Source organism: Ranitomeya imitator, chromosome 6, assembly GCF_032444005.1.
Source record: "Ranitomeya imitator isolate aRanImi1 chromosome 6, aRanImi1.pri, whole genome shotgun sequence".
Classification (NCBI taxonomy): Eukaryota; Metazoa; Chordata; class Amphibia; order Anura; family Dendrobatidae; genus Ranitomeya; species Ranitomeya imitator.
Genome location: NC_091287.1, coordinates 520647557 through 520935914, shown reverse-complemented (window position 1 = coordinate 520935914; position 288358 = coordinate 520647557). Strand labels below are relative to the sequence as shown.

The 288358-nt window shown below is 44.2% G+C and overlaps 1 protein-coding gene across 2 annotated transcripts; it reads right to left on the bottom strand.

The window, feature by feature from the left end:
• Positions 1-94469: 94469 nt before the first annotated feature.
• Positions 94470-285208, bottom strand: SLC30A8 (solute carrier family 30 member 8). Of its 2 annotated transcripts, none has more exons than XM_069731807.1 (8): positions 284887-285208; positions 159486-159667; positions 157034-157180; positions 156108-156261; positions 153044-153227; positions 152319-152424; positions 99247-99381; positions 94470-95671 (listed from the first exon to the last, which is right to left on the bottom strand). In XM_069731807.1, the coding sequence occupies exons 1-8, from the start codon at positions 284889-284891 to the stop codon at positions 95526-95528; spliced, it is 1059 nt and encodes a 352-aa protein (XP_069587908.1). In that variant the 5' UTR covers positions 284892-285208; the 3' UTR covers positions 94470-95525. The 2 variants fall into 2 exon arrangements, with proteins under 2 accessions (XP_069587908.1, XP_069587907.1); XM_069731806.1 differs by lacking the exon at positions 284887-285208 and adding an exon at positions 177930-178178.
• Between the last annotated feature and the right edge of the window lie 3150 nt (positions 285209-288358).

The following is a 288358-nucleotide window of genomic DNA, read 5'->3' as shown; positions in this document are numbered from 1 at the left end:
CCAATTTAAAATTGCCTACAGCCATGTGTTAATATTTTAGGCCTTCGATGCCTGTCTGCGGTCACTCCTTCCACTAGGCCTCCACTGACCACACCACTGCTGCCCGTGTAACCCTGGAACCAATTTAAAATTGCCTACAGCCATGTGTTATTATTTTAGGCCTTCGATGCCTGTCTGCGGTCACTCCTTCCACTAGGCCTCCACTGACCACACCACTGCTGCCCGTGTACCCCTGGAACCAATTTAAAATTGCCTACAGCCAGCCCAATTTTTTTATTTTAGGCCTTCGATGCCTGTCTGCGGTCCATTCTTTCAACTACTACTACACTGACCAGGGCACTGCTGCCCAAGTACCCCTGGAACCAATTTAAAATTGCCTACAGCCATGTGTTAATATTTTAGGCCTTCGATGCCTGTCTGCGGTCACTCCTTCCACTAGGCCTCCACTGACCACACCACTGCTGCCCGTGTAACCCTGGAACCAATTTAAAATTGCCTACAGCCATGTGTTATTATTTTAGGCCTTCGATGCCTGTCTGCGGTCACTCCTTCCACTAGGCCTCCACTGACCACACCACTGCTGCCCGTGTACCCCTGGAACCAATTTAAAATTGCCTACAGCCAGCCCAATTTTTTTATTTTAGGCCTTCGATGCCTGTCTGCGGTCCATTCTTTCAACTACTACTACACTGACCAGGGCACTGCTGCCCAAGTACCCCTGGAACCAATTTAAAATTGCCTACAGCCATGTGTTAATATTTTAGGCCTTCGATGCCTGTCTGCGGTCACTCCTTCCACTAGGCCTCCACTGACCACACCACTGCTGCCCGTGTAACCCTGGAACCAATTTAAAATTGCCTACAGCCATGTGTTATTATTTTAGGCCTTCGATGCCTGTCTGCGGTCACTCCTTCCACTAGGCCTCCACTGACCACACCACTGCTGCCCGTGTACCCCTGGAACCAATTTAAAATTGCCTACAGCCAGCCCAATTTTTTTATTTTAGGCCTTCGATGCCTGTCTGCGGTCCATTCTTTCAACTACTACTACACTGACCAGGGCACTGCTGCCCAAGTACCCCTGGAACCAATTTAAAATTGCCTACAGCCATGTGTTAATATTTTAGGCCTTCGATGCCTGTCTGTGGTCACTCCTTCCACTAGGCCTCCACTGACCACACCACTGCTGCCCGTGTACCCCTGGAACCAATTTAAAATTGCCTACAGCCATGTGTGATTATTTTAGGCCTTCGATGCCTGTCTGCGGTCACTCCTTCCACTAGGCCTCCACTGACCACACCACTGCTGCCCGTGTAACCCTGGAACCAATTTAAAATTGCCTACAGCCATGTGTTATTATTTTAGGCCTTCGATGCCTGTCTGCGGTCACTCCTTCCACTAGGCCTCCACTGACCACACCACTGCTGCCCGTGTACCCCTGGAACCAATTTAAAATTGCCTACAGCCAGCCCAATTTTTTTATTTTAGGCCTTCGATGCCTGTCTGCGGTCCATTCTTTCAACTACTACTACACTGACCAGGGCACTGCTGCCCGTGTACCCCTGGAACCAATTTAAAATTGCATACAGCCAGCCCAATTTTTTTATTTTAGGCCTTCGATGCCTGTCTGCGGTCCATTCTTTCAACTACTACTACACTGACCAGGGCACTGCTGCCCAAGTACCCCTGGAACCAATTTAAAATTGCCTACAGCCATGTGTGATTATTTTAGGCCTTCGATGCCTGTCTGTGGTCCCTCCTTCCACTAGGCCTCCACTGACCTGTCTACTGCGGCCCGTGTACCCCTTGAACCAACCTAATAAAATATTTAAAAAATTAATTTGATTATAAAAAATAAGATCGTGTTGAGATCTCAAATGCAGACATTTTAACAATCAAAACAAACACACAACAAATATCTGGAACTGTACTACAAAGGTCCAACAGCTACAATTTCTTTCTCCTGCAAGAAGTTAACTGAAAGTTTTTTGGAGTTGTTAACACAGATATGGCATCCACCGAGTGTTGTCCTGTCGCGTCTCCTTTAAATTATTTCCAATAAGATGTTAAACTATTAATTTAATAAAATCAATAATTAAAAAAATAATTGAGTAAGTCAAAAGCACATTGCAAATAAACATTAATTACAAATCAAGAAGCATGGCGCGTCCGAGGGTGAGTAGATACCGAATAAGAATATAATCACCCTCGGGCGCGCAATGCTTATTTACAACAGCCTTCCTTCCTAAGAATCAGCCCTTCCGTGGTGTAGAGAGAGGTTGTTGTTACACTCCAAGGTGTTCCCCAGGTTGCCTTTCCTGAGCTTCGATCTTCCGGCTCTCGTTTAGTAGCTGTTGGAAACTACGCTGCATTAGGCCTACAAATTGTGTATGGGTGAAACAGTGGCGCATCTGCGGTCCCTCCTTCCACTAGGCCTCCACTGACCTGTCTACTGCGGCCCGTGTACCCCTTGAACCAACCTAATAAAATATTTAAAAAATTAATTTGATTATAAAAAATAAGATCGTGTTGAGATCTCAAATGCAGACATTTTAACAATCAAAACAAACACACAACAAATATCTGGAACTGTACTACAAAGGTCCAACAGCTACAATTTCTTTCTCCTGCAAGAAGTTAACTGAAAGTTTTTTGGAGTTGTTAACACAGATATGGCATCCACCGAGTGTTGTCCTGTCGCGTCTCCTTTAAATTATTTCCAATAAGATGTTAAACTATTAATTTAATAAAATCAATAATTAAAAAAATAATTGAGTAAGTCAAAAGCACATTGCAAATAAACATTAATTACAAATCAAGAAGCATGGCGCGTCCGAGGGTGAGTAGATACCGAATAAGAATATAATCACCCTCGGGCGCGCAATGCTTATTTACAACAGCCTTCCTTCCTAAGAATCAGCCCTTCCGTGGTGTAGAGAGAGGTTGTTGTTACACTCCAAGGTGTTCCCCAGGTTGCCTTTCCTGAGCTTCGATCTTCCGGCTCTCGTTTAGTAGCTGTTGGAAACTACGCTGCATTAGGCCTACAAATTGTGTATGGGTGAAACAGTGGCGCATCTGCGGTCCCTCCTTCCACTAGGCCTCCACTGACCTGTCTACTGCGGCCCGTGTACCCCTTGAACCAACCTAATAAAATATTTAAAAAATTAATTTGATTATAAAAAATAAGATCGTGTTGAGATCTCAAATGCAGACATTTTAACAATCAAAACAAACACACAACAAATATCTGGAACTGTACTACAAAGGTCCAACAGCTACAATTTCTTTCTCCTGCAAGAAGTTAACTGAAAGTTTTTTGGAGTTGTTAACACAGATATGGCATCCACCGAGTGTTGTCCTGTCGCGTCTCCTTTAAATTATTTCCAATAAGATGTTAAACTATTAATTTAATAAAATCAATAATTAAAAAAATAATTGAGTAAGTCAAAAGCACATTGCAAATAAACATTAATTACAAATCAAGAAGCATGGCGCGTCCGAGGGTGAGTAGATACCGAATAAGAATATAATCACCCTCGGGCGCGCAATGCTTATTTACAACAGCCTTCCTTCCTAAGAATCAGCCCTTCCGTGGTGTAGAGAGAGGTTGTTGTTACACTCCAAGGTGTTCCCCAGGTTGCCTTTCCTGAGCTTCGATCTTCCGGCTCTCGTTTAGTAGCTGTTGGAAACTACGCTGCATTAGGCCTACAAATTGTGTATGGGTGAAACAGTGGCGCATCTGCGGTCCCTCCTTCCACTAGGCCTCCACTGACCTGTCTACTGCGGCCCGTGTACCCCTTGAACCAACCTAATAAAATATTTAAAAAATTAATTTGATTATAAAAAATAAGATCGTGTTGAGATCTCAAATGCAGACATTTTAACAATCAAAACAAACACACAACAAATATCTGGAACTGTACTACAAAGGTCCAACAGCTACAATTTCTTTCTCCTGCAAGAAGTTAACTGAAAGTTTTTTGGAGTTGTTAACACAGATATGGCATCCACCGAGTGTTGTCCTGTCGCGTCTCCTTTAAATTATTTCCAATAAGATGTTAAACTATTAATTTAATAAAATCAATAATTAAAAAAATAATTGAGTAAGTCAAAAGCACATTGCAAATAAACATTAATTACAAATCAAGAAGCATGGCGCGTCCGAGGGTGAGTAGATACCGAATAAGAATATAATCACCCTCGGACGCGCAATGCTTATTTACAACAGCCTTCCTTCCTAAGAATCAGCCCTTCCGTCGTGTAGAGAGAGGTTGTTGTTACACTCCAAGGTGTTCCCCAGGTTGCCTTTCCTGAGCTTCGATCTTCATGCTCTCGTTTAGTAGGTGTCGGAAAGTAGGCTGCATTAGGCCTAAAAAATGGGGAATGGGGTGGAGAGAGATGGTGTGTTACACTCCAAGGTGTTCTCCAGGTTTCCTCGCCATTGCTTCGATCTTCCGACTCTCGTTTTGTAGTTGTAGAAAACTACACTGCATTAGGCCTACAAAATGGGTATCGGGTGGAGAGAGATGGTGTGTTACACTCCAAGGTGTTCCCCAGGTTTCCTTGCCATTGCTTCGGTCTTCCGACTCTCGTTTAGTAGTTGTAGAAAAGTACACAGCATTAGGCCTACAAAATGGGTATGGGGTGGAGAGAGATGGTGTGTTACACTCCAAGGTGTTCCCCAGGTTGCCTTTCCTGAGCTTCTATCTTCAGGCTCTCATTAAATTGTGGTTAAATGGAACAACTGCATTTGGCGTACTAGTTGGTTTGGGGCCTACTATCGGTGTCTGCCACTCCTTGCTGTTCTCCTGGTTTACTGTCCTGAAATTCCATTTTCAGCCTCTCGTTAAGTAGTTGTTAATGTTAGACTGCATTTAGCCTACTAGTTGGGTTGGGGCCTACTATCGGTGTCTGCCACTCCTTGCTGTTCTCCTCCACTGAACAAAGCTGTGCCGCCTGTTTACTACGGTTGCCAATTTTGAACTGCATTTCGACTACTTACTGATTTGGCCCTACTCTCTGTGTCAGCCTCTCATTCCAGTTGTCCTCCACTGCAATGCCCCCTGGTTATTCCTGTGTTACCAATTTTGAACTGCATTTAGCCCACTTTATTCTTTGGGCCTATATCTGTGTTTCCACTTCATCGTGCCCATTGCCCAGCCAGTGATAGATGAGTCTGCTGGTACATTGACCCATAACGCAACATTCCCCGTGCACGCTACACAACAACATTGTGACCCTGCTGAAAGTCAGGTTGCTCTTCCCGCATACCATACCACCTTACACGGGGACAAAGAGGAAGGTGCAGATGAAAGTGCAGGTTCCTTCATCAGGTGGGGGGAGGAATATTAGTTGGCGACGTCACTGGCACAGGGCCTCTCATAGTACGCAAAAGTGTTGCTGCCGGTGGGAGGCGCCCCCGCCGTGCAAACACACCGCTGTACTTTGAGGGGCCCTGTGCCAGTGCCAATGCCAACGAGTGGGCCCCCCCTGCTTGCTCAGGATCACAGCACTTGCAAAGTTGAAATACTTACCTCTCCCTGCTCCACTGCCGTGACGTGGTCCAGATTTACTGGGCCCACTAATTACTTGAACCAGACCTACCCCCCACAACTTTAGCCAAATGACCCCCAATTTCAAATGCCTTCCAATTATTTTAAGGTAAATTACGCTTGACAAGCTTCATTAAGAAGAATGGATGGTTTTGACATTAAAATGGGCACTCTAGGTGTTTTCCTGGCCCCCACTCACTGCCGACTATGCTGCCCCATTGACTTGCATTGGGTTTCGTGTTTCGGTCGATCCCGACTTTACGTCATAATCGGCCGATTTCACTCGACCCGACTTTGGACATAGTCGGGTTTCGCAAAACCCGGCTCGACTCTAAAAAGGTCAAGGTCGCTCAACTCTACTCTGCGGGCATCACGTTGCGTTTGCAGAGCCCCTGGTGTGCCTAAACAGTAGAAACCCCCCCAAAAGTAACCCCATTTTAGAAACTAGACCCCCCAAGGAACTTATCTAGATATGTGGTGAGCACTTTGAACCCCCAAGTGCTTCACAGACGTTTACAACGCAGAGCCATGAAAATAAAAAATCATTTTTCTTTCCTCAAAAATGATGTTTTAGCAAGCATTTTTTTATTTTCACAAGTGTAACAGCAGAAATTGGACCCCAGTAATTGTTGCGCAGTTTGTCCTGAGTATGCTGGTACCCCATATGTGGGGGTAAACCACTGTTTGGGCACACGTCGGGGCTCGGAATTGAGGGAGCACCATTTGACTTTTTGAATACAAGATTGGCTGGAATCAATGGTGGCGCCATGTTGCGTTTGGAGACCCCTGATGTGCCTAAACAGTGGTAAACCCTCAATTCTACCTCCAACACTAACCCCCCCACACCCCTAACCCTAATCCCAACTGTAGACACAACCCTAATTCCAACCCTAACCCCAACACACCCCTAACCACAACCCTAACCCCAACACACCCCTAACCCTAACCACAACCCTAATTCCAACCCTAACCCTAAGGCTATGTGCCCATGTTGCGGATTCGTGTGAGATTTTTCAGCACCATTTTTGAAAAATCCGCGGGTAAAAGGCACTGCGTTTTACCTGCGGATTTTCCGCGGATTTCCAGTGTTTTTTGTGCGGATTTCACCTGCGGATTCCTATTGAGGAACAGGTGTAAAACGCTGCGGAATCCGCACAAAGAATTGACATGCAGCGGAAAATACAACGCAGCGTTTCCGCGCGGTATTTTCCGCACCATGGGCACAGCGGATTTGGTTTTTCATAGGTTTACATGGAACTGTAAACCTGATGGAACACTGCTGCGAATCCTCAGCGGCCAATCCGCTGCGGATCCGCAGCCAAATCCGCACCGTGTGCACATAGCCTAATTCTAAAGGTATGTTCACACGCTGCGGAAAATGCTGCGGATCCGCAGCAGTTTCCCATGAGTTTACAGTTCAATGTAAACCTATGGGAAACAAAAATCGCTGTACACATGCTGCGGAAAAACTGCACGGAAACCCAGCGGTTTACATTCCGCAGCATGTCACTTCTTTCTGCGGATTCCGCGGCGGTTTTACAACTGCTCCAATAGAAAATCGCAGTTGTAAAACCGCAGTGAAATGCGCAGAAAAAACGTGGTAAATCCGCCATAAATCCGCAGCGGTTTAGCACTGCGGATTTATCAAATCCGCAGCGGAAAAATCCGCAGAGGACCAGAATACGTGTGCACATACCGAAACCCTAACCCTAACCCTAACCCTACCCCTAACCCTAACCCTACCCCTAACCCTACCCCTAACCCTAACCCTATTCTAACATTAGTGGAAAAAAAAAATTATTTATTTTTTTATTGTCCCTACCTATGGGGGTGACAAAGGGGGGGGGTCATTTACTATTTTTTTATTTTGATCACTGAGATAGGTTATATCTCAGTGATCAAAATGCACTTTGGAACGAGTCTGCCGGCCGGCAGATTCGGCGGGCGCATTGCGCATGCGCCCGCCATTTTGGAAGATGGCGGCGCCCAGGCAGAAGACGGACGGACCCCGGCAGGATCGGTAAGTATGATGGGGTGGGGGGGAGCACGGGGGGGGAATCGGAGCATGGGGGGGTGGATCGGAGGGCGGGGGGGTGGAACGGAGCATGGGGGGGTGGAACGGAGCACGGGGGGGTTGAACGGAGCACGGGGGGGTGGAACGGAGCACGGGGGGTGGATCGGAGTGCAGGGGGGGTGATTGGAGCACGGGGGGGTGATTGGAGCACGGGGGTAAGCGGACAAGAGCACGGGGGGAGCAGAGCACAGGACGGAGGGGAGCCGGAGCAGTGTACCGGACAGATCGGAGGGCTGGGGGGGCGATCGGTGGGGTGGGGTGGGGGCACATTAGTGTTTTTAGCCATGGCCGATGATATTGCAGCATCGGCCATGGCTGGATTGTAATATTTCACCAGTTTTAATAGGTGAAATATTACAAATCGCTCTGATTGGCAGTTTCACTTTCAACAGCCAATCAGAGCGATCGTAGCCACGGGGGGGGTGAAGCCACCCCCCCTGGGCTAAACTGCCACTCCCCCTGTCCCTGCAGATCGGGTGAAATGGGAGTTAACCCTTTCACCCCATCTGCAGGGACGCGATCTTTCCATGATGCCACATAGGCGTCATGGGTCGGATTGGCACCGACTTTCATGACGCCTACATGGCGTCAAAGGTCGGGAAGGGGTTAATGTTGATGATTATGGCTTACAGCGAATAAAAACCCAAAAGTCATTATCTCAGTAAATATGAATTCTTTATAACACCAGCTTGAAAAATGTTTTTAAAATCCAAAATGTTGGCCTATTGAAATGTACTTGGTTGGGGATCCTTTTGCATCAATTCTGCATCAATGCGGTGTGGCATGGAGGTGATCAGCCTATGGCACTGCTGAGGTGTTATGGAAGCCCAGGTTGCTTTGATAGCAGCCTTCAGCTCGTCTGCATTGTGGAGTCTGGTGTCTCATCTTCCTCTTGACAATACCCCATAGATTCTCTGAGGGATTAAGGTCAGGCGAGTTTGCTGCCAATCAATCACAGTGATACTGTTGTTTCTAAACCAGGTATTGGTATTTTGGCAGTGTGGACAGGTGCCAAGTCCTGCTGGAGAATGACATTTCCATCTCCAAAAAGCTTGTCGGCAGAGAGAACGATGAAGTGCTCTAAAATGTCCTGGTCCTGCTGCGCTGACTTTGGTCTTAATAAAACACAGCGGACCTACACCAGCAGATGACATGGCTCCCCAAACCATCACTGATTGTGGAAACTTCACACTAGACCTCCAGCAGCTTGGATTGTGGCCTCTCCACTCTTCCTCCAGACTCTGGGACCTTGATTTCCAAATGAAAGGCAAAATATACTTTGATCTGAAAACAACACCATTGGACCACTGAGCAACAGTCCAGTTCTTTTTCTCCTTGGCCCAGGTAAGACGCTTCTGGCGTTGTTTATTGGTCATGAGTGGCCTGACACAAGGAATGTGACACTTGTAGCCCATGTCCTAGATATGTCTGTGTGTGGTGGCTCTTTAAGCAATGACTCCAGCAGCAGTCCACTCCTTGTGAATCTCCCCAAAATTTTGAATGGCCTTTTCTTAACAATCCTTTCAAGGTTGCTGTTATCCCAGTTGCTTGTGCGCCTTTTTCTATCACACTTTCTCCTTCCACTCAACTTTCCATTAATCTGCTTGGACACAGCACTCTGTGAACAGCCGGCTTCTTCAGCAATGACCTATTGTGGCTTACCCTCCTTGTGGAGTGTGTCAATGACATCCTTCTGGACATCTGCCAAGTCAGCAGTCTTCCCCATGATTGTGGAAATACTGAAATAGTCTAAGGGACCTTTTTAAACACTTAAGAAGCCTTTGCAGGTGTTTTTTTTAATTATTCTAATTTACTGAGATAATGACTTTTGAGTTTTCATTGGCTGTAAGCCATAATCATCAACATTAATAGAAATAAACTCTTGAAATAGATCACTCTGTGTGTAATGACTCTATGTAATATATGAGCTTCACTTTTTATATTGAAGAACTGAAATAATTTAACTTGTTGATGATAATGTAATTTAGTGAGAAGCACTTGTATAATGGGCCACATATAATGCTCCATATATAATATATAATGAGCCACATATGATGGTCCCCATATATTGCTCCAGACATGGAAAAAAAATGTAGTACTCACCTCTCCTGGCTGCTGCTCTGCTCCAGACTCCACAGCGTCGATGTCTTCCGGCTCTCTGCACTGTGACTGATCAGACAGAGGGCGCACACTAGTGACGTCATTGCGCCCTCTGACCTGAAAAGTCACAGTCAGAAGACGCCTCAGCGGTGGAATGGGGAAACGTAAGTCTTGCATAGCGTGCCGGTATCCCTGACGGTGAGTGGGCCTTCCGCCTGCTCAGGGTGCTGACGCCGGCCCTGCACGTACTAAGGGTTAATTCACGCATCCATTTTTAGAGTACAAGTTTTTCACAGAGAGCACTCATAGCTACAGTATAAGGCTCTATTCACACATCAGTATTTTTTAATCAGTAAATTTCATCATTATTTGTATGTCAAAACCAGGAGGGTCTCCAAAACACAGAACAGGAGTCCAGCACGCAAGTGTGAAACCAGCCTTATGCAGTTTGACAGACAGGAGATTAGGAGCTAAGAGACAAAGCCCCCATGTCTTGTAATCTTTCTCGGCATCTCTGCTGATAGAGATGGATTACACTCGACAACAGGCAGTGAATAGAAAAGTAGATAGAAGGAAAACACATAGTATCTGGACTTCTGTATCATTTTTCAGGGGTATGAATATTCATGAATAAATTGATTTGCAGATTGTCTATCGAATGAGATAAATGATCCCAGTATTTACAGGCCGTTTTAACACTTTCTCAATATCCATACCATACAATTGTAGCAAAAACAAATGAATGCATACATTACTTAGTCAAATGATACATTTTCTAATGTAAGTAGAAGTTCTTGAAGGAAAGCATCATACTCCACCTGTTTAGATCGACCTATTAGCACATAACTTCTGTCTCTGTGGTTATTGTGGAGGATATAGCTCTTAATGATGCCATATGCTACATAAACCAGTCTGATGTTGCTAAGTACTTCCAGAGCATGTTCCAGCCGGTCTGGAGGTCAGCGAGCAAAGTCTCTGGAGAGAAAAGTCTGCATAAAGTGCTACATATGCACATCACCAGCCTAATGACATTGATGACTAACAGCTTCATAGTCTCATTGTTTGCAAAGTACCAATGTTCCGACTAAATGACAAGTCCAGGTAGGAAATATTACCTCGCTATAACAGAGTTATTATAACCTTCATAGGCTTCAACAACACTAACGGCAACAGTCACGGAGGCAGGACTAAAGATAAGTAGGCAATAAGTGAAGGTGGACAATCTGGTGAACTGACGCTTAGCCTAATCATAAAACATTATACCTCTAATTGTTGCGCAGGGCATTTATGTTGCTTAAAGAGGTTGTGCCAAATTTGGAAGTAATTCCATATCCACATGATAGGAGACAACTTCTCCAATCGCAGGGCGCAGACTGATCCTGAGAACTAGGCTCCGAAGAGCCCAATCTGAATGGCGCTCTGTTGTTTCCGGCATTTCCACTATGACTGAATATAGCAGAGGTGCGAATGCTCAACATCCTCCCCATTCGCACAGACCCGTTCTATCAGTATGATTTTGACAAACACACTTTATCATCATTAATGGCTTTATCTAGTTTTGCATCACAGCTTTAATGATTTATAAAAATCCATAAAAATTAATATTTGTGGCGAGAATAAGAGGTACAAGATGTGTCGAAATCATGCTAGGCTTATGTCTACTTGCACTTACAGTTAAGATTCCCAAAACAATTCTGAGGCACCAGAAAATATACACAGGGATAAAATGTAGATTTTATTCCATCCTTAAAGGGAACCTGTCACTGAAATTTGTTGAATTTCAGCTAAAAATATCATTTTATTGGATTCCCTAAATCCTTATATTACCCCCTGACTCCCCTTGTATTCTCCCAAAAACCTTTTTAATTTCTCCCGCGATGTATGGTAATCTTCTCAGTCTGGTCCGATGGGTGTGGATTTGGGCCTCTCCATCCCTCCCATCGGCTGTTGCTCGCCGTCCTACTTCATGGATGATGCCTCTTGCATCATCCACATCGCTGTGCGAAATATCGCGCCTACTCAGAAATACTGCGTTTTGCTCCTGCGCAGTATGCTGTGCCCAACTGCGGGCAAAACCAAAAAACAGAAATGTCTTTGGCCGCCACACGAACTTCCAGCTCATGCACTGGAACTACGTTTGCCAGCGCATGCGCACTTCTGTTTAGTGGGGCAAAGCATCCCGCGCAGGAGCGAAACACAATATTTCTGAGCAGGAGCAATATGTTGCATGACGGTGTGGATCGTTATTTATGTCAGGAGGACGGCGAGCAGAAACCGGGAGGAGGGTGTCATGATTCCAATGGCAGAGAATCACAAAAGGACAAGCACCAACGAGCTCTAGGGTGATGGAACCTGAGCTGACCGCGACCCTAAACCTGAACACACAAATAACAATAGCCGGGGAACGTGCCTACGTTGATCCTAGACGTCTCGCACCAGCCGAAGATCTAACTTCCCCTATTAGAAGAAACACAGACCTCTCTTGCCTCCAGAGAAATACCCCACAGAAATAGCAGCCCCCCACATATAATGACGGTGAAATGAGAGGAAGGCACATACACAGTATGAAAACAGATTCAGCAAAATGAGGCCCGCTAAAACTAGATAGCAGAGGATACAAAAGTAAACTGCGCGGTCAGCAAAAAACCCTTCAAAAACCCATCCTGTAATTACTTGAACTCATGTTCCAACTCATGGAACATGAGGAGCAATTACAGCCCACTAGAGCAACCAGCAGCAAAGAAACAATTACATGCAAGCTGGACAAGACAAAAATAAAGCAAAACGTGGAACAAGAAAATCAAAAACTTAGCTTGTCCTGAACATTACTGAAGCCAGAAGCTGAGGTAACAAAACACTCTGATAACCTTGATAGCCGGCGGGGAAATGACAAGAAAGCCCGGTTAAATAGGAAACTCCCAAATCCTAATAGAACAGGTGGACACCAGAGACAGCAGAACACAAATCACCCAGTACCATCAGTAACCACCAGAGGGAGCCCAAAAACAGAACTCACAACAGTACCCCCCCCTTGAGGAGGGGTCACCGAACCCTCACGAGAACCACCAGGGCGACCAGGATGAGCCCTATGAAAAGCGCGGACCAAATCATCAGCATGAACATCAGAGGCAACCACCCAAGAATTATCCTCCTGACCATAACCCTTCCACTTGACGAAATATTGGAGTTTCCGTCTGGAAACACGAGAATCCAAGATCTTCTCCACAACATACTCCAATTCTCCCTCCACCAGCACCGGAGCAGGAGGCTCAAGCGAAGGAACAATAGGTACCTCATACCTCCGCAACAACGACCGATGGAACACATTGTGAATAGCAAACGATGCCGGGAGATCCAAACGAAACGACACAGGGTTAAGAATTTCCAAGATCCTATAAGGACCGATGAACCGAGGCTTGAACTTAGGAGAAGAGACCTTCATAGGAACAAAACGAGAAGACAACCACACCAAGTCCCCAACACGAAGTCGAGGACCCACGCGGCGACGGCGATTAGCAAACTGCTGAGCCTTCTCCTGGGACAACTTCAAATTGTCCACCACATGACTCCAAATCCGATGCAACCCATCCACCACCATGTCCACTCCAGGACAATCAGAAGGCTCCACCTGACCAGAGGAAAAACGAGGATGAAACCCCGAATTACAAAAGAAAGGAGAAACCAAGGTAGCAGAACTAGCCCGATTATTAAGGGCAAACTCGGCCAGCGGCAAAAAGGTAACCCAGTCATCCTGATCAGCAGAAACAAAACACCTCAAATAAGTTTCCAAGGTCTGATTAGTTCGCTCCGTCTGGCCATTCGTCTGAGGGTGGAATGCAGACGAAAAGGACAAATCAATGCCCATCTTAGCACAGAACGTCCGCCAAAATCTAGACACAAACTGGGATCCCCTGTCAGAAACAATGTTCTCCGGAATCCCATGCAAACGAACCACGTTCTGGAAAAACAGAGGGACCAACTCAGAGGAGGAAGGCAACTTAGGCAAGGGTACAAGATGAACCATTTTAGAAAAGCGGTCACACACAACCCAGATGACGGACATTTTTTGAGAGACAGGGAGATCCGAAATAAAGTCCATGGAAATGTGCGTCCAAGGCCTCTTCGGGATAGGCAAAGGTGACAACAATCCACTGGCTCGAGAACAGCAAGGCTTAGCCCGAGCACAAACCTCACAAGACTGCACAAAAGAACGCACATCCCTCGACAAGGAAGGCCACCAAAAAGACCTGGCCACCAAGTCTCTAGTACCAAATATTCCAGGATGACCTGCCAACGCAGAAGAATGGACCTCGGAGATGACTCTACTGGTCCAACTATCCGGAACAAACAGTCTCTCAGGCGGACAACGATCAGGTTTACCCGCCTGAAACTCCTGCAAAGCACGTCGCAAGTCTGGGAAGACGGCCGACAAAATCACCCCATCCCTAAGGATACCAGTGGGCTCAGAATTTCCAGGGGAGTCAGGCACAAAACTCCTAGAAGGAGCATCCGCCTTCACATTCTTTGAACCCGGCAGGTATGAAACCACAAAATTGAAACGAGAGAAAAACAGTGACCAACGTGCCTGTCTAGGATTCAGACGCCTGGCAGACTCAAGGTAAATCAGATTTTTGTGATCAGTCAAGACCACCACACGATGTCTAGCACCCTCCAGCCAATGACGCCACTCCTCAAATGCCCACTTCATGGCCAAAAGTTCCCGATTACCCACATCATAATTCCGCTCAGCAGGTGAAAATTTTCTAGAAAAGAACGCACATGGCTTCATCACCGAGCAATCGGAGCTTCTCTGTGACAAAACCGCCCCCGCTCCAATCTCGGAAGCATCAACCTCAACTTGGAAAGGAAGCGAAACATCAGGCTGACGCAACACAGGAGCAGAAGAAAACCGGCGTTTAAGTTCCTGAAAGGCCTCCACAGCCGCAGGAGACCAATCAGCAACATCAGCACCCTTCTTAGTCAAATCCGTCAAAGGCTTAACAACACTAGAAAAATTAGTTATAAAACGACGATAGAAATTAGCAAAGCCCAAGAACTTCTGCAGACTCTTAAGAGATGCAGGCTGCGTCCAGTCACAAATAGCCCGAACCTTGACGGGATCCATCTCAATAGTAGAAGGGGAAAAAACATACCCCAAGAAAGAAATCTTCTGGACTCCAAAGAGACACTTTGAGCCCTTTACAAACAAGGAATTAGCCCGCAGGACCTGAAACACCTTCCTGACCTGCTGAACATGAGACTCCCAGTCATCAGAAAAAACCAAAATATCATCCAAATACACAATCATAAATTTATCCAGATATTCACGGAAAATATCGTGCATAAAGGACTGGAAGACTGAAGGAGCATTAGAAAGTCCGAAAGGCATTACCAAATACTCAAAATGGCCCTCAGGCGTATTAAATGCGGTTTTCCACTCATCACCTTGCTTTATTCGTATAAGATTATACGCACCCCGTAGATCAATCTTAGTGAACCATTTAGCCCCCTTAATGCGAGCAAACAAATCAGTCAACAAAGGCAAAGGATACTGATATTTTACGGTAATCTTATTCAAAAGACGATAATCTATACAAGGCCTCAAGGACCCATCTTTTTTGGCCACGAAAAAAAAACCTGCTCCCAAAGGGGATGAAGATGGACGGATATGTCCCTTTTCCAAGGACTCCTTAACATAATCCCGCATAGCAGTATGCTCTGGCACTGACAGATTGAACAAACGACCTTTAGGAAATTTACTACCAGGAATTAAATCTATAGCACAATCGCAATCCCTGTGAGGAGGAAGCGAACTGAGCTTAGGCTCCTCAAAAACATCCCGATAATCAGACAAAAATACAGGAACCTCAGAAGGAGTAGATGAAGCGATAGAAATCGGAGGTGCATCATCATGAACCCCCTGACATCCCTAGCTTAACACAGACATTGTTTTCCAGTCAAGGACTGGATTATGAGTTTGTAACCATGGCAGACCAAGTACTAGAACATCATGTAAATTATACAATACCAGGAAGCGAATCACCTCCTGATGAACGGGAGTCATACGCATGGTCACTTGTGTCCAGTACTGAGGTTTATTCATAGCTAAAGGTGTAGAGTCAATTCCCTTCAAAGGAATAGGGACTTCCAGAGGCTCAAGACTAAACCCACATCGCTTGGCAAATGACCAATCCATAAGACTCAGGGCAGCGCCTGAATCTACATAGGCATCGACGGAAATGGATGATAATGAGCAAATCAGAGTCACAGACAGAATGAACTTAGACTGTAACGTACTAATGGCAACAGACTTATCAACCTTTTTTGTGCGTTTAGAGCATGCTGATATAACATGAGCTGAATCACCACAATAAAAGCACAACCCATTTTTCCGCCTATAGTTTTGCCGTTCACTTCTAGACTGAACTCTATCACATTGCATTGTCTCAAGTGCCTGTTCAGAAGACACCGCCAAATGGTGCACAGGTTTGCGCTCCCGTAAACGCCGATCAATCTGAATAGCCATAGTCATAGACTCATTCAGACCCGTAGGCGCAGGGAACCCCACCATAACATCTTTAATGGCCTCAGAAAGGCCATCTCTGAACTTTGCAGCCAGGGCGCACTCATTCCACTGAGTAAGCACTGACCATTTCCGAAATTTTTGACAATATATTTCTGCTTCATCTTGCCCCTGAGAGAGAGCTAATAAAGCTTTTTCAGCCTGAATCTCCTGGTTAGGTTCCTCATAGAGCAAACCCAATGCCAGAAAAAACGCATCCACATTAAGCAACGCAGGATCCCCTGGTGCCAATGCAAATGCCCAATTTTGAGGGTCACCCCGCAGGAAAGATATAATAATCTTAACCTGCTGAGCAGGGTCTCCAGAAGAGCGAGATTTCAAAGAAAGGAACAGCTTGCAATTGTTCCTAAAATTCAGAAAACTAGCTCTATCTCCAGCAAAGAACTCTGGAATAGGAATTCTAGGTTCAGACATAGGAGCATGTACAACAAAATCTTGTATATTTTGAACCTTAGCAGCAAGATTATTCAAGTTGGAAGCTAAACTCTGGACGTCCATGATAAACAGCTAAGGTCAGAGCCATTCAAAGATTAAGAGGAGGAAACAAAAAATCAGCCAGGCTGCAATTAAGGCTAGGCAGCAACCTCAGAGGAGAGGAAAAAAAAAAAAAAAACTTCCTCAGACTACTTTTCCTCCTACTTCAGCCCAAACATTTTGGCCGGCTATACTGTCATGATTCCAATGGCAGAGAATCACAAAAGGACAAGCACCAACGAGCTCTAGGGTGATGGAACCTGAGCTGACCGCGACCCTAAACCTGAACACACAAATAACAATAGCCGGGGAACGTGCCTACGTTGATCCTAGACGTCTCGCACCAGCCGAAGATCTAACTTCCCCTATTAGAAGAAACACAGACCTCTCTTGCCTCCAGAGAAATACCCCACAGAAATAGCAGCCCCCCACATATAATGACGGTGAAATGAGAGGAAGGCACATACACAGTATGAAAACAGATTCAGCAAAATGAGGCCCGCTAAAACTAGATAGCAGAGGATACAAAAGTAAACTGCGCGGTCAGCAAAAAACCCTTCAAAAAACCATCCTGTAATTACTTGAACTCATGTTCCAACTCATGGAACATGAGGAGCAATTACAGCCCACTAGAGCAACCAGCAGCAAAGAAACAATTACATGCAAGCTGGACAAGACAAAAATAAAGCAAAACGTGGAACAAGAAAATCAAAAACTTAGCTTGTCCTGAAGATTACTGAAGCCAGAAGCTGAGGTAACAAAACACTCTGATAACCTTGATAGCCGGCGGGGAAATGACAAGAAAGCCCGGTTAAATAGGAAACTCCCAAATCCTAATAGAACAGGTGGACACCAGAGACAGCAGAACACAAATCACCCAGTACCATCAATAACCACCAGAGGGAGCCCAAAAACAGAACTCACAACAGGAGGGATGCAGAGGCCCAAAGCCACACTTATAGGACCAGATTGAGAAGATTACCATTCAGTGTGGGAGAAATTAAAAAGGTTCCCGGGAGAATACAGGGGGAGTCAGGGGTTCAATAAGAGTTTAGGGAATGCAGCACAGATGCTGAATAAGGTGATATTTTTAGCTGCTATGTCACAAAACTGGTGACAGGTTTAAAATCACATGGCAAAAATACAAAATTGAGATAGTCGATGCGACATTTCAGCCATGATAGGCCTTTATCAAGCCAGAAATGCAAATGATAAAATTTCAGAAAATCAGAAGGGTGAAAACATGAGGAAATGTTCCTGTATGCCCCCCCGGAGACACTAGAGACTGCATAATGGTGCATTTACTCTACACAATTATCAGGAACAAGCGTTCATAGGAAATATTGTTTCCCGATTGGACTGTGTAAACAGGCTGCTAATCATCAGCGAAATGAACAAAACGCTCAGTCATCGTGTGAAATTATTTTAAAGTTTGCTTAAAAATCATCATTCTTGGCAGCACATAATCTTTTGTAAACGGGACATGTGCTGCCAAGAACAAAGCAGTCTATGCTGTTCTGCGTACATCGGAAGCACAGTGGATATGTCTAAACGGGCTACTAAATGACTGGTGACAGAGCAACGGCTTCTCTTTCTCTCTGCAATGTTGATGGATCGTGACTGTCAAGGTCATGATGATTTACAGCTGGCTCCCCGCTGCCTTATTGCGGGGAGTCAGCTGTCAAAAAGCAAATCACTGGCATTCACGCTTTACAAGAGCAGCCGGGAGGGGAAGAGCTGCTCCATTGACGTTGAGCCATAGTATCGCCAGCAGGACCGGTCCATGAATACTGGGTCGAACACCTGCCTGTTCATTCTTGAACCCATAGTAAAAAAAATAAATAAATAACCCTTTAATGCTAGCAATGTGAGCGGTATACCATCCAGGATATTCGGCTATAGAGACGCGTCTGGCTTCTCTTGATGTATAACAAAATTAATTTCCTGTGACAATTTCCGCCGACCGCCCCTATGAAACGCCAACGGTGAAATGTTTGATACAGAATCCTGAAATGTTCTCGTCGACCCAAAAATGGATGTTTGAAGATCACTTTTGTTCTGGAAATGCTCTAATGTCTCGCCAAGGGAAAGAGAGTAAATCAATGCGGCCGAATTGAACATTTCTCACGTAGACTTTTAACTGACAGAATATCTAAAATGTTACATAACAATCCTGAGACATAGTTAATAGTTTCCTATCCTCTTAGGGGCTGCACGAGAAAAAAAAAAAAAGCCTTTGTAGCGCACATTTCCCTCTAAACGTATCAGCGGTGGAATGATTTCGCTTTCCTCTGCATACATGGCACATTTATCAAACTCCCCTGCTCTTACATTGTTGTGAGCTATGCTCAGCGCGGCCCGCGCCGGATATATATCTGCCAGGCGCAGACTTGTGTAATGCCTTATAACAAGTCAGACAAAAGTTTTAAGATCTGGAGGAGACCCGTTTGGTATTTAATCTTCTCCCGCCTCGTATTTCACATTATCGGTGTTTTGCTGTACTGCTAAAAAGAAGATTCAGAGTAGCGCAGAGTATTTCAGACCGCAATAGAAAAGCTGCTATATCCATTGCCTAACTGAAGCCTGAGATTGACATCCCAAAAAAAGCCAGTCCTCATTCACATATTCATTTTTCTCGTACAAGCACTATCTGTGTTTTTTACTCATACCTATAATAGTGAATTGGATTATTCACATATCGGTGATTTTCTGCCGACCGGTTTGCGTCGGCTCAATGCAAGTCTATAAATCAGTGTTGTCAGGTTTTGAAGGACTGTCAGAAAGGAGCAAGTGAAGAATTTTTTTTTGTTTCCATGCACGAGAAAAACTAATGACACTCGGACCAAATGTTGATCACAAAAATCCGTCCATGTTTCTCGTACATGGAAAATACTGACGTGTGACTGAGACCTCATTTGCGATTAAATCGGACGAATGCAATCAGATTTTTAATTGAATTGAATTCGTACCATTTTAATCCTTTGCTTCCGTTCTCAAGGGTGTTTTTTTCCTGCTCCAATCGGATAGTGATCGGACAAGAAAAAAATTGCAGCTGCGAGATAGCGCTCACTGCATGTGTTGGGGGACACTCGCTTGGCAGCGGGATAAATGCACACGGGCACAGTTTTTAACACAAAACAGTCTATTTGGTTTATTCAGGTATCATAAACCATAGAAACGTGAACCAAAGGCAAACAGTCTTTACATAAGGCTTCACATCATCAGTTTGCGGCAACTAAACACGCTGGTCCTCTTCTGGCCAGTTGCCGTGGGTTACCACACAGATCATAGTACATAACAAGCACCAACAGTCTGTATGGGTACCTTATGAGAGCTTCTGCTCCACCCGCTGACTCCTTGTCAGTCCTCTCTCCTGGGGAAACTGCCTTACCAGGTTCACCAACTTGCCTGGCAGGCACCCATCAGTCAGTACAGACCCACCGAAGGACGGTAGCTTCCCCAACACAGGAGCCGTCACCGCCTCTGCAGCATACGGCCTCTGTGCGCTTTTCAGGACGTCAGTCTCCACCTGGGAAGGTCCAGCACACATGACACCAGGTCCAAGGCCTCCCTCATGTGCTCTTCAGGGATCCAGTCCTACTCCCAGGACATCCCAACACAGAAGCCGTCACAGACAGTCCAGGACCACAGTCTCTCCAGGTGCTTCCAGGAAGTCTCAACTCACAGGAGCTTCCAACACAGACCTTCCAGGTCCACAGTTTCTCTGTGCCCTGTTCAGGATGTCCATCTCCACCTGGGACTGTCCAACGCACAGGCGTGTGGCCTGTCCGGGTGCTATTCAGGATGTTCGTCCAACACCCCAGGCCACCAGGTCCAAAGCCCCACCATGTGCTATTCAGGGAGATAGCACTCCACATAGGCTCTTGCAGGACCTTCAGCACAGACCTTTCAGGTCCACACACTCTCCTCCATGTGACCCGCACCCTGGTCACATTATATACTTGTACACGCTCTAATAGATGGGTGGTGGTGTGTGTTTGGCTTGTTCGACCTGCTCAGCTCTCAGAACTAGCCCTGCCAGCCTCCCTTCACCATTATACAAACAACACACATACCGGCCATTCACAATACTGCCGGACTTTGTCTCATTATCACAGTTATGCCTGTGATTGCCATACATTTCTATGGCCTCAATCGCCTCCATGCGTATTCTGGGAAGACCATGCAGCGCCCCCTACCTGTAATAGGGGTCACTGCATCACACAGCATACCTTGATTGCACGCTGAATTCAGATTGCATGCACTCATATAAGTCTATGGATGCGTCATCACACTGCACTCGGATGTCACCCGAGTTCAGTGCGATTCCTACCGATGCTGGCAATGGAGGAGATGGAGAAATTAATTTCTCTGTTTCCTCCACAGCTGTGCTACAATTCTCCCATGCGAGAAGATTGGAGCACAGAGCACTGACGCTTGGCTCAGACTAGCAGCCAAGCAGGAGACACGGGTCATTAGCATCTCGCATCCCATGCCAAACACTAATGTGACTCCGGGCTAGGGCTATTTCTCAGTGAAGTTTTCGAAGTCTGATGAACTCGAAAAAGCAATGAATATTGGGGATCTAAGTGAGAGTCTCACATTAAGAGCTGACAGACTGTCGTAATTCTTGTGTGAGAATCGCATGGCACTACATGGACTGGCCTGGCTCCTCTCCTGACCTGAGCAAGATTACTATGCAGCTGTCAAGCTCAGGTCAGGAGAGGCGACAGCCAGTATGAGGTTTACGATGTGATTCTTGCATGAGAAATTCGGCAGTGTGTCTCTGCCTTAAGGAAGCACACAAACAGCCGTATTTCTCGTGCGAGGATCGCATTGCAATCCTCAGACTGACCATCAGCTGTCCGGATATGAGCGTTACAGCTGTATGGAGGTCAGGAGATGTATGGGGCCAGTCCATACACTGTGATGCAATCCTCACACAAGAGGTGAGGTGCCGAGACGGTCGGCACGTGATGGATGAGATTCGATGAGTCCATGATGTCTGTCTTGGGGTTCTGAGTAACAGGCAGAAGAGCAGTCCTTTGCACTGCCGGGGCTGGACAGAGCCCGGCAGTAGCAAGCGGGTGAGTAAGGGTAAAGTTCCCGATAAGTCACCCGGTTCCGTATAACAGGCATGTTATACGGTGGCCCATGATGAGCAGTTACTTGAGCAGTGGGGGCCAATGGGTGGAAAACGGTTCTCTGGTTGCAGTCTTTGTAGGGAGCAGCCGGGACAATGTAGTGCGGTCCTGCGCTGTCACGGCTGCTTCTTCCCGCCAAGTCTGCCTGCCATTTTGTGCCCTTTGCCCTTTTTATCCTCACTCCGCCCGCTCCTGTCAAGTGTAAAGGTCGGTCTAGGTCTCAAAACGTTCCCTCCGAAAACAAGGGTGTCAGACCTGACATTTCTGGTCCCGGCATGACAAAGGTGCTCCCGATCCGGGCTCTCTTCTTACACTCCCCCTCTCCTTTTGCTCGCCATACCACGAGTGAGAGTTCTGGTAATTTGTGTCGACATTCTGTTGGACCTTGAACGACTTGTTACCAAATAAATTGATCCTGATTGTACCTATTGGGGGTATCCCGTCTGTGGCCCACTCGGAGCACCTTAAGGAAGAAGGAGTAATCGAATCAGGTTGTGTAGTCAAGTCGTTATGAATAGACGAGGGCGGGGACGCTCCCATTTCCACAGGAACTATCATTTCGGGAGCCTCAGGAACTTCAGGAATCTGTCCCACTTCTGAATCTTCAGTCGACTCTTCGTCTTTGCAATGAACAACCGGCGGAGGGGACATTTCAGGAGCACTTTTCTCCTCTTCAATTTGGTCTGGATCCCTTAATATACAAGGACGTAGCATATTCCTGTGGACTACTCGAGTGAGGGCATCTCTTTCTCCTTCAGGTTGGATTTCGTAGATGGGCCTGTCCGAACTGATCCTTCGTTTTACTCGATATGGGATTTTTTCCCACCGGTACTCCAGTTTGTCCCTTGGATGCTTGTCCAGCACTCAGTCTCTGGCCTGGAGAGCTGTCCCTTGCATAGGAGCTGTCTCCGGATGTTTGAGTTCCTGGAATCTGGTCTGCACTAAGCGATGTAGTGTTTGCAAACGATGACAATGTTCTTGGATTCAGGTGGATACCCCCGTCCATGGGTAGTCCTCCTCTGGATCCAATTCTAGCTCGGTGATCTCTCTTCCTGGCCGGCCAAACAGTAAAAAATATGGCGTGTACCCAGTGGTGTGGTGTACCCAGTTGTTATATACCCACACCAACTCAGGTACAAATTCTGGCCATCGGGCCTTTCGATCTTCCTCCAGTGTCCTTAACATTTGGATAAGAGTCCGATTGAACCATTCCAAGCTCCATTTCCCTGAGGGTGATATGGTGTTGTCCACGATTTTTTCGATTTGGTACAGGCGCTGTAGTTCTTGATCTGAGTGGATTCTCTTTGGGTACACTTGGATGAAATTGCAGATGGCATGAGCTGCGAACTCGGCAGTCTGGTAATGTATCGGAGTCATAACCGCAAATTTAGTGAAATGGTCCGTTATCACTAGACAATGCTCGTATCTCCCAATCGTGAGATAGTAGTCACGATGGTTTGTGTGGGAACTCTTTGCTCCGGAGGCTTAGCTAATTCGCAGTTTCTACATTGTCAACAGGCCACTTCCACAGCAGCTATTAAATGGGGATGGTAAACTAGCTTTTGTAGCCACTGAAAGGTCTTTTCTTGACCAAAGTGAGCTCCTCTTTCGTGTGCTTCCTTAGCTATCTGGGGCAACTGCGTCTCGGAGATGACCACCTGCCCCATTGTAACTGAATTTTCCAGTACAATAGCCCATTCTTCAATTGTAATCTTTCCCACTACCGTAGGATCTGCAGAGCCCCTGAGGACAGAGCGTCCCTCTCTCTTTGATTGGGTAATTGTTTTAGTCACCCACTGTCTGATCTGAGCAAGCTCCCCATCTTCCTGTTGTAGCCGGACTCCCTCATCCCGGGACCGCCCGAGTATGCTTTCCCGAGTAACTGACTGTACCTGATCCTGCATCGCTGCCAACATCCTGACAGAATCCCAGAACTCAGAGACCTCTTATGCCTCCAGCTCTTTGTCACGGTTTGGCCCAGGTCTCCCATGGGTCACTCTGGAGAGGGCGTCGGCATGAGTATTCTCAGCTCCCCTCTTGTAGGTGATCCTATATCGGAACTTCGCCATCTGAGCCACCCATCACTGCTCCAGGGCCCCTAGTTTTGCATTTTCCAGGTAAGCCAAAGGATTATTATCAGTGCACACCCGGACTTCAGAGCCAGACAAGAATGGAGAATAAACAGCTGGGAGAAGTCTGCATAGGCAAACACTGGAGCTTCAGTCAAAGCCACCTTCAGTGCTCGAAACGCTTTCTCTTGTCACTCTCCCCACTGGATAGTCTTATTCTTTGCCCCAGATGGCACCCCTTTCAGTAGTTCTAGCAGCGGGTTCACAATGCGAGTAAAGTTCTTCACGAATCGCCGATAAAACTTGGTGAGCCCCAGGAAGGCCTGTACATCTTTCACAGTCTTCGGGATGGGCCAATCTTGCACTGCGGCAACTTTCTCACAGGATGGTCTCACCCTGTCTGCAGAGATGACATGTCCCAAGTGTTCAATCTGGGTGCGGAATTAATGGCACTTCTGAGGCCTTACTTTCTTGTCTCTGAAGGCGACTCAGCACTTGTTCTAATCTTTGCAGATGTTCCTCGAATGTGGCAACATATACAATGATATCAGCTACTGTAGATAGATGAGAGTGGCCTCAAAGTTCAAATTGACTAGGCACCTCTCCATGAGTCGTTGGAACATACCAGGAGCGTTAGCCAGACCAAACGGCATCCGGTTGAATTCATACAGGCCCAGAGGGAGTATGAAGGCTGTCTTCGCTCGGTCATGCTCAGACATAGGTACTTGCCAATAGCCACTGGCGAGATCTAACAAAGAGAAGTATTTCACGTTCCCCAGCGCAGACAATTCCTCCATACTAGCTAAGAGGTAGGAGTCTCTTACAGTGCAGGCATTCAGTTTGCGGTAGTCCACACAAAAACACAGAGTTCCATCTTTCTTTCGCACCAGTACGATGGGAGCAGCCCACAGGCTCTGATTCTCTTGACTGACACCACTTTGCAGCATTTGCATTAGCATCCCCTTCACCACTTGGTACATTTGTGGTGGAATTTGTCAGTATCGCTCTTTGATGGGTGTGGCATTACCGGTCGGAATCTCATGGGTGATTGCCGTAGTGCAGCCGAAGTCATCCTCATGATGTGCAAACACATCGCAGGTGCTGAGGTTCTGTTGTCAAGAACGAGTCTACTGTCATGGTCCAAGGATCCCCCTGCCTTACTGTCAACTGGATGGTATCAGATCCTCGGGCAGGCTAAGAACTTGTGCATTTTCACTCCGAGGTGAGAGCATGAGATTTTCTTCTCTTAGATTTGCACATCGCACCGGGACTGTCCCGTCATGCACAATGGCTAACGACTGCGCAACAAGGAGCCCTGGAGGTAATTGCTCCATAGAAGATTGTCATGATCTGTACTTTTTTCCCTGTCCTGTATTTTGTATAATATGTCATGATGTAATGCGACTTCTCTTTGGTTGTGTTTACTGTACAGTTTGCAATGTCATGGGATGTATGTAACTTAACCTGTCTCCTTCCCCAATACTTGCAGCCCTGAGCTATAATGTAATTACCGTATATACTCGAGTATAAGCCGAGATTTTCAGCCCAAAATTTTGGGCTGAAAGTGCCCCTCTCGGCTTATACTCGAGTCAAGGTGGGTGGCAGGGTCGGCGGGTGAGGGGGTGAGGGCGCTGAGGTATACTTACCTAGTCCCAGCGATCCTCGCGCTGTCCCTGCCGTCCCACGGTCTTCTGTGCTGCAGCTTCTTCCCCTCTTCAGCAGTCACGTGGGACCGCTCATTACAGAAATGAATAAGCGGCTCCACCTCCCATAGGGGTGGAGCCGCCTATTCATTCCTCTAATCAGCGGTGCCGGTGACCGCTGATAGAGAAAGAAGCTGCGGCACCGAAGACCAGGCAGAGGGACAGCGCGAGGATCGCCAGGACTAGGTAAGTATAGCATATTCACCTGTCCTCGTTCCAGCCGCCGAGCGTCGCTCCATCTTCCCGGCCGGCGCCTCCATCTTCCCGGCGTCTGCGCTCTGACTGTTCAGGCAGAGGGCGCGATGACGCATATAGTGTGCGCGGCGCCCTCTGCCTGATCAGTCAGAGCAGAGACGCCGGGAAGATGGAGGCGCCGGAACGAGACGCCGGGAGCTGCAATCAAGGGAGGTGAGTATGTGTTTTTTTTTTTTTATTGCAGCAGCAGCGGCGGTGGCAGAGATTTATGTGGAGCATCTATGGGGCACAGTGAACGGTGCAGGGCACCGTATATGGCACATCTATGGGGCACAGTGAACGGTGCAGAGCACCGTATATGGCACATCTATGGGGCACAGTGAACGGTGCATAGCACCGTATATGGCACATCTATGGGGCACAGTGAACGGTGCAGAGCACCGTATATGGCACATCTATGGGGCACAGTGAACGGTGCAGAGCACCGTATATGGCACATCTATGGGGCACAGTGAACGGTGCAGAGCACCGTATATGGCACATCTATGGGGCACAGTGAACGGTGCAGAGCACCGTATATGGCACATCTATGGGGCACAGTGAACGGTGCAGAGCACCGTATATGGCACATCTATGGGGCACAGTGAACGGTGCAGAGCACCGTATATGGCACATCTATGGGGCACAGTGAACGGTGCAGAGCACCGAATATGGCACATCTATGGGGCACAGTGAACGGTGCAGAGCACCGTATATGGCACATCTATGGGGCACAGTGAACGGTGCAGGGCACCGTATATGGCACATCTATGGGGCACAGTGAACGGTGCAGAGCACCGTATATGGCACATCTATGGGGCACAGTGAACGGTGCAGGGCACCGTATATGGCACATCTATGGGGCACAGTGAACGGTGCGGAGCACCGTATATGGCACATCTATGGGGCACAGTGAACGGTGCGGAGCACCGTATATGGCACATCTATGGGGCACAGTGAACGGTGCAGAGCACCGTATATGGCACATCTATGGGGCACAGTGAACGGTGCAGGGCACCGTATATGGCACATCTATGGGGCACAGTGAACGGTGCAGAGCACCGTATATGGCACATCTATGGGGCACAGTGAACGGTGCAGGGCACCGTATATGGCACATCTATGGGGCACAGTGAACGGTGCGGAGCACCGTATATGGCACATCTATGGGGCACAGTGAACGGTGCGGAGCACCGTATATGGCACATCTATGGGGCACAGTGAACGGTGCAGAGCACCGTATATGGCACATCTATGGGGCACAGTGAACGGTGCAGAGCACCGTATATGGCACAGCTATGGGGAAATATGAACGGTGCAGAGCACTGTATGGCACAGCTATGGGGAAATAATGATCTATTTTTATTTTTGAAATTCACCGGTAAATGCTGCATTTCCACCCTAGGCTTATACTCGAGTCAATAAGTTTTCCCAGTTTTTTGTGGCAAAATTTGGGGGGTCGGCTTATACTCGGGTCGGCTTATACTCGAGTATATACGGTAAGCTTTGTCAACACCACTAGTGAAGGAATAGCCATTCTTCCTCACAGCAGGGGGCTAGTCAAATGCACATACTGGATAGACTAAGCAGAGCCGACCAGTCTAGAATCTTCTGGTGGACCCAACCATTGAATAGAAGGTGTGACCCCTACCCCCTTCATGGGCTGATCCCAGGAGCTCAGACAATCCATTCTTATTTTTGAGATCAGATGTAAGTTGACCCTTGGAGGAGAAGGAGTGGGGATTCTTAGCTGAGGCAAGACCCCACGTCCATCTGTGACTACGTAAGCGAACGGGGCGAGACTTGAGATGAGGACATATCTCGGCGTTCAAGGGATTGTTTTGGGATCCCTTGGACTCATGTGGACTATTGCTTTGTTAGCTGGCACAAGGATTATTGGGAGGTGCCCCCCTAATCTGTTCCGTTGGACTAATTGTGGACTCTGTAGATCTACCTGCATGTGTTGTTCTAGCGTTCTTGATAATAAATCTGTTGAATCATCCCTCTGCCTGTTGCCCCTTCTTGCTCTGCTGTACACCCCGTCACAGAAACTGGCTCTATCTGGATCTCAACTCCCTCCAGTGGGGTACAAGCTCGAACAGGCAGGGTAAGCACGGTCTGTCCGGGAAGTAGTACCAGGTTAGCTGCGGCGGAACAATCACTTTCCCCAACATCTTCCCATCACCAGAAGTTTCTTGAGCTTGGGCCTTCCAGATTAGCTGTTGAAACACCCTCCTTTGGGGAGTGTGAGGACTCCATTGTTTTAGGAACACATCTTGGGTCTCATTGATGAGAAGACTTCCGAATTCCTTTAATATGTTCATCCCTAAAGTGACAGCATGTCCGTTACCAGCGTCTCCGGCAGTTAACCATGATGCACAACTCCCTTTCAGCCCAGAGCTTAACCACAGATGGTGATTTACATACAGACCACCCCTGTGACTGGGATAGGTAGGTGATTGGCAGCCGTCAACTTTATTACTGGGCCTCATTCGGGCCGCAATGCTTCAGGAAAATGACGGAAGTACGTTTCAGGTATCGTGGTCACCTGTGTGCCGGTGTCAACCAGACATCGGATGGCCCGACCATCCATCTCAGCCCAGATGAGACGGCACATGGAAACTAGACTTGTGGGACTTCTGACTCTTTTTCTTAACTGTTCCTGCTCTGGGCGGCGGCCCCAGCCATGGAGCCCACTAGTTTAACGGACGGCGCTGCTGGGGTAAGTTTCATCATTTACAGCCCAGTGCTATATGTCCCAGTTCACCACAGTAGTAGCATGTAGGGGGTTCTGCTCTGTGACACATTCTAAAGGTACCGTCACATTAAGCGACGCTGCAGCGATATAGACAACGAGCCGATCGCTGCAGTGTCGCTGTTTAGGTCGCTAGGAGACGTCAAACACCGGCAACAGCTGAACGATGCAGGAGCGATCCAGTGACGTACTTATCGTTCTCACTGGTTGTTAGCTCCATGAAAAACCATTGCAGGCATCGTTGCTTTTGCTGTCAAACATGACGAATCACGCCGACGTGACGACCAACTAAAGTTCCGGACTTCTAGCTACGACCAGAGATGTCACAGCGGGATCCTGAGCGCTGCTGCGTGTCAAACACAACGATATCGCTATCCAGGACGCTGCAACGTCATGGATCGCTGTCGTTCTCGTTGGAAAGTTGCTCAGTGTGAAGGTACCTTAACTTCACAACGAGGTTCAAAGACAGTTCTACTCCTGGGCAGGTTGGAGGCGGCTGCTTTCTTCTGAGAATCAGCCCATTCTTTGCGTATTCCCTGGATTTCTTTCTTGGTTCAGTGGCTGTTATTATGGATACCTCCCCGCTCCGAACCTTCCCCACCGGGACTGTCACCCCCTGCTCCTGCTCGCATGTGTGCTCTTCACTCCCCACTTCAGAGAAGGTCATGCATGTATTTACACATAAGCGCTCGTGCAAGGCCTGCTTCAGCAGTACGTCTCGCAAGCCCCTCACCAACTGATCTCGCAGCACTATGTCCATAGACCCTATACCCTTGCCATCTTTTCTAGTAGTGGAAGTGTGGATTTCTTGTAGTGCCTTCATGTACTGGGTCACCGTCTCCCCCTCCCTTTGCACCCAGCAGAATAAGTGCATGCGTAGCTCCCCTACATCCATGGGGTCCCCGTGTGTCTCCTCCAGTATCTGTAATACTTTATCAAAAGTGTGCCGTTCTCAGGAGGGCCGTAGCATAACAAAGTCCTTCGCCTCTCCATCTAACGCCATCATAGCCACCACTGCCTCTAATGCAGGCATCATGGGGTGCATCCTCATCATTCCTCGAATCAGATCAGTCCAGCGCCATAACATGTTGTTATTTCCAGTAAACTTCAGATCGGTAGGTTACTTAACATGACTCCTAGCGATATGGCCCCCTCCTACCGCTTGGTTAGTCACCTCCATGCTGTTGGACTGCATCCTGCCGACCATGCCAAGTGTGAGCAGGTTGCGGGATGCAGTAACGGATAGGAAGCAGAGCAAGGGTTAAGATAAAATTGACTGTAACAGGGTTATACTCCAAGCAGGGAGAAAGGAGGGTAGAGGAAAGTAGTACTAAAACTTTCAAAGTACTGAAGGAGGTAATGAGGGAGGCAGGTATAACAGAGGTTCAATAATAGTAAACTTATCAGTCCGACATCTTCAGATTGAAGAGTCTCAGATGCACGCAGAGGTGCCGAGATGGTCGGCACATGATGGATAAGATGCCGGTCTAGCGTCGATGTATCGGTTCTAGGCGGTGATGATGAGTCCACAATGTCTGTCTCAGGGTCCTGAGTAACAGGCAGGAGAGCAGTCCTTTTCACTGCTGGGGCTGGACAGAGCCCGGCAGAAGTAAGCGGGTGAGTAAGGGTTAAGCTCTCGATAAGTCACCCAGTTCCTTTTAGGACGGCACTTTTAGGTGGCACGTGTGCGTTTTATGGTGGCCCGTGATGAGGAGTTACTTGAGCAGTGGGGGCCAATGGGCAGAAAATGGTTCTCCGGTCGCAGTCTTTGTAGGGAGCAGTCGGGACAATGTATCGCAGTCCTGCGCTGTCACGGTGCTCAAAGGACGGAGCACCTAAATTCCCCTGCTGCGCGCTGCATCTTCCCGCCAAGTCTGCCTGCCATTTCTCACGCTCTGCCCTTTTTATCCTCACTCCGCCCCCTGCTGTCAAGGGCAAAAGTCGGTCCGGGTCTCTAAACTTTCCCCAGACAACAAGGGTGACAGTCCTGACAGTTCAGGTTCCGGCGTGACAAAGGTACCCCCGATCCTGGCTCTCTTCTTACAGTAGGGCCAAGCACCTGGAGGCCTTAAGGGCCCAGATTCCTGTTGGTCTGCTACAGACCCCAGAAGAGGTCCTCAACCCTGGTTGGACACCCCTTGTCACCCAGGCAGAATGGATTATGGGTGTAGTATAGAACAAAAAGAGGAGAGCAGAGTGAATGTGAGTCCAGCTCGAGAGCCCCGGTGTAGGAGAGTTCACACAAAGGATGACTCAGGGAGTGAATGTCTACTTTGACTGCGGAAGGGACTGACTTTGGCTTTGAGGTGTAAGAGACCACCAGGGACAAGGTGTATGTGAATGTCAGCTCTCTTCGCTGCAGCCCTAGTTCACAATCTGGAGAGCAGGTCCAATTCTGGATGAAAGATGGGCCGCAAGGGTGGTTCATGATAGTGGTCTCAAGGATAAAATTGGAGATGGAAAAGTGCCTGCGGTAGTGCATCCTTCATGAGAGGTGTCAGTTCTAGACCCAGAAGCTTGTGTAAGAAATAACAGTGGAGAGACCGTCTCGGGTGCCCATGGTCCCACGAAGGAGGAGAGGACCGCAAGACTACTGGAGCTACCAGCCAGTGCAGCTGGGGTATATGTGGCCCAGGGTGCGCAATCGGATGTGCATGTGCAGAGAATGGAGGCCAATGCGACCTGGGTCTGAATACATCTGGTTGAGAACTGTTTAGAAAGAGATGGAGTCGTTTTTGGAAAAGACTAAGTTGTGCCGGTTCCACCCTCATTTGAAGGCAAAGATTACAGCTGGTCTTAGATCCACCATATCCATAATTCACCCATGTTTATGGCCACGGATGGCTGAAGTAGCTTTCCTCCAAATGTTGCACTCATTGTGCATTCCCCTGCTTGATTAAGAGACACTGCAGCCTCTGGAGCATCCTATACCCTCGGTTGTGGACTGAATCCTATCCAGTAAGGACAATGTCCCTAAGAGACTTTGTGGGTACCTGTCTCATGGACAGATGTGGAGCTAAAGGACTGTCTACTCATCCTACAGACCTATGGTGGACAATGGATTGTGCTCATGGTGAAAATGGGCTACCCTTACAGGGATGGACTGTGTTGTTGGCTTGAGGGCCCTTATAAAGAGGTGAAAAATGTACCCGAGGAACTGGTGCAAGGTTAAGAGAACTGTAAAAAGACTGGGACAATCGCAGTTCCAGGGTCCTGAGGTGAGATGACCAGGACTGACAGCCGGCCCTAATGCAGAGCGAGTGTCACTTCAGGGCTCGCTATCTCCGGTATATAATCCATTCCCAGTTATCGTTGAGTACAAAGTTTATTTTCAAGTTATTGTCTCACTCCTTGAACTGTCCAACACCTGGTCCTGGCAAACCAGCACCATAAGTTACATGCAGCCTGCACGGGCATAGTGCCCACACAGCACAAGTCCTTACATCCAGCCAGGACCTACACCTTCTTGTAAGGTGCCGGGGCACAAGAGACAAGTGCCTTACCCATGGTTACTGGCCCGCGTCACGTTACACAAGCACAGGGAAAACATACAGACTCCTTGCAGATGTTGTCCTTGATGGAATTTGAACCCAGGACCCCCAACACCATGAAGTAACCACTGAGCCACCGTGTTGCCCTTCATTTTGCCAAATAGCTGGAATCCTGGAGTCGGAACTCACTGATCCTAACAATAGAACATTTATGTCAGACTCCTAGAAAATCCCTTCAAAGAAATTTCACGGTAAACACCTAACGTCTGAGCTCCAAACTCTGATTTAATTGTTCTGTAAAGTTTTTGTGCAAAGCGGAAGCAGCCTGTACTGTTCTGCCACACGTCTCCCATCAGTTTGATGTCTGACTTTGTTATTTTTAAAAGGTCAACAATTTGTTGATCCATGATAAAAGAGAAGAAGAAAAAAATTCCTAGCTGTAAAAATGAACAGACATTTGGATCTGCTATTGACAGATTTTGTGCGGAACGGATAACAATTCCCGCAGTGCTTGCCTCTTCAAAGAGTTATCACAGAATCACAATAAAGCAAACATAGCATCTGGTTTTTTTTTCACTGGTTGATGTTTTTTTTTTATGTTAAATAGAAATTAGTTTTGCTGCATGGACAAAATCTTATACAACATCCTGGCCAATACCATTTTTTTTGTTACATAAAATCAGCTACTCCAATCTATAATATCCCTGACTGCTTTATTTCCATATTTATGTCCTTCCATCTACTATTAGTGAATATATGTGTCATGGGTTTACCACGACAGAGAGGAGCCAGAAGACTGCAGCGTCTGATTTCTCCTACTCCTGCACTGGTTAGAAACTCTTCACCTTCATATTAAACAGTGTAAATTTCTTTAAGCAGTGCAGGGGTTAATCTGCTCTGTTGAGAGCTCATTAAGGCTCTCAACTGTGCATTGTTAGCCACTCTCATCTGTTATATAAACCCGACCCTGGTGGCAAGCACTCATTGTCAGAGTAGCTTATGCTACGTGGCTGGAGGTTGTTGTTGGTTATTGAAAAGGTGTATGGTGGATTTATCTGTGACTGTTGCTAGGTTTTGAGTGTTTGATAATTCCCTTTCTTCTCCTACTTTGGTTTAACCCCATCCTGCACTCCCCAGTGCATTCCTCTGTTACATGTGTGAGTTTGTTTGGTACTTTTTGTTATCTCTCTTAGTATTACATTGTTAGTCTTTTTGGTGTGCTACGATATACTACTACTCCCCTCTTCCCTGGGTGGGTAAAAGGTACAGACTGAGGGTGGATTCAGGAGTTAAGGCAATGTACACAAGGCATGTGGCCCTGGCATCTTCACCATCAGAAGTAATCTGGGGAACAGGGCGAGCTAGGGCAGCACCCCTAGCGTTAGGGACAGGGAAGGAGCCCCTGGTCCCGGGTCATACGACAACAGAGCCGTGACAATATGTTGTTTGTAGGAAGCAATGAAATGTGGTACTGCAGACAAGAAGAAAGCTTTATAATACTTCCCCCTATAGGCCTTACTCAGACGTTAGTAAGTCTCTTTCACATAAGCAAAAATATGGTACCGCTGTCATCAGTGTTTTGTATCAGTGTTTGGTCCATGTGTCCCTTTTTGCAATCAATGTGTCATCAGTGGTTTTCACACAAGGATAAATACAAAGCAAAGTTTCTTCTTTACTTTGCAATGTTAAATATGGATGACAAAACTGATGAATTCCATGTGCTGTAAGTGTTTTTCACTTACCCATAGACTTGTATTAGAACTGTTCATCCTTGTTACCCAAAAATGGACATGTGAATAGCAGCATAGATTTTAATGGATATTTTTCTTCTACTTGTGAAAAACACAAATAGAATACATATGTGCAACATGGATGTGAGGCCTGAATGAGGCTTTGGGATAGAATATATCTACTTTAATACTTCCAGTATGCAAAAGAATATAACTACTATAATAGTGCCTTCATTTTACAAGAATATAATTACTATAATACAGCACCTATGTACAAGAATACGACTATTATAATACTGCCATGTACAGTTATGTGAAAAAGCGTTTGCCCCTTCCTGATTCCCTATTCTTTTGCATGTTTGCCACACTTAAAGGGAACCTGTCACCTGAATTTGGCGGGACTGGTTTTGGGTCATATGGGCGGAGTTTTCAGGTGTTTGATTCACCCTTTCCTTACCTGCTGGCTGCATGCTGGCCGCAATATTGGATTGAAGTTCATTCTCTGTCCCCCGTAGTACACGCCTGCGCAAGGCAATCTTTGACCAGAGCTGAACGGCAAGAACACAGACGTCAGAATGGGCTGTGTTTTTACTGTGGTGATTGCACTCATGCTATCTCTGATTGTCCTAAGCGCACTAAGCGGTTCGCTAGGTCTGCCACCATTGGTACGGTACAGTCGAAATTTCTTTTGTCCGTTACTTTGATCTGCTCTTTGTCATCCTATTCTGTCATGGCATTTGTGGATTCAGGCGCTGCCCTGAATTTGATGGACTTGGAGTTTGCTAGGTGCTGTGGGTTTTTCTTGGAGCCCTTGCAGTATCCTATTCCATTGAGAGGAATTGATGCTACGCCTTTGGCCAAGAATAAGCCTCAGTACTGGACCCAGCTGACCATGTGCATGGTTCCTGCGCATCAGGAGGATATTCGCTTTTTGGTGTTGCATAATCTGCATGATGTGGTCGTGTTGGGGTTGCCATGGCTACAAGTCCATAACCCAGTATTGGATTGGAAATCAATGTCTGTGTCCAGCTGGGGTTGTCAGGGGGTACATGGTGATGTTCCATTTCTGTCTATTTCATCATCCACCCCTTCTGAGGTCCCAGAGTTCTTGTCGGATTACCGGGATGTATTTGATGAGCCCAAGTCCAGTGCCCTACCTCCGCATAGGTATTGTGATTGTGCTATCGATTTGATTCCTGGTAGTAAATTTCCTAAGGGTCGACTGTTTAATTTGTCTGTGCCTGAGCACGCCACTATGCGGAGTTACGTAAAGGAATCCTTGGAGAAGGGTCATATTCGCCCGTCGTCGTCGCCATTGGGAGCAGGGTTCTTTTTTGTGGCCAAGAAAGATGGTTCGCTGAGACCTTGTATTGATTACCGCCTTCTAAATAAAATCACGGTCAAATTTCAGTACCCCTTGCCGCTGCTGTCTGATTTGTTTGCTCAGATTAAGGGGGCTAGTTGGTTCACCAAGATAGATCTTCGTGGTGCGTATAATCTTGTGCGCATTAAACAGGGCGATGAATGGAAAACAGCATTTAATACGCCCGAGGGCCATTTTGAGTACCTGGTTATGACATTCGGGCTTTCTAATGCTCCATCAGTGTTTCAGTCCTTTATGCATGACATCTTCCGAGAGTACCTGGATAAATTCCTGATTGTATACTTGGATGATATTTTGGTCTTCTCGGATGATTGGGAGTCTCACGTGAAGCAGGTCAGAACGGTGTTCCAGGTCCTGCGTGCAAATTCTTTGTTTGTGAAGGGGTCAAAGTGTCTCTTTGGTGTTCAGAAGGTTTCATTTTTGGGTTTCATTTTTTCCCCTTCTACTATCGAGATGGACCCTGTTAAAGTTCAGGCCATTTATGATTGGACTCAGCCGTCATCTCTGAAGAGTCTGCAAAAGTTCCTGGGCTTTGCTAATTTTTATCGTCGCTTCATCAATAATTTTTCTAGTATTGCTAAACCTTTGACTGATTTAACCAAGAAGGGTGTTGTTGTGGTCAATTGGTCTTCTGCTGCTGTGGAAGCTTTTCAAGAGTTGAAGTGTCGTTTTTCTTCTGCCCCTGTGTTGTGTCAACCAGATGTTTCGCTCCCGTTCCAGGTCGAGGTTGATGCTTCTGAGATTGGAGCAGGGGCTGTTTTGTCGCAAAGAAGTTCTGATGGCTCGGTGATGAAACCATGCGCCTTCTTTTCCAGGAAGTTTTCGCCTGCTGAGCGTAATTATGATGTTGGCAATCAAGAGTTGCTGGCCATGAAGTGGGCAATCGAGGAGTGGCGTCATTGGCTTGAAGGAGCTAAGCATCACGTGGTGGTCTTGACTGATCACAAGAACTTGACTTATCTTGAGTCTGCCAAACGGTTGAATCCTAGACAGGCTCGTTGGTCGCTGTTTTTCTCCCGTTTTGACTTTGTGGTTTCGTACCTTCCGGGCTCTAAAAGTGTGAAGGCGGATGCCCTGTCTAGGAGTTTTGTGCCCGACTCTCCGGGTTTGTCTGAGCCGGCGGGTATTCTCAAAGAGGGGGTAATTTTGTCTGCCATCTCCCCTGATTTGCGGCGGGTACTGCAAAAATTTCAGGCTAATAGACCTGACCGTTGCCCAGCGGAGAAGCTGTTTGTCCCTGATAAATGGACGAGTAGAGTTATCTCTAAGGTTCATTGTTCGGTGTTGGCTGGTCATCCTGGAATCTTTGGTACCAGAGATTTGGTGGCTAGATCCTTTTGGTGGCCGTCTCTGTCACGGGATGTGCGTTCGTTTGTGCAGTCCTGTGGGATTTGTGCTCGGGCTAAGCCCTGCTGTTCTCGTGCCAGTGGGTTGCTTTTGCCCTTGCCAGTCCCGAAGAGGCCCTGGACACATATCTCTATGGATTTTATTTCGGATCTCCCCGTCTCTCAAAAAATGTCGGTTATTTGGGTTGTTTGTGATCGCTTTTCTAAGATGGTCCATTTGGTACCCTTGTCTAAATTGCCTTCCTCCTCTGATTTGGTGCCATTGTTCTTCCAGCATGTGGTTCGTTTACATGGCATTCCGGAGAACATCGTTTCTGACAGAGGTTCCCAGTTTGTTTCGAGGTTTTGGCGAGCCTTTTGTGCTAGGATGGACATTGATTTGTCTTTTTCTCGGCTTTCCATCCTCAGACAAATGGCCAGACTGAACGAACCAATCAGACCTTGGAAACATATCTGAGATGTTTTGTTTCTGCCGATCAGGATGATTACGTGTCCTTTTTGCCTTTGGCTGAGTTCGCCCTTAATAATCGGGCCAGCTCGGCTACTTTGGTTTCGCCGTTTTTTTGCAATTCTGGTTTCCATCCTCGTTTCTCTTCAGGGCAGGTTGAGTCTTCTGACTGTCCTGGTGTGGATACTGTGGTGGATAGGTTGCAGCAGATTTGGACTCATGTGGTGGACAATTTGACATTGTCTCAGGAGAAGGCTCAACGTTTCGCTAACCGCAGGCGCTGTGTGGGTCCCCGACTTCGTGTTGGGGATTTGGTTTGGTTGTCATCTCGTTATATTCCTATGAAAGTTTCCTCTCCTAAGTTTAAGCCTCGTTTCATTGGTCCGTATAGGATTTCTGAGGTTCTTAATCCTGTGTCTTTTCGTTTGACCCTTCCAGCTTCTTTTTCCATCCATAACGTATTCCATAGGTCATTGTTGCGGAGATACGTGGCACCTGTGGTTCCATCCGTTGATCCTCCTGCCCCGGTTTTGGTTGAGGGGGAGTTGGAGTATATAGTGGAGAAGATTTTGGATTCTCGTATTTCAAGACGGAAACTCCAGTACCTGGTTAAGTGGAAGGGTTATGGTCAGGAAGATAATTCCTGGGTCTTTGCCTCTGATGTTCATGCTGCCGATCTGGTTCGTGCCTTTCATTTGGCTCATCCTGGTCGGCCTGGGGGCTCTGGTGAGGGTTCGGTGACCCCTCTTCAAGGGGGGGTACTGTTGTGAATTCTGTGGTCAAGCTCCCTCCTGTGGTCATGAGTGGTACTTCAGCTGGTTCTGTCTATGAGCTTCCTTTGGTGGATGTGAGTGGGGCTGCGGCTTCTGAGTTTCCTTCCTCAGGTGACGAGGTTAAGTCGTTAGGTGCTGCTCTATTTAACTCCACCTAGTTCTTTGTTCCTGGCCTCCAGTCAATGTTCCAGTATTGGTCTTGCTTTCTCCTGGATCTTTCTTGTGGCCTGTCTGCCCTGCATAAGCTAAGTTTTGCTTGTGTTACTTTTGTTTGCTATATTTTCTGTCCAGCTTGCTATATTGGTTTTTCTTGCTTGCTGGAAGCTCTGAGACGCAGAGGGAGCACCTCCGTACCGTTAGTCGTTGCGGAGGGTCTTTTTGACCCCTCTGCGTGGTTGTTTGTAGGTTTTTGTGCTGACCGCAAAGCTATCTTTCCTATCCTCGGTCTATTCAGTAAGTCGGGCCTCACTTTGTTAAAATCTATTTCATCTCTGTGTTTGTATTTTCATCTTAAATCACAGTCATTATTATTTCGTTTGACCCTTCCAGCTTCTTTTTCCATCCATAACGTATTCCATAGGTCATTGTTGCGGAGATACGTGGCACCTGTGGTTCCATCCGTTGATCCTCCTGCCCCGGTTTTGGTTGAAGGGGAGTTGGAGTATACAGTGGAGAAGATTTTGGATTCTCGTATTTCGAGACGGAAACTCCAGTACCTGGTTAAGTGGAAGGGTTATGGTCAGGAAGATAATTCCTGGGTCTTTGCCTCTGATGTTCATGCTGCCGATCTGGTTCGTGCCTTTTATTTGGCTCATCCTGGTCGGCCTGGGGGCTCTGGTGAGGGTTCGGTGACCCCTCCTCAAGGGGGGGTACTGTTGTGAATTCTGTGGTCAAGCTCCCTCCTGTGGTCATGAGTGGTACTTCAGCTGGTTCTGTCTATGAGCTTCCTTTGGTGGATGTGAGTGGGGCTGCGGCTTCTGAGTTTCCTTCCTCAGGTGACGAGGTTAAGTCGTTAGGTGCTGCTCTATTTAACTCCACCTAGTTCTTTGTTCCTGGCCTCCAGTCAATGTTCCAGTATTGGTCTTGCTTTCTCCTGGATCTTTCTTGTGGCCTGTCTGCCCTGCATAAGCTAAGTTTTGCTTGTGTTACTTTTGTTTGCTATATTTTCTGTCCAGCTTGCTATATTGGTTTTTCTTGCTTGCTGGATGCTCTGAGACGCAGAGGGAGCACCTCCGTACCGTTAGTCGGTGTGGAGGGTCTTTTTGACCCCTCTGCGTGGTTGTTTGTAGGTTTTTGTGCTGACCGCAAAGCTATCTTTCCTATCCTCGGTCTATTCAGTAAGTCGGGCCTCACTTTGTTAAAATCTATTTCATCTCTGTGTTTGTATTTTCATCTTAACTCACAGTCATTATATGTGGGGGGCTGCCTTTTCCTTTGGGGAATTTCTCTGAGGCAAGGTAGGCTTATTTTTCTATCCTCAGGGCTAGCTAGTTTCTCAGGCTGTGCCCGAGGCGCCTAGGTCTGGTCAGGAGCGCTCCACGGCTACCTCTAGTGTTGTATGATAGGATTAGGGATTGCGGTCAGCAGAGTTCCCACGTCTCAGAGCTCGTCCTATGTTAGTAACTATCAGGTCACTTTGTGTGCTCTTAACCACTAGGTCCATTGTGGTTCTGAATCACCTGTTCATAACAGAAACCGTGTGCTTTCTTCTCCAGAAAGTTTTCGCCTGCTGAGCGTAATTATGATGTCGGCAATTGGGAGTTGTTGGCTATGAAGTGGGCATTTGAGGAGTGGCGACATTGGCTTGAGGGAGCCAAGCATCGCGTGGTGGTCTTGACTGATCACAAGAATCTGATTTACCTCGAGTCTGCTAAGCGGTTGAATCCTAGACAGGCTCGGTGGTCTCTGTTTTTCTCACGTTTTGATTTTGTGGTCTCGTATATTCCGGGTTCTAAGAATGTGAAGGCTGATGCCCTTTCTAGGAGTTTTTTGCCTGATTCTCCAGGAGTTCTTGAGCCGCCTGGGATCCTCAAAGAGGGGGTGATTCTTTCTGCCATCTCCCCTGATTTGCGGCGGGTACTTCAGGAGTTTCAGGCTGATAAACCTGACCGCTGTCCTGTGGAGAAATTGTTTGTTCCTGATCGATGGACTAGTAGGGTAATTTCTGAGGTTCATTGTTCGGTGTTGGCTGGTCACCCTGGGATTTTCGGTACCAGAGATTTGGTGGCTAGGTCCTTTTGGTGGCCTTCCTTGTCGCGGGATGTGCGTTCGTTTGTGCAGTCCTGTGGGACCTGTGCTCGGGCTAAGCCTTGCTGTTCCCGTGCCAGCGGGTTGCTTTTGCCTTTGCCTATTCCTGAGAGGCCCTGGACGCATATTTCCATGGATTTTATTTCTGATCTTCCAGTCTCTCAGAAGATGTCTGTTATCTGGGTGGTTTGTGACCGGTTTTCTAAGATGGTCCGTTTGGTGCCGTTGCCTAAGTTGCCTTCCTCCTCTGATTTGGTTCCATTATTTTTTCAGCATGTGGTTCATTTGCATGGTATTCCAGAGAATATTGTGTCTGACAGAGGTTCCCAGTTCGTTTCTAGGTTTTGGCGGTCCTTTTGTGCTAGAATGGGCATTGATTTGTCTTTTTCTTCAGCACTCCATCCTCAGACAAATGGCCAAACAGAGCGAACTAATCAGACCTTGGAGACCTATTTGAGATGCTTCGTGTCTGCTGATCAGGATGATTGGGTGACCTTTTTGCCGTTGGCCGAGTTTGCCCTTAATAATCGGGCTAGTTCTGCTACCTTGGTTTCGCCTTTCTTTTGTAACTTTGGTTTTCATCCTCGTTTTTCTTCAGGGCAGCTTGAGCCTTCTGACTGTCCTGGTGTGGATTCCGTGGTGGACAGGTTGCAGCAAATTTGGACTCATGTGGTGGACAATTTGACGTTGTCTCAGGAAAAGGCTCAGCATTTTGCTAACCGTTGTCGGTGTGTTGGTCCCCGGCTTCGTGTTGGTGATTTGGTCTGGTTGTCTTCTCGTCATGTTCCTATGAAGGTTTCTTCCCCTAAGTTCAAGCCTCGCTTTATTGGGCCTTATAAGATTTCTGAAATTATCAATCCAGTGTCTTTTCGTTTGGCCCTTCCAGCTTCCTTTTCCATTCATAATGTGTTCCATAGATCCTTGTTGCGGAGATATGTGGTACCTATGGTTCCCTCCGTTGATCCTCCTGCTCTGGTGTTGGTTGAGGGGGAATTGGAATATGTGGTGGAGAAGATTCTGGATTCTCGTTTTTCGAGGTGGAAGCTTCAGTATCTGGTCAAGTGGAAGGGTTATGGCCAGGAGGATAATTCTTGGGTTGTTGCCTCCGATGTTCATGCTGCCGATTTGGTTCGTGCTTTCCATTTGGCTCGTCCTGATCGGCCTGGGAGCTCTGGTGAGGGTTCGGTGACTCCTCCTCAAGGGGGGGGTACTGTTGTGAATTCCGTTCTGGAACTCCCTCCTGTGGTTGCTAATGGTATTTTTGTGAGTTCTGCCCTTGGGCTCCCTCTGGTGGTTTTGAGTGGTACTACTGCTCCTTTAGGTAGCTGTAGCAGCTGCCTTCACTAATCGCCTTGCCTGGGTTTGTTATTTAAACCTGCTCTGGGCTTTAGTCCTTGCCTGCTGTCAATGTTCTTGGTTGGATTTGGTTCTCTCCTTGGAATTTTCATATGGCCAGTCCTTGTCTGCAAAAGATAAGTTTTTGCTAGTTTTTGTTTGTCCATTTATTTGGACTCTATTGCTTTGCAAATATGTCTCTTTTTGTCCAGCTTGTCACTATGTCTTATTCAGGCTAGCTGGAAGCTCTGGGAAAGCAGATTTGCCCCTCCACACCGTGAGTCGGTGTGGAGTTCATTTTTGTAAACTCTGCGTGGATTTTGTAGTTTTTAAACTGACCGCACAGTATCCTTTTCTCTCTGTCTATCTAGTTTAGTATTGGCCTCCTTTGCTGAATTCTGATTTCATTTCTGAGTACGTCATTTCCCTCTCCATTCACAGTCAATATTTGTGGGGGGCTATCTTTCCTTTTGGGGGTTTTCTCTGAGGCAAGATAGCTTTCTATTTCCTTCTTTAGGGGTAGTTATTTCTTAGGCTGTGAAGAGGTGTCTAGGGAGAGTCAGGAACATCCCACGGCTATTTCTGGTGTTGTTGTTAGGATTAGGGACTGCGGTCAGTAGAGATACCACCTTCTCACAGCTCGCTCCATGTTGCGTTTTAACCACCAGGTCATATCAGTGTGGCCTCTTAACCACCAGGTCATAACAAAATGGTAACTAAGTGGCTTTAGGATAACAAAGTCAATGTTTTGGAGTGGCCATCACAAAGCAAAATTTATGGTCAAAGCTGAAAAGGCAGGTGCGAGCAAGGCGACCTACTGACCTGGATCAGTTACACCAATATTGTTAGGAAGAATGGGTCCAAATGCCGACCAATTATTGTGAGAAGTTTGTGGAAGGATATCCAAAACGTTTGACCAAAGTAATTCAGGTTAAGGGCTATGGTACAAAATGCTAATGAAATGTATTGTAAAGTTTTGACTTTGCAGTAAGTAATAAAAATGCCTTAAAACATCGTCTATCTCATTATTCTGGCATTTGGCAAATATTAATAATTATGGTAATCCTAATTGACCTTAAATGGGAAATGTTTATTCTGATTTCATGTCAGATATTGAGAAAAATATGTAGATGTGTATTTTTATATAGTGGATGGAGACTTCCGGTTTCAACTGTATGTATTCACCCCTTCTGCTATGAAGCCCCTATAAGCAATTACCTTCGTAAGTCACCTTAGTGACAGGACGTCCCCCTGTGTGCAATCTAATGTCACATGTCTGTCACTATATACACTTTACCTTTTCTGAAAGGCCACAGAGAGAAACACTATTAAGCAAGAGGCACCACTAACCAAACATCATGAAGACCAAGATCTCCAAACAAGGCAGGGACAAAGTTGTTGAAACATACAAATCAGGGTTGGGTTATAAAAAATATCCCAATCTCTGATGATCCCCCAGAGCACCATCAAATCCATTATCATCAAATGGAAAGAACCTGGTACCACAACAAACCTGCCAAGAGAGGGCTGCCCACCAAAACTCTCAGCCTGGTCAAGGAGGGCATTAATCAACGAGGCAGCACAGAGACCAAAAATAACCCTTTTTTTTTCCTAAAATACAAAATAAATGTCTTACTTTTAACTTTAGCCCTTTTAGAGATCATTTAAAAGTAAGGAATACAGGCAAGGTAAAGAATACAGATATTAAGTGTTGAGAGAGTGGAAAGTATTTACAGTCTCAGGAAATAGGCCATGGAAATAGAGGAAAGTACGCTGGATAGAACCTGTGCTGATAAATTATATCTTACATCCAACCTATATTACTGGGAATGACACTCCCTAAATGAAAACAATGGAACTGGGATCAGATTGCAAACAGCTTATCAGGGGGTCAGCAAATATATGAAGAAATGAAGATTACAAACTAAAGCTTTGTGCAATTTTAAGTTACTCACTGGCATATTTAGAAATCATTTTATCCGTGTCAAAGGTGTCAATAATCTTGAAAGCTGGCCATCTGTCAATCCCAAACTTGTCCTAATAAGGCAACCTCTTCAATCCCATCTTGGTACATAGTGGGTATAGTACATGGGATTGTGCATGACTGTATTTCTTTAAGAATTGGTAAAAGTACTGTATTTTCTTATGTTAGTTATTACAGCGCACAACTCTGTAGCATAGATATAGATCTAATTCCATACTAGGGATCAATTGGCGGTAAACTACTACTGTGATTGTAAATTCAGGAGTCAGGACCTGAGACTGGTATAAGAGACTTTAAGAATTATGACTTGTTCTGAGCTTTTGAAGGAAGGCATTTATCCACATTCTTCCCGAGGCTAATAATTACTTGGTCTTCTCACTTTAGATAACACCAGGGACTTATAAATGCTCCTCCAGTGCACGCAGCCAGACCTGCCTTTATAGCCGTACACTGGGCATTTTTCCATAGATGTCATGCATTGTTATGAATTATGACTTTTTTCTGAACGATTTTTAGAATCTTCCTTCAAGTTATATGTTTATGGACAAAGAACTTTCTGCAGTTTCAAAATGTACCGTGAAGATATTTCAATGCTTTTTGATGGAGTCAACATGTGCGAACTCCCGTCTAGTTCTCATAGAAGCGACACCTGAAGTCCTCTAAAATCAGGACCTGCGTTTTACTTCCTTTCCCCAGTAGAAAGTAACAGAAAAAATATTGAGTCTGGTAGAAAAAAATTCTAAAATTCTGAATGGAAAGGATCTAATAACCATTGATACGTGGCACCATGTCACAAAAACATCATCGTACTTAACCAGGACTTTCAAAAAGCCTTTAATGGTAGAGTAAAAGGGTTACTTCAATCTCGTACATTTATGGCATATTCATAGGATTTTCACCAATGGGACCCGCAGCTGTCCTGTGAATGGGGCACGGTTGTGCGCCATCGTCAGGAGGACAAGTGAACAGAATTCCCATACACTTTCGTAGCTCTCTCAATTTACTTGAATAGGAGTTTCAAACATCTTTCCTCTGAGAGCGGCAGTCATTGAAGTTACGTTCTCAGGATAGATGTGGGTCTTGTTGGTGGAACCGCATATACAGTACCATACATTACTGTCATAAATGGAACATACCATAAATGTACAATATGGAAATACCCAATCTAAGACACTGATTGATCGCAATGTGTCAATACGACATTGGACACTAGTCATGAGATTTTGGCTGTTGTTCTTCCATACGATCTGAAGAACTAAGGTCGCCATTAGGGTACTACAAATGGTACAATTGGACTAAATAAAAAAGTCTACAAATATGGTCCAGTTTCTGTTGTCAACTATCAACCACTGCCTAAAGTTTATGACAAGAATGAACTTGAAGGCTCTATTGGCACAAAACAAATATTCCTATTTCCTTTGCTTAATTGGGGGCATTTATCTATTTATATAATTGCCTTGTAATGTTTTCATTTCCTGTTCTGTCCAGATGTCACCGTATCCCAGAATTCCAAGCGGAGGAAGTTCAACAACCGCCATATTGGGACACCCAAGTGATGAGTGTCTCAATATGGAAACTGGTGCTGGTATTAACCTATTGCGCGGTACCACCAGTGGAACACCATCGCACCACACACACACTATATACGCCATACGCACCACACACACACACACACACACACATTCACACACTCACACCGCCTCTTGCGCGGTACCACCAGCGGAACACCGTTGCAACACGCCGCTGCCGGGATCAGCTGAATGATTCAATGACTGCCGCTATCTTTCTACAGGAGGAGCGCATGCACAGTTTTAATGTAACCGGCACTATCTGTTTGCACAAAGATGGCAGTGGTCTGATTTACTGCGCCTGCGCGAATTACGGGCAGGTGCAGTGAATAATTCAGCTGACCCCGGCAGCAGATGGGCGACGTGTCTACAGGCAGAGGAAGACGGTCACATTAAAGGGGTTTTCGCACGAACGAAAGTTCATTTTAAAAATTGTCTGTGTCTGACCATGTACGGAGGATACCACATCTCCTGGGCAGAGGAGGAAGAAAAAGACAATACTGACATTACAACAGGGGATCACAGTGGATTCATTTTGTGAGGTAAAATATTTCACTGACTGTTTTTTAAAAATATTTTACCTCACAAAATGTATCTTCTGCGATCTCCTGCTGCAATGTCAGTGTTGTTTTTTGCTTCCTCCCCTGCCTAGGAGCTGTGGTATGTTCTGTACATGGTCAGACACAGACAATTTTTTAAATGAACTTTTGTTCGTGGGAAAACCCCTTTAAAAAGCAAATATCAATGCCAACATGGCTCCTCCTAAAAAGTATGCCAGTGACAATGAAAGGAAAGCAGCAAAGGCACAACGTCGAAGACAACAAAGGGCAAATGAGACTCTTGAAGAGCAACAGCATCGCTGGGACAAAACAATGTATATAAGCGTAGGCGTCAAGCACATGAGTCCCCTGATGCAAAAGTCACTAGATTATCACAGGATGCCATTAGCCAACAACAGCGCCGCATGCCTGCCCCCATCGTGACATTAACGCCCTCCCGATGCAATAGCAACGGGCCTCCATCTAGTTATAAAATAATCCCTTACCGTATTCCAGGTGCCCGCCAATACAATGGGGTATAATTGGTGATAGAGGATAAAACATGTGAAGATAACCAAGAGGTCCTAGTTTAACTTTTTTATTGCTTAGTTGCCCGGAAAATCCAAGCTTTGGTCTTGCCAAGAGTAGACTGTCTTTGCAGCCACGATAAATGAGCTGCAAAAAATGGCAATGTTTAGTGCCCCACCAACCACCGGATTGAGTAGCTGGAGAGATAACTAATGTATAGCAACAACATTGTTTCATACTTAAAGCATAATTTAGCTTTTAAAAACACTTCAAATGTTAAATCAAATTTAATGGGGTATTCCCATCTTAGTAAGTGATCGAATATCACATAAGTATCTCAAGAACGGTGGAGGGTCCTGAAGGTTGAACCATCAGCAATCATCGTCTATTATCATGACCTATGTGTTCTTCATGCTTCTATGTGACTCAGTCTCGCCTCTGCAAGATGGGAAGCACAGTAGGGCTGAAGCTGGCTGGGGTTAGAAGCAACATGCTCAAGCGATCCGAGCCAGCCTAAGTGTTGTGTTTACAAGCTCAAGATGAAAAAGTTTGTAAGCACTGCACATGTTCAACTGGCTGGTCTTTTTGGCATGCATTAAACAATAAAAAATAAAAGTAGGCCTAGCAGGTGAGTGGTCACCTGGCAGCTTAATAATGGCTCGCACAAAAAGGCTTGGCACTAGCTACTTAGTTTCTCAGGCCTTCACCTTTCCACCTCTGTACAGGGATCTGGACTAATGCAGGCCTGGGCTTGGCCAAGGATTTAGCTGATGTTCGGTAGTGCAAGCTCGCAAAAAGGATAGTCAGATAACCGGGTCAGAGCTAGGAGGTAACGTGAGGGACAAAAATGTAAAGCAAGTGGGAAGTCAGATGTCAAGCCAACATAAAGAACGTGAAAATCAGGCAAAAACACAGGAGCACAGCACAGAGGTATATACCAGGAAAGCAGAACTATTAACTGGCAGTAGGAACTGAGTCACAGGGGTTTAAATAGTGACCAGACCCACCCAGCAGGAAGAAACACAACCTAATAGAATTTAACCCAAAGCTTATGGACTGTCCAGAGACAGAAATCCCAGAAATAAAACAGGGCTAGTGGATAGCCGCTCCGCGCTGGAGGATGAGCGAAGCAGGAGTAGAGTGGATGTCACAAGCAATATGCCATCACTTACTGAGATAGAAATAACTATTTAAACAACTTCAAAATATCCACTTACTTTAAAAAAAAGTTGTTAAAGAATGAAAAGGATAAATGTCTTCAGTCCTGACATACAGTATCTCACAGTTAGGGTCATTCGCAAGAGATCAATGAGACAAAGTTTTGTTGAGGGGGGATGATTAAGCTGGGTTGACAGAGCGTCTTTTACTTATTATGCAGCTATGATTTCTGCCATCTGCCATTATGTAGAAACCTCCTAAATTTATATACAGGACACTTATGTTCATGAAGCCTATAAATATAGGAACACTGTAAGGAAGCCACGGGAGATTGTTGGAAATCACATGGCTTTGTGTTTCTTGTATTCTCACCGGCTGTAATCTGAATCCCAGAAACTTCTAAATTGGAGTGAGGGCCACTCTAACAAAGTTGTTCACTTACTTTTTGACCTGCTTTTTATTTGCCCTAATTATTCAATAAAATTATCCTTCTGATAGATTTTCATTGCCTGCATGGCTTCTATGTGCTCATGTCACTGTGGTCACTTCCTTCGTCCTCTTCTGTTCTGGCCACGCAGCTACCTTGTCTTTGTGGTGGGGCAGTAACGGTGCATCATTCAGCTAATTAATGGACTATGGGGGTGTTACTTGAAGATGTGGGTGGGCACATTGAGGAAAAGTGACAATAGGCTTTCCGTGGGTATAGTCTGGGGACTGGGCAGCAGTAGTGATGAAAAATGTAGCCAGGAGGGAGCCGAAGTAGTGGGGTCTGAAGTGTTATGATCTGGTGGCCTAGGAGCAGCATGAGACGTACTCTGCAGAAGGTGGTACCTGTACTGACCGCAGACCCTGAACTTAGCAGCGCAACTAGAAGTAGCCGTGGGATGTACCTAACACTCCCTAGACATCTCGACACAACCGGCGAACTAATTAACCCTAGAGAAAGAAAAGGGAAAACTATCTTGCCTCAGAGAAAATCCCCAAAGAATAGTCAGCCCCCCACAAATATTGACTGTGAGAGGAGAGGGAAAAGACAAACACAGACTGAAATCAGGATTTAGCACAGGAGGCCATTCTAGCTAAAAAGAAAGAATAGGACAGAGTACTATGCGGTCAGTATTAAAACACTAGAAAATATCCACCACAGAAAATACAAATCTCCACATCTGACTAAAGACATGGAGGGTAAATCTGCATCTCCAGAGACACAGCTTGGCTGCAAAAATCCTTCACAGACAAAGCTGGACAAGACAAAACATGAAAATGCACTGAACTATAAGGTCCACAGCCTGTGGACAGCAAAAACAAGCCAGAACTTATCTTTGTAGAAAAGAACAGCAAACAGGAGAGACCAGGTATGGATGTGAATCCTCCAAAAACAATGGACAACTGGCACTGACTAAAGGATAAAGCAAGGCTAAATAGCCCAGTCCAAATTGCAAAAAGTGGACACACCTGATAAATGCTGCGATCCAAAGACAGCAGCACTACCACTCATAACCACCGGAGGGAGCCCAAGAGCAGAATTCACAACAGAGAATATAGCATAAAAAAGAATTGAAGGGAAAGATACTGTAGGGGCTTTGAGTCAATTGGTGATAAAAAAAAATTCTGGATAAGCGTCGTAAAGTTCTTTCAGTATTTTTGTACTCATTTTAAGTTAAGTCACTCTTTCCGATGTCAGACGCAATTCACCATGTTACAAGAAATCAAGCAGCTTTGTAAATTATCTTCATTAGATGTGATATCTTCTTTACATCTTTGGCAATGAAGAAGAAAACTGTCAAGATAAATCAATGCCTGATCAGTAAAAGCAGAAAAAGTGTTTATAAAGTGAATCATTATTTGCTGTAGATTACGGAACAGTGAATTAAAAACAGAGTTCTAATTTAAAATAACTCTAAATATACCCTGGGATAAAATGGAGATTCTCGTCTTCCATCAGCCTATATTCCGTTTAGGCAAGACCTGTTCAGTTCATTGCAGTCTGCCGTTCACATTGTTTATCCTGCCTATAAATAGACATCCATAACTTTAAATCGAGGAGTTAATGCGCCATTTGATTGTCAAGGTACAAGAGTGACCTTTGACTGTCTTCAACGTATCTCGTTCTAGGAAAACCAGAGGAGAAATGAGGTAACAGATGGGGTCTACCCAGTCACTGGAGGCGAATGCCGACACGGACTATCAACATCTGTGCATGATCGTTCTGCCACCGATGACTGATGACCCCTCATCATGAGCAGATGCATCAATATCACCCTAATCCTATTTGCTGTGTAACTTTAATTTTCCAATGTCAGAGGATTCATAATGATGGAAATAAAAGGAAACACACGGAGTCCACAACGCAAGGCTTGTCTGATTGAATGAAGAAGACGTCTCCATCTCATATTTTATCACTAATTTGATGAGAATGCACCATTAGTGTTGATATAGAAGGGTTAATAGTTTGCCTTTAACTACCTTGCCTTTAAGTGCCTTTTGCCTTTAAGTGTTAGAATTACTAGAATCTGTTGACTCAGTAGTCTGACGGTCTCCTCTTCAAGGAGACTGTACTTCTTATCATGAACGTTCTCAAGAGTCAGTACAACATATTCTGGGTTATGGTAAATAAAGTATGACCCTGAGTGATGGTGGGGGTACATGAGTTACATTGAAATGCATTATGTGTAAATGGTATAAAATATTGCCTCTTGCTCTATTACTTCAGATAAAAGTGACTTGCTCACAGGATATGTGTGAGGTGTCTTTTTGTCTCCAAGCGCGCTTGTAAAATGACGGGCGTAAGTCCACAATTTGGCCCTCACTGGTGATCTGTCAGCTGACATTTGGGTCAGAATGAAAAACAGCTATAACAGTTTTGGCGCCCGACCGGGGCCGTGTATCCAGCCTATTTGGAATCCGTATGGGGGAGCTTCTGGGAGATTGGACATGCAAAACACCAGCTGCAGCAAGGTGAGAAATATTATTCTTACAAACCTGTTTTGCACTTGCAATCTCTCATCTGGATCTCTCCATACCTCTGGGTAAAAGGCTGCGAGCATGGTTCAAAGAATCCACATCACCAGTGAGTTTTGTGTTTTGTCTATTTATGTCCGTATGAGAGTTGAATAATAGAGTTATAAGATGATAATTGTTATCTGTATTATTTGTCAGTATCCTAATTGGTTGTGTATTTGCGTAGTGTGTAATACAGAGCTGGGATAGACTCTGTGCAGTGTTGTTATTTTGGTCATTTTGGATTGGCAGTACATTATATGAAGCTGTATTTTGTATAAGGCTGTGGTTTTTGTTGTTTGGCCTTAAAGTGCTTTCAGAGTGTCAGTGGACACTGCTGCAGTTTTTGTTATATAGAGTTGTGTTAATTCCAAAGTGCAAAATAGGCAGGCTGTGTGAGCCTTGTATGTCTATGAGAACTCTGAATGAGATAAGAGGTGAGTAATTGAGTATAAGGAATAAACATAAATCCCTGATTGATTAGGGGTTCCGTTAGGTGTGGTCCTCTGTATGTGACAGAAGACATTATTCAGCGCAGTTTGAGCTGAATTAGGTGGAGTGATTGAGATAAGGGATTTTCTTCTTGTAAAAATCAACTGAAAGTGAAAGGAAAAGAAACAACAATCCCTGAATGAGCATGTATGTATGAGTGATCACATGAGTATCATTACTTATCTAACTGTTGTTAATTGTCCAGGATGAATGAGTTGTGGATATTTTTAATTTACAACTGAGATTCAGTGACACCCGTGTTATGTGTGGTTTGATATTGGATAGGTTTCTATATGTGTTTTGGCCGGACGCGGTCAGAATCAGCTTATTCAAGTTGTGCAGTGATCTGCCTGTATAGAGAAAATGTTTTTAATTCCGAGAGAATGAATGTTTTGTAGAGATTAAGTCTGAAAACTGCTGCATTCTGTTTGTGTGTGTGTAAGACAACAAGCTTATCAGCGCGAAATAGCTGATGGGAGGGGTAAGCTGAGCCCCTGCGCGACTTGCTTGACATTTCTCCCTTTTGTGCTGTGGGCCAGAGGAAGGGGGAGTCGGGCCATACAGCTGCACTGTAGGATACAGATCAATGTATATTTTGTCCTCGGTTTAGTATGCGCTGAGAGATTTTGTGTTTAAAGCAATAGTACTGTATGTATTGAAAGTGAAAGAATTGTGCCTATTTTAGAGGAAACCTGTGAGTGATTGAAGAAAGATTGGTAAAAGATCCACCTGCTTCAAGTTGAGTGATTGATATAGCAAATTGAGGATCAACAGAGGAGGTAGCCAACTGCACGGCTGATGTAATAGGTGGTGTAACCTGCTACAGTCAGCCTACGGCAAATTGGTGGTGTAACCTTGCCGTCTATGGAGCTGTGCTAGCCAGCTGATCTACCGAGTGGTAGGTGGTTAACCTGCTCGCTAGAATCCTTTAGGTCTACCGAGTGGTAGGTGGTTAACCTGCTCGCTAGAATCCTTTAGGTCTACCGAGTGGTAGGTGGTGTAACCTGCTCGCTAAACCTTGACACTCACTCTGACTTGTCACGTGTTGCAACCCTGGTTTAAGGCAAGGCACACAAAAAAAAAAGGGCATTTTTAGAGGTGAGTGTCTGAGCGGATAAGTTGAAGCCATGGGCAACTTATTCTGTGTGCAGTCAGGGCCCCCAATGGGATCCAGAACCGCTATAGAGATTGTAAAAGACAGAGAAGGAAAGGAAGCAGTAAAAGATGTGAGACCAATATTGAAAAAGGCAAAAATGCCGTAGTGTGGATGTTTGGATGTTCAAAAAGGCACAGACAAATGAGGAAAATAGCATGTGAATAAATGGCATCTGAGAGAGTGCAGCAGGACGGAAGTAAGGTGTATTATGAATGTTTTGATGCTCAAAAGTCCGACTATGACCGACACATTACTGCTACGGTCATACCTTTGTATAACCAGAGACCAAGACAAGACAGATGGACTTGTAAACATTGCGGTCAGACAAACCCAGACTGGAGAAATACTTGTATGATCTGTGATGTAATCAGGTAGTGTAAGACAGATACAGGAGTATTATCCCTGGAAGCCCTCTGACTAGCTAGCTACGCTAAAATGATTGGCTGACCCTAAGAACAAACCTTTCCCATTTTACAGACAAAGACAATATGATGGACGTATAAGTGCACCTGAGCAGACCTAGAGAGTTGGTGAGCACCAAAGCAGGTGACGTACTAGGATGCAAATTAAGACTTTTACAGATGTGACTAAAGGAGAGAGAGTAGAGATGTACTCTGGACGGTTACAGCTGAAATGGGCAGACATGGGGTACAGTCCAGTAAACCCACTCGATGTTAAAATATTGGTAAATACATTCATTGACGGTATGACAAAAGGCTTACGAGACGCAGTACAGACAGCCAGACCTAAATGGAGAAATGTAGATCCAAAGACCTCCTAAAGGTTGCTAAAGGAGTTGAAGAAACTAAGACAATAAGACGACGTGTCATGTATGCTGGAGCACAAGGAAAACAGTAGAGACGTAGTTTCCTTACACAAGATGGTATAGTTACTGTGTATTTCTAGGTTGTCTTCATATGATATATAGTTTTTTAGCCATTCATTATATTGGCTCAAACCATAGTCACTGTTTATTTGTTTTTTCCAGTTCTTATACCTTATCGCAAGTAACTGGCATTGATATTTGGCATTTTTCAAATCCCTTCTTTTTGTATTCGGAACTGTTAGTTATGGATTTATATAGGGCTGCTACTTTCTTAGAATAAGCTTGTGCTTTGCTGTGGCCTATGGCATTGTGCTCCCCCGTTTTATGACTCAGTATCTTTCGTAATTTTATATATATAATTTTCTTTTGGTAACATTTTGTGAATCAAATTTAGTTTTTTTTAAGGGGTACTCTACCCAATCAAATACGGGTATAAATATTTGGACATTAATGTGTGACTTATATAAACACTTGTGTAATATTGCAGAAATGGTGTATATGGCAAGAGTAGTGAAAGTAACACCTGACCCCAGAATGTCTGAGGACAGGGAAAAGAGTCAGGTACCAGACACCGTTTAGGCAAGGGGAAAATCTGATATGGGTCGGCTGCCCATTCCCCCTGTCATGATAAATCAAGAGAAGTAATCACTCCTCTTTGGTTAAGGCAATACCCCTTAAGTCTAGTCAAATCAATGGCCCTGAGCAGGAATATTAAAGAGTATGTTAAGGCAGGGGTTCTAGTGCAGAGATATTCCCCCTGCAACACCCCTTTGTATCCCATTAAGAAAAAAAAAGGACCCAAGGGTTCCCCTGACACTTACAGAATAGTTCATGACTAACGAGCTATTAATGATGTTACAGTGAGTGTGACCTCAACAGTCCCTAATACACACACCGTACAGTCACAAATCCCCGCGACGTCAAAATGTTTCACAGTTATTGATTTGACAAATGCATTCTTCTCTGTACCACTGCACTCTGACTGTCAGTATCTTTTGTCTTTCACTCACGAAGGTAAACAATACTGTTGGACGGTCCTCCCACAAAGGGGAAAAGAACACCCCAACCATCTATTCAACAGCGATGGTAGGGATTCTTGAGCAGTGGCAACCACCTCATCCACAGATTGTACTATTACAGTACGTGGATGACCTCTTGCTATGCTGCCCGGACCAGATGTCCGGAAGCTACAGTTTCCTTGCTGTGTTTTTTTTTTGGCAGAAAAGGGTTGCAGAGTCTCACGTGATTGCAAACAAAAGGTGACATTTTTAGGACATTGTATTGCTGAAGGTACAAGACACCTGACTGAAGACAGAAAACAGGCAATACAAATCTCCCTTTGCCCAGGTCACACCAGCATCTACGTACTTTTCTAGGTTTGGTGACCTACTGTAGGCCTTGGATAAGGTCTGCTTCACAAATGATGCACCCACTCTATGACTGTTTGCCATCAGAACCCTACAATCTCACTCAAGAAGCAATTGACTCCTTCCACTCTCTCAAGCTGCTCATTGTGTCAGACATTCCAAACTATGATCAGCCATTTTTCTTATTTTTCACAGAGACCGATAGCTTACTACTTAGCACCATTAGACCCCGTGATTAGAGGGTCTTCTACATGTGTACATGCTGTAAGAGCTGCTGTATTACTGAAAGGCATGTGAGATCACATTGACTTTTTCTTTTTGACAATTTGTTCCCCACGTGACATTAATGCCATACTTGTACAAGTTCAACCAAAACACCTGTCTATGGATAGACAGATCAGACTTGAATGTGCTCTAATACTAATTCCTGAATATGTCACCCTCAAAAGACATAATGTTCTGAATCCAGCCACTCATCTGCCTGTGGATTCAGAAAAGGGGGAATTGGTGACAGCATTGGCAGGTGGGAAAGAGAACATGACATGACGTTGACATGACGCACGAACATGACTGCATAGGAACTGATGAGTCAGGAGACAGTGGGTTTTACATATGTTCATGGGAAGAAAAAAAAAACCTGTTCCTAATGCATATTTTGAGGTTTTTTATTTTTGTAGATGGCTTCAGATACCACCAGAATGGGCGACTCTACATTGGATATGCAGTAGTATCCTCACATGAGGTAATCCGAGCTGAACCACTCGCTCCTCACATGTCGGTGCAGGAGGCAGAGTTGAAGGCACTCACTGAAGCGTGTAGAGTTGCTGCAGGTAAAGTCGCTAACAGTTACACAGATTCGAATTGTGCATGGGGAATATCCCATGATTATTGCCCTATCTGAAGAAGCAGAACGTTTCTTACATCAGCCGGTAAGCCCATTAAAAATGCAGAGCTGGTGAAACAATTAGTGGAGGCATTGACGTTATCAGTCCAGGTTGGCATCGTCAAGGTAAAAAGCACACACGGACGGTGACTCTGTGGAGGAAAAGGGCAACAGAAGGACGGACGAGGCTGCTAAAGTAGCAGCAAGGCGGCCTAGGGAGCAGTGGATGGTGGCGGGGAGTCAGCGTATTCCAGCCACACTGAGCCTAGATGTCTTGAAATCCCTCCAGCTGCCCAAACAGAGAAGGAACACTGGGAGAATGGGAGCTGAGCTGAACTCAGAAAGAGTATGGGAGAATCAGGATAAATCGTATATACCAAGATCCCTGCTCCCAATCATGGCGCAAGCAACACAAGATGCCTTCTGGATCGCTCCTGGTTTCAGTTACGCAGCCGCAAAGCTCGTACAGTCATGCCTCATCTGTGCACAGCACAACCCAGGTAAAACAGTAAAAATCCCTAAGAAAGCCACACTCAGGCCTCTCTACCCGTTTCAGAGACTGCAGACTGACTACATACAGCTACCCAAGGTAGGAGTGTGTGAAAAATGTCCTAGTATGTGTAGATCTCTTCTCTGGTTGGCTGGAAGCCTATCTGGTAAAATGTGCAAATACTAAAGCAACTGCAGACAAACTAATGAAAAAAACTGATCTGCAGGTATGGTGTCCTAGAAACCATAGACAGCGATAGGGACACACACTTCACGGGAAAAATAATGAGGGAAGTCATGCAGGTCCTGGGAGTACAGCAAGAAATAACATGCACCATATAGACCACAAAGTAGTGGGAAAGTGATGAGACTAAACGGGACACTTAAACTGGAAAATCAAAGGCCATGGCAGACACAGGAAAGAGTGGGGTAGAGTGTTTGTCTCTTGCACTCTTCAGTCACACACACTCCAAATAGAAAGACAGGCTTGTGTCCTTTTGAAGTCCTGTTTAGTAGTTTGCCAGAGGCTGGTCTGTACTTCCCACAGGTGCTACAAAAGCAACACGGTGCTATGACAGCCCATGTCCAGGCCATACAGAAAAGACCTAATGTGGTGCATAAACATGTGTTTTCATCCATTCCAGATCCTAATGCCAGTGCAGACGTATATCAGCTGAATCCAGGTGATTGGTGGTCATACACAGACGTACATCTGCTGAATGCAGGTGATTGGGTGGTCATACACAGACACGTGAGAAGGAGCCTAGATCCACAGTTTGACGGCCCGTTTTAAAGTACAGCTGACCACATTCACCTCAGGGAAACTTGAGGGAAAGCCCACCTGGATCCTTGCCAGTCACTGCAAAAAGATCTTTCCACAAGCAGAATGACTGTTGTCCTAATCACCTTGCTGGCAGTGGTAGGATGTTTGCATCTTACAGAGACACTGGATAAACAAACTTATTCAACATCTTCCTTTTCTTATAAAAGACGCGGAAGGACAAAACCTGCTGGACTGTTGGATCTGTGCACACAGCCCAGTATCTGCAAGGACTATGCTGTACTTAGCCTTACCCCAGGACCCAAGGAAGGTATTAACACCACACTGCATGCACAATCGAGACTTGGACTCAGATTTTCGTGGTTCCTTAAGGCTCTTAATGAGACTAATACAATATAGAGACTCCTTTTTAAATCCAGCCAATTGGCTTAGCGGCCTAGCGGATGGATTATTTTTGGTATTTTACAGACTTGTATGCAAATTTTGTTGCTTTGCTTATTGTTTTATGTAGCCGTAAAAGCGCTAATATATATATTACCTAAGCTATGGAATAATGTAGGTGTAGAAAAAAATCTAAGGTTGAACCTTCTGTAGTGTATCATAGGCCCCGTGTAGCCACTGCTGACGGGGGAGGTGAGTGTCCACACTGAGGGTGGATGGGCGAAGCAGGTAGGAAGTCCCCTTGTGGGTACTAGACCCATGAGACAGTAGCTCCTTTGTGGACATCAGCTGACCCCGTAGCAGAGGTTATACCATTTACAAAAGGGGGAAATTGATATAGAAGGGTTAATAGTTTGCCTTTAACTACCTTGCCTTTAAGTGCCTTTTGCCTTTAAGTGTTAGAATTACTAGAATCTGTTGACTCAGTAGTCTGACGGTCTCCTCTTCAAGGAGACTGTACTTCTTATCATGTACGTTCTCAAGAGTCAGTACAACATATTCTGGGTTATGGTAAATAAAGTATGACCCTGGGTGATGGTGGGGGTACATGAGTTACATTGAAATGCATTATGTGTAAATGGTATAAAATATTGCCTCTTGCTCTATTACTTCAGATAAAAGTGACTTGCTCACAGGATATGTGTGAGGTGTCTTTTTGTCTCCAAGCGCGCTTGTAAAATGACGGGCGTAACTCCACAATTTGGCCCTCACTGGTGATCTGTCAGCTGACATTTGGGTCAGAATGAAAAACAGCTATAACAGTGTCGTGTTTCATGAAGTGTAACAGCAATATCAGGGTGCTGACTACTCAGACCTATAATAATCTATATATTCTTGTCATACAGAATGAGTAAGGCTGTAACTATCAGACATACGGTATCTCTCAGGCTCAGCTCATACATGTGTTACAGTACAGCACTGCAGACACAGACAAGATGGCCCCAGTGCAAGAACATTACATGGGCTCTGTGAAGGCCAATAGGTCATCATAATTCCACCTGCTTTGGACGTGGTAGTGGCCTCCATAACTCTTGGGACCCTGTGCAGCTGCACAGGATGCACCAATAGTAAGTCTGCCTCAGTCTACCAGGGTATGTTGTTTAAAAGGGTTAATCCCAACATGTAAAGTTATAACTTGTAGATCAGTTGAGATCTGACCACTGGCACCATCACAAATTCGGATAAATAGGCTCTAAAATACCTCATTATAATGGACTACTAGCCAGGCAGGCCCCTTGCAGTTCCATTTACCCTACTGGAGATAGCCAAGTACAGTGCCTAGCTTCTCATAGTCCCCTTCTCATCATGAATGGGGGGTGGGCAGCAGTTGGACCCCACACTAATTTGCAAATTATCACCCGTCCTTTGAATATGTGATTACTTTACATGTTGTGAATAACCCTTTAATGATAAGTGGCGCTATATACAGTAAGAGAGTAAAATAAATAAAAAACTGCAATACAACTTAATATTGCAGTATACTGCAGTATTATACTGCTATTGGTACGGTGCATTGCTGTGTACTTTAAAAGTATGTAATGTTTTGCAGTCAGGACAGTCATCAGCAATCTCCAGCTTCATGAGAAGACCATGTGCCCCCCTTTCTCATGGTTATTGGGGATCCCAGTGGTGGGGCTCCTAGTGAGCAGACTACACGCTATCCTGTAGATAGGTGATAAATGTCAATTTGGCTACAAGACTTCTTGAGTCCTATTGACAGTTGTATTGTGCAACCAGGGCCGTATTTACCACTAGGCACTTGAGGGCACGTTCCTAGGGCGGGCACGATGCGGTGGGGCGGCACCTGAGCAAGATTTTTTTTTTTAAAGTCCTGGGTCACCTACCGACCGACCGCCCCCCACCCGCCTGCCTGCCTCCCAGCCTAAACCCTCCTTGAAGACGATACTCACCCTGCTCCAGTGATGCCTGGTCTCAGCGTCTGTAGCGCGTCCTGAATGAGCGGTCAGGTGGTACCGCTCATTAACGTCATGAATATGAGATGAGCCATGCATACGGGGGGATTATGAGCCATGCATACAAGAAGTGGGGGGGGGAATTATGAGCCATGCATACAAGAAGTGGGGGGGGGAATTATGAGCCATGCATACAGGAGTGGGGGAATATGAGCCATGTATACAGGGGGGGGAATTATGAGCCATGCATACAGAGGGGGGATATGAACCATGCATACGGGGGGAGAATCATAAGCCATGCATACAGGAGGGGGACGGTGGTGAAATATGAGCCATGAATACAGGAGGTGGGGGGGGAAATTATGAGCCATGCATACAGGAGGGGGGATTATGAACCATGCATACAGGAGGGGGGGTGGAATATGAGTCATGCATACAGGAGGGGGGGAATTATGAGCCATGCATACGGGGGGATTATGAGCCATGCATACAAGAGGTGGGGGGGAATTATGAGCCATGCATACAGAAGGGGGGGAATATGAGCCATGCATACAGAGGGGGGATATGAGCCATCATAGAGGAGGGGGGAATATGAGCCATGCATACTGGAGGGGGGAATATGAGCCATGCATACAGGAGGAGGGGGATATGAGCCATGCATATGGGATGGGAGGGAGATGAGCCAGGCATACAAGATGGGAGGGGGGCATTATACAGTATGGAGCATCATGTGGGGCCATTATACAGTATGGAACATCATGTGGGGTCATTATACAGTATGAAGCATCATGTGTGGCCATTATACAGTATTGAGCATCATGTGTGGCCATTATACAGTATGGAGCATCATGTGTGGCCATTATACAGTATGGAGCATCATGTGTGGCCATTATATAGTATTGAGCATCATGTGTGGCCAATATACAGTATGGAGCATCATGTGTGGCCAATGGCCATTATACAGTATGGAGCATCATGTGTGGCCATTATACAGTATGGAGCACTGTGTGGCCATATTTTTTTTTGTTTATAATTATTGTATATGAAACAGTGTGATCAGCAGTGCTAAATGGGTGTGGTTGGGACGTGGATATGGGTGTGACTAGTTGTGAAATGGGTGTGATAAGAGGCGTGGCCTAAAAGTTGCCGCGTGCGCCGCAAACTTTATACCTCTTTCCTTTCTTCAAAAGTTGGGAGGTATGGTACCACATTTGCCAGATCACCGCAAGTGCCACAAATCCCATGGGGAATGAATGAGGCCAAACGCAGTGTTGTCGTAAGTGATTCGTTACACGGCAGATGCAGAAAAACTGCCCGATCTGCTGCAAAAGGCTACTTTCACATCAGCGATTCTTGCCAAAGACCCATTCTGCTCCTGCTCTTCTTGATTCTACCTCAAGCTGTCATGTTTCTGACTTGTACTTGGTTTGCTCTTAGATGCTGTTCGCTGTACTTATAGCATTAATCCTGTTCTTGACTTTTGGCTAATCTTGACTATGCTTCTGCCTACATCTTTGGATACCATGATTTATTCACAACTTACTGGTTCTGATCCAGTGTCATCATTCAACTTTGCTTCTGTCCTTGACCTAACATTTCTGCCATGCATGGCTATGTATTTTAATCCATTGTCTTGGTTCCAAACCTCTATCCACATTCCAATCCTATGTCCATGTTTTCACCTATCAACTGACCTTGTTCTTGGTTAATGCTCCAGGCTTCATTCCTGGTCTTGTGTCTCCTGTCCTATCAATGCTACTGTGTTCGGTTGCCAACTATGGCTATTTGGGGCCACTTACCTGGCAATCATCTTGCAACAAAGATCACATTTCTTTGTAGGGTTAAGGGTGAAAACTAGGGGATCCCTTAAAGTCTACACCCTTGTCTAGCCAGTTGAAAACCACTAGCTGTCATGAGGATGCAACAAATCACAAAGACCACAAACTTAACCAACTCTTATTGTCAAATGTGGCTAGACTAGTTCCTCATCTCCTTATTCCATGTTCTAGTTCTGACCTGCTGGTTCTGATCTGGCTCTAGCTGACTCCTGTCCTGGCTCAATATTTTAGTCTTATATCTAAGTTGTCATGTGTCAGTGCTGTTGACATGTCAACAGCACTGCAGCCAATCATTGAGGTCAGTGGCTCGTGTCATCGATCTGAACAGTGATTGGCTGCAGCCATGTCAACTTGACATCAGCGCTGCAGCAGAAAACGGTGAACGGAGTAGATGCTTGACCTGGGGAGGGTAAGTAATATTAAGTTCATTAATTTTTTGTAGATACCGTAACCTACTGAAAAAAGTTTTCCTAAAGTGGGCAACCCATTTAAGGGTGAAAAATTGTTGATACCTTAGACTGCTTACCCCAGTGTCGCCACGCCAATACACAAGCGGTTGCTCCAATATGAAACTATTAAATCACCTACATCCTCAAAATTTGATAATTTGTACTTTCTGCTATTCAGGTCAAACTTCTCAACATAAGTTATGTAATGACCTTTAATGATTTGATCATGTTTAAAGGAAGAATTTTAATTAACATAATTTTTACTGTAGATATAATTTTAATGACATCCTAAAATATATTTAAGTGATGTTTTCAGCAGAGGTTATTTTTAATTAGATACTTAAATCAATTTATGAATTCGGATGGAGTAATCTGTGCAAATACAATGCGTATTGCAGATTACAGGAGTCACTTTTATTATCTGATTAATGGTTAAAGGTTGTCCACGTGGCTATTAAATGAGGTACAATTCAGCGGAGGTTCAATTTTCATTGTGTTGCCTAAGGAGAAGAATAAATGGTTCTTTTCACCTCTTCCATTAATAGAATGTATCAGGTCTTCTTCTGTTTTTTGAGAATATCATAGGAGGAATATAATTTGTTGAGAACCTAATAGCAAAATGTGGCAACAGAGTCCCTGATTCAACAGGCAGTTTTACCCAGAATTCCTTCTAAAATTACTTGAAACGTGGCAAAAATTTTGAGTAATTCAAAGTTAAACATATTTTTTATTTTTTTCGCCATTTTTGGCCCATTCTGACAACTTTTTAAAAGTGGAAGGAACTTGGGAGGGATGGGGCATTGCCAAATTTGGCAAACAATTTAATTTATTATTTATGCAACCCCTGGGTGGTATATATTTCTCTGGCGGTGGCACACACAAGTTGAAAGATGACCCAAATTCATTAAAGAAGTACTTTTCTCCTATTGAATTTGGTGCATCTTACTGCAAACTAATTTCCCACTACCTCCTGAAATGTAATCTCTAGTCCTTACAAGTCCTCCTTCTTTTCTCATTTTTGTCTGTTCCTCATATAACCATATTTCTCTTGCGCTTCCTCAGTACTTTAAAATGTGCTACCTCAACCATTGAGACTCTCATCTACCCTTAAAACCTTCCAATGTGACTCAAAAACCCATCTCTTAAATGAAGTCTATAACCAGCCATAACCCCAATGCCACCATATTACCATATCAGCTGCTGCTTCTTTCAACTTCTGTCTTCTTCCCCCTTCTCTGTATAATTTAGGCCCTCGTGGGCAGGGTCTTCTGTTTCATTGTACTTGCTTTCTACTTACTTAACCATGTTCAGTTATATTTTTGCACTTTGACTTGTTTTGTTAACTGATTATTATGAATTGTATGCCCTGGAATTAAGGGCACTCTAAAATTATTATTATTATTATTACTATTATTATTAATAATATACAACTTTAATGGAAGGAGAACAGATGTTTTTAATAAGCCGTGTCTACATTGGTCCTCAGAGTTAAGTAAACTAAATCATCTTATCAAAGGAAAATGTAAAGTCAATGGATGTTAGGACTGGCGGAACGCACCAAGTTTAAGATGAAACAGTATTAGGTGCGTTCGCAGTCCGAGGTCAACTGTGCAGGTGAAACCCTGCTGCTAGTATTGACGGACGATATGGCGGTACAATGTGAATACACACACGGGTTAACTTCACCCTGTGTGAAGGAAGCGAACCCTGTTGCGTCACAGGGCCGCGGTACCGCACCAAGAGCGCAAGCAAGAAGTCTCAGAACTCAATCCCAAGACACAGGATTTCAGTTCATAAAGACCTCATGCGCTCGACACCGCTACTGGGGTGTCAGAGTGACAGAAATAATAGTATTAAGATGCACGAGAGTGGTGCGGTGCCGCACTGGCGGACTCCACTAACCACCCAGGCTTGGGTCAGGAAAGCGCAGAGAAAGTGCACGACGCCGCACTGGCGGTCACAGCAATTAGACGCTGAAATGTGTGTAACGTGCTGATGGCTTGGTCGGGCGCTAGATAGCTTCCATCATTCACGAACAGTCAACAACACTAGGAATGGGAATGATTTAGGAGCTTTCATCCATCGACATCCATCCATCTACACACACACACATTATAAAGTCAATACTAGCGCATGGCCATGCGAACCTTAAATAGTTGCAGCACGTTTAGGACCTTCAAAGAAGGACCAATGGAGTTGCTGCAGTACCTGAGCATGTGACCCCAGATCTCCACTGAGAGATCTTGCCCTGGGCATGCTCAGAGTGCAAAGCAGGACTTAGTCCTAGCACCTACAAGGACCTTCCAAGAAGGACCAATGACCTTAGCTGCAGTATCTGATCATGTGACCCTCGATCTCCACTGAGAGATCTTACTATGGGCATGCTCAGAACATGAAAAGCAGCACTTAGTCCCAGAAGCGTCTGCTCGCCGCTGCCCAGCACTGACTTCAATGGCAGAAGCAGGAAATGCAGCAGTAACTCTTAGCACAGAGTCAGACTGAGCGAGACGCTGGGATCGACGTCTCCGCTGAGCAGGTTCCACTGCGGCAGAAGAAGAATGGGAGACCGCAGCGGAGATGGCCCGAGATTCCCCCTGTGCAGAGGCGGGAACTCGACCCCTAACAATGAATTTGTTGCAAAAGTATGCTAAGACTTTGGTTCTTTGGGTGACCGAGACTTACAGTGGAAGGTAAAGTAGATAATTCCGGCATTCACAATTGAAATTTTTTTAAAAAAACATTAATTTAATCACTCTTAAATGTACTTTCTTTGACATTTCCTAAGCGTTTCAAGCCCATTCAGGGACCTTAGTTATAGTTCATGGGCAATAGGCTATGACTAAGACTTCTGTATGGGTTTGAAAAGCGTAGGCCAAGTGTTACTTATAAAGAAAAATAAATTTTAGAGTGATCAAATAATATGTTTTTTCACGTTTATAATTGCAGATGCTGGAATTATCTACTTTACCTGGCTCAAATCTTGGGAACCGGCCCACATCCTTGCCAGCGCACGACACCCAACAAGCTACTATTGTCACCTTGAAGTGGTGAGCTGATGAATTCGAGCCTTCATCTTTGCTTTCCTCGGCAGAGGACCCTATTGACGCATAGCCAGTTTTGATAGAACTGTTTCAGAGCTTAGTTCAACAAGAGCTCAGGAAAGACAAGAGCTTAGGCAAAATTTACTCAAAAGTGGGCATTGTTGGCTAAAAATGTCTCAAATATTGGTAAATATAGAGACATCTTGACATAGGAGTAATTAGTAATTACCCAAAGGCATTCGTATCATGGAGGTAAAATTTTTGCACAAATCTAGTTGGTCCCACACAATCTGCAGTTGGCAGGCAATCACCTGTGTTGGCCTTCCCTATGAATGACTATGCAACAGTGGCAAACACTTGCATAGGAAATTGCCTATGAAAAGGGGAATGGAACATTACATTTTGGATGGAAAACTCCACCTTTAAATCGAGTGGCGTAATATGATTTTTTCTACGGAGCAGTCCATCTTCTATGTACAGTGGGTACAGAAAGTATTCAGACCACTTTAAATTTTTCACTCTTTGTTTCATTGCAGCAATTTGATAAATTCAAAAAAGATCATTTTTTCACATTAATGTATACTCTGAACTCCATCTTGACTGAAAAAAAACTAGAAATGTAGCAATTTTTGCAAATTTAAAAAAAAAGAAATACTGAAATATCACATGGTCATAAGTATTCAGACCCTTTGCTCAGACACTCATATTTAAGTGACATGCTGTCCATTTCCTTGTAATACTCCTTGAGATGGTTCTACTCCTTCATTGGAGTCCAGCTGTGTTTAATTAAACTGATAGGACTTGGTTTGAAAAAGGTCACACCTGTCTATATAAGACCTCACAGCTCACAGTGCATGTCAGACCAAATGAGAATCATGAGATCAAAGGAACTGGCCAAGGAGCTCAGAGACAGAATTGTGGCAAGGCACAGATCTGGCCAAGGTTACAACAGAATTTCTGCAGTACTCAAGGTTCCTAAGAGCACAGTGGCCTCCATAATCCTTAAAAGGAAGAAGTTTGGGACCACTAGAAGTCTTTCTTGACCCGACCGTCCAGAAAAACTGAGCAGTCGTCGGAGAAGAGCCTTGGTGAGAGAGGTAAAGAAAAACCCTAAGATCACTGTGGCTGAGCTCCAGAGATGCAGTAGGGAGATGGGAGAAATTTCCACAAAGTCAATTATCACTGCAGCCTTCCACCAGTTGGGCCTTTATGGCAGAGTGGCCCGACAGAAGCCTCTCCTCAGTGGTAAACATATTTAAGCCTACATAGAGCCTGCTAAAAAAACACATGAAGGACTCCCAGACTATGAGAAATAAGATTCTTTGGTTTGATGATGAGACAAAGATAGACCTTTTTGGTGATAATTCTAAGCGGTATGTGTGGATAAAACCAGGCACTGCTCATCACCTGCCCAATACAATCCCAACAGTGAAATATGGTGGTGGCAGCATCATGCTATGGGGGTGTTTTTCAGCTGCAAGGACAGGATGACTGGTTGTCATTGAAGGAAACATGAATGCGGTCAAGTACAGAGATATCCTGGATGAAAATCTCTTCCAGAGTGCTCTGGATTTCAGACTTGTCCGAAGGTTCACCTTCCAAGAAGAAAATGACCCTAAGCACACAGATAAAGTAAGAAAGGAGCGGCTTCAGAACATCTCTGTGACCATTCTTGACTGGCCCAGCCAGAGCACTGACCTAAACCCAATTGAGCATCTCTGCAGAGACCTGAAAATGGCTGTCCACCAACGTTCACCATCCAAACTGAAGAGGATCTGCAAGGAAGAATGGAAGAGGATCCCCAAATCTAGGTGTGAAAGCTTGTTGCATCATTCCCAAGAAGACTCATGGCTGTACTAGCTCAAAAGGTGCTTCTACTCAATACTGAGCAAAGGGGCTGAATACTTATGACCATGTGATATTTGAATTTTTCTTTTTCAATAAATTTACAAAAACTACTACATTTTTTTTCAGTCAAGATGGGGTGCAGATTGTACATTAATGAGAAAAAAATTAACTTTTTTGAATTTACCAAATGGCTGCAATGAAACAAAGAGTGAAAAATGTAAAGGGGTCTGAATACTTTCCGGTCCCACTGTAGGTCAATGCAATTATCTGGTGCCACACTGGATTCCCGGACATGCTTAGCGTAGTAATTTTTCAATAGCTAAAGAACTGCAGGTTGGGAAATACTCTTCTAATGAATAAAGCTTTTATTATGTTACAAGAATAAAGACACCACAACTTTTTGCCTAACAGACTATAATTGAATGTAGGCCGCGTCTTATCCTCATCCAGCGAATCTCTTGTATCTCATACGAAGAAGTAGACATCTTTCAACCAGATTTCATTACAACACAGCAGCGCACTGAATCATCTTAGCTATGATAATGACTCTATTATGTGATTTTTTTTTAACTTTTTTTTGTACTTTGTCATGTGGGAACGGGAAAAGTAATTTATTAAACTATAATACGTGCATATTCCGGGGAGACATTGTGAAGATTGAAGCGCATTTGCCAGTGATTTGCAAAAGGAATGAAAGCACAATGGCACTTGTGTATCTGAAGCCGTCTGGACAAATTCTCCCACTGAGCCATTTTGTTACCGTTATTAGTTTGTAACTCCGGTAAATGATTTCTCATCTGATCTGCACGTTACGCTCAAAGCGTGCTAAAAATGAGATATTGATTTGTAGAGAAGATTTAGATTTAGCTTCAACAAATAAATAAATTGAGTGAAATATGCACTTTCTGCAAAGTATCCGGCAGCTGATGGAAAAAAAAAAGATGTGCATTAAATAATAAACTAATGAAGGCATAAACAGAGATTGTAAATACAAATGTGATTAGATGCTAAATTACGTGGCGGGAGGGGAGCAATTCATTGCGGAGCAGAGTTGACTCATTTTACCTTCCCGACTTCGTATATTAATGTGGTGTGGATATATGTTCTTTGCTGTGAAAGTAAAACTCGGGACAAATATTCATAACTAGCTGAAGAGCCCGGCATTGCCTGGGCATAGTAAATATCTGTGGTTAGTTATAGCACGTCACTTCTCTTATTTTCCCATCACACCTCTCATTTTCCCCCTCACATCTTTCATTTTCCCCCTCACATCTCTCATTTTCCCCCTCACTCCTCTTATTTTCCCCCTCACATCTTTCATTTTCCCATCACGCCTCTCATTTAGCACTTCACTTCTCTCATTTTCCCCCTCACTCCTCTTATTTCCCCCCTCACTCCTCTCATTCCCCCCTGACACTTGTCATTTCGACCTCACAACTGTAATTTTCTGATCACTCCACTATTTTCCCTCACTCCTCTCATTTTGCACTCACACCTTTTCAATTTCACCTCACACCTCTCATTTTCCCCTCAGTATAAACATGTTTGTCATCTTCCTTATATATAGTATACACCTGTTTGTCATCTCCTGTATATAGTATATACCTGTATATCATCTCCCCTGTATATAGCATATACCAGTATGTCATCTCCCCTGTAAATAGTATATACCTGCTGTATGTCATCTCCCCCTGTATATTGTATATATCTATGTGTCATCTCCTCCTGTATATAGTACATACCTATATGTCATCTCTTCTGTATATACAGTTAGGTCCATATATATTTGGACAGAGACAACATTTTTCTAATTTTGGTTATAGACATTACCACAATGAATTTTAAACAAAACAATTCAGATGCAGTTGAAGTTCAGACTTTCAGCTTTCATTTGAGGGTATCCACATTAAAATTGGATGAAGGGTTTAGGAGTTTCAGCTCCTTAACATGTGCCACCCTGTTTTTAAAGGGACCAAAAGTAATTGGACAGATTCAATAATTTTAAATAAAATGTTCATGTTTAGTACTTGGGTTGAAAACCCTTTGTTGGCAATGACTGCCTAAAGTGTTGAACTCATGGACATCACCAGACGCTGTGTTTCCTCCTTTTTGATGCTCTGCCAGGTCTTCACTGCGGTGGTTTTCAGTTGCTGTTTGTTTGTGGCCTTTCTGTCTGAAGTTTAGTCTTTAACAAGTGAAATGCATGCTCAATTGGGTTGAGATCAGGTGACTGACTTGGACATTCAAGAATATTTCACTTCTTTGCTTTAATAAACTCCTGGGTTGCTTTGGCTTTATGTTTTGGGTCATTGCCCATCTGGGAGAAGCGAAGTCTCCCTAAGCTAGAAGATCGTTGGGTACAGCCGGGACCAGCTGCTTCGAAAGCATCACCAAACCGCGCGCCTTACGGCGCGCGAATTTTTGCCTGTAGGACATTATTGCAAGAGAGCTTGGCTGAGTAGATTACAGAAGAAGGAAAACACACAGCAAGTCAGCAGGATCTAGGAGCAACATGGCAGATGTGACAACCTACATGGTGAGCTGCAGCATGTGCTACATGTTCACAGATCGACCAGAAGAAGAATCCAATTTCACCTGTCAGAAGTGTAGACGACCCAGGAAAACATACTCAGAAGGGAGGTAAGAACATTTCTAAAACAATCCACAGTGAGGAGATTGGAACAAAACAAAATCCTCTAAACTGCATGCTCGCAAACGCCAGAAGCCTGACAAACAAGATGGAAGAACTAGAAGCAGAAATATCTACAGGTAACTTTGACATAGTGGGAATAACCGAGACATGGTTAGATGAAAGCTATGACTGGGCAGTTAACTTACAGGGTTACAGTCTGTTTAGAAAGGATCGTAAAAATCGGAGAGGAGGAGGGGTTTGTCTCTATGTAAAGTCTTGTCTAAAGTCCACTTTAAGGGAGGATATTAGCGAAGGGAATGAGGATGTCGAGTCCATATGGGTTGAAATTCATGGAGGGAAAAATGGTAACAAAATTCTCATTGGGGTCTGTTACAAACCCCCAAATATAACAGAAAGCATGGAAAGTCTACTTCTAAAGCAGATAGATGAAGCTGCAACCCATAATGAGGTCCTGGTTATGGGGGACTTTAACTACCCGGATATTAACTGGGAAACAGAAACCTGTGAAACCCATAAAGGCAACAGGTTTCTGCTAATAACCAAGAAAAATTATCTTTCACAATTGGTGCAGAATCCAACCAGAGGAGCAGCACTTTTAGACCTAATACTATCTAATAGACCTGACAGAATAACAAATCTGCAGGTGGTTGGGCATTTAGGAAATAGCGACCACAATATTGTGCAGTTTCACCTGTCTTTCACTAGGGGGACTTGTCAGGGAGTCACAAAAACATTGAACTTTAGGAAGGCAAAGTTTGAACAGCTTAGAGATGCCCTTAATCTGGTAGACTGGGACAATATCCTCAGAAATGAGAATACAGATAATAAATGGGAAATGTTTAAGAACATCCTAAATAGGCAGTGTAAGCGGTTTATACCTTGTGGGAATAAAAGGACTAGAAATAGGAAAAACCCAATGTGGCTAAACAAAGAAGTAAGACAGGCAATTAACAGTAAAAAGAAAGCATTTGCACTACTAAAGCAGGATGGCACCATTGAAGCTCTAAAAAACTATAGGGAGAAAAATACTTTATCTAAAAAACTAATTAAAGCTGCCAAAAAGGAAACAGAGAAGCACATTGCTAAGGAGAGTAAAACTAATCCCAAACTGTTCTTCAACTATATCAATAGTAAAAGAATAAAAACTGAAAATGTAGGCCCCTTAAAAAATAGTGAGGAAAGAATGGTTGTAGATGACGAGGAAAAAGCTAACATATTAAACACCTTCTTCTCCACGGTATTCACGGTGGAAAATGAAATGCTAGGTGAAATCCCAAGAAACAATGAAAACCCTATATTAAGGGTCACCAATCTAACCCAAGAAGAGGTGCGAAACCGGCTAAATAAGATTAAAATAGATAAATCTCCGGGTCCGGATGGCATACACCCACGAGTACTAAGAGAACTAAGTAATGTAATAGATAAACCATTATTTCTTATTTTTAGTGACTCTATAGCGACAGGGTCTGTTCCGCAGGACTGGCGCATAGCAAATGTGGTGCCAATATTCAAAAAGGGCTCTAAAAGTGAACCTGGAAATTATAGGCCAGTAAGTCTAACCTCTATTGTTGGTAAAATATTTGAAGGGTTTCTGAGGGATGTTATTCTGGATTATCTCAATGAGAATAACTGTTTAACTCCATATCAGCATGGGTTTATGAGAAATCGCTCCTGTCAAACCAATCTAATCAGTTTTTATGAAGAGGTAAGCTATAGACTGGACCACGGTGAGTCATTGGACGTGGTATATCTCGATTTTTCCAAAGCGTTTGATACCGTGCCGCACAAGAGGTTGGTACACAAAATGAGAATGCTTGGTCTGGGGGAAAATGTGTGTAAATGGGTTAGTAACTGGCTTAGTGATAGAAAGCAGAGGGTGGTTATAAATGGTATAGTCTCTAACTGGGTCGCTGTGACCAGTGGGGTACCGCAGGGGTCAGTATTGGGACCTGTTGTCTTCAACATATTCATTAATGATCTGGTAGAAGGTTTACACAGTAAAATATCGATATTTGCAGATGATACAAAACTATGTAAAGCAGTTAATACAAGAGAAGATAGTATTCTGCTACAGATGGATCTGGATAAGTTGGAAACTTGGGCTGAAAGGTGGCAGATGAGGTTTAACAATGATAAATGTAATTTTATACACATGGGAAGAGGGAATCAATATCACCATTACACACTGAACGGGAAACCACTGGGTAAATCTGACAGGGAGAAGGACTTGGGGATCCTAGTTAATGATAAACTTACCTGGAGCAGCCAGTGCCAGGCAGCAGCTGCCAAGGCAAACAGGATCATGGGGTGCATTAAAAGAGGTCTGGATACACATGATGAGAGCATTATACTGCCTCTGTACAAATCCCTAGTTAGACCGCACATGGAGTACTGTGTCCAGTTTTGGGCACCGGTGCTCAGGAAGGATATAATGGAACTAGAGAGAGTACAAAGGAGGGCAACAAAATTAATAAAGGGGATGGGAGAACTACAATACCCAGATAGATTAGCGAAATTAGGATTATTTAGTCTAGAAAAAAGACGACTGAGGGGCGATCTAATAACCATGTATAAGTATATAAGGGGACAATACAAATATCTCGCTGAAGATCTGTTTATACCAAGGAAGGTGACGGGCACAAGGGGGCATTCTTTGCGTCTGGAGGAGAGAAGGTTTTTCCACCAACATAGAAGAGGATTCTTTACTGTTAGGGCAGTGAGAATCTGGAATTGCTTGCCTGAGGAGGTGGTGATGGCGAACTCAGTCGAGGGGTTCAAGAGAGGCCTGGATGTCTTCCTGGAGCAGAACAATATTGTATCATACAATTATTAGGTTCTGTAGAAGGACGTAGATCTGGGTATTTATTATGATGGAATATAGGCTGAACTGGATGGACAAATGTCTTTTTTCGGCCTTACTAACTATGTTACTATGTTACTATGTAGTATGAAACGACGACCAATCAGTTTGGCTCCATTTGGTTGGATCTGAGCACACAGTATGTCTCTGAATACCTCAGAATTCATTCGGCTGCTCCTGTCCTGTGTCACATCATCAATAAACACTAGTGACCCAGTGCCACTGGCAGCCATGCATGCCCAAGCCATCACACTGCCTCCGCTGTGTTTTACAGATGATGTGGTATGCTTTGGATCATGAGCTGGACCACGCCTTCGCCATACTTTTCTCTTTCCATCATTCTGGTAGAGGTTGATCTTGGTTTCATCTGTCCAAAGAATGTTCTTCCAGAACTGTGCTGGCTTTTTTAGATGTTTTTTAGCAACGTCCAGTCTAGCCTTTTTATTCTTCATGCTTATGAGTGGCTAGCACCATGCAGTGAACCCTCTGTATTTACTTTCATGCAGTCTTCTCTTTATGGTAGATTTGGATATTGATACGCCGACCTCCTGGAGAGTGTTGGTCACTTGGTTGGCTGTTGTGAAGGGGTTTCTCTTCACCATGGAGATTATTCTGCGATCATCCACCACTGTTGTCTTCCGTGGGCGCCCAGGTCTTTTTGCATTGATGAGTTCACCAGTGCTTTCTTTTTTTCTCAGGATGTACCAAACTGTAGATTTTGCCACTCCTAATATTGCAGCAATTTCTCCGATGGGTTTTTTCTGTTTTCGCAGCTTAAGGATGGCTTGTTTCACCTGCATGGAGAGCTCCTTTGACCGCATGTTTACTTCACAGCAAAACCTTCCCAATGCAAGCACCACACCTCAAATCAGCTCCAGGCCTTTTATCTGCTTAATTGAGAATGACATAACGAAGGGATTGCCCACACCTGTCCATGAAATAGCCTTGGAGTCAATTGTCCAATTACTTTTGGTCCCTTTAAAAACAGGGTGGCACATGTTAAGGAGCTGAAACTCCTAAACCCTTCATCCAATTTTAATGTGGATACCCTCAAATGAAAGCTGAAAGTCTGAACTTCAACTGCATCTGAATTGTTCTGTTTAAAATTCATTGTGGTAATGTCTATTGTTGTGAATTCTGTGGCTGAATTCACTCCTGTGGTCACAAGTGGTATTGCAGCCTCTGGGCTTCCTCCCTCAGGTGTTTTGGTGAGCTCGTTGGCTGCCTTGCTATTTAACTCCACCTGAGTCTGTCTTCCTTGCTCCTTGTCAATGTTCTAGTGTTGGATCTGAGCTACTGCATCTTTCCTGTGGCCTGCTGCTCTGCTAGATAAGTGTTACTTTGTTTTTGTTTCCGTTTTTCTGTCCAGCTGTGCTATTCTCTTTTGCTGGAAGCTCTGAGACGCAAAGGGTGCACCGCCGTGCCGTTAGTTCGGCACGGTGGGTCTTTTTGCCCCCCTTTGCGTGGTTCTGCTTTAGGGTTTTTTGTAGACTGCATAGTTCTCTTTGCTATCCTCGCTCTGTCTAGAATATCGGGCCTCACTTTGCTGAATCTATTTCATTCCTACGTTTTGTCTTTTCATCTTGCTAACAGTCATTATATGTGGGGGGCTGCCTATTCCTTTGGGGTATTTCTCTGAGGCAAGTCAGGCTTGTATTTCTATCTTCAGGCTAGTCAGCTCCTCAGGCAGTGCCGAGTTGCATAGGTAGTGTTAGGCGCAATCCACTGCTGCTTTTAGTTGTGTGAGGATAGGTTCAGGTGTGCAGTCTGCAGAGATTCCACGTCTCAGAGCTTGTTCTATTGTTTTTGGGTTATTGCCATATCACTGTATGTGCGCTGATTACTGCACACTGTGTTGCCTGATAGCACAGCATAACAGTACAAGGAGCCCAAACCAATGATTCTCAATAGAGGGAAAAAAGAAGTCCTGACATCATTTTTTTTTCCTCAGCTCTGTCTTCAGTTTTTTTTTTTTTTTTTCCCCTAGACATTAGAGTGCTTCAGGACACAGGTGTGGACATGGATATTCAGGCTCTGTGCTCCTCAATGGATAATCTCGTTATAAATGTACAAAAGATTCAAGATACAATTGATCAGAAATCTATGCTAGAACCAAGAATTCCTATTCCTGATTTGTTTTTTGGTGACAGAACTAAGTTCTTGAGCTTCAAAAATAATTGTAAGCTATTTCTGGCCTTGAAACCTCATTCTTCTGGTAATCCTATTCAACAGGTTTTGATTATTATTTCTTTTTTGCGCGACGACCCACAGGACTGGGCGTTTTCTCTTGCGCCAGGAGACCCTGCATTGAGTAATGTTGATGCGTTTTTCCAGGCGCTTGGATTGCTTTACGATGAGCCTAATTCAGTGGATCAGGCTGAGAAAAATTTGCTGGCTTTATGCCAGGGTCAGGATGATATAGAAGTATATTGTCAGAAATTTAGGAAGTGGTCAGTACTCACTCTGTGGAATGAATCTGCACTGGCGGCTTGGTTCAGAAAGGGTCTCTCTGAAGCTCTTAAGGATGTCATGGTGGGATTTCCTATGCCTGCTGGTTTGAATGAGTCTATGTCCTTGGCCATTCAGATCGGTCGTCGCTTGCGCGAGCGTAAATCTGTGCACCATCTGGCGGTATTGTCTGAGAGTAAACCTGAGCCTATACAGTGCGACAGGACTATGACTAAAGTTGAACGGCAAGAACACAGACGTCTGAACAGGCTGTGTTTCTACTGTGGTGATTCCACTCATGCTATTTCTAATTGTCCTAAGCGCACTAGGCGGTTCGATAGCTCTGCCGTCATTGGTACTGTACAGTCCAAATTCCTTCTGTCCATTACCTTGATATGCTCTTTGTCGTCGTTTTCTGTCATGGCGTTTGTGGATTCAGGCGCTGCCCTGAATCTGATGGATTTGGATTATGCTAAACGTTGTGGATTTTTCTTGGAGCCTTTGCGGTGTCCTATTCCGTTGAGAGGAATTGATGCTACACCTTTGGCCAAGAATAAGCCTCAGTACTGGGCCCAGCTGACCATGTGCATGGCTCCTGCACATCAGGAAGTTATTCGCTTTCTGGTACTGCATAATCTGCATGATGTGGTCGTGTTGGGGTTGCCATGGCTACAAACCCATAATCCAGTATTAGATTGGAACTCTATGTCGGTAACCAGCTGGGGTTGTCAGGGAGTACATGGTGATGTTCCATTTTTGTCTATTTCGTCATCCATTCCTTCTGACATCCCAGAGTTCTTGTCTGACTTTCAGGATGTATTTGAAGAGCCCAAGTCTGATGCCCTACCTCCGCATAGGAATTGTGATTGTGCTATCAATTTGATTCCTGGTAGTAAATTCCCTAAGGGTCGTTTATTTAATTTATCCGTGCCCGAACACGCCGCTATGCGCAGTTATGTGAAGGAATCCCTGGAGAAGGGACATATTCGCCCATCGTCATCACCACTGGGAGCAGGGTTCTTCTTTGTAGCCAAGAAGGATGGTTCGCTAAGACCGTGTATTGATTACCGCCTTCTTAATAAGATCACTGTTAAGTTTCAGTATCCCTTGCCATTGATATCTGACTTGTTTGCTCGGATTAAGGGGGCTAGTTGGTTTACTAAGATTGATCTTCGTGGTGCGTATAATCTGGTGAGAATCAGGCAGGGAGATGAATGGAAAACGGCATTTAATACGCCCGAGGGTCATTTTGAGTATCTGGTGATGCCGTTCGGACTTGCCAATGCTCCATCTGTTTTTCAGTCTTTTATGCATGACATTTTCCGTGAGTATCTGGATAAATTCCTGATTGTTTACTTGGATGACATTTTGATCTTCTCTGATGATTGGGAGTCTCATGTGAAGCAAGTCAGAATGGTTTTCCAGGTACTGCGTGCTAATTCCTTGTTCGTGAAGGGATCAAAGTGTCTCTTCGGTGTGCAGAAAGTTTCATTTTTGGGGTTCATCTTTTCCCCTTCTACTATCGAGATGGATCCGGTTAAGGTCCAGGCCATCCAGGATTGGACTCAGCCGACATCTCTGAAAAGTCTGCAGAAATTCCTGGGCTTTGCTAATTTTTATCGTCGCTTCATCTGTAATTTTTCTAGCATTGCCAGACCATTGACCGATTTGACCAAGAAGGGTGCTGATTTGGTTAATTGGTCTTCTGCTGCCGTGGAAGCTTTTCAGGAGTTGAAGCGTCGTTTTTGCTGTGCCCCTGTGTTGTGTCAACCAGATGTTTCTCTTCCGTTCCAGGTCGAGGTTGATGCTTCTGAGATTGGAGCAGGGGCGGTTTTGTCACAGAGAGGTTCTGGTTGCTCAGTGTTGAAACCATGTGCTTTCTTTTCCAGGAAATTTTCTGCTGCTGAGCGTAATTATGATGTGGGCAACCGAGAGTTGCTGGCCATGAAGTGGGCATTCGAGGAGTGGCGTCATTGGCTTGCGGGAGCTAAGCATCGCGTGGTGGTATTGACTGATCATAAGAATCTTACTTATCTCGAGTCTGCCAAGCGCTTGAATCCTAGACAGGCCCGTTGGTCGTTATTTTTTGCTCGTTTTTATTTTGTGATTTCGTACCTTCCGGGCTCTAAAAATGTGAAGGCGGATGCTCTGTCTAGGAGTTTTGTGCCCGACTCTCCGGGGTTATCTGAGCCGGCGAGTATCCTCAAGGAAGGAGTCATTGTGTCTGCCATCTCTCCTGATTTGCGGAGAGTGTTGCAGAAATTTCAGGCTAATAAACCTGATCGTTGTCCGGCCGAGAAACTGTTCGTCCCTGATAGGTGGACTAGTAAAGTTATCTCTGAACTTCATTGTTCGGTGCTGGCTGGTCATCCAGGAATCTTTGGTACCAGAGAGTTAGTGGCTAGATCCTTCTGGTGGCCATCTCTGTCACGGGATGTGCGTGCTTTTGTGCAGTCCTGTGGGATTTGTGCTAGGGCTAAGCCCTGCTGTTCACGTGCCAGTGGGTTGCTTTTGCCCTTGCCGGTCCCGAAGAGGCCTTGGACACATATTTCGATGGATTTCATTTCTGACCTTCCCGTTTCTCAAAAGATGTCGGTCATTTGGGTGGTCTGTGATCGCTTTTCTAAAATGGTCCATCTGGTGCCCTTGGTTAAATTGCCTTCCTCCTCTGATTTGGTGCCTTTGTTCTTCCAGCATGTGGTTCGTTTGCATGGCATTCCTGAGAATATTGTTTCTGAAAGAGGTTCCCAGTTTGTCTCGAGGTTCTGGCAAGCCTTTTGTGGTAGGATGGGCATTGACCTATCTTTTTCCTCGGCCTTCCATCCTCAGACTAATGGCCAGACCGAACGAACCAATCAGACCTTGGAAACATATCTGAGATGTTTTGTTTCTGCTGACCAGGATGATTGGGTGTCATTTTTGCCGTTGGCTGAGTTCGCCCTTAATAATCGGGCCAGCTCGGCTACCTTGGTCTCTCCATTTTTCTGCAATTCTGGGTTCCATCCTCGTTTCTCTTCAGGACAGGTTGAGTCTTCGGACTGTCCTGGTGTGGATTCTGTGGTGGACAGGTTGCAGCAGATCTGGACTCAGGTAGTGGACAATTTGACCTTGTCCCAGGAGAAGGCTCAGCTTTTCGCTAATCGTAGACGCCGTGTGGGTCCCCGACTTCGTGTTGGGGATCTGGTTTGGTTATCTTCTCGTCATATTCCTATGAAGGTTTCCTCTCCTAAATTTAAACCTCGTTTTATTGGTCCGTATAGGATTTCTGAGATTCTCAATCCGGTGTCTTTTCGTCTGACCCTCCCAGACTCCTTTTCCATACATAATGTATTCCATAGGTCGTTGTTGAGAAGATACGTGGCACCTATGGTTCCATCTGTGGAGCCTCCTGCCCCTGTTTTGGTGGAGGGGGAATTGGAGTATATTGTGGAGAAAATTTTGGATTCTCGTGTCTCTAGACGGAAACTCCAGTATCTGGTCAAATGGAAGGGTTATGCTCAGGAGGATAATTCCTGGGTTTTTGCCTCTGATGTCCATGCCCCAGATCTTGTTCGTGCCTTTCATGTGGCTCATCCTGGTCGGCCTGGGGGTTCTGGTGAGGGTTCAGTGACCCCTCCTCAAGGGGGGGTACTGTTGTGAATTCTGTGGCTGAATTCACTCCTGTGGTCACAAGTGGTATTGCAGCCTCTGGGCTTCCTCCCTGAGGTGTTTTGGTGAGCTCGTTGGCTGCCTTGCTATTTAACTCCACCTGAGTCTGTCTTCCTTGCTCCTTGTCAATGTTCTAGTGTTGGATCTGAGCTACTGCATCTTTCCTGTGGCCTGCTGCTCTGCTAGATAAGTGTTAATTTGTTTTTGTTTCCGTTTTTTCTGTCCAGCTGTGCTATTCTCTTTTGCTGGAAGCTCTGAGACGCAAAGGGTGCACCGCCGTGCCGTTAGTTCGGCACGGTGGGTCTTTTTGCCCCCCTTTGCGTGGTTCTGCTTTAGGGTTTTTTGTAGACTGCATAGTTCTCTTTGCTATCCTCGCTCTGTCTAGAATATCGGGCCTCACTTTGCTGAATCTATTTCATTCCTACGTTTTGTCTTTTCATCTTGCTAACAGTCATTATATGTGGGGGGCTGCCTATTCCTTTGGGGTATTTCTCTGAGGCAAGTCAGGCTTGTATTTCTATCTTCAGGCTAGTCAGCTCCTCAGGCAGTGCCGAGTTGCATAGGTAGTGTTAGGCGCAATCCACTGCTGCTTTTAGTTGTGTGAGGATAGGTTCAGGTGTGCAGTCTGCAGAGATTCCACGTCTCAGAGCTTGTTCTATTGTTTTTGGGTTATTGCCATATCACTGTATGTGCGCTGATTACTGCACACTGTGTTGCCTGATAGCACAGCATAACAGTACAAGGAGCCCAAACCAATGATTCTCAATAGAGGGAAAAAAGAAGTCCTGACATCATTTTTTTTTCCTCAGCTCTGTCTTCAGTTTTTTTTTTTTTTTTTCCCCTAGACATTAGAGTGCTTCAGGACACAGGTGTGGACATGGATATTCAGGCTCTGTGCTCCTCAATGGATAATCTCGTTATAAATGTACAAAAGATTCAAGATACAATTGATCAGAAATCTATGCTAGAACCAAGAATTCCTATTCCTGATTTGTTTTTTGGTGACAGAACTAAGTTCTTGAGCTTCAAAAATAATTGTAAGCTATTTCTGGCCTTGAAACCTCATTCTTCTGGTAATCCTATTCAACAGGTTTTGATTATTATTTCTTTTTTGCGCGACGACCCACAGGACTGGGCGTTTTCTCTTGCGCCAGGAGACCCTGCATTGAGTAATGTTGATGCGTTTTTCCAGGCGCTTGGATTGCTTTACGATGAGCCTAATTCAGTGGATCAGGCTGAGAAAAATTTGCTGGCTTTATGCCAGGGTCAGGATGATATAGAAGTATATTGTCAGAAATTTAGGAAGTGGTCAGTACTCACTCTGTGGAATGAATCTGCACTGGCGGCTTGGTTCAGAAAGGGTCTCTCTGAAGCTCTTAAGGATGTCATGGTGGGATTTCCTATGCCTGCTGGTTTGAATGAGTCTATGTCCTTGGCCATTCAGATCGGTCGTCGCTTGCGCGAGCGTAAATCTGTGCACCATCTGGCGGTATTGTCTGAGAGTAAACCTGAGCCTATACAGTGCGACAGGACTATGACTAAAGTTGAACGGCAAGAACACAGACGTCTGAACAGGCTGTGTTTCTACTGTGGTGATTCCACTCATGCTATTTCTAATTGTCCTAAGCGCACTAGGCGGTTCGATAGCTCTGCCGTCATTGGTACTGTACAGTCCAAATTCCTTCTGTCCATTACCTTGATATGCTCTTTGTCGTCGTTTTCTGTCATGGCGTTTGTGGATTCAGGCGCTGCCCTGAATCTGATGGATTTGGATTATGCTAAACATTGTGGATTTTTCTTGGAGCCTTTGCGGTGTCCTATTCCGTTGAGAGGAATTGATGCTACACCTTTGGCCAAGAATAAGCCTCAGTACTGGGCCCAGCTGACCATGTGCATGGCTCCTGCACATCAGGAAGTTATTCGCTTTCTGGTACTGCATAATCTGCATGATGTGGTCGTGTTGGGGTTGCCATGGCTACAAACCCATAATCCAGTATTAGATTGGAACTCTATGTCGGTAACCAGCTGGGGTTGTCAGGGAGTACATGGTGATGTTCCATTTTTGTCTATTTCGTCATCCATTCCTTCTGACATCCCAGAGTTCTTGTCTGACTTTCAGGATGTATTTGAAGAGCCCAAGTCTGATGCCCTACCTCCGCATAGGAATTGTGATTGTGCTATCAATTTGATTCCTGGTAGTAAATTCCCTAAGGGTCGTTTATTTAATTTATCCGTGCCCGAACACGCCGCTATGCGCAGTTATGTGAAGGAATCCCTGGAGAAGGGACATATTCGCCCATCGTCATCACCACTGGGAGCAGGGTTCTTCTTTGTAGCCAAGAAGGATGGTTCGCTAAGACCGTGTATTGATTACCGCCTTCTTAATAAGATCACTGTTAAGTTTCAGTATCCCTTGCCATTGATATCTGACTTGTTTGCTCGGATTAAGGGGGCTAGTTGGTTTACTAAGATTGATCTTCGTGGTGCGTATAATCTGGTGAGAATCAGGCAGGGAGATGAATGGAAAACGGCATTTAATACGCCCGAGGGTCATTTTGAGTATCTGGTGATGCCGTTCGGACTTGCCAATGCTCCATCTGTTTTTCAGTCTTTTATGCATGACATTTTCCGTGAGTATCTGGATAAATTCCTGATTGTTTACTTGGATGACATTTTGATCTTCTCTGATGATTGGGAGTCTCATGTGAAGCAAGTCAGAATGGTTTTCCAGGTACTGCGTGCTAATTCCTTGTTCGTGAAGGGATCAAAGTGTCTCTTCGGTGTGCAGAAAGTTTCATTTTTGGGGTTCATCTTTTCCCCTTCTACTATCGAGATGGATCCGGTTAAGGTCCAGGCCATCCAGGATTGGACTCAGCCGACATCTCTGAAAAGTCTGCAGAAATTCCTGGGCTTTGCTAATTTTTATCGTCGCTTCATCTGTAATTTTTCTAGCATTGCCAGACCATTGACCGATTTGACCAAGAAGGGTGCTGATTTGGTTAATTGGTCTTCTGCTGCCGTGGAAGCTTTTCAGGAGTTGAAGCGTCGTTTTTGCTGTGCCCCTGTGTTGTGTCAACCAGATGTTTCTCTTCCGTTCCAGGTCGAGGTTGATGCTTCTGAGATTGGAGCAGGGGCGGTTTTGTCACAGAGAGGTTCTGGTTGCTCAGTGTTGAAACCATGTGCTTTCTTTTCCAGGAAATTTTCTGCTGCTGAGCGTAATTATGATGTGGGCAACCGAGAGTTGCTGGCCATGAAGTGGGCATTCGAGGAGTGGCGTCATTGGCTTGCGGGAGCTAAGCATCGCGTGGTGGTATTGACTGATCATAAGAATCTTACTTATCTCGAGTCTGCCAAGCGCTTGAATCCTAGACAGGCCCGTTGGTCGTTATTTTTTGCTCGTTTTGATTTTGTGATTTCGTACCTTCCGGGCTCTAAAAATGTGAAGGCGGATGCTCTGTCTAGGAGTTTTGTGCCCGACTCTCCGGGGTTATCTGAGCCGGCGAGTATCCTCAAGGAAGGAGTCATTGTGTCTGCCATCTCTCCTGATTTGCGGAGAGTGTTGCAGAAATTTCAGGCTAATAAACCTGATCGTTGTCCGGCCGAGAAACTGTTCGTCCCTGATAGGTGGACTAGTAAAGTTATCTCTGAACTTCATTGTTCGGTGCTGGCTGGTCATCCAGGAATCTTTGGTACCAGAGAGTTAGTGGCTAGATCCTTCTGGTGGCCATCTCTGTCACGGGATGTGCGTGCTTTTGTGCAGTCCTGTGGGATTTGTGCTAGGGCTAAGCCCTGCTGTTCACGTGCCAGTGGGTTGCTTTTGCCCTTGCCGGTCCCGAAGAGGCCTTGGACACATATTTCGATGGATTTCATTTCTGACCTTCCCGTTTCTCAAAAGATGTCGGTCATTTGGGTGGTCTGTGATCGCTTTTCTAAAATGGTCCATCTGGTGCCCTTGGTTAAATTGCCTTCCTCCTCTGATTTGGTGCCTTTGTTCTTCCAGCATGTGGTTCGTTTGCATGGCATTCCTGAGAATATTGTTTCTGAAAGAGGTTCCCAGTTTGTCTCGAGGTTCTGGCAAGCCTTTTGTGGTAGGATGGGCATTGACCTATCTTTTTCCTCGGCCTTCCATCCTCAGACTAATGGCCAGACCGAACGAACCAATCAGACCTTGGAAACATATCTGAGATGTTTTGTTTCTGCTGACCAGGATGATTGGGTGTCATTTTTGCCGTTGGCTGAGTTCGCCCTTAATAATCGGGCCAGCTCGGCTACCTTGGTCTCTCCATTTTTCTGCAATTCTGGGTTCCATCCTCGTTTCTCTTCAGGACAGGTTGAGTCTTCGGACTGTCCTGGTGTGGATTCTGTGGTGGACAGGTTGCAGCAGATCTGGACTCAGGTAGTGGACAATTTGACCTTGTCCCAGGAGAAGGCTCAGCTTTTCGCTAATCGTAGACGCCGTGTGGGTCCCCGACTTCGTGTTGGGGATCTGGTTTGGTTATCTTCTCGTCATATTCCTATGAAGGTTTCCTCTCCTAAATTTAAACCTCGTTTTATTGGTCCGTATAGGATTTCTGAGATTCTCAATCCGGTGTCTTTTCGTCTGACCCTCCCAGACTCCTTTTCCATACATAATGTATTCCATAGGTCGTTGTTGAGAAGATACGTGGCACCTATGGTTCCATCTGTGGAGCCTCCTGCCCCTGTTTTGGTGGAGGGGGAATTGGAGTATATTGTGGAGAAAATTTTGGATTCTCGTGTCTCTAGACGGAAACTCCAGTATCTGGTCAAATGGAAGGGTTATGCTCAGGAGGATAATTCCTGGGTTTTTGCCTCTGATGTCCATGCCCCAGATCTTGTTCGTGCCTTTCATGTGGCTCATCCTGGTCGGCCTGGGGGTTCTGGTGAGGGTTCAGTGACCCCTCCTCAAGGGGGGGGTACTGTTGTGAATTCTGTGGCTGAATTCACTCCTGTGGTCACAAGTGGTATTGCAGCCTCTGGGCTTCCTCCCTGAGGTGTTTTGGTGAGCTCGTTGGCTGCCTTGCTATTTAACTCCACCTGAGTCTGTCTTCCTTGCTCCTTGTCAATGTTCCAGTGTTGGATCTGAGCTACTGCATCTTTCCTGTGGCCTGCTGCTCTGCTAGATAAGTGTTAATTTGTTTTTGTTTCCGTTTTTTCTGTCCAGCTGTGCTATTCTCTTTTGCTGGAAGCTCTGAGACGCAAAGGGTGCACCGCCGTGCCGTTAGTTCGGCACGGTGGGTCTTTTTGCCCCCCTTTGCGTGGTTCTGCTTTAGGGTTTTTTGTAGACTGCATAGTTCTCTTTGCTATCCTCGCTCTGTCTAGAATATCGGGCCTCACTTTGCTGAATCTATTTCATTCCTACGTTTTGTCTTTTCATCTTGCTAACAGTCATTATATGTGGGGGGCTGCCTATTCCTTTGGGGTATTTCTCTGAGGCAAGTCAGGCTTGTATTTCTATCTTCAGGCTAGTCAGCTCCTCAGGCAGTGCCGAGTTGCATAGGTAGTGTTAGGCGCAATCCACTGCTGCTTTTAGTTGTGTGAGGATAGGTTCAGGTGTGCAGTCTGCAGAGATTCCACGTCTCAGAGCTTGTTCTATTGTTTTTGGGTTATTGCCATATCACTGTATGTGCGCTGATTACTGCACACTGTGTTGCCTGATAGCACAGCATAACAGTCTATAACCAAAATTAGAAAAATGTTGTCTCTGTCCAAATAAATATGGACCTAACTGTATACACCTGTATGTCATCTCCTCCTATATATAGTATATACCTGTATGTCATCTCCTGTATATAGTATATACCTGTATGTCATCTCCCCTGTATATAGTATATACCTGCTGTATGTCATCTCCTCCTCTATATACCTATGTGTCATCTCCTCTTTTATATAGTATATACCTGTATGTCATCTCCTCCTGTATATGGTATATACCTGTGTGTCATCTCCTCCTGTATATAGTATATACCTGTATGTCATCTCCTCCTATATATAGTATATACCTGTATGTCATCTCCTTCTGTATATAGTACACTGTGTGCAGAATTATTAGGCAAGTTGTATTTTAGAGGATTATTTTTATTATTGATCAACAACTATGTTCTCAATCAACCCAAAAGACTCATAAATATCAAAGCTTAATATTTTTGAAAGTTGGAGTGTGTTTTTTTTTTTAGATTTGGCTATCTTAGGAGGATATCTGTTTGTGCAGATAACTATTACTGTGCAGATTTATTAGGCAACTTAATAAAAACAAAATATATTCCCATCTCACTTGCTTATTTTCACCAGGTAAACCAATGTAACTGCACCAAATTTAGAAATAAACATTTCTGACATGCAAAAACAACCCCCCCCAAAATTAGTGACCAATATAGCCACCTTTCTTTATGATGACACTCAGCAGCCTCCATCCATAGATTCTGTCAGTTTCTTGATCTGTTTACGATGAACATTGCGTGCAGCGGCCTCCACAGCCTCCAGACACTGGTCCGAGAGGTGGACTGTTTTCCCTCCCTTTAGATCTCACATTTTATGAGGGACCATAGGTTCTCTATGGGGTTCAGATCAGGTGAACAAGGGGGCCATGAGACCTTTACTGGCCAGCCACGCTGTGGAGTAGTTGGAGGCATGTGATGGAGCATTGTCCTGCATGAAAATCATGTTTTTCTTGAACGATACCAACTTCTTCCCGTACCACTGCTTGAAGAAGTCTTCCAGAAACTGGCAGTAGGTCTAGGAGTTGAGCGTCACTCCATCCTCAACCCGAAAAGGTCCCACAAGTTCATCTTTGATGGTACCAGCCCATACCAGTACGCCACCACCACCTTGCTGGCGTCTGATTTGGAGGGGAGCTCTCTTCCCTTAAAGGGAAATTGTCACCTGAATTTGGCGGGACAGGTTTGCGGTCATATGGGCGGGGTTTTCGGGTGTTTGATTCACCCTTTCCTTACCCGCTGGCTGCATGCTGGCTGCAATATTGGGTTGAAGTTCATGCTGTGTAATCCGAAGTACACGCCTGCGCTATGCTCCAGGATGCAGGGGCGGCAGCTGAGCAAGGGGTTTTTTTTTAAGGTCTGGGGTCAACCGAGGATGCAGGTGGACGGGGAGTATGAAGGAGGATGGAGGAGTATGCAGGAGAATGGGGGATTATGAAGGAGGAAGGGGAGGATGAAGTAGGACCGGGAGGATACAGGAGGACGGGGGAGTATGAAGAAGGACGGGGGAGTATACAGGAGGATGGGGAGTATGAAGGAGGACAGGGGAGGATGCAGGAGAACGGGGGAGGATGCATGAGAACGGCGGAGTATGAAGGAGGATGGGGGAGTATGAAGGAGCATGGGGGAGGATACAGGAGGACGGGAGAGGATGCAGGAGGATGGGGGAGTATGCAGGAGGACGGAGGAGTATGAAGGAGGACGGGGAGTATGCAGGAGGACAGGGGAGTATGAAGGAGGACGGGGGAGTATGAAGGAGGACGGGGGAGTCTTCAGGAGGACGGGGAGTATGAAGGAGGATGGGGGAGGATGCAGGAGAAGGGGGGAGTATGAAGGTGGATGGGGGAGTATGAAGGAGGACCGGGGAGTATGCAGGAGGACGAGGAGTATGAAGGAGGACGGCGGAGTATGAAGAAGGATGGGGGAGGATGCAGGAGGATGGGGGAGGATGCAGGAGGACGGGAGGATGGGGGAGTATGAAGGAGGACGGGGAGTATGAAGGAGGACGGGGGAGTATGCAGGAGGAAGGGGGAGTATGCAGGAGGATGGGGATGATGCAGGAGGACAGGGGATGGGGGAGTATGAAGGAGGTCGGGGGAGTATGCAGGAGGACGGGGGAGTATGCAGGAGGACGGCGAGTATGAAGGAGGATGGGGAGGATGCAGGAGAATGGGGGAGTATGAAGGAGGATGGGGAGGATGCAGGAAAATGGGGAGGATGCAGGAGGACAGGGAGTATGAAGGAGGACGGGGGAGTATGCAGGAGGATGGGGGAGTATGAAGGAGTATGGGGGAGTATGAAAGAGGACGGGGGAGTGTGAAGGAGGACGGGGAGGATGCAGGAGGACAGGGGAGTATGAAGGAAGACGGGGTAGTATGCAGGAGGACGGGGAGGATGCTGGAGAATGGGGGAGGATGCAGGAGAACGGGGGAGTATGAAGGAGGACGGGGGAGTATGCAGGAGGATGGGGAGTATGAAGGAGGATGGGGAGGATGCAGGAGAACAGGGGAGTATGTAGGAGGATGGGGGAGTATGCAGGAGGACGGGGGAGTATGCAGGAGGACGGGGGAGTATGCAGGAGGATGGGGAGTATGAAGGAGGATGGGGGAGTATGAAGGAGGACGGGGGAGTATGCAGGAGGACGGGGGAGTATGAAGAAGGATGGGGGAGTATGCAGGAGGACGGGGGAGTATGAAGGAGGACGGGGAGTATGAAGAAGGATGGGGGAGTATGCAGGAGGACGGGGGAGTATGAAGGAGGACGGGGAGTATGAAGGAGGACGGGGGAGTATGCAGGAGGACGGTCTTTGGTGCCATCGCTCTCATTCTTTAAGTCCCCCTTGTTCACATCTGGCAGTTGTCAATTTGCCTCCAACACTTTTCCTTTCACTTTTTCCCCATTATGTAGATAGGGGCAAAATTGTTTGGTGAATTGGAAAGCGCGGGGTTAAAATTTCGCCTCACAACATAGCCTATGACGCTCTCGGGGTCCAGACGTGTGACTGTGCAAAATGTGCAAAATTTTGTGGCTGTAGCAGATGCAAATCCCGGACACACACGCGCACACACACACACACACACACACACACACACCCAGCTTTACATATTAGATTAGCAAAAATACAAGAGACCTACTATTGTAAAGTTGCAGTGCTGCTATTTCTTTCATTCTCAGTCGCTAAAGTCTTGTTTTTAAGGCGACTCTACATTAAGGGTAAGTTCACACTAGGCGTTTATTTTTCTGCAGCAAAACCTGAAGCTGCAGAATAAAAGCAGGCTTTCCTTGTTTTTTTTTTTGCTCTTTTTGCTGCGTATTGATGCATTTTTTGTGCTTTTTTTTCTGCGGTTTTGGCATGCTAGATTTGTCTCTTGTGCATGCTGATAATGTTAAGTGTGGAAAAAAAAGTCCTTTTCTATAGAATCAGGTTTTGGCACAGAAAATGCAGTAAAACCTGATACCTGCTTTTTTGGTATGTTTTTTCCAGCATTTTTTTTTACGACCCATGCTTTTCAGTGGGTAAAAAATACTGAAAGAAGTGACATGTTCTCCAAAAAAACATGCAAAGCACAAAATCCTGCTGAAAAAAAAAATTGTGTGCATGAGATTTCTGAAAATTCATATGCTTTGCTGGTATGGTAAAACACAGCTGAAAATTTGCAACTATAGCATAAAAAAAACTCTGCAAAAATGCCTAGTGTGAACTTAGCCTCAACCACTTTCCGACATCGGTGTACTATGACTCCCCCCTGTGGAGGCTCCCTCAGCGCCGGAGCCCGCACCTTTACGGGCACATGTCAGCTGATATGTACAGCTGACATGTGCTCGCAACAGCCGCAGGTGGAATCGCGATCCACTCGAGGCTGTTAACTAGTTAAATGTCGCTGTCAATCTCTGACAGCTGCATTTAACTCGCGCTTACCGGAAGCTCGTCACTAAACCCACCCATCGGTGACCTCACCACGTGATTGCAGGTCGCCGATGGGTTGCCATGACAACCAGAAGTCTCCAGCAGACCTCTATGGTTGTCATAGCCGGATTGCTATGAGCACCGCCCGGTGGTAGCAACTGAGCATTTCTGCTACATACATGCGATCAAACACCTGTGTGTAGCACATGCGATCAAACAACTGCAGCTTCTAGTCTCCCATGGAGACTATTGAAGCACGCAAAAAGTAAAAAAAAAGTTTTTAAAAATATTTAAAAAATCTAAAAGTTCAAATCACCCCCTTTTGCCCTATTCAAAATAAAACAATAAAAAAATTAAATATACACATATTTGGTATCGCCGCTTTCAGGATCGCCCAATCTATCAATATAAAAAGAATTAACCCAATCGCTAAACGGCGTAGCGAGAAAATGTCAAAACGCCAATGGTATCAATAAAAATGTCAGCTCGACACACAAAAAAATAAGCCCTCACCCAACCTGAGATCCCGAAAAATGGAGATGGAAATTTATGTTTGTTTTTTTTTTTTACAAATTTTTTTTTTCACCACTTACCGTATATACTCGAGTATAAGCCGACCCGAGTATAAGCCGAGACCCCTAATTTTGACACAAAAAACTGGGAAAACTTAATGACGTGAGTATAAGCCTAGGGTGGAAAATGCAGCAGCTACCGGTAAATTTTAAAAATAAAAATACAATAAAAGTAAAATTAATTGAGACATCAGTAGGTTAAGTGTTTTTGAATATCCATATTGAATCAGGAGCCCTATATAATGCTGCATAAAGGGTAATAAGGGTCCCATAAGATGCTCCATACAGTTTATGATTGCCCCATAAGATGCTCCATATTAAAATATGCCCCATATAATGCTGCACAAAGGTTAATAATGGCCCCATAAGGCCTCTTTCACACTTCCGTCTTTTTCCTCCTGCCGAAATCTGTTGATTTTTGAAAAAGCAGGATCCTGCAAATTATGCTGCAGGATCCTGTTTTTTTCCCATAGATTTGTATTAGCGACGGATTGTGACAGATGGCCATCCGTTTCATCCGTCGTGCACTGGATCCGTCGGAAAATAGCGGTCCATCGTGCGGAGAAAATGTTCAGAGGAACGTTTTTTCTGCACGTCGGATCCTGCGCTGTCCGTCGTTGGCTATAATGGATGCCTATGAACGCAGGATCCGTCGCTGACCGTCAAACACAGGAATCCAGCGACGTATCCAGTTTTTTCATTCTGAGCAGCCCGGAAGGATTTTCAAGTCAGGGAAAAATCTCTCTCTCTCTCTCTCCAGAATCTTATACCTGAAAATGCAGGCAGGAACTCCTTCGACGCATCCGTCATAACACTGGATGCGTTGCACACGTTTTCCACTATTTTCACAACATCCGTCGATACGTCACTTCACTGCATTATGACGAACCCCGACCGACGGAAGTGTGAAAGAAGCCTAAGATGCTCCATAAAGACATTTGCATAAAAGTAGATTATGGCTCCATAAAATGCAGTTTATGCTGATATTATTAACTGTACAGTATATCTGCTGCTGCAATTTAAAAAAAATGACATACTCACCTCTCGTCGCTGCCCGCTGCTCCTCAGCATCCTCCGCAGTGACAATTCAGGCACAGGGCGGTGCGCACACTAGCACGTCATCGCGCCCTTTGACCTGAACGTCACAGACAGAGGACGCGGAAGACGGAGCCCGGCGGTGGAACGAGGAGAGGTGAATATAACGCAAAGCCTTGTTACACTCACCTGCTCCCTGCGCGGTCCCTGCACGTCCCTGCTTCTCCAGGCGCTAACAGCTTCTTCCAGCGTTGAGCGGTCATCTGTACCGCTCAGTACAGTAATGAGTATGCGGCTCCACCCCTATGGGAGTGGAGTCGCGTCCATATTCATTACAGTAATGAGCGGTACCACGTGACCGCTCAACACAGGAAGAAACTGTCAGCGCCCGGAGAAGCAGGGATGTGCAGGGACCGCGCCAGGATCAGGTAGTATGATTAGACAGCTGCCGCTCCCCCTCCCCTGCCGACCCCTGGGAATGACTCAAGTATAAGCCGAGAGGGGCAATTTCAGCCTAAAAAAATGGGCTGAAATTCTTGGCTTATACTCGAGTATATAAGGTAAATAAAAAAAAAACCTATACATGTTTGGTATCTACGAACTCGTAATGAAGAATAGAGAATCATAATGGCATGTCAATTTTAGCATTTGGTGGACATGGTAAAAAAATCCAAAAAACGGTTATGGAATTGCACTTTTTTTGCAATTTCAGCGCACTTGTATCTTTTTTTCTCGCTTTTGAGTACAAGATATGGTAAAACCAATGGTTTTGTTCAAAAGTACAACTTGTCCTGCAAAAATCAAGCAATCATATGCCCATATTGACAAAAAAATAGTGGCTCTGGGAAGAAGGGGAGCGAAAGACAGAAATGCAAAAATTAAAAAGGGCTCCGACATGAAGGGGTTAAACATTAAGTCAATTTCCCATTACACTTTCCCTTTCAGTTTTTAAAGTAGAGGACAAAATGAAATGTCAATAAGATAACTGTTGGCTGGTATGTTCCATCACTGCTTTATACATCACCATACCAAAGAAAAAAGCAAGCATAACATTCAAATGTGTCCAATTCTGGGCACCATATTTAAAAAAAAACATTGAAAATCTAGAGCATCAGGGAAGAGATACCACTATGGTGAGAGGACTGCAAACTAGTGGCTTGTAAAAGTATTCACCCCTCTTGGTATTTTTTATGTTTTAATAACTTACAACCTGGAATTTCATTATTTTTTGAGGGTTTGCATCAGTTCATGGAAAGAACATGCCTACAACTATGAACATGTTTCTCCTTAAACATCTTGAGTGTTGCTTTAGCAGTTTGGGTCATTGTCTTGTTGTAAGGCAAACCTCTGTCCCAGTGTCAAATCACTGTAACAGGTTGCTCAAGAATATACCTGGATTTCAGGTATTTTGATTTTCCCAGTCCCTGCTGCTGAAAAACTTACCCCCATTATGATGCTGCCACCACATTTCACTGTGGGGATGGTGTTCTTGGGGTGATGAGCTGTGTTGCTTTGGCGCCAGACATAACATTTACCTTGGGGGCCAAAAACAAAAAATGTTGGTCTCATTTGACCACAGCAGTTTCCTCCATACATTTGAGGAGTCTCCCACATGTCTTTTGGCAAACTCAAAACAAGCCTTACAATTTTTGTTTGTAAGTACGGGTTTTTTTCTGCCCACTCTTCCATAAAGGCCACCTCTATGGAGTGTACGGCTTTGCTTATCTACTGCCATCACATTCCGCAGCGCTTTACATACTTGACGACCTTTTTCAGAACCATATCATTTGGTTTAGGATAAATATAGAAGACTATCTGATTATCCGGTTGGAAGAAGAAGAAGCCAATCCCCAATCTGAGAAATATCTGAATAAAAATGATAACAACCTAAAATTCACATATTCACATCACAAAATACCAGAGAAAAAGCCTTCTAACACGTGAGGCCTCTTGTATCCTGACATGACAGGGGTTAAGTAATATGGGCACCTTTTGGGAATTGTTCTCTTTCTTAAATGCATGTATTTGGGGCTCAAAAATGTAGTTTTGCAATTGGGTTTCATTAAAAATGTTGCATTGTTTGTCTGTCATAGGCCCTTTGACCCCATTCAAGGCCAGCTATTTTAACGCTGGTCCTAATGAGAGGGCATGTTGGAGATGCCAGATTCATTAATAAAAACATCAGATCACATTCGGACCAATATTAGTGTATGGGGCCGTGCATATGTCGGATACTTTCCTCAGGCAGAGACTTCCCCTATTTTCATGGACTGGAAGAAAGGAGAACATGGAGAATTGTTTTCTTTTCTATGTTCTCCTCACCCCAGAGAATCGGATCACAGTCTGATTACACTCATTTCTCCCGGAAGAGATCTTCTACGCTCCTCTGCACCTGCCCTTAGAGTGTGGGTCGGGTATTTAGGGCAGCTTTTCTCATATTTTACAGGACCTCAGGCCCTGAGCGAGCAATAATTGTCGTTAAAGCTGCTTACTTTTAGATCACCGTAGCACTTGGCTAAGACAGAAATTTTCCACCTACCTGACATTCTCCGGTCCTGAAGAAGACGTTAAGAATTGGGTGAGATATGTATTCTGTATATATTTATGGCTACACTCTGTATGTGGGTAATTATATTCAGCTCATTAAGCATCAACTGGTTGTGTACTTGTATGGGTCTGACCTTCGTAGCTTCCACATCTATGGATTATGAGCACATGGACCTGAACAACTGATGCAAGCACTTTAAATTGCTAATCCTAAATGCTTTCCTGCTGGCTAAACAGAATACTTTGTGGGCAATTTGTGAAGCTTTGCGCCTGAATTAATGACTTAATTATGTTTTTTTACACCTAGCAACACTCAATCCTTTCTTGCCTTGTCCTTTCAAAGTTATTTATAATGGCCTAACAGATGTTGCCTTTGTCACTTTTACCTTGGTTTATATATGGCATTAATAATAAAGAAAATAATCTTATTTTTTCAGCATTTTCAGCAGTTTTGCTCCCATCAAGTGGGGACTTTTTTATTATATTGTGTTTGGGTTGTTTATGGATCCAACATATAAAGCTTTTCTTAAGGCCCTCATACACATGAGATGGCTGTGGGTCAAACGATGCATCTCGGCCGTCTCTCCCATACACAGGCGTCTCTCGTGTTCTTTATGGAAAAGCCGCCAACAAACATCTCTGCCGGCGGATTGTCTCCAGGAAAACAAAATCTATCGGCAGTCCAAAATCGAGCATGCCCAATAGACAACTCCACCAACAATTAGTTATCTGGCGCCTCCATATAGTTTAGAGTGTTGGCTGAATCGGGTGGTACAGTTGATATTAGTCTAATAACATTATTATTATTATTATTATTAATGTTAATGGGGAGTTTTTGCTCTGTAAAAATAAAAAAATGTGCCCTCCTACAAATGCCCTAACACTAGTTTTTTTCTTTTACGTAATATTAGTCAGAGTAAACCCGTAACAAATTTTTAAATATTACTGAATGTATTGAAGCCCCTTAAAGGGAACCTGTCACCCCCCCAGTTGTTTCAAACTAAAAGAGCCACCTTGTGCAGCAGTAATGCTGCATTCTGACAAGGTGCCTCTGCTCTTTTAGTTCTGGTTGCTGTACCTGCAAAAATAATCAGTTTTATAATTTGTCCGAAATACCTGGTCCTCAGTCAAGTAGGCCGGCGTTTCCCCCCTGCTTCAAACAGCACACAGCTGTCACTCACATCTTCTTGGCGCCGGGCGCCGCCTCCTCCTCACCGCTGTTTTCAAAAGTAGCCGGCGCCTGCGCTCTTATCCCCTGCCTGGTGCAGACGCAGTGAGCGCTGGCCGTCTTTCCTCATATGCAGCCCAGCTGACTGCACCTGCGCGGCCGCCCTGCCTGTGAATCCTAGCCCCGCAATGTGAATAAATCATAGGTCACTGCGGGGCTGGGAATCACAAGCAGGGCGGCCGCGCAGGCGCAGTCTGCAAGACCGCATCGGAGGTCAGACGGCCAGAGCTCACTGCGCCTGCCCCAGCCAGTACTAAACACCGCAGGCGCCGGATTTCATTGGAAAACAGCGCGGAGGGGGCGGCACCTGGCGCCGAATAAGATTTGAATGACGGCAGTGTGGCGTGTGCAGCAGGGGGGTTAAGACCTGCCTCCACGACTAAAGACAAGTATTTTGGCGAAATTATAAAACGCTTTATTTTGGCTTTAACTGCACCAATAACTAAAAGAGCCACCTTGTCAGAATGCAGCATTACTGCTGCACAAGGTGGCTCTTTTAGTTTGAAACGACTGGGGGGGGGGGGGGGGTGACAGGTTTGATTTAAGGATCAAGACAATTTTGGCCTTAAAGGGCTTGCACCAAGTTCAAAGTCATTGCCCCTTGACCCATTATTAAAAATAAGAGTCTTTTCAAATACAATATGTAAGGAAAATGATAAGATCAGTCAAATAACATTGGGTTAAGGCCGGAGTCACATTAGCGTATCACATACATATACCGAGCGGGGTATCGCTGAGACTACAAGGAGCGTCGTTCCTGATACCTCTTACATGGTGAGCCCGAGCTTCAAAGTTTGGTTAGATGGTCCTTTGTAGCCAGGCTGGACATTTCCTGTTTACCATAGGAAGGGAGTTGATTGGAATAAACAAGGTATTAAATATGCAATGTCCTCGTCCGTTATTAGCTCACGGTCCGGTGACAGACCTGCGATTTCAATATTATAATTTAGGCCGCCCTGGAAACGTGAGCCCAGTCCAAGCATGTAAATGATGGGTGACACAATGACAAGGTGTTCACATGTGTGGCTTTGCCTGAACTGGATGTGATCCATAAACCCTTTCCCTTACCCTCAAGGAAACAGAAGAATAAAGTTCTTGTTTTGCATATTTGTGGGTCGCTTTATTTTTATTTTTTAATTCCTTTTCTTGAAAGCACTGTATTTTTTATATTAAAGCGTAAAACATGAATAAGTTTGGTCCTTGTCTGCTCTAAAGATTCCATGGAGAGTATGCGCCTTTTGACTGTCGAACAGTAATATATATTTCGGGGACTCATTACCCCGAGTGTCTGAGAGTTGTGTGGACAGTGTTAGGGTATGATGTATGCTATGCATCCTATGACAGAGGATGACTGCAAGATTGAGTAATAGGAGACATCTTCTTAACCTCGGTCACAGTTCCATACGCCACGAGCTGAAAATTGTGTAGTTGACATTTTTTTTGCAAAACAGAAGCAGTGGAAAGTTCTCACCCCCATGGAATCACGATGCTCTGTCATTTTTTTCTCATTGTAACCTATGGATAGATCCTGCTCTCTAAATGGTCAAGTGTGCGCAAAACTACGCGGCTGACTGTGCATAACAGGTTTATCTTTCTGCGCAGTGGCGCATTCTAGATGTTCTCACTGCACGGGATGGACAGGCGCACATTTTCACTACAACAGTAAGTTTTATATGTTTCCTGCTGTAGGACGACCCAAACGAACATCTTAGATAGCCACTATGACCGATGCCAAATCGGACAGCAGGTGGCTGAGAAAGCCGGTCAATGATCACTTGGTGTGGATATACATTCTCTGGATGATTTCAGGGGTCAGACTTTAAGATGGGAACTTGTAGCAACTTTATAGGGACCACAGGAACTTTTTCATTTTTTTACTCACAGTATTCTATGAGTCAAGCAAACGCAAAAGGATTCATGGCACTCCGACTCCGCAAAAGCTAAGCATTGAATATATGGAATATCTTACATTGCGTACTACATTATGTACTATGTATAGAAATGTGAGGTTCTTGACACATATTTTGATCAAATTTTGTGAGCCCACCTGCCAAGACAAGGCAACCTCTTCAGATGGGCCCCGATACAAACAGATTTACTTCTTTTAGGTCCGTGCCTCCACAGACCAGCTTTATTTTGAGCCAATTAAAAACAAACTTGAACAGATGGGAGACATGCATGACAAAGATGGGGACAGTCACACTTCTGCAACTACAATGCCGCATTTAATAGTCTAATGCCTTTGTAATGGAAACAATAGATATTACAGGAACACATTAACTTATTATTCTTCTAGTCACACCTGAAGAGATTCTTAAGTTGATGAATTACTTAGACATAGCTTATTTGTAAAGGGTCATCTCCCATCATGTTTTTTTTTTATAGATCTACTAGATTTTATTTTTTTTAAGGATCCTCTGCACTCATAAATGATGGATTATCTATACTTGTGGGTTATTTCATGGACGATCTTCAGTCATGGGTTATTTGTGTTAAACCATCTCCAATCTTTGATTATTTGTAATGGATGTTCTTCAATTATGAGTTATTTCGTGAATCCTTACTTGTCAAGGGTTATTTGTAATGGATCATCTCCAGTCATTGATTATTTGTAATGGATCATCTACAGTCATAGGTTACTTCATGGGTCATCTCCAGTAATTGGCTATTTGTAACGGATAATCTCCAGTTATAGATTAATTTAATGGATAATCCCTAGTCATCAGTTATCTAATGGATCATGTCCAATCATGGGTTGATGGATCATCTGAACACAATTCCACATGAAAAAATACCTAGAAATTGTACAGCAATTCCAGTGCGTAATGTTATCAGACAAACATCCTCATCATTTGTCAATGTTAATCATCTGAGATTATGTATGATCAGATGTTTCCTGATGTAAACGTCCACGTTTTTCTATTAGTCTGCTAAATCCTTTTTCAATATAATAGTGGAAGAGTATATAGTTAATGGTTCATTCCAGTATGTCCGACTATCTTTCCATGGTACCTGATAGAAGGGAAGAGTTGTTTGCAATGTGGACAATAGTTAATTTCCATTTCTTGTATATTTTTTAAGTTCACATTGCAAAAATATAGTACTTATCTAAATCGGGGTCTTATTTGTGGAGCCTACAGAAGTCTAGGCTCATTCTCCCGGCTCATAGCAAAACATACACTCTGGATTCTGCTCTTCGATTGGTTCGACTTGAATGGTGACTGAATGGAAGGGGAAGTTGTCAAATATGTTCCTGGTAACATCCTTTAAAATTCTCATAGAATCTTCCGAGACATCTGAAAAAAATTATCAATAGTCAAAGATTAATGAAATCTATTAGAAGTAGAATTTAACCCTCTAATGCAAATGTACAGCACTGGAAGTCTACACTGGTATTTGTAATTGTAGAGGGTATGGAAGAGCTAAAGCCACCCGACATGTGGCAGATTCTGGCTGTCTGATCCAGAAGCAACTGGAGCTAGCTCTGATCACTGCTGCTTAACAGTTTAGATGCTGCTATTAAACTCTGATAAGGCATTTAGTAGCATTTAGTAGCGATCAACGAAGCAAGAAAACAGTGCGGCACTCACCCTTAGGAAGCTGTGAAATCGTGCTCTTTATTAGAGATAGATATTTAAAACATCTGTTAGGACATCAGGTCTATAGGAGGGTGCGGGAGTGGAGTGTGGACGACGGCCGTTTCGCACTCTGTGGACCCGTTGAAGCACACAGAGTGCGAAACGGCCGTCGTCCACACTCCACTCCCGCACCCTCCTATAGACCTGATGTCCTAATGGATGTTTTAAATATCTGGTATCTCCAATAAAGAGCACGATTTTTTCTTTTCTTGCTTTGTTGAATTTACTGCTGGTTGTCTATCAGTGCAGAGCACCGTATACCCAGAGCATTCGTGCCACCTGTGTTTTTTCGGACATTCCTTAAGGAGTCAAGGTTGTACTAATTTGTGCTCCTCTAGTGCCGTCCATTATTCACTCTTCATCATTGTTGATTTAGTAGCGATCACCTGTCATACTGGCTCCCATCGCCCCTGAGAAGTGATAGTGGGTTGCTGATGGGTTATCTAATGAAAGTATTTATGTCAGGCATCTTGGTATTCCTGTGAAGTTGAGCCACTGGCTGGGCTTCATAAGAAACCATCATTTACACTATATACTGTAGGGATTGAAGTATATAGTATGTATAAGCAAACAAAGTATCGCAGGTTTAAGTTGCCTAAAATAACTAAGAAAATGAAGCAAAAAAGAATAATGTTTTTGAAAAATATAAACATTTGAATCAGCCACCCCCCCCCCCCCTCCCTTTCACCATTTAAAAATAAAGAAATAAAATTAATGAAAAGAAAAAACATTTCTGGCATCCACACATCTATAAAAATTACAAAAGTAATTAGCACATACAGTACATGCCTTAAAAAAAAAAACAGAAAAAAACACTGCAATACAACAGACCCAATAAAGCTTCATGGCTCACATTTTAAAAGGAAGCCATGATGTCACCATGAACTATACCTCATTTTACAATAATTTTTTATGTAAGATAAAAAAGAATCTTTTTTTTTTTTCTTCCAGAAACAGCCACAATTGTCCATTGGACATATTTGCTATTACAGCCCAGTCCCAATCAGTTAGATGATGATGGTTACCAGCCACAATATTAGGCCTGGATCACACATACGTGAGATACGGCCGAGTCTCGCAGGTGAAAACCCAGCTCTGGCGCCGGCACTCCAGAGCTGAGCGTGCAGCTCCATGTATTCCTGTGCGGCTGCACGCTCCACTCCGGAGTGTCGGCGCCAGAGATGGGTTTTCACCTGCGTGACTCGGCCGTATCTCGCGTATGTGTGATCCCGGCCTTAGGCACAGTCTATGGAGATGTTTCTGGGATAAGAAAACATGACATTTTCTAAGGGATCTAGACCACTGCTTCCAATATTCTCCCTAAATGGTGGTGAGGGTCAGCTGTGCTACTCAGCCAGCACAAGCCTCCAACAGCTGCAATCAGAGCTAGCTCCAATCGCTGCTGTTTGACATAGGCATTTAGATAGCGAGATCTTTCGGCCCACCCGCGATTGTAGGGTGCTGATTGGTTGCTATAAGGGATCTGCTAAAGGTCCCCTTCACTGCACTTTTGTCACAACTATGAATCCCAACCACTGGTTCGGGCTTCATAGGGGACTGTGATTCTCACTATACAGCTCTGGCAAAAATTAAGAGACCACTGCAAAATGTTCAGTTTGTCTGATTTTTCTCTTTATAGGTATATTTTTGAGTAAAATGTAAATTGTTCTTTTATTCTATAAACTTCTGACAACATGTCTCCGAATTTCCAAGCAATAAATTTTGTATTTTTTTCTGACAAAGAAAAATGGTCAAAATAAAAAAAAAAAAAAAGTGCTTTCAGACCTCAAATAGTGCAGAGAAAACAAGTTCATAATCATTTCAAAACAACATTACTAATGTTTTATCTCAGGAAGAGTTCAGAAATCAATATTTGGTGGAATAATTATGATTTTTAATCACAGCTTTCATGCGTCTTGGCAGCTTTCCACCAGTCTTTCACTCTGCTCCTGGCGCAAAAATGTAAGCAGTTCTTCTTTGTTTGATGGCTTGTGACTATCCATCATCCTCTTGATTACATTCCAGAGGTTTTCAATGGGGTTCAGGTCTGGAGATTGGGTTTTGATGTGGTGGTCTCTTAATTTTTGCAAGAGCTGTACACTGAAATACTGAAAGTCTTGTAGTAAATAGTACAGAAGAGCAAACAATTACAGGTTCAAGTTCCCTATGGAGAATAAAAAATAAATTGAAAGTTCAAATAAAACATAAAAATTCAAATAAAAACATATAATTCAGTATTGCTGCATAAAAATCTGATCTATCAAAACTTAAAATTATTTTACCCACAAGATAAATAGCATAGAACATGAAAAAAATTGCAGTTTTTCTATAGAAAAATCTCACGAAAAAATTGCAATATAAAACACTGCACGTACCCAAAAATTCCATCATCAGAATTCTACAGCTTAGCACGTAAAAAACAACCCTAACAAAGCTCCATCAACAGAACAGTAAAAGTTATGGGTCTTAGAAATTAGCGACAAAACAATTTTTCTTTTTTTTAGAAACTTCAGAACTTTATTAAGCCACCGTTGGAGTTACCAAAAAAATGCAAATTGGGTGCTTCCATAAATGTATGATCCAGGCGAATCATGCATCCAAAAAAAAACAATGTCAGAATTGTGTTCTTTTTCTGCAAAAAACATGCCCTCATACGGCTGTATCGATGGAAGAAGGAGAGGGGTGAAAAAACAAATTTGCCAAATGATTATTGTCTATGTCTTTACGTTAAGGATTAATTATATACAGCGTTCATGAGACAAAAGTAGAGAATATTCAGAGTTTTTAAATTTTGGTTTGGACTAACAAACCATCAAAGATGGCGAGATCTAGACATGACATTGGACTTTCTGGTGAAGTCCTAAAAGAAAAAGTTTTCTTGTGCCTCAGACAAGCTCGACAAGTATCTGATGATAATAAAGTTTACTTTCGCCTTTTATCATGGGTCGCTGTTACAGAAGTTGTCTTTTCAGGCTCCATCTATACAGTGTAAGTGACTGAAGCCTCGCCAGCTACAGATATTTGCAGTGGCACACGGGTCACTCAGAAGCTCAGCCATTGTATTTGCTGACAGAAAAGTCTCGTAGCCGAGCAGCCGTCTCAGCAGAAAAGCACACTGTGATGAAAGCTGCTGTAGGGTTGAATAACAGGTAACTTATTGCTATAAAAGCACAAAAATGGCTTTATTGGCCAACAATTGAACTTTTGTTCAAAGCACACATACATTTACTGACCTGTGGCAACATGAACTGAGAGGATGACTTGGTTCGTTGTTAGAGCCAAGAGATGTAGGCTGTGTACCGATTTAACTCCATTAACTGCAAGAATACTCTGCTTTACAGCGCTGTAATTAATCCCTCGGGGGGCTCCTGTAGGGCAAAATGAGGTCCTGTAAGATACTTAGTTGTAATAATGAGTCTGATGGATCGGTCATGGCTACCTGTTCTTATAAGGTTCTACAGGGTAAGAGCACACACCATGCAGAACATAGGATCAGATGGCAAAATCACCTGGTCTATTCTTTATGTTATTTCCAATACCTACAGGTGAAAGGGGCATTCCCATCTTAAATGTTTGTGATATATTTTTTAATAAGTGGGGGTCAAACCTCTGGGACCGCAATGATTCAGTGGCTACAACATCTCTGTGGTTCTGCGACCCCTACATTGTGTAGAGAACTGTAATGCAGCCCCTTTCAAGGGAATAAAGGACACAGGTCTACAAAAGAGTAATAACCTGTTTATTTTTTGCATCTGTTGGGTCCTAGAGGTTGGACCCCCTAGCCATCATAATGTGGTAGTGTACTCCAGAACATTTTTGCATATACACGTTTTGTTATAGACATGTTTATTTCCTTTGTGCGTATTGGAACAACACAAAAAAAAAACAGAGGAAAACAAAGGCAAAGTAGACATAATTTCGCACAAAACCCCCAAAATGGACCAGACAAAATTGTTGGCACCTTTCCAACATTGTGTGTAAATGACTTTGCTTCAAGCATGTGATGCTCATTCAAACTCACCTGTGGCAAGTAACAGGTGTGAGCAATATGAAAATCACACCTGAAGCCAGATAAAAAGAGGAGAAACTGACTCAATCTTTGCATTGTGTGTCTGTACTGTACGTGCCGCACTAAGAATGGAGACCAGAACGAGAAGAAAATTATATGAGAACTTGAGAATCAAAATTGTTGAAAAATATGAAAAATCTTAAAGTTACAAATCCATTTCCAGAGATCTTGCTGTTCCTTTAACTATGATGGGCAACATGAGCAAGACGTTTAAAACCCATGGCACTGTAGCTAATCTCACTGGCTGGATGTGGATGGCACAGAAAAATTGATGAAGTTTTGCAATGCAGGATAGTCCAGATGGTGCATAAGCAGCCCCAATCAAGTTGCAAATAAATTCAAGTAGTCCTACAGGCTCAGGATGCATCAGTGTCAGCGTTAACTGTCCATCAACATTTGGATGAAATTAAACACTATGGCAGGAGACCCAGGACGATTCCACTGCTGACACAGAGACATAAAAAGCTAGATTGCAGTGTGCCAAAATATATGTGAGTAAGCCAAAATCCTTCTGGACAGATGGTAAAGAAAATGATTCTACTGTTTACTGAAAACAGAATGAGATCTGTAAAGAAGAAAACACAGTACCTACAGTTAAATATAGTGGAGGTTCAAAGATGTTTTGGGGTTGTTTTGCTGCCTCTGGCACTGGATGTCTTGACTGCGTGCAATGTATCACAAAATTTGAAGATTACCAAAGTATTTTGAGCTGCAATGTAGTGCCCAGTGTCAGAAAGCTGAGTTTGAATCCTAGGTCATGAGTTTTCCAGCAAAACAATGACCCCAAACATACCTCAAGAAGCACTCAGAAATGGATGGAATCAAAGTACTGGTGTCATGTAGTGACAAGGGACTGTGGGCACCTTAGAAAAACAGAAAAACTTTTCAGCTCACCCAATAGAAACATTCGTCTGTAGTCCACATAATGTCCGAGCAAAGAAAAAACATCTCTGTCTGATGTTGAAACTTGTGCACATGGAAAGAAAAATCCAGCTCCAGGAATAAAAAGTATCAACAATTTATTTAAACATATTAAAATTTGGAAAACTGCTGACAAGCGAAAAATTACATCATTTGGATGGAAGCTACCATGTAGTCGCTGGACGTGTTTCGAGCACAAACGGCGCTCTTAGACTTCATCTGAAGCGGGGACCTAGAGCAGTTTGCAAAAGAAGAGTGGTCAAAAATTCAAGTTGAGAATTGTAAGAAGCTAGTTCATGGTTATAGGAAACAACTGATTGCAGTTTTTTATTCCAAAGGGTGTGTCATTTTCTGGAAAAATTTCAAGGGAGCCAACACTTTTGACCATGACTGTACTCATTAGATAAAATGGGAATACCATTTAACTCAATATACAGTACAGACCAAATGTTTGGACACACCTTCTCATTTAAAGATTTTTCTGTATTTTCATGACTATGAAAATTGTACATTCACACTGAAGGCATCAAAACTATGAATTAACACATGTGGCATTATATTCTTAACAAAAAAGTGTAAAACAACTTAAATTATATCTTATATTCTAGGTTCTTCAAAGTAGCCACTTTTTACTTTGATAACTGCTTTGCACACTCTTGGCATTCTCTTGATGAGCTTCAAAAGGTAGTCACCGGGAATGGTTTTCACTTCACAGGTGTGCCCTGCAGGGGTGGATTAAGGGTAGCCAGGGCCCTGGGCTGTTCAGACACTGTGGGCCCCCCAGTCATGTGACGGGGTCATGTGATGGGGTCATGTGACGGGGTCATGCGACGGGGTCATCATATACCTGAACCACATTATTCCAGAAAAATAGTTGCTGTGTGAAACTATAACCTGTCAAACATCCTTTGATCTAGTCAATGTACCCTTCAGTTCAGTATATAGTATACAGTGTATAGTGTCAGTGTATAGGTAACACTGACTCACCAGTGATGTCTCTAGGTGAAGTCCTTCATCTTTCATCCAGCACAGACCGCCATCACTTCATTCAGCCAGAACTCATCTCTGCAGGAAATAACACAGGTATCTCGAGCTCCGCTTGTAGAACACATTACTTAATTTTTCCCAACTTCTACATTACACCACATGAAGAAAAAGAGGCAACATAGTGTCGCTCTACACAGTAACAGGCCTGCCCCCCCATTTAAAACAGTGTCCGCAAAAAATAAAATAAATACATCACTGCAGTAATAATATCCCTTAATTAGCCCCTATGGTAATAATATCTCCCATCCTGGCCCCGTGTATCTCATTCCTGGCTCCAGCCATATGTTGTCCCATCCTGCCCTCATGAGTATCCATCCTGCCCCATATGATCTCCCCATCCTGCCCCATCAGTCTCCATCGTATCCATCCTAGCCCATGATCCTGCATGATCTGTCTCCAATCCTGCCCCATTTCTTTCATTCTGCCCCGTGTCTCCAATCATGCCCCATATCTACATTCTGCCCATGTCTCCAGTCCTGCCCCCAGTGTGTCCAGCATCTCTGCCCCAGTGTCCAGCATCTCTGCCCCCAGAGTCCAGCATCTCTGCCCCCAGAGTCCAGCATCTCTGCCCCCAGTGTCCAGCATCTCTGCCCCCAGTGTCCAGCATCTCTGCCCCCAGTGTCCAGCATCTCTGCCCCCAGTGTCCAGCATCTCTGTCCTCAGTGTCCAGCATCTCTGACCCAGTGTGTCCAGCATCTCTGCCCTAATGTGTCCAGCATCGTGCCTCCAGTGTGTCCGGCATCCTGCCCCCAGTGTGTCTGGCATATTGCCCCCAGTGTGTCCAGCATATTGCCCCAGTGTGTTCAGCATATTGCCCCCAGTGTGTCCAGCATATTGCCCCCAGTGTGTCCAGCATATTGCCCCCAGTGTGTCCAGCATATTGCCACAGTGTCTCCAGCATACTGCCCCCAGTGTCTCCAGCGTATTGTCCACAGTGTGTCCAGCATATTGCCCCCAGTGTCTCCAGCATATTACCCCCAGTGTGTTCAGCATTCTGCCCCAGTGTGTCCAGCATATTGCCCCCAGTGTGTCCAGCATATTGCCCCCAGTGTCTCCAGCATATTGCCCCAGTGTCTCCAGCACATAGCCCCCAGTGTGTCCAGCATATTGCCCACAGTGTCTCCAGCATATTGCCCCAGTGTGTCCAGCATATTGCCCCCAGTGTGTCCAGCATATTGCCCCCAGTGTCTCCAGCATATTGCCCCAGTGTCTCCAGCACATAGCCCCCAGTGTGTCCAGCATATTGCCCACAGTGTCTCCAGCATATTGCCCCAGTGTGTCCAGCATATTGCCACCAGTGTCTCCAGCATATTGCCCCAGTGTCTCCAGCATATTGCCCCAGTGTGTCCAGCATATTGCCCCCAGTGTCTTCAGCATATTGCCCCAGTGTCTCCAGCATATTACCCACAGTGAGTCCAACATATTGCCCCCAGTGTCTCTAGCATATTTCCCAGTGTCTCCAGCTTATTGCCCCCAGTGTCTCCAGCATATTGCCTCAGTGTCTCCAGCATATTGCCCCCAGTGTCTCCAGCATATTGCCCCCAGTGTCTCCACCATATTGCCCCAGTGTCTCCAGCATATTACCCACAGTGTGTCCAGCATATTGCTCCAGTGTCTCCAGCATATTACCCACAGTGTCTCCAGCATATTGCCCCCAGTGTCTCCAGCATATTGCCCCCAGTGTGTCCACCATATTGCCCCAGTGTCTCCAGCATATTACCCACAGTGTGTCCAGCATATTGCCCAGTGTCTCCAGCATATTACCCACAGTGTCTCCAGCATATTGCTCACAGTGTCTCCAGCATATTGCCCACAGTGTCTCCAGCATATTGCCCCAGTGTGTCCAGCATATTGCCCCCAGTGTCTCCAGCATATTGCCCACAGTGTTTCCAGCATATTGCCCCAGTGTGTCCAGCATATTGCCCTCAGTGTCTCCAGCATATTGCCCCAGTGTCTCCAGCATATTACCCACAGTGTCTCCAGCATATTGCCCCCTGTGTCTCCAGCATATTTCCACCAGTGTGTCCAGCATATAGCTCCCAGTGTGTCCAGCAAATTGCCCACAGTGTGTCCAGCATATTGCCCCAGTGTGTCCAGCATATTGCCCCAGTGTGTCCAGCATATTGCCCCCAGTGTCTCCAGCATATTGCCCCAGTGTCTCCAGCGTATTGCCCCCAGTGTGTCCAGCATTCTGCCCACAGTGTCTCCAGCATATTGCCCACAGTGTTTCCAACATATTACCCCCAGTGTGTCCAGCATCTCTGCCCCAGTGTGTCCAGCATATTACCCCCAGTGTGTCCAGCATCTCTGCCCCAGTGTGTCCAGCATATTGCCCCCAGTGTGTCCAGCATATTGCCCCCAGTTTGTCTGGCATCTCTGCCCCCAGTGCGTCCAGCATCTATGCTCCCAGCATTCTGGCCCGGGCCCCCCGGATTGCCGTTCTCAATAAAAAAAAAGAGTTCTCCTCACCTGTGCATGCTCCTTCGGCGAAGCTCCCTCCTCGCAGCTGAAGCGTGCACTCACTGGTGACTGACAATGACATCAGACGTAGGCGACGTGTGCGCTGTGGCTGATGTCAGCTGCCAGCCTCCGAATGGCTGGCAGCTGTTAACTATTGACGTGTGGGCGCGCGCGCCCGCACGTCAATAGCGTTAAACTGCTGCAGCGCTGGTAGGGGCCCGGTGAGCAGATGAGATGGGCCCGATGCGGGTCCTCTCTGCCCACCGGGTCCCATACGCCAGTTAGGGCAGTAATGCCCTGATGGCAGTGGTCAGTCCCCCCACACCACTGGCCCCTGGGCTACCGCCCAGATTGACCTCATTATAATCCACCACTGGTCCAGTTTAATAAGTGGGATTTCTTGCCTTATAAATGGGGCTGGGACCATCAGTTGTGTTGTGCAGAAGTCTGGTGGATACACAGCTGATACTCCTACTGAATAGACTGTTAGCTGCTTTTTTCTTGCCATAATATAAATTCTAAGTAAAGAAAAACGAGTCGCCATCATTACTTTAAGAAATTAAGGTCAGTCAGTCTGAAAAATTGGGCAAACTTTGAAAGTGTCCCCAAGTGCAGTGGCAAGAACCATCAAGTGCTACAAAGAAACTGTCTCACATGAGGACCGCTCCAGGAAAGGAAGCCCAAGGGTCACCTCTGCTTCTGAGGATAAGTTTATCCGAGTCACCAGTCTCAGAAATTGCAGGTTAACAGCAGCTCAGATTAGAGACCAGGTCAATGCCACACAGAGTTCTAGCAGCAGACACATCTCTACAACAACTGTTAAGAGGAGACTTTGTGCAGCAGGCCTTCATGGTAAAATAGCTGCTAGGAAACCACTGCTAAGGACAGGCAACAAGCAGAAGAGACTAAAGAACACTAGGAATGGACATTAGACCAGTGGAAATCTGTGCTTTGGTCTGATGAGTCCAAATTTGAGATTTTTGGTTCCAACCACTGTGTCTTTGTGCGACGCAGAAAAGGTGAACGGATGAACTCTACATGCCTGGTTCCCACCGTGAAGAATGGAGGAGGAGGTGTGATGGTGTAGGGGAGCTTTGCTGGTGACACTGTTGGGGATTTATTCAAAATTGAAGGCATACTGAACCAGCATGGCTACCACAGCATCTTGCAGTGGCATGCTATTCCATCCGGTTTGTGTTTAGTTGGACCAGCATTTATTTTTCAACAGGACAATGACCCCAAACATACCTCCAGGCTGTGTAAGGGCTATTTGACCAAGAAGGAGAGTGATGGGGTGCACTACTCAGCTATTAACTAAACTGAAGAGTATGGCCATTAGAGGGACCAGTCAGACTTTAGCTATTGTCCCTTTGCTTGCGGACTTGAATCTAGCTCATATCGTCTGTGGTCCAACATTTTATTCAGGTTTCTGCCCATTTTCTATATATTTCCGCATTTTAATCATTAATTTACAACTTTATTATCATTGGGAAAGTTTAATCTCAATCACTTATTTTCTTGTCTCTTCATTTTTGCTTTATCTGGACAAGGTAAATATTTCATTGGGATCCACAGACAATGTAGTAGGGATCACCATACTCTCCCTAATGACTAATCACAAGAGAAAGACGGATTGGGCATTTTTGGATTTAAAGATGGTTCCTGCAAAGGATAAGATGGAAATAAGATAGAGTTGACCGACCCCTTTGAAAAACAAGCATGGTTAACAAAGGCAAATGTCCTGGTTTACAGGAGTTAGCAAGAATGGCTGTCAGTAGTCAAAAGCTGTCTTAAGATTAAGGAGACCTTATGCTTACAATTTTGTAGTCTTCAGGTTGTTCTTTCTTTCTACATCATCAATTTGAGCTTAATTAAAAAGGACGTGTTACTAATTTTTTGTGTTGAACTGGACAGGACACACAATGTAATAGTAGCTACAGAGTGGAGAAAAAAAAAATATATATTTCATTATTTTAATGCTGCCTCTCTGTTGCAGAGATATTTTAAATCAAAGTATCTAGTACCTGATGAGTTAACTTTTGTTTAAGTCCAAGTGGGTATTATTATATAATTTTCATTGGAGGCAATTTTCCCTGTATGAGTTAGGCTGGTTTCACATTTGTGTCTTTGTGCACAGCGTTTGATCTGCATAGATCTTCATGCGTCATGCGTCCATATATTTAACATGGACGCTACATTCCTCTGAATCTTTCAGTTCACATAGTTTGTCAATTGTGCGTCCCTTTGGCTAGGGGTTACCATTTGATGTTCATATATTTAACATGGTGTACGCATGGACTTGCGTTTGCATGCTTCTGCGTATGCATGCGTCATTTCGCGGTGTGCGGCGAGCCGCGGCGAACGCAACATGTTGCATTTTTGGAGGTGCCAAAAATCCGTCAAATATACGCAGGCATGCGCATGAGTGCATTAAAAAAATGGCATTACTGTCTATGGGAACGCATTGGTACACAAGGACCTGCACAATGAGCAGGTCCAGAAAATGGTTTCATCCACCCCCAAAACAAAGCTGTATAAAAAAGAATTGTGGAAACTGCAAGGCAATTATTTTTAAGACTCTGGATCTGACAACAACACTGGCTATGTAAGTATAGAACCTTTGAAAATGTCTGTCTCTCTCACTGCTGTCTGTACTTTGTACTAATTTTTTTTTCTGTTCCTTTTAGGCTGGTTGTCTCCTGGTGCTGCCGTCTCTCCTGGTGCTGCCGTCTCTCCTGGTGCTGCCGTCAGTCCTGGTGCTGCCGTCAGTCCTGGTGCTGCTGTCTCTCCTGGTGCTGGCGTCAGTCCTGGTGCTGCCGTCTGTCCTGGTGTTGCCGTCTCTCCTGGTGCTGCTGTCTCTCCTGGTGCTGCTGTCTCTCCTGGTGCTGCCGTCTCTCCTGGTGCTGCCGTCAGTCCTGGTGCTGCTGTCTCTCCTGGTGCTGGCGTCAGTCCTGGTGCTGCCGTCTGTCCTGGTGTTGCCGTCTCTCCTGGTGCTGCTGTCTCTCCTGGTGCTGCTGTCTCTCCTGGTGCTGCTGTCTCTCCTGGTGCTGCCGTCTCTCCTGGTGCTGCTGTCTCTCCTGGTGCTGGCGTCAGTCCTGGTGCTGGCGTCAGTCCTGGTGCTGCCGTCCTGGTAAGGACAACACTGGCTATGTAAGTATAGAAGCTTTGAAAATGTCTGTCTCTCTTAATTATTTTTTCTGTTCCTTTTAAACTGGTTGTCTCCTGGTGCTGCTGTCTATCCTAGTGCTGCCATCAGTCCTGGTGCTGCCATCAGTCCTGGTGCTGCCATCTGTCCCTGTCTTTTGCTGACTGCTGTGCTGTTGAACTACTGACTGTAATCTAAATATTGGTGTACATTTTTTTTTTGCTACATTGTGTTTGGCTCTTAACAAGCTTAATTTTTGTTATCTTTTTTTTCTGTAGTGTTTCACATGACTGCTGCCGGCTCTTCAACATGTCCTCAAGTGAAGAACTGACTGCTTCCCAGGGTGGACATGACACCGATTATGTAATCACATTTGCTATACCGATTGATATGTATTGACTGACAATACTATACCTGTGTTGAATCATGTAATTTCTTTACAGGTACCTTCTACTGATGAAGAGCAGGAGCAGTCGAGTGGAAATGATTCTTCCCAGGGTCATCGGGCTCATGTGTCTCAGGAGGAAAGACCGGGTGTAAGTATTCTTTTCATCAGAGTTGTAGTTAAATTTTTTTTTCATTTTTTACTTAAAATTCTTCTGTTTTATTTGATCTACAGGATCCACAACGGGAAGAAGCCAAACAAGAAATTGACAACTATCAACTCATTAACCTTGGGCAAGAGCGAGTACTGTTGTGGGACACCCGTGATCATCAGCACTCCGACATTGTTGTGATTCGATGACTCTGGGAAGAAGTGGCCAGATTGCTGTTGCATGATTGGGAACGTGTCACGCCACGTACCAGAAAAGATTTTGGTACAGTTAGGTCCATATATATTTGGACAGAGACAACATTTTTCTAATTTTGGTTATAGATATTACCACAATGAATTTTAAACAAAACAATTCAGATTCAGTTGAAGTTCAGACTTTCAGCTTTCATTTGAGGGTATCCACATTAAAATTGGATGAAGGGTTTAGGAGTTTCAGCTCCTTAACATGTGCCACCCTGTTTTTAAAGGGACCAAAAGTAATTGGACAATTGACTACAAGGCTATTTCTTGGACAGGTGTGGGCAATCCCTTCGTTATGTCATTCTCAATTAAGCAGATAAAGGGCCTGGAGTTGATTTGAGGTGTGGTGCTTGCATTTGGAAGGTTTTGCTGTGAAGTAAACATGCGGTCAGAGGAGCTCTCCATGCAGATGAAACAATCCATCCTTAAGCTGCGAAAAAAGGAAAAACCCATCCGAGAAATTGCTACAATATTAGGAGTGGCAAAATCTACAGTTTGGTACATCCTGAGAAAGAAAGAAAGCACTGGTGAACTCATCAATGCAAAAAGACCTGGGCGCCCACGGAAGACAACAGTGGTGGATGATCGCAGAATAATCTCCATGATGAAAAGAAACCCCTTCACAACAGCCAACCAAGTGACCAACACTCTCCAGGAGGTCGGCGTATCAATATCCAAATCTACCATAAAGAGAAGACTGCATAAAAGTAAATACAGAGGGTTCACTGCACGGCGCAAGCCACTCATAAGCATCAAGAATAAAAAGGCTAAAAAACATCTAAAAAAGCCGCACAGTTCTGGAAGAACATTCTTTGGACAGATGAAACCAAGATCAACCTCTACCAGAATGATGGAAAGAGAAAAGTATTTCTAATATTTTATCACTTCTGTAGGGGATGCTGAAGACCTCCCCTACCGTTATGGGAGGTTCCCTATGCGTCTCACCAAGCGCAGACGCAGTGGAGTCTCCACCTAGCCGGCCATGAGTATGACCACTTCCGGTCGGTTAACAGGAAGAAGTCGCACGCTATGTGAGGTTCCCTATGCGTTCCACAAAGCGCAGACGCAGTGGAGTCCCCACCTAGCCGGCCACAAGTATGACCACTTCCGGTCGGTAACAGGAAGGAGTCGCACGCATGGTTTCCCCGGCGGCTTTATATAAATTGAGGTAAATGGCATCATAACTCACCTCTATCCTTCATTATCGAGACACATGACTAATGTATCGGGCCTCCTGATGAGCCTGAGAGGCGAAACGCGTTGAGGCGGTGTATGACAGTGGGCTGACGGCATGACATTGAAGGATGAGTACTAACTATCATCTATGATTAAGTGATGTGGAAAGGGGTCTTTCGATTCTATATGTGGCACTGTTGATTTTTATAGGGATTTCCCTGTGCTGCATTTATTATCGGCATGTATCTTTGCATGGTAGGTCACTCTTTATCGGGCAGGGGGCCCATTTTTGTGACCCATTAATGAATCTGAAAGACTTGACACTGATTGACCCACCACACAGGTTAACTGTAGCTACTAGTACTAAGTAGCCGTATATTTGAGCAGAATCAACTTGGTACATTATGTTTTGCATGCTCGTCATTTGCCCACTGCATGTGCTCATTGTTGTTTTTATATTCACTGTGTTGGGGTGTGGGATTCCCTATGGATAGGTGTGTCATCTGTCTAGCCTATTAGGGGTACCTTTAGCATATTATCATTGTGCGGGTAGAGGGACCCATTGGTAATATTAGGGCTATCCAGGGATTCTAGGGTAAGCCGTCGTTGAGCGGGGGCGCCATAACGTTCCCCCTAGGGCGCCAACCCCCGCTGTTAGGCAGTAATCAGTATAGATACATTCTAGGGACTTCCTTTCCCCATACACTAGTTTTTTCACGGTGTGTTTTTTGTTTGTTTGGTGTAGCCACAGGTTGGTGGCCTTTTTAATACTTATATACTAATAAAGTTTCTTGGGGTTTTTATATGATTTAGTAAAGAGAAAAGTATGTCGAAGGCGTGGTATAGCTCATGATCCAAAGCATAGCACATCTTCTGTAAAACCCGGCGGAGGCAGTGTGATGGCTTGGGCATGTATGGCTGCCAGTGGCACTGGGTCACCAGTGTTATTGATGATGTGATACAGGACAGAAGCAGCCGAATGAATTCTGAGGTATTCAGAGAAATACTGTGTGCTCAGATCCAGCCAAATGCAGCCAAACTGATTGGTCGTCTGTTGTGAATTCTGCTTTTGGGTTCCCTCCAGTGGTTGTAGGTGGTAATGCAGTTGTCCCTGAGTTGCAGTCCTGGTCAGGTGTTTCTGCTGATTGCAGTTCTGACTGGGGTATTTAGGTGTGCAGGATTCATTAATCCTTTCCAGTTGTCCATGGTTCTGGGAGGTTTTGGATCTTTGTCTGGTTCCTCCCGCCTTGCTGCCAATTCAGCAAAGATAAGTGTCTGGTTTTTGTTTCTGTGGCACACATGCTGTGTGCTTAATAATTCTGTGCTATTCATTTGTTTTCTCTTGTCCAGCTTAGACTGTGTCAGTGTTTTCTCAGTCTTGTTGGATTCTCTGGAGTTGCAGATATACGCTCCACATCTTTAGTTAGATGGTGGAATTTTTTGTATTTTCTGCTGTGGATATTTTTGGAAGGATTTTAATACTGACCGCTTAGTATTCTGTCCTATCCTTTCCTATTTTAGCTAGAGTGGCCTCTTTTGCTAAATCCTGTTTCCTGCCTGCATGTGTCTTTTCCTCTACTACTCACAGTCAATATTTGTGGGGGGCTGCCTATCCTTTGGGGTTCTGCTCTGAGGCAAGGTAGAATTCCTATTTCCATCTTTAGGGGTATTTAGTCCTCCGGCTGTGACGAGGTGTCTAGGATTTGTTAGGCACACCCCACGGCTACTTCTAGTTGCGGTGTTAAGTTCAGGATTTGCGGTCAGTGCAGTTTACACCAACTCCAGAGAAAGTTCCATGCGGCTCCAAGGTCACCGGATCACAACAGTCGTCGTTTCATACTACAGATGGACAATGACCCAAAACATAAGGAAAAGCAACCCAGGAGTTTATTAAAGCAAAGAAGTGGAATATTCTTGAATGGCAAAGTCAGTCACCTGATTTTAACCCAATTGAGCATGCATTTCACATGTTAAAGACTAAACATCAGACAGAAAGGCCCACAAACAAACAGCAACTGAAAACCACCACAGTGAAGGCCTGGCAGAGCATCAAAAAGGAGGAAACACAGCGTCTGGTGATGTCCATGAGTTCAAGACTTCAGGCAGTCATTGCCAACAAAGGGTTTTCAACCAAGTACTAAAAATGAACATTTTGTTTAAAATTATGGAATCTGTCCAATTACTTTTGGTCCCTTTTAAAACAGGGTGGCACATGTTAAAGGGAACCTGTCACCCCCCCAGGCGTTTATAACTAAAAGAGCCACCTTGTGCAGCACTAATGCTGCATTCTAACAAGGTGGCTCTTTTAGTTCTTGGTGCTGTAACTGCAGAAATAATCGATTTTGCAATTTGTCCAAAATACCTTTGAAACAGTCCTGGGGCAGGTCTTTCCCCCCCTAATGCAGACGCAGCACCGCCATCACTCATGCCCTCTTGGCGCATTAATCATGATTAAGGGAGCTTAGTCTCCAGAAATGCGTTGAGATTCTTACCCATATGGTTTGTGCTGAAGTCTGTATCCTCTATGCTTAAAGTTTGTGAATAAAGAAAACTCTTTTTTACGGATTTAGTGAAGCTGGACATTCTCTTCCCTTTTTTTGGGGGGGACTTTATACACCTGGACATGGCGGGTCTGTGCTCCTGAAGCTTGGTTTATGCATCACGGGTGAGCTGGCTTATATTTCTTCTCTATAAGATAACAGCGCATGCGCTGGGACAGTTGAAAACAACGCTGAGGAGGCGGCGCCAGGCACCAAGAGGGCATGAGTGATGGTGATGCTGCGTCTGCATTAGGGGGGGAAAGACCTGCCCCCAGGACTGTTTCAAGGTATTTTGGACAAATTGCAAAATCGATTATTTCTGCAGTTACAGCACCAAGAACTAAAAGAGCCACCTTGTCAGAATGCAGCCTTAGTGCTGCACAAGGTGGCTATATTAGTTACAAACGTCTGGGGGGGTGACAGGTTCCCTTTAAGGAGCTGAAACTCCTAAACCCTTCATCCAATTTTAATGTGGATACCCTCAAATGAAAGTCTGAACTTGAACTGCCTCTGAATTGTTTTGTTTAAAAATCATTGTGGTAATTTCTATAACCAAAATTAGAAAAATGTTGTCTCTGTCCAAATATTTATGCACGTAACTGTAAGTATTGCAATGTGGTTTGACGCGCCAGTGAAAGTAAATGTAGGTGCATTGTTTTACAATTCATTTTTCCTTTTCTTCCTGCTTCACAGTGAAGAGAGAATAAGAGTCCATTGTCATTCAATGAAGGATCGCTTCAACAAGGACATGAGACTGGAGAACCAGGTTAAAAGTGGTGCTGCTCAAAGGATAATAAGAAAATACAAATACCACCTTTCTTTTCTGAGGCCTGTGATTGCTCAGCGAACGTGAATATCTTTTGTGTTGTCTTACTATTATTTAACCTTTTTTATGTTTTTCACTAATGCTTTTCTTTTATTTTCACCACAGAACCTGCTGCAGCACAACACAACCTGATTCATACTCTGTTGAAGCGGTCCCTCATCGACCAGACAACGAACAGACGCAGTCCCAATCATCCACCAGCGATGTAGCAACCTGTCAGGCCTCACAGGCTGAGGAACAGGCAGCCGCCAGTCCATCAGGTTTTCCCCTCTCCCAGCCCTCTGCGGCTGCTTTTTTTGGGTCTTCTCATCAGCGGCAGAGGGTCTGGGAGAGGTCACTCATGCCTGAGTTTATGCACTTAAGCTCGGTATTCCAGGATGGGATTAAGGTGCTTGGTGACAGACAGAAGATTGGGCTCAACCATGTGCACACTTATTCAGGATGTCAACAAATGCTTTGACCGCCTGGAGGCCAACCTTGAGAGACCGGCGCAACATTTTTTTTTGCAATAGAGAGGGAAGTGTCGGAAAACCTTATGCCTCAATTCCAGCTCAATATCATGCAGGCCTGCCAAGCTGCTTACACACATGCATTGCAGCAGCAGTCCCAAAGCTATAATCCACAGGCCAGAGGTTATTACCAGCAGCCGAACATATACTTTACAACTCCCACAGCACCAAACTATCCTCCACCACCACCGCCTCCAGTTCACAGATCCACCACGCTGCCGACTTCATCATCCCTGTAGCCAGCAGCATCCACCACGCTCCCAAGTTCAGCACCCCTGCAGCCAGCAGCATCCACCACGCTCTCAAGTTCAGCACCCCTGCAGCCAGCAGCATCCACCACGCTCCCAAGTTTCAGCACCCCTGCAGCCAGCAGCATTCACCACGCTCCCAAATTCAGCACCCCTGCAGCCGGCAGCATCCACCATGCTCCCAAGTTCAGCACCCCTGCATCCAGCAGCATCCACCACAATGCCCAGTCCATCACCATGCCAGAAGACTGCTACAGAGGCCACCACTCCCACTCGGCCAAGAAAACAAAGGTCAAAAAGTAAACAGATTCCCACCAGGACAAAGACCAAGAGGCAAAAAACCCTGCCAAAATTGGACCCACCACCTCCACCCTCACCTACAAATGTGTCTCTGTTGTCAAATGTGTCATTACCTTCCCTTGTGTCTGTCCCTTTCAGTTTGTCTATCCATTCCCATGATTCCATCCATGATCCAATCCTTCAATTTGTTGCCCCTTCTCCTGTAACCCCTTCCTCATCAACTACCACCCAATCCTCACAGCTCCACACCCCCAAGGTCCACCCATCTCACCCTCAGATAGACCCCGATCCTAAACCCAATTATTTTTTTGTTAAATAAAATGTTTATTTTCTTTGCACAATATCTGTGTTTTCTTTGTCTCTTTAGGGTATGTGCACAGGTAGATGGGACCTCTGCAGATTTTTCCGCACCTGTTTTGAGAAAACAGCAGGTAAAAAGCACTGCGTTTTACCTGCGAATTTACTGCAGATTTACCATAGACTTTATGCGGTTTTTGTGTGGATTCCACCTGTGGATTCCTATTATGGAGCAGGCGTAAACCCCAGCTGAATCCGCTCAAAGAATGAACATGCTGCGGAATAAACAACGCAGCATTTCCGCGCGTTTTTTCTGCAGCATGTGCACTGCAGAGTTTGTTTTTCATAGGTTTACATGGTCCTGTAAACTCATGGAAAACATCTGTGAATCCGCAGCGACAAAACCGCTGCGCATCCACAGCAAAATCCGCAACGTGTGCACATGCCCTTAAGCGCCGCTGCCGCAAACACACACATTTGTGTATTGTATTGTTTAGGGAACTTGTAACGGGTGTTTTACTACAGGTATTTTATTGTTTCATTCAGTAAGCATTACAGGTACATATTAACATTACAGGTACATTTTAACAATACAGGTACATTTTCACATTACAGGTACATATTTAGCTGCTTAAACCATTCCGTCTTGCCATGCCACACGTCCATTATCAGATACAAAGTATGTAGCAAGCTAATCCTCATCTGGGAACTTCCACTATAGTCCTCAGAGGGTGATCTTGGTAATCGTGCAATGTAACAGGTTCCTCAGGTTCTAAGTTGGGTCATTCTTTTGCCAGGTTGCAATTGTGCATAACAACAGACGCTTTCACAACCTCATCAATTATCTAAATTTTTAGATTTATGGCTGTTCCCAAAATGCGCCATTTAGATACCAGCAAGCCAAAGGCACACTCCACAGTTCTTCGTGCCCTTGTCAGTCGGTAGTTGAAAATCTGTTTGGTGTGATTCAAGTCCCTACTTGAGTAAAGTTTGAGGAACTTGGCACACATTTGAAAGGCCTCATCCCCAACCACAACAAACGGCATTGGCAGGCCTTCAGTGTTGGGAAGAGGTCGTGGCTGTGGAAAATTGAAATTATTATGATACAAATGTTGGCCCATGTCACAGTTTTTGAAAGTCTGAGAGTCATTTCCTCGTCCAAATGAGCCAAAGTCAATGGCGATAAATCGACATTCAGCATTTGCAATCGCCATGAGAACAATCGAAAAGTATATTTTTTGTAATTAAAATACTCGGTTCCACTTCCAGCAGGTTTCATAATCCGAATGTGTTTGCCATCTACAGCCCCACACAATTAGGAAAATTACAAATGTCCTGGAATTTTTCAGTATTTTCAAGCCAGAGTTCAGTTGTGGGTTGGGTGAGGAATTCTTGACGCAAAACGTCACATAAAGCCCTGCAGGTGTCTCCAACATTCCCAGAACCGGTGGACACTCCAATCCGGAACTGGAAATGGAGAGATGATAAGGTCTCTCCGGTAGCCAGAAATCTGCCAAACAGAAAATGGTAAAAAAAAATAATACATGGGTTTTCTAACAATAATACTGTGAACATGTGTTTGTTTTTCACAATTACGTACCTCAGGGTCACCAACAGACATTTCTCAGCAGGAATTGCTCTACGGAGTTGTGTGTCATGCCTGGTGATGGATCCTGGGACACGTTGCAGCAAGTCATCGAAACTCTGTTCAAACATCCTTGTATAGTCAAAAAACTTCTGAGGGTTTGTACGCAGCTCGGGGTACAAGTGGTAGGCCCAACGGCTCTCTTGGAGTTCTAGGATGGGGTGTTGCCAGTAGCGACGACAATGTCTTCTCAGTCTTTGTCTTCTTCTTTCTTCTTGACAAGCAAAGGCAACAGCCAATTTTAATTGTACATCCAGATTATCATAGAAGCTCTCCGTGTCAAGATCCATCTTGGAGCTGGACACAGCAGCCAAAGATGAGGATTTCCTCAGAGCAGTGTGTCTATATATATATATATATATATTAAATATTATATATATATATACTAGCTGAAGAGCTCGGCGTTGCCTGGGCATAGTAAATATCTGTGGTCACGTCTCTTATTTTCCCATCATGCCTCTCATTTTCTCCCTTTCACCTCTCATTTTTTCCCTTACACCTCTCATTTTCCCCCTCACTCCTCTTATTTTCCCCCTCACCGTTCTCATTCCCCCGTAACACTTGTCATTTCGACCTCACATCTGTCATTTTCCGATCACTCCACTATTTTCCCTCACTCCTCTCATTTTGCACTCACACCTTTTCATTTTCACCTCACACAACTCATTTTCACCTCAGTATATACATGTTTGTCATCTCCCTTATATATAGTATACACTTGTATGTCTTCTCTTGTATATAGTATATACCTGTATGTCATCTCCCCTGTAAATAGTATATACTTGCTGTATTTCATCTTCTCCTGTATATTGTATATACCCATGTGTCATCTCCTCCTGTATATATTATATACCTGTATGTCATCTCTTCTGTATATACTATATACCTGTATGTCATCTCCTCCTATATATAGTATATACCTGTATGTCATCTCCTGTATATAGTATATACCTATATGTCATCTCCCCTGTATATAGTATATACCTGCTGTATGTCATCTCCTCCTCTATATACCCATGTGTCATGGGTCCTCTTTTATATAGTATATACCTGTATGTCATCTCCTCCTGTATATAGTATATACGTGTGTCATCTCCTCCTGTATATAGTATGTACCTGTAAGTCATCTCCTCCAGTATATAGTATATACCTGTATGTCATCTCCTCCTGTATATAGTATATACCTGTGTCATCTCCACTGTATATAGTATATATCTGTATGTCATCTCCCCTGTATATAGTATATACCAGGTTGTCATCTCCTCCTGTATATAGAATATACCTGTATGTCATCTCCTCCTGTATATAGTATATACCTGTGTGTCATGTCCTCCTGTATATATTATATACCTGTGTGTCATCTCCTCCTGTATATAGTATATACCTGTGTGTCATCTCCCCTGTATATAGTATATATGTGTGTGTCATCTCCTCCTGTATATAGTATATACTTGTGTGTCATCTCCTCCTGTATATAGTATATACCTGTGTGTCATCTCCTCCTGTATATAGTATATACCTGTATGTCATCTCCTCCTGTATATAGTATATATGTGTGTCATCTCCTCCTGTATATAGTATATACCTGTAAGTCATCTCCTCCTGTAAATAGTACATACCTGTGTGTCATCTGCTCCTGTATATAGTATATACCTGTGTGTCATCTGCTCCTGTATATAGTATATACCTGTGTGTCATCTCCTCCTGTATATAGTATATACCTGTGTGTCATCTCTCCTGTATATAGTATATACCTGTATGTCATTTCCTCCTGTATATAGTATATACCTGTGTGTCATCTCCTCCTGTATATAGTATATACCTGTATGTCATCTCCTGTATATAGTATATATGTGTGTCATCTCCCCCTGTATATAGTATATACCTGTAAGTCATCTCCTCCTGTATATAGTACATACCTGTGTGTCATCTGCTCCTGTATATAGTATATACCTGTGTGTCATCTGCTCCTGTATATAGTATATACCTGTGTGTCATCTCCTCCTGTATATAGTATATACCTGTGTGTCATCTCTCCTGTATATAGTATATACCTGTATGTCATCTCCTCCTGTATATAGTATATACCTGTGTGTCATTTCTCCTGTATATAGTATATACCTGTGTGTCATCTCCTCCTGTATATAGTATATACCTGTGTGTCATCTCTCCTGTATATAGTATATACCTGTATGTCATCTCCTCCTGTATATAGTATATACCTGTGTGTCATTTCTCCTGTATATAGTATATACCTGTGTGTCATCTCCTCCTGTATATATTATATATCTGAGTGTCATCTCCTCTTGTATTAGACCGCATTCAAACGTTATTTGCTCAGTATATTTATCTCAGTATTTGTAAGCTAAATTGGCAGGCTGATAAATCCCCCGCCAACAGGAAGCCCTCCCCCCGGCAGTATATATTAGCTCACACATACACATAATAGACAGGTCATGTGACTGACAGCTGCCGTATTTCCTATATGGTACATTTGTTGTTCTTGTAGTTTGTCTGCTTATTAATCAGATTTTTATTTTTGAAGGATAATACCAGACTTGTGTGTGTTTTAGGGCGAGTTTCATGTGTCAAGTTGTGTGTGTTGAGTTGCATGTGGCGACATGCATGTAGCAACTTTTGTGAGATGAGTTTTGTGTGGCGACATGCGTGTAGCAACTTTTCGTGTGTCGAGTTGCATGTGACAGGTTAGTGTAGCAAGTTGTGTGCAACAAGTTTTGCGCATGGCGAGTTTTGCGCGTGGCGAGTTTTATGTGTTTGCTTTTGAGTATGTGCAAGTTTTGTGTGAGGCAACTTTTGCATGTGTTGCAACTTTTGTGCATGTGGCAATTTTTCCGCGTGTGCAAGTTTTGTGTGTGGCGAGTTTTCCATTTGGTGAGTTTTGCACGTGTGGCGAGTTTTGCGTGAGCCTAGTTTTGCATGTGGCGAGTTTTGCGCGTGGCGAGTATTGAACGGCGACTTTTGTGTTTCGACTTTTATGTGGCGAGGTGTGTGTATGTGTAGTGAAATGTGTGCTGAGGGTGATATATGTGTTCAAGCATGTGGTAGTTTGTGGCACCTTTTGTGTGTGTGTTCATATCCCCGTGTTTGGTGAGTATCCCATGTCGGTGCCCCACCTTAGCAACTGTACGGTATATACTCTTTGGCGCCATCGCTCTCACTCTTTAAGTCCCCTTTGTTCACATCTGGCAGCTGGCAATTTGCCTCCAACACTTTTCCTTTCACTTTTTCCTCATTATGTAGATAGGGGCAAAATTGTTTGGTGAATTGGAATGCGCGGGGTTAAAATTTTGCCTCACAGCATAGCCTATGACGCTCTCGGGGTCCAGACGTGTGACTGTGCAAAATTTTGTGGCTGTAGCTGCGACGGTGCAGATGCCAATCCCGGACATACACACATATACACACACACACACACACACATTCAGCTTTATATAGTAGATATATACAAATACAGTATATATATATATATATATATATATATATATATATATATATATATATATATACATATATACAGTACAGACCAAAAGTTTGGACACACCTTCTCATTTAACCCCTTCCCGACCTGTGACACAGCGTATGCGTCATGAAAGTCGGTGCCAATCCGACCTGTGACGCATATGCTGTGTCACAGAAAGATCGCGTCCCTGCAGATCGGGTGAAAGGGTTAACTCCCATTTCACCCGATCTGCAGGGACAGGGGGAGTGGTAGTTTAGCCCAGGGGGGGTGGCTTCACCCCCTCGTGGCTACGATCGCTCTGATTGGCTGTTGAAAGTGAAACTGCCAATCAGAGCGATTTGTAATATTTCACCTAAAAAAATGGTGAAATATTACAATCCAGCCATGGCCGATGCTGCAATATCATCGGCCATGGCTGGAAATACTAATGTGCACCCACCCCACCCCTCCGATCGCCCCCCCAGCCCCCCGATCTGTGGCCCGCTCCCCTCCGTCCTGTGCTCCGCTCCCCCGTCCTCCTGTCCGCTTCCCCGTGAACCAATCACACCCCCCGCGCTCCAATCAAACCCCCCCGCACTCCGATCCCCCCCCGTGCTCCGAACCACCCCCCCTGCACACCGATCCCCCCCCCCTGCACACCGATCCACCCGCCCGCACACCGATCCACCCGCCCGCACACCGATCACTCTCCCCCATGCTCCGATCCCTCCCCCCCCGTGCTCCGACGCCCCCCCGTGCCCTGATCTCCCCCCCCTGTGCCCTGATCTCCCCCCCTTATACTTACCGATCCTGGCGGGGTCCGTCAGTCTTCTTCCCCGAGCGCCGCCATGTTCCAAAATGGCGGGCGCATGCGCAGTGCGCCCGCCGAATCTGCCGGCCGGCAGATTCGTTCCAATGTGAATTTTGATCACTGTGATATAATCTATCACAGTGGTCAAAATAAAAAAACAGTAAATGACCCCCCCCATTTGTCCCCCATAGATAGGGACAATAATAAAATAAAGAATTTTTTTTTTTTTCACTAAGGTTGGAGTTAGAACTAGGGTTAGGGTTAGGGGTAGGGTTAGGGGTAGGGTTAGGGTTAGGGTTAGGGTTAGGGGTAGGGTTAGGGGTAGGGTTAGGGGTAGGGTTAGGGGTAGGGTTAGGGGTAGGGTTAGGGTTAGGGTTAGGGGTAGGGTTAGGGGTAGGGGTAGGGTTAGGGGTAGGGTTAGGGTTAGGGTTAGGGTTTCGGTATGTGCACACGTATTCTGGTCCTCTGCGGATTTTTCTGCAGCGGATTTGATAAATCCGCAGTGCTAAACCGCTGCGGATTTATGGCAGATTTACCGCGGTTTTTCTGCGCATTTCACTGCGGTTTTACAACTGCGATTTTCTATTGGAGCAGTTGTAAAACCGCTGTGGAATCCGCAGAAAGAAGTGACATGCTGCGGAATGTAAACCGCTGCGTTTCCGTGCAGTTTTTCCGCAGCATGTGTACAGCGATTTTTGTTTCCCATAGGTTTACATTGAAATGTAAACTCATGGGAAACTGCTGCGGATCCGCAGCGTTTTCCACAGCGTGTGCACATACCTTTAGAATTAGGCTATGTGCACACGGTGCGGATTTGGCTGCGGATCCGCAGCGGATTGGCCGCTGCGGATCCGCAGCAGTGTTCCATCAGGTTTACAGTACCATGTAAACCTATGGAAAACCAAATCCGCTGTGCCCATGGTGCGGAAAATACCGCACGGAAACGCTGCGTTGTATTTTCCGCAGCATGTCAATTCTTTGTGCGGATTCCGCAGCGTTTTACACCTATTCCTCAATAGGAATCCGCAGGTGAAATCCGCAGGTAAAACGCAGTGCCTTTTACCCGCGGATTTTTCAAAAATGGTGCGGAAAAATCTCACACGAATCCGCAACGTGGGTACATAGCCTTAGGGTTAGGGTTGGGTTGGAATTAGGGTTGTGGTTAGGGTTAGGGGTGTGTTGGGGTTAGGGTTGTGGTTAGGGGTGTGTTGCGGTTAGGGTTGTGGTTAGGGTTACGGCTACAGTTGGGATAAGGGTTAGGGGTGTGTTGGCGTAAGAATTGAGGGGTTTCCACTGTTTAGGCACATCAGGGGGTCTCCAAACGCAACATGGCGCCACCATTGATTCCAGCCAATCTTTTATTCAAAAAGTCAAATGGTGCTCCTTCCCTTCCGAGCCCCGACGTGTGCCCAAACAGTGGTTTACCCCCACATATGGGGTATCAGTGTACTCAGGACAAACTGGGCAACAATTACTGGGGTCCAATTTCTCCTGTTACCCTTGAGAAAATAAAAAATTGCTTGCTAAAACATCATTTTTGAGGAAAGTAAAATGATTTTTTATTTTCACGGCTCTGCGTTGTAAACGTCTGTGAAGCACTTGGGGGTTCAAAGTGCTCACCACATATCTAGATAAGTTCCTTGGGGGGTCTAGTTTCCAAAATGGGGTCACTTGTGGGGGGTTTCTACTGTTTAGGCACACCAGGGGCTCTGCAAACGCAACGTGACGCCCGCAGACCATTCCATCAAAGTCTGCATTTCAAAACGTCACTACTTGACTTCCGAGCCCCGACATGTGCCCAAACAGTGGTTTACCCCCACATATGGGGTATCAGCGTACTCAGGACAAACTGGGCAACAATTACTGGGGTCCAATTTCTCCTGTTACCCTTGAGAAAATAAAAAATTGCTTGCTAAAACATCATTTTTGAGGAAAGAAAAATGATTTTTTATTTTCACGGCTCTGCGTTGTAAACGTCTGTGAAGCACTTGGGGGTTCAAAGTGCTCACCACATATCTAGATAAGTTCCTTGGGGGGTCTAGTTTCCAAAATGGGGTCACTTGTGGGGGGTTTCTACTGTTTAGGCACACCAGGGGCTCTGCAAACGCAACGTGACGCCCGCAGACCATTCCATCAAAGTCTGCATTTCAAAACGTCACTACTTGACTTCCGAGCCCCGACATGTGCCCAAACAGTGGTTTACCCCCACATATGGGGTATCAGCGTACTCAGGACAAACTGGGCAACAATTACTGGGGTCCAATTTCTCCTGTTACCCTTGAGAAAATAAAAAATTGCTTGCTAAAACATCATTTTTGAGGAAAGAAAAATGATTTTTTATTTTCACGGCTCTGCGTTGTAAACGTCTGTGAAGCACTTGGGGGTTCAAAGTGCTCACCACATATCTAGATAAGTTCCTTGGGGGGTCTAGTTTCCAAAATGGGGTCACTTGTGGGGGGTTTCTACTGTTTAGGCACACCAGGGGCTCTGCAAACGCAACGTGACGCCCGCAGACCATTCCATCAAAGTCTGCATTTCAAAAGTCACTACTTCCCTTCTGAGCCCCGACGTGTGCCCAAACAGTGGTTTACCCCCACATATGGGGTATCAGCGTACTCAGGAGAAACTGGACAACAACTTTTGGGGTCCAATTTCTCCTGTAACCCTTGGGAAAATAAAAAATTCTGGGCTAAAAAATTATTTTTGAGGAAAGAAAACGTATTTATTATTTTCACTGCTCTGTGTTATAAACTTCTGTGAAGCACTTGGGGGTTCAAAGTGCTCACCTCACATCTAGATAAGTTCCTTTCGGGGTCTAGTTTCTAAAATGGGGTCACTTGTGGGGGGTTTCTACTGTTTAGCCACATCAGGGGCTCTGCAAACGCAACGTAACGCCCGCAGAGCATTCCATCAAAGTCTGCATTTCAAAATGTCACTACTTGACTTCCGAGCCCCGACATGTGCCCAAACTGTGGTTTACCCCCACATATGGGGTATCAGCGTACTCAGGAGAAACTGTACAACAACTTTTGGGGTCAAATTTCTCCTGTTACCCTTGGGAAAATAATAAATTGCAGGCTAAAAGATCATTTTAGAGAAAATAAAATTTTTATTTTATTTTCATGGCTCTGCGTTATAAACTTCTGTGAAGCACTTGGAAGTTCAAAGTCCTCACCACACATCTAGATTAGTTCCTTTGGGGGTCTAGTTTCCAAAATGGGGTCATATGTGGGGGATCTCCAATGTTTAGGCACACAGGGGCTCTCCAAACGTGACATGGTGTCCGCTAATGATTGGAGCTAATTTTCCATTTAAAAAGCCAATTGGCGTGCCTTCCCTTCCGAGCCCTGCCGTGCGCCCAAACAGTGGTTTACCCCCACATATGGGGTATCAGCGTACTCAGGACAAACTGGACAACAACATTTGCGGTCCAATTTCTCCTATTACCCTTGGCAAAATAGGAAATTCCAGGCTAAAAATCATTTTTGAGGAAAGAAAAATTATTTTTTATTTTCATGGCTCTGCATTATAAACTTCTGTGAAGCACCTGGGGGTTTAAAGTGCTCAATATGCATCTAGATAAGTTCCTTGGGGGGTCTAGTTTCCAAAATGGGGTCACTTGTGGGGGAGCTCCAATGCATAGGCACACAGGGGCTCTCTAAACGCGACATGGTGTCCGCTAACAATTGGAGCTAATTTTCCATTCAAAAAGTCAAATGGCGCGCCTTCCCTTCCGAGCCCTGCCGTGTGCCCAAACAGTGGTTTACCCCCACATATGAGGTATCGGCGTACTCGGGAGAAATTGCCCAACAAATTTTAGGATTCATTTTATCCTATTGCCCATGTGAAAATGAAAAACTGAGGCGAAAAGAATTTTTTTGTGAAAAAAAAAAGTACTTTTTCATTTTTACAGATCAATTTGTGAAGCACCTGAGGGTTTAAAGTGCTCAATATGCATCTAGATAAGTTCCTTGGGGGGTCTAGTTTCCAAAATGGGGTCATTTGTGGGGGAGCTCCAATGTTTAGGCACACGGGGGCTCTCCAAACACGACATGGTGTCCGCTAACGATGGAGATAATTTTTCATTCAAAGAGTCAAATGGCGCTCCTTCCCTTCCGAACCTTACCATGTGCCCAAACAGTGGTTTACCTCCACATGTGAGGTATCGGTGTACTCATGAGAAATTGCCCAACAAATTTTAGGATCCATTTTATCCTGTTGCCCATGTGAAAATGAAAAAAATTGAGGCTAAAAGAATTTTTTTGTGAAAAAAAAGTACTTTTTCATTTTTACGGATCAATTTGTGAAGCCCCCGGGGGTTCAAAGTTCTCACTATGCATCTAGATAAGTTCCTTGGGGCGTCTAGTTTCCAAAATGGGGTCACGTGTGGGGGAGCTCCAATTTTTAGGCACACGGGGGCTCTCCAAACGTGACATGGTGTCCGCTAAAGAGTGGAGCCAATTTTTCATTCAAAAAGTCAAATGGCGCTCCTTCCCTTCCAAGCCCTGCCGTGCGCCCAAACATTGGTTTACCCCCACATATGAGGTATCAGCGTACTCAGGACAAATTGGACAACAACTTTCGTGGTTCAGTTTCTCCTTGTACCATTGGGAAAATAAAAAAAATGTTGCTAAAAGATAATTTTTGTGACTAAAAAGTTAAATGTTCATTTTTTCCTTCCATGTTGCTTCTGCTGCTGTGAAGCACCTGAAGGGTTAAAAAACTTCTTGAATGTGGTTTTGAGCACCTTGAGGGGTGCATTTTTTAGAATGGTGTCACTTTTGGGTATTTTCATCCATATAGACCCCTCAAACTGACTTCAAATGTGAGGTGGTCCCTAAAAAAAATGGTTTTGTAAATTTCGTTGTAAAAATGAGAAATCGCTGGTCAAATTTTAACTCTTATAACTTCCTAGCAAAAAAAAATGTTGTTTCCAAAATTGTGCTGGTGTAAAGTATACATGTGGGAAATGTTATTTATTAACTATTTTGTGTCACATAACTCTCTGGTTTAACAGAATAAAAATTCAAAATGTGAAAATTGCGAAATTTTCAAAATTTTCGCCAAATTTCCGTTTTTATCACAAATAAACGCAGAATTTATTGACCTAAATTTACCACTAACATGAAGCCCAATATGTCACGAAAAAACAATCTCAGAACCGCTAGGATCCGTTGAAGCGTTCCTGAGTTATTACCTCATAAAGGGACACTGGTCAGAATTGCAAAAAACGGCCAGGTCATTAAGGTCAAAATAGGCTGGGTCATGAAGGGGTTAAAGAGTTTTCTGTATTTTCATGACTATGAAAATTGTAAATTCACACTGAAGGCATCAAAACTATGAATTAACACATGTGGAATTATATACTTAACAAAAAAGTGTGAAACAACTGAACTTATGTCTTATAGTCTAGGTTCTTCAAAGTAGCCACCTTTTGTTTTGATGACTGCTTTGCACACTCTTGGCATTCTCTTCAAAGTAGCCACCTTTTGTTTTGATGACTGCTTTGCACACTCTTGGCATTCTCTTGATGAGCTTCAAGAGGTAGTCATCGGAAATGGTTTTCACTTCACAGGTGTGCCCTGTCAGGATTAATAAGTGGGATTTCTTGCCTTATAAATGGGGTTGGGACCATCAGTTGTGTTGAGCAGAAGTCTGGTGGATAGTCCTACTGAATATACTGTTAGAATTTGTATTATGGCAAGAAAAAAGCAGCTAAGTAAAGAAAAACAAGTGGCCATCATTACTTTAAGAAATGAAGGTCAGTCAGTCTGAAAAATTGGCAATACTTTGAAAGTGTCCCCAAGTGCAGTTGCAAAAACCATAAAGCGCTACAAAGAAACTGGCTCACATGAGGACTGCCCCAGGAAAGGAAGACCAAGAGTCGTTTGGGCTAAAGAACACAAGGAATGGACATTAGACCAGTGGAAAATCTGTGCTTTGGTCTGATGAGTCCAAATTTGAGAACTTTGGATCCAACCTCCGTGTCTTTGTGCGACGCAGAAAAGGTGAACGGATGGACTCTACATGCCTGGTTCCCACCGTGAAGCATGGAGGAGGAGATGCAATGGTGTGGGGGTGCTTTGCTGGAGACAATGTTGGGGATTTATTCAATATTGAAGGCATACTGAACCAGCATGGCTACCACAGCATCTTGCAGCGGCATGCTATTCCATCCGGTTTGCGTTTAGTTGGGCCATCATTTATTTTTCAACAGGACAATGACCCCAAACACACTTCCGGGCTATGTAAGGGCTATTTGATCAAGAAGGAGAGTGATGGAGTGCTACGCCAGATGACCTGGCCTCCATACAGCCCAATCGAGATGGTTTGGGGTGAGCTGGACCGCAGAGTGAAGGCAAAAGGGCCAACAAGTGCTAAGCATCTCTGGGAACTCCTTCAAGATTGTTGGAAGACCATTCCCAGTGACTACCTCTTGAAGCTCATCAAGAAAATGCCAAGAGTGTGCAAAGCAGTCATCCAAGCAAAAGGTGGCTACTTTGAAGAACCTAGAATATGACATATTTTCAGTTGTTTCACACTTTTTTGTTAAGTATATAATTCCACATGTGTTAATTCATAGTTTTGATGCCTTCAGTGTGAATTTACAATTTTCATAGTCATGAAAATATAGAAAAACCTTTAAATGAGAAGGTGTGTCCAAGCTTTTGGTCTGTACTATATATATATAGGAATCCCATGAGACATGCCCATTGGGTGTCTGATGTCAAAGAAAAGCTACTAGAAAATATTGGAAATATCAAATGCATGTGCATAAACAATGCAAATGTATGCAAAAACGCATGCACGCGCAGCGCTTTTTTTGCTGTCATTTGTAAGATGATATGGATAAAAAATGCTGCATATGAATGCGTTTGCATGCGTTTTTGTATGCGTTTGCACATGCGGATGATACGCTGCAGACTCCAGCGCTAATGTGAACTTAGCCTTACCTGTTATGAATTGGTGGTTTAGGAGCAACATGGGACGAGCTCTGAAGGAGGTGGTATCTGTACTGACCGCAAACCCTAAACCTAGCAACGCAACTAGAAATAGCCGTGGGGGTACCTGACACTCCCTAGACCCCTCGGCACAGCCTAAGATCTAACTTCCCCTAAAGACAGAAACAGGAAACCTATCTTGCCTCAGAGAAAATCCCCAAAGGAAAGATAGCCCCCCACAAATATTGACGGTGAGAGGAGAGGGAAATAACATACGCAGAAATTAAATCAGATTTTAGCATAGGAGGCCATACTAGCTAGATAGATAGGACAAGACAGGATACTGTGCGGTCAGTATAAAAACTACAAAAAATCCACACAGAGTTTACAAAAATCTCCACACCTGACTAAAGGTGTGGAGGGTAAATCTGCTTCCCAGAGCTTCCAGCTAACAGAATAAATCCATACTGACAAGCTGGACAAAACATAGAATGCACAGAACAATAAAGTCCACAACATGTGGACAGAAAAGAGCAAAGCAAGGACTTATCTTTGCTGAACAGGTCAGGATATCAGGGAAATCCAAACAGAGGTGTGAATCCAACCAGGAACCATAGACAAGTGGCACAAGCTGATGGAAAGAGCCAGGCTAAATAGCCGAGCAGAATACACAATCAGTGGAAGCAGCTGCTGACTGCTAAATCCAAGGAGCAGCCATACCATTTAAGACCACCGGAGGGAGCCCAAGAGCAGAACTCACAAAAGTGCCACTTACAACCACCGGAGGGAGCCCAAGAGCGGAATTCACAACACTTACCCAGTCATAAGCAAGCAGCAACACAGCAGAAAAAGAACAGGCCCGACAATATCTTGGGTTACTCTGTTATGACCTGGTGGTCAGGACAATAATGGACCTGGTGGTTAAGAGCACACGGAATGACCTGATAGTTACTGATAATAAGGACGAGCTCTGGGACGTGGGAACTCTGCTGACCGCAATCCCTAAACCTATCAAACACACTAGAAATAGCCGTGGATTGTGCCTAACGCTCCCTATGCAACTCGGCACAGCCTAAGAAACTAGCTAGCCCTGAAGATAGAAAAATAAAGCCTACCTTGCCTCAGAGAAATTCCCCAAAGGAAAAGGCAGCCCCCCACATATAATGACTGTGAGTAAAGATGAAAATACAAACACAGAGATGAAATAGATTTAGCAAAGTGAGGCCCGACTTACTGAACAGACCGAGGATAGGAAAGGTTACTTTGCGGTCAGCACAAAAACCTACAAAAAGACCACGCAGAGGGCGCAAAAAGACCCTCCGCACCGACTCACGGTGCGGAGGCGCTCCCTCTGCGTCCCAGAGCTTCCAGCAAGCAAGACAACAAATTAAATAGCAAGCTGGACAGAAAAATAGCAAACCAAAGAAATACAAGCTGGAACTTAGCTTCTGATGGGAAGACAGGTCACAAGAACGATCCAGGAGTGAACAGACCAATACTGGAACATTGACAGGTGGCATGGAGCAAAGATCTAAGTGGAGTTAAATAGAGCAGCAGCTAACGAATTAACCTCGTCACCTGTGAAACTCAGAAACACCCACCAGAGGAAGTCCATGGACAGAACCAGCCGAAGTACCATTCATGACCACAGGAGGGAGCCCGACAACAGAATTCACAACAGTACCCCCCCCCCCTTGAGGAGGGGTCACCGAACCCTCACCAGAGCCCCCAGGCCGACCAGGATGAGCCAAATGAAAGGCACGAACCAGATCAGCAGCATGAACATCAGAGGCAAAAACCCAGGAAGTATCTTCCTGACCATAACCCTTCCACTTGACCAGGTACTGGAGTTTCCGTCTGGAAACACGAGAATCCAAAATGTTCTCCACCACATACTCCAACTCCCCCTCAACTAACATCGGGGCAGGAGGATCAATGGATGGAACCACAGGCGCCTCGTATCTCCGCAATAACGACCTATGGAACACATTATGGATGGCAAAAGCAGGAAGGGCCAAGCGAAATGACACAGGATTGATAACCTCAGAAATCTTATACGGACCAATGAAACGAGGCTTAACCTTAGGAGAGGAAACCTTCATAGGAACATAACGAGATGACAACCAAACCAAATCCCCAACACGAAGTTGGGGACCCACACAGCACCGGCGGTTAGCGAAACGTTGAGCCTTCTCCTGGGACAATGTCAAATTGTCCACCACATGAGTCCAAATCTGCTGCAACCTATCCACCACAGTATCTACACCAGGACAGTCTGAAGACTCAACCTGCCCTGAAGAGAAACGAGGATGGAAACCAGAATTGCAGAAAAACGGCGAAACCAAAGTAGCCGAGCTGGCCCGATTATTAACCCCTTCCCGACCTTTGACGCCACGTAGGCGTCATGAAAGTCGGTGCCAATCCGACCCATGACGCCTATGTGGCGTCATGGAAAGATCGCGTCCCTGCAGATCGGGTGAAAGGGTTAACTCCCATTTCACCCGATCTGCAGGGACAGGGGGAGTGGTAGTTTAGCCCAGGGGGGGGTGGCTTCACCCCCTCGTGGCTACGATCGCTCTGATTGGCTGTTGAAAGTGAAACTGCCAATCAGAGCGATTTGTAATATTTCACCTATTATAACGGGTGAAATATTACAATCCAGCCATGGCCGATGCTGCAATATCATCGGCCATGGCTGGAAATACTAATGTGCCCCCACCCCACCGATCGCCCCCCCAGCCCCCCGATCTGTCCGGTACACTGCTCCGGCTCCCCTCTGTCCGGTGCTCCGCTCCCCCCCGTGCTCTTGTCCGCTCCCCCTGTGCTTCAATCACCCCCCCCGTGCTGCGATCACCCCCCCTGCACTCCGATCCACCCCCCTCCGTGCTCCGTTCCACCCCCCCCGTGCTCCGTTCCACCCCCCCATGCTCCGTTCTACCCCCCGTGCTCCGTTCCACCCCTCCCGCGCTCCGATTCACCCCCCCATGCTCCGATCCCCCCCCGTGCTCCCCCCCACCCTATCATACTTACCGATCCTGCCGGGGTCCGTCCGTCTTCTCCCCAGGTGCCGCCATCTTCCAAAATGGCGGGCGCATGCGCAGTGCGCCCGCCGAATCTGCCGGCCGGCAGATTCGTTCCAAAGTGCATCTTGATCACTGAGATATAATCTATCTCAGTGATCAAAATAAAAAAAAAAATAAATGACCCCCTCCCCCCTTGTCACCCCCATAGGTAGGGACAATAAAAAAATAAAGAATTTTTTTTTTTCAACTAATGTTAGAATAGGGTTAGGGTTAGGGGTAGGGTTAGGGTTAGGGTTAGGGTTAGGGCTAGGGTTAGGGGTAGGGTTAGGGGTAGGGTTAGGGGTAGGGGTAGGGTTAGGGGTAGGGTTAGGGTTAGGGGTAGGGTTAGGGCTAGGGTTAGGGCTAGGGTTAGGGGTAGGGTTAGGGTTTCGGTATGTGCACACGTATTCTGGTCCTCTGCGGATTTTTCCGCTGCGGATTTGATAAATCCGCAGTGCTAAACCGCTGCGGATTTATGGCGGATTTACCGCGTTTTTTCTGCGCATTTCACTGCGGTTTTACAACTGCGATTTTCTATTTGAGCAGTTGTAAAACCGCTGCGGAATCCGCACAAAGAAGTGACATGCTGCGGAATGTAAACCGCTGCGTTTCCGTGCAGTTTTTCCGCAGCGTGTGTACAGCGATTTTTGTTTCCCATAGGTTTACATTGAACTGTAAACTCATGGGAAACTGCTGCGGATCCGCAGCGTTTTCCGCAGCGTGTGCACATACCTTTAGAATTAGGCCATGTGCACACGGTGCGGATTTTGCTGCGGATCCGCAGTGGATTGGCCGCTGCGGATTCGCAGCAGTGTTCCATCTGGTGTACAGTACCATGTAAACATATGGAAACCAAATCCGCTGTGCCCATGGTGCGGAAAATACCGCGCTGAAACGCTGCGTTGTATTTTCCGCAGCATGTCAATTCTTTGTGCGGATTCCGCAGCGTTTTACACCTGTTCCTCAATAGGAATCCGCAGGTGAAATCCGCACAAAAAACACTGGAAATCCGCGGAAAATCCGCAGGTAAAACGCAGTGCCTTTTACCTGCGGATTTTTAAAAAATGATGCTGAAAAATCTCACACGAATCCGCAACGTGGGCACATAACCTTAGGGTTAGGGTTGGAATTAGGGTTGTGGTTAGGGGTGTGTTGTGGTTAGGGTTGTGATTAGGGTTATGGCTACAGTTGGGATTAGGGTTAGGGGTGTGTTGGGGTTAGGGCTGTGATTAGGGTTATGGCTACAGTTGGGATTAGGGTTAGGGATGTGTTGGGGTTAGGGTTAGGGCTGTGATTAGGGTTATGGCTACAGTTGGAATTAGGGTTGTGGTTAGGGTTAGGGTTGGAATTAGGGTTGTGGTTAGGGTTAGGGGTGTGTTGGGGTTAGGGTTGTGGTTAGGGGTGTGTTGGGGTTAGGGTTGTGATTAGGGTTATGGCTACAGTTGGGATTAGGGTTAGGGGTGTGTTGGGGTTAGTGTTGGAGGTAGAATTGAGGGGTTACCACTGTTTAGGCACATCAGGGGTCTCCAAACGCAACATGGCGCCACCATTGATTCCAGCCAATCTCGTATTCAAAAAGTCAAATGGTGCTCCCTCAATTCCGAGTCCTGACGTGTGCCCAAACAGTGGTTTACCCCCACATATGGGGTACCAGCATACTCAGGATAAACTGCGCAACAATTACTGGGGTCCAATTTCTCCTGTTACCCTTGTGAAAATAAAAAAATGCTTGCTAAAACATCATTTTTGAAGAAAGAAAAATGATTTATTATTTTCACGGCTCTACGTTGTAAACGTCTGTGAAGCACTTGGGGGTTCAAAGTGCTCACCACATATCTAGATAAGTTCCTTGGGGGGTCTAGTTTCTACTGTTTAGGCACACCAGGGGCTCTGCAAACGCAACGTGACGCCCGCAGACCATTCCATCAAAGTCTGCATTTCAAAAGTCACTACTTCCCTTCTGAGCCCCGACGTGTGCCCAAACAGTGGTTTACCTTCACACATGGGGTATCAGCGTACTCAGGAGAAACTGAACAACAACTTTTGGGGTCCAATTTCTCCTGTAACCCTTGGGAAAATAAAAAATTCTGGGCTAAATAATTATTTTTGAGGAAAGAAAACGTATTTATTATTTTCACGGCTCTGCATTATAAACTTCTATGGAGCACTTGGGGGTTCAAAGTGCTCACCACACATCTAGATAAGTTCCTTTCGGGGTCTAGTTTCCAAAATGGGGTCACTTGTGGGGGGTTTCTACTGTTTAGCCACATCAGGGGCTCTGCAAACGCAACGTGACGCCCGCAGAGCATTCCATCAAAGTCTGCATTTCAAAACGTCACTACTTCAATTCCGAGCCCCGGCATGTGCCCAAACAGTAGTTTACCCCCACATATGGGGTATCACCGTACTCAGGAGAAACTGGACAACAAATATTGGGGTCAAATTTCTCCTGTTACCCTTGGGAAAATTAAAAAATTCTGGGCTAAATAATTATTTTTGAGGAAAGAAAACGTATTTATTATTTTCACGGCTCTGCATTATAAACTTCTGTGAAGCACTTGGGGGTTCAAAGTGCTCACCACACATCTAGATAAGTTCCTTTCGGGGTCTAGTTTCCAAAATGGGGTCACTTGTGGGGGGTTTCTACTGTTAAGCCACATCAGGGGCTCTGCAAACGCAACGTGACGCCCACAGAGCATTCCATCAAAGTCTGCATTTCAAAACGTCACTACTTCACTTCCGAGCCCCGGCATGTGCCCAAACACTGGTTTACCCCCACATATGGGGTATCAGCGTACTCAGGAGAAACTGGACAACAAATTTTGGGGTCAAATTTCTCCTGATACCCTTGGGAAAATAAAAAATTGCAGGCTAAAAGATCATTTTTGAGAAAATAATTTTTTTTTTTTTTTTCATGGCTCTGCGTTATAAACTTCTGTGAAGCACTTGGGGGTTCAAAGTCCTCACCACACATCTAGATTAGTTCCTTTGGTGGACTAGTTTCCAAAATGGGGTCATTTCTGGGGGATCTCCAATGTTTAGGCACACATGTCTCCAAACGTGACATGGTGTCCGCTAATGATTGGAGCTAATTTTCCATTTAAAAAGCCAAATGGCGTGCCTTCCCTTCCGAGCCCTGCCGTGCGCCCAAACAGTGGTTTACCCCCACATATGGGGTATCAGCGTACTCAGGACAAACTGGACAACAACATTTGGGGTCCAATTTCTCCTATTACCCTTGGCAAAATAGGAAATTCCAGGCTAAAAAATCATTTTTGAGGAAAGAAAAATTATTTTTTATTTTCATGGCTCTGCGTTATAAACTTCTGTGAAGCACCTGGGGGTTTAAAGTGCTCAATATGCATCTAGATAAGTTCCTTGGGGGGTCTAGTTTCCAAAATGGGGTCACTTGTGGGGGAGCTCCAATGTTTAGGCACACAGGGGCTTTCCAAACGCGACATGGTGTCCGCTAACAATTGGAGCTAATTTTCCATTCAAAAAGTCAAATAGCGCGCCTTCCCTTCTGAGCCCTGCCGTGTGCCCAAACAGTGGTTTATCCCCACATATGAGGTATCGTCGTACTCGGGAGAAATTGCCCAACAAATTTTAGGATCCATTTTATCCTATTGCCCATGTGATAATGAAAAAATTGAGGCGAAAAGAATTTTTTTGTGAAAAAAAAGTACTTTTTAATTTTTACAGATCAATTTGTGAAGCACCTGAGGGTTTAAAGTGCTCACTAGGCATCTAAATAAGTTCCTTGGGGGGTCTAGTTTCCAAAATGGGGTCACTTGTGGGGGAGCGCCAATGTTTAGGCACACAGGAGCTTTCCAAACGCGACATGGTGTCCGCTAACGATGGAGATAATTTTTCATTCAAAAAGTCAAATGGCGCTCCGTCCCTTCCGAGCCTTACCATGTGCCCAAACAGTGGTTTACCCCCACATATGAGGTATCAGTGTACTCAGGAGAAATTGCCCAACAAATTTTAGGATCCATTTTATCCTGTTGCCCATGTGAAAATGAAAAAATTGATGCTAAAAGAATTTTTTGTGAAAAAAAAGTACTTTTTCATTTTTACGGATCAATTTGTGAAGCACCTGGGGGTTCAAAGTGCTCACTATGCATCTAGATAAGTTCCCTGGGGCGTCTAGTTTCCAAAATGGGGTCACTTGTGGGGGAGCTCCAATTTTTAGGCACACGGGGGCTCTCCAAACGTGACATGGTGTCCGCTAAAGAGTGGAGCCAATTTTTGATTCAAAAAGTCAAATGGTGCTCCTTCCCTTCCAAGCCCTGCCGTGTGCCCAAACAGTGGTTTACCCCCCATATGAGGTATCAGCGTACTCAGGACAAATTGCACAACAACTTACGTGGTTCAGTTTCTCCTTTTACCATTGGGAAAATAAAAAAATTGTTGCTAAAAGATAATTTTTGTGACTAAAAAGTTAAATGTTCATTTTTTCCTTCCATGTTGCTTCTGCTGCTGTGAAGCACCTGAAGGGTTAATAAACTTCTGGAATGTGGTTTTGAGGGGTGCAGTTTTTAGAATGGTGTCACTTTTGGGTATTTTCAGCCATATAGACCCCTCAAACTGACTTCAAATGTGAGGTGGTCCCTAAAAAAATGGTTTTGTAAATTTCGTTGTAAAAATGAGAAATCGCTGGTCAAATTTTAACCCTTATAACTTCCTAGCAAAAAAAAAATTTTGTTTCCAAAATTGTGCTGATGTAAAGTAAACATGTGGGAAATGTTATTTATTAACTATTTTGTGTCACATAACTCTCTGGTTTAACAGAATAAAAATTCAAAATGTGAAAATTGCGAAATTTTCAAAATTTTCGCCAAATTTCCATTTTTATCACAAATAAACGCATAATTTATTGACCTAAATTTACCACTAAATGAAGCCCAATATGTCACGAAAAACAATCTCAGAACCGCTAGGATCCGTTGAAGCGTTCCTGAGTTATTACCTCATAAAGGGACACTGGTCAGAATTGCAAAAAACGGCAAGGTCTTTAAGGTCAAAATAGGCTGGGTCATGAAGGGGTTAAGGGCGAACTCAGCCAACGGCAAAAAGTACACCCAATCATCCTGATCAGCAGAAACAAAGCATCTCAGATATGTTTCCAAAGTTTGATTAGTTCGTTCGGTTTGGCCATTTGTCTGAGGATGGAAATCCGAGGAAAAAGACAAATCAATGCCCATCCTAGCACAAAAGGATCGCCAAAACCTTGAAACAAACTGGGAACCTCTGTCAGAAACGATGTTCTCCGGGATACCATGTAAACGAACCACATGCTGGAAAAATAATGGCACCAAATCAGAGGAGGAAGGCAATTTAGACAAAGGTACCAAATGGACCATCTTAGAAAAGCGATCACAAACCACCCAAATGACCGACATCTTTTGAGAGACGGGGAGATCCGAAATAAAATCCATAGAAATATGCGTCCAGGGCCTCTTCGGGACCGGCAAGGGCAAAAGCAACCCACTGGCACGAGAACAGCTGGGCTTAGCCCGAGCACAAGTCCCACAGGACTGCACAAAAGAACGCACATCCCGCGACAAAGACGGCCACCAGAAGGATCTAGCCACCAAATCTCTGGTACCAAAGATTCCAGGATGCCCAGCCAACACTGAACAATGAATCTCAGAGATAACTCTACTAGTCCATCTATTAGGGACAAACAGTTTCTCCGCTGGGCAACGGTCAGGTCTATCAGCCTGAAATTTTTGCAGCACCCGCCGCAAATCAGGGGAGATGGCAGACAAAATTACCCCCTCTTTGAGAATACTCGCCGGCTCAGGAACACCCGGAGAGTCAGGCACAAAACTCCTTGACAGGGCATCAGCCTTCACATTCTTAGAGCCCGGAAGGTACGAAACCACAAAATCAAAACGGGAGAAAAATAATGACCATCGAGCCTGTCTCGGATTCAACCGTTTGGCAGACTCAAGATAAGTCAAATTCTTGTGATCTGTCAAGACCACCACGCGATGCTTGGCTCCTTCCAGCCAATGACGCCACTCCTCAAATGCCCACTTCATGGCCAACAATTCACGATTACCAACATCATAGTTACTCTCAGCAGGCGAAAACTTTCTAGAAAAGAAAGCACATGGCTTCATCACCGAGCCCTCAGAACTTCTTTGCGACAAAACAGCCCCTGCTCCAATCTCAGAAGCATCAACCTCAACCTGAAACGGAAGCGAAACATCTGGCTGGCACAACACAGGGGCAGAAGAAAAACGACGCTTCAACTCCTAAAAAGCCTCTGCAGCCGCAGAAGACCAATTGACCACATCAGCACCCTTCTTGGTCAAATCAGTCAACGGTTTAGCAACAGTAGAAAAATTAGCGATGAAGCGCCGATAAAAATTAGCAAAGCCCAGGAACTTTTGCAGGCTCTTCACAGATGTCGGCTGAGTCCAATCGTAAATGGCCTGGACTTTAACAGGGTCCATCTCGATAGTAGAAGGGGAAAAAATGAACCCCAAAAATGAAACCTTCTGAACTCCAAAGAGACACTTTGACCCCTTCACAAACAAGGAATTCGCACGAAGGACCTGGAACACCATTCTGACCTGCTTCACATGAGACTCCCAATCATCCGAAAAGACCAAAATATCATCCAAATACACAATCAGGAATTTATCCAGGTACTCTCGGAAGATGTCATGCATAAAGGACTGAAATACTGATGGAGCATTGGAAAGCCCGAATGGCATAACCAGGTACTCAAAATGGCCCTCGGGCGTATTAAATGCTGTTTTCCATTCATCACCCTGTTTAATTCGCACAAGATTATACGCCCCTCGAAGATCTATCTTGGTGAACCAACTAGCCCCTTTAATACGAGCAAACAAATCAGACAGCAACGGCAAAGGATACTGAAATTTGACTGTAATTTTATTGAGAAGGCGGTAATCAATACAAGGTCTCAAAGAACCATCCTTCTTGGCCACAAAAAAGAACCCTGCTCCTAACGGTGATGACGACGGGCGAATATGACCTTTCTCCAAGGATTCCTTTATATAACTCCGCATAGCGGCGTGTTCTGGCACAGATAAATTGAACAGTCGGCCCTTAGGAAACTTACTACCAGGAATCAAATTAATTGCACAATCGCAATCCCTATGAGGAGGTAGGGCACTGGCTTTGGGCTCATCAAATACATCCCGATAATCCGACAAAAACTCTGGAACTTCAGAAGGAGTGGAAGACGAAATAGACAAAAATGGAACATCACCATGTACCCCCTGGCAACCCTAGCTGGACACAGACATAGATTTCCAGTCCAATACTGGATTATGAACCTGTAGCCATGGCAACCCCAAAACGACCACATCATGCAGATTATGCAACACCAGAAAGCGGATATCCTCCTGATGTGCAGGAGCCATGCACATGGTCAATTGGGTCCAATACTGAGGCTTATTCTTGGCCAAAGGCGTAGCATCAATTCCTCTCAATGGAATAGGATACTGCAAGGGCTCCAAGAAAAAACCACAGCGCCTAGCATACTCCAAGTCCATCAAATTCAGGGCAGCGCCTGAATCCACAAATGCCATAACAGAATAGGATGACAAAGAGCAAATCAGAGTAACAGACAATAGAAATTTAGACTGTACCGTACCAATGGTGGCAGACCTAGCGAACTGCTTAGTGCGCTTAGGACAATCGGAGATAGCATGAGTGGAATCACCACAGTAAAAACATAGCCCATTCCGACGTCTGTGTTCTTGCCGTTCAGCTCTGGTCAATGTCCTATCACATTGCATAGGCTCAGGCCCATGCTCAGATAGTACCGCCAAATGGTGCACAGCTTTACGCTCACGCAAGCGTCGATCGATCTGAATGGCCAAGGACATAGACTCATTCAGACCAGCAGGCATGGGAAACCCCACCATGACATCCTTAAGGGCTTCAGAGAGACCCTTTCTGAAGATTGCTGCCAGGGCACATTCATTCCACTGAGTGAGCACAGACCACTTTCTAAACTTCTGACAATATATCTCCGCTTCATCCTGACCCTGACACAGAGCCAGCAAGATTTTCTCTGCCTGATCCACTGAATTAGGTTCGTCATAAAGCAATCCAAGCGCCAGGAAAAACGCATCAACATCACGCAATGCCGGATCTCCTGGCGCAAGGGAAAATGCCCAGTCTTGAGGGTCACCACGTAACAAAGAAATAATGATCTTTACTTGTTGAACAGGGTCACCTGAGGAGCGAGGTTTCAAGGCAAGAAACAATTTACAATTATTTTTGAAATTCAAGAACTTAGATCTATCACCAAAAAGCAAATCAGGAATAGGAATCCTAGGCTCTGACATCGGATTCTGAACCACAAAATCTTGAATGCTTTGTATCCTTGTAGTGAGATTATCCATCCAAGAGGACAGACCTTGAATGTCCATGTTTACACCAGTATCCTGAACCACCCAGAGGTAAAGGGGAAAATAGAGACAAAACACACTGCAAAGAAAAAAAATGGTCTCAGAACTTCTCTTATCCCTCTATTGAGATGCATTAGTACTTTGGGCCACCTGTACTGTTATGACCTGGTGGTCAGGACAATAATGGACCTGGTGGTTAAGAGCACACGGAATGACCTGATAGTTACTGATAATAAGGACGAGCTCTGGGATGTGGGAACTCTGCTGACCGCAATCCCTAAACCTATCAAACACACTAGAAATAGCCGTGGATTGCGCCTAACGCTCCCTATGCAACTCGGCACAGCCTAAGAAACTAGCTAGCCCTGAAGATAGAAACATAAAGCCTACCTTGCCTCAGAGAAATTCCCCAAAGGAAAAGGCAGCCCCCCACATATAATGACTGTGAGTAAAGATGAAAATACAAACACAGAGATGAAATAGATTTAGCAAAGTGAGGCCTGACTTACTGAACAGACCGAGGATAGGAAAGGTTACTTTGCGGTCAGCACAAAAACCTACAAAAAGACCACGCAGAGGGCGCAAAAAGACCCTCCGCACCGACTCACGGTGCGGAGGCGCTCCCTCTGCGTCCCAGAGCTTCCAGCAAGCAAGACAACAAATTAAATAGCAAGCTGGACAGAAAAATAGCAAACCAAAGAAATACAAGCTGGAACTTAGCTTCTGATGGGAAGACAGGTCACAAGAACGATCCAGGAGTGAACAGACCAATACTGGAACATTGACAGGTGGCATGGAGCAAAGATCTAAGTGGAGTTAAATAGAGCAGCAGCTAACGAATTAACCTCGTCACCTGTGAAACTCAGAAACACCCACCAGAGGAAGTCCATGGACAGAACCAGCCGAAGTACCATTCATGACCACAGGAGGGAGCCCGACAACAGAATTCACAACATTTCTCAGTGTGTGAGATGTAAGGATACAGCTCTGATCTCATGGTCTAACTTCCTGTATGATTAGAAACTGTTGAGACATTGGAGCATAGAGGACTCACATCTTTCAAATAAGGTCCCTTTGAGGGAAGGGGCAGAGCAGCTGTGTTTATATGTGTCACGAAAAACTTTCTATCAGCTCTCCTCCTCTCATAGCACTGCCAGCTATGCTGTATTGCCCTTCCCTTCACTGCCTGTCTGAAAATGAGTCTCATTTATGTCTTTTGCTCTCTTTTGCTCTAAAGGCAGTTTGTAATCTCTCTATAGTGAGAGCACTACAAGCTACTTCTGTGTGAAATGGAATGACAACCAGCTTTGATCTCACTGCAGAGATATTACAAAATGCTGTGAGCACAACGATCATAAGTGAGACACGTCTCCAGACTGGCAGTGTGCAGGAGGGGGCAGTATAGCAAAGCTCACAGTGCTATGAATGGGGGAGAGTTGATTGAAGGGTTTGTAATTTGACACAGCTAAACTCAGCTGTCCTGCCCCTCTCCCCACAAGGACCTTATATGAAAGGGGTGAGTCATCAGTGCTACTATGTCTCAACACTTTCTAATCATACAGGAGGTTAGTCCAGGAGATCAGAGTTGTATCCTCACATTTCACATACTGAAAAACCAAGGCTTTGGTGGGAGTGTGCTATTTTTTTTGGCTGCGCTGCTGCCTGCTTATGATTGGGCATCTCATATAGGGAGAAGAAGTACATGCCTCATTGAAAAATATCTGATAGCATCCACATGGACTTTAAAAAAAAACTCATTATGTGCCAAATACTTTGATTGCTAATACCTCTGCAACGGAGGGACAAAATTATAAAAAATATCAAAAACATTTTATTGCACTCTGATGTCATTTTTACATCTCATGTCCAGTTCAACATGAAGAATTTGGTGAAAGGTTCTTTTTAATACTTAGAATTTCTAGGTAAACATCAGGTAAAATGGGAAAACAGTCACAGCTTGGTGCAGTGCAGAGAGGCTTCTATGGATTTTTAGCTTATATGTATACAGTATACAGTAGATGAGTATACAATAAACTTAGTCAATTTCTGAACCAAATAAGAAAGATTTATTATGCAAAATACACCTGAATTCTAGCACAAATTATGTTACAAAACCGTTGATACAATTTATCTTTGTATTTCACCAGTTTTTTGGCTTGAATACACAGTTGGCGACTTTTTGATTTAAGACAAGTTCATCAAACAATTTGTGCCTTTTTTAAAGTTGTGCTTTGTGAAATTTTGAAGCTAAAATGTCGGGAAACAGATCAAAAGGCATAAAAAAGAGCATTATTGATTTTGTGCATAAATTAGTCAAGCATTTGAGCCATTTTGAAGAATTTGGCACAAAAAAATGGCAGCGAAATCCACAAGACAAGAAAAAAAAGTGATTTAAAAATACAGCAAATAATAAATCGGGGCGTATATATAATATAACCATGAAACATTAACCCAAGAAAAACTAAGACTAAAGGCTCATTCAGACATACTTTTTTCACATGTTTAGCTGTGATTTTGTTTTGTCGGTGATTTTGTTGAGTTTCATAATTTTCATTAGAGTTTTATCCAAGTTTGGTCCGAGTTTCAACAGTTCTTACTGCATGAGAATTTTTGTTCTCCAGCTTCTCTCTTGTAGCAGTCTGTTAAAAGTGGACACCACTTGCATGGCATTCAACTGTTGTCTGATTTTTTTTTTTCATTTTTATCCAACACTCTAGGTATGAGTGCTACATGTGAAATACATGATAGAACTCGTATAACGAAAACGGATATCTGAGTGAGCTCTTAGACTAAGAGGAAAAAACATTGAAGGTCCATAAAAGAAAAAAAAATGAAAAAATGGAATACCTAGAGCATGTTTTGGTTTTGGAAAAAGCCAAAGTAAAAAGAAATGCAAGTGAAATTAAAAAAAAATGTAATTAAAGTGTATGTTTTACATTTGCTATCTATCTATCTGGAGCGCCCCCAGACGCAGGGCCGCGGGTTACTCGGTATCGGTCCTTTTTGGCTCAGTTCTGGGGATGTCACGGTGGCTGAACCCGGTCCGTGACCCTGCTAAGGGGCGTCCAATAAAACGTGATACAAGTCTGTCAAGGTTTCGTGACGCCACCTGTGGTATTCGGTCAGGGTGACCGACGCTGCTTGGGGTCCACTGGGGTGATGTGATGGCAGCTAGATGGTGAACCTTCCCACAGGTGAAGTATGTCCCCAGGGCTTCCCAGTAAGGTGGATGGTGATGGTGTGAGGTGCATTCAATAATGAAGACACAGGGTTGCAGTCTCTTTACCTCTTTACTGGTGACTTCAGGATCCTCAATCCAGAGCACAGTTAACAGGGCTGTCTGAGACCGGCCGGTCCGAAGGCACATCCAGAGTTCCCTTTGCAGGTGGAAATCGTGGCCTACCACTAGCGCCTGTGTGTTGTAGTGCTTCCCTGCTGAGCATTCGGGATAGTCCTCACAACTTCTATTCTTGTCCTTCCAGTTCTTTCTAGTTCTTTCTCGTTCTTTCTCATTCTTTCTATTCCCCGTCTCCCAGGTTTTGTTATGGCTAGGACGCACCCGTTTGACGGGAAGGCTCGGAGCTCTTCCGGGACCCTAGAGACGCCTCTCTCCACGCGTTGCCCCCTATGTCTGCTTAGGTGATGTAAGGTAGACAGCCAACCTATAATTAACTGTCCTGCGGTATTTGAAGTAAGGCATAAAGTCAGTTACTTCCTCGGTGTTCCGGGCACCGGCTACGCGCCTCAGTAGGATGTTGCCGTTCTCCGGGCATGACTCCTACTGGCTCTCCTTTGTGCTTTGATCTCGTTTCTCACTGTCCGCAATATCCTTCGCTTCGTGTCCTTTCTTTGGATGCCGCCGCAGATAGCGCAGGCGCGGCTCCATAACATTCTGTTCTTGTCGCTAGGTACCTGCCAGGTTCCCACGCCTGACAGGGAACCCCCTGAATCTTCCCCCCGCAACACCCCCTGCCACGGGATGCTGCCTGAACAAAACCCAGTCAGCTTCTGACTAACTTCCTATCCAACCCCTAGTTTTACCAGTGTGAGGAGTGGCCTAATAAATAAAACCCTTTGCTCCCCCTAGTGGCCGGAGTGTGAAGTGTAATGTATGCTGGTGATACCTGGTCAGATGAACTCCTTTAGTGCCATCAAACGTACCATCTCTCACCTTAGTGGCAGAGCGGTACTACTGCAACGACCAGGTCTCTGGGGCGCTGCATATCTATCTATCTATCTATCTATCTATCTATCTATCTATCATCTATCTATCATCTATCTATCTATCTATCTATCTATCTATCTAGCTACCTATCATCATTCTCCTGCATTGAGAGCTTTTACGAATATAAATCATATCAATATTTGGTGACCGCCCTTTGCTTTGAAAACACCATCAAAGTATCAGTTATTTCACGTTCACCTGTACATAGGTTTTGTAGGAACTCTGTAGGAAGTTGTTCCAAACATATTGGAGAACTAACCCTAGATCTTCTGTGGCTTGAGAAAATCTCTTCATGTAGTCTCAGACAGACTGGATGATGTAGAGATCAGGAGATCAGGGCTTTGTGAGGCCGAATCATCACTCCCAGGACTCCTTGTACTCCCTCGCACTAAAGATAGTTCTTAATGACATTGTATGTTTGGGGTCGTTCTCCTGCTCCAGGATACATTTGTAACCAATTAAACGCCTTACTGATGGTATTGCATAATGGATATGTATCTGCCTGTATACAGTGGTGTGTAAAAGTTTGAGCACCCTTGGACAAAATTATTGTTATTGTGAACAGTTAAGCAAGTTGAATATAAAATACTCTCTAAAAGGCCTAAAGTTAAAAATGGCACATTTCCTTTGTATCTTTGTATTTTAGGCAAAAAAATATATAAATACTGTGTGTATGTATATATATATATATATATATATACAGTTAGGGCCAGAAATATTTGGACAGTGACACAATTTTCGCGAGTTGGGCTCTGCATGCCACCACATTGGATTTGAAATGAAACCTCTACAACAGAATTCAAGTGCAGATTGTAACGTTTAATTTGAAGGGTTGAACAAAAATATCTGATAGAAAATGTAGGAATTGTACACATTTCTTTACAAACACTCCACATTTTAGGAGGTCAAAAGTAATTGGACAAATAAACATAACCCAAACAAAATATTTTTATTTTCAACTAGCTGAAGAGCCCGGCGTTGCCTGGGCATAGTAAATATCTGTGGTTAGTTATAGCACGTCACTTGTCTTATTTTCCCATCACGCCTCTCATTTACCCCCTCACATCTCTCATTTTCCCCCTCACACCTCTCATTATCTCCCTCACTCCTCTCATTCCCCCCTAACACTTGTCATTTCGACCTCACATCTGTCATTTTCCGATCACTACACTATTTTCCCTCACTCCTCTCATTTTGCACTCACACCTTTTCATTTTCACCTCATACCTCTCATTTTCACCTCAGTATATACATGTTTGTCATCTCCCTTATATATAGTATACACGTGTATGTCATCTCCTGTATATAGTATATACCTGTATGTCATCTCCCCTGTATATAGTATATACCTGCTGTGTGTCATCTCCCCTGTATATAGTATATACCTGTATGTCACCTCCTCCTATATATAGTATATACCTGTATGTCATCTCCTCCTATATATAGTATATACCTGTATGTCATCTCCTCCTATATATAGTATATACCTGTATGTCATCTCCTTCTATATATAGTATATACCTGTATGTCATCTCCTCCTGTATATAGTATATACCTGTGTGTCATCTCCCCTGTATATAGTATATATCTGTGTGTCATCTCCTCCTGTATATAGTATATACCTGTATGTCATCTTCTATATATATAGCATATACCTGTATGTCATCTCCTCCTGTATATAGTATATACCTGTAGGTAATCTGCTACTGTATATAGTATATACCTGTGTGTCATCTCCTCCTGTATTTAGTATATACCTGTATGTCATCTCCTTCTGTATATAGTATGTACCTGTATGTCATCTCCTCCTCTATATAGTATATACCTGTGTGTTATCTCTCCTGTATATAGTATATATCTGTGTGTCATCTCCCCTGTATATAGTATATACCTGTGTGATCTCCTGTATTAGACCTCGTTAACACGTTATTTGCTCAGTATTTTTACCTCAGTATTTGTAAGATAAATTGGCAGCCTGATAAATCCCCAGCCAACAGGAAACCCTCCCCCTGGCAGTATATATTAGCTCACACATACACATAATAGACAGGTCATGTGACTGACAGCTGCTGTATTTCCTATATGGTACATTTGTTGCTCTTGTAGTTTGTCTGCTTATTAATCAGATTTTTATTTTTGAAGGCTAATACCAGATTTGTGTGTGTTTTAGGGTGAGTTTCGTTTGTCAAGTTGTGTGTGTTGAGTTGTGTGTGGCGACATGCATGTAGCGACTTTTGTGAGATGAGTTTTGTGTGGCAACATGCGTGTAGCAACTTTTTGTGTGTCGAGTTGCATGTAACAGGTTAGTGTAGCAAGTTGTGTGCAGCAAGTTTTGCGCATGGCGAGTTTTGCACGTGGTGAGTTTTATGTCTGGTGCCATTTGAGTATGTGCAAGTTTTGTGTGAGGCAACTTTTGCATGTGTTGCAAATTTTGTGCATGTGGCAATTTTTCCGCGTGTGCAAGTTTTGCGTGTGGCGAGTTTTCCATGAGGTGAGTTTTGCACTTGTGGCGAGTTTTGCGTGAGCCTAGTTTTTGCATGTGGCGAGTTTTGCGCGTGGCGAGTTTTGAGCGGCGACTTTTGTGTTTCGACTTTTATGTGGCGAGGTTGGTGTACGTGTGGTGAAATGTGTGCTGAGGGTGGTATATGTGTTCAAGCACGTGGTAGTGTGTGGCGCATTTTGTGTGTGTGTTCATATCCCCATGTGTAGTGAGTATCCCATGTCGGGGCCCCACCTTAGCAACTGTACGGTATATACTCTTTTGCGCCATCGCTCTCATTCTTTAAGTCCCCCTTGTTCACATCTGGCAGCTGTCAATTTGCCTCCAACACTTTTCCTTTCACTTTTCCCCATTATGTAGATAGGGGAAAAATAGTTTGGTGAATTGGAAAGTGCGGAGTTAAAATTTCACCTCACAACATAGCCTATGACGCTCTCACGGTCCGGACGTGTGACTGTGCAAAATTTTGTGGCTGTAGCTGCGACGCCTCCAACACTTTTCATTTCACTTTTTCCCCATTATGTAGATAGGGGCAAAATTGTTTGGTGAATTGGAACGCGCGGGGTTAAAATTTCGCCTCACAATATAGCCTATGACGCTCTCGGGGTCCAGACGTGTGACTGTGCAAAATTTTGTGGCTGTAGCTGTGACGGTGCAGATGCCAATCCCGGACATACATACACATACACACACACACACACACACACACACACACACACACACATTCAGCTTTATATAGTAGATATTTTGTTGCAAATCCTTTGGAGGCAATCACTGCCTTAAGTCTGGAACCCATGGACATCACCAAACGCTGGGTTTCCTCCTTCTTAATGCTTTGCCAGGCCTTTACAGCCGCAGCCTTCAGGTCTTGCTTGTTTGTGGGTCTTTCCGTCTTAAGTCTGGATTTGAGCAAGTGAAATGCATGCTCAATTGGGTTTAGATCTGGAGATTGACTTGGCCATTGCAGAATGTGCCACTTTTTGGCACTCATGAACTCCTGGGTAGCTTTGGCTGTATGCTTGGGGTCATTGTCCATCTGTACTATGAAGCGCCGTCCAATCAACTTTGCAGCATTTGGCTGAATCTGGGCTGAAAGTATATCCCGGTACACTTCAGAATTCATCCGGCTACTCTTGTCTGCTCTTATGTCATCAATAAACACAAGTGACCCAGTGCCATTGAAAGCCATGCATGCCCATGCCATCACGTTGCCTCCACCATGTTTTACAGAGGATGTGGTGTGCCTTGGATCATGTGCCGTTCCCTTTCTTCTCCAAACTTTTTTCTTCCCATCATTCTGGTACAGGTTGATCTTTGTCTCATCTGTCCATAGAATACTTTTCCAGAACTGAGCTGGCTTCTTGAGGTGTTTTTCTGCAAATTTAACTCTGGCCTGTCTATTTTTGGTATTGATGAATGGTTTGCATCTAGATGTGAACCCTTTGTATTTACTGTCATGGAGTCTTCTCTTTACTGTTGACTTAGAGACAGATACACCTACTTCACTGAGAGTGTTCTGGATTTCAGTTGATGTTGTGAACGGGTTCTTCTTCCCCCAATTAAGTATGCGGCGATCATCCACCACTGTTGTCATCCATGGACGCCAGGCCTTTTTGAGTTCCCAAGCTCACCAGTCAATTCCTTTTTTCTCAGAATGTACCCAACTGTTGATTTTGCTACTCCAAGCATGTCTGCTATCTCTCTGATGGATTTTTTCTTTTTTTTCAGCCTCAGGATGTTCTGCTTCACCTCAATTGAGAGTTCCTTTGACCGCATGTTGTCTGCTCACAGCAACAGCTTCCAAATGCAAAACCACACACCTGGAATCCACCCCTGACCTTTTAACTACTTCATTGATTACAGGTTAACGAGGGAGACGCCTTCAGAGTTAATTGCAGCCCTTAGAGTCCATTGTCCAATTACTTTTGGTCCCTTGAAAAAGAGGACGCTATGCATTACAGAGCTATGATTCCTAAACCCTTTCTCCGATTTGGATGTGGAAACTATCATATTGCAGCTGGGAGTGTGCACTTTCAGCCCATATTATATATATAATTGTATTTCTGAACATGTTTTTGTAAACAGCTAAAATAACAAAACTTGTGTCACTGTCCAAATATTTCTGGCCCTAACTGTATATATATATATATGTATATATATATATAGTCATGGTTTACATTTTAACAATTACAAAAAAGAAAAAATGGGCAGATACTAAAGTTTGGACACCCTGCATGGTTAGAACTGAATAGCACCCCTTTATGCAAGAAATACAGGTTGTAAATGCTTTTTTTCTCGTTTAAGGGATTTTCATCAATTCTTCCTTGGAAAATTCCACTTCGGTGAGATTCTTGGGTCGTCTTACATCCTCTGCTATTTTGAGATCTAGCCACAGATGTTCAATGATGTTCAGATCAGGGACTGTGAGGGCCATTGTAAAACCTCCCGCTTGCGCCTTTTGAAGTAATCTATTGTAGATTTTGACGTGTGTTTAGGATTATTATCCATTTGAGAAGCCATTCTCTTTTCAACTTCAGCTTTTTTACAGATGGTGTTATGTTTACATGTTTATGTGTTATGTTTACATCAAGAATTTATTGAAGTTTCATTGAATCAATTCTTCCCTCTAATTGTGAAATGTTCCCTGTGCCATTGGCTGCAACACAACCACAAAGCATGATTGATTCACCCCCATGTTTAACCCCTTCATGATCCCAGCTTTTTTTCGGTTTTGCACTTTCGTTTTTCTCTCCCCTCCTTCCCAGAACCATAACTTTTTTATTTTTCTGTCAATATAGCCATGTGAGGGCTTATTTTTTGAAGGACAAGTTGTACTTTTGAACAACATCATTGGTTTTACCATGTCATGTAATAGAAAATGGGAACAAATTTCCAAGTGCGATGAAATTGCAAAAAAAGTGCAATCCCACACTTGTTTTTTGCTAGGCTTTTTTGCTAGGTTCACTAAATGCTAAAACTGACCTGCCATTATGATTCTTCAGGTCATTACGAGTTCATAGACACCAAGCATGTCTAGGTTATTTTTAATCTAAGTGGTAAAAAAAATTCCAAAGTTTGCTTAAAAAAAAAAGAAAGAGCAATTTCTGATAATTGTAGCGTCTCCATTTTTCGTGATCTGGGGTTGGGTGAGGGCTTATTTTTTGCATGCCGAGCTGACGTGTTTAATTTTTTAATGATACCATTTTGGTGCAGATACGTTCTTTTGGTCGCCCGTTGTTGCATTTTAATGCAATGTCGTGGTGACAAAAAAAATGTAATTCTGGCATTTCAACTTATTTCTCTCTACACCGTTTAGCGATCAGGTTAATCATTTTTTTAATGGATCGATCAGGCGGCGATTCTGAACACGGCGATACCAAATATGTGTATATTTGATTTTTCTATTGTTTTATTTTGAATGGGACGAATGGGAGGTGATTTAAACTTTTATTTTTTTTATTTTTTCATATTTTTTAAAATATTTTTTTTTACTTTTGCCATGCTTAAATAGTCTCCATTGGAAGCTGGCATAGCCTGGTCTGCTCTGCTACATAGGAGCAATGCTCAGATCGCTCCTATGTAGCAATCCGGCATCAACAACCATAGCGGTCTTCAATAGACCTCTGGTTGTCATGCCAACGCATCGCTGACCCCCGATCACATGACGGGGGTCAGCGATGCACGCATTTCCAGCCGGAAGCACTAGTTAAATGCCGCTGTCAGCGTTTGACATCGGCATTTAACTAGTTAATATCGGCGGGTGGATCGCGATTCCACCCGCCGCTATTGCAGGCACATGTCAGCTGTACAAAACAGCTGACAAGTCCCGGCTTTGATTAAGGCTCACCACCGGAGCCCGCATCAAAGAGGGGGTTCTGACCTCGAACGTACTATCTCGTCTGAGGTCAGAAAGGGGTTAATGGTTTGCGAGATGTTCTTATCCTGAAACTCTGTGCCCTTTTTTTTCCACACATACCTTTGATCATTGTGGCCAAAGAGTTCTATTTTAAGGTCATTGGTTCACCACAGGACTTGTTTCCAAAATGCATCAGACTTGTTTAGATGTTCTTTTGCATACTTATGACCATGAATTTTATGGTGAGGACGCAGGAGAGGTTTTCTTTTATGAAGGCCATAATTATGCATGTTTCTCTGAACAGTAGAGCAATGTGCCACAACTCCAGAGTCTGCTAAATCTTTCTGGAGGTCTTTTGCAGTCATGCTGGGGTTATGATTGGTCTCTCTAGCAATCCTACGAGCAGCTTTCACTGAAATTTTGCTTGGTCTTCCAGACCTTATCTTGACCTCCACTGTTCTTATTAACTGCCATTTTGTAATTACATTTTGAACTGAGGAAAGGGCAACTTGAACATGCTTTGATATCTTCTTACAGCCTCCCCCTGTTTTGTGGGCCTCCACCATGTACATTTTCAGAGTACTAGGCAACTGCTTAGGAGAACCCATGGCTGCTATTTTTTGGCACATGGTTAGAGGAGGCTGGGTTTTTATAAAGCTAAGAAATTTACATCACCTGGCATTTCCTAACAATGATAGTGAACAAGCCATAACTCGAACAGGCTAATTAAGGTTTCAAACCTTGGTTAAGGTTATCTGAGCAAACAAATTTCCAAGGGTGCCAAAATGTTTGCATCGGCCCATTTTCCTTTTTGTAATTTTTTTTTTAAATTTTCCCCTAAAACACAACAGAACTGTGTCATCTTTAACTTTAGTCCTTTTAGAGATGATTTCATCTTCAACTTGCTTAACTGTTCACAATAGCAATAATTTTGACCAAGGGTGCCCAAACTTTTATATGCCACTGTATATCAGAATTGAGGATACCACTAATCCTGACCAAATCCCCAATTCCATTTGCTGAAATGCAGCCCCAAATTTCCAAAGACTCTCCACTGTGCATCACCATTCCTGACATTTATTTTTTACTGTTCTTCAGCCCTTCAGAAAACTGACTGCCTTCTGTTAGGGTATGTTTCCACGGTCAGTATTTCCTGTGGATTGGACGTTGCATACAGCCGCAGCGTCCAAACCGCAGTGACCAGATGTTACAGCATAGTGGAGGGGATTTTATGAAATCCCATCTCCACTATGCTTGCAGGGATGCCTCGGCAGACCTGCGTAAACGGACATACGGCGCGTCTTTCTAGACTGCAGCATGTCAATTTATCTTGCGGAGACTGTGCATCACAGTCCAATGTATATGATGTGATGATTCCGCATGGTTCAATGAACACCTCCAGAATCACTGCGCGTACAAAAGCCGGCAGCGCTTTAGACGGAGCGGACATGTGCTGCGTCCAAAGCGCTGCCAATACTGACAGTGGAAACATACCCTTAGTCAAATATTTCACATGCTTCCATTTTTCTATGCCCTAGTTCTTATGTTTTTGTGTATAGTCACTTGGTCTTTTTTTCCATGTTGAAGGTTTGGCTTTTTGTCTGCAATTCTTCCATGAATGCACTTCTCCACAGACTTCTCCAAAGAGTAGATGAGTGTAGCTGGGTCGCACTGGTTGCTGCCAGTTCTGAGCTAATGGCATAAATGGACAATTCACAGTGCAGTATGGATGACGTGTCTTTCATCTACTGCGCAAAGTTTCCTTGGCAGCGCAGTGCATCTATAATCTTCATCTTGAAACCTAGTTTACTTTGAAATCTTGGGAGAAACCTTGCTGATACAGTACAACTAACTTGTGTCATGTTGCTACGCTCAGTCTTTCCATGACGTATCACCTGTGACATGTAAGAAAAGCAAAGAGTCTTGGAAGTGATAATATGGACTCCACAAAGCCCAGATCTCATCATGAAGTCAGTTTGGGATCACATGAACACACAGAAGGATTTTCACGATTTTAACATCCACAGATCTGTGGTTAGTCCTCCAAGATGTTTGGAACAACCTTCTACCTATTTCCTTTAAATACAGTATACAAGTAAACCTCGAAGAATCAATCTTGTTTTGAAGGCAAAGGGCAGTCACACCACATCATTATTTGATTTAGATTTCTGATTTTTTTTGTTCATTAACATTGCATTTTCTTAACTTATAGAAATAAACTGTTAACACATTTTTACTTAATTTGCAGTTTTTTTTTTCAAAGCTGCCTAAAAACTTTTCCATATGATATTATTCCTTAGGGGGGTTGTCCTCTACTCGGACAACTCCTTTTCAATAATTATAATCCCGTATAGAACATACTAACAACCTATTTTCGCCTCCGGTGTCAGCACCATTCTAGTGACGTTGGCGTCGAGTCTCCGACGGCTTGTGTGAGATTATATCAAGTTAGCCCTGCAGCCAATCTGTGGCCGCTAATGGACAGCTTTATTCTCACTTCCTATAGACGAAACTGACATCTGGATGTAGGCACAACTACTGCTGCTCTCTCACTTCCTCTGGCTGTCAGTTTCGTCTGAAGGAAGTGACAGTGAAGCAGCCCATTTGTGGCTGCTGATTGGCAGCAGGGCTGACATGACATAGCTATGTCACGCGAGCCAGGCACCCACAGGCTGCATATATTTTAACATCGGGGAATATTGTAACATAACATTGTTTCGAGTGAAACACGCTTCTCCCTGCTCATCATTCTGATAAGCCAGAAGAAGCCTGTTTCACGCGAAACAGCTGTCACTCGTCTCTGCTTTCCCATGTCCACATCGTGTGCACGTTCCCTCAATACAAAGCTTGTTTTAAGTTACCAGTGGTGAGTGCCGCTATCTTTTCAGCCTTTCTCTCGTCCATAATTGAGAAATTGGACAACCCTTTTAAGAGTAGGCCTTATTGATATGGAAAGTAACTACAAAATTGAGCTTGGGACACCGGCATAAAGTTGATCCAATGCTGGTAGTAATTTACAGTTTGTTTAATTATTAATGTTGGAATGCAAAGTTTTACACCATCACTTACCTTCCATTAACACAAGCAGAATATCACGTAAAACAGTAACTGTTGTGGCCAGCACAAAAATGGAGAATATAAATGTGCAAATTGGGTCAGCTATCTTGTACTCTGGCTAAAATAAAAAAAATATGATAATTTATTCAATATTATTATTGTCTTAAAATTTCTTTACAACTTTATTAACTCATACATAAACTCCTTACACCTTCTAACTAAGCCAAGATTATCACACTGGTTTTCTATTTCCCACATGCAATCTAAAAAAAAAGGAAAAAAAAATCATTTTCTGTCTTTTACTCTTTTTTATAAAAATCACTATATGCAGACGATAGTTCATGAAGCCACATTTCCCATGATGACTCATCCTGGCATTAAAAAAGGGATGTATTGACAATGATGTATATATTTATAGAGCTGATCATTCCAAATTGTGATCGGGGTGATGAAAAACAACAAGGGCAGATCTAAGGCAAACTCATATCGTAAACAAGATTTTTCTCCAAAGTTTCCATATATTAAAAAGTAAGAAAATACACAAGTGGATCCATTTTTATAAACTTATACTAACTATAATCCCAATATAATACTACATTATAAGGAGCGCATGGTATCATGTGTCTGGTTACAGAGACGTTGCCTCCTTTTCCATGTATCACTATACAGAGAATCCTCGGAATGTTGGAAAACTTCCGCTACTTCTGTATTCTGTGGCTTCCGTATCATAAACTGACCTTGAAGTATATGATGAGCGCGCTAATGAGCACGCTGACGCTCTGAAACAGGTCTCCGATGACATGGATGAAAGCGGCACGTATGCTGGCATTAGTCTGAGGCTTGTAATCAGGTGCCATATGTTGATGTTGACCTCCGGAGTGACTGTGACCATGTCCTGTATTATGCAGGACCAAAGCCAAGCTGTCGAGTCATAACAAGGAGAAGCCATCATCAGCAAAAACACAACAATTGTTATATTCTTAGGATTGGACAGAAGGAAGAAAGTGTTATAGAAAGTTGGAAAGTTATCTGGAATATGTGTCCAGGAGTCTAAAAACAATTATTTCGATATCTTTTTTTTTTAATGCCTTTCATTTTTTGTTTTAGATTTTTTTTCCTTTTTCCAAGACTCAGTTTTATTCTTTGACATCACCGTAGGATGGCTTATCTTTTGTAGGATGAGTTGTAGTTTTTAATGACATCATTCACCACTTTACGGTATGATGTTTTGAAAAATAGGAAAAAAATCCAAGTGGGCCGAATAAGTGAAACAAAATCAGTCATTGTTTTTTTTCGGTATTGTTTTTACGGTGTTATAAGAATGGCCTGGTAACAAGATTCTTCATGTCAAAATCATTACAGCGATTCCAATCTTGTACAATATTTCTTTTTTGTATTTTAGTGTTTAAAAATAATTCAGAACTTTTGTTTCGCCATTTTTGGAGACCCGTCACTTTTTTGTTTTTCTGCAGATATAGCTTCGTGAGGGTTTGTTTTTGTCGTGTGGTGAGCTGTTATTTATTCATGGCATTTTGAGGGGTGTGTGATGTCGCTTTGGGGTGTGTATGATGTTTTAATCACTTTTTATTGCATTTTTGTCACATGACTATTAAAAATGGCAATGGAGGCATTTCGATTTATTTTTTTCCTTATAGTGTTTACCATGTGGGTTAAATAAATCTATATTTCTATATTTGTGGGAGTAGGGATGCCAAAAAAGGTTTATTTTCTTTATTTTGAAACACTACTGCTTTCCAATAAATATGAACATTCAGATCAGTCGAGTGAGCATGTTTTTTAAATGCTGCCTTTTGCAGGGCAATTATCTCCCACAGGAACAGAGGATCGGGCATGTTGAAATCCAACATGCCTAAGTCTTCTTACTCCTGATGCGGGAAAGAGAATCTGGTGACCCCAATATTCACTGATCCAGCAGAAATTTAGAGCCATATGAAAAGTCCAATATAGAAGACAATAATTACAATTAATATATGTTTCTCTATATGAAAATTCCTCGGGGGTGGAACAATGGGTAGGAAGAGTAGGCAGCTGCCTAGGGAAATCACAAGGAGGAGCTCATTTGGTGAATGATGGAACAGAGGATATGCAGGATCTACTGGATTTTGTGGAAGATGTGTAATAGGGTGGCCAGCTGACTCTACATTGAGGACTGCAAATGTGTGGAGGGAATGAGAACGGAGAGAATTATATGGTTTATATAATTAATATAAATTCTGGAGATTTGTGAAACTGGATTAATGAGGCAATTAATTAACAAGTATTCATCCAACTTCTATTCTAAATTTGATGTTGTACTTAGGTTCTAGTGGAATTTGGTTGTCAGTTTACCAAGGAAAATAATATCTAATGAAAGAAAGACAAGAATATTTCTTTACAGTACATTAATATGGTCTGTAAATTGGAGCTAAAAAAAAAAAACAATTACAGAATTTGCCATGAAATCCACAGCAAAATCTGCATGTTTTATACAAGAATATGTTGTAGCGGATTTGCCATTCATTTCAACCCTGTGCAATGAAAAAGGGTGAAACCAGGTGTGAAAATCTTGAACTCAATTGATCCTAGTTCAGTTTCTGAGAGGAGAACAAGAAAAGGAAAGAAAGAAGGAAAAATGGAGAGAAAGTATCAGGAACCACGTAACAGATACACATTGGTCAGTACGTGTCCTGTGAAGTGCAGGAACGCAGGGCTCGCAGTTTCCGGGGGGAGAAATGGGACCATACGCGACCGCCGGTGAGCAGGACCTGCGGCACGTGACCGCAGGAGGAGGGACTGGGGTGGAGCCAACTACTGGACGCCCGGAGGAGATAGCAGGACATGGCTGGGATCGGCTGGACCTCAGAGAGGTAAGGCGAGTAGGGGGCCACCGGGTACGAGCACAAGAAGCAGGAGAGTAGTCAGGGCCAATCCAAAAGAGTCAGGAAACCGAGAGGGGCAATAACGGTACCAAAGGGACAGACAGAATGGATATTCACAAACCACGCAGGAGTCAAGAACCAGGCAAGCAAGCAAAGAGTACCAAATTAGTAGTCAAATACTCAACGGAGAGACAGACCGGGACAGAACCAAGAGATCAAACACAAAAACAGGCACAAGGCACAGGCACACAGGGGTCAACTAACTCAGCCGAGGGTAGAAGTATAACTGACAAGGAGCCAAGCCCAACAGAGGCTATAAAAAGCCTTTCCAGAGCCAAAGAGAGGCTATCAGCATTAACCCCTGGAGCGTAGACCAACAACTACCAAAATAAAAAAGGCCATGACAGAAATAGGGAACGAAGAAAAGCAAAAGAGAAAAAAGAAAAAAGAAGAAAGAAAAAAATGAAAGAGAACAAAAGAAAGAAGAAAAGATAGAAAGAAAGAGAGAAAAACGAAAAGAAAAGAAAAAGAAAGAAGAAAGGGAATGAAATAGGGGAAAAGGAAAACAAGAAGGAAAGAAATAGAAGCAACAAAGAAGGAAAGAAAGAGGTAAAGTAAAAAACAATGAAAGAGGGAAAGAAGAGTAAGAAAGAAAAGTAGAAAAGAGAAAAAATGAATGAAAAAAGAGAGAAGGAAAGTAAAAGTGAAAGAAGAAAAAAATAGAGAGAAAGAAAGAAAGAAAGAAAGGAAGAGGGAAAGAAAAAAACGAAAGAAGGAGGAGCAAGAAACTGAAGGAAAGAAGCAAAGAGAAAAAAGAAGAGATAATGGTTATGCTGATGACGAATTGTATAAAATTTTGATTCTGCGACCATTGAAATTTCAAGTTTCGTGGCCAAAAAAACTGTAAAACTCCACAACTTACATTATATTGGCGCCTAATGCGCAGGCGGACGTCATGAGCATAACTGTCCCATCAATGGTGTAATCGGGGTAGAGGATTCTCTCACAAGCCAGGTAGACCAGTACTGCCGTCACCACCCATATGGTGATCATGGATAACAAGGCACCAACAATTTCTGAAATAAAAATATAAAAGCAAAATGTTTTGTAGGAAAATAAATCCATATTCAGATACATGTTCTATTCACTGATATTGTGCTGGTGGAAATCCATTTTTCAGATCATTCTTGCACCAGAGGTAAGCAGGTCAGCTTCCCGAAAATTAACTGGAAGGAGCCATAATAGAAATATGTGTTTCCCAGTACACATACATTGCATTGGCGTCTTGGAGAGCAATATGGTAATGTGCATATAAACTAAACTTTAGACAGTGGAAGTAGCCTTTCTTCACTTTTTGGAAGTTTCCAAGTTCAATACCGTATGAAGGGGTTGAGGTTTCCAAAGGATCAGGATTGAACATTACCAGGTTAAAGGAGTATTGATGGCATTTCCTTAATCGATATCCGAATAGTGGGGGTCTGACACCTTGATGATTAATTGCATGAACGGCTGTGTCTCCTTACAAAGTACCACCTATCCACATACCACTGGTCCAAAGATCAGGGGTCTTGTGTTTCCCATAGGGTCTTGTGTGGTCCAAAAGTTAGGACCTCCATGAATAGGTGATAAGTTGCAATAGTGATTGGACTCTTTAAGGATAGCCCATCAATAGTCTCCAAAAAAATCCATTTAACATTGCACACTGAACATTTGGGGAGGTTTCTGATCCAGCAGGCTGCTTCCCAGTTGGCCCTTTACTAACATTATCTAGATGTATCGATTTGCACAGATCACATAGAGGAAATATTGAGACATTTGCTTGCTTGGACCTTGAGTATATTTCGATACCTGCTCTGTACCAGCCATAGGTCAGTGTCTTTGTTGCTGGCTTTGATGACAACCACAGGGAACATAGACTGATTAGGAAACTGGAAAGATCCACGAAAAGGTGAGCAGCGTCAGCTACAACAGCCAGGCTGCCAGCAATGTATCCACCTGAAACAGCAGGAGACGAGCAGAATTAGGATCAGGCAAGAAAAGTGTGAATCTTACTTTGGGATGGAGTGAGAGCAGATCTGGCCCCCGGATAGTGATGGTCATTAGGCCCCTCACTAACCAGCTTAGTTATATCACATTCGAGCAAGATTGTTACACTTAACATTATTCTATACTGTATACTCATCACCCTCCTGAAAACCCACCTCTTCAGGAAAGCCTAGAGCCTGCACTGACCCCGCTGCCTCCTCACCACTACCGGAGCTACCGCCTCATCAACACCGGAGCTGCTGCAACCCCCAACCTACTGTCTCCTTCCCCACCATCCTGTAGAATGTAAGCCCGCGAGGGCCGGGTCCTCTCCCCTCTGTATCAGTCTGCCATGCCATTGTTAGTTTGTTTACTGTTATATCTGCATTTTGACATAACCCCTTCTCATGAACAGCACCATGGAATCAATGGTGCTATATAAATAAATAATAATAATAATAATAATAACCTATAGCCCTGTTGGGCTTCCTACTGCCCATATTGTCATCCTGGACTTGCCTGCAGTATCTTAATGTTTCATAAAGTCTAAAAATATATATTCATCTCGCACCCAAAACACAAAAATTTTACTTTTTCACCTCTAGAACATTTCAGGATCTGCTGCTCTTTCTACCAATGCTACACTATACATCTCCCCTTTTAATTTTCCTTAAAAAAATCACTTGTTGAGGGTCTATTGCTATGCAATTGATGGCATGTGAAACGGTATGGAACCTTTAGAAATAGTTTTTGTTATTCCAGTTTATAAAAATTAAAGCAGACTTTAATGAAAATATCCTAGTCTTGTGTCTACAGCTCCGCTGCAGACCTGTATATCCATGGTAACAGACTACAAACTGACCATTTGTGTAGTCAGATCGTGCATTCATGGGCCACTTTCCTCTATTTCCTCCACTCATCTGCTATAAAGCAGTGCTACTAAAACTGGGAGTCGCCCACTTGTAAGCTATACATGTCTTTCTCTGGCTGCAGTAATCTTCTTTTTTTAGCAACATATGGTAATTCATTTATTTTCTATTAATTTTAATATTTTACTGATTTTAGGACAAAAATGAAAGGAAAATTGAGAGCGAGTCACTATACTGTATGCAGACTGTTATACAGTGTGGAAGGTTGTGTTGAGTCCATCAGACTGCGTGGCGTATTATGTGTGGGCCATTATACAGGATTTTTGGCTTTGTTGGGTCCGTTATACTGTGTGGAGAGATGTGTTGAGGTCACCATGCTATGGAGGGGTGTGTGGGGGGCATCATACTGTGTAGAGAGTTGCATAGGGGTCATCATACTGTATGGAAGGCCATTATATTGTATAGAAGGCTATGTCGGGGCCATCATACTGTGTGTGCGAGACTGTGGGGGCCATCATACTGTGTTGGTGTCACTGTAGGCGTATCATATTGTGTTGGAGGTCACTGATAGGGTCTCATACTTTGCAGAGGGGTTCTGTAGGCTCATCATACTGTGCATTTAGAGGAAGACATTGTGGGGTATCATACTGTGCTTGCGGGGCACTTTCTGGTATGATTTATGGGGGCCATAAAAGGGGTATCTTAATGTGTGGGAACACTAAGGGGCTTCAATAGGACCAAAATTACTTTGTAAGATATTGCAAAGTTGTGATATATGCTCTTCTGTTCCACTGTAAAATATTTATTTTATTTTGGAGGGGTCCAATTAGGACTTTTGCTATGGGGCCCCATGATTTCTACGTATGCCCCTGCGCTGCCAGTTATAACTTGACTAGCTCCAATGAACATCTTAGTATCCTGCTTTGCTTCCCAGTTGACTTTTTTGATTTTGACCGCACTTGTTTTTTGACTATTTTCCTGCCTTACGATTTTGTCCCTGCACTGACCTCGTGGTCCTGAGCCGACTACCAGATCATTCTTCCAGCTAGCTTGCACCACCGAAGAGCAGCTAACTCCATGGTCCCAGCCTAGGGGACCCTGTTAAGTCCAAATTCCTGTATTGGGGTTAAAGGCTGAAGTCCCAGGCAATCATTGTGATGTGGAAAATGGAGTAGCTGATGTCATGCCTGTTCGTTGTACCCATCTTTCCAGCTGCCAGGTGACCACAAACAGCGCCTCCGTTACAACATGTAGCGCAAAAGCCTAATATAAACAATAAGTCATTTCCTGATGGTGACACATTCCTTGTAAGATGAACGTCTGACCTTCCTTGGAAATAGAGTAAATAGATCAAACTTTTTTAAACCAAAGAACTAAACATATAGAGTGTGTTGACCTAAAGTTACCTGCAATCTCTGCCACGATAAATGCCAAGCAAATGGCTGCTGCAATGTAGAGTTTCTTTCGGGCCATGTTTTGCTCTTTCTGTCTGGCATCGTAAGCCTTAGTGTTATTGTTGTGGCAGTGGTACGGGGGAATGGACTCATCATCTTGATGTTTCTCCTTATTACAGTTTGTTTGTTCCGCACTGGAAGGAAAAAAGCATCAACTGTAAAAGACTGTAGGAACTAAGGGGCACTTAAAGGAATGGTGCTCCGATAAGGTTTTAGCATGGCTAGTTATCAAAAATGGGGGGATCCTATGATTTTTTTTAACTTGTTTATTTATATAATTAAAAAAACAGCACGGAGACCCCTCTATTTTTGAACAAAAAACAATAACCAGCCAAGATAACGCTGACAGCTGAATGCTACAGCTGCAGTTGTTGATTTTGCCTGCAATGGTTGTCAAAAATAGATTTATTTACTTATTGTAGAGGAGCCAGCTGGTGAATACTCCCATCACTGTATACCTGCGCTTGATGGTATAAGTGAGAGCAGGCGTACTATGTTGAGAGTAGTACTCTCATCAGCCAATGCCTGAGACCTGCGGTAACCTTTTTACTGCTGGTCACAGCTGCTGGCTCACACACACTATCATCTGAAACAAACTTACCGCCTATCACAGACGATGTTTCTCGCACTGTCACATAGATGACAGTGTCTGAAATACCCAATGTTCAGGCTGCCTAACACGAACAGTAATACGGACTTCCTGGAGAATTCCGTGTTTGGGGTCCATGCACGGACAGAAGGTGTTTGTTACAGACCCTGAACTTTACAGTTCAGGTTCCCCCATCATTAGTGATAATATTGTTGTATAGTGAGTTTTGATAGGAAGAAATGGATAGAAATAGCATTTCTGGATGTGACAGGTTCTCTTTACATAGTAGTGAAGACATCCCTTATGTGAAGACCTTCCTTGGGACTTGGGCCCCTGATCGTTTAAGACCCTAGCAATGTCCCCGGTGCTACCCTTTAACATTTACCCATAGAATCCAGGCCTCCAATTATTCACAATTGATTTCATTCTCCCACAAGGATTCAAGCACTGGACCAAACAGAGACACGTAAAGTGGTTGTGCCATGTGGGCCATTTGTGGTATATTGATAGGATGTGTGCATTGGCTCAGGATTTTAAAGCTCACATAGGGTATGTGCACACAATGCCTTATTCAGGCAGATTCCACCAGAATAAAAAAGGGGAGAAGCCAGCGCTGCTTATGGTCAGAACGCAATACAAAAAGTGTACATGCACATATTAATTTCTAACTGTTCTACAAATGACCTAAGACTAACATCCCCCGTAATCCGAACCTCACACCTCCGTCTTCAAGACTTCTCTCGTGCTGCGCCAGCTCTCTGGAATGCACTTCCCCAGACGATCAGACTGATACCTAGCCCCGACCTATTCAAGCGCGCTTTAAAAACCCATCTCTTCAAACATGCCTACCACATCAACTACTCAGTAAATTAACTTTGTCCTGTTCCCTCCTTCCAAATATTACTGTGAATCTGCACCTACTATTCATCTGTCTCCACACCCTCCATGCACATGATAACTGCACTTGATACTTGACTATTGCACTTAAACACACGGGCTGATGACCGGATCATGCAGCTTTGTATGAAAATCCCTATTTATTATAATTGCCAGACCTGAAATAACAAGCACTTTTCACCTATTATGTCCCCCCATTTCCTTGTAGATTGTAAGCTTGCGAGCAGGGACCTCACCCCTAATGTCACTGTTTAAATTGTCTTAACTTGTACTGAATTTATTGTCTGTACATGTCCCCACTTAATTGTAAAGTGCTGCGGAATATGTTGGCGCTATATAAATAAAAATTATTATTAAAAATTATTATAACTGTATTTCAAAATGAGACATTTAGCTAACAATTGATCAATTCTTTGAGCCACCCCACCATGCCAAGGCATTCTCAAATGGGGCAGTCCTACTCTACGTTTTTTATATTCGCTGTGCCATTATGGCCTCCTAAATGTATTAAAAGCAAAACCACATTAAATGCAAATTGTACCTGAAGCACTTCAGAATCACTCTCATGGCACCAAAAAAGGACAAGCGCAGATAAAGGCTAACCAGGTCCGGACTAATGTTTTTTGGTTCAACCTCCACACTGCCTAACCAGCACCACAGATGAAGGGTGAGACAGGCCCAGGGTCATGCTGGGTCATGCACGCCATTCTTTCTGTGTTCATTGTGATTGATCTAGGCTGCTGTACACACATACAGCAGCCCTGCCCTGCCCTAGGCTCTGCTTGTGCACCTGTGTCTGGGCCTGTCTCACCCTTCATCTGTGGTGCTGGTTAGGCAGTGTGGAGGTAGATTCCACCGGAACCCCTCCTGAAAAAGCACTAGTGAAATGCTAATAAGAATGCACAGCAATGTCAAAACGATTTGCTGTGCACATGTTTAATCTTTTAGAGCTTCTTTTAACTGCTACAGACTTCGTAAGATGTGAAGCGGCAAAAAAAGTGACCTGACCAATCTTCTGGCATATTTAATAGTTTATATCAGTGTTCCCCAAATCCGGTCCTCAAGAGCCACCAACAGACCATGTTTCAGTAATTCCTTAGTATTACACAGGTGAGGGGATTCTGGGTTGTCCAGCTGATGTAAGTATCACCTGTGTAATGCCAAGGAAATCCTGAAAACATGACTTGTTGGTGGCTCTTGAGGACCAGAGTTGGGGAACACTGGCTTATATCAATATTTTATATCAGAATATCGAAAAAAAACATTGACGATTAAAATAATCGAAACAACTCCAGAAAAAGACTAATAGATGTTGTGTGAATATACCCCTAGAGGTAAATACTGAGAGCTACACATGGAAGACCACATTACAACTCCTGACAGCACACACTGGTGCCTTGCTTTTGAGATAAAGGTCCCAATATTGGATTCCTTATAGGGTATCCTATTGATACGCAATAAATATTAATGATGGGAACACCAGATTGAACCCTAAGGGCAGCTGAGTACTTTGACCCTACCCAAAGTTGTGGGAGCCACAGGTAAAATTGTCCTGACCAGTTAGTTCCCAAGGTGTCGCAGGAATCAGGTTATTACTATATGATGGCCAAGAAATCATTGGCATTTATATGTAAATCCTCCAAAGATTAAGAGAACGCTCTTTGCGACAACACTGCATTCTGGCTAAATAATGGTGGTAATTATCAACTCAAAATAACCAAAAACGATCTTTGAAAATAAGTTTTCAAACTAGACCACCCATTTTAAATATTATTTTGGATTTTCTATCTGCTGTTTAGCAAAAATGTTATTGAGAAATGTAAATTATAGCAGACGGCTACAGAGACGCATGGATTCATTTTCATCTTCCATTGTACAAGAGGAGGATTTTCTTTATTCACCATTAATTATATGTTAGACTGATGATAACTGATACATAATCTGTATTCATGTAACTAAGGATGGTTTTTCTGAGTATCGTGTACGATCTGAATGGCCGATCTCATGACCCTCTTAATTACCCTCCAAAGTTCTTTACAGATGGAATTAAGAATATTCTTTTGATAAAAGGCATTGGAAGTAATAGAATTTCTCGTCTATGATACTGCAATATCCGGGCAGCTTTCCAAAGTGAAGGTTGGGATTTACAATAGGCAGTTATAAATCACGATCGGGAAACAATAACCGGGCGGTCGGCACCAATTATTAACTTTCCACAACTCCTTTTCTGCCATACAGAGTCCCTCATTAAGAAATACCGACATGTAAATAAGAAGGATGTGTACGATTATATTTATGAAATTGTGAAGGTATAAAGCTGTTTCCTGTCAATTAAGAATGAAAAAGAGCTGCAATAAAATTATGCAAAGTGATTACACCAAAATATACAGAAAGATCTGCATTATGGCCAAGTCATCTAGTAATGTCATCCCGTGATAAAAAAAACAATTTTTTTTAAAATAAATGCCGTATGTAAAATATTTTGATCTGATTCCTCTTTTTATACATTTTTGCAGCGATCTGAGCCTCTTTATTTCTGACTATACAGACTTAGGGCTCGTGCACTTGGCCATATTTTTGGTCCGAGTTGCAATCCAACAAAACATCAGATCGCACTTGAACCAATGTTATTCTATGGGGCCATGCACACGTACAATTTATTTCCTCGAGCCAAGGAAAAAAATGCAGCATGCCCAAGTTGGATCTGATATTCAGATCGCACACGGCCATGCAAGTCAATGAGCCCATGGAAACCATCGGACTGCCCTTGGATGACATCTGGGTGCGGTCAGATTTACACAAATAAAATGGAGTAACTGAAGAAGAAAATGCAAAATAGAGTCTTACTTGGTGACAAAAGGGGTATAAAAAGTTAAACAATGCGCTCACCTTACAGGGTTGGGATAGTCACAACTGCTATAGGAAGCACGTGAAGGCTGCTGCATGACCACAATAGGATATCATGCAACTGAATAAGGAATATGGTGATTGAGAATCCGCGCTGACGAAAGGTCCAAAGTACGAATATAGACAAAGACGCGGTATGGACGAGGTTTATTTCGTCAACGTGTTTCAAGGTTGTCAAACCTCTTCATCAGGACAAAACCAGAATAAATAATTTATTCTGGTTTTGTCCTGATGAAGAGGTTTGAAAACCTTGGAACGCGTTGAGGAAATAAACCTCGTGCATACCTCGTCTTTGTCTATTTTCGTACTTTGGACCTTTCGTCAGCGCGGATTCTCAATCACCACTTTTCTTATTCAATTGCAGTCAGATTTACATGGGCTGACAGAATGGAGAAGATGGAGACATTTTTCCTACATTCCAGCGGAGAGAATCGGATCACTCTGCAATCACTCTCTGCTCAGAATGTGATTAGCATAATTGACTAATTGACCAGATTCTTTCGGATGAGAGAATATACGCTCATGTGACTCTATCCTTAGTATTAAAGGTAGTGTGACAGCTGGTGTGATGACTCAAAAATTAGTTCAGGGTATAGAAGTTTTATCCTTCCTAGTTTGATGGTCACACTAATTGAATTATTGAGAAAATCAAGCATTAACCCATTCACGACATGCGCCGTACATGTACAGCACATGTCATGTCTCTCCTTTTGATGTGGGCTTCAGAACAGCTGATATGTGCACCTAACAGCTGCGAGTGGAATCACGATCCACCTGCGGCTGTTAACCTGTTAAATGCAGCTGTCAATCTCTCTCAAAACGCCACAATCACATGTTTTTGGTAGCCGCAACATTGCATTGAAATGCAATAACTGGCAACCAAAAGATCATAACTACACCAAAATGGTATCATTAAAGCATCAGCTCAGCATGCAAAAAAAAGCCCTCACCCAGCTACAGATCACAAAAAATAGAGACACTACTGGTCTCGGAAAATGCCACATTTTTTTTTTTTTAACAAACTTTGTTTTTTTTTTCACTACTTAAACAAAAAAAGAACCTATACATATTTATGTTGTCTGTTAACTGGTAATGACCTGGAGAATCATAATGGCTGGTCAGTTTTAGCATTTGGTGAACATGGTAAAAAAAAAAACAGTTGTGGAATTTCACTTTTTTTTTGCAATTTCACCACACTTGGATTTTTTCTTCCATTTGCATGATATGGTAAAACCAATGGTGTCGTTCAAAAGTACAACTTGTCCCGCAAAAAACAATCCTGACATGGCCATGGTGACAGAAAAAATATAAAAGTTATGGCTCTGGGAAGCAGGGGAGCAAAAAAAAGAAATGCAAAAACGAAAATGGGCTGCTGAGTGAAGGGGTTTATTCCACTGAATACTCCCTATCCTCGCCCTTCTGCCCTAAGTGACAGATCTAGTGGTTTACTTATTGGACTCTAGAGCAGTCACTCAGAGCCAAGGGGAAGAGTTAGGAAATGTTCAGTGTAGAAATCCTTGAATGCTTCACATGAAGGGGCTCACTACTTGCAATCTAATCACAGCATGGGTAGAGTAACACCATATTTTCTTGGTTAGGCAAATAACATGCCCATCAATCTTGGCATGCTCAAATTGTTTTACCTAACATAAGAAGGTGCAACGTAAGAGACAAGAATCACCAGCGCTCTGCGGCATTTGCGCAAGAAGACTTCCATCTACTGTCAACATTAGATTGTTTGGACCAAACAGAAAAGGTAGAGTTTCAGGGAGGAAGAGTTCAAATGGATCACCGGGTCAGGTGACTTTAATGACGCAGTTCCCAGATATGAAAGGCCAACTCTCCAAAACGGGAAGAGATTTGACACCAAGTAGAGGAATGGGCAGGTCGTGTATTAAGAAATACTCTGAGGTCGAGGTGACAGGCTGTAGCAGAAGGCCCGAGGCAGTGGTGCACCTGGAAGCAGATCCCAGGTGGCACCAAACAAGTTTCAGAAACCAGACTACGCCGGGTTAATGTTTGAAAACCCGACCTGCACAGGTCAAGACCTGGAGTCCACACTACGCCAGTCAAGAGCCCTCATCATATCGTGTACAGGAGATATCCGCCATTGGTCGAGCACTGAAGATCCGTCAGCAGGCGAGTGAGCCGTTCGGTTGCTTCCAGCACCGACATACAGTACAGAGGATGGTCTGGGCTAGTACGACAGACAGGGCAGGGGCGGATCAAAGCAAAGGTGGCTGTAAGTATTCGGACAGAAATCCGAGAGTGGACCCTCTGGGTCGTGACTCTAGAGCCCCCGGGGTCAAGCAGACCAGATGGAATCACCCCCTATACAGGGAGTGTTAGGAGCAGGACCTCGGGGGAATGGAGAAACAACAGCTAGAGCCAAAGGGACGACCCAAAATAAAGAAGGAAACCACAGGCTATAAGGATGGCAGGGAATAATAGGAAAACAAGACTTAACTGAAAGAATGTCTGGAACACGGAACGGCAGGACTCAGCAGGAACACGGACCGGCAGGATACAACAGGAACACGGACTGGCGGGATACAGCAGGAACACGGACAGGCAGGATACAGCAGGAACACGGGCTGGCAGGACACAGCAGGAACACGGACTGGCAGGATACAGCAGGAACACGGACTGGCAGAATACAGCAGGAACACGGACAGGCAGGATACAGCAGGAACACGGACTGGCAGAATACAGCAGGAACACGGACTGGGAGGATACAGCAGGAACACGGACTGGCAGGATACAGCAGGAACACGGACTGGCAGGATACAACAGGAACACGGACTGGCAGGATACAGAGACAAAGCAAGGACTGGGCTGAGAAAAGACACTGGTACAGGGGAGCCTAGGGCATAGGGACACTGACGGCAGACAGTGCACCTACAAAGCAAAGGCGTCTTACCTAGGAAGACGCCGGGAAGAAATACCCGATGGGCGCCGCCATGTTGGGGCGGAGCCACCGGGTCGCGACCTCCCAGAAGGCTCAGCGACGGGGGAGACGCGACCGCGCATGCGCGAAGAGACCAGACGCCGAGAGCCGGCGAAGGAGGAGGCAGAGCGGCGCGGGACAGGATCGTGAGCGCGCCGAGGGATGGGAGAAGCCGGGTAAGTATGTGCGGGCGTGACAGTACCCCCCTCCTTAGTCCCCCTCCTTTTAAGGCTAGAAAGGAATCTTTTCATGATAAGGGGAGCGATGATGTTCTCTCGGGGCTCCCAGGACCTCTCCTCAGGGCCAAATCCCTCCCAATCAATCAAAAAATAAGTTTTACCCCTAACTACTTTTTTGGCAAGAATATCTTTAACATTAAAGATTCCATCAGAAGTACAGAGCTGAGGAGAGGAAGAGGTAGCGGAGTGAAAACAATTAAAGACTGCGGGTTTAAGAAGAGACACATGGAAGGCATTGGGGATGCGCAAAGAGGCAGGTAGCTTCAACTTATAAGAGACATCATTAATGCGACTCAAGATAGGAAAAGGACCAATGTAGCGAGGACCCAGTTTGTAAGAGGGAATTTTAAGCTTGATATAGCGAGAGGAGAGCCAAACTTTATCACCCGGAGAATATGGTGGAGCATCCAAACGCTTCTTGTCAGCAAACCTTTTCATATTAAGGCTAGCTTTCTCAAGAGCCACTTTGGTCTCATTCCAAATCGTAGAGAATTCCCGGGACAAGAAATCCGCTGCCGGTACCCCCGAGGAAAGAGAAACAGGAAGAGGAATGTTCGGATGTTGACCATAGACTACGAAAAAGGGAGATTTGGAGGAAGACTCGCTGGGAAGATTGTTGTAAGAGAATTCAGCCCAAGGGAGAAGAGAGACCCAGTCATCTTGGTGTGCATTGGTGAAGTGTCGCAGATATGTAGTCAGAACTTGATTAACTCGCTCCACTTGTCCGTTGGACTGAGGGTGATAGGCGGAAGAGAAGTCCAAGTTAACCTTTAATAGACTGCAGAGAGCTCTCCAAAAACGTGAGGTAAATTGTACTCCACGGTCTGAGACAATATGATGTGGAAAACCATGAAGACGGAAGACTTGGTGTAAAAAGATCTTTGCCAACTCAGGAGCGGAAGGCAGACCAGGCAAAGCGATGAAGTGAGCCATTTTAGAGAACCGATCTACAACAACCAAGATGACAGAGCAATTCAAGGAAGAAGGTAGATCAGTGATGAAGTCCATAGCGATATGACTCCATGGAACGGAAGGCACAGGCAGAGGATGCAGGACACCGGAGGGAAGCTGCCTAGGGACTTTATTTTTAGCACAAGAAGGACAAGAAGCGATGAATTTGGTGACGTCTTGACGGAGAGATGGCCACCAGTAGTGCCGAGAGATAAGAGACAGTGTCTTCTTGACTCCTACATGTCCTGCAATTTTGGAGGAGTGACCCCAACGTAAAACTCTCTCCTTGTCTTGATTAGCCACAAGAGTCTTGCCAGGAGGAGTAGGAATCACTCTTAGAGGAGCAAGAGTGACGATCCTCGCAGGATCAATGATGTGAGCCGGAGAATCCTCCATGTCCTGAGGTTGAAAGGATCTCGAAAGAGCATCTGCTTTGACATTCTTATTTCCAGGTCGAAAATGAAGTTCAAACTCAAATCGTCCGAAGAATAAAGACCATCTGGCTTGTCGTGGATTTAGTCTTTGGGCAGACTGAATATAGGCCAGATTCTTGTGGTCAGTGTAAATGATGAATGGATGAAGAGACCCTTCAAGAAGATAACGCCATTCTTCCAAGGCTAGCTTGATAGCCAATAGCTCCTTATCCCCTATAGAGTAGTTACGCTCAGGAGCGGAAAAAGTTTTAGAAAAGAAACCACAGGTCACCAAACGTCCGGACGAAGATCTTTGCAAAAGTACTGCTCCAGCTCCAATAGAAGATGCGTCGACCTCAAGGACAAACGGTCTATTAGCATCAGGACGATGAAGCACAGGGGCCGTAGCAAAACTTTGTTTAAGGGACAAAAAAGACTCTTCAGCCTCAGGGGTCCAAAGGCTGGAATTGACTCCCTTGCGAACTAGGGCAGAGATAGGCTTGGTCATGGAAGAAAAATGAGGAATAAATTGTCTATAGTAGTTGGCAAAGCCAAGAAAACGTTGGATTGCTTTTGTTCCAAGAGGACGAGGCCAATTCAGGACAGCAGAAACCTTCTCTGGATCCATCTCTAAGCCAGATCTTGAGACAATATACCCAAGGAAGGGAAGAGAGGACTGTTCAAAGACGCACTTTTCAATCTTAGCGAACAGATGATTCTCTCTTAGCCTTTGCAGGACTCGGCGGACATCTCGCCTGTGAGGGGAGAGATCCGGAGAGAAGATGAGGATGTCATCAAGGTAAACCACGACTGAGGAGTAGAGAAGATCCCGAAATACATCGTTCACAAATTCCTGGAAAACCGCGGGGGCGTTGCAGAGACCAAACGGCATAACCAAGTATTCGTAGTGACCGTCACGAGTATTGAAGGCGGTCTTCCACTCATCGCCTGCACGAATACGAACCAGATTGTATGCGCCACGTAGATCTAATTTGGTAAAGATTTGCGCACCCCGAAGACGGTCGAAGAGTTCCGGAATGAGTGGCAGAGGATATTTGTTCTTCACCGTGATGTTGTTTAGGCCTCGATAATCAATGCAGGGACGGAGGGAACCGTCTTTCTTCTTCACGAAAAAAACCCCTGCTCCGGCCGGAGAAGAAGACTTGCGGATGAAACCTTTAGCAAGATTTTCTTGAATGTACTCAGACATAGCTTGAGTCTCAGCAGGAGAGAGAGGATAGATTCTGCCCCTGGGCGGGTTAGTTCCAGGCACGAGATCTATGGGACAATCGGACAATCATAGAGACGGTGAGGCGGAAGCTCCTCAGCCTCCTTCTTGTTGAAGACATCAGAAAAAGCGCTGTAGACAGAGGGTAAGGCGGGAAAGGAAGAAGAAGGAGAAGAATTAGAGGAATATCCCACAGGACGCACTGGCAGCAGACAACGTTCCCGACAAAGCTCACCCCAGCGCAAGATATTACCATTGCGCCAATCTAAAATGGGCTCGTGGCTCCGTAACCAAGGAAGACCTAAGAGCATAGGATGAGACAGACCCGCTAAAACATAAAATGCAATTCTCTCCTTGTGCAGAGCTCCAACCTGAAGTTCCACCTCAAGTGTCACTTGAGTAATGGTCTCCTGTAAAGGTTTACCATCCACAGATGCTAGAGTCACAGGAGCCTCTAAGGTTCTGACTGGAACGGAGAATTTCAAAACCTCTTCCAACCTAATAAAATTCCCTGCAGCGCCCGAATCCACATACGCATCCAGAGAAACGCCCTTGCCCGCAATATGCAAAAGAACGGACAAAGTAAGGGGTTGAGAGGAATCACACACACCTAGGGAGGCCTCTCTTACCTGACCTAGGCGGAGGAGTTTTCCGGACGTTCAGGGCAAGAGCGCAATAAATGAGCAGCACTTCCGCAGTAAAAACATAACCCCTGAGTGCGCCTCTCTTTACGACGTTGTTCGGACATTTTAAGACGGTCCACTTGCATAGGTTCCGGTGCGGACGCCTGAGAGGAGGTTCTAGGCTGTGGACTGAGTGGCTTACGGGTGGCAGAAGAAGGACGAAGAGACCTCCGCTCGCGAGCGCGTTCTTGGAACCGAAGGTCAATACGGGTCGCTAAGGAAATTAATTCCTCCAAAACCGTAGGGGTGTCCCGACCAGCTAACTCATCCTTTATGCGCCCAGAGAGACCCCGCCAGAAAGCACCCACCAACGCCTCATTGTTCCAGCCCAAGTCAGAGGAGAGGGTGCGGAACTGAATAGCGTACTGGCCTACGGATAACGATCCCTGATGGAGAGAGAATAGGGCTTCAGTTGTAGAGGCCAGTCGTCCAGGTTCGTCAAAGACAAGATGGAAAGTCTCCAAAAATTCAGACAACCGGGAGACTAGGGGATCGTCTCGCTCCCAGAGTGGATTAACCCATGCCAAGGCGTCACCCTCTAGATGGGAAATCAAAAACGCAACTTTGGACCGATCCGTCGGGTAATGCTGGGGCAGAAGCTCAAAGTGAAGACGGCATTGGTTTAGAAATCCTCGGCAGGACTTAGGATCCCCATTGTACCGAGGCGGTTTAGCCAAGCGGGGTGGAGGGTGGGAAGCAGGAGCAGACGTAGAAGCGGCTGTCTGGATGGAAAGCAGCCGATCGTCAATAGAAGACATATAACTAAGTATATGGGCCTGGGTGTCACGCTGCTGAGCTAACTCTTGCTGTAAGCCAATGAGTAGAGCGGCGTTGCCAGGATCGGAGGACTGGAGCGTGGACAAACGAGAATCCATAGCCTTCATAAAGGACATCATACGGGACTGATTCTCCCGCAAAAAGAGTAGCTCTTTTTGCGTAGCAGAGGCCCCAGCGGGGTCCATGGCCTTTGCTTCCTGTAAGTATTCGGACAGAAATCCGAGAGTGGACCCTCTGGGTCGTGACTCTAGAGCCCCCGGGGTCGAGCGGACCAGATGGAATCACCCCCTATACAGGGAGTGTTAGGAGCAGGACCTCGGGGGAATGGAGACACAACAGCTAGAGCCAAAGGGACGACCCAAAATAAAGAAGGAAACCACAGGCTATAAGGATGGCAGGGAATAATAGGAAAACAAGACTTAACTGAAAGAATGTCTGGAACACGGAACGGCAGGACTCAGCAGGAACACGGACCGGCAGGATACAACAGGAACACGGACTGGCGGGATACAGCAGGAACACGGACAGGCAGGATACAGCAGGAACACGGGCTGGCAGGACACAGCAGGAACACGGACTGGCAGGATACAGCAGGAACACGGACTGGCAGAATACAGCAGGAACACGGACAGGCAGGATACAGCAGGAACACGGACTGGCAGAATACAGCAGGAACACGGACTGGGAGGATACAGCAGGAACACGGACTGGCAGGATACAGCAGGAACACGGACTGGCAGGATACAACAGGAACACGGACTGGCAGGATACAGAGACAAAGCAAGGACTGGGCTGAGAAAAGACACTGGTACAGGGGAGCCTAGGGCATAGGGACACTGACGGCAGACAGTGCACCTACAAAGCAAAGGCGTCTTACCTAGGAAGACGCCGGGAAGAAATACCCGATGGGCGCCGCCATGTTGGGGCGGAGCCACCGGGTCGCGACCTCCCAGAAGGCTCAGCGACGGGGGAGACGCGACCGCGCATGCGCGAAGAGACCAGACGCCGAGAGCCGGCGAAGGAGGAGGCAGAGCGGCGCGGGACAGGATCGTGAGCGCGCCGAGGGATGGGAGAAGCCGGGTAAGTATGTGCGGGCGTGACAGTGGCCAAGTGAGCCTTGGTAGACTTTGTCAGGAGGACTTGAGGCCTAGTGAGAAGAACAGAAGACTCTCAATAGGGCCTGTGTTAGAAGAAGAGATAGTACAGTGACTCCCACTAGTACTGGTATCATTCCCTCTGTCAGAAGTTATAAGAACGTACAAGAGACTGTTACAGTAAAGTGAACCTGAGGATTCTTTGTATGTTTGTCATTGTATATTACATGCTGTAACCATTCTGCTTAGCCGTTGCTATAGTTACCACAATTCTCTCCAAATCAAGTAAATGAATAGTTTCAGTGGTTACTTCCGCCTCCTGTTTGTCTGTGCCTTGCATCCGGTCACCTACTTTGTGCAATCAGAGGAATCAAAATTTCTCATAGACTACCTTGATGTTGTAAGGTTTATATTCACTTTAAAGGGTTTTTACAGTTATCTCATGAAAATTTCTAAACCTCTTTTTGATAAGTCTCTCAAAGGGACTGTATGTGACTTCCGACTTGTGAATCCTCACATTGCGCTCATTGCACACTCTGAGGATTGCACAGTGCTGTGTGTGATTTGAATACATGGGGTCGCGTGATGACTTAATGAACATGGCCTTGCTCAATGCAAGTGTATAGAGCGAGGCTGAATATAGTATAGTCGGAACGTGGCCGGTAGTATGTAAATGTCATACTTTCGGTCACATTACTGCCCTCTCCTGGTGCAAGCACCAGAGAGACCTTATAGTGAGCAGTGCGATGTGAAGATTCGCAAGTCTGAAGTCATATAAAGTGACTGCAGACTTGAAGCTTAAGCCCGGACAACCCCGTCCAGAACAGGTCAGAACCTTCTGAGCAAGTAACTATCTATGTAGCCAGTAGCAGCTTTGTCTGATAGATGAGTTTTTTATTCTATTTTGTTAAATCAGAATTCCAAAATAGAATTAAAATTGGGTTTAAATTTTTTATAAACTAGACAACCCTTTTGAAAAGAAAATTGAGTAAAACTGTCTCAGCTCCATGTTTCATGAGGAATGGAATTTCCAGTTCAGTAAGGAATCAGGTTACAGCTGCCTAGTTAATGTCATGGGGTGGGCGAAGGCAGGAGCACAAATAGAGAACAGGCAGAAGAAGACACAGGCAGATCATACAGCAGCTTTTTAGTAAGCACTTCTGTCATCTCAGTGATGCTATTACACACTTGTTCCTGGTATCCCCAGGCTCTGCTTCCTTCCCCTGGGTCCGCTGCCCTCTGTGGTGCTCCACGTTGGGTTTTGTAGGTTGCCCAGCGTTTACCCATTACCCATCATCTTTCTAGACCTATTTAAGACCCATTAATACACATACCTGTGTATTGGAATTGAGACTCTAGTCCTATGTTTGCTATGCGCCATCATCTTTGTTTTTTGTGTTTGTGCTTGCATTCACCCCTGCTGGGTTCCACTTCATCTGCTGCTCCTTAAATTCCTGAGTGTGCCAAGTCCTTGCTGCTCACATGCCTTCCAGTTTGCTGCATCAACACCTTTGTGCCCACCCGGAGCTGAGGTTTCGAGGATCCACCTCATCTGGTGATCCTAATAAATGGATTAACAGCTGCACTGCTTAGTTTTGCTGTATAATGTCCTCCTTGCTGCTACATCTGAACAAGTGCTATGTAGAGACAGAATAGCAGGAATTTCCATGTCTGTGTAATTCCCATGCCGGTGTGTGCTGTGTATGGAAGACATCATAGAAGCTAGTCTCCACCCACCAGCTCAGAGACAACTGAAAATTAGAGAGGAAGTCTACAGTGGGGAAAACTAGTGGAAAATGCAGAATACAAGTTATTTAATGGCCAGAAACAGTGTTATTCCTCAAGTACACACACATGAGAGCATATTTTGAAAAGTCTCCTGGAATAAAATTATATGGATAACCTGGATAACTAATGTTGCTGAACCATTTGCAACATAGAGACAGGACAGCAGGAATCCTTCATGTCTCTGTATACTGTGCAGACATGACAGTGGCTAGTGTTCACCCATCAGCTCAGAGACAACTGAAAATTATAGACAGAATCAGCAGAGGGGAAAACTGGTGAAAAATGCCGAATACAAGTCATAAAATGGCCAGAAAAAGGGTTGTACACACACTCAACAGCCTGAAAAAACAAAATCACATGCACAGTCACAGCGAAGCCAGCGGTCCTGTGTAACCTAGTTGCAAAAGTATATGGCCCAATAGGATAATGTAAACCCCATAGCAAAACAAAAGGCCACACAAAGATTAAAATGAATCCAGCCACATGAGACCAGGTTTTGCATGGTAATGCAGAGTTAAAACTTTTCTTCGCACTGCAGTAATATTTCATAGAACTGTTCTTATAGGATAAAAGGAGAGGTCTCCTGTTACAGAGCAGTAATATTAGGGGCCATTGTTTAGAGCGCTCATAAAGTCTTCTTTTTTTTGGTTTTCTAGCCTCGAGCGTCCACAAATACATACAATATAAATGTGCTCTATGTCTTGTGCTTGGCTTAGGTCACATTGTAATAAGCAGCCGGGACACTCTCAGCATTTAAGTTGCATTTTGTTTATTATTCCAATATCACTATGACCTTTTCCTTGTTTAGCGGTAGGAACGAGGAATTAATGACTTCTAGCTTTTTCCAGCTACATTTCTATTGCTTATTAGTTTTTACTTTGTCGCAATGATATTTGTATTATTATTATTATTATTATTACGAATCATTTACATTTTATTTGTTGATGCTGTTGGCTGTGAACAGTGGGGTTTGGCTGGGGATGTGCAGAAAAAAAGCAAATAAACACTAAACCAACACAGTGTGAAGGTGGGCAAGAGGGGCACATTTTCTAGGGTTAGGGCTAGGGATTGGTTTAGGGTTAGGCTTAGGTTTAGGCTTAAAAGTGTTGTTCACCAATGGGGAAATCTTTGGTAAGCGCTGCAGGTAGCCAAATCCTAACAGTGTATAATGCACACACCAGGGGTAGCATGTGCAGCCACACAGGGGCCCAGGAGGTAAGGGGGTCCACTTCCATCCTCAAATCAGCAAGCAGCTTTTGTCACAAAGAGGTGCACTCATACTGTTCTTGCACAGGGGCTCTCTTCCATCATTGCCCACCGCAGGAAAACACCATTTGGATTCGACTTTGCTTGTCAGTTCCATCAGTTGTCAAATGAATGCAAGCTGAAAACTTGCAGTGCCAACAAGAGTCACCTCGTGCTCTTTAGGGATCTGGTCCACACACAGGACCTACTAACACAGAGGCCACTCAGGATCACGGCCTCACCAGGTGCTCTTCAGGGATCCGGTCCACACTCTGGACCTCCCAACACAAATACCTTTCCTCTCACAGGACCTTACAGCCAAGAACCATTCAGGTCCTTACACTCAGAACCATGTGACCCACACCCAGGTCACATTATGAAGCTGTAACCACCCCCATAGGTGGGAGGTGTGCGTGGTTAGTCAGACTCCCCAGCTCTCCAACTAACCCTGTAAGCCTCCCTTTAAAGCTACACAACAATACTTGTGGGACTACAGGTCCCAGACCAACAATACTGGCTTACAGCGAAGACTCCCTCTGCGTCACATACCGGCCATTTACAATCATGCTGGACACTGTCTCACCATCATAGTTATGCCTGCAACAGCCATGCATTCCCATGGCCTCAATATGTCTCCTTGCGTATTCTGATGAGAACATGCAGCACCCCCCCGCTGTAACAGGGGTCACTGCATCACATAGGAGTTTTTGACACTTGTGTTCTTGCACAGTGGCAGGTTAACACTAGGAACCTAGACTTTACACTTAGAAGGTGCTAGGAAAAGAAGCAGCTGGATTTGTAATGTACGCACTACTATGTCGTAGGTCAAGCGCCAACCATGTGGTGTGCGGATATTAGGATATCGCTATTAGGATATTCGCTATGGCAGGGACAATGAAAAGAAAGTTTGTGACACCAGGGTGCACTTAAGTAACCTCTGCTTACCAATAACCAATAACCTACTTACCAATATATGAGCTCCGAATCAAGGGACCTTTTAAAGAAAGTATAAAAATGGCACCAAAACCATGCAAAACTCTAGTAGTCTCCTAGTAGGCTGTTGTAACTTGATGTTTGTTGCAATACCAATAAACCCAAAGAAATCTCAAGAAAATGACAATAATAAAGACTTGTGTATATTTTGATCTCTCTCATGCTTGAGAAAGGCTCTGCTATTTTGAACAGAAACATTGCCGTGGTTCATGGGCATAAAAGAATTGACCAATTTATGCGCTAAGAACCTTCATTTTTGTAAGTACATCTTACTGAGTAATAACACAGTTTAGATTCAATGTTTTCAGTGTTTGCATGTATCTTGGCTCCTATAGAGGGCTGCTGTGTGTTCTTTTGACAGATAGATAGTGGATAGATAGATAGATAGATAGATAGATAGATAGATAGATAGATAGATAGATAGATAGATAGATAGATAGATAGATAGATAGATAGATAGATAATAGATGATAGATAGATAGAAAGATAGATAATAGATAGATAATAGATGATAGATAGATAATAGATAGATAGATAGATAATAGATAGATAGATAAATAAATGATAGATAGATAGAAAGATAGATGATAGGTGATAGATAGATAGATAGATAGATAGATAGATAGATAGATAGATAGATAGATAGATAATAGATAGATAGATAGATAGAAAGATAGATAGATAATAGATAGATAGATAAATAGATAGATAGATAGATAGAAAGATAGATAGATAATAGATGATAGATAGATAGATAGATAATAGATAGATAGATAGATAGATAGATAGATAGATAGATAGATAGATAGATAATAGATGATAGATAGATAGATAGATAGATAATAGATGATAGATAGATAGATAGATAGATAGATAGATAGATAGATAGATAGATAGATAGATGATAGGTGATAGATAGATAGATAGATAGATAGATAGATAGATAGATAATAGATGATAGATAGATAGATAGATAGATAGATTAATAGATAGATAGATAGATAGATAGATAGATAGATAGATAGATTAATAGATAGATAATAGATAGATTATTATTATTATTATTATTATTTATAGATAGATAGATAACAGATAGGCAGATAATAGATAGATAGATGATAGGTGATAGATAGATAGATAGATAGATAGATAGATAGATAGATAGATAGATAGATGATAGGTGATAGATAGATAGATTAATAGATAGATAGATAGATAGATAATAGATAGATAACAGATAGGCAGATAATAGATAGATATTTTATAATATTATTTTATAATATCAGGTGATTTTAGGGCGTTACTTATAGTATAAATCAAATTACCATAAATATTTCATGATAATAAAATATAAATGATTTTAAAAATTATTTCAATTTAATTGAAATTAAAAAATGTCCGTAATATATTCTTTTATAACATTTTCATATGCACAAAACATACGGTAGTTTGTAAATTTATCTAACAAACTTCAACTCTATGAAACCCCATATTTATCCCAAGTAAACAATTTAATAGATCTAATCATATTATCCAAAAATGCATTGAATGTAGCACAATTTTTTAGGAACTGTTGAGTGTACAAATAATGAGCCTTTTTTCTATATACAGTGCTGGTCTGGCCGGTCGGTGACGGTCGCGTTACCTGTCGTTGGTTAGTGAATACATCTTGGTGGCTTTGTCACTGACCAGGTAGGCTTTCTCCAATCCTTTCATGGTGGCGACGAAGTTTGTTACCGACTTTAAAATTTAGGGAAAACGAATAAAGAAGAGATAATGTCCAACATATTGGAATGAATTCCCCTCCTTGGGTCATGCAGACAGCAGCATAGCTCCCATGTCTGTCCCTATATATAATGCTCAGGTGCTTTCCGTCTGGGCGCAGGATAGGAATGACTGGAAAGTCAGGAGGAGACTTGGAACAGACGGATCTGCAATTACAGGCGCCTTTGTTTAAACAGTGAAGTCAAAGAACTTTCTTTTGCCTCAGAGAACATCGAAGCACAAAACCTTTAGTCGTGGAAAACGCAGCCGCTGGTAATGCTGCTAATGTTTTACGTCACGCAGAAAAAAGTGACTAATGGGACGTGACAGACGCGGGCTCCAAAAAAAAAAAGGTGGACACTACAAGGTTGAGATTAAATGGAAATTCTGGGTTCAATATTTTCGTACATTTTGAAAACTTTGGAAAGGAATGGATGGGACATGAAAAGCTAGTGAAAACCCAACACTCCATTGTGAATGAAACCCCAAACTTTTATTGAAAAATCCAAATTAAAATCATCGAAATATTAAAAACCTGGAGATGGAAACGCATAGGTTTTTGCTACCATCTCCATGATGTTTTGTTTTTTTATGTTTCTATTATTATAATTTGGATGTTTCCATATGAGTATTTATTTTTACACTGGAAATCAAGTGCTGGATTTTCACTAACTTTCCAATTTTTCACAAAATCATTGTTTTATCAGCAGGATATTATCACTAGAGGACTAGGAAACCTACTGCCATGTAGTCCTCCAAATTCATGAGCGCTGTATAGCCCCGCTCTCACCAATGATTGGCAAATTTCTGCCTATTCACAGTGTACACAGAAAGCTGCCAATCAGTGGTGTTGGGTGGGGTTATAGAGGGCTCAGCATTCAGAGAACTGATAGATCTATAGCAGATTAAAAAAAAAAGTCAAACTAGCAAAACCTGTTTCAGCTGATAAGTCACCCCTGCTGGATCACAAAGGGGACCGTTCAGATATGAAGGAGCTCCCCACTATGTCTAATTACACCTTCATCCACTATGAATCCCTCAGAAAGACATTGTGCCAAGTCATGATTAGTGGAGACTTAAGGCGGCCATTAACCACCTTTGAAACTTTGTGCTGTCGAACAAGAGTACCGAAAAAGGTGCTTTCCGTCCTCTATAATGTGCTACTCATAAAAGATATTCCCCTGAAAAGAGCTTTTCTGCTGAAATGGGAAAAAGAATTGGGCCGCTCTTTTACGAATTCTCAAATTAACCTAATTTACAAATCTACATACAATGTGTGAGAGCTCAAGAAAATAGTTAGGAAATAATAACCCACTGGTACACAACTCCTGTCCTGCTGCATACGTGGTTCCCTACGACACCTGGTATATGCTGGAGATGTGAAAAAGACAGAAACAGGTTCATGCCTTCATATTTGGTGGTCCTGTCACATTATACAAAAATTTTGGAAAATCGTATCTCAAACTTTTTCATATAAAACTAACACCGGAACACATTTTCCTAAATCTTCCCACGGTCCCAAATAACACACTTATTTCTAGATTTTCCGCCTTCATTCTGACAGCCGGTAAGCTTCTAGTACCCACTTTATGGCGCACGTCTAATATTCCAAGGGAAAATCTGCTATTCCTTAAGATTGACCAAGTGTATTATACTGGAGAACCAGCAGCGCTTTCCATGCATAATTTTTCCTCCTTCACACGTGTCTGGAACTCCTGGGTAACTTTTAGGAACTCAGATAAATTTCTATCCTTATGTGTTGCGGATTCCACACCTTGATTTCGAACAGGACCGATGCAGCAGCGGACCTACTTCCCTTCCATCTTCCCTCCCCCTGTCCATGACACTGTCCTTTAGTTCCTTTTACCTCTTTATGTGTTCATTGTTTCTAGTTGGTTTCATAACTATCTAATGACGAGTTTTTGATCCCCAGAGCTTCAGCTAACCAACTTTATTTGTTAATAGAAATAAAAAATCTTTCATTTTCTGTATTAATGCTGTTTTGACGGAGGCAATTATTTCTTACTTGTGGCATTTTAGGTACTTCATTAGATGTCATTTATTCCCTTGAGACTTGAATGGCTTTTAAAAAAAGTGAAATTTCTCTGCCTCTTCTGTTTTTCGAGATTACCCCATTTGATTCTTTGTTTGCTGATGTCAACCATCTTATGATTCTCAATAAATAAAACATTGAAAACAAAACAAAAAACAATAATTTTATCAAAACTGCAACATCCATTAAAATAAGTGATATATTGCTAGAGTTAGGGTATTTGCCTCTATATCATGCTGATCTCAGATTTGGTTGCAAAACCCTGCTGATAGATTTGATACTAATAAGTGGGGGCCCCATTAGACATATTTGTAGTAGTACATTGTGCATATTTTGCTCCACACTCTCCATTTTCATTTCAGCATTTGGACACTGTTATATGTGACTTCCAAATCTGCAAGTTTTTGAACGTCCTTTGCCCAAACTGTTATTGGTTGTCATATTTTCTACATTGTAGCCAGAGCTAGTGTCCCTTTATCTCATTTCCGATGAAAGTTTGTGTTCCGCCTCCTAATGCTTTGTCAGGGGATCTCTACGGATCTTCTTCCAGTCCTTTCGAAAACAACAACGGCATTTGAAAAACGATGGTTCTAATCCTATTGTTTTGGTCGATTACACCGCTGGTTCTAGTTTGGATAAATCTCCCTGAAATGTCTAACAGAAACATTGGGTGTCGGGTTGTCAACCTATCTACATCACTCGTAGGGTCTATGAAGAATAAGCTCATTCAGGACCTGTCTATTCTATCATGTAACATGAAGAATTCGATGGAAACAATAATGTAATTCTTAATAATCTGTGACAAGTGGCCAGACACTGCACTAAGTGGGAATCATCATTTTTCAGAGACTACTTTGTGACTTGCACAACTAAACGATATTACTAAATGAGCCTGTGATTTGGCTATCTGGGTGCCGATACTGCTGTATATATTCAGGTGTAATCCTTACAGAGGTAGCACGTTCCTAGATCTACCTTATGGGCACTGCTATTGGACGCATGATATTGGATTTTGTGATCGTTATATCACCACTGTGCACTGCTAAAGGTGGCCATACACATGAGATGACTATTGACCCAATGTTCGACCTACTCCTCTCTGCTGACTGCCCCTTGCACATGAGCATCTGACTTGACTGAGCGTTCAACTGTGGGAGAGGAATAAATAAAATGCCTGAATCTTCTCTTCCCCAACATCGACTGTCAAGGTACAGTCATGCACATCAGGTGGTTGACCAATCTTGCCGAAATCTGTGAGTTGGGCTGACTTTGTGTATGGGGGTCTTTTGGTTACAATTACGTCTTCTGCGTGGCTTCCATTTCAAATAAAAGCCTCGATGGTTTGCCATATTGGTCATATGACTGCCACGCCATGTTGTCTGATGTTTTGACAAGAAGGATAGCGCTGTATGTAAATGTGAAAAGAGCCCAATTCGCACAACTGTGGAAGAACTAAAAGGTAACACTGTGGAGAGAAAAATCATGGCACTTATTTGTGGGAACCAAATACAATACTACAAAAAAAACCTTTGATTAGAACTTACAGCGTGGACACTATGGTGGGATGTACTAAGTTATTTGGACTAGTGCTTGGGTGAAAAACTGTTGCAAGTTTTGACTCAAAATTTTTTAACCATTATTGCTTCATTTAAAAAAGTTGTCCCTTTTTAATGGGAATAGGTGTAGAATTGAGTTTGTGGTGCAAGGAAGGATCTGGCACCGGTGGAATTTGTCTACTGTGAGGACGGTCTACTTTGCGAATTTGTTACATATTGTCACTTATATATGACCACATTGGTTTAACTCTATGCTTCAGTCTATTATTCAGTATGGTATTACTAAGACATATGCTTAAAAAAGTTTTTTTTAAAGTCCTAAACACGATAACTAAATTGAAATAAGTTATTTTCTAAGTAATAATACGTATTATTTCAATGCAAAGAAAAAAAAATCTTATATTTTTGAACTGTAATGTGGAGCTTTTTGCTTGACCTCGGAAGGGGTGTTGTCAGAAGACCGGTCTTTACTTTTGTTGGCTTTGCAGACAGATGTCCTCTTTGAAGACACATATCATCATCTTCCTTTGTGAATGGCAACCTGAGACTGTAGCTCTTTGTTGCGCTGTAGAATTAGTGGACTAATGGCATGTTTCATTCAACGGGCAGGATTTGTTAAGCTCCATCTCAGACGAGATCATCTACCTGGTTTGTTGTAAATGTCCACTCTGCTTTTTTTCAATCACAATCCATCTAAGATTCTAAGTCAATGACAGTCATTGTCCTCATCTGGCCACCTCTGGAGCTGAAGACAGCTGATGATTAGGGGTGTCTGGAGTCAGATCCCCACTATTCTAATATTACTGACCTATCCTGATGACTGGTCATCAATATTATACACTAGGATGATTCAGCCTGGCGCAATAATACACTGCAATAATAAAACATTGTAGTTTATTACACAAGTGATTACTAAAGTAAAATAATGCGTAAAAGAAAAAATAATGAAAAGAAGGAATGGAAAAAATTTCCTGCGTTCTTTGGTAAATATAATTAAAAAGTGAACATAATTAATATCGCCAAATCTCAAATGACTCAAACTGTGAATAATTACTTAATTTACCCTACATAATGAATGCTAAAAATAGTAATTATAATAATAATAATGGAAAAACAGTGGTGGAATTGCTGTTTTTGTTTACCCCTAAAACAGCAAAAATGATTAAAGTGATCACAAAGTTGCACTTGTAGCCAAAATTGGACTAATAAAAAAGTACACCTTGTCCTTGTCAAAAAGCAGTCTGTCAAATAGCTCTGACAAATGGAAAAAATAAGAACGTCATGGGTCTTTGAACGAAGGCACACAATATTTTTAAAAGCTTTTGAATACATCAATTTGTCATTCCCGTAATTGTGCTCACCTGCAGAATAAAGATAAAAATGCCATTTACTCTGTATGGTGAATGCTGTGAAATAATTAAAAACAAGTGAAGAATTGCTGTTTTTTATTTATCTCTCCTCAAAAAAAAAGAGATCAAAATGTTATATGTACTGAAAAATGGTACCACTGAAAACTACAGCTTCAAGAAAAAAAAAAAACTAAAGGAAAAAGGAAAGATATACCTTTCAGAATATGAGAAAAGCTAATTATTTTTAACCCCTTCATCCACGAGCCTATACTAACCTTCCTGACCAGGCCAAATTTTAGAATTCTGACCAGCGTCACTTTATGTGGTAATAACTCTGGAACTCTCAAGGAATCCCAGTGTTTTTTCAAGACACATTGTACTTCATTATAGTGGTAAATTTAGGCCGATATTTTTCACATTTATTTGTTAAAATATTGGAATTTTGAAGAAAATTTGGCAAGTTTCAAACGTGTAATTTTTATGCCCTTCAACCAGATAGCTAAATAGTTAACACGTAACATTTCCCACATGTCTACTTTACATTAGCACAATTTTTGAAACATAATTTTTTTGTTAGGAAGTTAAAAGGGATAAAAGTTGACCAGCGATTTCTCAATTTTCCAACAAAATTTACCAAACTAATTTTTGCAGGGACCACATCATATTTGAAGTGACTTTGAGGAGCCAATATGACGGAAAATACCAAAAAGTGACACCATTTTAAAAACTGCGTCCTTCAAAGTGCTCAAAACCACATTCAATAAATGTATTAACCCTTTAGGTGCTTCATAGAAATTAAAGCAATGTGTGAGGAAAAAAGGAAAATTTTACTTTTCCCCTCAAAAATGTTGATTTAGCACCAAATGTTTCATTTTAACAAGGATAACAATAGAAAATAGACTGTACAATTTGTTGTGCAATTTTTCCTGAGTACGTTGATACCACATATGTGGTAGAAAACTACTGTTTGGGCGCACAGCAGAGCTCAGAAGGGAATGAGCACCACTTGACTTTTGGAGCGGAAAATTGGCTGGAACCCAGAGCAGGCGCCACGCCCCATTTGCAGAGTCCCTGATGTGCCTAAACAGTGGAAAACCCCCACAAGTGACACCATTTTGGACACTACAACTCTCAAGTAGGGTTGAGCGAAACGGGTCGGCCATTTTCAGAAGTCGCCGACTTTTGGCAAAGTCGGGTTTCATGAAACCCGACCCGACCCCTGTATGGGGTCGGCCATGAGGTCGGCAATCTTCTGAATCTGGTATCGGAATTCCGATACCGAGTTCCGATATGTTTGCAATATTGGAAATCGGTATCGGAATCCATATTTAAGTGTAAAATAAAGAATTTAAAAAAAAAATTGCTATACTTACCCTCTGACGCGCCCTGGTACTAACCGGCAGCCTTCCTTCCTTAGAATCAGCGCGTGAAGGACCTTAGATGACGTCGCGGCTTGTGATTGGTCGCGCGACCGCCCATGTGACCGCTCACGCAACCAATCACAAGCCGCGACGTCACCGAAGGTCCTTCAAGCGCTGATTCTTAGGATGGAAGGCTGCCGGAAAGAAGCAGGGCGCGTCCGAGGGTGAGTATATACCTAATAGGGTTAGAGCCCCTAAGTGCCAGAAAAGCAGAATCCACTCTCTAGTGAAATTGTGCCCCTCTAGGAATTTACCTACAGGTGTAGTGATGATTTTTATTCCATTGGTGTTTTCCAGAAACAACCAACAAGGGTGTTGTTGAGTGAAAATTGTTCATGCTTGAGTCATGCACCCATAAATTAGGCGGCCCTCATCACTACAGAAATGCCAAAATTTGGACGCTAAATCTGGTTTAAGCACATCAGGAGCTCAAAAGGAGGGGGGCATTTGGATTTGGGAGCACAGAATTAGCTGGATTTCTTTTGGGGGGCGTGGAACCATTTAGCTTTTCAATAGCTGTTTTACTTCCAGTAATGTGGAAGCCCCCTATATTTCTATTGACAGATGGCGGACCCGAGTGGTGACTAGAGATGAGCGGTGTTCGAGTCGAACTGTTCGCCAATTTCAAATTCGAGCTGTTTTGGGCGATGTTCGAGTCGTTCGACGAAATCGAACAATTTGCTTAAAATTCGGCTGTTCGAGTTTCTGTTCGATAACTGTTCGTTCACCAAAAGCCTAACTTGATTTTCACATTTAAACTGTTTATCAATGTTAATAGACTGTTTCAGTGTATAGTGGGCGGGAGATAGATCTGTGCTGAAATAATGCCGATCTCCATTTTTTTTTATTTCCCGCATTTACAGTGGGGCAGTGCAGTCCCTCAGCCTATCAGCAGTGCGTACACACACAGCAAAGTGCATGTGATGCACACAAGCAAGGACATGTGTCATTGGCTGTGTATGTCACATGTCCTTGCCCTATAAGAACCAGCCATTTTCCCCATCGCCACCATTTCCTCACTGCTGCAGCTTAGTGTTAGACGGCACCGTTGCTGCTGTGGGCGCTATACAGTCTAAGAGTGTTTTTTGCGAGCCAATTCTCAGTTAGACAGAGAGAGATAGGTTTAGGGAGTCGGGACTAGTTGTAATATCAGCCCTTTTCAGGGTAGGTTACAGCAGTTCATAGCACTTTTTGCCAGGCAGGTCTGTGCCAGTGCTGTGCAAGTGTTTGTCACAGCATTTGGTGTAATCTAGCTCAGCCAATTCTTTTGGGCCTAGTAGCATTGTCTGGTAGTCATCTGAGTAGCACGCCTGTGAAGCTAGCTACAACGCCTGTGTATCTCAATTTTTACTGCATCTAACCCAGTAAATCGTTTTGGGCCTAGTAGCAGTGTCTGCACGTCAGCAGAGTACCCCACCCATGAAGCAAGCTACACCGCCTTCTTCCTTTCTCAATCTAAACCCTCGGCTCTGGGGTGTCCGTTCTCCCTCCAGCTCTCTCCTTCTCACAGGTGGACTACCGCGTGTATTCACACTGTGGAGAATCTTTTGGGCCCAGGCATAAGAAGACGTCGAGGTAATGGATAATATGTGCCCCCTTAGAAATGTCCATGATGGCCAATTCGAGGAAGCAACTAAATGTCTCAAATAGTGAGCAGGATATGGAGCATCCCATGGGCGAACAGCGATCTATGTAGTATGCTCCTTCACAGAAGCAGCCCAATAGGCGGACACTATTCGGAGGCACAGGTAGTAACCGGAACGCCCACTCAATGTCTGTTTTGGCCATTAGGGTGCCCCTTCCCAACTTCTAGACCCGCCTGATTGCCTCGTCAAAGGAGGTACAGTATATAGTACTGTACATGGTTCCGCGTCGATGTTGTCGTTTACTGATCTGCCCCTTGGATATGACAAATGGTGGATTAGTCTGAATGCATTAGGTTCCTTTTTTGGCACGACTCCCAACAGGAGTCTTCTAAGGAAAGTGTTCTGAATGGACCCGCCATTCTACCTAAAGATATTTCTTTTTTTTTTTTAATTTTGTCACGACATCTGGGTGTTGGTAGGCTGATTTTAGACTTTTACTCCAGCCTTTCTTGATTTTAGAAGGGCATGACATGCCTATATCTGTGTCTCCTCCTCCTTTTACTCCTCCACCTCTTTTATTTTCGCATGACTGAATGCACTTGTGACTTTTCCATGTGTTTTTTTTGTGTCTTCTGAGTAGTTTGTCAGCTTTTGGACACCTTTTAAGGTGTTTTCTATGTGTTTTCTATGTGTTTGTATGTGTTTGTGTTTGCCTGCCATTGGTTTCAATGGGGTTCGACGGTGTTCGAACGTTCGACGAACATTCGTCGAACACACCCCAATTCGACGAAACGAACTGAATTCGAACACTAGGGGTGTGGCTCAACACTAGTGGCGACTTGCTTTTTTGTGGATTGAGTAAAAGCTTTAATTGGGAACATCTTACATAATTTTTTGGATCTCATTTATCCGGTGCTCTACACTGAGCACTTATATCAGGGATTCAATCTAAATTACTGAATGACGTGATTCAGATGAAACCCCGAGGGATCCATTCACTATAATGTGGCAGCAGAGTTACTCTGGACTCCATCTGGACTCTATGCAGACTTGTCTTTATTTTCAGAGGTGCAAAAAAACTGTGGACGTCCACGCTTTTATGCTCGCATAAAAAGACGGAAACCACCAGATTATAGGAGGCTAGATGGTGTCCACAGTGTCTTCATCTGCCTTATTATAGGGAATCTTCTGCTGGGGGTTTCTTCAGAATCATGTATTTCACATATTTACACAGAAATCCCAGTAAAAGCGCTCAGCATAGAGCGCAGGATAAATGTGTGACGAGCCTTACTGTGATTTTTGGGAGGCAAAATGAACAAATCAACAGCAGGTGAAGAATTGTTTTTATTTATGCTTTTACACCGTGCGGTATAAGTGATTAAACGACTTTATTCTTCGCGTCGGTGTGATTACAGCGATACCAGATTTATATTGTATTTTATGTATGGCTGCTGTTACACACTAAAACGTTTTTGCATTGCCACATTTTAATTTTCCTATATTTCTGCTGACAGAGTCATGTGAGGGCTTTATTTTTGCGGGACAAGTTGACAATTTTATTGGTAGCATTTTCAGGCACATAACATTTTTTGATTGGTTTCTATTCTGATTTTTAAGGATCTGGTTAATTATTTTTATATTTTGATAGATCGGACTTTTGTGTACTCGGTGATACCACATATGTGTATTTTTTTTTCGTTATCTTTATTTTTATTGGGGGACAAGAAGGGCGGTTTGAAAGTTTTTTCATTTCTTTTCTAATTTCTTTTTTTTAACTTTTTTTTTAACTTTTCACTTTAATTATTAGTCCCTTTAGGGGACTTGAAGCTAGGATCATCTGAACGATTGTGCTATATAAAGATATGCAAAAGTATTGCTGCGTATAGTAAAAATCGCGGTCTCCTTTGAAGCCCAGTCACAAGCTATCAATAATGACAAGCACAGGGGTCTTCAACAGATCATAGTAACCAGTCGGTGACCCGCGATCACTACATGGGCGTATAGAATGACGCACCCCCATGCCGGCGCGTAATTAATCCCTCTGACAGTTTGACAGCAGCATTTAACAGATTAACAGGAGGCAGATCCTGGCTGTAACACACAGACATTACCTGCCAGGTATGGGGAGATCATGATGTGATTTCATAGGTATAGGGCATCATATGCAGCGGTGGACGTCTACGTATTAGTGGGATGCTAAAATAAATATTTTATACTATTTTTCGATCCACAGTGTGAATGAGGAGCGAGTAACCTCCACTAGATGGCAGTATTTTCCCACACTACGGAATCTACAAATGCCGCGCAGCTATTTTCATATCATCTGTTCCATTTATCCGCCATTCATAGACCTTGGTTTATGGTAATAGCACAGAGAGATGTAAATGTGACATGTTACTGCTCACCGCTGCTCTTTCTTTTTGTTTTGCAGGTTGTAAGGCTTTTCTGTTCTAATAATTTACAATAGAAAACATATTGAATAGATAATTGCAGACTTGCGCCGTGATTTACTGTCCATAGCAGAGACGCGCCAATATATAATCGGAAGTCTATGCCTGTAATTATACATGTAGTAATGTTGGAAAGGTCATTTGTCTCATGACTGATCTATAAATTAGGACATTTTGCATATTCCCTTTTAAAAAGTTTGTCCAGCTTTCATGATTTTTTATTTTTTTTTCACTTAAATTCATATATTTGGGGCTAAAAATCATTTTTACAATTTGGATGCATTAAAATTTTTGCACCGTTTTGCTTCTACGGTTTCTTTGATTTCCAGCATAATTAACTTTGATGCAGTCTGTGGTCGTAGATCAGACGAGAGGAGCTCAGAAGAAGACTTCGATTGATGATTTTAGCCCCAAAAACCTGCACTTAAATAAAAAAATATATATACTGTACATAATATATATATATACATATGAGGTTTTTTTTATGGCGCTCATTGAGTGGTAAAACTAACCTGGAAATATGATTCTCCAATCATTACAACTCCAGCAAAACTAAACTTACATTTTTTCTTTCTCATTAATAGTAATAAAAAATCAGAAATTGATAAAAAAATAAAAATTTAGCTTGTGCTGACATTTTTCAAGACCACGAACATTTTCATTTTTTGGTTGAGCGCTTAATTTTTTCTCCCTGAGATGAGGTTATTTTAGGGCAGATACGATGTTTTGATTGCTTCTTATGGGTATTCTTATTATTCTTTTTGCGTATTTTTTTGTGGAGTCGCAGTATCCGAAAAAAAAGGCAATTTTGGCATTTTGATTTTTTTTCATTTTTACTCATTTGGTTAATTAATTAATTGAATTTTTATGCACATGGAGATAACAAATGTGAAGTTTTTTTTTTACATCTTTATTTTTAAAGGGGTGATTGAAATTTTTGTGTTTTTTTTTATTTCTGTTAAATAAATATTTTTATAAACTTTTAATTTATTTCTTAGTATTGGGCAGCGCGCATTAAATCCGGAGGTCAGAGATTGACATTTAACATGTTAAAGGTTAAAAAAAAAAAACTAATAGTGGGTGAACAGATAATGACTGAAAAACACAGCCATCTTCTGCTGGGAATGGTGCGGGCTCATCTCCTGTTCCCAGCAAGCTCCATAAATGTAAAGCACTCATCGCGAACTTGTCAGAGGGAATCTGTCAGCAAATTTTTGCTAACTCATCTGACAGTAGCCTAATGTAGGCAAAGACTAGCTGAATCCAACGATGCATCAATTAGTTTACTAGGTGCAGCCGTTCTGATACAATCAGAACTTTAAGATTTAGAATGGAGCAGAGCTGAGAAAGATAACCCCGCCCACACACCAGCTAACCCCACCCACACCAGACTCTCAATGTACAAAGTCCATAGATAGTGAGGTGCTGATCACAGGAGGGGGCGTTGTCAGACTAGGCCGCCAAAGATAATCTGTTAGTGATAAATCCTTCACAGTTAACAAGCAACAGCACACACCTTGACAAGTGACATAGTCCTGAGATCTGTGTTTCAGCCTCTATCTCCTGCTGTCTTCAGATTACATAGCATAAAACTGCTGACAGATTCCCTTTAAGTTTTTAACTGAGAATTACCTAATAATGTGTAAAGTGGATTTTCAAAATAAATGACCATTTTAATGTTTTTTTTAAATCTCCTTTTTTAATTCCTTTGTAAAGCAATGGTGAAGCATTTCCCCGCATTTTCCCTAATAGTTACCGTACATAGAAAAGTCAAAGATTTTTTGGGGGGTTGATTTAAAATCCATTATTTTAAAACCTCTCCCAAAGTATAAAAAGTATGCAGAACTTGGACACCGCAGGTCGCAGCCGATGAATTCATGATGAATAACGTTAATATGATTAATAATATAATCCCCTATTAACTTGAAAGTTCTTCGAAAGTTTTGCTCCATAAATTTGGAAATATTGGGCAAGCAGATCATGAAATGATCCATTATATCACTGGCCAAGTCTTTTTTTATGCATTTAATAGTTTAGATCAAACTACACAATGCTTAGCGTTCTGCTCCATCTGGTAACCTGGGACCACGGCCAGGTCCGGTTTACTTTTCCTGACTTTAAGTATGATTTATGACAGTTTCAATTGTTAGAACAGTTCCTTTCCCTCCATGTTGTAGTATATAATTTACCATTGTTGTGTGCTTAAAGTGGTCCTATCAGTTTTATGAAAAACGCAAGAAGTGTCAGTATATGAAATGATGAGATTTTTCTCAAATACATGTGTGGTACACCGGAGCTCAGGGCGGTGGAGACCCTCAAGTACATCGGGCGCAGGTAGGATCTTCTTTGTCTCTGTTACACGGTCGGTGGTGGCCATGCCAGTCTCCTCGCGCCTCGGAGGCACAGTGGAAAGGACACACGGCTGCGGGTGTACGTGGGTTAAATGCCACTGTGTTACCGTTTCCTCTAGGTGTACCTATGGTGAGTGTGATCCCCATGATGCAGGTGACGTGGGTGTCTGGGAGTAGTCAGGAGTCAGGTTAACGATGAACATGTTAACTTTTACCTCAGCACAACTATGGATGGTAACTGTCAGAGATTGTACATTGGAAAAAACGTGCAGATGACCAAACAGTCCCAAACCACAGACGGCATATGGCAGCAGAGACAGAGAACCGGGAAGAAGACGAGGACCTCATGGCAAGAAGTCCCGCTGGTGGCCTAAGTCTGGTGCCAGTACTAGACGCTGTAGAAACTACCTTCCACCCTTTCAGGATCACAATCCCTGGATGGCCTCCATGTCCCAGCCTCTATAACCTTCATTGACATGTGAGTTGTGCTTAGTGGACTTTTTCCCCATAGTTGCTATAAGTAACTACTTCTGGACGTATGTTCTTATTATTATTATTATTATTATTTATTATTATAGCGCCATTTATTCCATGGCGCTTTACATGTGAGGAGGGGTATACATAATAAAACAAGTACAATAATCTTGAACAATACAAGTCATAACTGGTACAGGAGGAGAGAGGACCCTGCCCGCGAGGGCTCACAATCTACAAGGGATGGGTGAGGATACAGTAGGTGAGGGTAGAGCTGGTCGTGCAGCGGTTTGGTCGATCTGGGCAGGCTTGCAATGGCAGTAGACCAGGGTGCATGGTAGAACCAGGGCATCACTCACCCGAGCAGTAGACGTCTTGCGGCTGCTCCATATTGGCCTGGTGAAACAGGGGAATAAGTTCCCTCACATGCTTTCTCATGCTGTGTGGCTCACTGAACTTCCTTCCTAGACTCTCGTCTCTGAACTCATTCTGAGTGACTCTCTGCTGAACTCTGACTGCAATTATTCTTACCATAACTTTTATATGCAAAACTCCACCCACCAAACTCTTCTCTTAGGAGCCTGCCTTGGTGAAGATATTTAACTGTTTCTCTTCCTTTTTAGTAATACAGCTCTGGTTTATTACATATGTCATTAGCAAACCAGTTGATTTCCTTCAGTATTAGCGGGATGCACTTTTTAGTTGCACTTTTTCAATGAGCACAAAATCTATTGAGGTTGGGATCAATCCACCAGTTTTGTCCAATTGCTTTTTTATTCAACACAATAGAAGAATCGATTAACCTATTTTCTCTTAAACAAAAACACAAACGTGGTGAATCCTTTCACAAATTAAACCCACTGTGCAGTGAATCAGGCACAAATCAGGAGAAAACCGTTCCTCCCCTTCAATCAGAAATCTGAACTTTTCTTGATGTTAACTATTAGTATTAATAATACGTGTAACAAGATGTCATGTGCATTCTACGAACCAAATAAAGAGGACACAGCTGTTTATAAAGGGTTAATCTGCTAATATGAGGACACAGCAGCTTGTAAAGGGTGAACTGAGCCTCTGACTAAATATTACCCAGACACAGCAGCATGCATAGCGTCCAGAGAAGACTGGAGATCTGTACTGTTGCATCTCATCCTCATCATTTCGCAGCTCCATATTATACAGGAATCAATCTGATTCCACAAATAGAACAACATTCATCATGATCTAAATAAACTCTCTTGTTTGGTTTACATGCTGCACTCTCCTGGGCACCCCCCCAGCCCACACACACAATGGTATCTCTCAGCTCCAAAACAGCAACCTTCACAAAGCAGGGTCATCAAGTGCTGAGGAACACAGGGCAGAAATTTCACCAATGTTCTACTGACTCCATAATTGCAGAGTACAGGCCTCCTCTGGTAGTAACATTACCAGAAAACTGTTCCATTGCCGGGATTTTCATGGCCGAGCAGCTGCATACAGCCTTGCATCACCAAGCACAATACCGAGTGTCGGATGAAGTGGTGTAAAGCCGCCACCACTGGACTCTGGAGGATACGTGTTCTGTGCAGTGCTGGATCATGCTTCTCTATCTGGCATCTGATGGAGGAGTCTGGGTTTGGTGAATACCAGGAAAATGTTACCGACCTTACTACATTGTGCCTGCTGTACTGTTCGGTGAAGGAAGGATAACACCATGTTATCAGGGGTCGACCTCAGCCACTTAGTTCCAATGAAGGGAAATCTTAATACTTCAGCGTACCAACAGTTGTTGGACTTTTGTATTATACAGCTTTTTGGGATCAGTTTGTGGAAGACCTTTTCATGTTCCCCATGACTGTACTCAATGCACAAGATCCATATAGACATGGAGGAGGAGTTTGTGTAGAAGAACAAGACCGGCCACACTGACCCCTTATCTCATCCCCCTCCAACACCTTTTGGATGAACTGGAAAAGAGATTGTGAGCCCGGCCCCTCCACAACATCAGTGTGTGACCTCACAAATGTTCTTCTGGATGAAGGAACAGAAATTCCCACAGATACTTCCAAAATCATATATAAAGCCATCCCAGAAGAGTGAATGCTGTTTTGAGTGGGAAGTCATAAAAGCTCCTGCTTGTGTAATATTTATGTTTCCCAATACTTTTGTATGGAAGCCTCGTGGCTAGCTGAGTACCTTGACCCAAACTTTGAAAATTGGGGGTACTATAAGAGAAATTGTTCTTTCTGGTAGGTTCCTTCTCAATCAGATTTGTATATAACCTTTTAATTTAGGCAATGCTTTCTGCTGAACACTGCATATCGGTCCCCAATAGAATCTCCGTCCGTCTCATAAGTGTTCTTCTAACACTTTTTTTTGTACACATTTAAAAAGATATAATTTGCTGGGTTGGAAGTGTCATTGTAATTCGGGGATACTCAGTGGATAACATATATTTTGGAAAATTTCTGACAGCACACCACACAGAGTCTGGTACAAAAGTGACCCTCTTTATTAGACTGAAGTAAACTTTTATATAATTTATGACATGTTGACTCATTATAGATTCACTTTCCTTCCAGATCATGCAGAATAGCTGTAAATAGAAATCCAGATTGAACAGGATGTACCACTATAATCCTTGAAAGATAAGAAATAAATCTCTCTGTAGTTTTATCGTCTCCATTTAAAGGCATAAATTGTCCTCTCTTTCAATTAAAGACATAGCTGTGGTTCATTTTACTATTCCTACTATAGAGGCTTGACACAGTACAAAGTGACTCTGTTGGTTTCCGATGGTCTCATATTTGTAAATGTCTCCATCAGGGCTTTGTTTGACTTTGTTCCTTAGAATGCAGTTTTTTGGGGGTTCTGAACAAAACCTTGATGCAAGGCTCAGTGTAAAGCATAGTGGAAGGCCTCATTCAGGCTCAGTGTAAAGCATAGTGGAAGGCCTCATTCAGGCTCAGTGTAAAGCATAGTGGAAGGCCTCATTCAGGCTCAGTGTAAAGCATAGTGGAAGGCCTCATTCAGGCTCAGTGTAAAGCATAGTGGAAGGCTTCATTCAGATGTCCGTTATTCTCATGTACAAGAAAAACAGACCAATTATTTTCATCAGACTTAGATCAGAGTTTGACCAGAGTTGGGTTCGAGTGTCACACATTTTTCTCATACTTGGAGAACAAAAAAAGTTTCTGCACGTACTCCCAGGAGACAGGTATCCATTTGAGTGTGGTTCAAATTTTTCACTGACCCATGGACTTGCGTTGCCTATTTTGATCTGCCTCTCGGATCAAAATCGGACATGTCACCACGATTTTCAGTGGACCGCTTGGTTCACAAAAAATCACGGACATGTGAATGGCCCTAGCCTATCATAGGTACGAGTACTATCTGGAAAACCATGTATAGCATTCATACTCAAAAATCGCACAGCTGAATGAGGCCTAAGTGTGAGCTTTGCCTTAAAGATGCTTTCCCAGACTTGTCTGGCTTTAACAAACCCCTGCTAACCTGCTAACAAATACAAAAATAATCTATGTATCCATACTTGACAACTCACCTGGATCATCAGGGAGGCTCCTAAACTAAGGGGAGAACTCCTAGAATCCCAGAAAATCTTCTGGACCCAGATTAAATCACCCAGAAAGCAGTGATTTCAAAGGCTCTCAAGGCTGCTATCAAAGCAACCTGGGCTTCCATAACTCCTCAGCAGTGTCACAGACTGATCACCTCCATGCCACACCGTAATTGATGCAAAAGGAGCCTCGACCAAGTGCTGAGTGCATTTACTGAATATACATTTCAGTAGATGAACATTTCGGATGTTAAAATCATTTTTCAAGCTGGTGTTATAAAGTATTCTAATTTACTGAGATAATGACTATTGGTTTTCATTGGCTGTAAGCCATAATCATCAACATTAACAGAAATAAACACTTGAAATAGATCACTCTGTTTGTAATGACTCTATAGAATATATGAGTTTTACTATTTGCATTGAAGAACTGAAATGAATTAACTTTTTGATGATATTCTAATTTTGTGAGAAACACAAGATCTAAAGCGCAGGAGAGGCAGCAGTCTGATCTGTGCTCTGTGCAGTAGTTAGCATGTCAAAGTGCAAACTCCAGTCCAAAAGAGCAGAGATGATTGGAATACTACATAGTAACATAGTAACATAGTAACATAGTAACATAGTTAGTAAGGCCGAAAAAAGACATTTGTCCATCCAGTTCAGCCTATATTCCATCATAATAAATCCCCAGATCTACGTCCTTCTACAGAACCTAATTGTATGATACAATATTGTTCTGCTCCAGGAAGACATCCAGGCCTCTCTTGAACCCCTCGACTGAGTTCCCCATCACCACCTCCTCAGGCAAGCAATTCCAGATTCTCACTGCCCTAACAGTAAAGAATCCTCTTCTATGTTGGTGGAAAAACCTTCTCTCCTCCAGACGCAAAGAATGCCCCCTTGTGCCCGTCACCTTCCTTGGTATAAACAGATCCTCAGCGAGATATTTGTATTGTCCCCTTATATACTTATACATGGTTATTAGATCGCCCCTAAGTCGTCTTTTTTCTAGACTAAATAATCCTAATTTCGCTAATCTATCTGGGTATTGTAGTTCTCCCATCCCCTTTATTAATTTTGTTGCCCTCCTTTGTACTCTCTCTAGTTCCATTATATCCTTCCTGAGCACCGGTGCCCAAAACTGGACACAGTACTCCATGTGCGGTCTAACTAGGGATTTGTACAGAGGCAGTATAATGCTCTCATCATGTGTATCCAGACCTCTTTTAATGCACCCCATGATCCTGTTTGCCTTGGCAGCTGCTGCCTGGCACTGGCTGCTCCAGGTAAGTTTATCATTAACTAGGATCCCCAAGTCCTTCTCCCTGTCAGATTTACCCAGTGGTTTCCCATTCAGTGTGTAATGGTGACATTGATTCCTTCTTCCCATGTGTATAACCTTACATTTATCATTGTTAAACCTCATCTGCCACCTTTCAGCCCAAGTTTCCAACTTATCCAGATCCATCTGTAGCAGAATACTATCTTCTCTTGTATTAACTGCTTTACATAGTTTTGTATCATCTGCAAATATCGATATTTTACTGTGTAAACCTTCTACCAGATCATTAATGAATATGTTGAAGAGAACAGGTCCCAATACCGACCCCTGCGGTACCCCACTGGTCACAGCGACCCAGTTAGAGACTATACCATTTATAACCACCCTCTGCTTTCTATTACTAAGCCAGTTACTAACCCATTTACACACAATTTCCCCCAGACCAAGCATTCTCATTTTGTGTACCAACCTCTTGTGCGGCACGGTATCAAACGCTTTGGAAAAATCGAGATATACCACGTCCAATGACTCACCGTGGTCCAGCCTATAGCTTACCTCTTCATAAAAACTGATTAGATTGGTTTGACAGGAGCGATTTCTCATAAACCCATGCTGAAATTGAGTTAAACAGTTATTCTCATTGAGATAATCCAGAATAACATCCCTCAGAAACCCTTCAAATATTTTACCAACAATAGAGGTTAGACTTACTGGCCTATAATTTCCAGGTTCACTTTTAGAGCCCTTTTTGAATATTGGCACCACATTTGCTATGCGCCAATCCTGCGGAACAGACCCTGCCGCTATAGAGTCCCTAAAAATAAGAAATAATGGTTTATCTATTACATTACTTAGTTCTCTTAGTACTCGTGGGTGTATGCCATCCGGACCCGGAGATTTATCTATTTTAATCTTATTTAGCCGGTTTCGCACCTCTTCTTGGGTTAGATTGGTGACCCTTAATATAGGGTTTTCATTGTTTCTTGGGATTTCACCTAGCATTTCATTTTCCACCGTGAATACCGTGGAGAAGAAGGTGTTTAATATGTTAGCTTTTTCCTCGTCATCTACAACCATTCTTTCCTCACTATTTTTTAAGGGGCCTACATTTTCAGTTTTTATTCTTTTACTATTGATATAGTTGAAGAACAGTTTGGGATTAGTTTTACTCTCCTTAGCAATGTGCTTCTCTGTTTCCTTTTTGGCAGCTTTAATTAGTTTTTTAGATAAAGTATTTTTCTCCCTATAGTTTTTTAGAGCTTCAATGGTGCCATCCTGCTTTAGTAGTGCAAATGCTTTCTTTTTACTGTTAATTGCCTGTCTTACTTCTTTGTTTAGCCACATTGGGTTTTTCCTATTTCTAGTCCTTTTATTCCCACAAGGTATAAACCGCTTACACTGCCTATTTAGGATGTTCTTAAACATTTCCCATTTATTATCTGTATTCTTATTTCTGAGGATATTGTCCCAGTCTACCAGATTAAGGGCATCTCTAAGCTGGTCAAACTTTGCCTTCCTAAAGTTCAGTGTTTTTGTGACTCCCTGACAAGTCCCCCTAGTGAAAGACAGGTGAAACTGTATAATATTGTGGTCGCTATTTCCTAGATGCCCGACCACCTGCAGATTTGTTATTCTGTCAGGTCTATTAGATAGTATTAGGTCTAAAAGTGCTGCTCCTCTGGTTGGATTCTGCACCAATTGTGAAAGATAATTTTTCTTGGTTATTAGCAGAAACCTGTTGCCTTTATGGGTTTCACAGGTTTCTGTTTCCCAGTTAATATCCGGGTAGTTAAAGTCCCCCATAACCAGGACCTCATTATGGGTTGCAGCTTCATCTATCTGCTTTAGAAGTAGACTTTCCATGGTTTCTGTTATATTTGGGGGTTTGTAACAGACCCCTATGAGAATTTTGTTACCATTTTTCCCTCCATGAATTTCGACCCATATGGACTCGACATCCTCATTTCCTTCGCTAATATCCTCCCTTAAAGTGGACTTTAGACAAGACTTTACATAGAGACAAACCCCTCCTCCTCTCCGATTTTTACGATCCTTTCTAAACAGACTGTAACCCTGTAAGTTAACTGCCCAGTCATAGCTTTCATCTAACCATGTCTCGGTTATTCCCACTATGTCAAAGTTACCTGTAGATATTTCTGCTTCTAGTTCTTCCATCTTGTTTGTCAGGCTTCTGGCGTTTGCGAGCATGCAGTTTAGAGGATTTTGTTTTGTTCCAATCTCCTCGCTGTGGATTGTTTTAGAAATGTTCTTACCTCCCTTCTGAGTATGTTTTCCTGGATCTTCTTTGTTCAAGTCTAATGTTACATATAAGTATTTATTTTCAATGGTTGTACATTAAAAAGTTGCTGAAAGCTTTTCTATACTTGAAGTGAACAAAAAAAATCTTGTATGCAAAAAAAAGTCTTGTCCAACTTACACTTTTTTTATTACTCCAAGATTGCTAAAAAAAAAAAAATAAAAAAATAAAAACAGTAACCTGTTTGAAAAAGATTTTTTTAGCGATCATGCTTAATTACTTGGATGCTTACTATCATTTTCTGAGAGTGGCACTGAAGTGGTGCAGCGCTGGAGGGGCATTAATTTTGGTACCATTTGGGCCCCTCATGCCATGACGCTATCACAGGATGTCAATTATTTGCAATGGCTGCTGCCACCCTTGTACTGTCTTCCATAGCTTCATAGGAGATCATGCTTTTTATTTTATACTGCCATAATGCTGTGTGACAGCACAGAGCACAAGTAATAGCACCATCACGATTCAAGTAGGGAGACTAAAAAAATAAATCAAAAGTAATTAATAAGTTTATAAAAAAATATTTTAAAAAAATTAACGCTTGAATCACCCTCTCTACCTAATCCATAAATAAAAAAAAATAAAATAAATATACCTTATATCAGCGCATCAATAAAACCTTGATCTCCAAAAATAGAAAGTTAATTTAACCCATGCCGTCGGTAAATGACAATAACAAAAAAAAGTTAAACTGCAAGAGCTGCTGTTTTTCGGTCACTGTTCCTCCCTTCAAAAATGCAACGCAAAGCAAAAAAGTGATCAAAACGACACACACTTTATTTCCAAAAATAAATGACAAATAAAAATGTAAGCTCGCTATATAGCTATTTAAAAAAAAAAGGCCGTCGCAGATAATTTAAAAAAAAGTCTCCGAAAACGAGGATTCTTTTTACGAAGTTCTGAATTTTTCATCCCATAAAGAATTAAAAGAAAGTTTGGTATCTGCGCAATCATCCTGACCTTAAGGCTATATTCACACTTTGCGGAGTTTGCTGCGGATCCGCAGCGGATTTGACCGCTGCGGATCCGCAGCAGTTTCCCATGAGTTTACATTTCAATGTAAACCTATGGGAAACAAAAAACGCTGTGCACATGCTGCAGAAAAATCCGCGCGGAAACGCTGCGGATTACATTCCGCAGCATGTCACTTCTTTTCTGCGGATTTTCACCTGCTCCAATAGAAAACTGCAGATGAAAATCCGCAGAAGAAAACGCAGTAAAAACCGCGATAAATCCGCAGTAAAAACCGCGATGGGTTTTCACTGCGGATTTTGCAATTCTGCTGCGGAAAAATCTGCAGTGGAATCTGCAGAGTGTGAACATAGCCTAAGAATAATGCTGACAGGTTATTTTTTTACAGCTGATGTTGTAAAAGCCAAACAGGAAAAAAAAACAATAATGGAATTGTGATTTTTTTCAACATTTTGCCGAAACTGGATTAGTTTTCAGCTTCTTCATTACAGTAATTAATGATAGCATGAATAGTGTGTTTCAAAATTACAAACGGTACGCAAAAAAAGCCACCATATGACTTTATAGAGACAGATATATATATCTATAATATAACGCTGGGAGCGTCACTCTGTCCGAAGCCTTTATAGACTGCGCAGGCGCAAGCGCCGGCGCAGTCTGGGCCTCACAGAGTGACGCTCCCGGGAGATCGTGGTATGCGTTCACACTGAACGCACACCGCGATCTCCAACAGAGAAGCAGGGACCGCCAGGAGGGTGAGTATCGGCCATATTCACCTGTCCCGTTCCAATGCTGAACGCCGCCATCTTCCCGGTCTTCGGCCTGTGACCTTCAGTTCAGAGGGCGCGATGACGCGCTTAATGCGCGCCGGCGCCGCCCTCTGACTGACCAGTCACAGCCAGGAGACCGGGAAGATGGCGGCGCCCAGCGGTGGAACGGCGGACAGGTAAATATAGTAAGTGCTGGGGGGCCTGAGCTGGTGGCGATACCAGCACCTGACCCCCACAGCGCGCCGGTGTCCCCGCCTGCTCAGGCCCCCGGATGGGTGCAGCACATGACAGGATGGGGACGCAGGATGGGTGCAGCACATGACAGGATGGGGACGCAGGATGGGTGCAGCACATGACAGGATGGGGACGCAGGATGGGGATGCAGGATGGGTGCAGCACATACCAGGATGGGGACGCAGGATGGGTGCAGCACATGACAGGATGGGGACGCAGGATGGGGACGCAGGATGGGTGCAGCACATACCAGGATGGGGACGCAGGATGGGTGCAGCACATGACAGGATGGGGGCGCAGGATGGGCGCAGCACATGACAGGATGGGGATGCAGGATGGGGACGCAGGATGGGTGCAGCACATGACAGGATGGGGACAGCACATACCAGGATGGGGACGCAGGATGGGTGCAGCACATGACAGGATGGGGACGCAGGATGGGTGCAGCACATGACAGGATGGGAACACAGGATGGGGACGCAGGATGGGTGCAGCACATACCAGGATGGGGATGCAGGATGGGTGCAGCACATGACAGGATGGGGGCGCAGGATGGGTGCAGCACATGACAGGATGGGGACGCAGGATGGGTGCAGCACATGACAGGATGGGGACGCAGGATGGGGACGCAGGATGGGTGCAGCACATGACAGGATGGGGACGCAGGATGGGTGCAGCACATGACAGGATGGGGACGCAGGATGGGTGCAGCACATGACAGGATGGGGACACAGGATGGGGATGCAGGATGGGTGCAGCACATACCAGGATGGGGACGCAGGATGGGTGCAGCACATGACAGGATGGGGGCGCAGGATGGGTGCAGCACATGACAGGATGGGGACGCAGGATGGTTGCAGCACATGACAGGATGGGGACGCAGGATGGGTGCAGCACATGACAGGATGGGGACGCAGGATGGGTGCAGCACATACCAGGATGGGGACGCAGGATGGGTGCAGCACATGACAGGATGGGGACGCAGGATGGGGACACAGGATGGGTGCAGCACATACGCAGGATGGGTGCAGCACATGACAGGATGGGGGCGCAGGATGGGTGCAGCACATGACAGGATGGGGACGCAGGATGGGTGCACCACATGACAGGATGGGGACGCAGGATGGGTGCAGCACATGACAGGATGGGGACGCAGGATGGGTGCAGCACATGACAGGATGGGGACGCAGGATGGGTGTAGCACATGACAGGATGGGGACGCAGGATGGGTGCAGCACATGACAGGATGGGGACACACGATGGGTGCAGCACATGACAGGATGGGGACGCAGGATGGGAGCAGCACATACCAGGACGGAGACCATATACTAATATAAATGCTCGCCACCCGGGCGTAGAACGGGTTCAATAGCTAGTATATATATATATATATATATATATATACCGTATTTTGTGAATTATAAGACGCACTTTTTTCCCCCAAATTTGGGGGGAAAATGGAGGTGCGTCTTATAGTGCATATATACCTTACCAAAACCTTAGATGCAGGCCGCAGGCTGGGATGAGGGGGTGTCCGGCGGTGCTGCGGGTGCCTGGCAATGCTACGTGGGTTTCCGGCGCTGCGGGGGTGTCCGGCGGTGCTGCTGCTCTCCTGTCCGGTACTGCTGCAGGGGGCTCTGCTGATATTTTGTGAAAGGCCAGAGCCTCCGCAGTGCCATGGTTTCCTGTTTGGTGGACTCTGGGAAAATGGCCACCGGGGGGGTGGCGCATGCGCAGATGGAGATCTCGGCACCAAGATCTCGGGAGATGAGATCTTCTCAGCTGGACCGGAGACACCTGCAGCAGCACTGGGCAGCACCGCCAGATACCTCCGCAGCACTGGACACTCACGTAGCACTGCCAGGCACCCGCGGCCCCAGAGACATCTGCAGCAGCACCAGGCAGCACCGCCAGACACCCCCTCAGCACCGGACACCCGCAGTGGCGCACCGCACATCAGAACACCCCCTCATCCCAGCCTGCGGCCTGCAGCATCATCCCACTCCTGCCTCCTCCAGCAGCGACCCTGGGACCCCGCTTCACCGCAGCCACCACCCCCAGTAAGCAATAAGACGCATGGATTTATAAGAAGCACCACCATTTTATTAAAAAAAAATCAGACTTTTCTCCTCAAAATTTGGGGTGCGTCTTATAATTGGAGCATCTTATAATCCGAAAAATACGGTGTATATATATATATATCTATATATATAATTGTCTAAGGGTTTTTCCGTCTGTCTATCTTTCTGTCTGTCTGTCTTTCTGTCTGTCTGTCTGTCCTGGAAATCCCGCATCTCTGATTGGTCGAGGCCGCCAGGCCTCGACCAATCAGAGACCGGCACAGCATCGACGTAGAAATCCCGCGTCTCTGATTGATCGAGGCCGCCAGGCTTCGACCAATCAGCAACGGGCACAGCGACGATGATGTCATAAAGGACGTAGAAATCCCATGTTTCTGATTCAGCGACGGGCACAGTATCGACGTAGATGTCATAATGGTTGCCATGGCGACGATGATGTCATAAAGGTTGCCTCGACCAATCAGCGACGGGCACAGTCTGCCGCGAATTCTGGAATCATCATTGTCCATATACTACGGGGACATGCATATTCTAGAATACCCGATGCGTTAGAATCGGGCCACAATCTAGTATATATATATATATATATATATATATATAAATTATGCTTCTTGAAACATGGGTCAGAAAACAACACATGTAAGTTATCTACGAAGTGTATATTACATGCATCCCACGACACTCATGTAGATCCCTTTTTTCCCTTATTATCTGTATACAGTTTTACTTTCCTCTTTTTAATATTTAAATATACTGTTGGTAAAAAAAATTTAACAGCCACATAACATTTGGAATCTGCAACTTTTTTTTAAACCATTTTTTGTATTTGTGATATTGCGGAAAGCGTGAGGGCGGGCAGCGAGCATTAATTTGATGGAGATGTCTACGCGGACTATTCAATCCCATAAAAGTATGATTTCAAATATGTCTCTGTGTACAACATGGCAGTAAAATAGCTTTTTCCTGATTGTGTTCTTTTTCCATCTCCATAACATTCCCCTTTAGCAAGGTGATATATCTCAGGCCCATAATTCTGTACGAGAAAGTCATCTTAAAGTAACTTAGCTTGGAAATATAGCAAGAGACTACACAATTAACATAAACTGCCCTGCGCTTCCTAATGATATCCGCCACCATCAGCAACATAAAGACACAGAAGTAGAAGCCGCTTTTATGTTCGCTCGCCACTTTAGACACAACGCTCTGCGATTCCATAGATATTGCTCCGTACTCCAGCGGTTTTATAGAAATATTTTCAGAGAACCAATAATGATATTATCCAGGGACTTTTTACAGTCTGAGTAAAGCGTTGTCCTTCTCTAGAAATAGGATTATAAAGAAGATTAACCAATACAAATAAAAAAAGCTTTGGTTCAGTATATCGATGGTAATTTCATATATTAATCCTAGTGGAGATATGCTGCAGAGAGTGTCTTTTCTCTGCAAGACACCAGACATTTGTGGATTCCATGGACAGTGTATTGATTTAAAGGAGAATTGTGCAATACTTCTTTCCTCCTGCGGGGGCACTGTGGGAGAATTGGACACTTACTCTTGGGTTCCCTAAGGGAGATCAGTAAAAGTGCACAGGTACATTTGATGGCTTTCTCCCCTGAATTTTCCACACACAGGAAAGATCATATTTTCTATGAAAGATCAGCTCCTAGGCTGATAACACGGAGAATAAAAAGGATTACCGTATCTGTTTCAATAGGCCCAGTCCTCCACTCCCCTGACACCATGTGTCAGGGAAGATTCGGGAGACCCATATACACATTAGGCTTTTGGCTATGGTGGGTTGAGCGAACTTCATTCTAATATTTATGGGGTCCTTAACCCCTTTACCCCCAAGGGTGGTTTGCACGTTAATGACCAGGCCAATTTTTACAATTCTGACCACTGTCCCTTTATGAGGTTATAACTCCGAAACGCTTCAACGGATCCTGGTGATTCTGACATTGTTTTCTCGTGACATATTGTACTTCATGATAGTGGTAAAATTTCTTTGATAGTACCTGCGTTTATTTGTGAAAAAAACGGAAATTTGGCGAAAATTTTGAAAATTTCGCAATTTTCAAACTTTGAATTTTTATGCAATTAAATCACAGAGATATGTCACACAAAATACTTAATAAGTAACATTTCCCACATGTCTCCTTTACATCAGCATAATTTTGGAACCAATTTTTTTTTTTGTTAGGGAGTTATAAGGGTTAAAAGTTGACCAGCAATTTCTCATTTTTACAACACCATTTTTTTTTAGGGACCACGTCTCATTTGAAGTCATTTTGAGGGGTCTATATGATAGAAAATGCCCAAGTGTGACACCATTCTAAAAACTGCACCCCTCAAGGTGCTCAAAACCACATTCAAGAAGTTTATTAACCCTTCAGGTGTTTAATAGGAATTTTTGGAATGTTTAAATAAAAATGAACATTTAACTTTTTTACACAAAAAATTTACTTCAGCTCCAATTTGTTTTATTTTACCAAGGGTAACAGGAGAAATTGGACCCAAAAAGTTGTTGTCCAATTTGTCCTGAGTACGCTGATACCCCATATGTGGCAGTAAACCACTGTTTGGGCGCATGGGAGAGCTCGGAAGGGAAGGAGCGCTATTTGACTTTTCAATGCAAAATTGACAGGAATTGAGATGGGACGCCATGTTGCGTTTGGAGAGCCACTGATGTGCCTAAACATTGAAACCCCCCACAAGTGACACCATTTTGGAAAGTAGACCCCCTAAGGAACTTATCTGGATGTGTGGTGAGCACTTTGACCCACCAAGTGCTTCACAGAAGTTTATAATGCAGAACCGTAAAAATAAAAAATCATATTTTTTCACAAAAATTATATTTTTGCCCCCAATTTTTTATTTTTCCAAGGGTAAGAGAAGAAATTGGACCTCAAAAGTTGTTGTCCAATTTGTCCTGAGTACGCTGATACCCCATATGTGGCAGTAAACCACTGTTTGGGCGCATGGGAGAGCTCGGAAGGGAAGGAGCGCAGTTTGACTTTTCAATGCAAAATTGACAGAAATTGAGATGGGACGCCATGTTGCGTTTGGAGAGCCACTGATGTGCCTAAACATTGAAACCCCCCACAAGTGACACCATTTTGGAAAGTAGACCCCCTAAGGAACTTATCTAGAGGTGTGGTGAGCACTTTGACCCACCAAGTGCTTCACAGAAGTTTATAATGCAGAACCGTAAAAATAAAAAATCATATTTTTTCACAAAAATTATATTTTTGCCCCCAATTTTTTATTTTTCCAAGGGTAAGAGAAGAAATTGGACCTCAAAAGTTGTTGTCCAATTTGTCCTGAGTACGCTGATACCCCATATGTGGCAGTAAACCACTGTTTGGGCGCATGGGAGAGCTCGGAAGGGAAGGAGCGCAGTTTGACTTTTCAATGCAAAATTGACAGAAATTGAGATGGGACGCCATGTTGCGTTTGGAGAGCCACTGATGTGCCTAAACATTGAAACCCCCCACAAGTGACACCATTTTGGAAAGTAGACCCCCTAAGGAACTTATCTAGAGGTGTGGTGAGCACTTTGACCCACCAAGTGCTTCACAGAAGTTTATAATGCAGAACCGTAAAAATAAAAAATCATATTTTTTCACAAAAATTATATTTTTGCCCCCAATTTTTTATTTTTCCAAGGGTAAGAGAAGAAATTGGACCTCAAAAGTTGTTGTCCAATTTGTCCTGAGTACGCTGATACCCCATATGTGGCAGTAAACCACTGTTTGGGCGCATGGGAGAGCTCGGAAGGGAAGGAGCGCAGTTTGACTTTTCAATGCAAAATTGACAGAAATTGAGATGGGACGCCATGTTGCGTTTGGAGAGCCACTGATGTGCCTAAACATTGAAACCCCCCACAAGTGACACCATTTTGGAAAGTAGACCCCCTAAGGAACTTATCTAGAGGTGTGGTGAGCACTTTGACCCACCAAGTGCTTCACAGAAGTTTATAATGCAGAACCGTAAAAATAAAAAATCATATTTTTTCACAAAAATTATATTTTTGCCCCCAATTTTTTATTTTTCCAAGGGTAAGAGAAGAAATTGGACCTCAAAAGTTGTTGTCCAATTTGTCCCGAGTACGCTGATACCCCATATGTGGCAGTAAACCACTGTTTGGGCGCATGGGAGAGCTCGGAAGGGAAGGAGCGCCGTTTGACTTTTCAATGCAAAATTGACAGGAATTGAGATGGGACGCCATGTTGCGTTTGGAGAGCCACTGATGTGCCTAAACATTGAAACCCCCCACAAGTGACACCATTTTGGAAAGTAGACCCCCTAAGGAACTTATCTGGATGTGTGGTGAGCACTTTGACCCACCAAGGGCTTCACAGAAGTTTATAATGCAGAGCCATAAAAATAAAACAAAATTTTTTTCCCACAAAAATTATTTTTTAGCCCCCAGTTTTGTATTTTCCCTAGGGTAACAGGAGAAATTGGACCCCAAAAGTTGTTGTCCAATTTGTCCTGAGTACGCTGATACCCCATATGTGGGGGGGAACCACCGTTTGGGCGCATGGGAGGGTTCGGAAGGGAAGGAGCGCCATTTTGAATGCAGACTTAGATGGAATGGTCTGCAGGCGTCACATTGCGTTTGCAGAGCCCCTAATGTACCTAAACAGTAGAAACCCCCCACAAGTGACACCATTTTGGAAAGTAGACCCCCTAAGGAACTCATCTTGATGTGTTGTGAGAGCTTTGAACCCCCAAGTATTTCACTACAGTTTATAACGCAGAGCCATGCAAATAAAAAATATTTTTTTTCCACAAAAATTATATTTTAGCCCCCAGTTTTGTATTTTTCCAAGGTTAGCAGGAGAAATTGGACCCTAAATGTTGTTGTCCAATTTGTCCTGAGTACGCTGATACCCGATATGTGGGGGGGAACCACCGTTTGGGCGCATGGGAGGGCTCGGAAGGGAAGGAGCATCATTTGGAATGCAGACTTAGATGGATTGGTCTGCAGGCGTCACATTGCGTTTGCAGAGCCCCTAATGTACCTAAACAGTAGAAACCCCCCACAAGTGACCCCATATTGGAAACTAGACCCCTCAATGAACTTATCTAGATGTGTTGTGAGAACTTTGAACCCCCAAGTGTTTCACTACAGTTTATAACGCAGAGCCGTGAAAATAAAAAATCTTTTTGTTTTCCCACAAAAATTATTTTTTAGCCCCCAGTTTTGTATTTTCCCAAGGGTAACAGGAGAAATTGGTCCACAAAAGTTGTTGTCCAATTTGTCCTGAGTACGCTGATACCCCATATGTTGGGGTAAACCCCTGTTTGGGCACACAGGAGAGCTCGGAAGGGAAGGAGCACTGTTTTACTTTTTCAACGCAGAATTGGCTGGAATTGAGATCGGACGCCATGTCGTGTTTGGAGAGCCCCTGATGTGCCGAAACAGTGGAAACCCCCCAATTATAACTGAAACCCTAATCTAAACACACCCCTAACCCTAATTCCAACGGTAACCCTAACCACACCTCTAACCCTGACACACCCCGAACCCTAATCCCAACCCTATTCCCAACTGTAAATGTAATCTAAACCCTAACCCTAACTTTAGCCCCAACCCTAACTGTAGCCCTAGCCCTAACCCTAGCCCTAACCCTAATCCTAACCCTAGCCCTAACCCTAACCCTAGCCCCAACCCTAACCCTAACCCTAGCCCTAACCCTAGCCCTAACCCTAGCCCTAACCCTAACCCTAGCCCTAACCCTAGCCCTAACCCTAGCCCTAACCCTAACCCTAACCCTAGCCCTAACTCTAGCCCTAACCCTAGCCCTAACCCTAGCCCTAGCCCTAACCCTAGCCCTAACCCTAGCCCTAGCCCTAGCCCTAACCCTAGCCCTAACCCTAGCCCTAACCCTAGCCCTAGCCCTAGCCCTAACCCTAACCCTAGCCCTAATGGGAAAATGGAAATAAATACATTTTTTTTTATTTTTCCCTAACTAAGGGGGTGATGAAGGGGGGTTTGATTTACTTTTATAGCGGGTTTTTTAGCGGATTTTTATGATTGGCAGCCGTCACACACTGAAAGACCCTTTTTATTGCAAAAAATATTTTTTGCAATACCACATTTTGAGAGCTATAATTTTTCCATATTTTGGTCCACAGAGTCATGTGAGGTCTTGTTTTTTGCGGGACGAGTTGACGTTTTTATTGAAAACATTTTTGGGCACGTGACTTTTTTTATCGCTTTTTATTCCGATTTTTGTGAGGAAGAATGACCAAAAGCCAGCTATTCATGAATTTCTATTGGGGGAGGCGTTTATACCGTTCCGCGTTTGGTAAAATTGATAAATCAGTTTTATTCTTCGGGTCAGTACGATTACAGCGATACCTCATTTATATCATTTTTTTATGGTTTGGTGCTTTTATACGATAAAAACTATTTTACAGAAAAAATTATTATTTTTGCATCGCTTTATTCTCAGGACTATAACTTTTTTATTTTTTTGCTGATGATGCTGTATGGCGGCTCTTTTTTTGCGGGACAATATGACGCTTTCAGCGGTACCATGGTTATTTATATCTGTCCTTTTGATCGCGTGTTATTCCACTTTTTGTTCGGCGGTATGATAATAAAGCGTTGTTTTTTGCCTCGTTTTTTTTTTTTTTTCCTTACGGTGTTTACTGAAGGGGTTAACTAGTGGGACAGTTTTATAGGTCGGGTCGTTACGGACGCAGCGATACTAAATATGTGTACTTTTATTGTTTTTTTTTTTTTATTTAGATGAAGAAATGTATTTATGGGAATAATATTTTTTTTTTTTTCATTATTTTGGAATATTTTTTTTTATTTTTTTTACACATTTGGAAAAAATTTTTTTTACTTTTTTACTTTGTCCCAGGGGGGGACATCACAGATCAGTGATCTGACAGTTTGCACAGCACTCTGTCAGATCACTGATCTGACATGCAGCGCTGCAGCCTTCACAGTGCCTGCTCTGAGCAGGCTCTGTGAAGCCACCTCCCTCCCTGCAGGACCCGGATCCGCGGCCATCTTGGATCCGGAGCTCGAGCAGGGAGGGAGGTGAGGAGACCCTCGCAGCAACGCGATCACATCGCGTTGCTGCGGGGGGCTCAGGGAAGCCCGCAGGGAGCCCCCTCCCTGCGCGGTGCTTCCCTGCACCGCCGGCACATCGCGATCATCTTTGATCGCGGTGTGCCAGGGGTTAATGTGCCGGGGGCGGTCCGTGACCGCTCCTGGCACATAGTGCCGGATGTCAGCTGCGATAAGCAGCTGACACCCGGCCGCGATCGGCCGCGCTCCCCCCGTGAGCGCGGCCGATCGGCTATGACGTACTATCCCGTCCAGGGTCAGATAAGCCCAGGGCACCTCGACGGGATAGTACGTCTAAGGTCACAGAGGGGTTAAGAGTCTCAGATGTAGCGAATAGTGATGAGCGAATGCAGTTGTTACTCGAGATTTCTCGAGCACGCTCGGGTGTCCTCCGAGTATTTTTTAGTGCTCAGAGATTTAGTTTTTCTTGCCGCAGCTGAATGATTTACATCTGTTAGCCAGCATAAGTACATGTGGGGGTTGTCTGGTTGCTAGGGAATCCCCACATTTACTTATGCTGGCTAAGAGATGTAAATCATTCAGCTGCGGCAAGAAAAACTAAATCTCCGAGCACTAAAAAATACTCGGTGGACACCCAAGCGTGCTCGAGAAATCTTTATATTCGCTCATCACTAGTAGCGAACCCTTTAATTAGCAGAGACGAGTGGACCAGGGTAAATATTAATTTGCCTGTTCTCACAGATTTTCCTAAGAAATTCGATTCACAGAGAAGATATTCTAGTAAATTTAAAGGGAACCTGTCAGCATGATTTAGCAATGTAAAGTAAAGGTATGGCCATAATGGCGCTGGTATAAATATTAAACCGATAACTTTAGTGAAGAAATACGAGTTGTGGATTCTTTGTCCTTCCTGGGCAGCGTGTGTGCAGATCGATATCTTGTCTCAAAGACGTCCTTTAGAGATTTACTTGAGATCTTAATCTGTGCATGCGCCATCACTAGCACCAGTTTTTAAGACTGGCGAGAGTTCAACCTGCACACGCGTCGCAATTGGCACTATTTTTTTTTAAGATTGCAGAGGGCATGCACTGCCACTGGGACCATTTTTTTTAAGACTGGCGGGAAATCAACCTGTGCATGCGCTGCCATAGGCAGAATTTTTTTTAAGATTGTGGGAGATCAACCTGCACATGCACTGCCACTGGCACCTATTTTTTTTAAAACTGGCGGGAGATCAACCTGCGCATGCACTGCCATGGTATCATTTTTTTAAAGACTGGTTGGAATTCAACCTGTGCATGCGCCGCCATAGGCAGAATTTTTTTTAAGATAGGTGGGAGATCAACCTGCACATGCGCTGCCACTGGCACCTATTTTTTTAAGACTGGCAGGAGATCAACCTGCACATGCGCTGCCACTGGCACCAATTTTTTTAAGACTGGTTGGAGATCAACCTGTGCATGCGCTGCCACTGGCATCAACTTTTTTTAGGACTGACAGGGAATCAACCTGTGAATGTGCCACCATTGGCACTATATTTTTCAGGTCCACCGGAAGACCAATCTGCGCATGCACCGCCTGCAGCAAGGATGATGCAGGCACAACATTTCTTAAAGGAAGCAGGTCACTCACAAAGCAGGGACTTATCATACAGACACCAGAGCAGGTGGAGGGGCGGGGCAGCAGGAGAAGACCCAGTGCACAGTCCCGCCCCTGTGCACTTAAAATTAATTATCCAAAATCTTCAAATGTGGATTAAAAAAGAACCACAATGCAGATTTCTTTACTAACGGTATCAATTTAGTCTGTACCACAGCCCCATTATGGCCATGTCTTTACATTTCTAAATCATTCGGACAAGTTTTATTTAATGTCCCTTATTATGTTTTAGGGTCCCTAGAGACTCCAGAACATACTAAACATGTAAAAGATACAAAAAATCCCTTATACACCTCTCCGGCCTCTCTGCTCTACACCTTAACCTGTCCGGTCCTCTCCGCATCTGCTTATCAACGAGGTTGGCACCGATGCCCATTAGGACATCATGATGTGCGCCTCGTCCTTGCCCGCACATACGCAGAACCCTCCCGGGCCCCATCAAAGACGAATGTCCTGACCCAGTGTGAGAGGCCCAGAGATGAGATTCCTGCTGCTATCCGAAGATGTGGTAAGTACCGGATAGGAGAGGTCAGAGAAGTGTGAGGTTAGGTGAGTAAAAGGATTTTAATTTTTTTTTTATCCTTTGATGACCCTTTAGGGATCAGAAAAATGGTGTCCTGCAATAGTAATAAAACACTTAATAAAAACAAAAAATATTTGATTAAAAAAAATAGAAACCAAAGAATAAATGACTCATATACCAAAACTAAATTCCAATTCCTATCTACTGGATATTGCCTCTATGTAAACATCAGGGGTAAGGGGAATATGCAATAAACATAAAGTCGGTATATGGCTACTCTGGGCATAAGCAGGTGATCAGAGTTAATGCCCCAGCAATGTATATAGTTTGGAAACAACGCAGAATTCTCATAAGTACTTTCATTTTTATGGAGAACATTTTTTCGCAACCATGAAACGGAAACACCTTGGCCGACGTTCCATATCTGCACTGAGATTACCGAGAAGCTCTGGAGAGTCGTAGCGAAGGATGGAAGGCAGCGATAATTAGGCAAAAAACGCTTTTCATCTTTATTCTGTGGCAACTTCTTAAATTACTATATGCATGGGCAAACTAGATCAAATACTACCAGATAAACTACAGATTTATATTATGGCTGGATATACAAATGCATTTTCACTTTTTAAAACTTTACTTAATGTTTGGCCAAATAAAAGTTGAAGGCATTGTCCGGGTATAGAACATTGGGGATCATCAGTATCAGTTTGGAGGGGTCAGACTAATCATTATTCGCTCCAATCATGGCCAGGTGTACAGTACACACTGAATGGAGCAGAACATCAGAGCCCTCATTAATGAGTAGCAGCTGTTGATGAGTACTTCAGATCAGCTCCTATTAAAATAAAAAGAATAGGAGCTGATCTACATTAATGGCATATGTACTGTTCAGCTCTGTTCAATGTTTACATCCGGCCGCTGTCTAAGCCAAGAACAACTGAATGGTGGGGATGCTGGATGTTGGACCTCCATTGATCTGATATGGATGAACTATCCTAAGGATAGTATCAGTTTCAAATCTACACTCTGTATCACTATTCCCAGCTTTCCTGCATGGTTCCCCTCCCCCTCCATTCAGGGAGGCAGGCATACTCACTGTTCCAGCCTCGCAGTGTGGTCACCTTCAGCTCTCATATCTGGTGCACACTGCACTTCATGGCAGCGCACCTAGTGTTCGCGAGAGTGTGCTTTCTCCTTTTTAATGCCTGTTGCTGATAAGCATTTAGTATTATTAGTTCACTTGCCAAATGGCTCCCAGCCAATTGTCGAGAACCATCCTATATAAAGCGCTCCCTCTCTCTTAGGGAGTCGACCCACTAGTGAGTTGTTAGGTCCTCTGGTCCTGGTGTGGCCAGGTCCTGAATCTCAATTCCTGGTCCTGGTGCGCCCAGTCCTGTTCCCAAACTCGCTTGGTCCCAGCGTGGCAATTTACCTGAACATTGTCCCCTGGTCCTGGTGTGGCCAGTCCTGTTCCTAAACTCCCCTGGTGCCAGTGTGTCCAATTTCCTGAACATTGCCTCTTAGACCTGGAATGGCCAGTCCTGTTCCCAAAACCCCTGGCCCTGGTGCAGCCAACTTCTGAACATTGTCCCCTGGAACTGATATGGCCAATCCTGTTCCCAAACTCCCCTGTTCCCCTAGTGGCCAGTTTCCTGAACATTGCCTCCTGGTCCTGGTGCGGCCAGTCCTGTTCCCAAACCCCCTGGTCCTGGTGGAGCCAACTCCTGAATATTGTAGCCTGGTCCTGATGCGGCCAGTCCTGTTCCCAAACTCCCCTGATCCTGGTGTGGCCAGTCCTGTTCCCTAAATCCCCTGGTTCTGGTGTGGCCAGTATCTGAACATTGTCCATATCTGAACCTCCATGTCAGTACTGTTGTGCAGTGAACTCCAATTTAACGTGTTAGTCTGAATTGAGCCCTATTCAGTGTCAGCATACCTGACCCCTGAGGTCGGTAGCTGCAGTACCGGGTTCTGCCTAGGAATGGTCCCTGGTGACTACCTGCCGCACAAACCTGACCTCACCCCTAGAGGCTCCAGTGGTCACCAAGTAGCTGCTTAGCCACACCCTTTCCTTGGCAGGCCTGAACCCGTGGCACAGTGGGTCCACTAATCCACGTGCTGGGCGTAACACGCTCTGTGTGGACGATGCATACTTGGAGTCATCACGGCAGCTGCTGGAGTTGTGCAGAGTAATTGAGTCGTAGGTCTTATCAATTTCGATTGAGAACCCTAATGTGAAACATCATTTTTGAAAGTTTGGAGAATGTTGAGCAAGTATGGCAACCTCTACACCAGTGGATGTGCCATAAATGTTGAAGACTGGAATTCTCGTTTACAGAGTTATGTAGAAAGGCATATCATAGTCAAAAGCCATTTGGCTGCTAGAGAGGAAAGAGGAGGCCCATTACAAAATAGTCTCATCACTAACTTAAAAGGAACTTGTCATCTGATTCATGCTGCCCAAACCAAAGCCAGGTAGATTTGCAGCCAGGAAGATGTTCCTCTGAAATTTGTGACGTTACAGAGAATATATGGTTGGGAAATGCGACCAGGGGCCATAACCAGAGATCATACTAGCCCAGTGCCACCCCCAGTTGGATTTCCCAGCACTGCTGGAGGTGATTGACAGGTCTCTCCTACAGCAAGAGACATGTCAATCAACTAGGATGGCACTGGGAAGAGCTGGCTGGAAGTAGCCAGCTGCATATTATGCAGTATGGCGCAAGCCCAACTCCGGAGCCCAACTTGCACTCCATATGCAATGGATGTTGGGAAGGGGATAAAGAATCAGGGAAAAATGCACTCAAAAAGAAGATGGGGTCATCAGGAGGTACTATTGAGGGTAGCTAGGAGTGTGTTGGTGTCAAGCAGCTTCCAATTTTGTTATCTTTCCAAAACAAGCACAAAAACATTTCAGTCACTCTCCACTAGGAGAATCATTACCCTTTATTCCCCAGTCAGAAGCCTCTCATTCAGCCGGATCAGATCTCTTGCTTTGCACTGAGGAGGGGCAAAACCCTGAAACACCATGTCTGCAAATTGACATTCTGCTTTGACTTTTATTCTAAGTCTTATGTGAGGCTCATTAAAGGGTCGATATTGACTTTTAGGATTGCTATTTCCAATATTTGGTGATAGAGTTCAGGTCTTCTTCCTCTCTGGAGAGGCAAATTGCATTTCTAATTTCTGAGAGAAGCATTGCGTGGCCTCTAGGGTTGAGCGACTTTTACTTTTTTAGGGTCGAGTCGGGTTTCGCAAAACCCGACTATCTCAAAAGTCGAGTTGAGTGAAATCGGCCGATTATGGCGAAAAGTCGGGGATCGACCGAAACACGAAACCCAATGCAAAGTCAATGGGAAATCTATTTTCTCTCTCTCCCTCTCTCTCTCTCTCTCCTTCATCCCTGAACAGAAAAGCTGGTGTTACACATTGCAAATCACTACAGCGAGAAGATGGCGATAAGCATCCACGCCCCTAAGACCTATGTCATCACTCTGCCCACGCTCCTTCATTGGCTGAAAAAATGGCGCCAAACGCGTCATACGAAACGCGACTTTGGCGCGAAGATCGCCGACTGCATGGCCGATCCCACACTAGGATCGGGTCGGGTTTCATGAAACCCGACTTTGCCAAAAGTCGGCGACTTTTGAATTTGTCCGATCCGTTTCGCTCAAGCCTAATGGCCTCCGTAAGTCTCCTTACACTGGCATGTCAAGCATCTCACTCTCCTCAAGGGGAAACGTTACCCCTTGGACCCTATAACAACGGGTTTCTTTTTTTTTTGTCTTTTCTTTTTTTTTTTCCTGCCCCACATCGTAAATATATTTTCTGCTACTTCACACAAAGTTTTAATTTGCTATTAAATAGCTAAAATAAAAATCCAAAAAGTCACTAAGAGGCTAATGAATAATATAGAACCTGACTGATTAAAAATCAATGATGTTAACAAATATTGGATTCGGGAAAGTATCCAGATTAAAGCAGGACTAGTTTTATGAGGCTGTAAGCAAATAGGACTCCATCAGCCAATAAACAAGGACATAAAACTTTGCTTTAAAACACTGGTTTGAATAAAAACATAATGTGTACGTAGTCTTCTTGGTCAGACCTTAACATAATGAGCGCAGGAAGCCCGAGCGAAGATTTTACATCCACATCATAATTTATAAATGAAGTTTGCAGCATTCTAGACATAGTCAGCAATTTTCCTGTAAGGTCCTTTGTGTGAAGGTGTGATTTTTTTTTTTTTTCGTAATTAGAAATGAAATGCGAGTTCCAATCATGTTAAATTGTATAACTTGTATTGTAGCCACCTTGAGTTTATGCTTCTACATTATGCCGCATCCAATACCCATTCTGGAGCTCTATTCAGCTGCCGCACTTCAGGTCAAAAGGTTAAAAAAAAACTTTAGAATCCAAATGTAAAAAAAAAAACCTAATTAAGCAACTTTACGAATATGCAAATTGAATGTTAACAGCATATTGAAGAACAATAACCATCGCTATGTTAAAATGACTTTGGGCGAATGTAGTTTTATATTACATTACGCTGCCAGAAATGATTAAAATTGTGTTTTCGAATAAATAAAAAAATAAAATAAAAATGGCCGCACTTTGTTACGTAAGAGCCTGATACCTGATGACATCATTTATTTTTTATAAAGGCGATAAAAAAAAATCTTTCTCATCTTCTGGACTGTCCCTAAGTCTTGAGTAACATTGGTGAATGAAAAAAATTGAGGACACAGAGGAAAGGAGAGGTAGGAGGGAGGTGAAGCTGCAGTTTCTCATTTTTACCCTACTGTATGCCATGGGAGGGAAAGAGGAGTGCTGCTCTCATCTCATTGGGCACAGCAAACTTTATTAAAAGAGATTAAATTGAAGGGGTGTCCTTTTTATTTTCATTGTTTTTCATTTTAATTCATTGTTGCCCTGTGCCTAAAAATAATGAATATAGAATGATTAGCTTTGCGCTGACTCTCCACTGCTGACTTTAGTCTTTGTTAATGTGGTTGCACTGGTGACATCATGTGTGCACGAAACAAATTTTACAGCCAATCAATAGGCTCAGTAGTGATGCTCATGTAGAAGGCACCAGACAATTGAACCCAGTGGATTGGCTGTATGGGATGTCCCCATTCCAGCCACATCAAGACAGACCAGAGTCAGTGGGCTAGAGCCTGTGCTGGAGTAGCAGTGGGTGAGTACAGGTGTAAGGCTCACCTAGTGAGGTAGATTCTCTAAGCCTCAGGTCTGGGTGGGCACACAGACCCCGGGTGTTGATGCAGCAAGCAGGAAGACAAGTGGGCAGCAAGAACTTGGCACACAGAAGAATCTCAGGAGCAGAAGGGTGGATGAACCCAGCAGGGATGAATGTAGGCACAAAAAGCATAGCTGGTGGAGCACATCAAACATAGGAAGAGTCTCAATACCAAAATATGGGTGTGTGTCTTAATAGACCTTACTCTATGGATCAATATATGGGGCCCATAATTCTGTACGGAGCAATATATGGGGGCATTATATACTGTATGGAGCAATATATGGGGGCATTATACTGTATGGAGCAATATATAGGGCCCATAATACTGTATGAAGGACTATGTGGTGCCCATAATACTGTATGGAGGACTATGTGGTCCCCATAATACTGTATGGAGAACTATGTGGTGCCCATAATTCTGTATAGAGGACTGTGTCGTGCCCATAATTCTGTATGGAGGATTATGTGATGCACATAATACTGTATGAAGGACTATGTGGTGCCCATAATACTGTATGAAGGACTATCTGATGCCCATATTTCTGTATGGAGCACTATGTGGTGCCTATAATTCTGTATGGAGCACTATGTGGTGCCCACAATACTGTATGGAGGACAATGTTGTGCCTATAATTCTGCATGGAGGACTATGTGGTGCACATAATACTGTCTGAAGGACTATGTGGTGTCCATAATACTGTGTGAGGGACTTTCTGGAGCCCATAATACTGTATGGAGGACTATGTGGTGCACATAATACTGTATGAAGGACTATGTGGTGTCCATAATACTGTATGAAGGACTATGTGGTGCACATAATACTGTATGAAGGACTATGTGGTGTCCATAATACTGTATGAAGGACTATCTGGAGCCCATAATACTGTATGGAGGACTATGTGGTGCCTATAATTCTGTATGGAGCATTATGTGGTGCCCATAATACTGTATGAAGGACTATGTGGTGCCCATAATACTGTATGAAGGACTATGTGGTGCCCATAATACTGTATGGAGGACTATGTTGTGCCTATAATTCTGTATGGAGCACTATGTGGTGCCCATAATACTGTGTGAAGGACTATGTGGTGCCCATAATACTATATGGAGGACAATGTTGTGCCTATAATTCTGTATGGAGGACTATGTGGTGCACATAATACTGTATGAAGGACTATGTGGTGTCCATAATACTGTATGAAGGACTATCTGGAGCCCATAATACTGTATGGAGGACTATGTTGTGCCTATAATTCTGTATGGAGCACTATGTGATGCACATAATACTGTATGAAGGACTATGTGGTGCCCACAATACTGTATGAAGGAATATGTGGTGCTCATAATACTGTAAGGAGGACTATACTGTCCGGCCTAAAATTATAAGTCTGCAGTCACTCAGTGTGCTGTGCGCTGCGTGGATTCTGAGCTACAACAGAATGTATAATAGATATCACTCATGTAATGGAAGAAGTAAAATATTTGGCATTGTACTATACCTATATTTCTGTGCACCTTGAATCATGGTATGTGTTAAAGGGGCCTACTGAGAGTATTTTGCCCAGGGCCCACGAAAACCTGGAGCTAGGTCCTAGCATTTGTGCCCCAATATCGCTCAAGGTGTAGGGGAAACTGTGACAGACTCCACCAAATGATTAAAGCAAACATAGTGAACACTCTGATCCCGCCCACTGCACTTGTAGCTTATTAGCATACAATTTAATCTATGGATTTTTCTAAAACAGTAAAACAGATTTCTAGAAGAAAGTTAAGGATTTACTCAGTATTAAAGCACCTTTATATACATGCCATTAATTTGGGATGTAAAATCCTGATGACAGGTTCTCTTTAAGTTTTGATATTTTGATAAGTGTTTATCTTCCTCAAATAATTCAGTAGTCAAATTTGGAGCATTTTTTTAGCAGAAAAGCCCAAAGATTTTATATGTTGCTTCTCTTTCCATGTGAAAATAAACAGCACCATGTTCGCTACAAGTGTAATTTTCCATTGAAATTAAAGGGGTATCCCCATCTCCAACATTCCATCCCAATATGTAGTAGATGTAATATTATTATTATTATTATTATTATTATTCATAGAAAATATCTCCAATTAGAAATGCAGTACAGTTCTTCTGATTCGCTATGTCACTTACCAAATTTGCAGGGCACTGCGGTAGCTTAGATATCCATGGTTACGACCACTAACAACTAACCAGCTGACTGTCGCAATATGAGTGGTTGTAACCCTGGATACCTAATCTACTGCAGTACCTTACACATTGGGTAAGCAACATAGAAAATCAGAAGAACTATACTACATTTCTAATTGGAGATATTTGCTAATATTATTATTATTATTATTATACTTACTAAATATTGGGATATGATCTTGGAGATGGGAATACCCCTTTTATAGGAAGCATATTCAAAGTATATTTGAAGCAGTTTTTCATGTGGATTTTAAAGCAGAATCCACTCCAAATTCAAAGCAGAATCCACTCAAATTCACATCCAAAAACTCAGTGGAAACATATCCTGAGTGTGTCAAGAGCAGAGTCAGAAAACAGCAAAATAATTGCTCTTGAACTCTTGTTGAAGTTGGCATCATCAAGAAGGACCATAGATATGAGCTCTGCTTGTCATACACACAGATTCTGCGCCATTGTCCACACAAAAATGCTTCAAATCCACATGCCAAAAGATTCTCTTTTATTTTAATACGGAAACATGTCCCTTTTCTCATGTGCTTTTTCTATTTCCATGTGGTAGAAAATTCTTCGAAGTGCTTTCGAAACATAAATTGTGGCTAAACACCTATTTTCCCAAATTTGTATTGCTATTTTTGATGTGCATTTAGCTATTTTTTTCTTAAACAATCCACAAACACCTCCTATTAGGCCGGGGTCACACTTGCGTGTGCAATGCGAGAAACTCGTGTGAGTCTCGCACCTCAATACCCGGCACTGCCGCAGGCACTCGGGACCGGAGCGTTCAGCTGCACAGAAATACATACAGCTGAACGCTCCGGTCGCGAGTGCCGGCGGCAGTGTCGGGTATTGATGCGAGAGACTCACACGATTTTCTCGCATTGCACTCGCAAGTGTGACCCCGGCCTAATAGTTTAAAACATTGCAAAACCTTACTGAAAATTGTGCTAAAGACCGGATCAAAAAGCTGTCAAATGCTGTTTTTCCAAAACACAAGCTTTCTTTTATGTGGTTTTTCAATCTGAAAAATCCACACTGAAAAGCTCCATGTGAACATAACCTCGTATGAACAGCAAAGTGGATTTCCCACAGTGTTTTCCGAGAAGTTTTGATGAGGTATTGGAGAAGATTTGCTAAAAAACAAAACTTCAAGGAGGCGTCTAATCTAATTTGTTCACTGTTAGTTGATAAGAATTAAACCATTAACGCTTCTATTTGTTAAAACATTCTTAGTTTGCTATATTTTTCCCCCATACCTGCCTAAAGGTACCGTTACACTAAACGACTTACCAACGATCACGACCAGCGATACGACCTGGCCGTGATCGTTGGTAAGTTGTTGTGTGGTCGCTGGGGAGCTGTCACACAGACAGCTCTCTCCAGCGACCAACGATCCGGGGAAAGACTTCGGCATCATTGAAACTGTCTTCAACGATGCCGAAGTCCCCGGGTAACCAGGGTAAATATCGGGTTACTAAGCGCAGGGCCGCGCTTAGTAACCCGATATTTACCCTGGTTACCATTGTAAAAGTAAAAAAAAAAACCAGTGCATACTCACATTCCGATGTCTGTCACATCCTCCGCCGTCAGCTTCCCGCACTGACTGTGTCAGCGCCGGCCGTAAAGCAGAGCACAGCAGTGACGTCACCGCTGTGCTCTGCTTTACGGCCAACGCTGACAGTCAGTGCAGGGAAGCTGACGCCGGGGGACGTGACAGACATCGGAATGTGAGTATGTACTTTTTTTTTTTTTACTTTTACAATGGTGACCAGGGTAAATATCGGGTTACTAAGGGTGGCCCTGCGCTTAGTAACCCAATGTTTACCCTGGTTACAAGTGAACACATCGCTGGATCGGCGTCACACACGCTGATCAAGCGATGACAGCGGGTGATCAGCGACCAAAAAAAGGTCCTGATCATTCCCAGCGACCATCGATCTCCCAGCAGGGGCCTGATCGTTGGTCGCTGTCACACATAACGAGATCGTTAGCGGGATCGTTGCTACGTCACAAAAAGCGTGACGTTGCAACGATATCGTTAACGAAATCGTTATGTGTGAAGGTACCTTAAAACTTTTGCACAGTGCTGTATATTCGTATGTGTTAGTTGAACTGTAGAATGAATAGTTGTATATGCGTAAAGGATTAAAACATAACCTTTAAAATGATGCTAAAAGGTAAAAACAACACCATCACCATAAGAAAGTGCAAGGTGCATACAATAAACAAACAACACTAAGCAGCTCGTGGATTGCGTCTGGACTCAATATGAAGGCTTTGATCCAAGCATCAAAGCACTAGTCCTTTATTCGACCTACTTACAAGTAGCTTCTACAGTCCTCTGACTACATATAATTCACACCTATTAGACCATCCGGTGTGCGGTCTTCTATATGGCACAAACCACTCAAAAGGTAACAAACTCATGCACTAGGCTGTGCGGACCGTTCCGTCATAATTTATCATCAGTCCACATATTCAACCAGCTGTAGATGAGTGTAATTACTCCTTATCACAGATTTACAATAAAACATATGTATACGACCACAATCGCCATTACCCTGGGCTAAAAAGTTTCATACAACCAAACTCCAGCCTATTATAGGGTTAACAATGTCCCAGGAAGAATTACCAGGCAACCCTTATTTCACCATGGACACTCTTCCGTGTCTGCTAGGGATGCTCCATATAGAGTCTAGTGCCTCATGACTCAAAAGGATTCATCCTGAAAAAAATATGACTGGCATATGTATATAGAACGATCTCACCCACCCGGATGCTGTAATATAATACGATCAATGCTCCAGTAATGGCGGTGGATCCCTTCCCCTTCTTGGTCCCTACGCATTTTGTCTATCTCATCAGGGGATACTGTTGGGGTTACTATGGCTATGCTGTCCAACAGACACTGTCTTTCTTGCGCTTGGTCAGCCCAGCGTTAGTCAGCCTTTTTAAATGCACCTTACCATATACTTCTGGTTTCCAGTGATGCGCCGGTGTCTGTCACCTGACCGCGTGTGTGCACAGGAAGTGCGCTTACAGGAACGTAGATGCCAACAGGAAATTCGACCTGCCGCATCCCTGGATCACCGTGGAACGCAAGCTTCTCTCTCGCGCATGCGCCTATCTCCACTGCCCTATTGCTGTACATCTCGGATGCTCTGTTGCTCCGATACAGATGAGGACACACCGCCCACTATGCCTGTTCTTCCAGGCGATATGAGCCTGATTATTTTTCAATAAGGGGGACCAAATTAAGATCCCTCTTACAAGACTTCACTTTTTATATATGTGCAGATTTTACTACTCAGAAATATTCTATTGGAACATCCTTGGCCATGGCAAGGACTTAAGGCTTTACAGATTAGACACGCACCCTCGAAAGAGCCACTTGCGTTCCACGATGCTGACCACGCGCAAGAAAGACAGCATCTGTTGGGTGGCATAGCCATAGTAACCCCAATGGTATCCCCTGATGAGATAGACGAAACATGTCTGGACCAAGAAGGGGAAGGGATCCACTGCCATTACTGGAGCATTGATCGTATTATATTACAGCATCCGGGCGGGTGAGATCGTTCTATGTACATATTTTTTTCAGGATGAATCCTTTTGAGTCATGAGGCACTAGAATCTATATGGAGTATCCCTAGCAGACACGGAAGAGTGTCCATGGTGAAATAAGGGTTGCCTGGTAATTCTTCCTGGGACATTGGTAACCCTATAATAGGCTGGAGTTTGGTTTTATGAAACTTTTTAGCCCAGGGTTAAGGTACCTTCACACATAACGATTTCGTTAGTGATATCGTTGCTTTTTGTGACGTAACAACGAAATCGTTATGCGTGACAGTGACCAACGATCAGGCCCCTGCTGGGAGATCGTTGGTCGCTGGGAATGATCAGGACCTTTTTTTGGTCGCTGATCACCCGCTGTCATCGCTGAATCGGCGTGTGTGACGCCGATCCAGCGATGTGTCCACTGGTAACCACCGCTGTGCTCTGCTTTACGGCCGGCCGGCGATGACACAGTCAGTGCGGGAAGCTGACGCCAGGGGACGTGACAGACATCGGAATGTGAGTATGTACTGGTTTTTTTTTTTACTTTTACAATGGTAACCAGGGTAAATATCGGGTTACTAAGCGCGACCCTGCGCTTAGTAACCCGATATCTACCCTGGTTACCTGGGGACTTCGGCATCGTTGAAGACAGTTTCAATGATGCCGAAGTCTTTCCCCTGATCGTTGGTCGCTGGATAGAGCTGTCTGTTTGACAGCTCCCCAGCGACCACACAACGACTTACCAACGATCACGGCCAGGTCGTATCGCTGGTCGTGATCGTTGGTAAGTCGTTTAGTGTAATGGTACCTTAACAGCGATTGTGGTCGTATACAGATGTTTTATTGTAAATCTGTGATAAAGAGTAATTACACTCATCTACAGCTGGTTGAATATGTGGACTGATGATAAATTATGACGGTACGGTCCGCACAGCCTAGTGCATGAGTTCATTACCTTTTGAGTGGTTTGTGCCATATAGAAGACCGCACACCGGATGGTCTAATAGGTGTGAATTATATGTAGTCAGAGGACTGCAGAAGCTACTTGTAAGTAGGTCTAATAAAGGACTAGTTCTTTGATGCTTGGATCAAAGCCTTCATATTGAGTCCAGGCGCAATCCACGAGCTGCTTAGTGTTGTTTATTGTATGCACCTTGCACTTTCTTATGGTAATTGTGTTGTTTTTACCTTTTAGCATCATACATTAAAGGTTATGTTTTAATCCTTGACGCATATACAAATAATTCATTGGATTATACCACAGGCTGAAAACAATAGAATGAATAGTTGTAGAATGAATACAATTGCACGTCAATGTGCCATGATCATGAAAACTGGATTTTCTTCCATCTAATATTAATAAAACCTGGATTTTAATAGCATACTATCCAATGAATAAAATTTGGAAAGACTGAACTATACTTACCACGGTTTCTTTTCTAGATAAAGGAATTTGCAGCAGTCTACCTAAGCTGATGGACAGGCATGATCACATCACAAAAAGGGATTATCCAAAATAAAAAAACAGAATACTGCTCATCTACGAGGACTACAGGGAGCCGAGCACAAAGCATCACTAGATTATGTATAAAAGCACTCTCAGTTTTCAAAGGAAATGCAACTAAAATCATATTTGCTGATATTTTATGAAAGGCAGTGGAGCTGTGGACGATAACCTGCTTATCTGGCCCGCATGTCACTTGTGCCCCAGAGAGATGGGGGGATTTAATAAGCAGTTTTACATTGTATGCAGAAGAATCCGACATTGGCTTGGTGCACTAGACAGGAAAGTTCTACCTGAAATAATTCATCTCAGAGGCAAATATATTGGATGGATGAATCCAAGAGTCAAGTTATGAGATATTGAGAGTCTGAAAGCAAAAGATATGGCTTCTTCCTATCCATCATGTATATAAGATGATATACTATGCAGCACATTATAGGAAATGAATTTGCATCACATCGGCCCTCGTTACCATTGGGACTCAGAATCTAATCTCTGTATCTCAGATACGTAGGGACAATATCAGATGAAACCAAATTTTCGTACACTCATTTTTGGAGAACTGCAAATACGGCACTCCATCTTCATGTTGTACAAGTCAGATTCTAGGCACTAGTGCTTATCAACAGGGGAAACTACAGGTCAGTATTGGCTTAAGTTGACCCTTTTAAATAGAGGCCAACCAGAAGGATGCTATCGGGTAGTTTAAAGCCTAATGGTGGCCATTCAAACAAATGACTGAACATGTAGTGCATTGATGACCAGGTCTACCAGAGTAGTAGGTGGTCTTGAGGTTGCCCCAAGACCTTCTTTATGATATCCATATGCCCTTGTGTGTCAGAGCATGGGCCCACCAGAGGGACCTCTAAAGGTATCCATACATAATCGATAACAGCAGGCTGAACCCGCTGATCGAGAGGAAACCAACTGACTTTCCAACATGAATGAGGATCTCATGACTTTTCCATGATAGAAGATAGAGTAAAGAAGGTTCAGGCATGTTGGATTTCAAAGCCTGATCTTTTGGTTCTCCCAGGAGATAAGCCATTACAGGTTCTCCTTCTGAACTTGTTACTACAGCATTCCTCACCTTCATGTGACCAGAAATGATCAGCCTCCCGTAATTGAAAAAAGCGCACATGGGAACATTGACTTGTTATTGGAAGAGGCTGAGGAACAGGTCTGGTCACATGATCCTTCATCAGCGTCCATTTTGAGAAAATAATGTGATTAACGTATTTGTTAAAATATAGATATGGTGGCCTCCCAGACACCCCAGAGAAATGTCCACAAAACCAGCCAATTTTGTCTGGAAAGGCTAAAACTATTTTATGTGTATGGAAGCTTCTCAACTATCGATAACATTGTCAAGAGGATGAAGGATTTGACATGCTGAACTTCCACGCTAGATCTTTTTGTTCTCCGGGTAGACTAGATGCTAATTGAAGTTTCTGGCAGCGGCTTACGGCTATCTTCCCATACACATGCACACTGTGATGAGCCTGACATGCCGGTACTGTATATGTGGAGGTGATAACTATTAAAGACCCTGTGCAAACTGCATTTCTGCAAGGCATTCAGAGGTTCGGTCTGAATCCCCCTAAAAGTGGGATTCAGGCGAACCCTTGACAGGGCTATGGACTTCAATGATGCATGTGTTTTCTTTTGGAGAATGTCTATCTTTTCAGACAAGCCCATAAACATAGTCTATGTTTTTGTGACCATTTGAAGTGGTGGACGCTTTCAGAAAAAAGTACGAATGAAGTTCATTTCAGTTCCGTTTCTGTGATTGCAACCTATGGCCCCATCAGGGGGTTCAACTGCTTCCCGTTTTTTAGGATTTCAGGAGGAAATTCTGTACACACTGCAAAAGCACAGCGTAAACAAGGCTTGAGATATAAAGGCTCATTTACGCTTTTGATCATTGGTCGTCCTGGAAGTGAAAACCATTGTGTAGATCAAAATTCTTCTCTGGTCTGTTACAGATTTCAGCTTTCAGCTGACCCCCAGAAGAAGGCTGATTGCCGAAACGTGCGTAGGGGCAGGCGTCGGCACCCACCGGAGGTATCTACTTACAGATTGATATAGGTAACTGCTCTTGGAGGTTCTCTATGATTAGTGATTCTTTTTGATATCATGCTTACAGACCTACCATGTGCACCATTTTGGTCCATTTAGTTTTCTGTGAAGTGCCTCTGTATTGAGTATGGTGGGTTCCTGCGCCGTTTTTGGTTTCCCACTCTGTGACACCTACCAGGTTTAGTATTTTGTTGTTTTGTATGTTACTGTTTTTTGTGTTTTTTCTTTAATAAAATTTGTATTTTTTATACTTTGTTCTTGTGTACATTTTTTTATCGGATTTTCATATTTTTCTGTACTGAACAGTTATTGTGTCCATCTAATGGGTAAAATAGGATTAGAACTAGGTTATTATCATGGTTTAATTAGATTTTTATTTGGTATGTGTATACCCCTATTTTTATTGACCCGATTCCTTGTGTTGTTCATAGGCATGTAGGAATATAGACATTTAGAAATCAAAATCTATTAGAAATACCAATAGTAATACCTATATGCCATTGAACGTGAACGTGCATACTAATATCATTGGTTCACTTTAAGGGAAAATTGTTTTTATATCTTTGGTAGGACCTAAGAACCTTGAGTCCAACACAAAAACATTTTTAAAGTGAACCTGCCACCAAGTTTTACCGATATAAGATACGGCCACCACCTTTCAGGACTGATATACACCAGTACTTGGTCCGGTCCGATGGGTGTCGCTGGTCTTGGTCTGGTGCCTCCCTTCTTCTTGCGATGTTGTCTTCCTTCTTGCTTCATGTGAATGATGCGCTCCTACATAATACACACAGTCTCCTTGGCATCGTGCTCCTGCGCAGGCTCTTTCACCCTTCCCAGCACCTGCGCACTGCGGTACTTTGCTCTGCCCTCGTCAGGGCAGAGAAACGCGCCTGTGCAGGAGAGCGATGTTGGGCAGACTGTGTGGATGACATAGTGATGTGTCATCCACATGAAGCATGAAGGAGGATGGTATCGAAGAAAGAAGTGAGGTGCCGTACAAAGATCAGAACACCCCTCGGACCGGACCGCCCTGCGGGTGAGTATACATAGTAACATAGTAACATAGTTAGTAAGGCCGAAAAAAGACATTTGTCCATCCAGTTCAGCCTATATTCCATCATAATAAATACCCAGATCTACGTCCTTCTACAGAACCTAATAATTGTATGATACAATATTGTTCTGCTCCAGTAAGACATCCAGGCCTCTCTTGAACCCCTCGACTGAGTTCGCCATCACCACCTCCTCAGGCAAGCAATTCCAGATTCTCACTGCCCTAACAGTAAAGAATCCTCTTCTATGTTGGTGGAAAAACCTTCTCTCTTCCAGACGCAAAGAATGCCCCCTTGTGCCCGTCACCTTCCTTGGTATAAACAGATCCTCAGCGAGATATTTGTATTGTCCCCTTATATACTTATACATGGTTATTAGATCGCCCCTCAGTCGTCTTTTTTCTAGACTAAATAATCCTAATTTCGCTAATCTATCTGGGTATTGTAGTTCTCCCATCCCCTTTATTAATTTTGTTGCCCTCCTTTGTACTCTCTCTAGTTCCATTATATCCTTCCTGAGCACCGGTGCCCAAAACTGGACACAGTACTCCATGTGCGGTCTAACTAGGGATTTGTACTGAGGCAGTATAATGCTCTCATCATGTGTATCCAGACCTCTTTTAATGCACCCCATGATCCTGTTTGCCTTGGCAGCTGCTGCCTGGCACTGGCTGCTCCAGGTAAGTTTATCATTAACTAGGATCCCCAAGTCCTTCTCCCTGTCAGATTTACCCAGTGGTTTCCCATTCAGTGTGTAATGGTGATATTGATTCCCTCTTCCCATGTGTATAACCTTACATTTATCATTGTTAAACCTCATCTGCCACCTTTCAGCCCAAGTTTCCAACTTATCCAGATCCATCTGTAGCAGAATACTATCTTCTCTTGTATTAACTGCTTTACATAGTTTTGTATCATCTGCAAATATCGATATTTTACTGTGTAAACCTTCTACCAGATCATTAATGAATATGTTGAAGAGAACAGGTCCCAATACCGACCCCTGCGGTACCCCACTGGTCACAGCGACCCAGTTAGAGACTATACCATTTATAACCACCCTCTGCTTTCTATCACTAAGCCAGTTACTAACCCATTTACACACATTTTCCCCCAGACCAAGCATTCTCATTTTGTGTACCAACCTCTTGTGCGGCACGGTATCAAACGCTTTGGAAAAATCGAGCTATACCACGTCCAATGACTCACCGTGGTCCAGCCTATAGCTTACCTCTTCATAAAAACTGATTAGATTGGTTTGACAGGAGCGATTTCTCATAAACCCATGCTGATATGGAGTTAAACAGTTATTCTCATTGAGATAATCCAGAATAACATCCCTCAGAAACCCTTCAAATATTTTACCAACAATAGAGGTTAGACTTACTGGCCTATAATTTCCAGGTTCACTTTTAGAGCCCTTTTTGAATATTGGCACCACATTTGCTATGCGCCAGTCCTGCGGAACAGACCCTGTCGCTATAGAGTCACTAAAAATAAGAAATAATGGTTTATCTATTACATTACTTAGTTCTCTTAGTACTCGTGGGTGTATGCCATCCGGACCCGGAGATTTATCTATTTTAATCTTATTTAGCCGGTTTCGCACCTCTTCTTGGGTTAGATTGGTGACCCTTAATATAGGGTTTTCATTGTTTCTTGGGATTTCACCTAGCATTTCATTTTCCACCGTGAATACCGTGGAGAAGAAGGTGTTTAATATGTTAGCTTTTTCCTCGTCATCTACAACCATTCTTTCCTCACTATTTTTTAAGGGGCCTACATTTTCAGTTTTTATTCTTTTACTATTGATATAGTTGAAGAACAGTTTGGGATTAGTTTTACTCTCCTTAGCAATGTGCTTCTCTGTTTCCTTTTTGGCAGCTTTAATTAGTTTTTTAGATAAAGTATTTTTCTCCCTATAGTTTTTTAGAGCTTCAATGGTGCCATCCTGCTTTAGTAGTGCAAATGCTTTCTTTTTACTGTTAATTGCCTGTCTTACTTCTTTGTTTAGCCACATTGGGTTTTTCCTATTTCTAGTCCTTTTATTCCCACAAGGTATAAACCGCTTACACTGCCTATTTAGGATGTTCTTAAACATTTCCCATTTATTATCTGTATTCTCATTTCTGAGGATATTGTCCCAGTCTACCAGATTAAGGGCATCTCTAAGCTGTTCAAACTTTGCCTTCCTAAAGTTCAATGTTTTTGTGACTCCCTGACAAGTCCCCCTAGTGAAAGACAGGTGAAACTGCACAATATTGTGGTCGCTATTTCCTAAATGCCCAACCACCTGCAGATTTGTTATTCTGTCAGGTCTATTAGATAGTATTAGGTCTAAAAGTGCTGCTCCTCTGGTTGGATTCTGCACCAATTGTGAAAGATAATTTTTCTTGGTTATTAGCAGAAACCTGTTGCCTTTATGGGTTTCACAGGTTTCTGTTTCCCAGTTAATATCCGGGTAGTTAAAGTCCCCCATAACCAGGACCTCATTATGGGTTGCAGCTTCATCTATCTGCTTTAGAAGTAGACTTTCCATGCTTTCTGTTATATTTGGGGGTTTGTAACAGACCCCAATGAGAATTTTGTTACCATTTTTCCCTCCATGAATTTCAACCCATATGGACTCGACATCCTCATTCCCTTCGCTAATATCCTCCCTTAAAGTGGACTTTAGACAAGACTTTACATAGAGACAAACCCCTCCTCCTCTCCGATTTTTACGATCCTTTCTAAACAGACTGTAACCCTGTAAGTTAACTGCCCAGTCATAGCTTTCATCTAACCATGTCTCGGTTATTCCCACTATGTCAAAGTTACCTGTAGATATTTCTGCTTCTAGTTCTTCCATCTTGTTTGTCAGGCTTCTGGCGTTTGCGAGCATGCAGTTTAGAGGATTTTGTTTTGTTCCAATCTCCTCACTGTGGATTGTTTTAGAAATGTTCTTACCTCCCTTCTGAGTATGTTTTCCTGGGTCGTCTTTGTTCGAGTCTAATGTTTTTCTTCCCGTCCCCTCTTCTTCTAGTTTAACGCCCTCCTGATGAGTGTAGCGAGTCTTCTGGCGAATGTGTGTTTCCCAGGTTTGTTGAGGTGTAGTCCGTCTCTGGCGAGGAGTCCATCATACCAGTAATTCACACCGTGGTCCAGGAATCCAAATCCTTGTTGTCTGCACCATCGTCTTAGCCAGTTGTTTGCATCAAGGATCCTGTTCCATCTCCTGGTGCCATGCCCGTCTACTGGAAGGATAGAAGAAAAAACTACCTGTGCATCCAGTTCCTTTACTTTCTTCCCCAACTCTTCAAAGTCCTTGCAGATTGTCGGTAGGTCCTTCCTTGCCGTGTCATTGGTGCCAACATGTATCAGAAGAAATGGGTGGACGTCCTTGGAGCTGAAGAGCTTTGGTATCCTATCGGTCACATCCTTGATCATCGCACCTGGAAGGCAGCATACTTCTCTTGCAGTTATGTCCGGTCTGCAGATGGCTGCTTCGGTGCCTCTCAGTAGTGAGAAGGATAATAGAAGGACTTTTTCTTATCTTGCAGGTCGGGTTGGTAGCAGATATATAGTATTATAAAATGCTGTATATCAGCTCTGAAAGGTGGTGGCCGTATCTCATATCGACCAAACCTGGTGACAGGTTCGTTTTAGCCACACTATTATTTCAGAGGCCAGGACCATCAAATGATTTTATGGATTTTTGGTGGAGCTGCCCAACCCTATGCGTGTTTGTTAATGTAAAATGAATAAAGAGTCCCATACCTAGTGTTTGACCTTAGTAGTTTGGGTTCATGGTGTTGGAGTATAACACAACAGCTACAGACTTGTTCTGTATTAAGCAAACAGCAGATGGTGCTGTGTTATTTGTTACAGTTTGCTAACGGGGTTTTCTGTGCATAGGTATTTGATGACCTGTCTACAGGATAAATCATCAATAACAGATTGGTGGGGTCCGTTATTCGGTGCTCTCACCGATCAGCTGTTTTTTGCAGCCAGATATAAAACTATGAATGGAGCTGCTGAGCACAGCATTGATGGAGCAAAAAACAGTTGATGAAATTGGGTGCCCGGGGTCGGGCCCTGACCGATCTTCTCTTGATGACTGATTCTGTAGATTGGTCATCAAATACCTATGACCGGACAAAACCCTTAAAGGGGTTGTCTAGAACTATACATTTATGGCCAATCCTAAAAATAGGCCATTACTATAAGATTGGTGGGGATGTGACACCCCAGATCTCTGCTGATCAGCTGTTCTCAGTGCCGTGCTTAGTTGCGGAGCAGAACTGCACAGCTCTGTCAGCTATATTGTGGCTGCTGTGGATTACTGCAGATGCACCCTTATTCAAATGAATAGGCGTGGATCTGCAGAACCCTGCTACCCAAGGTTGAACATACTATTGGTGCAACCTGTGCAGCCGCACAGGGGCCCAAGGAATAAGTGGGCCCATTTTCACCTCCAAAACAGATGGAATTGTGCATTACTATAAGCTATTAAACTCTAAAGAGCCCATATACCATTCTTGTGGCCATTGTAAAGTTGACGGAGCTGTGTAGTTCCGCGCCACAACTGATCACATCCAGCCACCGCTGTTACCTAGTGATCAGCGGGGGTGCCCCCAATCAGATATTGATGACTTATCCTTAGTAAGCCATCAATATAAGGTACCGAACAACCACTTTAACTTTGTACTGTGTGATCCAGGAAAAACAGTTTATTCTCTCACAATGAATGCTGATGTTTCTGCTGAAAGCTGAAATCTGCAACACATCAGAGAAAAATGTCAAACTACACCGTTATTTCAGACCCCATGGTGACCAAATTATCCTATGAACATCTGTTAGGTCCACCAGATCCTTTCCATGCCCACAACCAGATAAGGATGCCTAACAACCTGATGAACAATGCTTAGAAATTTCCCAAATTGATAAAAACAAAAGAATAATTACCATATGGAGCAATTAAAAAATGTAAATCGCTTAGACCAGTGTTGCTCAACTCCAGTCCTCAAGACCCACCAACAGGTTACATTTTTAGAATTTCCATAGTATTGCACAGGTGGTAATTTCATCACCTGATCAAGCATTAATTCCATCATCTATGCAATACTAAAGGTACCTTCACACTAAGCGACGCTGCAGCGATACCGACAACGATGTCTATCGCTGCAGCGTCGCTGTTTGGTCGCTGGAGAGCTGTCACACAAACAGCTCTCCAGCAACCAACGATGCCGAGGTCCCCGGTAACCAGGGTAAACATCGGGTTACTAAGCGCAGGGCCGCGCTTAGTAACCCGATGTTTACCCTGGTTACCATCGTAAAAGTAAAAAAAACAAACACTACATACTTACCTTCAGCTGTCTGTCCCCGGCGCTCTGCTTCCCGCACTGACTGTGAGCACAGCGGCCGGAAAGCAGAGCGGTGACGTCACCGCTGTGCTTTCCGGCTGCCCGGCGCTCACAGCCAGTGCAGGAAAGCACAGCGTCGGGGACAGACAGCGGAAGGTAAGTATGTAGTGTTTGTTTTTTTTACTTTTATGATGGTAACCAGGGTAAACATCGGGTTACTAAGCGCGGCCCTGCGCTTAGTAACCCGATGTTTACCCTGGTTACCAGTGAAGACATCGCTGAATCGGTGTCACACACGCCGATTCAGCGATGTCTGCAGGGAGTCCAGCGACGAAATAAAGTTCTGGCCTTCTAGCTCCGACCAACGACATCACAGCAGGATCCAGATCGCTGCTGCCTGTCACACTGGACGATATCGCTATCCAGGACGCTGCAGCATCACGGATCGCTATCGTTATCGTTGTGAAGTTGTTTAGTGTGAAGGTACCTAAAGGAAATCCTGAAAATGTGACCTGAGGACTGGAGTTGAGAAACACTGGCTTAGACCCTCAATAAAGAAAGTTCCTTTTCTTACATTTTTGCAATTTCTATTCTCTCGATCCAGTTTTTCTTCAATATCGACTCATTGTTACAGGTGATTGTATTCCGGTGAAATCTGGCAAAACTCGTTGTTCCTTATAATGTTTTTGTCAGAACCAGTTACCAAAAGGATTTTTTCAAGAGTGAGTATTAAATCCTAAAATGCTGTTTATTATTCCCGGTGTGACGCTGTTCATTGTGCTTCTTTAGCTGCTGACTCTTTGTTTTTCGGTTCTGTGTCGATTGAATTGGATTTTACATTAACTCCTTTGTAGCCACTGGGATGCCAAGTGCCTCCATTAATTCACCGGCCCCTCATCTACTACATAATGAGGAAGAGATTTATGGCGTTTTTTTTTTGTTTTTTTTTCAGAATATTTCAAAAGGGGAACATTAGAATAAAAGGAAAACAGAAAAAGCAATTTTAACTCCAGAGATGGAGATTAGCTCACCATATGTAGGACTGTGCTGAAATGCCTGAAGTTACAGATGTAATGGAAGTGACTCATGAAAGGAAAGGTTAAACATTATCATGTATTATGCATGAGGTCTGATTCAGGTTGGAGAAAGGTACATTTGTCTATGATTAGAGTGAATCACAACACAATCAGCTTTGGCACCAAATGGACCCAAAGAATAATTCGACTTCAAATTAACGAGTAATTTTGGAACAGGAAAAACAAACATTTGAGTGCTGTAATGTTTGGATGGTGCAATTCATTTTTTACATGAAGAATTTTCACCATTTATGTGCACCTACTTTTAATTTCCATTACTTGTAGGGAAACAAACAGGTGCACTTGAGAAAACGGCATCTCCATTTTGGCCAGACCTTCTCGATGTCTGGAATTAGAATTCTTGTCCTGAAATACTTCAGATCACACTTCTGTCCAAGTGTAAGCCATCCATTGCTGATCATTTCAGTAGGGTTTCCCCTGTGCAAATAAGTCATTTTAGTATCATCCTAGATGCGCTTCGAAAAAGGGGAGACCACCTCTTGACCTTCTGAAGGAATTGGCAAATCTCAAGGACACGTGAAAACCCCCAGAAGCATCCTGGATCTTTTTTCTGTGCACGGCATCTCTCTGCTCGGCCTTCAACCAGAGCCACAGCATACAGACACATATGTAGGGTAGGGAAAAAGGGTGTGGAAGGGGTGAGGTCTTTATAAAGGGGGCATTCCAGAAACTACTGCACAATGAGGCATATTTATCAAGCTAAATGAGCCAAAACTCTGGTTAAAAAAAATCATGATTTACACAATATTTATTTTATTTTTGACATTCTTTATGACTTGTCCAGCAAGGTGGTGTGGTCTCTCTAGAAATACAGTGCCTTGCAAAAGTATTTGGCCCTCTGGAACTTTTCAACCTTTTCCCACATATCATGCTTCAAACATAAAGATACCAAATGTAAATTTTTGGTGAAGAATCAACAACAAGTGGAACACAATTGTGAAGTTGAACGTAATTTATTGGTTATTTTAAATTTTTGTGGAAATTCAAAAACTGAAAAGTGGGGCGTGTAATATTATTCGGCCCCTTTACTTTCAGTGCAGCAAACTCACTCCAGAAGTTCATTGTGGATCTCTGAATGATCCAATGTTGTCCTAAATGCCTAATGATGATAAATATAATCCACCTGTGTTTAATCAAGACTCCGTATAAATGCACCTGCTCTGTGATAGTCTCAGGGTTCTGTTTGAAGCACAGAGAGCATCATGAAGACCAAGGAACACAACAGGCAAGTCCGCGATACTGTTGTGGAGATGTTTAAAGCTGGATTTGGATACAAAATGATTTCCAAAATTTTAAACATCCCAAGGAGCACTGTGCAAGCGATCACATTGAAATGGAAGGAGTATCATACCACTGCAAATCTACCAAGACCCGGCCGTCCCTCTAAACTTTCATCTCAAACAAGGAGAAGACTGATCAGAGATGCAGCCAAGAGGCCCATGACCACTCTAGATGAACTTCAGAGATCTACAACAGAGGTGGGACAGTCTGTCCATAGGACAACAATCAGTCGCTCACTGCACAAATCTGGCCTTTATGTAAGAGTGCCAAGAAGAAAGCCATTTCTCAAAGATATCCATAAAAAGTGTTGTTTAAACTTTCCAACAAGCCACCTGTGAGGCACACCAAACATGTGGAAGAAGGTGCTCTGGTCAGATTAAACCAAAATCGAACTTTTTGTAAGCAATGCTAACTATATATTTGGCGAAAAGGCAACACAGCTCATCACCCTGAACACACCAACCCCCCTGTCAAACATGGTGGTGGCAGCATCATGGTTTGGGCCTGCTTTTCTTCAGCAGGAACAGGGAAGATGGTTAAAATTGATGGGAAGATGGATGGAGCCAAATTCAGGACCATTCTTGAAGAAAACCTGTTGGAGTCTGAAAAAGACCTGAGACTGGGCGGAGATTTGTCTTCCAACAAGACAATGACCCCAAACAAAGCAAAATCTACAATGGAATGGTTCACATATAAACATATCCAGGTGTTAGAATGGCCAAGTCAAAGTCCAGACCTCAATCCAATCGAGAATCTGTAGAAAGAGCTGAAAACTGCTGTTCACAAACGATCTCCATCAAATCTCACTGAGCTCGAGCTGTTGGCCAAGGAAGAATGGGCAAGAATTTCAGCCTCTCGATGTACAAAACTGATAGAGACATACCCCAAGCGACTTGCAGCTGTAATCGCAGCAAAAGGTGGCGCAACAAAGTATTAAGTTAAAGGGGCCAAATAATATTGCACGCCCCACTTTTCAGTTTTTGAATTTCCACAAAAATTTTAAATAACCAATAAATTTCGTTGAACTTCACAATTGTGTTCCACTTGTTGTTGATTTTTTGCCAAAAATTTACATTTGGTATCTTTATGTTTGAAGCATGATATGTGGGAAAAGGTTGAAAAGTTCCAGGAGGCTGAATACTTTCGCAAGGCTGTACATAGAACAAGGTGCGGGGTCTAAAATGCAACAAATGCGCAAAGATTGTGGCACACATTTCTAGAACACAGTAGGTCAACCAAAAAATGGTGTAAATTTAGATTAGACTGTTGGAAAATTAGACAGATTAATGTTATAGAATTACTTAATAATGTCCTATATCTACCGATGAAATTTCCTAACAACACTAAAACACACAAGAGACGGTCCGATAACCGTCACCTCAAGGAAGCCACCACATCCATATTAGATCCAATAATCTTTTATTGAAAAACATAACAAAACAATTAAAAGTAGCCACATATTCAAAATCTCATCATATTATAACCCCAAGGAGGGTAAACAACTGGCATATTTGGATAAACAATCAACAGGAGTAAAGGTAGCTCTATATTTAAGTACTAGATGGTGGCCCAATTCTAACGCATCTGATATTCTAGAATATGTATGTATGTATGTATGTATATAGCAGCCACATAGTATATAGCACAGACCACGTAGTATATAGCAGCCATGTAGTATATAGCAAATAGGGCAGCACACTGCAGCGCCAAAACATGCAAACTTGAAAACACAAAAATTTGAACTGCATTACTGCACTGAAAATATGAAAAATGAGAGCTTTTAGCGCATAAAAATGGCCAATTTTATGTGTACCTCGTAGCCACGATAAGGCATCTCTCTTATACGAGGCCCTACGCTTGACCTACCTCTCTGAGAATAAACGTCTCCATCTGAATGGGTACATGTGAAACCTCTCCTTGGACTCAAATTCTCTCTCACTGTGGAGGGGTATTGGACCTATTATAATTAAAACACCTGAAGCTAGGAGGCGGGGAGTGCACGATCAGAAGGCTAGAGAATACATTACAAAAAACCTGATCTGCACATCCAAACATAGACACAGTGTGAACAGGTGCTGAACCCAGAGTCGCCAACTCGTATATATTTAAGTAAATAGGGCAGCACACTGCAGCGCCAAAACATGCAAACTTGAAAACACAAAAATTTGAACTGCATTACTGCACTGAAAATATGAAAAATGAGAGCTTTTAGCGCATAAAAATGGCCAATTTTATGTGTACCTCGTAGCCACGATAAGGCATCTCTCTTATACGAGGCCCTACGCTTGACCTACCTCTCTGAGAATAAACGTCTCCATCTGAATGGGTACATGTGAAACCTCTCCTTGGACTCAAATTCTCTCTCACTGTGGAGGGGTATTGGACCTATTATAATTAAAACACCTGAAGCTAGGAGGCGGGGAGTGCACGATCAGAAGGCTAGAGAATACATTACAAAAAACCTGATCTGCACATCTAAACATAGACACAGTGTGAACAGGTGCTGAACCCAGAGTCGCCAACTCGTATATATTTAAGTAAATAGGGCAGCACACTGCAGCGCCAAAACATGCAAACTTGAAAACACAAAAATTTGAACTGCATTACTGCACTGAAAATATGAAAAATTAGAGCTTTTAGCGCATAAAAATGGCCAATTTTATGTGTACCTCGTAGCCACGATAAGGCATCTCTCTTATACGAGGCCCTACGCTTGACCTACCTCTCTGAGAATAAACGTCTCCATCTGAATGGGTACATGTGAAACCTCTCCTTGGACTCAAATTCTCTCTCACTGTGGAGGGGTATTGGACCTATTATAATTAAAACACCTGAAGCTAGGAGGCGGGGAGTGCACGATCAGAAGGCTAGAGAATACATTACAAAAAACCTGATCTGCACATCCAAACATAGACACAGTGTGAACAGGTGCTGAACCCAGAGTCGCCAACTCGTATATATTTAAGTAAATAGGGCAGCACACTGCAGCGCCAAAACATGCAAACTTGAAAACACAAAAATTTGAACTGCATTACTGCACTGAAAATATGAAAAATGAGAGCTTTTAGCGCATAAAAATGGCCAATTTTATGTGTACCTCGTAGCCACGATAAGGCATCTCTCTTATACGAGGCCCTACGCTTGACCTACCTCTCTGAGAATAAACGTCTCCATCTGAATGGGTACATGTGAAACCTCTCCTTTGACTCAAATTCTCTCTCACTGTGGAGGGGTATTGGACCTATTATAATTAAAACACCTGAAGCTAGGAGGCGGGGAGTGCACGATCAGAAGGCTAGAGAATACATTACAAAAAACCTGATCTGCACATCCAAACATAGACACAGTGTGAACAGGTGCTGAACCCAGAGTCGCCAACTCGTATATATTTAAGTAAATAGGGCAGCACACTGCAGCGCCAAAACATGCAAACTTGAAAACACAAAAATTTGAACTGCATTACTGCACTGAAAATATGAAAAATGAGAGCTTTTAGCGCATAAAAATGGCCAATTTTATGTCTACCTCGTAGCCACGATAAGGCATCTCTCTTATACGAGGCCCTACGCTTGACCTACCTCTCTGAGAATAAACGTCTCCATCTGAATGGGTACATGTGAAACCTCTCCTTGGACTCAAATTCTCTCTCACTGTGGAGGGGTATTGGACCTATTATAATTAAAACACCTGAAGCTAGGAGGCGGGGAGTGCACGATCAGAAGGCTAGAGAATACATTACAAAAAACCTGATCTGCACATCCAAACATAGACACAGTGTGAACAGGTGCTGAACCCAGAGTCGCCAACTCGTATATATTTAAGTAAATAGGGCAGCACACTGCAGCGCCAAAACATGCAAACTTGAAAACACAAAAATTTGAACTGCATTACTGCACTGAAAATATGAAAAATGAGAGCTTTTAGCGCATAAAAATGGCCAATTTTATGTGTACCTCGTAGCCACGATAAGGCATCTCTCTTATACGAGGCCCTACGCTTGACCTACCTCTCTGAGAATAAACGTCTCCATCTGAATGGGTACATGTGAAACCTCTCCTTGGACTCAAATTCTCTCTCACTGTGGAGGGGTATTGGACCTATTATAATTAAAACACCTGAAGCTAGGAGGCGGGGAGTGCACGATCAGAAGGCTAGAGAATACATTACAAAAAACCTGATCTGCACATCCAAACATAGACACAGTGTGAACAGGTGCTGAACCCAGAGTCGCCAACTCGTATATATTTAAGTAAATAGGGCAGCACACTGCAGCGCCAAAAGATGCCTTATCGTGGCTACGAGGTACACATAAAATTGGCCATTTTTATGCGCTAAAAGCTCTCATTTTTCATATTTTCAGTGCAGTAATGCAGTTCAAATTTTTGTGTTTTCAAGTTTGCATGTTTTGGCGCTACAGTGTGCTGCCCTATTTACTTAAATATATACGAGTTGGCGACTCTGGGTTCAGCACCTGTTCACACTGTGTCTATGTTTGGATGTGCAGATCAGGTTTTTTGTAATGTATTCTCTAGCCTTCTGATCGTGCACTCCCCGCCTCCTAGCTTCAGGTGTTTTAATTATAATAGGTCCAATACCCCTCCACAGTGAGAGAGAATTTGAGTCCAAGGAGAGGTTTCACATGTACCCATTCAGATGGAGACGTTTATTCTCAGAGAGGTAGGTCAAGCGTAGGGCCTCGTATAAGAGAGATGCCTTATCGTGGCTACGAGGTACACATAAAATTGGCCATTTTTATGCGCTAAAAGCTCTCATTTTTCATATTTTCAGTGCAGTAATGCAGTTCAAATTTTTGTGTTTTCAAGTTTGCATGTTTTGGCGCTGCAGTGTGCTGCCCTATTTACTTAAATATATACGAGTTGGCGACTCTGGGTTCAGCACCTGTTCACACTGTGTCTATGTTTGGATGTGCAGATCAGGTTTTTTGAAATGTATTCTCTAGCCTTCTGATCGTGCACTCCCCGCCTCCTAGCTTCAGGTGTTTTAATTATAATAGGTCCAATACCCCTCCACAGTGAGAGAGAATTTGAGTCCAAGGAGAGGTTTCACATGTACCCATTCAGATGGAGACGTTTATTCTCAGAGAGGTAGGTCAAGCGTAGGGCCTCGTATAAGAGAGATGCCTTATCGTGGCTACGAGGTACACATAAAATTGGCCATTTTTATGCGCTAAAAGCTCTCATTTTTCATATTTTCAGTGCAGTAATGCAGTTCAAATTTTTGTGTTTTCAAGTTTGCATGTTTTGGCGCTGCAGTGTGCTGCCCTATTTACTTAAATATATACGAGTTGGCGACTCTGGGTTCAGCACCTGTTCACACTGTGTCTATGTTTGGATGTGCAGATCAGGTTTTTTGTAATGTATTCTCTAGCCTTCTGATCGTGCACTCCCCGCCTCCTAGCTTCAGGTGTTTTAATTATAATAGGTCCAATACCCCTCCACAGTGAGAGAGAATTTGAGTCCAAGGAGAGGTTTCACATGTACCCATTCAGATGGAGACGTTTATTCTCAGAGAGGTAGGTCAAGCGTAGGGCCTCGTATAAGAGAGATGCCTTATCGTGGCTACGAGGTACACATAAAATTGGCCATTTTTATGCGCTAAAAGCTCTCATTTTTCATATTTTCAGTGCAGTAATGCAGTTCAAATTTTTGTGTTTTCAAGTTTGCATGTTTTGGCGCTGCAGTGTGCTGCCCTATTTACTTAAATATATACGAGTTGGCGACTCTGGGTTCAGCACCTGTTCACACTGTGTCTATGTTTGGATGTGCAGATCAGGTTTTTTGTAATGTATTCTCTAGCCTTCTGATCGTGCACTCCCCGCCTCCTAGCTTCAGGTGTTTTAATTATAATAGGTCCAATACCCCTCCACAGTGAGAGAGAATTTGAGTCCAAGGAGAGGTTTCACATGTACCCATTCAGATGGAGACGTTTATTCTCAGAGAGGTAGGTCAAGCGTAGGGCCTCGTATAAGAGAGATGCCTTATCGTGGCTACGAGGTACACATAAAATTGGCCATTTTTATGCGCTAAAAGCTCTCATTTTTCATATTTTCAGTGCAGTAATGCAGTTCAAATTTTTGTGTTTTCAAGTTTGCATGTTTTGGCGCTGCAGTGTGCTGCCCTATTTACTTAAATATATACGAGTTGGCGACTCTGGGTTCAGCACCTGTTCACACTGTGTCTATGTTTGGATGTGCAGATCAGGTTTTTTGTAATGTATTCTCTAGCCTTCTGATCGTGCACTCCCCGCCTCCTAGCTTCAGGTGTTTTAATTATAATAGGTCCAATACCCCTCCACAGTGAGAGAGAATTTGAGTCCAAGGAGAGGTTTCACATGTACCCATTCAGATGGAGACGTTTATTCTCAGAGAGGTAGGTCAAGCGTAGGGCCTCGTATAAGAGAGATGCCTTATCGTGGCTACGAGGTACACATAAAATTGGCCATTTTTATGCGCTAAAAGCTCTCATTTTTCATATTTTCAGTGCAGTAATGCAGTTCAAATTTTTGTGTTTTCAAGTTTGCATGTTTTGGCGCTGCAGTGTGCTGCCCTATTTACTTAAATATATACGAGTTGGCGACTCTGGGTTCAGCACCTGTTCACACTGTGTCTATGTTTGGATGTGCAGATCAGGTTTTTTGTAATGTAGTATATAGCAGACACGCAGTATATAGCACAGCCCATGTAGTATAAAACACAGCCCACGCAGCATATAACTCAGCCCACGCAGTATATAACACAGACCACACAGTATATAACACAGACCACGCAGTATATAGCAGCCACGCAGTATATAACACAGGCCACAAAGTATATAACACAGGCCACTTAGTATATAACAAAGCCCATGCAGTATATAACACAGGCCACGCAGTATATAATACAGGCCACGCAGTATATAATAGTGGCCACGCAGTATATAACAGTGGCCACGCAGTATATAACAGTGGCCACGCAGTATATAACACAGCCCACGTAGTATATAACACTGCCCACATAGTATATAACACTGCCAACGTAGTACATAACACTGCCCATGTAGTATATAGCAGCCACGCAGTATATAACACAGCCCACGTAATATATAGCACAGCCCACACAGTAAATAACACTGCCCATGCAGTATATAACACAGCCCACATAGTATATAGTACAGCTCACGAAGTATATAATACAGCCCACATAGCATATAACACAGCCCATGTAGTATATAACACTGCCCACATAGTATATAACACTAGCCACGTAGTATATAGCAGCCACGCTGTATATAACACAGCCCACATAATATATAGCAAAGCTTACGTAGTATATAACACAGCCCACATAGTATATAACACAGCCCAGGCAGTATATAACACAACCCACGTAGTATATAGCAGTGTGGGCACCATATCCCTGTTAAAAAACATAATTAAAATAAAAAATAGTTACCGGTATATACTCACCCGCCGGCGTCCAGCGAAGCTGTCCCGATGCGCGCGCTGCTGCCGCCAGCTTCCGTTCCCAGCCGCTAAGTCTTCTGGGTAATTTCGCAATGCATCTCTGGGAACGGAAGCTGGCGGCAGCCGCACGCTCATCAGTGGACGACGGAAGGTGAGAATAGCAGTTTTTTATTATTTTTAACATTAGATCTTTCTACTATTGATGCTGCATGGGCAGCATCAATAGTAAAAAGTTGGTCACACAGGGTTGATAGCAGTGTTAACGGAGTGCGTTACCTGCGGCATAACGCGGTCCATTAACGCTGCCATTAACCCTGTGTCAGCGCTTATTGGAAGGGAGTATGGAGCGCGCACTGACTGGACGGAAGTAGGGAGGGACTAATTCTCGGCCGGACTGTGCCCGTCGCTGATTGGCCATGGCCTGGCTGTCGTGACCAATCAGCGGACGTGGGATTTCCATTACAGACAGACAGACAGACAGACGGAAGTACCCCTTAGACAATTACAGTGGGGCAAAAAAGTATTTAGTCAGTCAGCAATAGTGCACGTTCCACCACTTAAAAAGATGAGAGGCATCTGTAATTTACATCATAGGTAGACCTCAACTATGGGAGACAAACTGAGAAAAAAAAATCCAGAAAATCGCATTGTCTGTTTTTTTAACATTTTATTTGCATATTATGGTGGAAAATAAGTATTTGGTCAGAAACAAAATTTCATCTCAATACTTTGTAATATATCCTTTGTTGGCAATGACAGAGGTCAAACGTTTTCTGTAAGTCTTCACAAGGTTGCCACACACTGTTGTTGGTATGTTGGCCCATTCCTCCATGCAGATCTCCTCTAGAGCAGTGATGTTTTTGGCTTTTCGCTTGGCAACACGGACTTTCAACTCCCTCCAAAGGTTTTCTATAGGGTTGAGATCTGGAGAATGGCTAGGCCACTCCAGGACCTTGAAATGCTTCTTACGAAGCCACTCCTTCGTTGCCCTGGCGGTGTGCTTTGGATCATTGTCATGTTGAAAGACCCAGCCACGTTTCATCTTCAATGCCCTTGCTGATGGAAGGAGGTTTGCACTCAAAATCTCACGATACATGGCCCCATTCATTCTTTCATGTACCCGGATCAGTCGTCCTGGCCCCTTTGCAGAGAAACAGCCCCAAAGCATGATGTTTCCACCACCATGCTTTACAGTAGGTATGGTGTTTGATGGATGCAACTCAGTATTCTTTTTCCTCCAAACACGACAAGTTGTGTTTCTACCAAACAGTTCCAGTTTGGTTTCATCAGACCATAGGACATTCTCCCAAAACTCCTCTGGATCATCCAAATGCTCTCTAGCAAACTTCAGACGGGCCCGGACATGTACTGGCTTAAGCAGTGGGACACGTCTGGCACTGCAGGATCTGAGTCCATGGTTGCGTAGTGTGTTACTTATGGTAGGCCTTGTTACATTGGTCCCAGCTCTCTGCAGTTCATTCACTAGGTCCCCCCGCGTGGTTCTGGGATTTTTGCTCACCGTTCTTGTGATCTTTCTGACCCCACGGGGTGGGATTTTGCGTGGAGCCCCAGATCGAGGGAGATTATCAGTGGTCTTGTATGTCTTCCATTTTCTAATTATTGCTCCCACTGTTGATTTCTTCACTCCAAGCTGGTTGGCTATTGCAGATTCAGTCTTCCCAGCCTGGTGCAGGGCTACAATTTTGTTTCTGGTGTCCTTTGACAGCTCTTTGGTCTTCACCATAGTGGAGTTTGGAGTCAGACTGTTTGAGGGTGTGCACAGGTGTCTTTTTATACTGATAACAAGTTTAAACAGGTGCCATTACTACAGGTAATGAGTGGAGGAAAGAGGAGACTCTTAAAGAAGAAGTTACAGGTCTGTGAAGAGCCAGAAATCTTGATTGTTTGTTTCTGACCAAATACTTATTTTCCACCATAATATGCAAATAAATTGTTAAAAAAACAGACAATGTGATTTTCTGGATTTTTTTTTCTCAGTTTGTCTCCCACAGTTGAGGTCTACCTATGATGTAAAATACAGACGCCTCTCATCTTTTAAAGTGGTGGAACTTGCACTATTGCTGACTGACTAAATACTTTTTTGCCCCACTGTATATATATAAATTCTTTCGTTGGCTTTAAAGATATGAAGATCTTAACGAATAGTTCAGGTGCTAAATAGCATCCTAGTTGCTCACAATTCTATGCTACCATCTAGTATTGTACTAAAGGGATTATTTAGATGCTGAAAAGCATCCTAATTGCTCACTATTAAAGATAGACATAAAGCAATTGTTGAGCACCTTAATTCTAAATCATAAGAAAAAGGTATGTAATAAACTTGTTCCCAAAAGTGGTAATAAAAGCACCATCACCTTACCTCCATGGTAGCCGTGATAGAGAAACTTGTGCCGGTGAACAACCCTCCGTGCCCCAAGGTGCGTTTTGCCCTCTAGCTTCTTCTAGGGGCGTCACCGCCGGAGCCCACATCAAAGCAGGGGAGCTGACCTCGGATGTACTATCCCGTCCGAGGTCAGAAAGGGGTTAAAGACCCTGGCCATAATTGCTGCTGTCGACTCCTTGCTGCACCTTGCAGCACAATGAAAAGGTCTCTGACTCATGAAAGTACAAAGTAGGAACACCTTTTTTCAAGAAATGATGGAGGCTAAGTATGTTTTCCATTGAGGCCAAGCTCACACTGTCAGTTAGCAAAAGGAAGTACAAACCACATGATACGTCAGCAATTGTGGTGAACTTAGATATATGGGATTCAAGTATCCACAAAAGAGTAAGATTGAACGGATGTCTCCTAAGCACACATATGGCTAATGACGCAGTGGAGGAAGAAGATAAAAAATATGGACAGCAGTAGGTGAGGATGATGATTATGCTCCGCTACAACGGCCTCAAGGACACCGTTCTCTCCTGGTTCTCCTCCTACCTCTCTGACTGCTCCTTCACTGTTTCTTTTGCTGGTTCCTCTTCCTCTCATCTTCCCCTTACTGTTGGGGTTACTCAAGGATCAGTTCTAGGCCGCCTCCTCTTCTCTTTGTATACTGCCCCTATTGGACAAACAATCAGTAGATTTGGTCTCCAATACCATCTCTATGCTGATGACACCCAATTATACACCTCTACTCCTGATATCATGCCTGCCTTTTTAGAAAACACCAGTGATTGTATGTTCGCTGTCTCCAACATCATGTCCTCCCTCTATCTGAAACTGAACCTGTAAAAAACTGATCTCCTTGTGTTTCCTCCCTCTACTGACCTACCTATACCCAACATTGCCATTTCTGCATGTGGCTCTACCATTACTCCCCAGCAACATGCCCGCTGTCTTGACGTTATACTTGATTCAGAACTTTCATTCACCCCCCCACATCCGATCACTGGCCCACTTTTCTTATCTGCACCTCAAAAACATTTCTAGAATTCGACCTTTTCTTACTTTCGACTCTGCAAAAACTCTCACTGTTTCACATTTTCATTCTCATCTGATCTATTATAACTCTCTACTAATCTCCCTCTTACGAAACTCTCCCCTCTCCAATCTGTCCTGAATGCTGCAGCCAGGATCATATTCCTCACCAATCGTTACACCGATGCCATTACCTTGTGCCAGTCATTACACTGGTTACCCATCCACTCCAGAATTCAATATAAACTTATCACTCTCACCCACATCTTCTCCATAGTCTCAGTCTACTACCCTACCTGTGCCCTCCGTTCTACTAATGACCTGAGGTTAACATCCTCAATAATCAGAACCTCCCACTCCCATCTCCAAGACTTCTCATGTGCTGCACCAATTCTTTGGAATGCACTACCCAAGAAAATTCGATTAATCCCTTATACCCACAGTTTTATGCCTGTCCTTAAAACACATTTCTTCACACTGGCCTACTGCCTCAACACATTAATCTAACTGTCCCTGTATTGCCCATTCAAATTTTTTACCATAACCAGTTTCCTTGTATCATGTTCTCACACGCTTTATGCAGTTAATAGCCCTCTGTGTCTGTACTTTTACATATTCTGTCTGACAACCAGTTCATGCAGCATTACATGAACACCCGATTTCTTACAATAAGGCTGGTCAGAACAATGAAAGCAACTGTTACCATCCACCTTTCGTGCCTCCCCTATTTCCTCATAGATTGTAAATTTGTGAGCCGGGCCATCATTCCTCTTGGTATATGTTGATTTATGTGATTCCTGTTTTGCCATAATGTCTTTTGTCTGTACAAGTCCCCTCTAAAATGTAAAGTGCTGCGGAATATGGAGGTGCTATAGAAATAAAATTATTATTTTTATTATATGATTGTAATAACCATGCACTAGTTGAGGATGTGGCCTGGCCACTAGAAAGATGACCAGGAGGAGAAGAAGACAGACAGTTTGAGCCTTGCTCATGCTAATGTAAACAGGTAATCTGAAGGCAACTGCGGAGACAACAATCTACTTCTACTTTATTCACTTAACGCTACTTTCACACATCAGATTTTTTGTTTTAGGCACAATCTGGCAAGTTTTGAAAAAAACGGATGTTTTTTTTATGCCGGATCCGTTTTTTTCTCATAGACTTGCATTTCCGGATTGTGCCTGATGGGCTGACGTTTCATCCGTTTTTTTCCAGATCTGTCCAAATAGTCGTTTCCAGTGGACGGAGAAAACGTCCAGAGGAACTTTTTTTGTTCGGCCAAAAAAGCGCACAGTGATGGAACCGGCCAAAAACACGTGAAACGGAGATGTGAAACAATCAATCCGGCGTGCTGATCCGGTTTTCCAAGCATTTTCCATTGAAATCATGCATATTTTCCGTTCTGGGGTCTCTTGCTCTCTCTCTCTCTTCTATCTCTCTCTCTCTCTCTCCTTTTTTCCAGAAAGTCACTGTAAACTCCATGTTAAAAATAAAAACCGGATCCGGCAGAAAAACGGATCCGTTGCATCAATTTTTTCACTATGTGCAACGGATCCGTTTTACAACATTAGTTGGATTGTGCCTGAAACAAAAAACCTGATGTGTGAAAGTGGCCTAAGGCTACTTTCACACTAGCGTCGGAATCTCCCCGATGCAATGCGTCGGGCAGAGATTCCGACGCTAGCGTTTAACGCACTGCACAACGGAGGCAGTGGATGCATTTCTCCGGCGCATCCGCTGCCCCATTGTGAGGTGCGGGGAAGTGGGGGCGGAGTTCCGGCCGCACATGCGCGGTCGGAAAAAGCAGTCCGTCAGGAGCAAAAAACGTTACATGTAGCGTTGTTTGCTCCCGACGGTCTGCCAAAGCACGACGCTTACGTCGCACGACGGATGCGACGTGTGGCAATCTGTCGCAATGCGTCGTCAATACAAGTCTATGGGGAAAAAACGCATCCTGCAAGCACTTTTGCAGGATGCGTTTTTTCTGCAAAACGACGCATTGTGTCGGATTGCAGTTAACGCTAGTGTGAAAGTAGCCTAACAGGGTTAAATGGGGGAAATATTATTATCACAGATAAATGCACAAGAACAATTTTCACAGTGTCATTTACAAGCAACAGGCAATTATATACTGTGGTGCAGTGACCAATGTTACAGCCAGGGGGCGCAGCATGTGCACTTCAAGATGCACTTGGAGGCATAGTTGTGATTAGAGTTGAGCGACCTTGACCTTTTTAGAGTCGAGCCGGGTTTTGCGAAACCCGACTATGTCCAAAGTCGGGTCGAGTGAAATCGGCCGATTATGACGTAAAGTCGGGATCGACCGAAACACGAAACCCAATGCAAGTCAATGGGGCAGCATAGTCGGCAGTGAGTGGGGGCCAGGAAAACACCTAGAGTGCCCATTTTAATGTCAAAACCATCCATTCTTCTTAATGAAGCTTGTCAAGCGTAATTTACCTTATAATAATTGGAAGGCATTTGAAATTGGGGGTCATTTGGCTAAAGTTGTGGGGGGTAGGGCTGGTTCAAGTAATTAGTGGGCCCAGGAAATCTGGACCACGTCACGGCAGTGGAGCAGGGAGAGGTAAGTATTTCAACTTTGCAAGTGCTGTGAACCTGAGCAAGCAGGGGGGGCCCACTCGTTGGCATTGGCACTGGCACAGGGCCCCTCAAAGTACAGCGGTGTGTTTGCACGGCGGGGGCGCCTCCCACCGGCAGCAACACTTTTGCGTACTATGAGAGGCCCTGTGCCAGTGACGTCGCCAACTAGTATTCCTCCCCCCACCTGATGAAGGAACCTGCACTTTCATCTGCACCTTCCTCTTTGTCCCCGTGTAAGGTGGTATGGTATGCGGGAAGAGCAACCTGACTTTCAGCAGGGTCACAATGTTGTTGTGTAGCGTGCACGGGGAATGTTGCGTTATGGGTCAATGTACCAGCAGACTCATCTATCACTGGCTGGGCAATGGGCACGATGAAGTGGAAACACAGATATAGGCCCAAAGAAGAAAGTGGGCTAAATGCAGTTCAAAATTGGTAACACAGGAATAACCAGGGGGCATTGCAGTGGAGGACAACTGGAATGAGAGGCTGACACAGAGAGTAGGGCCAAATCAGTAAGTAGTCGAAATGCAGTTCAAAATTGGCAACCGTAGTAAACAGGCGGCACAGCTTTGTTCAGTGGAGGAGAACAGCAAGGAGTGGCAGACACCGATAGTAGGCCCCAAACCAACTAGTACGCCAAATGCAGTTGTTCCATTTAACCACAATTTAATGAGAGCCTGAAGATAGAAGCTCAGGAAAGGCAACCTGGGGAACACCTTGGAGTGTAACACACCATCTCTCTCCACCCCATACCCATTTTGTAGGCCTAATGCTGTGTACTTTTCTACAACTACTAAACGAGAGTCGGAAGACCGAAGCAATGGCAAGGAAACCTGGGGAACACCTTGGAGTGTAACACACCATCTCTCTCCACCCCATACCCAATTTGTAGGCCTAATGCAGCCTACTTTCCGACACCTACTAAACGAGAGCATGAAGATCGAAGCTCAGGAAAGGCAACCTGGGGAACACCTTGGAGTGTAACACACCATCTCTCTCCACCCCATACCCATTTTTTAGGCCTAATGCAGTGTACTTTTCTACAACTACTAAACGAGAGTCGGAAGACCGAAGCAATGGCAAGGAAACCTGGGGAACACCTTGGAGTGTAACACACCATCTCTCTCCACCCCATTCCCCATTTTTTAGGCCTAATGCAGCCTACTTTCCGACACCTACTAAACGAGAGCATGAAGATCGAAGCTCAGGAAAGGCAACCTGGGGAACACCTTGGAGTGTAACACACCATCTCTCTCCACCCCATACCCATTTTGTAGGCCTAATGCTGTGTACTTTTCTACAACTACTAAACGAGAGTCGGAAGACCGAAGCAATGGCAAGGAAACCTGGGGAACACCTTGGAGTGTAACACACCATCTCTCTCCACCCCATACCCAATTTGTAGGCCTAATGCAGCCTACTTTCCGACACCTACTAAACGAGAGCATGAAGATCGAAGCTCAGGAAAGGCAACCTGGGGAACACCTTGGAGTGTAACACACCATCTCTCTCCACCCCATACCCATTTTGTAGGCCTAATGCTGTGTACTTTTCTACAACTACTAAACGAGAGTCGGAAGACCGAAGCAATGGCAAGGAAACCTGGGGAACACCTTGGAGTGTAACACACCATCTCTCTCCACCCCATACCCAATTTGTAGGCCTAATGCAGCCTACTTTCCGACACCTACTAAACGAGAGCATGAAGATCGAAGCTCAGGAAAGGCAACCTGGGGAACACCTTGGAGTGTAACACACCATCTCTCTCCACCCCATACCCATTTTGTAGGCCTAATGCTGTGTACTTTTCCACCAACTACTAAACGAGAGCCGGAAGATCGAAGCTCATGAAAGGCAACCCGGGGAACACCTTGGAGTGTAACACAACCTCTCTCTACACCACGAAAGGGCTGATTCTTAGGAAGGAAGGCTGTTGTAAATAAGCATTGCGCGTCCGAGGGTGATTATATTCTTATTCGGTATCTACTCACCCTCGGACGCGCCATGCTTCTTGATTTGTAATTAATGTTTATTTGCAATGTGCTTTTGACTTACTCAATTATTTTTTTAATTATTGATTTTATTAAATTAATAGTTTAACATCTTATTGGAAATAATTTAAAGGAGACGCGACAGGACAACACTCGGTGGATGCCATATCTGTGTTAACAACTCCAAAAAACTTTCAGTTAACTTCTTGCAGGAGAAAGAAATTGTAGCTGTTGGACCTTTGTAGTACAGTTCCAGATATTTGTTGTGTGTTTGTTTTGATTGTTAAAATGTCTGCATTTGAGATCTCAACACGATCTTATTTTTTATAATCAAATTAATTTTTTAAATATTTTATTAGGTTGGTTCAAGGGGTACACGGGCCGCAGTAGACAGGTCAGTGGAGGCCTAGTGGAAGGAGGGACCGCAGATGCGCCACTGTTTCACCCATACACAATTAGTAGGCCTAATGCAGCGTAGTTTCCAACAGCTACTAAACGAGAGCCGGAAGATCGAAGCTCAGGAAAGGCAACCTGGGGAACACCTTGGAGTGTAACACAACCTCTCTCTACACCACGGAAGGGCTGATTCTTAGGATGGAAGGCTGTTGTAAATAAGCATTGCGCGTCCGAGGGTGATTATATTCTTATTCGGTATCTACTCACCCTCGGACGCGCCATGCTTCTTGATTTGTAATTAATGTTTATTTGCAATGTGCTTTTGACTTACTCAATTATTTTTTTAATTATTGATTTTATTAAATTAATAGTTTAACATCTTATTGGAAATAATTTAAAGGAGACGCGACAGGACAACACTCGGTGGATGCCATATCTGTGTTAACAACTCCAAAAAACTTTCAGTTAACTTCTTGCAGGAGAAAGAAATTGTAGCTGTTGGACCTTTGTAGTACAGTTCCAGATATTTGTTGTGTGTTTGTTTTGATTGTTAAAATGTCTGCATTTGAGATCTCAACACGATCTTATTTTTTATAATCAAATTAATTTTTTTTATATTTAATGATGTTGGTTCAAGGGGTACACGGGCAGCAATAGACAGGTCAGTGGAGGCCTAGTGGAAGGAGTGACGGCAGACAGGCATCAAAGGCCTAACATTGGGCTGGCTGTAGGCAAGTTAAAATTGGTTCCAGGGGAACACGGCCATCAGTGGCCTGGTCAGTGTAGTTGTAGTTGAAAGAACGGGACGCAGACAGGCTTCGAAGGCCTAACATAACAAACTTGGGCTGGCTGTAGGCACTTTTAAATTTGTTCCAGGGGTACATGGGCAGCAGTGTATGGTCAGTGGAAGTCTAGTGGAAGGAGTGACCGCAGACAGGCTTCCAAGGCCTAACATAACAAACTTGGGCTGGCTGTAGGCACTTTTAAATTGGTTCCAGGGGTACACGGGCAGCAGTGGTCTGGTCTGTGGAAGTCTAGTGGAAGGAGTGACCGCAGACAGGCTTCGAAGGCCTAACATAACAAACTTGGGCTGGCTGTAGGCACTTTTAAATTGGTTCCAGGGGTACACGGGCAGCAGTGGTCTGGTCAGTGGAAGTCTAGTGGAAGGAGTGACCGCAGACAGGCTTCCAAGGCCTAACATAACAAACTTGGGCTGGCTGTAGGCACTTTTAAATTGGTTCCAGGGGTACACGGGCAGCAGTGGTCTGGTCTGTGGAAGTCTAGTGGAAGGAGTGACCGCAGACAGGCTTCGAAGGCCTAACATAACAAACTTGGGCTGGCTGTAGGCACTTTTAAATTGGTTCCAGGGGTACACGGGCAGCAGTGGTCTGGTCAGTGGAAGTCTAGTGGAAGGAGTGACCGCAGACAGGCTTCCAAGGCCTAACATAACAAACTTGGGCTGGCTGTAGGCACTTTTAAATTGGTTCCAGGGGTACACGGGCAGCAGTGGTCTGGTCTGTGGAAGTCTAGTGGAAGGAGTGACCGCAGACAGGCTTCGAAGGCCTAACATAACAAACTTGGGCTGGCTGTAGGCACTTTTAAATTGGTTCCAGGGGTACACGGGCAGCAGTGGTCTGGTCAGTGGAAGTCTAGTGGAAGGAGTGACCGCAGACAGGCTTCCAAGGCCTAACATAACAAACTTGGGCTGGCTGTAGGCACTTTTAAATTGGTTCCAGGGGTACACGGGCAGCAGTGGTCTGGTCAGTGGAAGTCTAGTGGAAGGAGTGACCGCAGACAGGCTTCCAAGGCCTAACATAACAAACTTGGGCTGGCTGTAGGCACTTTTAAATTGGTTGCAGGGGTACACGGGCAGCAGTGGTCTGGTCAGTGGAAGTCTAGTGGAAGGAGTGACCGCAGACAGGCTTCGAAGGCCTAACATAACAAAATTGGGCTGGCTGTAGGCACTTTAAATTGGTTCCAGGGGTACATGGGCAGCAGTGTATGGTCAGTGGAAGTCTAGTGGAAGGAGTGACGGCAGACAGTCTTCGAAGGCCTAACATAACAAAATTGGGCTGACTGTAGGCACTTTTAAATTGGTTCCAGGGTAACACGGCCAGCAGTGGCCTGGTCAGTGTAGTAGTTGTAGAAAGAAGGGACCGCAGACAGGCTTCGAAGGCCTAACATAACAAAAATGTCAAAACAATGGTATTGTCAGTGCCAGGCATTGAAGGATGTCAGCGCCTAGACTACACATTGGTGAAGCTGTGAGAGATAATTTTGCTAGTGGTAGAGCACTGTTTGAGCTGGGGGGGGGAACTGTCTTGTGGCCGGCGGTACAGGCACAGGGCCCCTCATATTACAACGGTGTGTCTGACGTTGGGTGCGCACCACCACCGCCAGAGACACTTTATTGTACTATGAGGGACCCAGTGGCAGTGCCGTCGACCAAAAGCGGCCACACCCACCTCTTCAGACAAACAGCACTCTCAAGGGTCCAAGCGCAAAGTGGCGATAGCACGGCCCCGTGTGGGGAGTTTGGCCATTTCGTGAGGTGGAAACATGTCGTATGCTGGACAATCAGGTGAAGAAAATTACGAGATTGGAAAAGTCATTCAGAATAGTCCACAGGCAAGACCTTTTCATAGGAAAGCTAGGTGTCAGCCGGGCAGGGTGGGGCAAAAGATTTTGAAATCCAGTTGTGGTTCATTTTAATGAAGGTTAGATCATCTACATTTTGGGTAGCCAGACGAGTCCTTTTTTCTGTTAGTATTGAACCTGCAGCACTGAATACTCTTTCTGATAGGACACTAGCTGCCGGGCAAGCAAGCTCCTGCAATGCATATTCTGCCAATTCTGGCCAGGTGTCTAATTTGGATGCCCAGTAATCAAATGGGAATGACGGTTGAGGGAGAACGTCGATAAGGGATGAAAAATAGTTTGTAACCATACTGGACAAATGTTGTCTCCTGTCACTTTGAATTGATGCTGCAGTACCTGTCCTGTCTGCGGTCATAGAAAAATCACTCCACAACCTGGTCAGAAAACCCCTCTGGCCAACGCCACTTCTGATTTCTGCCCCTCTAACACCTCTGGTCTGCTGGCCCCTGGAGCTCGTGTGAGAACGATCACGGGCGCTGTGTGCAGGGAATGCCAGAAGCAAACGGTCAACAAGAGTTGATTGTTTTGTTGCTAATATTAGTTCCAAGTTCTCATGTGGCATAATATTTTGCAATTTGCCTTTATAGCGAGGATCAAGGAGGCAGGCCAACCAGTAATCGTCATCGTTCATCATTTTTGTAATGCGTGTGTCCCTTTTGAGGATACGCAAGGCATAATCCGCCATGTGGGCCAAAGTTCCCGTTGTCAAATCTGCGGTTGTGCTTGGTTGAGGGGCAGTTGCAGGCAAATCTACGTCACTTGTGTCCCTCAAAAAACCAGAACCCGGCCTTGCCACGCCACCAATTTCCCGTGCCCCCGGGAAAGCTTCCTCATTAAAAATATACTCATCCCCATCATCCTCCTCATCCTCCACCTCCTCTTCGCCCGGTACCTCGTCATGTACACTGCCCTGACCAGACAATCGCTGACTGTCATCAAGGCTTTCCTCTTCCTCTGGTGCAGACGCCTGATCCTTTATGTGCGTCAAACTTTGCATCAGCAGACGCATTAGGGGGATGCTCATGCTTATTATGGCGTTGTCTGCACTAACCAGCCGTGTGCATTCCTCAAAACACTGAAGGACTTGACACATGTCTTGAATCTTCGACCACTGCACACCTGACAACTCCATGTCTGCCATCCTACTGCCTGCCCGTGTATGTGTATCCTCCCACAAAAACATAACAGCCCGCCTCTGTTCGCACAGTCTCTGAAGCATGTGCAGTGTTGAGTTCCACCTTGTTGCAACGTCTATGATTAGGCGATGCTGGGGAAGGTTCAAAGAACGCTGATAGGTCTGCATACGGCTGGAGTGTACAGGCGAACGGCGGATATGTGCGCAAAGTCCACGCACTTTGAGGAGCAGGTCGGATAACCCCGGATAACTTTTCAGGAAGCACTGCACCACCAGGTTTAAGGTGTGAGCCAGGCAAGGAATGTGTTTCAGTTGGGAAAGGGAGATGGCAGCCATGAAATTCCTTCCGTTATCACTCACTACCTTGCCTGCCTCAAGATCTACAGTGCCCAGCCACGACTGCGTTTCTTGCTGCAAGAACTCGGACAGAACTTCCGCGGTGTGTCTATTGTCGCCCAAACACTTCATAGCCAATACAGCCTGCTGACGTATGCCAGTAGCTGCCCCATAATGGGAGACCTGGTGTGCAACAGTGGCAGGTGCGGATGGAGTGTTTGTGCGACTGCGGTCTGTGGACGAGCTCTTGCTTCTGCAGGAGGACGAGGAGGAGGAGGAGGAGGAGGGGGTGCGAACGGCTACAGACAACTGTTTACTAGACCGTGGGCTAGGCAGAACTGTCCCAAACTTGCTGTCCCCTGTGGACCCTGAATCCACCACATTTACCCAGTGTGCCGTGATGGACACGTAACGTCCCTGGCCATGCCTACTGGTCCATGCATCTGTTGTCAGGTGCACCTTTGTGCTCACAGATTGCCTGAGTGCATGGACGATGCGCTCTTTAACATGCTGGTGGAGGGCTGGGATGGCTTTTCTGGAAAAAAAGTGTCGACTGGGTAGCTCGTAGCGTGGTACAGCGTAGTCCATCAGGTCTTTGAAAGCTTCGCTTTCAACTAACCGGTAGGGCATCATCTCTAACGAGATTAGTCTAGCTATGTGGGCGTTCAAACCCTGTGTACGCGGATGCGAGGCTAAGTATTTCCTTTTTCTAACCATAGTCTCATGTAGGGTGAGCTGGACTGGAGAGCTGGAGATCGTGGAACTAGCGGGGGTGCCGGTGGACATGGCAGACTGAGAGACGGTGGGAGATGGTATTGTTGCCGCCGGTGCCCTAGATGCAGTGTTTCCTACTACGAAACTGGTGATTCCCTGACCCTGACTGCTTTGGCCTGGCAAAGATACCTGCACAGATACAGCAGGTGGTGCGCTAAATGGTGGTCCTACACTGCCGGAAGGGATGTTGCGTTGATGACTAGCTTCATTGGCCGAGGGTGCAACAACCTTAAGGGACGTTTGGTAGTTAGTCCAAGCTTTCAAATGCATGGTGGTTAAATGTCTATGCATGCAACTAGTATTGAGACTTTTCAGATTCTGACCTCTGCTTAAGGAAGTAGAACATTTTTGACAGATGACTTTGCGCTGATCAATTGGATGTTGTTTAAAAAAATGCCAGACTGCACTCTTTCTAGCATCGGATACCTTTTCAGGCATTGCAGACTGAGCTTTAACCGGATGGCCACGCTGTCCTCCACCAGGTTTTGGCTTTGCCACGCGTTTTGGGCAAGATACGGGCCCGGCAGATGGAACCTGTGGCGATGTTGATGCCTGCTGCGGCCCCTCCTCCTCCTCTGCTTCAGAACTGCTGCCGCCTGCACCCTGTTCCCCCAATGGCTGCCAATCGGGGTCAAGAACTGGGTCATCTAATAACTCTTCTTGTACCTCCTGCGCAACTTCGTCTGTGTCACCGTGTCGTTCGGTGGTATAGCGTTCGTGATGGGGCAACATAGTCTCATCAGGGTCTGATTCTTGATCAGCACCCTGCGAGGGCAATGTTGTGGTCTGAGTCAAAGGACCAGCATAGTAGTCTGGCTGTGGCTGTGCGTCAGTGCACTCCATGTCAGATTCAACTTGTAATGGGCATGGACTGTTAACTGCTTCACTTTCTAAGCCAGGGACGGTATGTGTAAAGAGCTCCATGGAGTAACCCATTGTGTCGCCTGCTGCATTCTTCTCTGTTGTTCTTTTTGCTGAAGAGGACAAGGAAGTGACTTGTCCCTGACCGTGAACATCCACTAACGACGCGCTGCTTTTACTTTTACCAGTTTCACGAGAGGAGGCAAAAGAGCTAGAGGCTGAGTCAGCAAGATAAGCCAAAACTTGCTCTTGCTGCTCCGGCTTTAAAAGCGGTTTTCCTAATCCCAGAAAAGGGAGCGTTCGAGGCCTTGTGTAGCCGGACGACGAACCTGGCTCCACAGCTCCAGACTTAGGTGCAATATTTTTTTCCCCACGACCACCTGATGCTCCACCACTACCACTACCCTCATTACCAGCTGACAATGAACGCCCCCGGCCACGACCTCTTCCACTAGACTTCCTCATTGTTTTAAAAACGTAACCAAACTAACGTTATTTGTTGCAGTCACACAACTTACACGGTGAGCTATAACTTCAGTATGATTTAGCTACCCCTTTACAGGTTGGTGAGACCACAGCGAAAATCAGGCCCAATGTTACACACTCTTTTTTTGGTGGCTGCAAATTAGAGAGATGCCCCACACGCAGGACTGTCACTGAAGCACAAATGTTAATATTAATGTCACACTATTATTTTTTTTTTATTTTTATTTTTTTCAGGAACACTTTAGAAACCCCCCAAAAAAAAAAAAATAGATTTTTGCAGGGAGAATTTAGAAAACAAATGTAACAAACTATATGCTTTCTATGGGCCACTGAGTGAGAGATGACGCACACAGGAATCAGGAGTGGCACACAAGCCCAGAGGCCAATATTTTTCTACCAATGATTGATGGAGTTATTTTCTCTGGTAGATTTTGGAACCCAAATCAAGGAAAAAAAATGTAGGCTTTCTATGGACCACAATTGGAGAGAGAGAGAGAGAGAGAGAGAGATGGCACACCCAGGAGTCAAGACTGGCACACAAGCAGAAAAGCCAATATTAATCTCCCATTTTTTTGGGGGTTTTGTTTTTTTTTTTTGTTTTTTTTTTTTTTCAGGGAGACTTTAGAAAAAAAAATAATAAAAAAAATATGATTTTATCAGGAAGAATTTAGAAACCAAATAAAATAAAATGATTTTTCCAGGGAGAATTTATAAAACAAATAAAAACAAAAATAGGCGTTCTATGGCCCACTGACTGAGAGATGACGCACACAGGAGTCAGGAGTGGCACACAAGCCCAGAGGCCAATATTTTTCTACCAATGATTGATGTAGTTATTTTCTCTGGTAGATTTTGGAACCCAAATCAAGGAAAAAAAATATAGGCTTTCTATGGACCACAATTGGAGAGAGAGAGAGAGAGAGAGAGAGATGGCACACCCAGGAGTCAAGACTGGCACACAAGCAGAAAGGCCAATATTAATCTCCCACTGTTTTTTTTGTTTGTTTTTTTTTTTTTTTTTTCAGGGAGACTTTAGAAAAAAAAATAATAAAAAAAATATGATTTTATCAGGAAGAATTTAGAAACCAAATAAAATAAAATGATTTTTCCAGGGAGAATTTATAAAACAAATAAAAACAAAAATAGGCGTTCTATGGCCCACTGACTGAGAGATGACGCACACAGGAGTCAGGAGTGGCACACAAGCCCAGAGGCCAATATTTTTCTACCAATGATTGATGTAGTTATTTTCTCTGGTAGATTTTGGAACCCAAATCAAGGAAAAAAAATATAGGCTTTCTATGGACCACAATTGGAGAGAGAGAGAGAGAGAGAGAGAGAGAGATGGCACACCCAGGAGTCAAGACTGGCACACAAGCAGAAAGGCCAATATTAATCTCCCACTGTTTTTTTTGTTTGTTTTTTTTTTTTTTTTTTTCAGGGAGACTTTAGAAAAAAAAATAATAAAAAAAATATGATTTTATCAGGAAGAATTTAGAAACCAAATAAAATAAAATGATTTTTTCAGGGAGAATTTATAAAACAAATAAAAACAAAAATAGGCGTTCTATGGCCCACTGACTGAGAGATGACGCACACAGGAGTCAGGAGTGGCACACAAACCCAGAGGCCAATATTTTTCTACCAATGATTGATGTAGTTATTTTCTCTGGTAGATTTTAGAACCCAAATCAAGGAAAAAAAATATAGGCTTTCTATGGACCACAATTGGAGAGAGAGAGAGAGAGAGAGAGAGAGAGAGAGAGATGGCACACCCAGGAGTCAAGACTGGCACACAAGCAGAAAGGCCAATATTAATCTCCCACTGTTTTTTTTGGTTGTTTTTTTTTTTTTTTTTTCAGGGAGACTTTAGAAAAAAAAATAATAAAAAAAATATGATTTTATCAGGAAGAATTTAGAAACCAAATAAAATAAAATGATTTTTTCAGGGAGAATTTAGAAAACAAATAAAACCAAAAATAGGCGTTCTATGGCCCACTGACTGAGAGATGACGCACCCAGGAGTCAAGACTGGCACACAAGCAGAAAGGCCAATATTAATCTCCCACTGTTTTTTTTTTTTGTTTTCAGGGAGACTTTAGAAAAAAAAATAATAAAAAAAATATGATTTTATCAGGAAGAATTTAGAAACCAAATAAAATAAAATGATTTTTTCAGGGAGAATTTAGAAAACAAATAAAACCAAAAATAGGCGTTCTATGGCCCACTGACTGAGAGAGAGAGAGAGATGGAACGCTTAGTACTGGCACACAAGCCCAAAGGGCAATATTAATCTCCCTTTTTTTTTCCAGGGAGAATTTCTAAAACCCAAAAAAAAAAAAAAATAGGCTTTCTATGGCCCACTATTTGTGAGAGAGATGGGACGCTCAGGACTGGCACAGATGGCACGCTCAGGACTGGCACAGAAGCCCAGAGGCCAATATTAATCTCCCTTTTTTTCTGGGAGAATTTATAAAACCAAAAAAATATTTAAATAGGCTTTCTATGGCCCACTATTTGTGAGAGAGATGGCACGCTCAGGACTGGCACAGATGGCACGCTCACAACTGGCACACAAGCCCAGAGGCCAATATTAATCTCCCTTTTTTCAGGGAAAATTTATAAAACCAAAAAAAAAATTAAATAGGCTTTCTATGGCCCACTATTTGTGAGAGAGATGGCACGCTCAGGACTGGCACAGATGGCACGCTCACAACTGGCACACAAGCCCAGAGGCCAATATTAATCTCCCTTTTTTCAGGGAAAATTTATAAAACAAAAAAAAAATTAAATAGGCTTTCTATGGCCCACTATTTGTGAGAGAGATGGCACGCTCAGGGCTGGCACAGATGGCACGCTCAGGACTGGCACACAAGCCCAGAGGCCAATATTAATCTCCCTTTTTTTCAGGGAGAATTTATAAAACCAAAAAAAAAAATAAATAGGCTTTCTATGGCCCACTATTTGTGAGAGAGATGGCACGCTCAGGGCTGGCACAGATGGCACGCTCAGGACTGGCACACAAGCCCAGAGGCCAATATTAATCTCCCTTTTTTTCAGGGAGAATTTATAAAACCCAAAAAAAAATAAAATAGGCTTTCTATGGCCCACTATTTGTGAGAGAGATGGCACACTCAGGACTGGCACACAAGCCCAAAGGCCAATATTAATCTCCCACTGTATTTTTATCAGGGAGAATTTATACACCCCACAAAAAAAAATACAGAAAAATGAAAAGGCTTTCTATGGCCCACTATGTGAGAGAGATGGCACACACAGGGATGGCACTCTAGCAGAAATGCCAAATTGCCAATCTTAATCTCCCACCAAAAAAAAAAAAAAAAAAAAAAACAGGGAATGTCCTACAATTACTATCTCCCTGCCTGCAGTAATCTCAGCCAGGTATGGCAGGCAGCTACTATCTCCCTGCCTGCAGTAATCTCAGCCAGGTATGGCAGGCAGCAATAAGGAGTGGACTGATGCACAAATGAAATAAAAAGTGTGGACAAACAAAAAAGATAGCTGTGCAGAAAGGAAGGAACAAGAGGATTTGTGCTTTGAAAAAAGCAGTTGGTTTGCACAGCGGCGTACACACAGCAATGCAGCTATCAGGGAGCCTTCTAGGGCAGCCCAATGAGCTACAGCGCTGAGGGGAAAAAAAAAAAAAAAAAAACTTCCACTGTCCCTGCACACCGAGGGTGGTGTTGGACAGTGCAAATCGCTGCAGCACAAGCGGTTTTGTGGTTAATGGACCCTGCCTAACGCTATCCCTGCTTCTGACAAAGCGGCAGCAACCTCTCCCTAAGCTCAGATCAGCAGCAGTAAGATGGCGGTCGGCGGGAACGCCTCTTTATAGCCCCTGTGACGTCGCAGACAGCAAGCCAATCACTGCAATGCCCTTCTCTATGATGGTGGGGACCAGGACCTATGTCATCACGCTGCCCACACTCTGCGTTTACCTTCATTGGCTGAGAAATGGCGCTTTTCGCGTCATTGAAACGCGACTTTGGCGCGAAAGTCGCGTACCGCATGGCCGACCCCGCACAGGGGTCGGATCGGGTTTCATGAAACCCCGACTTAGCCAAAAGTCGGCGACTTTTGAAAATGTTCGACCCGTTTCGCTCAACCCTAGTTGTGATGAGACAAAGTCCGGCAGAATTGTAGTTGGCCGGTATGTGTGTCGCAGAGGAGGACACTCTGCGCTGTCAGTCTAAAGTTATGTTATGGTCTGGGACCTGTAGTCCCACATGTAAATGTGTAAGTTCTAATGGGAGATTGGCAGGGCTAGTCATGAGAGATGGGAGGGTCAGACTAGCCACACACACCCACACTCCCACCCAGGGGAGTGGTTACAGGTATGTAATGTGACCAGGGTGTGGGTCACATGGTTCCTGTGTTTGGATCTGAATGGTGCCAGTGCAAGGCCCTGGAAGCCTGTGTTGGATAATCCTGGGATTTCCTGAATAGCACATGGTGGGACTTTGCTACTGGTGGCCTGGGTATTGGACGGTCCCAGCTGGGGATGGACGTCCAGAATAGTACCCGGACTGGCCACCTGTGTGATCCTGTGTAACCTGGGTGTTGGGAGGTCCTGGGAGTAGGACCGGATCCCTGAATAGCACGAGGTGAGGACCGGGATCTGCAGAGCCAGTGATAGCTACTGTTTGGGGAAGCTACAGTCCTTCGGTGGCTCTGAACTAACTGATGTGTGCCGGCCAGGCAAGTTGGTGATCCCCGTAAGGCAGCTTTCCCAGAGGACTGACAAGGAGTCAGCAGGTGGAGCAGGAGCTCCCGTCAGGTACCTTCATAAACTGTAGGTGCTTGGTGTATCATGGAATGTATTGCAATGGACTGTACATCATATGGTTTATGCAGTTTAATAAACCAGACTCATGTGAGGTACCGTGCCTGAGTGCTTGAATTTTGTGCCAAGCGAGTGTTCCCCAACACACTCAGGTAGCGTAATCTTACAATACATATAGATATATTGGTTAGTACATTACGAGAGATATGTCCTCGAGATTAGCTCAGGGTCTACAGTTCCAACTTTGGTCTAACTGGGGAGGAGGGCAAACACTGTATTTATCAGGAACAGTCTCTGTGGCACCCATGCAGCTTTCCAGGTCCTGACAAAGTCTAATAACACTTTCTTGGGCTCTTTACTGTCAGGCAGGCCCCATCTCATCTGCAGCCTCCCCCTGCCAACACCCTATACAGTGAGTCTGTGCTGAAAGCAATGGCCCTGCTCACTCGCGTCCTCCAATCACCAGCTGAGGTGAAAGTCTCCGGTCGTGTATTCTTTGGGTATCTTCGGCGCTTGACCACAGACGGGCGTCTCCTGGGTTTTGGGTCTTGACCGGTGTTGCTCTGGTCTTCAGTACTTGACCAGCGTAGTCTGGAGACCACACCTTGACTGGAGTCACCCAAATCTCGCTCACTGACGCACAATGTCCTTCTTGTCTTGCTCTCCAAGCATGTCCCAGTAACTCAACCACGGCGTCTCTTGGGCCAGGCTTGGTTCTGATCACAGCCTTCCACTGGAGCGTGGCATGACTCTTCCTCACAACTTAAGCCTTCTCTGGCATCTGACCACTGTCGGGCTCTTCTGATGGTGACTGCAAGCCCACCTCGCAGGCATACAACATGTCCTGGTGCAGGTTCTGGCACCAAATCTCCTTCTCAGCCTGGTCAGTCCTTTATATTCAGGAAGTAGTTTCTGTGTCACCTGATCAGGACTAACAGCTTAATTCATTCCCTCTGCAAACGTCCCAGCACAATTTGGTTCCTGCTAACACAATTATTTTTCTCTCTTTTACTTTCACTTTCACTTTGGTCCAGCAGATGCCGCTGTTCACTTAGGCTTCTTTCACACTTCCGTCGGAACAGGGCCGTCATGAAGCGTTGGCGGGACATACCGACGGAAGTGTTTGCTTTCACACTTCCGTCTGCATTGCCGAGCAGGAAAGATCGTAAGGGCGATATTTCCTGCTGGGCACGCGCAGTCTGAAACACTGGATGCGACGTACAGAAAAACGTTCCCTTGAACGTTTTTCTGTGATGACGGGCCACCAAAACCCGACGCATCCAGTACACGACAGACGCAACGTGTGGCCATACGTTGCGATCAGTCGGCAATACAAGTCTATGCGAAAACGCAGAAATTTTTTTGCAGGATCCTGCATTTCAAAAATCGACGGATTGCGACGTAAGCAGAAAGATGGAAGTGTGAAAGAGGCCTTACTGTTAGTCTTTCTTATTTATCTTGTTACAACTGGTTAGTTTGTTTTTTTCACACAAGCAATTGTACTAGCACCTTTCAGATACAAGTAGAATTAAAGCTCTGACCGCCGGGTCAGGGCGACATCAGCAGCTTGGTTAGGTCATGTGATCATGCTGCTGATGTCACTTGCCAGCGTATAGAGGAAATCGTCCACGTTCTCTATAAAATTTATGGAGAAGATTGCATAAAGTTTTGTAGTGGCAGAGAGATAATTTCTATGTTTTTGTTGCATATCCCTTTAGCAAAGCCAAATAAATGAGCCGAAGCTTAAGTTTGTATAGGTGCAATGTATAAGGCTATGTTCAGACTAGCGTTGTGCTAGTGTGCGTCGGGTTAGCGTCGGGCGACGCAGCGGCGACGCACGCGTCATGTGCCCCTATGTTTAACATGGGGGACGCATGCGTTTTTGTTTGTTGCAATGTGCGACGCATGCGTCTTTTTTGCCGCAAGCGTCGGACCAAGAAAACGCAACAAGTTGCATTTTTCTTGCGTCCGATTTTCGGCAAAAAAACGACGCACGCGTTGCGTTTTTGCGTGCATTTTGCCGCGTTTTTGCGTGCGTTGTGCGTTGCGTCGCCGACGCAGCGGCGCACAACGCTAGTCTGAACGTAGCCTAAGAGCACGTTCACACTGTGGTCATTTCGCAGATAAAACCCGAGGAAAAAAACAAACAAAATGAGCATAGACCCTGTAGTGAGTAAATAAGTAAATAGTAATAGTACATGTAAATACCATAGTGTACTTAGGTAACACTATGCTGATTAAAAAAGTATAAAAGCTATCCTACTGCGACAAGGTGTACCCATGGGGAGAGTCCTAACCTGTGTCTAGTACTAAAACCTTGTCACGGTGGGATGGATTTTATGCTTTTTTAATCAAAATTGTATTAACTTAGTACTTTATTTATATGTACTGTTACTATTTACTTACTACTAGGTATATGCTCATTCTGGTGTGTTTTTCTTGGGTTTTTATTTTTACATACTTTATATAGTGTAACATCACTGAAGGGGGGCTTAATTGTCTCCGCTCTAAATCGCACCTCACCACCTGTGCGCTCGACCCCATCCCATCTCACCTCCTCCCCAACCTCACCACCACACTTATCCCATCCCTTCAACCTATCACTAACTTCTGGCACCTTCCTTTCTGCTTTCAAAAATGCCACAATCATGCCTATCCTTAAAAAGCCAACCCTCGATCTAACTGCTATGTCCAGCTATCGCCCAATATCGCTGCTCCCATTCACTTCCAAACTCCTGGAGCAGCACGTCCACTCTGAACTTTCCTCCCACCTCTCATCTAACTTGCTCTTTTCAATCTGGTTTTCGCCCCATCTCTCAACTGAGACAGCCCTGACCAAAATCACTAATGACTTACCGCCAAAGCTAACAGACAATACTCTGTACTCCTCCTTCTAGACCTGTCCTCTGCATTTGACACAGTTGACCACTGCCTCCTACTACAGATCCTCTCCTCCTTTGGCATCAAAAACCTCACCCTATCCTGGATCTCCTCGTACCTTTCCAACCGCACATTCAGCATCTCCCTCTCCCACACTACTTCCTCATCCCACCCTCTCTCTGTTGGAGTCCCCCAAGGCTCTGTTCTAGGACCCCTACTCTTCTCAATCTATACACTTGGCCTGGGACAACTCAAAGTCCCATGGACTCCAGTACCATCTCTATGCTGATGACACTCAGATCTACCTCTCTGGCCCAGACGTCCCCGCTCTGCTGTCCAGAATCCCAGAGTGTCTATCAGCCATATCCTCCTTCTTCTCTTCTCGCTTCCACAAACTCAATGTGGACAAATCTGAACGCATCATCTTTCCTCCATCCCATAGATCTTCCTTACCTGACCTAGCTATTGCAATCAACGACATCATGCTTACCGGAAGTCCGCTGCCTCGGAGTAACCTTTGACTCCACCCTGTCCTTCAAACCACACATCCAAGCACTGTCCACCTCCTGTCACCTCCAGCTCAAAAATATCTCCAGAATCAGTCCTTTCCTCAACTGTCAATCTACTAAAATGCTAGTGCATGCCCTCATCATCTCCCGCCTAGACTGCTGCAACATCCTTATCTGCGGCCTCACTGCTAACACCCTTGCATCTCTCCAGTCCTTCCTCAACTCTGCTGCCCGACTAATCCATCTCTCTCCTCGCTACTCCTCCGATTCCCCCCTCTGCAAATCTCTTCACTGGCTCCCATTCCCTCAGTGTATCCAGTTCAAATTACTAATACTGACCTACAAAGCCATCCATAACCTGTCTCCTCCATATATCTCTGAACTAATCTCCCGATATCTTCCCTCACGTAATCTCCGGTCCTCCCCAAGACCTCCTCTCCTCCACACTTATTTGCTCCTCATCCAACCACCTCCAAGACTTCTCCCGAATATCCCCCATCCTCTGGAATTCTCTGCCCCAACACGTCCGACTATCAACCACATTTGGATCCTTCAGACGGAACCTGAAAACTCATCTCTTCAGGAAAGCCTACAGCCTGCACTGACCCCGCTGCCTCCTCACCACTACCGAAGCTACTGCCTCACCAACACCGGAGCTCCTGCAACCCTCAACCTATTGTCTCATTTCCCATAATCCTGTAGAATGTAAGCCCGCAAGGGCAGGGTCCTCGCAACTCTGTATCAGTCTGTCATTGTTAGTTTACTGTAAGTGATATCTGTAATTTGTATGTAACCCATTCTCATGTACAGCACCATGGAATCAATGGTGCTATATAAATAAATAATAATAATAAGTTTGTCTGACACAAATGGAGTCTCCAGCCCCTGATAACTTTTGGCATTTCCAGCAACATACAGAACAGGTTGTACTGGTTCTCTGCATTATTTAGACCCCTATGTCTTTATCCATTAGAAGATTTACAAATCGAAACAATGTAGCAGACGATCTAATTGCAGAGAATATTGTTGCTTCTGATCATAAGTCAATGTGCTCAAAAACATCCGGGCAGAATCCTTGCGCTCCACAAGCTGAAGTTATATATTTTGGAAGAGCTGAGATTTCACGGACGCTAAAATATTTATGGAATTCTATGTCAGGGTGGAGGCGAGCGAGCAAAGTACAAGAACAGAGGCGAAAAAAATACCCACTGCAATATTAAAGGCTCCAGACTTGTGTGTCAGACAGGTTAGCAGATGTACAAGGTAAAACAAGCTTTTCCTCAAAGGAAAGTAGCAAGTGTGGTGAAAGTAAAAAGAAAATGAAAAGTGTCGAAGAAGACAAAGTGTAAAAGTAGAGAGATGAGAACTTTATACTGTACGGCACAAATAACTTCACTACGAGATCAGATCATAGGAAAACAGAAAACTCCAGAGATCTGAAGTCAGATTATATTGATCAGATTCTGCTTTTCTTCAAAATATGGCTTATTTCGTTTTGTGTAGGTTTACTTTAAATAATATTTGCCAACTTTGACATCAGGAAAATTCGGAAAGGAGCTGCATAATTTTTGCTCATCTGCCCCTTACGGCTTTATATGATATGGAGATGACATTTATAGTATTTGAATCCTAAATAATGTGAGTCACCCCGCCAGGGGCGTGGGGTACTTGGTACCGGGTCCAGTGTTCACAGGGGGATGTCATGGTGGCGACCCGGTCCGTGGCCCTGGGCACCCATGTGAAAGGGAATGGTCTTTAAAGGGAATAAAGTTTATGTTCGTGACGCCACCTGTGGTGTTCGGTCAATGGGCACCGGCGCTGCTTTAAGGGGGCCTCTGGGGTGATGTTATGGGAGCTAGATGGTATAACTTCCCACAGGAGAAGTATATCCCCAGGGCTCCCGTGGAGTAGATGGAAGATGGTGAGGAGTGCAGTAAAGAACGAGGACACAAGGTTGCAGTCTTTTTACCTTGGTTTACTGAAGACTTCAGCATCCACAGTCCAGAGCATCAGATCACAGGGCAGGCAGGGTCTGGTCAGCTTGAAGGCAAGTTAGGAGTCCCCTTACCCAGGTGGAAATCAAAAGCCTTCCTCTAGTGCCGTGGTGGTGTAGTCCCTTACTGCTTAAAGCTTCACATAAGGATCTCACAGATATTATCTCTCTCTCTGTCCCCCGGATAGGATAGGACATAACCCGTATGACTGGTGGCTTGAGGCTGTTTATAGGGACTCTAGCACGCCCCGACCTCTGAGGGGTGCCACTGTGCCTCCTGGGTGTTAGGTCAGACAGGTAACTTGGAGTTCGGCTGTCCTGCCGATCTCTGATGTAAGTCATAGAGGTCCTTACAACCTCGGTGTTCCGGCTTCTGGTCTCTGCGCCTCAGAAGGAGGCAGCCTGCCCGGGGCTGGTCTCCCCCTGGTATTCTCTGCTGTGCTTTGCTCTCCTGTACGTTTGCTGCAATCAATTCGGCCTTCTAAATGTCTCTTTACAGGAACTGCTGCACTACGGCTACACAGCTCCGTAAAACCTTCCTCTGCCTCAGACTGATCCAGTCTGTTTCTTGGCAAAACTGAACTCACTCTCCCTACAGACTACCAGTTATATATATCTATGGGGAGTCACCTAGCAAGAAGGATCAAAAGTTTTCCCTGGTGGCCTGGAGTGTGAATGTGTTGCATGTTTGTGGTACCTGGTTGCAGTTATCCCTTCTTGCCTTCAAGCGTAACATCACTCTCCCCGTGAGGAAAGCAATGCTACTGTGATGACCAGGACCCTGGGGCACCACAAATGCATAATAATAATTTGTTTTTAAAGCATGAACATATAAAGCAAAACTTTACAATTCAGAGGGTACATACTGAATAAAGAAAATACAGAGTATCATAATTCAACACATATCAAGAGGAGTGAGGGCCCTGCTTAAGTGCTTACAATCTATAAGGACATAGGGGTGATATAAAAGCCAGTATGTGTACAAGTATAAGTTCTACTGAGTGTGTGGAACAGACAACAGGGGATAGGTAGATTAGGAAGGTGATTAGGGAGGTGAGGCAAAAGGCTAGTCTAGAGAAATATGTTTTTAGGTCACACTTGAAACTGTGGATACTGGGAATTAACAAGATTGTATGGGGTAGTGCATTCCAGTAAACTGGTGAAGCACGAAAAAAGTCTTGGAGATGGGAGAGGGAGGTTCCTATTATAGAGGATGTTAGTCTTAGGTCATTTGCAGAAGTGAGGACCATTTTGATGATAGACAGAGATGAGGGAGGGGATGTAGGGTGATGCAGAACTGTGGAGACATTTGGGTGTAAATTTATTAAGTTTCTATTGGATTCTATAGTCAATGGGCAACCAGTGCAATGGCTGGCAAAGGATATAGGCATTGGTATAGCGGATGGACAATAATATGATCCTAACTGCTGCATTCATGATAGATTGGAGAAGGGAGAGTTTAGTAAGAGGGAGACTGATTAGAAGAGAGTTACAATAGTCCAAGCGAGAATGAATCAGAGCAACAGTAAAAGTTTTTTCAGACTCAAAGGTAAGAAAAGGTAGAATTCTACAGATATTTTTGAGATGCAAGTGACATGAGTGATCAAATACAATACAGCGAGTGAAGGAATGATCTGAGTCACATACAATTGCAAGACAATGAGCATTCTGTGTCACAACTCTGTTGTTGGGTGTCCCAGGACCAGTGGTTCCTTCCCTGTCCCTAACACTAGGGGTGCCCTAGCTCGCCCTGTTCTCCAGATTACTTATGATGGTGAAGACACCGGAGCCATGTACCTTGTCTTAGCTCCTGAATCCATCCTCAGTCTGTACCCTTCCCCCACCCAGGGAAGAGGGGAGTAGTAGTGTTCCATAATTCGCCAACTAGACTAACAAGGTAATACAAACAGGGATAAAGGAAAACATCAATCATACAAATATACTCATACAAACAACAGAGTTAAACACAGAGAGTGGAGGATGGGGTAAAACCAAATTAGGAAAAGGAGGGGAATTAGCACACACCCAAAACCTAGCAACAGTCTCAGATAAATCCATCAAATGACTTCTCAGACAACAACCACAAACCACCATCTCCTAACGGTGCAGCATAAGCTAGCTCTGGCAATGAGTGCTTTCCAGGACTCCTCAGAATATATAGGTCAGGAGCATGGCCAACAATGAACAGCTGAGGACATTAATGCAGGAGCTCTCAACAGAGCAGATTAACCCTTGCACTGCTAAAATAAACTTGCACCGTTTAATATGAAGGTGAAGTGCTTCTAAAAAGTGCAGGAGTAGGAGAAATCAAATGCTGGGGTCTTCCAGCACCTCTCTGATGTGGTAAATCTGTGACACTTTCCTTGCTGACTTCACTGAATCGGTCCAGCTGCTTCCTTGATTCATGAGAGTATCTCGTCCTTTCTCCCAGCGTGCCATCGATGCCTGGAGACCATGTGCCCACCCGGAAGTGGGCTTAGTGGGTCCACTTCACAAAGTGAACCTGACACAATCCGAAGACCATGGAACTCAAAAGTGCAGCAGCAACTACACCATTGCCATGGTATACGGATGATCTGCTGGGGCTGGTAATGTAACTCTGATCAAGTCAACGGGAGTTTGTCTAGGCTATGCGGAATCTCACAGTTCATGTGGACACACTTTCCCAGATTCCTGCAGCCTCTTCACCTGCTCATCCATACCTGCTACAGCCTAATACATACCTAGGATATTCTGCTTTTGAAAGATTTCCCCATTTGCCCACTCATGCACATTTTGATGGAGACCTTAAGGCCTGCTGAGGTTTTGTGAACCAATACACCAAACACTGAATTATGTCCCCAGGAATTTTTTTCTGACGGATCCAAAGTGGCATTTTGTTTTTTATGTCTGGGAACGCTTTGGTGTGGGCCGCAACAATGTGGGAGCAGGAAGATCCTGTGATGGATTCCCTACCATCTTTCCTGCCTGCCTTCTATAAAGAATTTGATGAACCGGGTGATGTCCACTTCACTGCTGATCCCATACAGGGGCTAAGACAAAGGGAGTCACTCTCTCTATGGGACATTATGCCATCCAGTTCTGCACTCTGTCTGCTAAATTGTTCTGGAATAATGACCCTCTACTGGCTGTCTTCTATACCAGCTTATCCAGTTGGATCAAACATGAGCACGCAGGTAGAGATTCATCGTCTTCCATTCTTGATTTGGTTTCCCTTGCCACCCAAGTGGGCTAGCGTTTAAAAGAACTGTCAAAGGAAAAAATGCTTGATTCTCATGTGCCACATTCTGAAACTTCTTCAAAATCTCCTTCCGGAATGGCTGAACCGGAAACCATGGAGATCGGCCAGAACAGATTATCTCCAGCTGAAAAATCTTGTTGACTTACTGGAGGACTCTGCTTGTATTGTGGTGAATGGGATCATTAACACACAAATTGTTCAAAACTGAAGGCTACAGAGGGAGAACTTCAAACTCTAGGCGAAGAGGTAGGAATCTCCCTGGGATTGACTCAAGATAAATTACTCTCATCAATATTCATTTCTTATAGTTCCTCTGTGTTCTCGGCACAAGCGCAGAACAGCAGAGAATCTTATGGACGTCTTTCTGGCCAACAGGCTGAAAATTCCCTTCGTTTCTTTGCAAGTATCCCTTAAGCTAACCTCCACGAGTGGCTCAGCAATTCCAGGTGGAAGTATCCAATTCCAGATAGTGAAGGTAACTCTCCAGATCGGTGCATTATACTATGAGGATGTTTATTTTTTAATTTTGCCACAATCTGATACACCGATGCTTTTGGGACTTCCATGGCTATGGCTACATGCTCCAGTCATTGACTGCTCATTCGAACAGATTGCCCACTGGGGATAATCTTGTTTTCATAACTGATTCAAAGTTCCACCTGAAACAGTTTTTCTGAAACTCTGTTCTACAGCCTTTGCCTCTTATATTTCCTCCTCCTATCAGAACTTCACAGATGTCTTCTCCAAGCATGAAGGCAAAAAGAACCTTAGGGAAGATGTGACTGAGCCTGTATCTGTGTCTTTGCTTCTGCCTCTTAATTTTCTCTCCATCTGTAGGTCATGCCTTGACTCTCAACAGGTCCTCTTCTACAATGAAAAACAGTTCCTGCTTCTACTTCTGATCCAATCACAGAGAATGAACTCAACCAAGCTCTGGACTGTGAAATCACTTGTGGTCCTGAGGAGAGATGCTAGGTGCCATAAAGGACATACAGTACAGACCAAAAGTTTGGACACACCTTCTCATTTAAAGATTTTTCTGTATTTTCATGACTATGAAAATTGTACATTCACACTGAAGGCATCAAAACTATAAATTAACACATGTGGAATTATATACTTAACAAAAAAGTGTGAAACAACTGAAATGTATATATGTCTTATATTCTAGGTTCTTCAAAGTAGCCACCTTTTGCTTTGATGACTGCTTTGCACACTCTTGGCATTCTCTTGATGAGCTTCAAGAGGTAGAAGGTGTGTCCAAACTTTTGGTCTGTCGTGTAGATGCTCCAATCCTGCTCAAGAGATGAAATACCAAGCATCCACTTTCTGCTGTCACAGTGGGGGTACTGTTACACATCTGTCCCAGGTATCCTGGTCTCCTCTCTTTCTACCTTGGTGCGTTGCCCTCTGTTGGGCTCCACACTGGGTTTTTCAAGTTGCCTAGCATGGATCTATAACAGCATCTTTCGAGACCTATTTAAGGCCCATTGACACACCACTTTGTCTTCAGATTGTGTTTCAAGACTTGTTTTGTGTTCTCCACCTCCTGTAAATACCGTGCAAAACCTGCTTTCTTCCTTGCTGACGTCACTGCACCTACTGAGCTATTCCCAATATTCCTGAGCATACCAAGTCCTCATTCCCCACCTGCCAGCTGCATCAATGCTCAGGAACCATATACTCACCTTGATGTAAGCTTAGTGCATCCTCTTCACAAGGTGAGTCAGAAAAACTATTATTTGCTTTGCTTAGGGCTTCCTCTGACTGCACCAAGTTCTGAATTGAGCATGGAACTTGAGCCAAGCATCATTGTGTGCTGAAGGCACCAGTAGAAAACAAAATCTGAGGAGCCTTGTTGTAAGACGTCTAGTGTTTAGTCAATCTATGCCTAAAGAAAGCAGTACAAAGGGCGGAAAAGTGTTCTTCCTTACCTTTTCTCTTAGTTTAACATGGACCAAGATGAGTGATGATCAGCTTTGGAAAAAAAAATGAATTTGTGATACTCTGTTAGGAGATGTTTACAATATATGTGGCTGTTTTTTGGCCCCCAGTGGTTATGATGTGAATTGCAACCTGTTGAGAATTTTTCATGCATATTGTGATATTGTATTCAATTTAGTGAAAAATTTGATTTCTTCTTAAAATAAGATAAGGGTGGATACATCTGTGCCACTCCACTTAGTCAGACTAAACTTAGGGATGTTATAAAAACCGTGGCGTCACAGGCACTTACAAATAAAGAGACAGATTAGAAGAATGAGAACACTAGTTAGCTGACAGCACTTAAGGCTATGTAGATGACTTCAGTAACCGACTCATTTCACAGAAAAAAAAAAAATAGACTGTTTGAGCAGCAACTTTCCAAAAGTCATTTGAGAGGAACATGAGCAGAGAAAAGATTAAATACAAAAATCTAAAAGAAGCGCAGCAAACCATGAAAAAGATTAAACGCAATGCTTTGTCTGACCTTGTAGTGTGCCAGCTTGTGGCACTTGGGATATAAATATTATTTGCTTCTCGCAGCACACAAAATTGTGTTCTTGCATTTTCCCATAAAGAGTTTGAGCAGCCATGGCGGTTTTATTAGTTGTTGCTACTAAATGAGCAAGTAGAACGCAGGGCGCTTTATGATCATGGATTCAGGAACACGTACACTGCGGCTTTAGTGATTCCAGACTCCATCACTTTCCCTTCCCTCATTTTGTACATTTATCTCTGAAGTTGAATGCCATAGCCAGCAAAAACTTTGTGAAATTTGGGGAAATTATGCATGTTTGTATTTGCTTGGAAAAGAAAAGTACAGAAAATTTCCCGTATAGTCTTTAAATGTGAGAAAACCAAACATTTCAGTGTTCTTTATGTTGCAGATTTCAGCATTCAGCAGAATCATCAGAACTCAGACATCGCTGAAGAGTTACTTGGGACATACAGGAACATTTCGTTATTATTACAACACAGGAAGATTGTTACACACCTGTCCCTGATCTGGGCTCTGCTTCATCTACCACGGTCTATTAAACTCTCTGGTGGTCCACGACGGGCTTTGCAGGTGACCTTGGCGTGCTTCCATGTGATGAACTGCCTGGGCCTATCTAGGGGTTCTAAGACACACACCCAGACCTTGGCATTGAATCTTATACTAGACTTACAGTTTGTGTGTGCACCGCAAACTAGCTGTGGGCTGCAGGTAGTCCCTTGTAGACCAGCAGCTTCTAGTGCTGCTTCCTACTTGTCTCCGGCTTAGGCTGCCGTCACACTAGCAGTATTTGGTCGGTATTTTACATCAGTATTTGTAAGCCAAAACCAGGAGTGGAACAATCAGAGGAAAAGTATAATAGAAACACATGCACCACTTCTGGATTTATCACCCACTCCTGGTTTTGGCTTACAAATACTGAGGTAAAATACTGACCAAATACTGCTAGTGTGACGGCAGCCTTATAGTGACTCAGGAGTTATGTCAGATATCTTTCCTCGGGGCTATTAAACCTCTTCACCTCTCCTGCAGTTTTCAGTATGTCTTCCAGGCTGTATGTGGCTTCTTTGGTTGCTCACTTTCCCATTACTCTGTTATCTGCACTCTGCCTGGCTGTGGTTTTCTGCACTCCACCTGCCTGCTTAAGGTTTCCTGCTTTCCAAAGGCTTGTATGCAATTTCCTGCACTCCACCTGCTTGCCTTCAGTTTCCTGACACCCTCCACCTCCACTGGGTTTCTTGCGGATTCCTGATGTCTTCTGCCTGCCTGCGGTTTCCTGCACTTCATCTGTCTATGCAGCGCCCCAGAGACCTGGTCGTTGCAGTAATGTCGCTCTGCCGCTAAGGAGGGTGATGTTATGTCTGATTGCACTAAAGGAGTTCACCTGACCAGGTATCACAAGCACACATTACACTTCATACTCCGGCCACTAGGGGGAGCAAAAGGCACTATGTATTAGGCCACTCCTCACACTGGTAAAACTAGGGGTCGCATAGGAAGTTAGGACAGAACGCAGCCTGGGGAGAGTCCAAGGAGGACCTGTCAGGGGTGGGTTCCTGACAAGGGCCTAGCAGAACGATTAGAAAGCAACGGAACCGCGCCTGCACTACCTTGCGGTGGTATCCTAAGAAAGGACAAGAAGAGAAGGATATTGTGGACAGTGAGAAACGAGATCAAGCACAGAGGAGGGCCAGTAGAAGTCGTGCCCCGAGAACGGCAACTTCCTACTGAGGCGCGTAGCCGGTGACCGTAACACCACGGAAGTAACTGACTTTATGCCTTACTTCAAATACCGCAGGACAGTTAATTATAGGTTGGCTCTCTACCATACATCACCTAATTAAACAAATGCAATACACCAAAGATATCCAACAAATTATGTCAATATATGTGCAAATAATTGATAGAACCCTACTGGTGTATTGTGAAGAAAATAGTGACTAAACACTGAAATTAGAGGACCAACCACAACTACAACGCGGACAGCCGAGAAAGTGCACCCACACAGAAGATCAATTTAAAAATAGCCTTTATTTATGGTGACAATTGGCACAATAAGATAAAAATAGATAGTACGCGAATATAACAGGACAATAAAAAAGTAGTATATTAAAATCAAAATAGCATATAAATAGGTGACCCCAAGAATAATTATTAATGGATATATATTTCATGTGGTGACGGCCAAAAAAAAAAAAAATTTTTTATAATAATCAGTTGATGTAGAAAAAATCCAGCAAGAAAATCCAGCAAAAAAAGTGCACGAAAATTTATAATTGCCAAGTTCAAAAAATATATATAAAAAAATTAAATATTATTTAAGGTAAGTGCAAAAGATATATACGTGCTACCGCAGAACAAAACACACATTTGCGGAATAAAGTTGATTGTAACAAGGTGCAAAAGTGCTAGACAGAACCACTATATAGGGGCATCTGTAGGGCATACAATATGCCACACGCAGGTAGATGAGCAACACCAAAAAAAAGTGCAATGTGCTAATAAAAACCGACCATCCAAACACAAGAGGTAATATTACTCCACGATATACCTTATTGCAGGGGTCACCAGGTCCCGCTATCGCGCACCCCGACGCGCGTTTCGGAATCTTCTTCCTTCGTCAGGGGGTACTCTGGATTGAGTATCCTGAAGTCTTCAGTAAAAGGTAAAGAGACTGCAACCCTGTGTCCTCGTTATTGACTGCACCACACACCATCGCCACCTACACTACCGGGAAGCCCTGGGGACATACTTCACCTGTGGGAAGGTATACCATCCAGCTGCCATCACATCACCCCAGTGGACCCCAAGCAGCGTCTGTCGACCTGACCGAATACCACAGGTGGCGTCACGAAACCTTAGCCGACTTTATTCATCATCTTTCATTGGACACCCCTTAGCAGGGTCACGGACCGGGTCCAGCCACCGTGACAATCCCAGAACTGAGCCAGAGAGGACCGGTACCGAGTAACCCGCGGCCCTGCGTCTGGGGGCGCTCCATCTACCTATGGCCTTCCAGTCCCTCTTTTCAACAACCTGCTGCACTGACACCGTGAGCCATGTGCCCACATGGACCTTAGGCTTAGAAGATCCACCTCACCCAGTGAGCCCCCTGAACTTCTCGTAACAAGGATGTCAAGAGTGTATCATGTCCTCCTGGGAGATCCTGGGTTAGGCAATTTTTACGTACTATGAATCGCAGGTCTTCCATTTAGCCTGTGTGTTTTGTGCCTTCCGTGTGAATGTACAATTTTCATAGTCATGAAAATACAGAAAAATATTTACATGAGAAGGTGTGTCCAAACTTTTGGTCTGTACACTAGGTCCAGACAAGGAGATTCAGTTACAGCAATCCTTCCTTTACTCTCGTTATTGTTTCAAGAGCCTCAATTAAGCCACTATCCTCCCAGTCACTGGTCCCATTATGCGGATGGAAATAGTAGACCCAGTAGAGCTGTCCCCACAGGAAATCTCACATTCAGTCCCAGGTAAGGTCTCAGGAAAATACCTTCATCAATGCACAGTTAGCTTTGGGGGGGGGGGGGTGTTTCCCTAGGACCGGGCACAATTCCGGGGTACAGATTGGGTTATTTAGGACACGGATGAGGAAATGGGGGGGTTATTGCTGGCTGGAGCTAAATACATGTGCTGTAGTCATGGTATCCGTCATCTGTAAGAGCTTAGACTGACTGAAGACTATAGAGGCAGAAGATACAAAACCTGTGGGCCAACCAAATGTTGTGAGACAGTGGGTATTGCCCAGTACAGGGGCAGTGGAACTACCGGTTCTGGGTTGGGATTTTGTCGACTGGGGGGTATCTCATTATTGCCATCTACTTGGATTTGCTGTACCCTAAATCAGAGGCATAGCTAGGGTTTTGGTCCAGGGGGGTGAAGCTTCTGAGTGGCCCCTAACCAGGTAACCTTGATTACAACTCGGTGATGCACCCTAATACTGGAGGAGAACCTCAGCAGATGACCGCGCTATTACTGAAGATAATCTCTATATAACGACCAACATGGATATTACCGCCATATGGACAGTTACAGATAATGACTTACTGCTGACGTCCTTTCTGATGGAATCGTTCATTTTTCCCGTCTTTTCCATTTGGCCCAGACCGACATGACAACTTCTTCCAGCAACGACTCACCTCCAGAGAATACAACAAAGACACGGTTCACTTCTCATATTCCAGCCCCATCACCATCTATTCCCAACCTGCACAAACTCCTCATCCTGCTGATACCCCAATACTGAGCCGCTGCTGCCGTATGTGTCCTTATTACTGCACCTGATACCCCAATACTGAGCCGCTGCTGCCGTATGTGTCCCTATCACTGCACCTGATACCCCAATACTGAGCCGCTGCTGCCGTATATGTCCCCATTACTGCACCTGATACCCCAATACTGAGCCGCTGCTGCCGTATGTGTCCCTATTACTGCCCCTGATACTCCAATACTGAGCTGCCTCTGCCATATGTGTCCCTATTACTGCACCTGATACCCCAATACTGAGCTGCTGCTGCCGTATGTGTCCCTATTACTGCACCTGATACCCCAATACTGAGCCGCTGCTGCCGTATGTGTCCCTATTACTGCCCATGATACCCCAATACTGAGCCGCTGCTGCCGTATGTGTCCCTATTACTGCCCCTGATACCCCAATACTGAACCGCTGCTGCCATATGTGACCCTATTACTGCCCCTGATACCCCGATACTGAGCCTCTGCTGCCGTATTTCTCTATTACTGCACCTGATACCCCAAATACTGAGCCACTGCTGCTGTATGTGTCCCTATTACTGCACCTGATATCCCAATACTGAGCCGCTGCTGCCGTATGTGTCCCTATTACTGCCCCTGATAGCCCAAAACTGAGCCGCTGCTGCCGTATGTGTCCCTATTACTGCACCTGATACCCCAATACTGAGCCGCTGCTGCCGTATGTGTCCCTATTACTGCCCCTGATACCCCAATACTGAGCCGCTGCTGCCATATGTGCCCCTTTTACTGCCCCTGATACCCCAATACTGAGCCACTGCTGCTGTATGTGTCCCTATTACTGCCCCTGATACCCCAATACTGAGCCGCTGCTGCTGTATGTGTCCCTATTACTGCCCCTGATACCCCAATACTGAGCCGCTGCTGCCGTATGTGTCCCTATAACTGCCCCTGATACCCCAATACTGAGCCGCTGCTGCCATATGTGTCCCTATTACTGCACCTGCTGTGTGGTTCTCTGTGCCCTCTCAATTCTAAAGCACCCCTATATAATATAGTAATGCCAGGTGCAAGTGCCCTAGAAAACAGTGCCCATATTTTGCCCCTAGAGAGTAATAATGCCTTGTGTGCCCCTTTGATAGCCACAGTAACCTGAGTTCCCCTATAACAATAAGTGCCCACTTTACATTTAATAAAGTCCCGAGTCTCCCCCTGTACAGCATGAAGCTCTCTTATACACAGTATAATGCCCCCTCACTGTATACTGACTTCTTAGCAGCCCCCAAACTGTTTGATGGCTCCAACAATGTATAATGACCCCCACACTGTAATCTCCATACTGTATGATGGCCCCCTAGATAGCCTCCATATACAGTAGCATAATGCACCAAATAGTCCACAATATAGTATAATGCACTCCCCATAGGCAAACTATAGCATACGGCAGCCCCCATAGGCAGACTCTATAGCATACGGCAGCCCCCATAGGCAGACACTGTAATAAGGCAGCACCCCCATAGGCAGACCCTGTAATAAGGCGGCAGACCCTGCAATGAGGTAGCACCCCCATAGTCAGACTCTGTAATAAGGTAGCTCCCATAGTCAGACCCTGTAATAATGCAGCACCCCTATAGGCAGACCCTGTAATAAGGCGGCAGGCCCTGTAATAAGGCAGCACCCCCATAGTCAGACCCTGTAATAAGGCAGCCCCCATAGTCAGACCCTGTAATAAGGCAGCACCCCCATAGTCAGACCCTGTAATAAGGCAGCACCCCTATAGTCAGACCCTGTAATAAGGCAGCCCCCATAGTCAGACCCTGTAATAAGGCAGCACCCCCATAGTCAGACCCTGTAATAAGGCAGCCCCCATAGTCAGACCCTGTAATAAGGTGGCACCCCCATAGTCAGACCCTGTAATAAGGCAGCACCCCCATAGTCAGACCCTGTAATAAGGCAGCACCCCTATAGGCAGACCCTGTAATGAGGCAGCACCCCCAGTAATAAGGCAGCACCCCCATAGTCTGACAATGTAATAAGGCAGCCCCCATAGTCAGACCCTGTAATGAGGCAGCACTCCTATAGTCAGACCCTGTAATAAGGCAGCACCCCCATAGTCACACCCTGTAATAAGGTGGCACCCCCATAATCAGACCCTGTAATGAGGCAGCCCCCATAGTCAGACCCTGTAATAAGGCAGCCCCCCATAGTCAGACCCTGTAATAAGGCAGCACCCCTATAGGCAGAATCTGTAATAAGGCAGCACCCCATAGGCAGACCCTGTAATAAGGCAGCCCCCCATAGGCAGACCCTGTAATAAGGCAGCCTACCCATAGTCAGACCCTGTAATAAGGCAGCCTACCCATAGTCAGACCCTGTAATTAGGCAGCCCCCCATAGTCAGACCCTGTAATAAGGCAGCACCCCAATAGGCAGACCCTGTAATAAGGCAGCCCCCCATAGTCAGACCCTGTAATAAGGCAGCACCCCTATAGGCAGACCCTGTAATAAGGCAGCACCCCCATAGGCAGACCCTGTAATAAGGTGGCACCCCCATAGTCAGACCCTGTAATAAGGCAGCACCCCTATAGGCAGACCCTGTAATGAGGTAGCACCCCCAGTAATAAGGCAGCACCCCTATAGTCAGACCCTGTAATAAGGCAGCACCCCTATAGGCAGACCCTGTAATGAGGTAGCACCCCCAGTAATAAGGCAGCACCCCTATAGTCAGACCCTGTAATAAGGCAGCACCCCTATAGGCAGACCCTGTAATGAGGTAGCACCCCCAGTAATAAGGCAGCACCCCCATAGTCAGACCCTGTAATAAGGCAGCACCCCTATAGGCAGACCCTGTAATGAGGTAGCACCCCCAGTAATAAGGCAGCACCCCTATAGTCAGACCCTGTAATAAGGCAGCCCCCATAGTCAGACAATGTAATAAGGCAGCACCCCCATAGTCAGACCCTGTAATAAGGCAGCCCCCCATAGGCAGACCCTGTAATAAGGCAGCCCCCCCATAGTCAGACCCTGTAATAAGACAGCGCCCCCATAGTCAGACCCTGTAATAAGGCAGCACCCCAATAGGCAGACCCTGTAATAAGGCAGCCCCCCATAGGCAGACCCTGTAATAAGGCAGCCCCCCTATAGTCAGACCCTGTAATAAGGCAGCACCCCAATAGGCAGACCCTGTAATAAGGCAGCCCCCCATAGGCAGACCCTGTAATAAGGCAGCCCCCCATAGTCAGACCCTGTAATAAGGCAGCACCCAAATAGGCAGACCCTGTAATAAGGCAGCCCCCCATAGGCAGACCCTGTAATAAGGTGACACCCCCATAGGCAGACCCTGTAATAAGGCAGCAGCACCCATTAAAAATAAATAAATACTCACCTCTCTTCTTCCTGGTTCCTGCGCTGCTCCCGCTGATCTCCTGACAGCAGACGCCGGGCAGTGACGTCATCGCGCCCGCTGTCAGTGTCAGCGACGTGAGATCCCGACACCGACATGGGGATGATGGGAGGAGCGCGGCACTCCTTCTATCATTGCGCTCAGCTGTATCGGCTAAATGCTGGAACAGCTGATCTTCCGATGACTGTGGGGGGCCCACTGCTGGCACCGCCTGATACAGTTACAGTAGCGTATCTCCGGGTGGGCCCCCTCAGAGCACCGGGCCCGGGGCGCCCGCACCCTCCGGGTCCTCTGCCTGTGACGTTCACAGTTCAGAGGGCGCGATGACGCGCTTAATACGCGCCGCCCTGTGACTGAACAGTCACAGCCAGAGGACCCGGAACACGGAGCGGCACGCAGCGCTGGAACGGGACAGACAGGTGAATATAGCAAGTGTCGGGGGCCTGAGCTAGCGGCGATACCGGCACCTGACCCCCACAGCGCGCCAGTGTCCCCGCCTGCTCAGGCCCCCCAGCACTCGACGCCCAGCGACGATAGGTGAGTATGTTATTTTTTTATATATATCGCAGCAGCATACGGGGCATATAATCCTATGGAGCATCTTATGGGGCCATCAACCATAATGGAGCAGCATATGAGGCATATACTATGGAGCATCTTATGGGGCCATCAACCTTTATGGAGCAGCGTATGGGGCATATGGATGGAAGCAGCAAATTACAGAACGGTGGCACAGGATGGGAGCAGCACATGACAGAACGGGGTGCAGGATGGAAGCAGCACATGACAGGATGGGGGCGCAGGATGGGAGCAGCATATGACAGAATGGAGGCCAGGATGGGTGCAGCACATGTCAGAATGGAGGCGCAGGATGGGTGCAGCACATGTGAGAATGGAGGCGCAGGATGGGTGCAACACATGACAGGATGGGGACGCAGGATGGAGCAGCACATGACAGGATGGGGACGCAGGAAGGAGCAGCACATGTCAGGATGGGGACGCAGGATGGAGCAGCACATGACAGGATGGGGACGCAGAATGGAGCAGCACATGTCAGGATGGGGACGCAGGATGGAGCAGCACATGACAGGATGGGGACGCAGCATGGAGCAGCACATGACAGGATGGGGACGCAGGATGGGAGCAGCACATGTCAGGATGGGGACGCAGGATGGAGCAGCACATACCAGGATGGGGACGCAGGATGGAGCAGCACATACCAGGATGGGGACGCAGGATGGAGCAGCACATGTCAGGATGGGGACGCAGGATGGAGCAGCACATGACAGGATGGAGATGCAGGATGGAGCAGCACATACCAGGATGGAGACCATATACCAATATAAATGCTCGCCACCCGGGCGTAGAATGGGTTCAATAGCTAGTCTATGCTATATGCTAAATAGCTTGAAACAGCTGTCTCTAGATGGCGTCTGGCATGGCTCATATTGGCCGTAATGAGGACACTGATGGCATTGGTAGGGGCACTGTTGACATGACTGACACTTACAGGAGGACATATAGAGCTTTTTATAGGTGATAGTCATGGTAGGGGCATTATGGTGGGCATTGCCTGATGTGATATTCAAGATACACAACACTGCTCTGTGAGCCACTCTCATTGGGGTACAGCCACTAGCAAATGTAAAGGATATGGAGACTTGTGCTGATTTATTTTTCTTTAATGCAACATAAATAGTAAAGGTATGGCTGTATAGGTTCTCTCACGCTGAATAAATCCATAGCTTTGATGAAGAAATCCATTGCTTAGAAACGTTGCATTGAAGTAATATGCATATGAGCCACAAGTGCTTTGGGTCGTGACGAAGCACTTCCAGCCCTCCTACCCTCAATACTTGTTCCCCGCCCAGCACCTGCCTCCTGAATTTGACGGTCAGTCCACTCTCTGTAAAGTGCCGTCATTGCTGAGATCTACAGCAAGTGCCGGACTGACCTGTCAAGTGCATGAGGCAGGCGCCGGGCGGGGAATAATACGTGAGGGCCGGAGAGCTGGAAGTGCTTTGTCCCATCCTCTAGCACTTGCTGTTACTTTAGATATATCCTCAACGCCTAATTTCACAGCAATGGCAAAACGGATTTTTACACCAAAAGTATCGATTTACTCAACGTTAGAGCACCTATACATGGGCTGCTGAATGAGTTAATTGCAAATGCTCTAATCAACTTCTTACTGGTGGTTTTTAAAGGGGTTGTCAAGGTTTTTCACGAAGGTCTGCAGTTGTTCTATGTGAATCCTCACATCGCGCACAGCGGGTGCCTTGAGGACTCTCAAGTGACCGCACATACAGTGGGTTTCATTCATATGTGAGGTCTTATATAGACAGGTGTGCGCCTTTCCAAATCAAGTCCTATCAGTTTAATTAAACACATCTGGGCCCAATGAAGGAAACATCTCAAGGAGGATCACAAGGAAATGGACAGCATGTGACTTATTGGAAGTGCATTGAACTGCAAGGTGGATTGCTGCTGAGAGGAAAGAGAAAACAAAAATCTCTTTAAATCTTCAGCTTAGCGAGTGTGAGCGAGCTGAGTGTGACCTGAGCGTAAGTGTGAGCGGCGGTAAGTGTGACTTGTGATTCAGTGACTTTGGATTCAGGGAGTTTCCAAGGGAGGAATTACTGAATTGCTGTCTGTTTTTTAATTAATGCTTTGCATTTATTTTTATTTAACGTTTCTGTCTGGTGCAATCCCCATTAGGAAATGTGCTCCACTATTGCTAATGCCATCCAGTGCACATCTTGCCACATGTATGCAGTCCAGGGGCGGACACTAACAGCTTGGGGCCCCTGTGCAAGAAATGTGTCTGGGCCCCCCTCCCTGCCCGGTATGCTGCGTAGGCCGGCGTCAGATGAGCGTATGGCATCGGATGCGATATGCTAATGACCCCCGTCTCCTGCTCTGCTGCGAGCAGGAGCCGAATGTCATGCGTCTGTGCTCCGAGCCTCTCGCACAGAGAGAATCGGAGCACAGCTGCGGAGAAATGACTTTCTCCATCTCCTCCATTGCCGGGGTCAGGGTATATCGCACAGCACTCGGATGATATATATACCGTGTATACATACACCTTACATACATATACCGATATACCGTACATACACAGATACATATACCATACATACATGCACACACCGTACATACATATACCATACAGTCACAGATACACATACATATACCGCACATACATGCACCTTACATACATATACCGATATACCGTACATACACAGATACATATACCATACATACATGCACACACCGTACATACATATACCATACAGTCACAGATACACATACATATACCGCACATACATGCACCTTACATACATATACCGATATACCGTACATACACACAGATACATACATACAGTACATACATATACCATACATTTACAGATACACATACATATACCGTACATACATACACTTTAGATACATATACCACTCCGCATGTGCGTATGCACAGGTCTGCCACCTGCGTCTTTGTACGCATAATGGGGATGGAGTTTCATAGAATCCCCCACTATGCTGTAACATCTGCAGCTGTGGATGAACGCAGTGTCCAATCTGCAGCAAATCCGCCATGTGGAAACACACCCTTATGGTCTATGTGAAATTGCAGCGGACAAAGACCAGGCTGGTGCTGTCACTAGCGGCCACTGTGCACTGAATATGAGGATATGTCACTTTCCTTAGGTCTCCGGCATTAGTGATGAGTGAATGTGCCCAGATAAGGCATTATCTGAACATGCTTGTGTGCGGAGTGTTTTTGGCGTGCTTGAATAATATTTATTTTCGACTCCCCACCGCTTCATGTGGACTGTTCCGCACATGCAGGGGTTGCCTAACAAACAGGGAATCATTCCTGCTTGTGTTGCGGATGTCAAAAAGCCACGAATTGTGCAGCAGCGGAAACTCGAACATATTATAAGACAACGCCGAAGATGCTCCATTAGCACTTGAGCATGCTCAGATAACACTTTATCCAAACATGCTCGCTTATGACTATTGATCACTACTCCCAACATAGTTAATATATAAATTGTTGTCTCTTTATTTTTCAAAACAAAACTGTATACTTACAACATTTCCACCAGGCAGCAAAGATCCTGTCAGCCTGGTCCACACTCGTCATCTGCACTGAGTCTGCAGCAGCTTCCCGCTCCAAGCTGCGGACTCCAGAGCACAGACATCCCCGAGGTAATGATGCACAGATGTCACTGTGCACTCCATGTATAGACATTGCACCAGGGGATCGCCATCCCATCCCCCTATATAGTGGATCATTTTAGTACCCGGCCCTTCTCCTACCTAACCTAGTGATCCCTCCTCAGCCCCTCTCCCCCCATTCTCATGTATCCCAGTCCCGACTCCCGAGGGATCACTGAGTGCGCACGTGCACAGCAGCAGCACAGGGACTCAACCAGAGCGGAAGCTTCAGTGAGTCACCGACACTCCCCCTCCCTCTCCCTGGCTCCTCTGTTCCAGCGTCTGCCGTCACCATGGCTACCGCACCAGTGACAGCCGGACAGCAGCATAATGAATACTAACAGGAGAGGTCAGCAGGGGGCCCTTTTGAAGTTCATATCACTTGCATGCAGCAGAGCGGCCCCCTGCTTCTCCTGTTAGCTGTCATTCACCGCCCTGCTTTCTCGGTCCTTCGGGGCCCCCTCCCGCTCCGGGCCCCGGTGCAGTTGCACAGGCTGAACCGGCGGTATGTCCGCCCATGATGCAGTCCCTGATCAGCCGGTCGAGGGTGCATACTGCTGTGCGAGATGTGAGCACGTTGTGCATTTGGAAGCCCAGATTCTGGATCTAAATGTGCAGCTGGCAACACTGAGATCCAATGACAATATGGAAAGGAGTCTTCTGCTCACTGAGCAGACGCTCAATGGGATAGATGAGGTGGGGGATGGTAGGATGGAGCCGCAGGACAGTGAAGCAGCAAGCTGGGTGACGAAGGCCGGGTAGTAGTGTTGAGCATTCCGATACTGCAAATATCGGGTATCGGCCGATATTCGCTGTATCGGAGTTCCGATACTGAGTTCCGATATTTTTACAATATCGAATACCGGAATCGGAAGTTCCCATAATGCAATGAGCCAGTTGAGGATCCTAAGTGTGGGCACATCCTGTTAGGCATGTTAGCCATGTTAACTAATGGCAAGGCTGTGATTGGCTGCTTAACATGATGTCATGATGCGCTGTAATGGAGTGTAGGCGGTGCGTGGGCCGAGACTGCATGTCTGTGTGTGTGGGCGGGGTCTGTGCGTGACCATGGGGGGGTCTGTGCGGGCCTTCCGGGGGTCTGTACGGGCCTGCCGGGGGTCTGTGCGGGCCTCTCGGGGATTGTAAGGGTGTGCAGGCATTGTCCGATGGCACTACAAGTCCCATCGGGCTATGCCTGCTACAATGACAGTGATTGACACATTAGCCAATGATGGGACAGTAGTAGTCCCATCATCCGGCTAATGTGTTGAATGTAAAAAAAAACAACACAAACATACATACTACATACAACATACTGCATACTACATACATCATACATACATAATACAACATACAACATACATACATCATACAACATGCTACATACTACATACTACATACATACAACATACTACATACATACAACATACTCACCTACTGTATCCTCACCCATCCCTTGTAGATTGTGAGCCTTCGCGGGCAGGGTCCTCATTCCTCCTGTACCAGTTATGACTTGTATTGTTTAAGATTATTGTACTTGTTTTTATTATGTATACCCCTCCTCACATGTAAAGCGCCATGGAATAAATGGCGCTATAACAATAAATAATAATAATACAACATGCATACTACATACATACTACATAAATACTACATACATACAACATACATGCATACAACATACTGTACTACATACATACAACATACATACAACATACTACATATATACAACATACATACTACATACAGTACATTCATACATCACATACAATACATACATATAGACATACAGCACATATAATATAGAGTACATACTCACCTGTTGTGAATTCCGCTCTTGGGCTCCCTCCGGTGGTTGTAATTGGCACTTTTGTGAGTTCTGCTCTTGGGCTCCCTCCGGTGGTTTTAAGTGGTATGGCTGCTCCTTGGATTTAGCAGTCTGCAGCTGCTTCCACTGATTGTCTTTCTGCTCGGCTATTTTTGCCTGGCTCTTCCCTTCAGCCAGTGCCACTTGTCAATAGTTCCTGGTTGGATTCACATCTCTTTTGGATTTCCCTGTTATCCTGACCAGTTCAGCAAAGTTAAGTCCTTGCTTGCTCTTTTCTGTCCACAGGTTGTGGACTTATCCGTTCTGTGCTTTCTATGTTTTGTCCAGCTTGTCAGTATGAATTAATTCAGTGAAGCTGGAAGCTCTGGGAAGCAGATTTACCCTCCACACCTTTAGTCAGGTGTGGAGATTTTTGTAAACTCTGTGTGGATTTTTAGAGTTTTTATTACTGACCGCACAGTATTCTCTCCTGTCCTATCTATCTAGCTAGACTGGCCTCCTGTGCTACATCCTGGTTTCATTCTGTGTATGTCTTTTCCCTCTCCACTCACAGTCATTACTTGTGGGGGGCTATCTATCCTTTGGGGATTTTCTCTGAGGCAAGATAGTTTTCCTGTTTCTATCTTTAGGGGTAGTTAGTTCTCAGGCTGTGATGAGGTGCCTAGGGAGTGTCAGGAGCATCCCATGGCTACTTCTAGTGTTGTGTTGAGCTTAGGGACTGCGGTCAGTACAGGTACCACTTCCTTCAGAGCTCGTCCCATGTTGCTCCTAAACCACCAGTTCATAACACTCACCATCTCTTGTCACGTTGATCCCCGAAGCCAGTGTCTTTTGTAAAAAAATATTAAAACAACAAACAACCAATATACTCCCTGATCCGTAGAAATCCACGAGTGTCCCACGACGATCTCCTGTGGAGAGCAGCAGCATCAGCTGATGCGACCGCTCTCTAGGGGCTGCAGGAATACAATGACGAGAGGAAGGTATCCTTCCGCACTGTATTCCTGCGCCGCTATAAAAAAATAGTCCCTAGTCTCACTTTTGGCATTGCTGTGTGAGAAAGTTCCCACGCAGCTTTTGCTATAAAGTGAGACCAGTGAACTATAGTAACCTCTCAGTGATGCACTGCAGGAGCCATTGTCTCCTGTCAGTGTGTCACTGGAGGTCCTATAGAGCAGTGACATCACCCGATGTCACTGTTCTATAGGGGAGATTGTCGTGGGACACTCGTTATTAATTGGACTGAGTCGAACAGGGAGTATACGGTTTATTTTACATGCATGAAAAAAATGGATTCGGAGGCCGGATAAAGACACAGCCAGAAAAAAGTATTTTAATATTCTTAATTTCACCATACTTACCATACTTCAGTGCCTGCAAAAAATGTAAAATAAGAAACCGTATACTCCCTGTCCACCGTAGTCCAATTTATAATGAGTGTCTCACGACGATCTCCCCTATAGAACAGTGACATCGGGTGATGTCACTGCTCTATAGGACCTCCAGTGACACACTGAC

Bases quoted from the DNA above. Each gene is read 5' to 3' on its own strand.
- SLC30A8 (XM_069731806.1), bottom strand. From the start codon at position 178,000: ATGAAAGGATTGGAGAAAGCCTACCTGGTCAGTGACAAAGCCACCAAG. The intron at 159,668-177,929 runs GTAACGCGACCG...TTTTCCTTCCAG, and splicing joins TATTCACTAACCAACGACAG to TGCGGAACAAACAAACTGTA. The intron at 152,425-153,043 runs GTCAGTTTATGA...TTTTTATTTTAG, and splicing joins CGCTCATCATATACTTCAAG to CCAGAGTACAAGATAGCTGA.